Source organism: Panthera onca, chromosome C1 (genome assembly GCF_046562875.1).
Source record: "Panthera onca isolate mPanOnc1 chromosome C1, mPanOnc1 haplotype 2, whole genome shotgun sequence".
Lineage (NCBI taxonomy): Eukaryota > Metazoa > Chordata > Mammalia > Carnivora > Felidae > Panthera > Panthera onca.
Window position 1 is genome coordinate 51,417,849 of NC_138346.1, and position 288,358 is coordinate 51,706,206.

Consider the following 288,358-nt stretch of genomic DNA (forward strand, 5'->3'; position numbering starts at 1 on the left):
GTTGTTGCTATACCTTGGTTATTGTAAATAATGTTGAAATGAACATGGGAGTATATCTTTTGGAGAAAATTATTTCTTTTGTATATTCATATATCCAGAAATGGGATCATATTAGTTCTATCTTAATTTTTTTGAGGAGCCTCCACACCATTTTTCATAGTGGCTGTTTCAGTTTATATTCCTACCAAAAAGGTTCCCTTCTCTCCACATCTTTGCCAACACTTGTTATTTCTTGTCTTTTTCATAATAGACATCCTAACAAAAGTGAGGTGATATCACATTGTGGTTTTGATTTGCATTTCCCTTATGATTAGTGATTTCAATTACCTTTTCATGTACCTGTTGGCCATTTGTATGTCTTCTTTGGAAAAATGTCTATTTAGGTCTTTTGCCCATTTTACGAATTTTTTTAACTTTTTGTTTTTATTTTTTAGAGAGAGAGAGAGAATGAGTGTGAACAGAAGGGAAGGGCTGAGGGAGAGAGAGAAAATCCGAAGTAGGCTCTGCGCTATCAGCACAGAGCCTGAAGTGAGCCTTGATCCCATGAACCACAAGATCATGACCTGAGCTGAAATCAAGAGTCATGTGCTTAACCAGCTGAGCCACCCAGGCACCCCTGCTCATTTCATTATTGGGTTAGTATTATTATTATTTTTTAGCTAGTAATTTATGTATCTTGTATACTTTAGATGTTAACCCCTTATCAGAGATGTGGTTTGCAAATATTTTCTCACTTTCAGTAGACTGTCTTTTCATTTTGCTCATGGTTCCCTTTGCTGTACAGAAGCTTTTTAATTTTCTGTAGTCCCACTTGTTTATTTTTGCTTTTGTTGCCTTCACTTTTAGTGGCAAATACAAAAAAAATTTTCCACGATTGATGTCAAGGAGCTTACCACTTATGTTTTCTCCTGTAAGTCTTATAGTTTCAGGTCTTAAATTAAAGTCTAATCCATTTTGAGTTAATTTGGAGGTATGATGTAAGATAGTGGCCCAGTTTCATTCTTTTGCATTTCACTGTCCAGTTTTCCCAATATCACTTAGTGAAGAGACTGTCCTTTCCTCACTATATATTCTTTGTTTCTTTGTCCTAAATTAATTGACCATACATGCATGGATTTAATTCTGGGTTCTCTATTCTGTTCCACTGAATAGGTGTCTGTTTTTATGCTAACACATTACTGTTTTAATTACCATAGCTTTGTAGTGTAGTTTGAAATCAGGACGTGCAATGCATCCAGCTTTGCTGTTCTTTCTCAAGATTGCTTTGGTTATTTGGGGTCTTTTGAGGTTCCATACAAATTTTAGGTCTTTTTGTTACTATTTCTGTTAAAAATGCCATTGGAATTTTGATAGGAATTACATTGAATCTATAGATCACTTTGGATAGTATGAACACTTTCTTAAAGCTGTTTAAAAAATTTATTTGTTTTGAGAGAGAGAGAAAGCAAGCAAGCAAGGAAGGGGCAGAGAGAGAGGGAGAGAGAGAATCCTAACCAGGCTCTGCACTGTCAGCATGGAGCCTGATGTGGGGCTTGAACTCATGAACTGTGAGATCATGACCTGAACCGAAAACAAGAGTCAGACCCTTAACAGACTGAGCCACCCAGGGACCCCTGGATAGTATGGAAATTTTAACAATATTAATTCTACCAATCCATAAGCACAGGACATGTTTCCATTGATTTTTGTCTTCAATTTCTTTTTTTAATGTTTTATATTTCTCAGGATACAGACCTTTCACCTCTTTGGTTAAATTTATTCCTTAGTACTTTATTCTATTTAATGCAATTGTAAATGCGTTTTCTTAATTTCTCTTTCTGATAGCTCATTGTTAGCATATAAAAATAAACTGATTTTTATGTCTTGATTCTATATTCTGAAAATTTGCTGAATTCATTTATTAGTTCTAACATGTTTTTTTTCGATGGAGTCTTTAGGGTTTTCTATATATAATATTATGTCATCTGCAAATAGAGACTTCTATCTGCAGATTTTACTTTTACCTTTCAAATTTGGATGACTTTTATTTCTTTTTCTTGCACAATTGCTCAGGCTAGCACTGCTGGTAGTATACCAAATAAAAGTGGTGAGAGTAGCCAAACTTGTTTTATTCCTGATTTTCAGGGAAAAGCTGTCAGCATTTCGCCATTAAATATGACAATAGCTATGGGTTGTCATATATGGCCTTTATTTATGTTGTTGTATGTTCCTTCAACACTCAGTTTCTTGAGAGTTTTTACCACACAAAAATGTAGAATTTTGCCAAATCCTTTGTTGGTATCTATTGAGGCGAGCATGTGATTTTTCTCTTTCATTAATGTGGCATATCAAATTTATTGATTTGTATATGTTGAAGCATCTATGCATCCCAAGGAAAAATCTCACTTGATCATGGTGTATGATCCTTTTAATGTACTGTTTAATTAGATTTGCTAATATTTTCTTAAGGATTTTTGCTTTTATGTTCATCAGGGATACTGGCCTGTGGTTTTCTTTTCTTGTAGTGTCCTTGTTTGGCTTTTGTATGAGGTTAATAATGGCCTCATAAAATGAATTTGGAAGTGTTCCCATCACTTTAATTTTCTGGAAGAGTTTGTAAAAGATTATTGTTAATTCTTAGAATGTTTGGTAGATTCACCTGTGAAGCCATGTTGTCCTCAACCTTTTTTTGTTGTTGGGAGGTTTTTGATTACTGATATGACGTTCTAACTAGTAATGGGTCTGATTAGATTTTCTATTTGTTCATGGGTTTGTTTTGGTAGGTAGTGTGATTCTATACATTTCTTCTACGTTATTTGATTTGTTGGCATATGATTTCTTCACAGTAATTTCTTATGACCTTTGTATTTTTGTGTTATCTGTTGCAATGTCTCTTCTTTCATTTATAATGTAACTTATTTCCTTTATAAAATAACTTAACATTGTATAATACAATATAACTTATTTCCTTTATAATATAACTTATTATATTATTAATATAATATAATGTAATATAACATTTATAACATAACTTATAAAGTTATTTTTCTTGGCAAGTCTAGCTAAAGGCTTATATATCTCTTTTATCTTTTCAAAAAAGCTGCTTTTAGCGCCATTGATCTTTTCAGTCTCCATTTCATTTATTTCTGCTCTGGTATTTGTTATTTTTTTTCTTTTGACTAATCTTGGGCTTTTTTTTTTCTAGCTCCTTGAGGAAAGTTAGGTTAAGATCTTTTTTGTGGGTATAATGTAGGCATTTATAACTCTGAACTTTGCTCTTACAACTGCTTTTCATCATCCCATAAATTTTAGTATCTTGTGATTCCTTTTTTATTTGTCTCAAGGTCTTTTTTGATTTCTCTTTTAATTTCTTCTCTGATCCATTACTTGATTAGGAGAATGTTGTTTAGTCCCCACACATTTATAAATTTTTCAGTTTTCTTCTTATAATTGATTGCTGGTTTCATATCATTGTGGTTCAAAAAGATGCTTGATATGCTTTCAATCTTCTTACATTTTTAAGAACTGTTTTGTGGCCCCACATATGATCTATCCTGTAGAATGATCTATGTATTAGAAGAATGTTACCTGAGATGATCTATGTCTGTTGGACCCCAAGTGTACAGCTGTGGGAATTGCTTCTACACCATTAAAAACTGCTTCATTTTTTTTGCTATAGTTACATGGGACTTGTGAATGCAAGTTCTGTTGGCTATCAGGGCTAGGTGATTTGGTGGCCTGGCTTTTGGGTTGCAGCTATAAAAGTTGGGGTGCTAGTTATATAAACAAATGCCTTCTAGGGAGATACTAGGGACTTAATTTTGTTGTTGGAATGAGCTGGATGGTAAAGGTGGGTGATGTGTCCACTAGTTCCCCCAGTCTCCACGGAAGATAGCAGCCAGTCCCTAGATGCATGTCAAAGTAGAAGCTGGACCCTGAGGCAACAGCTTGTAAAGTATGCAGTTAGATCCATTTTAGGGAACAACTGGGGGATGGGTGTTTTTGCCTGCCCCCTCTGCTTTGAGCCTTAGGGGAGCTGTGGCAAGTGATCATGTACACACTTGTTAAAAACTATTTCTTTGTTAGCTACAGTCCTGTGGAACTCATGAATGCAAGCCATGTTGGTTATCAGAGCCTAGCAATTTGGGGTCCCATCCCTCAGGCAGCTGGGAAAGGGGGTGCCTCCAGACATTTGTACAAGCGCCATCCAAAGAGATACTGGCAGCCTTGTTTTATGGTTGGAGCAAGCCATGAGAAGTGGGTGCCTTTGCCTGCTCCCTCTGCACTGAGCCCTGAGGCTGATAGCTGTGGTGAGTGTTCATGCACCTTTTAAGAATTTCTTCTTTGCTTTCCTTCATCCCATGGGTCTTATGATGCATGCCCTATTGGCCCTCAAAAGCCAGATAACTTGGGGTCTTGTTCTTTGGATGGGAGTCTTAAAGTTGGGTGCTAGATGTATGACCAAAATTCTTCACTTCTCAGGGAGAAGCTGGAAGCTGGGGGTTCCCTCCTGTGTATATGGTGCCATGGCAGGGTGGAGTTTGTGGTGAGAATGTGTCTCAGCTTTTCCTAGCCATCTTGATGTGGGTATGCTCTCATTTGCACAATATGCAGGAGTCAGTCAGTAGTTTCTGGATTTCTTTCAGAGGGAATTTCTGTGTGTAACTTTGGTGCATTTGTGGGAGGAGCAAAGTTCAGGAGCTTCCTGGGTCATCATCTTGATCCTTCCTCCTCTTTTAAGTTCTGAGTACTATTTTATCCCATAAATTTTGATACCTTGTGTTTTTATTCTCATTCAGTTCAAAATATTTTCTAATGTCTCCTATAATTCTTCTTTGACCTATGGGTTATTTAGATGTAACAAGGAGAATACACTAGTATATATATGGAAGAATTTTTGTGAAGAAGTGAATAGACCATGGCAGAAGTGATGTGCTTAGGAATAGTGCCTGACACATAATAATTGTTATGCATCAGCTATTATTTTTCACCTCCAAATTTACCTTTGGGTTTCCTCATTCTGTTTTAAGGAGGATCTAAATTCTCTTATCTCTGCTACTATAAACCCTGCTTACTCTTTCATACCCCTTTGTTACTACTAGTGTGAAATAGGAATGCTTCAAGGGCCCAGATTTTCTTATAGTACTAATATATAATTGGTTTGTTTAATTAACCAGACTCAGTGAGTAAGAGAGAACCACACTTTCTTTTTCTTTTTCCTTTTTTTTTTAAGTTTATTTATTTATTTTGAGAGAGTGCGTGCTCGCACACACCGGGAAATGGCAGAAAGAGAGGAAGAAAGAATCCCAAGCAGGTTCCATGCTGTCAGCACAGAGCCCAATGTGGGAATCCCTCTCGAACCATGAAATCATGACCTGATCTGAAATCCAGAGTTGGTCGCTCAATCTACTGAGCCACCCACGTGCCCTGAGCCACAACTTCTTTTTGTAACTTTTGCTTGCTGCGTGCCCATTAAAATTCTGTGGCCAAAACAAGAAAACAAGAAAAGAACAAAGGTATATGTTTTGTTGTTGCTGTTGTTGTTTGTTTGTTTTTATTTTTTTTTTAATTTTTAAATTTTTTTTTAATGTTTGTTTATTTTTGAAACAGGGAGAGACAGAGCATGAACGGGGGAGGGTCAGAGAGAGAGGGAGACACAGAATCTGAAACAGGCTCCAGGCTCTGAGCTGTCAGCCCAGAGCCCGACGCGGGGTTCAAACTCACGGACCGCGAGATCATGACCTGAGCCGAAGTTGGCTGCTTAACTGACTGAGCCACCCAGGCGCCAGTTTGTTTGTTTTTAAAACCTTGTTGCTTCATTGATTGTCTTTTTCAATCTGAAAAGCTTACTTTGTCTACCTTGGAATGTATTACTCAGAACCAATTTCAAGTTAAATGACTCCTTCTCAATGAATTTATTTATTTTTAAAAAATGTATCCATTTATTGGTTGAGAGAGAGAGAGAGTGTACATGTGCACGCATGAGCGTGAGCAGGAGAGGGGCAGAGCGAGAGGGAGAGAGAGAATCTCAAGCAGGCTCCCTGCTGACAGCAGGGCTTGACTCACCAACTGGGAGATAATGACTTGAGCCAAAACCAAGAGTTGGATGCTCAACGGACTGAGCCACCCTGGTACCCCTCAATGAATTTATTTTATACCTAAAAGAATTTTTTTACTAAATGGTGTTTCCAGACCATTTCCTTTCCTTTCCTTTCCTTTCCTTTCCTTTCCTTTCCTTTCCTCAACATTATAAAACATCAAACAGAACTGAATGTGCCTCTTGCCCAAACTAATATATTCAAAGTTAAGATTACATGAAAATGTTAGAACTTCAGCTGCCACACTAATATGCTGCAAAAGACCATCCTCCATGTTGAATCTGGATGCTAAAGAGATAGGACAAAATCCTGTGTCCCTAAATGAGGGAATAGGATTTCAGGGAAGGGAGTGGACACTGAAGGGCTCTTTGAGATTTTTAAACACTGAACCACTGTTCCTGTTTGTCTAGGTATAAGTGACCTGGTGATGAGATCTTTTGAACTTTTCATACCTTAACAGCCAACCTCTCACATTTTGATATAGGTTTCTACCTGTTCTCCACTGAAAAGTTTCAGTTTCTAGAATAGACTTTTCAACAAGAGCTTAGTATTAGATTAAAAAATTCTGTTGGCATACCTGAGCACAAAAATCTGATCTGTTCTTCTCAACAGCAGTGATTACTTTGGTGCAGTCATTGCATTTATAAGAATGTTTTATAGCATAGTAGTGAAATCAGCAATATTCTGCAGTTAAATATTACTGTTTAAGTCTACTGCCATAAATTTTTCACTTGAAGACTTAGTCCTCATCAAGATTAATTTACATCCCAAAGACCTAATCTACTCCTTGTAAAAATGTCCTCGTTGATGCCTTTTCCTTCATTAATTATTAATGTTAATTAGTTGAATAACTTTTTTTTAAATTTACAAAGCTAAGGGGCAGATTGTCACCAAGTTCTTGGCAGCAAACATACTGTCACTCTGCCTGTCCTCCTGTCTCATTATTATTGTTTTTGTTCAATTCGTAAAAATGCCACTGAGCCAGCGAAAGGTGCCATCCACTAATAATTAGGCAAAATGAGCTGCCAAGGAAAAGTATCTTTCCAGGGAATAAGACTTCATATAGAATTTCTGTTTGAAAAATTATCATACATGATATTTGGTCCTAAAGATAACTGGAGATTTTCATTTTTTCTATATTCATAAAGTAAACACAAACTTTTATTTGATTTTTATTCTGTTTTATCAATTTGACAGTTGCAAAAGCAAGAAAACTACAGTTTGCCACATTATCTAGGACATATCTGAGGAAAAAAAACTCTTTAAATACTTCAATTAATCATCAGAACATGAAGTATGATCTAGGGACTCTTGGCGACCTCAAATTCTTTCCAAATATCCAAGGAGGTCAAAGCCATTTGTATGATAATAATGGCATGTTAATTATTTATAATTGCACTCATAATAATAGTAAGATTAAATTGTATATAAATGATTTTTAGAACAGTGGGATATTAATGTGCTTTGCTCATTCTGTTACAAGTGTCCAGTGAAGTTTTCTGGAGGCTATGTGATGTATCATATCACAGTAGATTGAATGTAGAAACAGGTAGGAAAATCTAGCTCTCATTTATAAGGGACAGACATTAAAAACTCTTGTAGAAATGTAGAGTACTATCATCTGCATTAATTTTTTTAGGGAAAGTTTTCATAAACATGTTAATACATAATGGATCCATTATTTTTAAAATGAATTAATAAATATTTAAAATTTCTGTTTAATTTCTAATGTGGTAACTATCAATAGACACAATGGACACAAAAAAAACGTTTTAGAAGTCCTTAATAAATTTAAGGGTGTAAAAAGATCTTGAGACAAACGTTTGGGAACGACCAATTGATCCAATTGCCAAGAAAACTCCTTACTTTTATCATTATATCCTGAGAATTGTGCACTTGAATTTTAGCCTAACATCTTTAATCACTTTAATGACTTCAACTCCATTTCTAGTTCATGTTTTCTATGCCCCCATCCACCCCCAATTCTAGATTCACTGCGAGGTCAATTACCTTAGATCCTGAATTTAGAGTCCTGAATACCTGGAGTAACTTGGTGACTTGAGAGGCAAAATTCCTTGAAAGATATGAGAAGATAAGAGTACAAAGGGTGAGCTTCAAAGAACTGTGATTTTATAACTGGTAACATTTTCCTTGTAACTCCTATATTCATGCAACCCAGGCAATAAGAACTGACCAGAGCTAGAACCTTACCATTTATGGATGGTCTATAATATGTCAGATATTCTATTAGCTACTTTGTTTTTTATTTTTAATCCTACAGTTTGGAGCTTTGCATAATTGACTCATTTCATGGGTGAAGAAACCTAGCTTTGGAAATGATTTACTCAAGGCAGCACAGATAGTTTGCCGAGTGAGGATTCCCTGCCAGTCCGGGTGAACAAAAGGTATCTTTCAATTCCTTTTTTTTTTTTTTTCTTTAGATTTTACAATGAGGGAGATCTGGAACATAATAGACATTTAATAAATACATTTTTTTTTTTGTAGAATGGAGGCATAAATTTGATCCAACTTAAGAGTTAAGTTCTGCTTAGCAGTTTTAGGATTCTTTCTCTTTTCTCTCAGATCATTTCAGCTCTCTGATGAGAATCAGAATTTCTAACTGTTCCCTCTGCTCATAAAACCATTGCAATCAGAGATCTTTTATCATGGAGAGTCACTGACCTTTCAAGGGCTGAAAAAATTAATGAGTGAAGACAGGCCTGTTTCTTCCAGAATGTAAATTGGAATTAATCTAAGAGGAACTTAAAAATAAATTGCCACTGGAGACTGAAGAGCTATTAGACATAAAGATCAAGTCCCAAGTAGGATTTTTTACATAACGTGAAATATACATCTTGAATTACTTCCCCACACCCTCTCCTTCAAGGAAATTCTATCTTGCTTTCATTGTCTATTTAGAACAATTTGGTTGTTCAGTTCTGCTTTAACAATCAACTTAAAGTACATGAACAGTTTCATGTCATTAACTTTCATCTCTATTTGCCATTATAACTTAAAATCTTAAAAAGTAATGGTTATCCTTTGAGAAAGTACTTTGTGTGACTTTCCTGTATCTGAAAGATCACAAGGAAAAGAGTGAATAATTCACACAAATCCAAACTGATATATTTTAGCTGCTAACTATTTACTCATTTTATTTTCAGCAGGAAAAGACTTTAACTTAAACCAGTTACATCAACAGTAGTAGGGGAGTAACACCAGCCACGTTGCCAATAAAGAGTTTGTTTGTTTATTTATTTATTTATATTTTTATTTCTTTTTTTATTACTATTTTAAAAAATTTATATCCAAGTTAGTTAACATATAGTGTAATAATTATTTCAGGAATAGAATTTGGTGATTTATCCCCTACATATAGCACCCAGTACTCATCCCAACAAGTGTCCTCCTTAATGCCCCTTGCCCATTTAGCCCATCCCCCCAAGCCCAAGCCCCTCCAGCTACCCTCAGTCTGTTCTCTACATTTAAGAGTCTCTTATGGTTTGTTCCCCTCCCTGTTCTATATTATTTTTGCTTCCCTTCCTTTATGTTCATCTGTTTTGTATCTTAAATTCCATATGAGTGAAGTTCATATGATATTTGTCTTTCTCTGACTGACTTATTTCACTTAGTTATACACTCTACACTCTAGTTATACACTCTACACTCTAGTTGCACCCACACTATTGCAAATGGCAAGATTTCATTCTTTTTGATTGCTGAGCAATATTCCATTGTATATATATATCACATCTTCTTTATCCATTCATCAGTCAATGGACATTTGGGCTTTTTCCATACTTTGGCTACTGTTGATAGCACTGCTATAAACATTGGGGTGCATGTGCTCCTTTGAAGCAGCATTCCTGTATCCTTTGGATAAATACCTAGTAGTGCAAATGCTGGGTCATAGGGTAGTGCTATTTTTAATTTTTTGAGGAACCCCCATACTGTTTTCCAGAATGGCTGCAACAGTTTGCATTCCCACCGGTAGTGCAAAAGAGACCCTCTTTCTCTGCATCCTCGCCAGCATCTGTTGTTGCCTGAGTTGTTAATGTTAGCCATTCTGACTGGTGTGAGGCGGTATCTCATTGTGGTTTGGATTTGTATTTCCCTGCTGATGAGTGGTGTTGAGCATCTTTTCATGTGTCTGTTAGCCATCTGGATATCTTCTTTGGAAAAGTGTCTATTCATGTCTTTTGCCCATTTCTTTACTGGATTATTTGTTTTTTTGGGTCTTGAGTTTGATAAGTTCTTTATAGACTTTGGATACTAACCCTCTATCTGGCATTTCATTTACAAATATCTTCTCCCATTCTGTCAGTGGCCTTTTAATTTTGCAGATTGTTTTCTTCACTGTGCAGAAGCTTTTTATCTTGATGAGGTCCTAATAGTTCATTTTTGCTTTTGTTTCCCTTGCCTCTGGAGACATGTCAAGTAAGAAGTTGCTGCGGCTGAGGTCTAAGAGGTTGTTGCCTGTTTTCTCCTCTAGGATTTTGATGGTTTTCTGTCTTACATTTAGGTCTTTCATCCATTTTGAGTTTATTTTTGTCTGTGGTATAAGAAAGCGGTCCAGGTTCATTCTTCTGCACATTGCTGTCCAGTTTTTCCAACACCGCTAATAAAGAGTTTAGACTCATTCAAGTAAAAGCGATTAAGATGGCATATGAAAATAAGTTCAGAAAAATCTAAAAAATTAAGAAAATAACTTTTAAAAGTATTTTCTGATTTGGGGCACCTGGGTGGCTCAGTTGGTTAAGCGTCCGACTTCGGCTCAGGTCATGATCTCACGGCTTGTGAGTTGGAGCCCCGCATCGGGCTCTGTGCTGACAGCTCAGAGCCTGGAGCCTGCTTCAGATTCTGTGTCTCTCTCTCTCTGCCCCTTTCCAGCTCACACTCTGTATCTCTCTCTCTCAAAAAGAAAATAAACATTACAAAAATAAAAAAGTATTTTCTGATTTAATATCAATTTCTTCTATATTTCCTTATTCAGAAATATTTTTATAGCTTTTATAATTATGAAAAATAAGATGAGTGTCTATTTTCTCTGACCTCATTTATTTATTTGTTGTACATATTTTATGATGTGTATCACATTTAACTTCCTGTGCACATTTTCCCCCTCACCCGCTAGCGTGCAAGCTCATAAGGCCAGAGAACCTGCTGTTCATCTTTGCCTCCCTCACCAAAAGCAGTACTGTGCTTTGCATATTGTATATGTCCAATAAATATTCATAGGAATAAATTATTATTCATCACACACGCTAACGTTTCTCTCACAATTTTAATCTTAATTCTATATTGGTTTCTTTAGAGAAATCTAGAATCTAGAGCCTCAAATTTAATTATCTTGCTTAGATTTTATTTATTTCTTTATTGATTTGTATGCGTTAAATGAGTGTTAACATAAAGTGCAGGGAACCTCCTAACCAATGATTAAAACTGGTATTATTAGTATTGTCTCTGTCAATTACTTTTGCTGGCATAAAAGTTCTGTTCTTTGATCATACCGTGGAGATTGCATCTCCTGTCATATCTTTGAAGATGGCCTCGAATCACAGAAGAGTGAAAGTGAATAGGTAATGTCAGACAGATCTAGTACTCTTTGTCATTTGGACACAGGTTTAAAAGATGAACATACCTCACGTGTAGGATGAAATAACATATGACTAAAACCGGGCAGAAAGTAAACACAGTATTTGTGTCGGGAAAGACATATTTCCTTTAATGAAAACTAATGAGGCTATGCATTCCATGGATTACTTTTTTTTTAATGGGAAAGTCCCCCAGAACTAAGTTTCATATGTCGTATTTTGGAGACATTTAGGGACAAGAGTGAGGTATCCTCACACTGCAGCCAACCTGAGTAAGCCACTGATGTTTACATTTTGGGAAACATGACCTACTATAAAAGTGCTTGCGTTGACAAGAGGAGTGATAGTACAGCAGCAAAGAAAAGTAGTTTTCCTCATGAGAAGAGAAAGTAGGAGAATAAAGGAATAAAGTCTTGTCTGTCTGTTTTTTCAGGAGAGACACAGAATCAGATGACCAGCAGTCTAGCAGCAGCCTGAGCACCGTGATCAAGAGCAGGGTCACAGGAGAATGAGACAGACTTGGCTTTGAATCCCAGGTGTGCCGTTTTAGTACTGGACAAATCAGTTAACTCCTTTTCTCCTTATCTGTAAAATAGTCATAATGATGCTGTCAGAGATTCTTTTGATAATTATAAAAGACCATGTTTTTAAAAAGCCTGGTACATAATAAACATTCACAATGGTAACAAAGGAAAAAACAAACTTTTTCTTTCTATAGAAACATTCCTTAAGCAGAGAATGGTATTTCCTCATGCTATTTTAGCTTAGTAAAAATCTCTCTTTTGTTTTTGTTTTTTTTGAGAGAGAGAGAGAAAGAGAGAAAGAGAGCAGGACGGTGTGGGGGGGGGGGGCGGGCAGAGGGAGAGAAAGAGAATCTCAAACAAGCTCCATGCTGAGCATGGAGGTGGGGCTTGATCCCATGACCCTGGGATCATGACCTGAACCAAAATCGAGAATCAGATGCTCAACCAACCGAGCCACCCAGGTGCCCTCAAATATCTCTTAAGAACCTGCAACTGTCATCAAAAAGTACTCTAATCTAAGAAACCACCTATGTTCCATTACTTTTTTGAAGATGAATTCATTCAAGTCAGATAAGTATCATGCAGTGTAAAATCATACATACATCTGTATTCTTGATTTTAATTCAGTTTCTTGTAAAATATTTCACACTCATCCAAAGCAGCAGCACTTTATTATCCCCTCAGGGAACTGATAGAATCAGTTTTCAGAAACTAAAAAGTAAGAAAAATTCAATCCTGAAATTTGGCATATGTATCAAAATGCAGCACATTGTGAGTCTGAAACAATCAGCAGATCATACCCATTTCCTTACTGAGAAAAGGAAGAGTGAATTGCTTCCTGATTGTAGATAGTAGTGTGGGTGGCGGGTAGTACAGAGTTTTATGTAGAAGCATAAGTTATCCTGATGAATACAATTCCCGGTCTGGGTTCCTCTGGGGAGGTTCAGGGTGAGGGCTGTGGAGCCTGAATATTACCACTTATCTCTTTATCCTCAAGTTATAATTAAAAATTAATAATCGGGGCATCTGGATGGCTCAGTCGGTTAAGCATCTGACTTCAGCTCAGGTCATGATCTCACAGTTTGTGAGTTCGAGCTCCATGTCGGGCTCTGCACTGAGTGAGTATGGAGCCTGCTAGGGATTATCTGTCTCCCTCTCTCTCTGCCCCTCCCCTTCTCACTCTCTCTCTCTCAAAATAAATAAATAAAATTCTTAAAAAAATGAATAATCACAGATATTTGAGTCAAACAGGGGTCAAGATTCCAACATTTTTACTGATAATGGGCTATGTCAGGAATAGACATACAGTTTTTAATATTTAAGAATAATTGCAATATATTACTGCCTAGTCCTCCTGTTAGTTGATAGTATTGCCAAGTGCCTGAAGAGGTTCCTTTGGAACTAGAGGTCGCAGGGCCAAATACACTATGTTCTCATGTTCTCCCACATGAGTATATTTAGCGATGAAATCAGCTTGAAATGAACAGCGAGAACAACCTTAAAGGGGAGATGAGGTCATTGCCCAGCAGTTGTATCCCTTCATTTTGGTGATGGGGTGTGTCTTGTGCTCACTGTGTGCAAATGTCTCTGGGCTTTAAAGGGAAAATTTTTTTTCATGATAGACATAGGCATAAAAAGGAGTAGAAAAATAAAAATTGCTTGTATGCCTACCATCCCAACATAATAACTATTAACACATTTAGTTTTTACAAATCTGCCAAAATATTGAAAAAATAGTTTTATTCTTTTTACTCTAAAATCATACTATAAGTATTTTTAATGTTATAATCTTGATAAATATATATTTAATGACAGTGTAGTGCATAATATTTTACTAAATGGATTTAGCATAAGTTATTTAACCAGTCACCTCAATGATGATTTTCAGTTTTTAAACTTGTTTTTAGATTTCCCTTTGCTAATGTAAATAATGCTGATGTATCATTCTGCATAGAATCTTTGCTGCTTCATATTTCTTACCTTAAGCTAGATTCTCAAGAGTTGAATTTTAGGGTCCAAGGTATATTTAGGGTCAAAGTATACTCCCACAAGACATTTTCAGTAGGGGGCAAAGAACTTTCTCCTAATAAAAACCCAATCAGCTCTCTAATATCTGGCACCTGAAGGTAGTTCTGAGAAGCTGTATTTTAGGAATGTCAACAGGGCATATAAGACCTGTATATGGAAGTTGCATTCTGTCACTGATAATAACCACCACTGTTACTAAGAGAAAATGTTGACCTTTGTTGCTCTTCTGATGCAGTAGAGGAGTTTAACAGAAAACAACATATTTTCAACTGGATAAATTCTTTAAGGAGAAAAAGGGAAACTAGCATTTGTTGAGTGCCTTCTTGGTCCAGGCACAGTGCTTCCATTTTTATATGTATTATTGTTGGAGTTACATGGTAGGGTTTGTTGCCTCGATTTACCCCTCATCTTTTTTCCCCTTATGGTTGTGGTCAATAGAATATAGTATCAGAGACCTGAGTATAACAGTGCTCCAGATTTTAGCCATGTTACTGGTAAAGCTGGATTAAAAGATGTGAAACACCTCCAGTTTCCTTCCAAACCTAGACTTTGGAATCCATAGGACTGTCACTTATCTACTTGCTTACAGGTGAGAAGCTGGAGTTGAGAAAGCAGGCTCTCTTGGCCTGCTTATTTAAAGATTAAAAACACAGGTGCCCATTGTGTAAGAGAACAGGAGAGCCCCAGAAGACAAAAGGCAGTCTCCTGTCCACATGGCAACGTCTTTTGTTTACTTTGGACCAATGGGGAACTGCCTTTCTGTAAACCAATCAGGTCACCCAATCCTCCTGTCCTGACGAGGGAGGGGTATAGAAAACATGTGTCCTCATGGAAATGTGACAAAGGGAACTAGGATCTGGATCCCTTAATTTCCCAAATTATTACAAATAGTCTTCAAAAGAATATTATAAGGATTAGAATCCTATTTGTCGATAAGGAAACTGAAATTCAGATAAGTTAAGCAATTCTCAAGTTCACATAGCCAGGCAGCAAGTGAGCCAATGTTCAAACCCAGACCCCAAGGCCCACATTCTTTTCATTGAGCTGTTGAGCACTATTGTCTTCATGAGTCTCACCGCACCCCTCTCCCATTCTCATTTTAATAGAGGCTTTTTAAATATGTAATGTCTTACCATTGAGAAGCAACTCTGATGGTGGGAATTTCAGACCTCTTGGTAGACCAGATGAATTGAGGTTTGGGTCAGTTTGGCCTTTGGCATTTCTCAAGTGATGAATCTATCTGTAACTTTTGGGACAGCTATAGCAATCACAACTCTATGTATGGAGACTTCCTCCTGTTAGGAGAGATCTCTCATCTTTTGGGCCCACACTGCAAGACCTTGACTGCTCTTTCACCTGGGTTATTTCCCATGGATTATTTATGCATCTAATATGTGAGGAGGTGACATACATTCTCCTCTAGACAAAGATCAGGCTTGCTTACTGGTTGCTGTACAAGCAGTGCATTTCCTAAGCTAAGTGTTCCTCAGGTGCAACATAAACCCACTAGATGCACAGCATCCATTTGAGCCTATTGTATCATTACATTGTATGATACCAATATAAAAATAGACATATATATCAATGGAGTAGAACTGAGAGTCCAGAAATAAACTCATACATTTATGGTCAATTGGTTTTCAATGAAGGTGCCAAACAGTTAAATAGGGGCTGGGACAGCCAGATACCCACGTACAGTAGAGTGAAATTGGACTACTAGTCACACCATATACAAAAATGAACTCAGAATGGATCAAAGTCCTAAATGCAAGAGCTAAGTTACATATATAACTCTTAGAAGAAAATATAGGTATAAATCTTTGTGAGTTTATATTAGGAAATGGTCTTCTAGGTCTTTGGATATAATACCAAAAACTGAGGCAACAAAAGAATAAAAATAGATAAATTGGACTTCTTAAAAATTAAAAAGTTTGACTCTTATCAAGAAGATGAACAGGGGTGCCTAGATGGCTCAATTGGTTAAGCATCTGACTCTTGGTTTTGGCTTAGGTTGTGGGATGGTCTTGTGGTCGTGGGACGCAGCCCCACATTGGTCTCCGTGCTGAGCATGGAGCCTGCTTGAGATTCTGTCTCCCTCTGCTTTTTGCCCTCCCTTGCACATGTGTGCACTCTCTCTCTCAAAAATAAATAAATATTAAAAAAAAAGATGAACAGACATGCCATGAACCCTGCCCTTGGTGGGGTGGGGGGGCGGGTGTGCTAGAGGGTGCCTCCTTAAGCCAGAGCTTGGAACAGACTTTCTCCTGGCAAAGTGAGTTCAATGGCTGAGATAAGGTACCCCAGCTGAGAGCCTCATAACCCAATTCAGACTAGTCTTCTCTGTAAAATAAAATAAATAAAAAGAAAGAAAAAAAATGAAAATGAACAGACAATACCAAGAATGGGAGAAAGTATTTGAAAAAAATATATCTGATAAAGGTCTAGTATCCAGAATATATATAAATAACTGTTACAGCTCAACAATGAAATGGCAAATAACCCAACTAAAAAGTGAGCAAAGATATTACTCCAAAGAAGATCCAAAATGGTCAGCAAACAATTAAAAAAATGCTCAACATTATTAGCCATCAGGGCAATGCAAATAAAGTCAGAGATACCACTTCACATACACTTGGATGGCCGAAACAAAAAAGATTAATAACAAATGTTGACAAGGCTGTAGGGAAATCAGAGCCCTCATTTCTGGTGGGAATGTAAACAGATGCAGTTACTTCGTAATGGTTCCTCAAAAGGTTAAAATGTTGCTATATAATCCCATAATTCCACTCTTAGGGATATACCTCAAAGTGATGAGAACATACATACATGCACAATCTTATACACAAGAGTTCATAGCAGCATTCATTATAGTAGCCCCAAAGTGGAAACAATCCAAAAGTCTTACCAATTGATGAATGGATGATAAAATGTGATATATTCATACAATGGAATATTTTTGGGCCATACAAAGAAGTTCTGATACATACTATAACATGGATAAACCTTGAAAACTTTATGCCTAGTGAAAAGGAGCCTGACACAAAAGGGCACAAATTGTAGGATTCCATTTAAATGAAATGTGTACTATAGGCAAATCCTTAGAAATGGAAGAAGCTGCTGAGGGTAGTGGGGAGTGACTTTTAATGAGTATGGAGTTTCTTTTTGGGCTGATGAAAATGTTCTGGAATTACATAGTGGTGATGGATGAGTAAGCTTATGAATTTGCTAAATATCACATAATTGTACAATTTAAAAGGATGAATTTTATGGAATGTGAATTTTATCTCAATTAAAAAATGAAACATCAATATTAAAAACTGTGCCAAGCCACAGTCCAGAAACAGATGAGTTGGATAAATGGCAATGACATGATGAGACTTTTATTTTTTCCCCCTAGGAAAGGAATTTTGAAAGAGAGCGAAAATGGATTTATGAAAAAACTAATAAGTAATCTCTGATTAGGTAAGATATAGTCATAGATCTCTAGAAAAATATAAATTATCTGAAATGGCCCAAGAAGAGGTAGACATGTTTGCACTGATTAGTGTGTAGGAAATGGGAAAGGTTTTTACAGATAATCATAAAAAGTCACCAGGTCCAGATTGCTTTATACCTGAATTCAACCTGACTTTCAAAGGACATAACTCCTCTATTATTAACTATTTCAGACCACAGCGTTTTTAATAAAATTAAAAACTAGTTCATGTGTGCATGCAAAATAACCACAATTAATTTTTCAAAGACAACCTTAATACTGAATACTAGTAAGAATCATTCAAACAAAATATATATGAATATATATGAATGTACACACAAATATCATAAAACAGTAGCAAATTAAATTCAGCAATGTATTAAAGAATAATAAACGATAGACAAGTGACTTTTTTTGGTTTTCAGCATTGAAAGATAGTTTTTTTTATGTTTGTTTATTTATTTTGAGAAAGAGAGTATGAGTGGGGAAGGAGTAGAGGGAGAGGGAGAGAGAATCCCAAAGTGAGGTCTGTACTGATGAACTGTGAGATCATGAACGGAGCCAAAATCAAGAGTCACTCAGTCAACTGAACCACCCAAGAGCCCCAAGAGATGGTATAACATTAGGAAATGTATAAATGCAAATTATTACCTTAGATGATTAAAGAAACACCGTGTAATTATATTAACTGATGTTTTCCTCTTTTTGGTATTGCTAGCATATTTGCAGGGTATATTTTAACTCATTTCTCACCCAGTTTGCAGATAGCTTTTGGACTACTCAAAAAATTTTCCAGTCCATAAACTTGTATAGAGAAGACTAAATAAAGGAAGAATATGGACAATCTTCCACAGTTCCTCTAGAAAAGCAGGTTGCAAAGGCCAGTTAAATCAAGTTCAAATTGGTTCAAATCAAGTTCATTATGTAGTACGGAATCATGATATGATATATGATGATTAAGATTGCTCTAATGACTAATGGAATAGATTTTGTGTCTTATTAAAATGCAAATGATCTTGGCAGGGGTAATATATTCAGCTTCATTTGCCAGTTACAACAGTTACACTGTTAGGGAAGTGGAGAGGAAGAAAAATATATTGGATACTTAAGATGGAGAGAAAAGTGCACCATCAAGAAGGCAAAAGTACTTCAGGAGATCAGTTTTCTGACCTAATACTTTGGCTTATGGTGAGTCCTTAAGTCTATGCTCTAATCACAGAGGCCTCAATGAGAAAGGGAAGGGTAGATTCAGAGGATGGGCAGACAGGAGAAGAGTTAGCATTCAAGAAGTGCCTTCCATGGCCCCAGCTTCTGACAGGCATTTTAATAATAGCAAGCACTATGTTCAGAATTTATAGATGAGAAGACTGAATTTCAGGGACGTTGTCATGCACAAGGTGACCCAGCTCTTCAAATGCTAAGCCAAATGTTAATTCCAAATTTGTCTCTAAAGTCAGTATTGTTTCCATTGAAGTAGTTAAGGGAAAGAATAGTCCATGAAATAATTTTCTTCAGTAATGAGAATATGAGATGAGTATTGCATAAACATATTATACAAAACATATGAATATTTCCTTAACTGATTTACTCAAAACTTAAGTGAAATGTAGAAGTAGAAAATGTCCTCTTTGTCAAACACAAAGAGGAAAAACAGCCAGTAGGGATTGTTCTATTTCTTTAGTATATAAGTTTCATTAAGCCTTGAAACCAGGCCAACCATCTGTCTCTCTTTGATAGCCAAGGTTTTACACAGTTTCTGGAGATATATATACACACACACACATATATATATATATATATATATATATATATATATATATATATATATCTTTTGCTGTCTCTCTCTCTCTCTCTCTCTGGGTTTTATGTGAATATAAAGGACACAGATATAAACTCTCTGGTATGTCATTTAACAAATCATGATTTTTATATTTGTCTGGTGGATTAAAAATTACATGTTTTGCATTAAAAAAGCTATAAAGATCGCTTCTTCAGGAAAGCCTGTCTTTGAAGTCCTTGAGGGTGATTACTTACACAAGAGTTTCCAGATTGGTTTGTAGTCTACTTTAAAGCAGAATAAAAAATAAACTAGTGAGTTTTTCTTCATTGGAATTGTTTAGCTTAAATGTCCACATAGTTTATTTTTCTTGTATATTTAATTAGAAGTCTATATTAATCAGAAAATAAAAGATACAGGGGCACCTGGGTGGCTCAGTTGGTTAAGCATCCGACTCTTGATTTAGGCTCAGGTCATGATTTCATGTGGGTTCATGGTTTTAAGCCCCACATCGGGCTCTGTGTTAAAAGGCTGGAGCTTTCTTGGGATTCTCTTTATCTCCCTCTGTCTCTGGCCCTCCCTTGCTCACTCTCTGTCTCTCAAAATAAATAAACTTAAGAAAAGAAAACAAATATATAATATTTAATATGTAACATATATATGTATATATATGAGTATATCAAACCATTTGTCTTAATTTTTTGCCAGTTTATCTTTGCAATGAGGTTTTAGAAATAGTTTTGGCTTGTCATATAATTTAAAAATATATGTAATTAAAAAATATTGTAAATATGATCCTGTCTTGTACCATTTTTCATTCTTACCAGCAGTTTGCTCAAAGCCTTACTAATAGAAGGTGTTGTCACACTTTGCTCACCAATCTGAGAGTAAGAGGTGATATCTTAATTGCATTTTTTTTGTTATGAATCAGGTCCAGCATATTCTCATATGTTTAAGGGCCAATTGTATTTCATTTAGTTCACTTTTTCTATGCTGATTGTGTCTTTTTAAAAATTATTTTTAAATTTTTAATGTTAATTTTTGAGAGAAAGAGACAGAGTGTGAGCAGAAGGGCAGAGAGAAAGGGAGACACAGAATCTGAATCAGGCTCCAGGCTCTAAGCTGTCAGCACAGAGCCCCACACAGGGCCTGAACCCAAGGGTCATGAGGTCGTGACCTGAGCTGAAGTCAGAGGCTTAACCCACTGAGCCACCCAGGCACCCCTATGCTGATTGTGTCTTTGTCTATTTTTCTACTTGTTTGTTTGTTTCTTTGTTTCTTGTTCTTCAAATCTCTAGAAGGTAGTTAAGCCCTTTGTCAGTGAAAAGTTGCAAGCTTTTCTGCCTGTTTATTTATTTTCCACTGGTTGCTTTTTTTTGGTTACAATTAAAAATTTGAATAATGCACGGAGTGCCTGGCTGGCCTAGTCTATAGACCATGTGACTTAAAAAAATTTTTTTAATGTTTATTTATTTTTGAGAGAGACAGAGAGGGAGAGAACGAACAGGGGAGGGGCAGAGAGAGTGGGAGACACAGGATCCAAAGCAGGCTCCAGACTCTGAGCTGTCAGCATAGCTTTGTCTTCTCCCCAAAATTGTATAGTTTAATTTTTTTTTTAAATTAAGATGTTTGATCTATTTTGAGTTTATCTTTGTGGACTCAGTTTTTATTTTTCTGTATTTAGAAAGTGCAGTCAGTTTGACTGTAGTACTTGATTTGAAGACACAAGTTGTTCTAATGAAATTGATATATTAGGGAACAGTGTGAACATAATACTAAGTTTTTCATTTGCGAATGAACAGTTTTTTCTATGGGAAATACTAAATGCACATAGAAAATTACCCAGCCAATCTGAGTTACACTATTAAGGAGTACACAATGCGCATGCACAGAAAACCCTCAACTATCTACCAGCTACTCCAGTTCACCACATGTTTTACCCTACAAGGTTGTGTTTTGCTATTATTTTACACATTTGTAAACTTAAAAAAAAAATTTTTTTAATGTTTATTTATTTCTGAGAGGAGGGGAGGGGCAGAGAGAGAGGGAAACACAGAATCCAAAGCAGGTTCCAGGCTCTGAGCTGTCAGCATGCGGGGCTCAAACTTGTGAACAGCAAGATCATGACCTGAGCTGAAGTCGGGCGCCAGCTCAGGAAGACTGAGCCATCCCGGTGCCCCTGTAAACTTTCTATGTTAAAAAAAAAAAACGCTCATTCCACATCTCAAATCTGTGTAAATATCATGGTTCAAAAATGCCAAGCAGTGCAGAGAAGAGGAAAACTATAAAACCTGAAATAGTAATGATTTTCAAAGAAATGAGAAAGTATGTGATTCCTCTCAAGCAAAAGGCATTAAGGAATTTACATTGCTGACAATGAAGAGACTCCACAAATACGAAAGAAGCATCTATGGCTGGAACAATTTCAAGTGCTGTGCGATCAGTAAGAGCAACATCTTAACAAAATGGAAGAAATGGAAAGATTGTGGAATATGGTTTGAAGACTAAACCGTGTTGTCAACAACTTTTCTCACAATCAAAGAGAAAGCATAATCTATATATAAGGCCTTAAACAGACATTGCCAAATCCTGCAAAAGTGGCTTCTTTTTTTTTTACGACTGTTGGTTTGGTGACTTGAAAAATGACTATAGTTTCAAAGTCGTAAGCTATCTGGCGAAGCTAAGAGAACAAACAAGAAAGCCATGAAAGAATTTCCAGCATTGAACCAGACAGATGTCAATGAAGAAGTAGGCTATACAGTGTGTGACATTGCAGTTTTGATGAAACAAGTACCTATTAAAAATGTACTTCTTGATGGGGCGCCTGGGTGGCGCAGTCGGTTAAGCGTCCGACTTCAGCCAGGTCACGATCTCGCGGTCCGTGAGTTCGAGCCCCGCGTCAGGCTCTGGGCTGATGGCTCAGAGCCTGGAGCCTGATTCCGATTCTGTGTCTCCCTCTCTCTCTGCCCCTCCCCCGTTCATGCTCTGTCTCTCTCTGTCCCAAAAATAAAATAAAAACCGTTGAAAAAAAAATTAAAAAAAAAAAAATGTACTTCTTGAAAGGTTTCTGTCTCAAAGGCAGAAAAACAGGCTATTTAAGTATTTAAGATGTAAAACATCATAAATTGTGATAATCCTCTTTCTACTACCTCATAGTGAGTCACAGGCTGCAACCCTTCCCAAGTGCACTTCTACAAGCAAACTTCAGGTCTTTTTCAAGGTTGAGTGCCATTTTTATTACAGTATGTACATATTTCTTAATCATTTAGCATGTATAAAATTATGCTGTATTTTTAAAAATTAAATTCCTATCTTTTTTTTTTTTAACATTTATTTATTTTTGAGACAGAGAGAGACAGAGCATGAACGGGGGAGGGTCAGAGAGAGAGGGAGACACAGAATCCGAAACAGGCTCCAGGCTCTGAGCAGTCAGCACAGAGCCCGACGCGGGGCTCGAACTCACATACCGCGAGATCGTGACCTGGGCCGAAGTCGGACGCTTAACCGACTGAGCCACCCAGGCGCCCCTCCTATCTTTTTTATGTGTCACCAATGAAGTTTTTGAGTGTTGAACCATAAGCCCTATAATTTTTTATTCTGAGATTTTGCACAATGGGGAGATTTTTGGGAACATATATTTTCTGTTACAGCAGAACTGATCACACATATTTTCTGATTATTTGAAATATTGCTTTTATCTTTAAATTTGTATATGTAACTTTTCTATTCTGACATGCAATTTTGTTTCATGGTCAGTCTAACTACTTATATGCCAATGCCATGTTATTTTAATTTTTGAGGTTTGATAATATTTTATTTATTAAAAAAATTTTTCATGTTTATTTATTTTTGAGAGAGAGAGAGAGAGAGTGAAGGCAAGGGAGTGGCAGAGAGAGGGGGAGACACAGAATCCAAAGCAGGTTCCAGGCTCTGGGCTGTCAGCAGAGAGCTCGGGGTGGGGACTGAACTCACAAACCATGAAATCATGACCTGAGCTGAAGTCAGATGCTTAACCAACTGAGTCACCCAGGCACCCTGAGTCTTGATAATATTTTAATATCTAGTAGAGTTAGCTAATCTTCCTCCTTATGCCCACATGCCCCACACATAGTTCTTATATTTTAGTGGTTTTTTGGTCCTATTTTTGCTTGCTTATTTTTTCATATGGACTTTTGAATGAATTTCATGATCTCTAGGAAGAAAGATGTTGATAATTTAAATGGAATTGCATTAAATTCATGAATCAATACCGAGAGAACTGACACGTTTCTGATATTGAGCATTCCTCATCATGAAATATCTCCAGAAAATGCCTTCCATTTGTTCAAGTCTCTATTTATCTATTTCAGAAGTGTTTTGATAATTTTTTCTCATAGAGGGTTTTATATTTCTTTTTTTTAAATGTTTATTTAAATGTTTATTTATTTTAGAGAGAGAAAGAGAGACAGAGCGCAAGCAGGGTAGGGGCAGAGAGAGAGGGAGACACAGAATCCTAAGCAGGCTTCAGGCTCTGATCTGTCAGCACAGAGCCTGATGCGGGGCTTGAACCCACGAACCGCAAGATCATGACCTGAGCCAAAGTTGGATGCCTAACCGACTGCGCCACCCAAACACCCCTGATGGTTTTATATTTCTTAAGCATATTTCTACTACTTTATTTTTTATATTTTTATATTTTATATTTATCGATGCTAAATGAGATTTTACTTTCCGTTATATCATTTAAATGTTTGTTGTTTTAATTAAGTCTGTTAATTTCTGTGTATTAATTATACATTTGGCTACCATGCTAAATTATTTTATTGTTTGTGGTTGCTTTTCCACTGATTTTCTTGGGATTTTCAGGTATGTATAATAACAGATCTTATAATTATGTTATTAAGCAAGAGAAGGTATTGAGAGAATTTTCCAATTCACATGCCCTAAATGCCTTTTCTTTCTTAATGGAATTAAAACTAATACTTCCAATACGCTGTGAAATAGTAGTGATGGTGTTTATCTTGGTCTCATTCTTGTCTTTTAAAGGAATGGTTCTAGTATTTTTCTGTTATATAAGTTCCTGGCTTTCAGGATAGATTGATAGGTTGATAGATATGATAGATTGAGCACGTTTCTACCTATTACCATTTTAATGAGTGTTTTTTTTTTTTTAGGAAGGAGAAGATAATTCCTGGGCCTAACTGAGCATCATTTGATAAAATAGGCTGTCAAGAATGTACAGAAAGGAACAGCTGGGTGGCTCAGTTGGTTAAACGTCTGACTCTTGATTTCTGCTCAGGTCATGATCTCATAGTTTGTAAGCTTAAGCCCCACATCAGGCTCTTTGCTGACTGCATAGAGCCTGCTTGGGATTCTTTGTTTTTCTCTCTTTGCCCCTCCGCAACTAGCTCTCTCTCAAAAATAAACATTAAAAAAAAAAAAAAAGAATGTACAGAAGAAGCACTGTACGTGGAAACCAGGCTTCTTGAGTTTTGTATAAGTGGTTGTGAAAATGATACTTCTTTGAGTATATGCCTTTGAATCTACCACTGAATTTGTTTCATATTTCACTATGATGAGAAGTGGCAATTCTGAAAAGATGATGGACAAGTTTGTGTGCGGGACTGGGTTGGGTAGGGTATATATGGGTCTAGGAATGAAACTTTGTGATTAATAAATGTGATGAAATTCAGAACTGTGTGTCAATTTTTATTTTGCTCTAGGCTTTGCATCCTAAGACTTTATATTAATACAGATGGTATTGGCTTTTTACCTGCCAAATGCACACACAGCTACGACATTACTATAAATTAAAGTTGGGCATAGATTAAAGTAATAAGAATTTCAAGGGGATAATTAAGGGATGGTTTACAGGAGGCTGGGACCCTGTTTCAGTGTGTTTTTCTAGAGTGCTTTTCTATCCATGTAAAGAAAGATGAATTTGGGGGCAAATTTAAAAACAATACAACTGCAGTTCTATTGTATAGTGACTGAGACACATTAGAGACTGAGACACATTGATATGTGATTGGTTTCCCATGCTTGAGGATCATTTTGGCTGGATAAGAATGCCTGGAAAGCTTTTTTAAATATAAATAGAAATTCTCAACACCCTCCACCAGAGATTCTAATTCAGTAGATCTGAAGTCCAAGAATAAACTCCTTCATCTTGTTTGATTGTGATGCACCATTGCCCTAGGCCTAGAGCAGTGTATCCCAACCTTGCCTTGATCTAGTTCCAGAACAATGATTCTCAATCTTGACTGCACAATAGAATCACTTGGGGAGCCCTTAAAAAGGATTGAAAGCTGAGCTCTACTCTGAGATACTCGATTTATCTGTGCTATTGTGGGACTGAGGAATCCAAAGGTTTTTAGAGCTCCTCGGGTGATTTTAATGTACAATCAAAATTGAGAAATACTATTAAATAGTGTAGGTGTGAACAAATAGAAGGAAACTTGGATTTTTTTTAAACAGAGGAGTTACATACGAGATGGACCTTTTGGACCCATTATTTTTATGATGGTAAAAAAAATGGATTAAAATGGGAGAGATAAGGAGTGTGAAAAACACCTGTAATAATGCAGTATAGATATAATGCAGTATAGAATAATGTAGTTGAGAGCTGTTCTACTGAAGCACTGACAGTAAAAATGGAAAGAGAAATTTTGAAAGAGGAAATATTTAGAATGAAGAATTATCAGGTCTTTGAGATGAAGTCTTTTAGTAAGGAGCGTGTTCAACCACATGAGTCTGTTGAGAGGTCAGGGTTGGATTGTATGGTGAGGAAGTCATGGAGATTTTTTGAGAGTATTATTCCAGTAAAGAGGTGGAACACAATTTAAGATGCAAAGGATTGTAGAGAAAATTAATGATGAAGAAAATATGGAATTAATGATGAACAAAACATGGTTAACTTAAAATCCTTAAGTCAGGTGCCTGGGTAGCTCAGGTGGTCAAGTGTCTGACTCTTGTTTTAAGCTTAGATCATGATCTCAAGGTTTGTGAGATCAAGCCCCGTGTTGGGCTCTTCGCTGACAATGCAGAACCTGCTTGGGGTTCCCTTTCTCTGCCCCTTCCCCACCCCTCAAAATAAATAAATTAAAAAAATTTTTAAATAAAATCGTTAACCAAGAAGACAAGAAAGAAATAACATGCTTACTAGAAAGGAAAAATGGTTTAGAGAAGGTGGTTGTTGTTTTAAAGAAGTGTGAGATCTACACATAAGGTGAAATCAGAGATTGAAAGCAGAAAGCCAAACAAAATAAACCTCTAAATTTTTTTTGCACATTCAAACTATGGGAAAAAATTCAACAAATATTACTTGACTGATGGGAATATTTGTCAAAAGGTGCTATGGGTTTAAAAAATAAAACCCTGAGAACAATTTTAGGTTTTGTCAAAACAACAAATTCTTATCACTTTGATCAGTGAAATAGCAATACTTGAGCCCACTGGGCCATTTATTAAAAGTTATACCTTACAAACACAACTGCCAGAATAAGTCATGTCCTCTCATTTTGAGAACTGATCTTCCTTTGGAATCCTTGGTGGATAGAAGATGGCTACACTTAGTCTTGTCCATTAAAGATCATTTAGTCTTTTCTGCTTAGAATAGCCTCTTTGGGGGATGTAGTCAATCAATTCAAAATTCAAACTTCCTAAAAAGCTGTTTCTCTTCTCTCTCAAGTCTCATTTCGCCTTCCTCTGTTTCAAGAGAGTAGGTGTTTGTGGGAGGTGGTGATGGTAGCTTACATTCAGTCATGATGGTCTGTCTCTCCATTACCCTGAGATTTGCCCCTTTTTTGTGTCATATCATATCCACTAAAATGAGGTTATTTGATCCGATCTACTCCTGCGGAGGCATGTTTATACCACCCTGGTTTTTGACTAGTGTGTAGGCGTCCTCTGTTTAAGTCCATGGTTCCTCTCATTTGTCCCCACTCATAATGGTCCTGTTAATATCTCCCGTCTTGACCACAGCATCACTAAGAATGGAATAGATGGGCAGCCTACTAAAATGTTGCTTAATTTATATAACAGGAAAAGCTGTAGGCCTGATAGCTAAAAATCTGACATGAGTCACCTTATGGAGAGTGATGAATTTCTACATAGTTTCTAGACCTAAGTTAGTTCACATACCTAGAACTCCTTCACTGAAGGGGAGGCCTGGTCCTCTTGAGGAAGGATACTGCACACTGCCAGCATACTATACATACTGTAAATCTTCCTCCAAGCCTTTCCCAATGGACCACTACTAGAATGATTCATACACGTGAAATGGAAATACCCATAGTTTTCAGAGTTTATTCCATATGGTATATAAATTGATGTTATTCTCTGGGTACACCAAACCCACCATGACCCACCAATTAAGATGGGAGCTTATGGTGGCCAAGGGATAGAAGGAGGCTTAGCCTAAGTTTGAGTTACATGGACCTAAGACTGAATAGAAACTGGCTGGTGTTTTCTCCCCTAGTTCCTGAATATGTAATTGGAATAGATGTATTTGGCAATTAGCAAAATTTCTACTTCTTGCTGCCTCATCAAATTTTATTCCTCTGAGTCTATTATCCCTTATTTTTTCCCCCAGATATATTGAGGTCTAATTGACAAATAAGATTGTATATATTTAGGTGTACAATGTGATGATTTGATATATGTATATGTTGTGAAGTGATTACCATAATTAATTTAATTAACACATCCATCACCTCACATAGCTACCATTTATTTTCTTTGGTGGTGAGAAAACTTAAGATTTATTCTCTCAGAAAATTTCAAGTGTACAATACAGTATTATTAATTATTACCATTGTGCTGTACATTAGATACCCAGATCTGGTTCATCTTATAACTAAAAGTTTATACCCTTTGACCAACCTCAATACATGTTCCTCACTCCCTAACCACTAGAAACCACCATTCTACTCTCTGCTTCTATGAGTTCAACATTTTTAGCTTTCACTTATAAGTGAGAACACACAGTATTTGTATTTCTGTGTCTGGCTTATTTCAGTTAGTATAATGTTCTCCAGTTTCAACCATGTTTCTGGGAATGGTGGAATTTCCTTCTTTTTATGTCTCAGTAATATTCCATTGTATATGTGCCACATTTTTAATCCATTTATCTATTGATGACACTTAGATTGTTTCCATATTTTGGCTATTGTAAGAAAAGTTGTAATGAATATGGGGATGCAGATATTTCTTTGAGATACTGATTTTATTTCCTTCAGATATATATACCCAGAAGTAGAATTAATGGGTAATATGATAGTTCTATTTTTAATTTTTTGAGGAAACTTCATATTGTTTTACATAATGGATGTACCAATTTACATTCCCACCAACAGCACACAAAGGTGCCCTTTTCACCACACCCTTGCCAACAGTTGCTGTCGTTTTGATGCTAACCATTCTTACTGATGTGAGGTGATATTTCATTGTGGTTTTGATTTGTGTTTCTCTGATGATTAGTGATATTAGACACTTTTTCATATACTTATTGTCCATGTGTATGTCTTCTTAGGAAAAATGTCTATTCAAGTCACTTGCTATTTTAAAATCAGATTGTCTTGGGGCGCCTGGGTGGCTCAGTCGGTTAAGCGTCCGACTTCAGCACAGGTCACGATCTCACGGTCCGTGAGTTTGAGCCCCGCGTCGGGCTCTGGGCTGATGGCTCAGAGCCTGGAGCCTGCTTCCGATTCTGTGTCTCCCTCTCTCTCTGCCCCTCCCCCGTTCATGCTCTGTCTCTCTCTGTCCCAAAAATAAATAAACGTTAAAAAAAAAATTAAAAAAAAAATCAGATTGTCTTTTGTGTTTGTATTTTTTTGCTACTGAATGGGGAGTTCTTATATATTTTAGATATTAACCTGTTATCAGATATATGGTTTATGAATATTTCCTCACATTCCATAGGTTGCTCTTAATTTTGCTAATTGTTTCCTTTGCTGCACAGAATATTTTTAGTTTGCTATACTCCCACTGTTTATTTCTGCTTTTGTTGCCTGGGCTTCTGGTGTAATATTAAAAAAAAATTATCGTGGAGATCAACGTCAAGGAGTCTTTTTTCCCCCTATGTTTTATTGTAGGAGTTTTGTGGTTTCACGTCTTACATTTAAGTCCTTAATCCATTTCAAGTTAATTTTTGTTTATGGCATAATGTTTAAGAGTCCGATTTTATTCTTTTGCATGTGAATATTCAGTTTTCCAAACACCATGTCTTGAAGAAACAATCCTTTCCCCATTGTGTGTATTGGCATTTGTGTAGTATCAGTTGTAATGTTTCCTCTTTCAAAACTCATTTTATTTGGGTCTACTCTTTTTTTTTCTTAGTCTAACTAATTAAGAGTTTCTCAACTTTATCTTTCAAAAAACCAACTCTTCGTTTTGTTCATCTTTTCTATTGTTTTTTTTCTGGTCTCTGCTTTGTTTATTTCTGTCTGATATTTGTTATTTCCTTCCTTCTCCTAACTTTAGCCTAGTTTGTTCTTTTTCTAGTTCCTTGAGGTGTAAAGTTAGGTAGCTTATTTGAGATCTTTCTTTTTCAGAATGCAGTCTTTTATTGCTATAAACTTCCCACTTAGAACTGCTTTTGCTGCATCCCATAAGTTTGTTGTGTTTCCACTTTGATTTGTCTCAAGATATGTTTTTATTTCCTTTTTGATTTCTTCTTTGATCCATTGGTCATTCTAGACTATGTTGCTTAATTTCCATATATTTGTAAATTTTTCAATTTTCCTTCTGTTACTGATATCTAGTTTCATACTATTGTGGTCAGAAATGATATTTGGTATGATTTCCAAAGATTTGCTTTGTGGCCCTACATATAATCCAGATGGACATTGTTCTATATGTACTTGGGAAGGATGTGTATTCTGCTGCTATTGATGAGATGTTCTGTATATGTTTCTTCAGTCCATTTGGTGTATAGTGATATTCTAGTCCATGGTTTTTCTTATTGCTTTTATGTCTGGATGAACTAGACCCACATTCAGGATTCATAATCAGACCAAGATTGGTGGATCTGCCTTTGGGGGTACACATGAGTGCATCTCCCTTTGGATCCCTATCTGGGAAGCACTGCTCCTGAATCACAGCATGAGAGGCTGGAGCCAGGTCACGGCCTGCTTTCAGAGTCCACAGCTGTGGCTGAGGTTGGTGGGCCTGTTACCTAAAGCATGGGACAGTGTGACTCCTCCCAGGTTCCTTGGCAGATGGTGCTAGTGGCAGGATCAAGGCCAAATAAGGCTGTAGCTGAGTCCACAGTGGGGTGGGGCTGGGTCTGTAGTCAGGATCACAGCCGGTGAGTCTGCCACCTGTATGTGGGCCTACCTTCTGAAATAGCCCCTTTTTGGTCTTGGACTCCACTGGAGTTTTGCAAACTCCTACCTGGATCCCAAAGCTCCCACAAAGGCACTTTTGCCCATGGGTGGCTGCCAAATTGTTGTTGCTGTGGAAGGATATGAACAGTGGACTTTTTATTCTGCCATCTGGCTCCGTTCATTTTTTTAATGTAGTGATCTTTATTTCATTAAGCCAGATGTAAAACTGCTGATTTATATAAGCATGTAGATTTTTTGTGACAAGAAAATATAATCTCTGAACCATAAAATAATAATAATAATAAACTTTGAAAAAATAAGTTAAAGTGAAAATGGCAAAATCTAGTTCATGGTAATAGTCTTAACAATTTTTCTGGATGTTTGAAAATTTTCAATAATAAATACATTGGGAAAAGAAAAACAAAATTTAATTTGATTAAAATTAGTCAAGAAAACAATTTATAAACTTCCAAAGAAGATGTCTTCTAAGGAACGACTAACCTTGTCAATAAGTACTTTGTATTTTGAGTTTACCCTTTCTTACCTTTTTTCTTAGAAAAACAGTAATGCTACAAGCCATTATCAAAAGACTTTGTGGACCTGAAATATACATTGTTTTAGTCTGAGAATGAAAAAGAAATGCAATTCATTGATTTATGTATCTCATTAGAATAACGTCAAAGTAGTAAATTCACTCTATGCAGCACTTCCTTGACATTATGAAGTATGCAATATTAGTGATTCAGAAAATCCAAATGTATGGATTAATTAGAAATAATTTTAAGGTAGAGTGATTTCTTTCTGTCAGACACTAGGATACTTGGATAGGCAGTGGTGTCCTTTTAAATGTTCAACTCAACCATATTTCCTTCTCCCATACCTCCCCAAAAGATCCATAATTTTGTATGTGATATTTGTATTTCAATGTATGTCTTTGTATTTTAACTACATTTGTATTCATCCCTAAACAATATGCTGATGTTTCAAAACTATATAAATGTTAGAATTTATCTATCCTCTGCCACTTGTGAGATTTTTCCATTTTAATACATGTAGCTCTGTCCTTCATTTCATAGCTATGTGTTTTTCCAAATTATGAATATATATAATTTACATATCTATTCATCGATAGCATTGATGGACATTTAGGTTGCATTCAATTTTTTTGCTCTTATAAATAAGTCTTGTGTATGATTCTTTGGGCATATATGCAAAAAGTTCTTTAGTAGTGGAACGACTATGTTTATAGAGAACTTGGGTTTCTTTTGTAAATTGCCTATTTAAAAGTTTTGCTTATTATTCTATTGGGCTGTTTTTCTTTTTCTCATCAATTTTTCTTTATGCATTTGGGATACTAATCCTTTGCTACTTACAAGGGTTGAAGACAAATTTTCTCAGTCTATGTCTGATCTTTTCACTTTTAAAAAATTGGGGATTTTAACACTCAATTTTTATGGTTTATCTTATTTTAGAAAAATCTTGTTTAAGAAGTTTTAAATTTTGGGGGCGCTTGGGTGGCTCAGTCAGTTGAGCGTCAGACTTTGGCTCAGGTCATGATCTCACTGTTCATGAGTTTGAGCCTTGCGTTGGGCTAGCTGCTGTCAGCACAGAGCCTGCTTCAGATCCTCTGTGCCCCTGTCTTTCTCTCTACCCCTTCCCTACTTAAGGTTTCTCACTCTAAAAAAATAAACATAAAAAAAAGAAGATTTAAATTTTCTTGAGTTCTTCTGTATATTCTTCAAAAAAGTTTGAAGTTTGATTTTAATATGTAGTCTTTCAATTATCTTGGAGTTCATTTTTCTGTTATTCCAGCATGGTTTTTTTGTTTTTTGTTTGTTTGTTTTGTTTTTTTGCTACTCCAATCTTTCTTCACTGTGAAATATTTTTTCCCAGCTGTTCCTCAGTTTGTTATTCTGTTCTATGTATCTACTTCTGAGGTCATGTCACATCATCTAAAGCTACACAATATGTCTTGTTTTAGGTATGGTTAGCCTTCTCCATATTTTTCAGTTTTTTAAAATGGTCTTGGCTATTGTGGCTTTTTGGTTTTTCACATCAATTCTTTTTAGAATCAGATTATTAAATTCATATATATTTTCTTGACTTTTGGTGGGAATTGTATCAATTTTACAGATTAAATGGGGAGAAGTCTCTATCCTTATATTATTTCATTTTCTTTAGTGTCTTTTCATAAAGTTTATAAATGTCCTACATATCTTTTCCTAGATTTATTCCTACCTACCTTATGCATTTGTTGTGACGTTACAAAATATATCTCAAAATGCTAGATTTCAGCAATTTATTGGTAGTGTATAGGAATGTATTTGATACCTTACATCCAATTAATTGTAATAACTTACCAGTAGTTTCATATAGGACTTTTATGTAGATAGTAATATTGTCTAATAAAAATGTCAATGTCAGTTTCCCTTCTTTTCCTCAATACTTCCATCTTTTTTATTTCTTCTTTTTTTAAAGAACACTCTCCAGTACTATGTCAAATAATGTAGTGATAGCTCGTAGTCTTCTATCTACTTTTAGTGGCAATGCTTCTAACAATTCGCTGTTTACCCTGAAGTCTCTGAATGGATGTTTGTAAACAATGGTAGGGAAAGTCTTTAATCCTAGCACCTAATCTTGTTTCTGGTATACAGTAGACACTTATTAAATAATTGTTGATTTAAATTTCATTATTTTTCCTGGTATATGGACATATATTATGTAAGAGCATTTCTATCAGGCATAAAAATCCTAGAAAATTATATGCTTACGGGTAAAGTGATTACAGCTTGCAATCTGGTAACATCTTAAATTATCCAGAGTAGATGTCAACTTGAATACGTAGGAATCTTTCTAATCTCTGTGATAAACAGGAGGGAATTACTCTGTGACTGGGGAGAATTGATTTATGACAAAACTGCTGTTTTTAAACATCTGTTATTACCAGCCCACTAGGCATAAACACTCAAATGTTAAGCATGTCATTCAGAAGCTATGTTTTTCTGTTTGCCTTCTTTGTAAACCAATAGTAGGTATTAGGAAAAGGAAAGCAAGTTCTGCTATTCTGCTACTCAATTAATTTCTATTGTTTTCTAACAAATTATTATAGATTCAGCAGCTTAAAACAACACTAATTTATTATCTCAGGCTTCTGTGGGTTAGGAGTTTGGGCACCGATTAGCTGGATTCTCTCCTCAGGTCGTACAGGGCTGCAATCAAGATGCCAGCTGTGCTATAATTTTCTTCTAGGGTTTGGGTTTTCTTCTAAGCTCATTTAGGTTATTGGCAGACATTCAGTTCCTTGCAGCTTTATTATTATTATTATTTTTTAATTTTATTTTTTATTTTTTAAAATTTACATCCAAATTGGTTAGCATATAGTGCAACATAGGAGTAGATTCCTTAATGACCTTACCCATTTAGCCCATCCCCCCTCCCACAACCCCTCCAGTAACCCTCAGTTTGTTCTCCATATTTATGTTAGGTCTCTATATTTATGTTATGTCTGTGTATTTATGTTCTCCATATCTGTTTTGTTCCCCTCTCTGTTTTTATATTATTTTTGTTTCCCTTCCCTTATGTTCATCTGTTTTATCTCTTAAAGTCTTCAGATGAGTGAAGTCATATGATTTTTGTCTTTCTCTGACTAATTTCACTTAGCATAATACCTTCCAGTTCCATCCACGTAGTTGCAAATGGCAAGATTTCATTCTTTTTGATTGCCGAGTAATACTCCATTGTATATATATATACCACATCTTCTTTATCCATTCATCCATCCATAGACATTTCGGCTCTGTCTATATTTTGGCTATTGTTGGTAGTGCTTCTAGAAACATGGGGTGCATGTGTCCCTTCGAAACAGCACACTTGTATCCCGTGGATAAATGCCTAGTAGTGCAATTGCTGGGTAGTAGGGTAGTTCTACTTTTAGTTTTTTGAGGAACCTCCATACTGTTTTCCAGAGTGGCTGCACCAGCTCGCATTCCCAGCATTGATATATTTGATTTTGATAAGAAGATGACTTACTTCATTGGGTCTGACAAGTAATCAGAATATGTTTCATCTTGGCAAAATGGTAAGATGTTGTCCAAGACGGCGTGCCTCCCAGTCTCCAATGATTTTGTTGACTCTAGTTTTAGTCTGCTTTCTTTCCCATTAAAAAAAATATGAATTCAGGTATCCAGGCAGTTCTTCATTTTCTTTCTTTGTTTTTTCTGATCTTATTAGCACACTATAAATCTGGTGACCATTGCTACGGTTTTTTACTAGCAAATTGCTTCAGTGGCTGTTGCTTTTATAATTTGCTATTAGTGATCATTGTCTTATTGCTCTTTTTTTTAAAATATGAAATTTATTGTCAAATTGGTTTCCATACAACACCCAGTGCTCATCCCAACAGGTGCCCTCCTCAATACCTCTCACCCACCCTCCCCTCCCTCCCACCCCCCATCTCAGTTTGTTCTCAGTTTTTAAGAGTCTCTTATGTTTTGGTTCCCTCCCTCTCTAACCTTTTTTTTTTTTCCTTCCCTTTCCCCATGGGTTTCTGTTAAGTTTCTCAGGATCCACACAGGAGTGAAAACATATGATATCTGTGTTTCTCTGTATGACTTATTTCACTTGGCATAACACTCTCCAGTTCCATCCATGTTGCTACAAAAGGCCATATTTCATTCTTTCTCATTGCCATGTAGTATTCCATTGTGTATACAAACCACAATTTCTTATCCATTCATCTGTTGATGGACATTTAGGCTCTTTCCATAATTTGGCTATCATTGAAAGTGCTGCTATAAACATTGGGGTACAAGTGCCCCTATGCATCAGCACTCCTGTATCCCTTGGGTAAATTCCTAGCAGTGCTATTGCTGAGTCATAGGGTAGATCTATTTTTAATTTTTTGAGGAACCTCCACACTGTTTTCCAGAGCGGCCGCACCAGTTTGGATTCCCACCAGCAGTGCAAGAGGGTTCCCATTTCTCCACATCCTCACCAACGTCTATAGTCTCCTGATTTGTTCATTTTAGCCACTCCGATTGGCGTGAGGTGGTATCTGAGTGTGGTTTTGATTTGTATTTCCCTGATGAGGAACGACATTGAGCATCTTTTCATGTGCCTGTTGGCCATCTGGATGTCTTCTTTAGAGAAGTGTCTATTCATGTTTTCTGCCCATTTCTTCACTGGATTATTTGTTTTTTGGGTGTGGAGTTTGGTGAGTTCTTTATAGATTTTGGATACTAGCCCTTTGTCTGATATGTCTTTTGCAAATATCTTTTCCCATTCCGTTGGTTGCCTTTTAGTTTTGTTGGTTGTTTCCTTTGCAGTGCAGAAGTTTTTATCTTGATGAGGTCCCAATAGTTCATTTTTGCTTTTAATTGCATTGCCTTTGGGGATGTATCAAGTAAGAAATTGCTGCGGCTGAGGTCAGAGAGGTTTTTTTCCTGCTTTCTCCTCTAGGGTTTTGATGGTTTCCCGTCTCATTCAGGCCACACACTTCCAAAACTCAAACAGGAAGAAATAGAAAACTTGAACAGACCCATAACCAGAGAAGAAATTGAATCAGTCATCAAAAATCTCCCAACAAATAAGAGTCCAGGACCAGATGGCTTCCCTGGGGAATTCTACCAGACATTTAAAGCAGAGATAATACCTATCCTCAAGCTGTTCCAAAAAATAAAAAGGGAAGGAAAACTTCCAGACTCAATCTATGAAGCCAGCATTACTTTGATTCCTAAACCAGACAGAGACCCAGTAAAAAAAGAGAACTACAGACCAATATCCCTGATGAATATGGATGCAAAAATTCTCAATAAGATACTAGCAAATCAAATTCAACAGCATATAAAAAGAATTATTTACCATGATCAAGTGGGATTCATTCCTGGGGTGCAGGGCTGGTTCAACATTTGCAAATCAATCAATGTGATACATCACATTAATAAAAGAAAAGATAAGGAACATGTGACCCTGTCAATTGATGCAGAAAAGGCATTTGACAAAATTCAGCATTCTTTCTTAATAAAAACCCTCGAGAAAGTTGGGATAGAAGCAACATACTTAAACGTCATAAAAACCATTTATGAAAAGCCCACAGCTAACATCATCCTCAATGGGGGAAAACTTAGAGCTTTTTCCCTGAGATCAGGAACACAACAGGGATGCCCACTCTCACCGCTGTTGTTTAATATAGTGTTGGAAGTTCTCGCATCAGCAATGAGACAACAAAAGGAAATCAAAGCCATCAAAATTGGCAAAGATGAAGTCAAGCTTTCACTTTTTGCAGATGACATGATACTATACATGGAAAATCCAATAGACTCCACCAGAAGTCTACTGGAACTGATACATGAATTCAGCAAAGTTGCAGGATACAAAATCAATGTACAGAAATCAGTTGCACTCTTATACACTAATAATGAAGCAACAGAAAGACAAATAAAGAAACTGATCCCATTCACAAATGCACCCAGAATCATAAAATACCTAGGAATAAACCTAACCAAAGATGTAAAAGATCTGTATGCTGAAAACTACAGAAAGCTTATGAAGGAAATTGAAGAAGATATAAAGAAATGGAAAAACTTTCCATGCTCACTGATTGGAAGAATAAATATTGTTAAAATGTCAATACTACCCAAAGCTATCTACACATTCAATGCAATCCCAATCACAATTGCACCAACATTCTTATCGAAGCTAGGACAAGCAATCCAAAAATTTGTATGGAACCACAAAAGGCCCTGAATAGCCAAAGTAATTTTGAAGAAGAAGACCAAAGCGGGAGTTCCTTGCAGTTTTGGGAATGAGGTCCTTGTGTTCTTACTAGTTGTTAGCTGGAGACCACCCTAAGCAACTAAAAGCCAATACTGTAGTCAGTTCACAACATGGCTGTTTGCTTTCTTTCTAGTAAGCCAATCAGAGAAAATTCTTGTTTCTAAGGGCCCACCCTTGGGTCAGAGCCACCCAAGGTAATCTTCCTTCTGATTTACTCAAAGTCAACTGATTTGGGACCTTAATGACATCTGTAAAATTCTTTTGCCAGGTAATATAACATAATCACTGGAGTGATACCTCATCATATTCACTGGGTCTGTCCATACTCAAGGGGAGAGGATTATACAGGGTTGAAGGTCAATGGGGATCATTTTAGGATTCTGACTGCCACAGCTATTATACACTCATATATAGAAGGTCACTTTTCTTCTTCCATTCTCTCAGATAAACATTTTCTTTCTTATTTCATGGCATTGTTGTATGAAGGTCTCAACAAATCTTTCTCTTTCCAAATGTTTGCACATGCCTTAAACTGCCATATGCCTTAATTTGATAGTTTGGTTTTAGCCTTATTTCTTAGGTAAGCCTGGGGACATTTTTTTCATGTGACACTTGGTAGTTGGATAATTGATAGACTTTAATTCAAGAGCTTCTGGGTTTCACTGGTTTTAAGCTGCTGTCAGCTACATTCAAAGGCACAAAGACACACACACATGTGCATACACATAGTTACAATATTAGAGAATTCTAAAATGACAGAAAGACCATTTTCATGGCATTTTGTTTTACTTTTGGGAGACGTGCACTTTATTAGGAGTGCCTACATTTTAGTAGCATTTTGTAGTTTACAAGGTGTAGTTTACAAGGTGTACCACATTTTATGTTATTATGCCTATCAGCTCTGTTGTAGGGGAGGAAAGTGAGGCCAACATCGGTAATTTCCCAAATTGCACATGTAGGGTTGAGTAGGACAGGGAATTGAACCCACGATTTCTGACTTCAAGTATAAACCTTTTTCATTTATCTGCTTCATTGCCACATGAGTAGAAAGAGTTTGTAAATGTATTTCTTACATTTGCATTAAATAATAAAGACAGAGAAGTGAGGGGAATTCTTGTGTATAGTCTTATTTTGTGCAACTCTGAACTGGTTTCCTATGATTTATTTGTAATTCCTTTTGAATTGGTTTTATTTTATATTATGCTCTCTCATTTATAATTTGGCATATGTTTCTTGTCTGCTTCATATTCTCCTTGTATTTTTATGAGGCTGTATATATTCTTCTTTAAAAGAGGGAACAAATGGAAAACACGCCTGTTAGATTTATTCAAGGATTTCACAGCCCTTCGTACACTATACCTTATCATCCACATTTCATTGTCTGGTGGCAAATTTTGTAACAAAAGAAAGATAATAATATCCAGAATGGAAATATTCATGAGGTTTGGAGATTTATGAGGAAATTCTACAACACAAGTGGCTTTTGTTAAGTAGATGAAGCTTACAAACATGATGAAAGATGGTACAAAATCGTGGACTGGAGACTGTTTAAATTAAATGATTCTTCATGTAACATAGATACGTGATAAATTCAAATAGATCAAAAGAATGTGTGGTGAGAAGTGAGTTTTTCTCCTGACCCCATATTCCAGTCCCTGTCAGTAATTTGGTGGCTTGCAGGGATTCTCCGGTTAATATTTCTTCAAAACGGGAAAAAAGGATTTGCTAATGTTTAAAAGTAGAGCAGAATTTAAAAATGAGTGGAAAATGGCAATTAAACACATTAGTGGCATAAGGGAGAAAACTTCTGGTTATGCAATTTCCGAAAAGATACTGTCCTTAAACTGATACAAAATTGAATGATAGAATATGCTGCTGTTTGTGCATACTTGCTGGACTCAGCACAACATGACAAACATTTTCTCACTTATTGAGCTGCTTCTACCGTGTTCTTGCTAAGCTTGTTACTAGAATCCATTCCTTCAGTTATCTTCTCTTGGACTAATCTCTCAGTTACGGTATAGAAGAAAGTGATGTCATTACAGAATCAAGAGGTGTTGTGAGTTGAATTGTGTACCTCCAAAAGATATGTTGAAGTCCTAACCTATGATACGTGTACATGTGGCATTATTTGGAAATAAGGTCTTTGCAGATATAATCAAGTTAAGATGTGGCTATATTGCCTTAGGGTAGGCTCTAAATTCAGTGAGCTGTGTCCTTATTAGAAGGCCATGTGGAAATACAGACACACGCGGGAAGAATACCATGTGATGGTAGAAGCAGAGATTGGAGTAATGCAGTGGCAAGCTGAGGAATGGCAAAGTTTGCTGGTATTAACAGAATCTAGGAGGGAAGCTCTTCTAGCTTCCAGAAGTGTGAGAGAATAAATTTTGGTTGTTTTAACAACTACTTGCATGCAAAACACACATTACCTCATTACTGTTCTTCTCATAACAGCATTGCAGGTAGATATTATCTTCATTTTACAGATGTAAAGACTCAGACTCAGAAGTCTTAAATAACTTTCCAAAGTCACATAGCTAATGGTCTCTGTCTGATATAGAAGCCATTATACCACACTCTTATTGATGATCACCCATTTATAAAGGGACAGCTAAACTTAGGAATGGTTTTATCCATCTGGGGTTGCTTCACATGGTCTGATTATAGGAGCATTAGAAACAAAAATTACATCTCCTACTGGTGCCTGAAAGTTCACTATTTCCCACAATTAATATTTCTTTTTAAAATACAAACATTCCGGGAGGATTAACATATTATGCCAATGAAAATATAAATATGTTAGAGTATTTTCTTTTTTTTCTTGATATCATAGAAGATCTACCAGCTTAAGAATATTGTTTGCTGAAGTTGAAATATGGTGGCAGAGTAGGAGGATCCTAGGCTTGTCTTGTCCAGCAAATATAACTAGATAACTATCAAATCATTCTAAATACCCAGAAATTGACCAGAAGACTGACAGAACAAATGCCACAACCAGAGGTAAAGAAGAAGACATATTGAAGAAGGTAGGAAGTGCAGAGATGCAGTTTGGAAGAAAAACAGATTGTGGTTGCTGTGGTAGGGAGGGAGTCTTGGTTGCAGAGAAGGGCGAGAGAAGGGCACAAAGGGGAGTGCACATCTGAAGATGACTTACCTGAAGGATAAGGACACAATAGAACACAGAGCACACATTGAAGATGCTCTGGTAGTGCCAGGACACAGGACACAGGGAACACTACACAGCAGGGCACAACAGGACCTCTCCTCCATTACCGTCAAGAACGGGAGACGTAGCTGACTTTCCTAACACACAGAAGCAGGAACAGAGGCTTAGACAAAATAAGAAGACAGAGAATTTTATCGCAAATGGAAGAATAGGACATGGCCATGGCCCGAGATCTAAGTGAAACGGATACAAGCAACATGCCTGATAAAGAATTTAAAGTGATGATTGTAAGGATACTACCTGGACTTGAGAAAAGAATGGAAGACATGAATGAGGCCCTTAACACAGAGATAAGGAATAACACAGCAGAGATAAAAGGCTCTATAAATGAAATGAGAAAGACTTGATGGAATGAACAGAAGGCTGGAAGCAGCAGAGGAACAAATTAGTGACCTAGAAGACAGAGTAATAGGAAGTAATCAAGGTGAACAAAAGAGAAAAAAAAGAATTATGCATAGTTAGAATAGACTTAGGGAACTCAGTGACTCCATGAAATATAACAATATTCATATAATAGGAGTCCTAGAAGAAGAAGAGAGAGAAAAGGGGGCAGAAAATTTATTTGAAGAAATAATAGCTAACAGCTTCCATAATCTGGGGAATATCTAGCTAGATCCAGAAGACATAGAGAACTCGCATCAAATTCAACAAAAGCAGATCCACCACAAGGCATATTTTAATGAAACTGGCAAAATATGGTAATGAAGAAAAAATATTGAAAGTAACACGGTAATTTGCAACAATGTGGATGGAACTGGAGGGTATTATCTAAGTGAAATAAGTCAGTCAGAGAAAGAGAGACATTACATGATTTCACCCATATGTAGAATTTGAAAAACTTAACAGATGATCATAGGGGAAGGAAAGGAAAAGTAAGATAAAAACCATAAGACACTCTTAAATACAGAGAACAAACTGAGGCTTGATGGGGGTGGGGAAAATGGGTGCTGGGCATTAAGGAGGGTACTTGTTGGGATGAGGACTGGGTGTTGTATGTAAGTGATGAATCACTGGGTTCTACTAATAGGTGTTTTATGTTTTTGGTGGAGCTACCCATTACAAGCTAAGTAAAAGGACATTTTTAAGATTCATTTTCATTTTTCACAGATGTTAAAATCTAAGCCTAGGGCACAGAGAAGAGAAGAGCCTGACTCACATTTGCTGAAGATTTATAACTCTGATAAAGGCTGCACCCAGAATGAATAAATAATGATTCTATTGTGTTTTCCCAGTTCAGTTCCATTAAAATAGCTTCAAAGTGAAATTATCATAGAATGTGCATTATAGGTAAACCACAGCTGGCTTGCCTGACAAAAGAAAGAGAAAATCAAATTATTTGAAATTATTTGAATTATATGAAAATAGATTTTCAGAGGTTTTGATTGTATTGAATGTTGCTTGGCTAAGTATATACCATTCCTAGCTTTGTGCTTAATGTGTCTCAGAGGCTGTTCGTTTGTTTGTTTAGAAGAAAAGTAATGTGTTGGTGGTAAGTAGAATGATAACTCCTGGGGTGATGTGGTGTCATGATGGCTAAGAATCCTACTTGTGGTGGATGGATATGCAGTAGCTAACGTGACACAATTGGTAGCTCTACTAATGGAATGATGTGAGGGAAATAAGGACTGTATACTAGTTGGCCTGCTCTGGAAGCCTTGAAGAAGAACCTTAAGCTCAGATCAGCCAGTTATCAACTCAGGATTCAGTGAAAGCCAGAAGGCAGGGTTTAAAGTGTCTCTTATCTCTTGCAGCCAGAGCCTGGACTGGGATAGGAACTGACATGTGAGAGTGGTCAAAATGCAAAGGAGATGGAGAAAGTAGCCTTGACAGGTGCCCTAAGTTAGCATCAGGGCCTTTATAGTGGAAACTTGAGAAATGGGATAAGGAAATTGGGTGGATGTGCTAGACAAGTTTGAACTTGTTTGTTTTTCAAAAAATGTTTATTTATTTATTTTGAGAGAGAGACAGAGACAGAGACAGAGACAAAGAGACAGAGAGAATCCCAAGCAGAGTCTGCACTGTCAGGACAAAGCTCATGACTTAAGCTAAAATCAAGAGTCAGACATTTAACCATCTGAACCACCCAGGCACCCTGAGAAATGTGAACTATTAATTCCCCTGGGCTCATTGTTCCTTGACCTACATGCTAGGGAAGAGCAACCTCTTCTTGCCTGGGGATGAAAGACCCTGCATGAGAGACCTCAACAGGGCCAAATGCCTTGCAAATGGTGCTTGACTTCCTTAAGACATATTCCTTCCTTCTGTCATTGCCTAAAAAGCAGAAACAAGAGTCAAAGCAGCATAGCTTGAGAGAGAAAGCCTGGGCATGGGGGCTTGGGAGGGGGGGAAGAGGATCGCTTACTTTCCAAAGAAATGTAGGAGATGGAAATGATGTACCAGCTGGAACTTTGGAATATGTGTGGGAGTACATCTTAAAGGCATTGGCCTAGGGCTTGTGCAGAAAACAAGGCTGGAAAGTGGAGAGTTTATAGACTCAATGTCTATATGCCCATGACTCAACATTTATTGGGCTAGAGAGGACACCAGGAGCCCATTGTAATATCCTGCTGACATGGCTCTTTGAAGCTAGGAGGAGAAGCCAGAACTTCTTTGACAGAACATTGAGGAACAGTGCTAGAAGCTCGGGAGGTAGGCATGTTAGAATGAATTTATTATGTGAGACTAGAAAAACCATCCCTGCTTCTCTTCCCTGGAAGAGCCCTGATAACACTTCATTCACTAAAGCAATAAGAAATGCAGTATTGATGGAGATATTGGCAACTTTGAGAAGTTCTACAGTAGCTGTCCTCTCTAGGCTACAGCTCACAGTTGGAGATTGCTATCTGTGGTTGTCAAGAGAACAGGAGAATGATAGGATTCCAGAATATCTGAGGCCAAATGGTTGTATTTGGACATAATTATTGTAATGGGTGACAAGGCCAGCATGGCAACTAGGAAGCCTTGGCCTACTGGGGTCTGTGCCAAGGGTTCATTCATCATGCTTCTCCTGGAAGAAGACAGATGGAAAGTCCATCAGCGTGTAGTTTGTTAACTTCAGTATATAAAAATGAGTTATGAAGACTGATATTAAAGGGAACAAAGGAAAATACATTCCATATCTGAGCCAGAGTGATCTGAGATAGTTCACAGATGCAGAGCCTATTGATTGAGGGAAGCCTCAGTTCTTTTGAGAAAGGACATTGAAAGGCTACTTCCAGTATACACAATAATATTTTCTTCAATCCTTACCCAGAAGGATTTGTATCCACCTATCAGATAGTGATACATTGAGTAAAGACCTTTCAAGGGGTTTTGGGTAAATAATTTGAGCTGGTACTTATGACAGGGGAGCAGAAGTGTTATCATGAGCCTTGGGTAAGGTGGAACTTTGGGAGAGCAGGTGCTAAATGGAGTCCTGGCCTAAATCTGTCACATAGTAAGTCAAACTCCTGGCACCAAGGAAAAGAATCATAAGTAAAACTGAAAACTAGGAGAAACTAGAGGTTAGTGTCACCCTCAAAGGCCTAAAGGACACAGGTTTATTTCCAACATATTTCCTTTCAATTCATCTCTTTGACTCATATAACAACCATGTGGATTTTGACAGATGAAGTAGACTACCATGGACTTAACCAAATAGTGGGTCCAATCACAGGTGTGCCAAATATTTTATCTCCACTGGAACAAATCAATATACCTGTGGTACTTGGTATTGATCTAGCAAATGAATTCTTTTCAATCCCTGTGAATCAAGAGTCTTTCAAGGTCAATTTACCTTTATGTTAGATGGACAGTGGTACACATTTACTATCCTGTCTCAGGACATTATTAATGCTATTTCTCTCTATAAAAATAAAGTCTACAGGGACTTTGATTATCTTAACATTTAACAGATCATTACCCTGGTCCACTATATCGATGCCATCTTGTTAACTGGATCTGATGTGTGAGAAGAAGAAATTACCCTAGTTGCCCATTCATGTCAGATGGTGGTAAAACCTCTAAGTTTCAGGGGACCACTTTATTGTAAATGTTTTCAGAGGTTCAATGACCTTAGATATTCCAGGACATTCTTTCCATGGTAAAGGGCAAGTTATTGTATTTTATACCTAGTCCAACTACGAAAACAGGCAGAGTACTAAGTGGGCCTCTTCAGATTTTGAAGAAAGCATACATTGCAATTAAAGATACCACTTTGACTCATTTATGGGATGACTTTGATGGTTGCCAGTTTCAAATTGGGCCCATGGAAAAAGATGGCTATGCAGAACGTCTAGGCTATAGTGTAAGCTGCCCTATATTTCAGGTGGATCCAATTATGTAAAAACCAGATAAGGACTCCATCTGGAGTCTCTGGAAGCCCCAACAAGAAAGTTGCAGCATCTAGGGTTTTAGAGCAAGACTATGTCTTCTGCAGAAGAAAATTACCAGTTGCACTGCTGGTGCAATGCTGGCAGAGACTGAATACCAGTCCATTAGCTAGCTGCTAACCATGACCTGGGTAGATCACTGACAAAAAGTTTGGATAAGCATGGTGACAATTCATTATTAAATGGCTCTATGTTCTGAACGTTAGAACATAGATGGTGATAGTATTAGGAGGTGGGGTCTTTAGGAGGTGATTAGGTGATGAGGGCAGAGCTTTCATGAATGGAATTGGTGCCCTTGCAAAAGTGGCCCAAATTGCACCCTGTACCATGTGAAGTCATAGTCAAAAAGACAGCTATCTATGAGAAAACAGATTCTCACCAGATACCAGATCTGCTGGCACCATGATCTTGGACTTGCCAGCCACTAGAATTATGGGAAATAAAGGTCTGGTGCTTATAAGCCATGCAGTTTATGGTATTTTTGTTACAGAATCCAAATAGACTAAGATAAACAGAAGTGGTTCTTTTGGGATCAGATGCAAGCAGATCACAAGGAAAATAAATTATGTTAACAGGTGACCCCAATTCTGTTTTACCTATCTTTGTTGTACCAACAGAATTGTAACTCCCTCATCTCACATATAAGGACTAGTTCACAGATAGGTTGACTCCATATGTGGAACCAAATGTGAGTTGCTTCCTCACTCTAATGCTGCTCAGAGGTGGCCCTAAAGAACAGTTGGGAAGGAGGGGATATTCCTAGTGAGCAGAGATGTGAGCATTATACATGGTTGTTTATTTTGTATGAATGACAAGATATACCTTCCAAGAAGGTCAGAAACTAGAATGGACAAGCTTAGTCAGAAAACTAGAATGGACAAGATTAGATTAGGCACAAAAGGTCTGAGTTAGAGGCATGAGCTGGACATACCAGGGTGTGTGTCTCTTCCTATATGATGATACTATCCACTGGAACACATTCAACACACAAGAAAGACTGAACAATTAGGTGGACAGAATGACCCTTCTGGTGGATATTGGTCAGCTTCCACCTTGAGTCACCTCAATTTTTGCACAATGAGCTCATAAACAGAGGAGCATTGGTGGAAGAGATGGAGACTGTATATGTGTTCAATAGCATGGAGTCCTCACTATGGCTGATCTAGCTACTGCTGCTACTGAATGCTGGACCTACTAGAAGCAGATTTCAGTGATTAGCTCCTGATACATTATTATTCCTCAGAGGTCAACCAGTTACTTGATGGTAAGTTGATTATACCAATACCTTTCCACTCTGAAGATGACAGTGATTCCTCCTTACATGAATTGATATCTTCTCTAGATATGGGTTTCCATACCTGCTAACAGTGCTTCTGCAATACCAGAAGCACTCACTCAATGTGTGATTTACAAAATCAATACCATATAACATCCCCTCTGATCAAAGGACTCATTTCATAGAGAAAGAGGTGTAAAAGTAGGTGCACAGGCAACAGATCCTCTGGTTCTATCACATACCCCATCACCTAAAAACAATAGGATAATTAGAATTATGGGATGGTTTAGCCAATGCCCTTCAAGACTGCCTTGAATCACTGGCTTATATATAATGAGGTTTTCTCATGGTTAAAATACACAGATCCAAGAACCAAGACATGGAAATAAACTGGTCTTTCTCACCATCTTGATGTCTACTTGTTGAATTTGCACGTCCCCTACTTGATATTTCAGCTCTGCTAGATGCGGAAATACTTTCACTCAGTAATGCAGTGTGTCCCTTGAGCCTGAAGTTGTGACTACTTCAAAAGAGTGAAAAGTAACTCCTGTTTTATTATGGGCTTCTCATGGCAGTGGACCAGCAGGTAAGAAAAGAATTATATTCATGAGGAAATGAACCTCAAGTTCATGAAGAGATAGGAGTGCTACTAAACAGTGGAACTGAGGATATGAAGCAGGTATTTCCATGTCTGGTAATAATAATGAACCAGCAACTGCAGTGATGATAGCATGGTAAGAACAAAGCAAATAAAAGTTCAGACTCTCAGGCTGAAGAGCTGTGACACTCCACTCTGTCACTCCACTAGGCAAGCAACTTAGACAAGTGGGGGAGGGATGGAGCAACTTGGCAGACAGAAGAGAGAAGAATATATATAAAGAATGATAGATAAGTGAGATGATGAATGTGAATTTTGGTTTGGGTATAAGTTGCAGCATCTGTAGTTTGTACCTCTAGCCCTTGTGTATTAAGCTTTTTGAAGAGGCCAACACCTTGAACTCTCAGTGACAGATTTCATTTAATGTAGGGCACAGGTGGATCTGAGTAGGACCAGGGGTGGACCATCTCAAGGTGCCTCTGGTGCCCTCACATCCTCTTGGTCATTTCTCTGAGTACAGCTGTGACTGGGGAGGACAGTTCTAAGTATGTTTGGACTCATTTTGCACCTACAGCATCTTGTTTCAAACATGTTGTATGTCTTTGATTTTAGTCTCAGGGCTTCTCTAATGCTGTGGATGAAGGAGGCTGGAATATAGATCTAGACGTTAGAAAGTAGATCTGTAAAAGTAAGTTAAAGTGTTTCCAGACTGGGGGACGTACTTGAGGACATGGGAGGGAAAGAGATTCCCTAGGAAGAATTTCAAGTGAAAAGAGAAAGGTCATGGGGAAAAGTCCCAAAGAATATGTAAAATATTTGTATGTGCAAAGAGGAAGACTGGCAGACAAGCTTGAAGAGTGGCCAGGGGTAATACCAGAATGCTTAATGTTTTTATTTAAGGATGACCTCATTTAGCCAAACTTAACCTTCTCAATTTTATATATATATATATATATATATATATATATATATATATATATATATATATAACATAACATATATATAACATAAATATTACCACACACGCACGCACACAAACACACACACTTTTTTGTAGCTTATAAAGCCCTTCTATGAGTTTTCACATTGGATATATACAGCTCAGCTGCAAAATTATACCCATTCTAGAGATAAGGAAATTGGATCCTTGACGTTATTGATAAAGAGATGATAGCTGGATGTTAAAGCAAAGCCTATCTTTTATTAAACTGCAGGAAACAACTGTTCGTCTTTCTAGACCTTGAATTTTAGTTTTTGGTTCAAGGTTTGCAACTTCAGGGTTCACATATTATATAAAAATTAGGTTTATATATAATATATATCAATCTTTATATACAGCCTGATAGTTACAGCTTTGGCCTGATCTATGTATCTTAAACATGGCAAATACATATCTAGTTATGCCTCTATTTTAACACTGTTTGTTGATTTATCTACTTGCAAAAGTATTTGTTAGTCACCCTCATGGATGGTCTCAGTTTAATGTAGAAGCTTCAGATGTTAGATTAACAAACATTGTTTCTCCTTTTGGGAAATTATAGACTGAAATAAATGCATAATTATAAGCAAATAACATGTATACATAAAAGATTAAAATATTCCTTTGGGTATTAGATATGTTTCAAATGTATTTTTTTCATGTAGCCCATAAAAAGAAAGTAAAATAAAAATGTAAAAAAAATCTTTAGTAATTTTTTTTTGTTCTGCATAGATAGCTAATGTTCAAAGATATTCTCTTGGGGGAAAAGGAATTATTCTGAATTTGAATTTTTAAGATGTGTGCATTTTTGTAGCAGCAACAGACAAATCTGCCACATTTCTAAATTTTAATGAGCATAGCCAGAAATGATTAAAATGAGATTTCCCCTCAATTTGGCGTTAAATACATGTGAGACTCTAGAGGGCACTCTATTCCTATTGTTTTTCAAGAGGTGGTGAAATTCTTTCAAATGCAGCAATGAATGCAGATATTTAAAATTCATCGTGAATACTTACAAGAAGGTTAGAGTATTTATGCAAGATTGTGAAATCAGTATGGATTAATGATACTTTTGTGTTTTGTGTTACACATTTTCACTTGGGATAGTTTATGTTCTTTAATGCCTGGATGGTAATTAAGTTCTCCAGAGAATATACGTACATTTCCAAGGTTAAATGTTCTAATACTTATAGGACTAATTGTTTTCTCTGCATTGTTTAATTATGTTTTACTTAATTTCTTTACTTGGTTATTATTGTTAGCAATAACATTATTATTATTACTATTACTATTAAAACCTTTTAGTCAGAATTTTGAGATGTTTTCTGGGAGTAGGATCATCATGATACTTTGATTTTCCCCTAATTACATTCACATTAAATATAATGCATATAATACATGGGAAGGCCTCATCCAGTGCCTGGATTACAGTTGGTGTTAACTGAATGTTTCTCAAGTCTGAATCCAAAGAATAAGAAAACTTTTAATGTTAATGAAGATATCACACTATCTGTATCTGTGCCCTCTTCTCTGGGCCTTTCATGGGCTAGGTGATAGTCAGAATCTAGTCACTTGGTTCTTTAATTTAGCTGAGAGACCATTTTTGTTTTTCAGTAGGTCTTAAAAAATCTGTATTGGGCTGCATTTAAATTCTAATTTTATATTAGATTAGATTATTAATTTAGAATATTGCATTTTAAATTCTAACAACCCTCACATTCCCCCCCATTGTTATACTTCACCTTCCTGGTGCATAAAAAGCTATGTGCATTTAAAACCTCTGGATACACCCAGAATCTTTTGTGGGCAGCAGATGTCTGTCTTGAACACCGTTTTGTGGTTCAATAAGCATTGTCTCATTAATTTGGTTTATTGGCCCTTATCTAAAAACCTCTTTAGTTTCCTGAACTTCCCATTCTTTACAGCTGGGATTTGATTTCCATTTGTAGGCTCAACTTTGCCAGACTTGACCAAGGGGAATTGAAGCCTTAGGAATAGCTCTGATTTTGCTTTCAGTGCTAATAACTTGTGTTATATAAAGCTCCCATCATGTACCCCATTTCCTGGAAGTGGGTACTGAGTTTTCTTCCATATATCTGAATTGTATTTTGGTAACTTTCCAGTTACTCAATGGATTCCTCCCCAAGTAACTTGAATCCTGTTTTACCTTCTAGGTCTGGAGATGGCCATTGCAGATGAACTATTGGGCCACTAGAGGGGGTTATGTTTTCTGCTGCCAGTTAGCCACTTTCTACATACTGTCACTGTAATTTTTCCACACCTTGTTGAATTCTCCTGACACAAACAGTTGCCCTCATACTCTTCACCTTGTAGTCATAATCCATTCATGTAGCACTTTCAAACACATTATTTAACTTACTTGTCACATCAGCTTTGATAATAAGCATTTATAAATTGGATACCATCACTCATTTTGTATAGATGATAAAAATGTGGCTGAAAAAGTCAAGATTTGCACCCATGCCTTCATACTACAGACATCAAAGCACTTTTTGTTAGTTTGTTTAAAGTAATTGCAACTGGTAATACGCTTTACTGCCTTCCCTGAATTTCTTGTTATTATTGAGTCTGCTTAAGCTCTTGCCCTACATTGTGAAGCCTTACTATTTTTTGTTCTGCTCTTTTTAATTTGAACTTCTATTCTGACTCTGACAAGTGGATTATTATTTTATTAGGAATGAGACTCACTATTCCCAAGGCTCAGAATATCACAATAAGCATGTAAAAGCATCTTCTTAGCTAGCAACTTGACATTCTCTTTTCAAACAGTGTATCACAAACTTACCAGAGAAGAATCCCCTCAGACCTTGTAACAGGCACAGATTGCCAGGTTACCAGGTTTTATCTCTGAGCACACTGTGGTTTATTAGGTCTGGAATGAGGTCTGAGAGCTTTTCAAAAAGGGTTGTAGACAGTTCTTATCTTCAAGCAAATTTCAAAATCAATTTTCTAGAGCACAATCTAGAATGGTGTGACATTAACCTGTTATGCTCACTTCCTTTTCTACATCTTTTTCTCTGTAGATGAATTGGAGCATCTTTCTTTCCTTTTTCCCTCCTCCACTGCTGAGCTCCTCCCGTCAACAACAGAATTTCATTGTGATAGCTTATCGGCCCACTGTGTAATTTGGGTTTGGAAAGCCACTTGATCTACAGATGCTCCTTGTCCTGAATAGAATTGGAAAAAATGATTCTGAAATTGTACCCACCCAAGATGATTTTACCCCATTGTATTTCTAAAGGCCACCCAATAATTATAGAGTTTTGGAACCAGATGATGTTGGATCTTGAATTCTTTTACTACCTTCTCAGAAGGAGGTGACATTTCTTTTCCTAAATAAACTTATTGTATTCTGCAGAAGTTGCCAGATTATCTCAATGACTCCTAAACTAAATTCTAGGAGGCCCTTGGCACACTATAAAAACAAAGCACACATATAAATATCCCACAAGAAAAATGAAAAAGTATGGAATTGTTATTTGTGTCAAGAAATAAGATGTTCTGGAAAGGAATGCCATCTAATGTAACATCTGCCACTGGAAGAGATTGGAAGTAAATACTCATCTTGAAAACTGAGAAGCTACCCATTGATGATTCTACACTGTCATGTTCTCATATAACTCTAACAGAGCACATGGAAAGTCACAAGGCCAAGAATGAAATCATATAGCTACTGTCTCTCCTGGAGTGGAGGTACGTTGGAGCATTTGCTGTGGCTCTCAGCTGGATAGGTTTAAAATCCTAATTCAGTCAGTTCCAGAATTGGGTTCAATTTAAGTAAAGCACAAACTCTTAAAACTAATGTTTAAAACCAGAGTGCCAATTTATTACTTTGCCATTACACCTGTGTTAAAAAGTGGAATCCTATCAACATAGCCAGAATCTGCTTTCACTCCATGTAAAACTGCATAGAAATGAATTTTATTACCAGAAAAACTGGTGGCTAAATTTACTATTTTTTCCTGGATGCAGTCTTGATAGGCACTGCTGATGTTTGGGAAAGACTGCCCTATGATTTTGTAGCAGTTCAACCTTTTTTTCTGACAAACACATAGTTTCTTCAGCTATATCACAACTTTTAATTGAGTTAACTCATGTTTCACTGATATGAGAATTATACTTTTTCAGGTGGCTTTGTTTAAATATTACTGTAATTATTCATGACCAATTTGACCTATATTCTTATCAAACTAACTACACAGAGGAGTAGGCTGACGTTTTTTCTTTTTTTTTTCTTTTTTTTAGCCCTATCCTCTTTCATTTATGTATCTTTTATATCCTCACATAGCCTATCAGAAGTTATTTTCAACTGAAACATGACATTGTATTCCCCAAATAGAGAAGATATGAATCACTAATGTGGCATATTTAAAAAGAGAGAAAATTAATTTTAGGCAAATGCTTTACTTCTGGGTGACATTAAGATGAACAACAATTTACCTTGTTAGGAGAGAGATAATATTGAAACATCACATTACCAATTCTGAATACATTGTACTTGGATTTAGCATAGTTCGTTCAGTACTGGCCACATATTATTTTTTTTTAATTTTCATTATGAATTGAAGACTTAAATAGGGTAATCTGAAAAAAATTTTATGTTTCCTTTACTTTAGATATCCATGGTTTTTGCCCTTTTTCCCTCTGGGCATAATGATTTTGATAAACATTGTTCCACTATTATTTGAATATCTGACAGGCTCTCCATTAATATTCCAAATAGCACAACAGTTGACTTTAGTTTGACAGAAAAAAGATAAGTGTACCCTGGCCTCCAATGTTATTGATGTGTTTTGAATAAGAAATGCCAACCATGTTTGTATGGTTTTATACAGATATGGAAAATATGAAAAGAAATAAATTGGCAGTGATGATTTTAAGATAAGTGACAATTTTATTAGAAAGAATACCCCAAAGAAATAATATTTCATAAGGCAAAAGGAACATTCACATTAAAACAACAATCCATAACAGAAAGTATATGAAAAAATGTAGCAGATGTGGGCATGCCTGAGGATGTAGGAAATTATTTATGCTATTTCAAATTACTATGCATTTGAAAATTGAAATATTTTAATACTATTATTTATATTTCAAATATATGTGTTCATATGATTTTTTCTTATTTTAGAATCCATTTATATTCAAACATTTTGAGGAATTTCACTGGCCTTGCTTATATCTTAGATAGGATTGGGAAAGAAAAGGAAACCATGTACTAGTCACTTTGCCACTTATGCCACCTCTTTTGTCATAGTTAATCATCAGCACAATTCCCTGAAGCAGGTTATATCCTTCCCACTCAGAGATGTGAAAATGAGGCACGGAATGATTTTGTCATGCTGAAGATCACAGACATAATAATTCCAGCAAAAATGACATTGTTAAACCCTCACAACATCCCATTGTAGTAAATAATGCTGTCATCCTCATGTTACAAATGAGGAAATAAGCTAAATGAGTTTAAAAGTAGCTTACTTACTCGTTAGTGTGGAGCCTATTTCCTTTCCTCTGAACCATGTCATGTTTGTACATCATATGGCCTGTTGTCAGCCAGTGGTATTATGAATTTCTTATAAATAATTTAGATAGGGGCCTCTGGGAAGATGGCGGTGTAGGAGGACGCTGAGCTCACTGTGTCCTACAGATCACTTAGATTCCACCCACACCTGCCTAAATAACCCAGAAAATCTCCAGAAGACTAGCAGAACGGAGTCTCTGGAGCCAAGCGCAGACGAGAGGCCCACAGAAGAGGGTAGGAAGGGCGGAGAGGCGGTGCGCTCTACGGACTGGCGGGAGGGAGCTGGGGTGGAGGAGCGGCCTGCCGGCCAAGCAGAGACCCCGAGTTGGCTGGCAAAAGCTGAGGGGCTGGACGGAGTGTGTTCAGACAGCAAGCGGGACTTAGCATCTGGGAGGTCATAAGTTAACAGCTCTGCTCGGAAAGCGGGAAGGCTGGAGGACAACGGGAGGGAGAGTTGCTGAGCCCCGGGAGGACAGAGCTCAGTTTGGCGGGGAACAAAGGCGCTCGCCAGCGCCATCTCCCTCGCCAGCGCCATCTCCCTCGCCCATCCCCCAGCCAAAATCCCAAAGGGAACCAGTTCCCCTCACGGAACTTGCTTGCACCTCGCAAACACCCAACGCTGTGCTTCTGTGGATCCTTCCCTCCGGTGGGTCTGACTCCCTCCCGGTGCCGCAGGGCCCCTCCCGAAGCAGATCTCGAAGGCAAAGCGAGCTGAGCCTGCCCCTCCCGCCCCTGTGCACCTTGCCGATCCACCACAGCTGATACGCCAGATCCCCAGCACCACAAGCCTGGCAGTGTGCAAGTAGTCCAGATGGGCCATGCCACCCCACAGTGAATCCCACCCCTAGGAGAGGGGAAGAGAAGGCACACACCAGTTGACTGTGGCCCCAGCGGTGGGCTGGGGGCAGATGTCAGGTCTGACTGCGGCCCCGCCCACCAACGCAAGTTATTCAAGACAGCACAGGGGAAGTGCCCTGCAGTCCCGCACCACTCCAGGAACTATCCAAAATGACAAAACGGAAGAATTCCCCTCAAAAAAAGACCTGGAAATAACGACAGCTAATGAACTGACCAAAAACGATTTAAACAATATAACAGAAAGTGAATTTAGGATAATAGTCATAAAATTAATCGCTGGGCTTGAAAACAGTATAAAGGACAGCAGAGAATGTCTTGCTACAGAGATCAAGGGACTAAGGAACAGCCAGGAGGAGCTAAAAAATGTTATTAATGAGCTGCAAAATAAAATGGAGACAACCACGGCTCAGATTGAAGAGGCAGAGGAGAGAATAGGTGAACTAGAAGATACAATTATGGAAAAAGAAGAAGGTGAGAAAAAGAGACATAAAAAAATCCAGGAGTAGGAGGGGAAAATTAGAGAACTAAGTGATGTACCAAAGAGAAATAATATACGCATAATTGGTATTCCAGAGGAGGAAGCAAGAGGGAAAGGTGCTGAAGGTGTACTTGAAGAAATCATAGCTGAGAACTTCCCTGATCTGGGGAAGGAAAAAGGCATTGAAATCCAAGAGGCACAGAGAACTCCCTTCAGACGTAACTTGAATTGATCTTCTGCACATAGCATAGTGAAACTGGCAAAATACAAGGATAAAGAGAAAATTCTGAAAGCAGCTAGGGATAAACGTGCTCTAACATATAAAGGGAGACCTATAAGACTCGTGACCAATCTCTCTACTGAAACTTGGCAGGCCAGAAAGGAATGGCAGGAGATCTTCAATGTGATGAACAGGAAAAATATGCAGCCGAGAATCCTTTATCCAGCAAGTCTGTCATTTAGAATAGAAGGACAGATAAAGGTCTTCCCAAACAAAAACTGAAGGAATTCATCACCACTAAACCAGCCCTACAAGAGACATTAAGGGGGATCCTGTGAGACAAAGTACCAGAGACATCGCTACAAGCATGAAAACTACGGACATCACAATGACTCTAAACCCATATCTTTCTATAATAACACTGAACGTAAATGGACTAAATGCACCAACCAAAAGACATAGGGTATCACAATGGATAAAAAAACAAGACCCATCTATTTGCTGTCTATGAGAGACTCATTTTAGACCTGAGGACACCTTCAGATTGAGAGTGAGGGGATGGAGAACTATTTATCATGCCACTGGAAGTCAAAAGAAAGATGGAGTAGCCATACTTATATCAGACAAACTAGACTTTAAATTAAAGGCTGTAACAAGAGATGAAGAAGGGCATTATATAATAATCACAGGGTCTATCCATCAGGAAGAGCTAACAATTATAAATGTCTATGCGCCGAATACAGGAGCCCCCAAATATATAAAACAATTACTCACAAACATAAGCAACCTTATTGATAAGAATGAGGTCATTGCAGGGGACTTTAACACCCCACTTACAGAAATGGATAGATCATCTAGACACACGGTCAATAAAGAAATAAGGGCCCTGAATGACACATTGGATCAGATGGACTTGACAGATATATTTAGAACTCTGTATCCCAAAGCAACAGAATATACTTTCTTCTCCAGTGCTCATGGAACATTCTCCAAGATAGATCAGATACTGGGTCACAAAACAGCCCTTCATAAGTATACACGAATTGAAATCATACCATGCATACCTTCAGACAACAATGCTATGAAGCTTGAAATCAACCACAGGAAAAAGTCTGGAAACCTCCAAAAGCATGTAGATTAAAGAACACCCTACTAAAGAATGAGTGGGTCAACCAGGCAATTAGAGAAGAAATTAAAAAATATATGGAAACAAACAAAAATGAAAATACAACGATCCAAACGCTTTGGGATGCAGCGAAGGCAGTCCTGAGAGGAAAATACATTGCAATCCAGGCCTATCTCAAGAAACAAGAAAAATCCCAAATACAAAATCTAACAGCACACCTAAAGGAAATAGAAGCAGAACAGCAAAGACAGCCTAAACCCAGCAGAAGAGGAGAAATAATAAAGATCAGAGCAGAAATAAATAATATAGATTCTAAAAAAAACTGTAGAGCAGATCAAGGAAACCAAGAGTTGGTTTTTTGAAAAAATAAACAAAATTGACAAACCTCTAGCCAGGCTTCTCAAAAAGAAAAGGGAGATGACCCAAATAAATAAAATCATGAATGAAAATGGAATTATTACAACCAATCCCTCAGAGATACAAGCAATTATCAGGGAATACCACAAAAAATTATATGCCAACAAATTGGACAACCTGGAAGAAATGGACAAATTCCTAAACACCCACAATCTTCCAAAACTCAATCAGGAGGAAATAGAAAGCTTGAACAGAGCCATAACCAGGGAAGAAATTGAATCGGTTATCAAAAATCTCCCAACAAATAAGAGTCCAGGACCAGATGGCTTCCCAGGGGAGTTCTACCAGACGTTTAAAGCAGAGATAATACCTATCCTTCTCAAGCTATTCCAAGAAATAGAAAGGGAAGGAAAACTTCCAGACTCATTCTATGAAGCCAGTATTACTTTGATTCCTAAACCAGACAGAGACCCAGTAAAAAAAGAGAACTACAGGCCAATATCCCCGATGAATATGGATGCAAAAATTCTCAATAAGATACTAGCAAATCGAATTCAACAGCATATAAAAAGAATTATTCACCATGATCAAGTGGGATTCATTCCTGGGATGCAGGGCTGGTTCAACATTTGCAAATCAATCAACGTGATACATCACATTCATAAAAGAAAAGATAAGAAGCATATGATCCTGTCAATCATGCAGAGAAGGCATTTGACTAAATTCAGCAACATTTCTTAATAAAAACCCTTGAGAAAGTCGGGATAGAAGGAACATACTTAAACATCATAAAAGCCATTTATGAAAAGCCCACAGCTAACATCATCCTCAATGGGGAAAAACTGAGAGCTTTTTCCCTGAGATCAGAAACACGACAGGGATGCCCACTCTCACCGCTGTTGTTTAACATACTGTTGGAAGTTCTAGCATCAGCAATCAGACAACAAAAGGAAATCAAAGCCATCAAAATTGGCAAAGATGAAGTCAAGCTTTCGCTTTTTGCAGATGACATGATACTATACATGGAAAATCCGATAGACTCCACCAAAAGTCTGCTAGAACTGATACATGAATTCAGCAAAGTTGCAGGATACAAAATCAATGTGCAGAAATCAGTTGCACTCTTATACACTAATAATGAAGCAACAGAAAGACAAATAAAGAAACTGATCCCATTCACAATTGCACCAAGAAGCATAAAATACCTAAGAATAAATCTAACCAAGGATGTAAAAGATCTGTATGCTGAAAACTATAGAAAGCTTATGAAGGTAATTGAAGAAGATATAAAGAAATGGAAAGACATTCCCTGCTCATGGATTGGAAGAATAAATATTGTCAAAATGCCAATACTACCCAAAGCTATCTATACATTCAATGCAATCCCAATCAAAATTGCACCAGCATTCTTCTTGAAACTAGAACAAGCAAACCTAAAATTCATATGGAACCACAAAAGGCCCCGAATAGCCAAAGTAATTTTGAAGAAGAAGACCAAAGCAGGAGGCATCACAATCCCAGACTTTAGCCTCTACTACAAAGCTGTCATCATCAAGACAGCATGGTATTGCACAAAACAGACACATAGACCAATGGAATAGAATAGAAATCCCAGAACTAGACCCACAAACGTATGGCCAACTCATCTTTGACAAAGCAGGAAAGAACATCCAATGGAAAAAAGACAGTCTCTTTAACAAATGGTGCTGGGAGAACTGGACAGCATCATGCAGAAGATTGAAACTAGAACACTTTCTCACACCATTCACAAAAATAAACTCAAAATGGATAAAGGACCTGAATGTGAGACAGGAGACCATCAAAATCCTAGAGGAGAAAGCAGGAAAAGACCTATCTGACCTCAGCCGTAGCAATTTCTTCCTTGACACATCCCCAAAGGCAATGCAATTAAAAGCAAAAATGAACTACTGAGACCTCATGAAGATAAAAAGCTTCTGCACATCAAAGGAAACAACCAACAAAACTAAAAGGCAACCAATGGAATGGGAAAAGATATTTGCAAATGACATATCAGACAAAGGGCTAGTATCCAAAATCTATAAAGAGCTCACCAAACTCCACACCTGAAAAACAAATAACCCAGTGAAGAAATGGGCAGAAAACATGAATAGACACTTCTCTAGAGAAGACATCCGGATGGCCAACAGGCACATGGAAAGATGCTCAATGTCATTCCTCATCAGGGAAATACAAATCAAAACCACACTCAGATATCACCTCATGCCAGTCAGAGTGGCCAAAATGAACAAATCAGGAGACCATAGATGCTGGAGAGGTTGTGGAGAAATGGGAACCCTCTTGCACTGTTGGTGGGAATGCAAACTGGTACAGCCACTCTGGAAAACAGTGTGGAGGTTCCTCAAAAAATTAAAAGTAGACTTACCCTATGACCCAGCAATAGCACTGCTATGAATTTACCCAAAGGATACAGGAGTACTGATGCATAGGGGCACTTGTACTCCAATGTTTATAGCAGCACTCTCAACAATAGCCTAATGATGGAAAGAGCCTAAATGTCCATCAACTGATGAATGGATAAAGAAATTGTGGTTTATATACACAATGGAGTACTACGTGGCAATGAGAAAGAATGAAATATGGCCCTTTGTAGCAACGTGGATGGAACTGGAGAGTGTGATGCTAAGTGAAATAAGCCATACAGAGAAAGACAGATACCATATGGTTTCACTCTTATGTGGATCCTGAGAAACTTAACAGAAACCCATGGGGGAGGGGAAGGAAAAAAAAAAAAAAGAGGTTAGAGTGGGAGAGAGCCAAAGCCTAAGAGACTGTTAAAAACTGAGAACAAACTGAGGGTTGATGGGGGGTGGGAGGGAGGGGCGGGTGGGTGATGGGTATTGAGGAGGGCACCTTTTGGGTGAGCACTGGGTGTTGTATGGAAACAAATTTGACAATAAATTTCATATATTGAAAAAAATAATTTATCTTTCTTTCTTTCTTTCTTTCTTTCTTTCTTTCTTTCTTTCTTTCTTCTTGAGAGAGAGAGAGAGAGTACAAGCAAGGGAGAGGGGCAGTGGGAGAGACAGAATCTCAAGCAGTCTCTATGCTCAGCATGGAGCCCAGCATGGGGTTCAATCCCATGACCCCAGGATCATGACCTGAGTCAAAATCAAGAGTCAGATGCTCAACTGACTGAGCTACCCAGGCACTCCCACATGCAACTTTACAGAGACCAACTCCTTATTTATTTAATTGTGACTTAGGCTTTCCTACAATCCATTACTCAATTAGCTTTTGATCCATTAGTTCTGGAAATCACCACCCCAAACTCCAGGGTTTGGATCTAATAACAACTTTGGGTTTCACAGATGATTTTATATCTATGTATCTATATATCTTTATCTATCTATATTTAAGGTGACAACATATTAGGAGATATTCAAGGAGATAAATTTATATAAGGATATATGTATAAAGATATACATATTTCCTTATCACTCTAACCTTTAGAAATTAGGAGGAAAAGCCCACATTTATGTATGGTTATTTGGTTGTTAGTGAGTCCTCAGGTACAGAAGCTTGTTACAAGATTTTTTTGTGTAATCACTGGTTAGAGAGAAGGTATTTTGACTTAACATAAATTAAATATGACCATTAGGCTTTTGAAGAACATTGACTTACTCTAGGCAAACTGTGGTTTCTGAGGAGTCAGATGAAAGGGAAAATTGTAACATATCAGTCATCAGCATTTATTTATCATCCAATATAAGCTAAAGAAGGAATTTCTGGAAGTATAAGTCAACAGGAGTTGGCTGAATTCCCAGTCTGATTTAATAAGCAATCAACATAAGTAGCTTAAATACATTGCAAATAAATTGCCGTACTGTATTTTCTTATACTTTCTCAGATGTGCCAAAGCAAGTACTTTTCATATCAACTCTCTTATTTATTTATTTATTTATTTTTTATAATTTTTTTTAACGTTTATTTATTTTTGAGACAGAGAGAAACAGAGCATGAACGGGGGAGGGTCAGAGAGAGGGAGACACAGAATCTGAAACAGGCTCCAGGTTGTCAGCACATAGCCCGACGCGGGGCTCAAATTCATGGACTGTGAGATCATGACCTGAGCCGAAGTCGGCCGCTTAACCGACTGAGCCACCCAGGTGCCCTTCAACTCTCTTATTTAAATATCTCACAAATGGTTTCTTATTTCCTTTCACTGTAGTATCTCTTTGAACTGTAGCCATTGTTTTGGGTCTGCCATTTTCAAACATTTTCTTTCCCTCTGTGAGGACGAGAAGGAGAATTGTGATGGTTCTGATGATAGGTATGTCTCTCTCTCTCATTAATCCTCTTTTCTACTTCGACATTAATTACTTAAAAAAATAACCTACCAAAAAAACTTCACTACCAAACTACTACTATTTGCTTTAGAACAAAAATATTGGGAAGAAAGTTATGCAATGTATGTGGGTTGAGGAAGAATCTGAGATGAGATGGTAAGCTCAGAAGAGACAAGGGAGGACTGAGAGCAATATCTAGGGACAGGCATAAACCCAGAGAGAACCTGGAAGCTGATAGAGGGGAAAAAGCACAACACTTAGGCAGAAGACCTGGCTCAATACTTTCTTGTGTCAGTCTGGGCAACTAGTTAATTAATATCACTGAACAACAGTTTTTTTATTATTTTATTTTATTTTTTTAAGTAGGCTTCATGCCCATTGTGGAGTCCAATGAGGGGTTTGACCTCACAACCCTGAGATCAAGACCTGATCTGAGATCAAGAGTCAGATGCTTAACTGACTGAACCATGCAGATGCCCCTGAGCAACAGTTTCTAATCTCTATAAATTGAGAATTATACCTACCTCAATGTGGGCATAATGTGCTATAACTGCAATTACATGTGAAATCTTAAGATGGAGCTGGAGAGCAGCAACAAATAGCCGGGGTTGAGGAGGGCTTGGACTCTTGGAAAGCCAGGACCCAGCAGTAGCCTGCTTACAGCTAGGGCAAAGAACAAAGACTGTCTGGCCTGCAGGACTGCAGGGAAAGGGTACATTCTCCAAGAGGAGGGTGTGGACAGAAAGAAATCTCAGGATCTGCCCTCTTGAAACTTTCTGATCTTCCATGCTTGAGCATGTGCTTGTCCCTGAGACTTGGTTTAAAGTTTGTCAATTGGTATCATTTGTTTCTGCCTATAGAAGTGGAAAGCTTTGCTTGAGCTGATTAGAGAGAGTAATGGATGCCACTATGAAGTCTAAAGTGCCACTGGAAGACCCAATTCCAGGTATTGAATTCAGATGATGTTTCCCCAAAATAACTCAGGGTTCCAAAATTTGAATATGAAGGGCTGCAAAGAAACTTTCAGAACTTCTAAAACTCATTCCACTGGGCTTGATACCTTGGCAACAGATTAAGTGGAAAAAAAAAAACCGTATAGATAAACGTCTTCAGCACATTTAGGAAGCCACCCCTTCTCCTATTTCATAATGATTGGCTAGGCCTGGCCAGGCCAAACTTTCCCAATCCCCCTTAGTTTACGGTCCAGGCCTGACCAATCAGAGCACTGCATTTCCCTGACCACAGTGGTTGCCATGGGGATAGGCACAAACTCACACTGGATGATTCAGATTCCTCCAGGTTTCTGGAATACTTGTAGGCATTTTGCTGCCACACAGACAAATCCTGTCTGATTGGAAGCAAAGCAGACAAGAAAACAGAGTCCTAATGAGTCCTAATGATATCATTTTAACTACTGGATTCAGCAAGAGATGCACTTTTTGGCCTTCACACTTGTGTTTTTCTGTCACTTGATCTTGAAAAGTGCTCTGGTTTTGTATAGTTCCACAGTGTTAAGCTACATATATTTCTCATAATGTTATATAATTTATAATTTAGCCAAGCAAAAATAAAAGAAATATGTTTTGCCTAAAAATAGTTTAATACCATAGGATTCCTTATCACATGTAGGCCTTGTTGAAGTGTTTGCTATTGCTTTAGAAATAACAGATAAGTTTGCCCCATAAAGCCTATTAATAGGAAAAGTTTTCTCATATAGGTCTTTGTCTTTAATTAATTAGAGTACATATAACTGCTTAGGAAAGAAGTAGTTTCTACAGTGTCTTCAAATAAGGATTTCAGATATCTTAGGAAGTATGTCATAGTAAATTAGGAAACTGTGTAGATATTCTTTCCTGGATACATCATTTGACAATTGAAGATTGCTTAAAATGTGAAGACATATAATGTCTCATGTACCCCGAATAGCAGCTATACTGAAGTACTAAAACTTCCAGATGATTATCATATCTGTCAAAGAAGAGTAGCAATAAAAATGTTACTTGAAAACAATAAAATTGTTTTCTTACCTCAGAAAAACTTTGCAGAGGTCTCTAGTCAGAGTTGAAGAATTAAGTCATTATATGAGGTCGTGAAAGAAGACTAATGGTTCTCAGGATATAAAACTATAATAAATTGTGAGTTATAAGTTCATGTCTTCTCCTTATTCATCATAATGACTAACTTTTAAAGTCTAGGATGAATAAGCCCAAATAACTGGAATCAAAGTATAGCACTATAGAATATCATTAAACCACAAGGAAAACAGCAAGAGAGGAAGAAAACAGCAAAGGAACTAGAAATAGCCAGAAAAAAAAAAATAAGATGGCATTAATAAGTGCTGATCTATCAATAATTACTTTAAATGTAAATGGATTAAATTCTTTAATCAAAAGGCTTAGAGTGAGTAAACAGATAAAAAAAAAAACCCAATTATATGCTTCCTCCAAGAGATTCACTTCAACTTTAAAAGCACACATGGGCTCAAAATGAAGAGATAGAAAAAGAGATTCCATGCAAATTGAAAGCAGAAGTGAACAGGGTTAGCTATATTTACATCAAATAAAACATACTTTACAGTAAAAAAATTATAAGGAGAGAAAAAGGAGGACATTGTGTAATGATACAGGGGTCCATTTATTAAGAAGATATAACAATTGTAAATATATACACACCCAGCATGCACCTAGCTGTATTAAACAAATACTAACATATGAAGGGAGAAATAGACAACAATACAATTATAATAGGGACTTTAATACTCTACCTACAACAATGGATAGATGATCCAGAGACAAAGTCAACTTGAACTTGAACTATATACTTTAGACCAAATGGACCTAAGACACATACATCCTATCTAATGGGAACAGAATACACATTTTTCTTAAGTGCACATGGAACATCCTCCAGGATAGATAATATGTTAAATAACAAAACAAAACTTAGCAAATATAAGAAGTCTGAGATCACATCATGTATTTTTTCTTACCACATTGATATGAAACTAGAAGTCAATTACAGAAGGAAAACTGGAGACATTCACACATATGTGGAAATTGAACAATAACACCTGAACAATCAATGGGACAGAGAAGAAATAAAAAGGGAAATAAAAAAGAAATAGAAAGCATCTAAATGGTAAAAGAAGTAATATTGTCTGTATTTGTAGATGGCATGATACTATATGCAGAAAACTCTAATGACTAATTGTCTCTAGGTATTACAACAAATGAATTCTGTAAAATGTCAGAATACAAAACCGACAAATGAAAATCAATTGTGTCTCTACACTCTAATAATGAACTATGTGAAAACAAAATAAAGAAAACAATCCCATTTACAATAGCATCTAAAAGAATAAACTACTTAGGAATAAATGCAACCAAGAGCAAAAGATCTAAACCCTAAAAACTTTAAGAAATTGATGGGAAAATCAAAAAGACACAAATAAATGGGAAGATGTTCTACATTAATAGATTGGAAAAATTAATATTTCTAAAATTACTATTGTTAAAATATTGTTTAAAAAGATCCATACACAAAGTGCTCTATAGATTCAGATTAGAGGAAGATGGTAAATATTGAAGTGAGGCAATAAAAATGTAACATTGCATAATTAGAATCCCTAAAATAAAGATAGAATTCAAGAAAATTATTATCTTGATCTCTATCTTTGCTCTTTAGGGCTCTAAATGAAAGATTGGAATAAAATAATGAAATAAAAGATTTGAATCTAAATAATGAAGGGAAACACCATGTGCCCAGGGAAACTAGCCCAGAATGGTCAATACTGAAATATCACTTCATGAAAGTATGAAACTTCATGGATAAAGAACGAATCTCTTGGACATCTAGTCATATCTATATATCTATATATCTATATCTCTATATCTATATCTATATCTATATCTGTATCTATATCTATATATGAAAAATCACACTGACCTCAGATTTCTCAAGTAAATTCAACTTTAGAAGGTAGTGGAACAGATCTTACAAGATCCTCAAATAATGTGTGATTCAGTAATTTTCTAAGCAGCCAAATGTTCTTTAAGATTAAAGGCTAGAATAAACTGTTTTGAACATGAAAGAATTCAAAGAATATTTTCCTATCTATTCTCCTTCATGTAACTACTAGGAAATAAATAAAAACACTATTTTAAGATAATATGATTGCATAAAAAATATCAATTGAAAACCTATCACATAAGAACATTCAGTAAAGTAGTGGGATGTAGAATTAATATAGAGAAATCAACAGTTTAAAAAAATTTTTTTTAATGTGTATTTATTTTTGACAGAGAGACAGAGCATGAACGGGGGAGGGTCAGAGAGAGAGGGAGACACAGAATCTGAAGCAGGTTCCAGACTCTGAGCTGTCAGCACAGAGCCCGACACGGGGCTCCATCCCACAAACTGTGAGATCATGTCCCCAGCCGAAGTCGGACGCTCAACCGGCTGAGCCACCCAGGCTCCCCTCAACAGTTTTTATTATACAAGAAACAACTATGAAATAATAGAACAAATGACTCCAGGTATTATTTTAATACCTAGGAATCAACACATCAAGAAATATAAAACCTATATTTAGAAAACTTTAGAATGCTACTGAAAGACATAAAAGAAATGATATAATGGGAAGACGTAGCAAGGTTTTGACAGGAAAATTTAAAAATCATGAAATTATCAATTCTTCATGAAATTATAAGATAGTCCAATGTAAATTCCTTCAATTATTCATGGTACAAATGTAAAGTGATCCAAAAGAATACCAAGTGTTTTTATACTAGGAAAACTGATTATAATGTTTTTATAGAAAAAATATACAAATGGGAATATTGAGAAAAACTCTCAAAAAAGGAGAAATACTTGTAGGGGATGGATTTCCTGGCATAAGACACTTCATGTCTCAATATTCAACAAAGAATATGTATATCAATAAATAGCAGCTACAAATAAGTGATACAAAAATCTAGTATATTACAAAGGGCTATCTCAAAACAGGAGGGTAAAAGTGGATTGGTTAACAAATGGTCTTAGGACAATGGGTAGTTTTTTGGAAAAAATAAAATTGGATGCACATTGTAAATTACATACTACAATAAATTCCAAATGCATTAAGAATTTACATATAAAAAAAAGAAGCCCTTAAATTCTAGATGAAAATTCACTTTTCAGTGGGAAGGCTTTTCTACATAGGAATCGAAATCCAGGACCCTCAATTAAAAAAGATTAGTAAATTTGGAAATATAAAAGGAAAAAAATCTTCATGACAAAACACAACATGGTAAGTCTAAAGACAAATTGCAAACTTGGAAAAATTCTGTAACCCACATCACAAACAAACAGTTAATCTCACCATTATATGGAAAGCTACTAAGGCTCAACAAAAGACTGATAACCCAAAATATAAGAAGGCAAAAAATATGAACAGATAGCTCACAATTAACAAAATACAAATAATTTAAAAATATATAAAAAGGTAGCAACCTCACTGAATATTAGAGACATGCGTACAAAAGCTACACTGGAGCCATTTCTTTTGTCATATTGGCAAAATTTTGAGTTTTATAATGTAATCTATCAGTAACAGGAAACAAGCCCTCCTATTCATTGCTCAGAGTGGTATAAATAAAAGTGACTGCATATAAAGGGCAATTGACAATATTTGTCAAAATTACAAATGTACATTTCACTTTTTTAAACCAGTAGCTTTATTTCTCATAGATAAATTCTTAACGTGCGAAATGATAGATGTGCCAATCTACAGAGTATATTGGTTAAATAAATTATGACACATTAATACAATTAAATATTTTTCACTTGTTAAAAACAAAGAAGAAAGTGCTCTATGTACTGACTTAGAAAGTTTTTAAAGATACAGTGTTAAATGAAAAAGTAAGGTATAGGAAGGTATAATATGCAACCATTTGTGTAAATTGACAAAGTGTGTGTGTGTGTGTGTGTGTGTGTGTGTGTGTGTGTGTGTATACACTCATTATATAAAACAGTTGTTACTGGGAAGGAAACAATTGGGAACTGGGCGGATGGAGATAATCTTGGAAGGAATCTTTACTGTACATTGTTTTAAACTTTGTAATTTTTGACCATGTGAATTATCTATTATATATCTAAAAGTCTGAATTAAAAGAAACTTTAATATAAAATTCTTTTTTTTTTGATCCACAACATGGTTTTAGTCAACCTGAAATCATGCAGAAATGGCAAATTTTTCACTAAGGTAGAAGACAAAAGCAAAGGCCATAGTTGCATCTTGTGAAAACTTCATTCTGCCATCTTAACCTTCCACCATGTCCCTGTCCTAAACCATTCTTTCTTAGCTCTTTCGCATCTATGCTGAAAGGAGCCTTTTTTTGCCAAGCCATGGGAAGTACTAAGAATGGAGTTGGAAGGCACAACGTCTCAGCTAGAGCTAAGAATCAAAGAGGAAATATTTAAATTGTCTAGAAATACATGTGCTGTGAATTTTCAGTGAAAGGTCGGTATAAAAAGGGTGTGTTTAGTTGGTTTTGTTGGTACAATATTTGGTTTGGGAAGAGAAATACATACATGGTACTAAATAACACTGAGACCCTTTTAAGGTGCCTTTTAATTTCAATTATATCAGTGAGAAAGTCTTTGGTGATAATGCTGCTCTTGGATATTAATCTTATATCCTGTAATTTTTCTATAATTGTTTATTAATTCCAGAAGTGATTTTTTTTGATTCTTTGGGATTTTCTACATAAACAACTATGTCATCTGTGAACAAAGATAGTTTTATTTCTTGCTTCCCAATCTGTATATATTTTACTTCCTTTTCTTGTCTTATTGCATTACCTAGGACTTCCAGTACAATCTTGAGCAGAAGTGGTAAGAGGAGTCATCCTTGGCTTGTTTCTGATCTTAGGGGGGAAATTTTTAGTTTGTCATAATTACATATGACGTTAGCTGAAGGTTTTTTGTAGATGTTCTTTATCAAGTTAAGGAAGTTCCACTGTAATTCCCACTATATTCCTAGTTTGCTGAGGTGTGTGTGTCTGTGTGTGTGTGCATGTGTGTGTGTTTTAATCATGAATGGGTGTTGGATTTTGTCAAATGCTTTTTGTACATTTATTAATATGATTATATGATTTTTATTCTTGTTGATGATGATTACATTAATTGATATTTGAATGTTGAATGTGCCTTGCATACCTGGGATAAATTCCACTTGGTCATGGTGTATAAGATAAAAACATTTTAAAAAGAAAAAATAAAGGATTTTACTATTGATGAAATAAGAAACCCTTTTATCCCCATTCAAAATGTAGCTGTTTATCCCATTCTCCCCTCCTCACAATCAGATTATGAGAGCATGTTTTCATAATGAAAGATATCTGATTTATTCTTCTAAATTTTAGAATTCAGACTATGCTATTGATATCCTTTAAGTCGCATGGTCTTACTTATAATAATGGTAACTGCAGTTTATTTTCACATGGAGCGACGTTTTATGCCACCTTTTATTTTGCACCTGGTTTAAATATTTCTGGAACAGGTTCAAATCATTAAGATGAATGTAGTAATTAAGGGTCTAGTAAAGATGAATCATCATCTATATATGCTACACGAATTTTGATCACTCTGATATGCCACTGCTGTTAAAACAATTCATTCTTATTTTATCAAGTATTTTGTAGACTTTTATTTTCCTTTAGTCCTCACATTAGAAAGTTGTTTTTTTTCCCCTCTGAATACCACAAAACACTACCCATGTGAGATGAGGATTTTGCATTACAATAGTGACACCTGCAATGCTTAGTGTAACAGAAAATGGTAATAGGATCAGTTTCATGCTGCAAAAATGACAGTTAAAGACTTCTTTCAGCAAAGCTGCTACTTCTTTTTCTGCTACTGCTTGATTTGTTTCAGTTGTTTGTGCTCTTTAGTCTACCCTGTTCCTGGAGTTATTTTCATTTCCTCCAATACTTATTATCTTAGTATTGTAAACACATTGGAAATGGTCATGGTACATCCTCTGTGTTTGATCTCTTCTGCAGAGAAAATCTCCTGAGAGAACTCTCTGGGATAACCGGATTTTCCTATGTCTGGTTCAAGCTTTATTGGAGTTATGTTGGTCCATGAGGTTATATTGTATTTGAGTAGAGGCTCTGTACCTCAATTCATCTTCCATTTATCTACCTTGCCAGTTAAACTGGTACTCTGCATTCCCTCTGCAAAACCTAGCCATGTCCAGGGCAAACTGAATGTGGATAGCTGAGGATTGCTCTGTCATTTCTGCTCCTCCTGGGACAGGCTAATATTTACCTACCTTAAGTCAGGAAGCTTGTCCCCACACTTTATTTCTGTCAGCTTTTTTGGTAATCACAAGAAGATCATTTTAATTAAATATTCCAGAGGCTGGCCATACAGAGAAAGACAGATACCATATGGTTTCACTCTTATGTGGATCCTGAGAAACATAACAGAAACCCATGGGGGAGGGGAAGGAAAAAAAAAAAAAAAAAAAAGAGGTTAGAGAGGGAGAGAGCCAAAGCATAAGAGACTGTTAAAAACTGAGAACAAACTGAGGGTTGATGGGGGGTGGGAGGGAGGGCAGGGTGGGTGATGGGTATTGAGGAGGGCACCTTTTGGGATGAGCACTGGGTGTTGTATGGAAACCAATTTGACAGTAAATTTCATATATTAAAAAAAAAAAAAAAAAAAAAAGAACTACTTTTGCTACATCCAAAAAAATAAATAAATAAATAAATAAATAAATAAATAAATAAATATTCCAGAGGCTGACAGACTGAAAAGAAACTGATGTCTCTATGATAACTAACCTTAATGCTTTGGAAAGACTCCATTAAAAAGGTCACTTAAAAATCTTATCAGGTTAAGTATTAGTGAGATATCAGTAAAAACATTAGAAAAGAATTATACAATATAAAATGATTTCCTTTTCAGATTACTCTGAAGGGCCACATTTCTGAGATTTCTCTTCATATTAAAAAATGAAAATTGAAAATCCTAGACTGCATTAGGAGTGTGGTTTACACAGGAAATCGTGCAAAACTCATTGGAGTCCCAGGTAGTAAATTTGTACTCACAAAAATTTTGGGCTCTACATGAAAAAACTGGAAAGTGAATATATGTTTGTATATTTTAAATTCAAGTAAAATGTTTAAAGTATGTATATAATACTTTTTGATGATTCACCTCTTTACACTTTAATTCACTAGCTGATATGTCAGATAAGATTTCTACTAAACTTGAAGTTGAATGGCTGTCTTTTTTTTTTTTTAATTTTTTTAACGTTTATTTATTATTGAAAGAGACAGAGCATGAGCAGGGAAGGGGCAGAGAGAGAGGGAGACACAGAATCTGAAGCAGGCTCCAGGCTCTGAGCCATCAGCACAGAGCCCGACACGGGGCTCAAACTCACAAACCACGAGATCATGATCTGAGCTGAAGTTGGACGCTCCACCAACTGAGCCACCCAGGCGCCCCTGAATGGCTGTCTTTTTAATCCTTTCATGTGGACCTAGATTTTTGAGATAGGTAAAAGTGTATTTTTGGGATCTGTGTTTTTTTAAGATGCAGGCAAACTGATTAGAAAGATTTAAGAGAATATCTGATATAAGGGCAGAATGGCATAGGAACGGGGGCAAAGTGAGAAAAATGTGGATCTAAAAGTCATGTTCTTCCTATTCCCTCTGGAAGAAGTCCATGACTCAAGTCACAAGTTAACACCCCTCCCCCCCCCCCACCCCCACTGCTACCTTTTCTCCATGGCTTCCTTTAATAAGGGACAAAGACTTTGATGTCAATATTAAGAATATTCCAAATACAAAGTACTAGACATAACACCAGACATTTTTATTTTACCGTGAATGAGTTTTTATTTAGGCTTTGTAAAAATGACTGGCACTTATGGGGGTCCTGGAAGATAATGTGGATAAGAAACAGGAAGAAAAGCACAAATACTGGGCTGGAGCAGGGTGGGACAGAGTGGACTTTCTTAATCCAGTATTAGATGAGGAAAATCTCTTTGACTGCATGGATAAAGCTTTTATTGATTGATTGATTGCAAGTGAGCGAGGGGCAAAGACAGAGAGATGAGAGAGAGAGAATCCCATGATGGGAGAGAGAGAAGCGGGGCTCATCCAAAGTGGGGCTCATGTTCACACAAAGTGGGGCGTGAGCTCACCTGAAGTGGAACTCGAACTCACAAACTGTGAGATCATGATCTGATCCAAAGTCAGATGCTTAACAGACTGAACCACCCAGGAGCCTAGATAAAGCTATTATTTTAAAAACTGTTCATGCAATCTATGGCATATTGTTGACCTGAGCAACTAAAATCTTATTCATGTTGTAATATCAACCCATTTCAAGCCTACCTGTTATCAAGACATTTCAGTCTTCACTATATTTGAGTAAGTCTATTCATCATGCCATTTAAATTTTAATTCGTTTTGGTTGTAGCTAATGGAGCCACCATGACATTCATCTTTATTTGTAATGTAGCATGATTGGAAAGTGAGTCTGTAAGACCTAAATGGATAGAGTAGAACCTGAACGCTACCAAGTCACATGGTTTGATTTTACTGTGATGTCATAAAATCATTTTATGTTTTCTTCGGTTTCTGGGGAAAAAAAACACATGCCTTTTATTTAATGAAGTAAATTCAGAGAGAAACAAAGCAGCATTGTCACCGTATAGCCGTCATAATTTGAGACTGTCCTACATCATGAAATTGATTCTCCTACTTAAAATTGAGGGGACCTATGTAAACCTGTGTGTAATAATCTTTAAAAATGAAATTTGAATTGCTGTAAATAATTCTTTGTTGTATTCCATTTGTTTTCAGTTATAGAGGTACTTGAAACATTATTTCTTAACTTTGCAAAAATAGGAAATTGCTTACCATCAGTTTAGAACCCAGTTGGGCAAAGGAGTTATGAAAGCAAGCAAGCATAATTTTCAAGGTAAAAGACTTACTCCTTGTGGTCTAACAGAGCTATCCTATCACTAGAGGCAGAAAAAAGGCAACTAGAGCAGCAGAGACATAATTACAAATAAAAAGGGAAATATAATTATGTATTGTTGAATATGTAAAATGGAAGCTTTAAATTTTTTTTTAATGTTTATTTATGAGAGAGAGAGACAGAGACAGAGAGACAGAGGTGAGCAGGGGAGGGTCAGAAAGAGAGGGAGACAGAATCTGAAGCAGGCTCTAGGCTCTGAGCTGTCAGCACAAAGCCTGATGCAGGGCTCAAACTCACAAACCACATCATGACCTGAGCTGAAGTTGGTCACTTAACCGACCGAGCCACCCAGGCGCCCCTAAAACGGAAGCTTTAAGCTTGCGCTTCTCCTTTCATTTGCTCAGGTGAATGAGAAATCTTGCAAAGTTGATAGTAAAAATCTCAGATTTTGTATATTTGGCTTCTAGGATAAAAGTGGTCTGGTTAAAATATACTGGCAATTTAAAATCTTATTTCCAGTGGTGGTACAGTTAAAGAAAACCTATTGTGTTTTTGCTTGACTTCAAATCTGATGAAATATTTGTCTGGAAAAAATATACCTGATTTTGTGTGTGTGTGTGTGTGTGTGTGTGTGTGTGTATTCACGTTCATGCATTTACATGTTATTATCCTGAAAACTTTCTTCCTTTTCCATTTATCTCCTCACAACCCAAACCAACTCTTTCTCACATCTTACATACTTCAGTCTGGCAATGAATAAAACGCTCTGAAAGTTGTTTACAATTAGCATAAAAAAAGGAAAAAGAAAGCACCCACTATAATTTAGTATCAATGTATCTGATTCCATTGATTTGACTGGTAACGCTTCCTACTTACGGGAATTACAAAAGCAAATATTATTGCCATTTCTTCTGCACTCTTGAGTTCAACTTATATTTGTAAGAACAACAAATATTACAAATTTTGACAATTTCCTAACATGATACCTGATAAAACTGAAGAGAAATATTTCTATGTGGAAACCTTGCCAGAGTGGAAGAAAAGCGGATTGTGCAAAAGTTTTTAGTTGCCTTTATGCAAAATTTGCTTTACTAAGTTGACTTCTGTTAAAGCAAATCCCCAAATATGTAATACCTAATCATGTTTAAGTGTTTTGCTATTGTAGGGACCCAAATTCTCATTAAATGAGTAAACATCAAAAAGAAAAGGAAATGGAGGGGGAAAGGAGAGAAGGAGAAAATTTTCTGGGCTTATGATGTCTGTGTTACAGTGAGTCCCTGGATCCAGTGAGAGTCTCAAGGAGAGAACTTGTGCTGGACTCATCCTTATGTGGAAAACTACAGATCTGGTGGTGCCTGGGTGGCTCAGTAGGTTGAGTTCGGACTTTGGCTCAGGTCGTGATCTCTCAGTTCGTGGGTTTGAGCCCTGCGTCCGGCTGGCTCTCTGCTGACAGCTCAGAGCCTGGAGCCTGTTTCAGATTCTGGGTCTCCCTCTCTCTCTGCTCCTCCCCCACTCGTGCTCTTTCTCTCTCAAAAATAAGTAAACGTTAAAAAAAATTAAAATACAAAGAACACTACAGATTTGTTTCGAAGAATATAACGCGAGATGTGAATAAGGGGCTGGAATACATTTTTGGGTGCAAAGGACTAATAACATTTAAGTGTGAATCTTCTAAATGTTAATATAAAAGTGAAATTCCTGTTTTAATTAGAACTCCCAACAAACTAACTTTTTCAATATGATGAAGTCTTCAAAAATTTTTTTGAAGGAATAGATACTTAAGGTAAGGTATTTTTGAGAAGAGGACTAGAAAGGAGAACTTGCCTTACTAGAAGAGAACATGCTGTAACTTACTGTATTTAAATCAATATGGCATTGGCATCAGAACAGACCAGTGGAAAAGAATCAAAAGTCTGAAAATAGTTCCTGGTGAGGATGAGAATTTAACATATGGCCAAGGTGGTATTTTAGCTCATTGGGAAAATGATGGTTTTTGTGCCATATGGTGCTAGCCCAACTGGCTATCCATCAGGAAGTAAATATGATTGCACCAGTACCTCACGCCATATAGATGAATTTTGGGTGGATTAAAAATTAAATTTAACAAAAACACAATAATGAACACCTACAAAAAAATCCAGAAGAACATGGGTATAAACTGAGGGGAAAGAATTTTATTTTTTAAAAAGTAAGTAGAGGGGCGCCTGGGTGGCTCAGTCGGTTGAGCATCTGACTCTTGATTTTGGCTGAGTTGTGATCTCACGGTTTGTGAGATCTGAGCCCCCACTGCACTGACAGAGCAGAGCCTGCTTGGGATTTTTTTCTGTCCCTCTCTCTCTCTGCCCCTCCCCTGCTCACACTCTCTCTTTCTCTCTCTCTCTCTCAAAATAAATAAATAAACATTAAAAAAAGTGAATAGAGGGGCACCTGGGTGGCTCAGTCAGTTAAGCATCCAACTTCAGCTCAAGTCATGATCTTGTGGTTCGTGAGTTCGAGCCTCACATCAGCTCTGTGCTGACAGCTCAGATCCTGGAGCCTGCTTCAGATTCTGTGTCTTCCTCCCTCTCTGCTCCTCCCCCACTCACACTCTGTCTCTCTGTCTCTTAAAAATGAATAAATGTTAAAAACATTTTTAAAGTGAATAGAAAAAACAATATATTTAGAAAATATATTTGTATGCAGAACACAGACAGAAGGCTAATATCTATAATGCATAAAGAGTTCTTACAAATGGACAAGGAAATAATCCAAGAAAAGAATATGCAAAGGCTAACACCAGGCAAATCATAGAAGATCTAATAAAAAGGATTCAGAATCCTTACAGGCAGGCAAAAGTAAATTAAGTTTACACCTGTGTATCTCTCAGACTGGCCAAAATTAAAAAGAAGGAAAATACCACTTTCTGCCCAGGGATGGAGAAGTGAGTATATTTTCAGATTTTACTAACAAAAATGTAAATTATTGCATCCTTTTTGGAAAGCAATGTGGTACTATTAAAAGAAACAAATGCATAGTTGACTTTGATGGAGCAGTCTCTCTCCTAGGAATCTAGCCAGTAGAAATAATAGCACTCATGAAGATTGTATACAGAATATTGGTTGTAACATTATTCATAGTGGCAAAGAATTGGAAACAAAATGAATGCCCATCATAGCACATTTATACCATGGACTCTTTTGTATCCATTAAAGACTGTATAGAACCATACTTGGAAACTCAGAAAGATTTCTATGCAGTATTGGTGACTGAGCAAATGGATCAGGATGCAGATGATGTTGCATAAGATCCAAGTTTTGAAATATAAGTGAGATTCCCCGCACTCTAAATACATGTGTGTTTTGTAAATACTTATAGTTTTGTAATCTAAGAGTCCCTGTCACCTTTTACCCAGGTGGTGACGGTGATAGTGATGCTGTGGGTAGACAGGAGAAAGAAAAAAGAGAAGGCTAATGTATTAATTGTCTGCCATTGTATAACAAGTTAACACAAATGTAGAAGTTTAAAACAACATACACCTATTTTCTCATATTTTTTATGGGTCAGGATAAAAATGTGCTCAGCTGAATCCTCTGCTCAGCATCTAGCAAGGCTGCAGTAAAGGTGTTGCCAGGACAGAATTGCTTCTGAAGCTTGTGATGCTTTTCCAAGCTCACATGACAGTTGGTGGTATTCATTTTCTTTCTTTAAAAAAAATTTTTTTAGGGGCACCTGGGTGGCTCAGTCGGTTAAGCGGCCGACTTCAGCTCAGGTCATGATCTCGCGGTCCGTGAGTTCGAGCCCCGCGTCCGGCTCTGTGCTGACAGCTCAGAGCCTGGAGCCTGTTTCGGATTCTGTGTCTCCCTCTCTCTCTGCCCTTCCCCCGTTCATGCTCTGTCTCTCTCTGTCTCAAAAATAAATAAATGTTATAAAAAAAAAATTAAAAAAAAATTTTTTTTAAATGTTCATTTATTGTTGAGACAGAGACAGAGAGAGAGAGAAACAGAGAGAGAGAGAGAGAGAGAGAGAGAGCGTGAGTGGGGGAAGGGCAGAGAGAGAGGGAGACACAGAATCCGAAGTGGGCTCCAGACTCTGAGCTGTCAGCACAGAGCCTGACGTGGGGCTTGAACCCACAGACTGTGAGATCATGACCTGAGCCAAAGGCAGAAGCAAACCAACTGAGTCACCCAGGCACCCTGGTGGCATTCATTTTCTTGTGACTGTATGGCTGAGGGCCTTGTTTTCTTACCGGCTGGTGGCTCGAGGCCACCCTAATGTCTTAGAGCCCACCTGCAATTCCTTGTCATGTGTTTCTTTCTCTAGTCAGTTCACAACATGGCTGTTTGCTTCTTCAAGGCCAGGAGGAGAATCTCCTGTTGCTAAATCAGCTAAGATAGAGTCTTATAAAAAGGGATGTAATCAGAAATGTGATATCCCATCCCATCACCTTTGCCATATTCTATTGGTTAGGAGAAAGGTCCCGCCAACACCCGAGGGCAGGGAATTACTACAAGGATACAGATCACTGGAGGGGTTCAAAATTAGAGTGTGTCCATTACAGAGACACAAGCAAACAATGAAAAGAAATAATATTTCAAAAAGACCAAAAACGAATGGAAAACAGAAACATAACAGAAATGTAATCATACTATGATTACAGAAATATACTATGAAAACAGAAATATAATCATACTTTATAAAATTGTACATGTGCATTAAATAATTTTTTTAAATAAGGATATTTTTTAAAAAAGAAAATGACTACCATGTCTCAGATCATTTGTATTATTCATTCCCTTGGGTTCTTCACAGACCATTAATAGGCTATATGGTACCATGTCACTTCTTGGGGTTTTTCATGAAGAACATGCATGCCCTGTTGTTTTCCTCCATATTTCATCCATTCTAGCATGCCCTCAGTTGTCAAAGGCTCATTATTTTGTGTGCCACAATGAAAGAAAATAGGATGCTATTTAAACTAGGCTTTTCTAGCATCATTAATTATGAGACATACACTAACTTAAAAGATATGAAAATATATTCATCTCAGATTTCATAAAAATTACTTGGGGGCATTTTCTTCTTGGACAAACTCTCTTTAGCTTCTTGCTGGAGGCCCTTAGACCCCAATGGGTTACCTCCTTCCTCTCAGACACTGCTTGCTGAGAGCCACCGCTTGCCTCACATCCTTCTTTCTTAAAATGTAAGTTAAAAATAACAATAATCAGATTGAGGCCAAGTAAGAATAAATAAGATACTTTGTAAGTGCAAATTCCTCTGGAGTCATTCAATAGTTCTAGGGCACTAGGATTTCATTTCTGGGTCAACTAATGCCAACAACTCTCTAAAGGTATATTTTTCTTTTCTTTTTTTTTGTGGAAAGAAGCACTGCTAAGGTGAAAATAGTATAGGAAAAATTTGAATTAATTTTTTTTTTTTCAACGTTTTTTATTTATTTTTGGGACAGAGAGAGACAGAGCATGAACGGGGGAGGGGCAGAGAGAGAGGGAGACACAGAATCGGAAACAGGCTCCAGGCTCCGAGCCATCAGCCCAGAGCCTGACGCGGGGCTCGAACTCACGGACCGCGAGATCGTGACCTGGCTGAAGTCGGACGCTTAACCGACTGCGCCACCCAGGCGCCCCATGAATTAATTTTTAATTATCAGCTGCAGATGTCTGGAAATTCTTTTAGCTAAGTATGGCAAATAGATGTAATTATAATATTGTGTATGAACAATGTTTTTCCTTAGATAAAATGAATGCTAATCAAACTTGAAAAGCAATTTAAATGAACTATCTCATTTCAAGTGCACTGAAAGTGACTTGACTTGTTTGAAAGAGGTTATATTTTTTAAAATGAAGGCAATTTGCTCTTTTCTTTGGCCATTTCTTTGTTCCAAGTCTCCCATATACTAGAAAACATTTTTCTTATGAGACCTACAGGTTGCTGCTAAATTTATATGTGATATCTATAGCATTCTCCAGAATGACCTCTGTTACTAGGATTTTTCCATACCTGTATAAGGATTAATATTATAAGCTCTAAAATTAGTTTAATATACTTAGTAGGTCTTTGAAATGATTAGAACTTTCCAAAGAAACAGCCTAAATTGCTAACTTTAAAAAGTTTATATTCTTAGGCTTAAAAAAATTCAAGTGTCCTTGCTTCCATTCAATATGTTGTAGATCTCAAAGCCTTTTTCTTACCTTCTTCTGAAATTGAATTTCATGGTGCTATTCTAGTTTTCATCAATAAAAAGCTTTAAGTAGAATGCCAGGAATTTATTTACCTTTCCTGTTTCATAGTGACCTGAAGCTATCTGACTTTGAAGTTTGCTTTTTGCTTCAGAAATCAGTGAGAGCATATCAGATATAGCTTCAAGTTAGTCTAATTTTCAGTCACCTTACATACCTTCCACATGTGGATACCCTACAGATTTCAAAGGCAATGGTGAGGAGCAGGTGACCTGAATCAGCCAGCCATTAATGCTTTGTTAGTGTTATCATCTACAATTGTAGGACACAACGTTCTCTCTTTGTCTCTGATCTTGGTCATTGTTTGACTTTTATGTTTGTAAGTCTTCCTAACTCCCAGTCTTCTCTTTTGTTTTTTTTCAAACATAAGTCACAATGGATGACAACGATATGGCATACGTTGCTGTGCGTGAGGAAGGATGTCTTTATTAGTAAACATAACTGCTTGGGTTTCTTTTCTTTTGAGCTAGAAGTACACGATGGCTTGACTTTCTATCCCTGGGCCCTTCAAAAATATATCTTGGGGTTTTGATATTGTGTGATATTAACAAGTTAAAAGCAATGTAAACTGATCTCTCATTTTCATGTTTTAACGTTACTAAGTGTTCTCACATGAAAGCTAGAAGACTTAGACTCTCCTAGAATTGGTGACATGGTCCTGTATCCAACCAGCCAGCCAGCCAAGAGTTATTTTCCAAACCTAGTGTAAATTGGGGCCACCTGTATTCTGCTCACTAAAACAGAGAGATCTCTTTTCATGGTGACGTTCCTGCATTTAGGCAGGTGCCTCAAACTCAATCTCATCTGTTAAAAGTCCAGAGGAGGTAACAGATATTTGGAAGAAATAGTCAAAGAGAGTCAAGCTAACTACCTAATTCTCCAATTTCCATACTTGTGTAAAGTCAGAGCACCAGAACATATTGTACTTCCAAAGAGCTACCTCATCTTGCCTTCATTCCATGGTATTTGTAAGATTTTTTTCTTAGCTCTAGTTGCTATAACAAAATACCATAGACTTGATGGGTTAAACAACAGAAGTTTATTTCTCACAGTTCTGGAGGCTAGACATCTGAGATCAGTACCAGGAAGATTGGGTTCTGGTGAGGATCTTCTTCCTGGCCTGCTGACAGCTGCCTTCTTGCTGTATCCTTACATGGTGGAGAGAGGAAACTCTGATGTCTCTTCCTCTTCTCATAAGGGCACTAATACCATCATGGAGGATCCATCCTCATGACCTCATTTGAAACTAATTACCTCCCAGAGGCCCCATTTCCTAATACCATCACATTGAGGGTTAGTGCTTCAGCATATGAATTTTTGGGAAACATTCAGTCTCTAACAGATTTAAAGGTATTTTATTTTATATTTTTATGGCAGAACAACACACTGACACTGGGGTCGATGAGACAGATGAAAGGTATAGTTCTTCGTTACTTACTGTTCTAAATAACAGAAAGTTGTAACTCAGGGACACATAGGGAATTGTATCCAGGGACAGGGTAACAACAAGCTAGAACTATAGGAGGCAGCTTATATATGGTAAGATTGGTGAGTTTAGCTAGGTTTTGTGGGCTCCCTGTAGATTGGCAATTTGAATAACTTGCAGGTTCTGGAACATGGAGGCTGCCCCTAGATGTTTGCCCTGATACAATCAGGACTGGTGTGTGTGGCCCAGAGTATGGGACTCTGATAAGGGAAGAGGCTGGGCATATGGACTCAATCAGCAGCAGCCTCTAGGCAGGGCCTTTAAACTGGGTCAAGACAGCATAAAAAATTATCTTACACATAGTTGCCAGGAGCATAATTTCATATTATTCTCTCAGTTTTAATTAGGAATTGGTATGAGGGCTGGCTATAAAAGAAAGATTTCATCATTTTTTAAAAGTACTATTGAAAATAGTGTTCACTGGCATCCATGATACCAACAAATTCCTCTTAGCATGTAGTGTTATCGACAAATGTTTTCAAATGCATCAGTATGTGAGCATCTCATTATTGTGTAACAAAGTCTGTCGTTTCTGTTTCTTCTTTGGAACACAGACTTTTTCAGTGAAGAGCTGTAGTCATGAGCAGAGGCCCCCTTGTGCCTTGAGCATGCCCAGTGGCAATATCAGGGCTTATTATTACTATTATTATTGTTATTGTTATTATTATTTTAAATCAGGAAACAAAGTTAAATTTCATGATGGGTGATACTGAGCAGGTATTGATCTTTTTTGAATTTCAATATAAAACGAGAGTAAAACTTGTGTCATCATCTACTGAGTTTCTATAAAGTGAGACGACTTTATAGAAAGTGTATGAAACAATGTTTCATTAAGTAACCATGTAATTCAAATAACCCAGGCTGAAGCCTGTGGGCATAAATGAAGTTATTTGGTATTAAAATCCACATAAAGAGGGCTTTTTAAGTTACCCTGCTCATGCAAGACCCGCTCTTAACTCCCAAAGTTCTCCATGTATATTTACTTCTCTTCTGAAGATATCTCATAGGCATTCAAGGGCCCCTGTGGTTCCTTGCTAATATCTCTTCTATGCCCTGTAAGTCAGGTTGCTGGTGACAACCCTGAGCCCCAGGGCTTAACCCTAGTCTGGGGAAGAGCATGTAAAATGCTTCTTGCTTTAATTTTATTTTGTGTCTGTCTCCTAGCCCTGAAACAAGATTCCTTGAGATTTCTTGTGCCTGACTTCCACATAGGCTTTCCTAAGAGAAGTACACTAGGTCTTTCTGCTCCCAGATGTTTCTCTCCATATAATGTCTATGCCAGTCCACTGGGCTAGGCAGGAAGATGCTCACTGTGCTTTCGCCTCTATTTTCATTTCTTCCTCTCACTAGATTCCTAGTTCAGTGCATGCACAAGCCTACATATTCTTATCTTTTCCTTCTTCTTCTTCTTCCCAGACCCCAGAACTTTCTATGGATGTCAATTAATGCACATAGATAATTCCAGAGCTGCAGTCTACTATCTGCAAATCTGCAAATCGCAGTTCATTGTGGATTCAAGTACAATACCTCATTATAATAATAATGACTTTGTCGAGTATCATTTCTTATAAATTAAGCCAAATCCTTTTTCTGGTGGTGGTTGTTCTAACTGTGCTCCACACCCGTGGACTCTCTGTTGTTACTAAAATGCTTCCTTCCACTGACGATTGGAGTTTGGGACTCCATTTCTGAGTATGTCCTTGGATTTGTCTGTCCCCTGTTGTTTCTAGTCCCAGTTTTCTTCTCATTTTGGACCTATTTTGACATCTAGTCTTCCAGAGTTTTTAATTTCTGGGGTAGCTTTGGCTTCTATCAAATCTAGCTCAGCCTTTTAAGACCCAGCCCAGGCCAATGACTTTGCTTCCTACTCATCAGGGCATGGAAAATGGGTGAACTGATTTCTAAAAATAATATATATTCATTCCTGTCATTGCTGTGTAGGCCCTATATAAAGAATATTTGTTTTTCCTTACATTGTGGAACACTGTTAGTCTTGTAAGAACTAGGTTCAGGAGAGTTTAATTTTATTCTTTTGGGAAACTAGCACTGTATAATTTTCCTTCTCGTGTTTAGCTGCTCTCTGACCTAATGATATAGAATTGCGGTGCTCAAACCTGGCTGCACATTTTAAATAACCTTGAGTGGTTTTGAAAAAAATGTCTCATTCCAGATCTGTTGAATCAAAATCTCTATAGATGGATCTAAAACATAGGCATTTAAAAAAAAATTCTCCAAGGTGTTTCCAATATACAGCTAGAATTGAGAACCAACAGGAGTAGAACAAGCTTTCAAAATAATCACTTGCTTTCTAATTTTAAATAGTAGTTCTATCTCATACTAAATATTCTCCTTCCCCCGCGCCCAATCAATTCTCTTTGAAACTAAAAGTATTTAAAAGATACTCACCTTTCAATTCTTGTTTAAGAACATTTATGTATCTGGAGATGGGTTAACCATTCTATAGTATTTAATAGTTAATAAATTGAACCATTAATTAAATTTTCAAATCTTATCCTCCAAAGTCTTGAAAACGTACATTTCTCTCCTGAGGCTATTTCCATTATTAAGTAAATGAATTATAAATTAGCAAACCAAAAGAATATGCATGAACTGTAATTCACATCCTGTAAATTTCAGACTAAATCACAAACCTCATTTTTCTTCAGGATGTGCTGTTATACTTTTCTTGTCTACCATCCTGAGCTTAATTATGTAGAAATTAAATGCTGTGAAATCCTCCAGAATCTTATAAATGTTGGAAAAAATAACATTTTGCTGTATTCACACAAAAATCAAACTTTTAAAATGCCTGTTGGAAATCTAAAACACCACAACACACTCAGAGGGAAGGAGAAACAATGGATTATCTGTAAAATGATAAAGATTGAAAGAAAAGTCATCTTAAATGGTTGAAAATAGTTGATGGGTTTAGAAAATAACAATATAATTAAAAAAAAATTGATGTTTCTTACTGACATTTCCCCTTAGGAGAGTGTGTTTGTTAGGTTGGAAACTAAAAAATAAGATTAGAGTCTCTGGCTTTTGTGTTTCCAAAGGCACAGCCACACTGGAGATTTTATTAGGTGCTCTTTGAAGCAAAAACATCTGATAAAAAAAGAAAAGATTCTTCTACTCTCAAAACATGATTAAGGGTGGAAGTTTCAAGTGGAGATAGCTGAAGATTACCCCAGACTTGAAGGAGCTGGTGATTTTTGGTCACAGAGAAAGAGATGCATACCCCTGCTTCTGAGATAAAATCTTCAATTTTCAGACTTAAAGGCTTGGGATTTGGCAAAGCTTCAGAGAGGAAATGACTGCTTGATGTATTTGGATAGAAAGAACAGAGAGAGCCTGGTGGAGATGATTCCTGGGTCCCTAAGTGCTATGGACTTGAGTGTTTATATTCCCCTCCCCCCAATTCATATGTTGATTTTAATGCCCAATATGATGGCATTTGGAGGTGGGGCCTTTGAGCACTAATTAGATCATAAGGGTAGAGCCCTCATGAATGGGGCTAGTGCCTTTATAAAAGAGCCCTCAGAGGTAACTCACCATGTGAAGTCCCTTCCACCTTATCAGGACCCAGTGAAAAGTCAGCAACCTACCTTCCTTCTGGAAGGGGGCCCTCACCAGAACTTGACCATGCTGGTGCTCTGATCTCAGTCTTTCAGCTTCCAGAACTTTGAGAAATAAATTTCTGTGGTTTAAAAGCAACCCTCAGTCTATTGTATTTTTGCTACAGCAGCCCTGAAATACAAACACACTAAGATTAATATAGAGGCAGTGGAGAAAACTTCTGAACCTGAACCCTGGCAAGAATGAGGATGTCCTAAGTGTCACATGTGGGCTGATGATTGGATGGGATGCTGGACATCCTAGTGAATGTCTACATATCTTCTCAATTGAGGACCAAATGTGTTCTACCCAATCCTGTGGCAGTACGTAAACACCCAGGATTTAGAGCTCTAGAAAAATAAAAATTGGGATGTCAAATTAGCTAAGATTAAGGTTTATCATCCTGATGAGACAGATATTCAAAATAGAAATTGGGTTTCAGGAAAATAAAGACAATTATACTTTTGTATATAAGTCTATGGAACTATATTCTTTAGGAATCTGAAAAAGATGAGTATTTATTACCATTTACATTCTTTTAATGGCATTAAAAAATCTTGTAACTGTAAAAGGCTTTAATTACATAGTTTTATAGCCTCTATTGCTTTTTTTTAAGAGCTTTGTAAAATTTATTTAATCATTTTTATTTTTATTTATTTATTTTTTTAAATTTTTTTAACGTTTATTTATTTTTGAGACAGAGAGAGACAGAGGATAAATGGGGGAGGGTCAGAGAGAGGGAGACACAGAATCCAAAACAGGCTCCAGGCTCTGAGCTGTCAGCACAGAGCCCAATGCGGGGCTCGAACTCAAGGACCGCGAGATCATGACCTGAGCCGAAGTCGGCTGCTTAACCGACTGAGCCACCCAGGCGCCCTTATTTAATCATTTTTAAATCTTTGGTCTAACTATTTATTCTGGTTCAGCCTGACTCAGTTTGGATGGGGGATAACAACAGAAGATACCTCCACAATGTTACAATATTCTTGGAAGAATAATTTCCCATATACATCTTAATAAATTTATAGGTGCTAGGATCAAAATCAAAAAATTGTGGGAAAAAATGAATTTCAATTAGATGTTTAAAACAATAAATGAAGACCAAAAACTATTTAAAAAATCATTAAAAATAAAATAATTAAAATTCATATGAATATAAATATGCATTCCCATCTACTCAAATAGACTCATTTAATTAATATTACTATTGAAAAAATAAATACATTAAAAAATTATATTTTATGGGATCCTGCACTTGGCTTAATTCCCACTAAAAAAGCCTGGCAAATCTTCTCTGAAAGTCCAGTGGCATGAAATTCTCCTGAATTTGTATGTATTATGACTCTAATGTATCAGAAGGAAAATTTGATAAAAGGAACAGAAATATTTTTCATTTACAGGTTAGTTATAGTGATGTAAAAATCTTAGAATATCAATGTTTCACAAAGAATATTTCCCAATGTCAAAAACCTCTCTGGTGATTTTTTTTTTTCATGGTGGGATCATGTAGCCACTCTGTGTGTGGCTCTGACAAGTTCTGCAGCATTTCCCTCTGTTGCTGTGGTTTGCTCACATGACTCTGCTCTTCTGGTCACTGGGGAACATAACTGACAGCACATTTCTCTGCTTGTTGGGTCACATAGTGTCTTCTCAGAGCTTGCTCACTCTCATTTTCTGAGGCATTTATAACACTTTTGAACATCATGATCAGTAATATTCTCAACTTTTGTAAAATTCTCAACTTTTGAGAATTATCATAGTGTTATTTTTCTATTTGGCCAAGTGAGTATGTTAATAAAACAAACCAATTACTACCCATTTTTATTATATTGGGCAAATGAATGTTTTTGTAAGGGGAATAGAGAAAACATAATGGCAGAAGTTAAGAATGTGGAATTAATTTACCTTCAGGTTAAACTTATTGTAGTATTTTTTTTTTCTTTAACAGAGAAATCAATGACAACTTAGTAACTGACTGGTGCTGGACTAAGGCCTGGAATATGGGAGTCATTGCACTGGATAATTCCTCCTTCTTGTTATGGCCAATTTCAATGGCACCCATAATTCTAACATGGTGTCAAAACAGGAGTTGTCTTTCTCTAAGGTTTATCTTCTCTTTGTAGGGCACTCATTTATTTAACTAACACAATCCAGGCCTGTGCTTTGTGCCAGGGACATAGAGATAAAAGTCCCTGCCTCCTGAAACTCGCAGTCTGTAAATAGATAATTTTTTAGTTGAATCTTGTTACTGACTCACGTTCCTGGAAATAGCCATGTATACTGAAAATACATAAAACAAATGTAATGCATACCATCTTTTAAAGCAGTAAACCTATTGACAATACGCAGAAAAAGCTTTCCATTCTTTCTATATTTATTAAATTCCCATCTGTATCTTCTCATTTTTTGTAAACAATTATCATTTTTATGATGATAAATTCTGTAAATTACTGTAAATTCTTTGGCTCCACCACTTTTTGACTATTATTGTATTGTTTGCCTTATTCATCAAACCCTTTCACTGCCTCTACTTTCCCTTGGAACCAGTAAATTATTTTCCAGTCTTTTTTCATTTTTTTCTTTTCTAATTCCTTCTCTGAGTCTCATATATTTTTAAATTTTTCCAGCAATTTCTCACAAATAAAAAACTCAAACATAATAACACAATGCCCATGACCTTAAGACATTGAGTAGGGAGCAAAGCAGGGATGAGAAAAAGAGTAAGATGGATATGAAATCTTGAAGTTCCTCTGATGCTAAAATTGGGGCTTTGTCAAAGTCCTCTCAAAGATATACGAATTTGGAAGACAACAAAAATACCAACCTTCAGACATGAGTGTTCCAATATCATAAGTATATGTTAGATGTGAGTATGAGGTCCTATGAAAACAGGAAGGGCTAAGATATAATCCAGGTGGGTTGTGGAGGTTTCTGGAAGCAAGTGACACTTGAGACAATTTATAACAAATGAGGAACAGTGAATTGGTGATGGAAATGAGTAAAGGCATCCTCAGAAAGGGAAAAGCTGATGCAAAGGCATGAAGATATGACAGAGTGCTGGGGCTGCACTCAAGCAGAGTTACTCAGTGTGGATTGTTGGTGTCTCCACAGAGACCATCTGAGCCCAGTGAACTGGATAGGCCACACACAAAGTACAGGAAGTCCCCAAGACCACCCTCACTTCTGATCTCAACTGCAACTTCAAGGGTCCCCCAAACCATCCTCACGTTCAGCAACTCACTAGAAGGACTCACATAACTCACTGAGGTGATAGCTTATTACAGAAAGGTTAGAGATTAAAATGAAACAAAGGAAGTGGTGCATAGGACAGGATCCAGGAATGTTCCAGGCACAAGCTACCAAATATCCCTTCCTAGTAGAATTTTGAGGACAACACTAACTTTTCCCAAAAACAATGTGCAACAGCATTCACAGAGTACTGCCAACCAGGGAAGTTTACTTGAGCCTTGGTGTCCAGAGTTTTTATTGGTCATGTAGATATGTTTGACTACCCATATGGCTGATCTCAGTCTCTAGCCCCTCCAGTGGTCAAGCTGACACTCTGTGACTTAAGGTTCCTCAACCATAATTGACATTGTTAGCACAGACTATCTGACATGGCCCATTGTTCCCAAGAAAACAAACAAACAAACAAACAAACAAACAACACTCTTATCTGGCAAGACATTCCAAGGGCGTGATCTCAGGCAAAGGCCCATCTCTCTTTGGGCAAGGTTAATACTTTATTACACACCAGAAAACTCTGAAGTTCCAGTCATATTTCCTTTAGAGGAAGTCTTATGTAAGGCATTCCTCATTGGACCAGGGGTCAGCTTCTGATTCAGAAATTCACTGAGGTCTGGTGGATCTCAGCCCTGGCTGCACATTGGGCTTACTTAGGGGCACTTAATATTGCTCATGTTTAAGTCTAATCCTCTGACCCAAGAGATCCTGATTTAATTTGTCTGGACCAGATCCAGGATTTGTGTTTTTAAAGTCCCCCCCGGGTGATTCTAATTTATGGGAACCACTGCATGGAAAACCTGGGAGAATTCTGCCCAGTAAAGATGCTCTCAGGAGCATGATGCTCTTTATCCTAACTCTGGCAGTGGATGTGCACAAAGATGCAGCCTCAGGAGAAGAAGCATAAACAAAGAAGCTGAGTCAAGAGAATGATTTTCTACCAGAGTTGCTGAGGTATCAAGACAGACATGCCAGTTTTCATGAGGCCTTACTCTACTTCTGCTAAGTTGTACCTTATCCTAAGAGTGGACATCTATCATCAGAGGTAACCTGTCTTTCAGCTGTGCAATCTGGATGAATTTGCCTAATATTCCAGCTTCTGCCTTTCACCTTCTGGGTCAAGTTAGCTTATCTTTTGAGCCCCAGCTACCTCATTGATAAACTGGAGATAATAGTAGGTACACCCATAAGTCGTCCTAGGATTAAATGGTTGAAACCTTGTTATAGCCACTGTGCCAAATTATTTAGTTTAACACATGACATATAAATTAGCTCATTTAATTTTTATAACAGCCATTATAACAGCGAAATAGATGCCATTATAATTTTCATTTGATAGCTGAGAAACTAGGACTTATTAAAGTTAAATAATTTGTTCATGGCTTTAACATTAATAATGCTATTAATAAAACTGATATATTGGGATAAATATATTTAATCTATTAACAGGGAAATTGCTTACTTACCATATGACGATGTAAGGTTTTGTATTGCTTTTGAACTTTCCCAAGTGTTATAGTTTTATCTTCCCAATTAGATTGTAAGTTTTATCTTCCTAATAACATATCTTCCCCAAAAGATATAAGATATAAAAACCAGCTTACATTTTGTTTTCATCCTTTACTAATCTTGGAGCATGACAAGAACTGATCTTGTCATTTTAGAGGAAACAAAATTGACACCTAGGGATGTCAAATGATTTGAAGTTACTCACTGAAATGGGAGTAGAATCTCAATCTATTGGCTTTTATTCAGGAGTCTTTCACTGGACCTTACTCTCATGGAAATGGAAAAGAAATTTATTTAATAATTTCACATATCCTCAAATCATCTGTCATAGCTACATAGTTACAGGAAGCAGTGAACATGGCATGAAAATGAACTCAATTGCAAATGAACTTTCAGGAAAATAGAGTCTTCTAGTTAATCAAAGATTCTGGTTAACCAAGATTTTGTATACATGTCATATAGGAATTATTTATTTTAAATATCCCCTCAATACTAAAATTCCACAGGGCAGATTGTACTTTATGCTTACTAGTTTGTAAAACAGTTTGCTGCTATGGTCTAGGATCAGAATACCATCTCTCCCTCCAGGTATAACTGAATAGATACACTAGATTATTTTAGATATATAATAAAGTGGTACTTTCATAAAGCTTTCACATAATGTTGCAAAAACGAAATGTTCAATCATTCAGGAAATTAAAGCATTAAAACTTATAGTTTCTATGGTTAATACTTTTACATGCATTATGCACTCTTTCACAACAGCTCTGTGAAATTGGTTTTATATTCATTTTGCACACACAGAAAATGTACCTCCAAGGGATTAAGTCAGAGGTTCCTAAATTTTTTCAGTTCACAGTATCCTTTGTGTTCTAGTAATTTTTCATGGCACCATTCTGCCAAAAGACACACCTAAAAGGTTGCTTTATTAAGTTGTTGGTCCCAACTTAGGTTCTAACAATTTAGTACCCACTTGAAAATAAAAATACACAAATTAAAACCAAAATTAATATTTATGCTTCATTTTTAAATTACCCACAATTACTAGTAGGATGTGTGTGCCTGTTGGAATCTGCACAACTGTGCAAACTTTGCACAGATTACACACTACTGCTTTCATTTTCTGTTCTACATTGACTTTCAAATGATACTTGCTTTTTATTACACCAATTGCTTAAAATTTGCAAAGAGATGTCATCATTCAGAGAAATGTGGCATTGTTCGATGTTGAGACCGTAAACTAGCTTGAGTTAGTAGTTTGCACTGTATTGAAAAGATGTCAAGTACCATCGTGAATCCCTCAAAAATGTAAACTATCCTATGGTGCCGTGGGAATTCTATCATAACACCAGTTTGGGAACCTCAGGGTTAAGTAATTTCTCAAAATTAAATATCTAGCAAGTGTTGAAATTAGAACTTGAAACCATAGTATGTTTATACATTCAAAATACCTTAATAACTGAAGATATTTGATCTTATTGACTAAGGGTTTATCAGGATGGCATTCAATGGAATCCTATTTAAAAACTAAGTAAATTTAAATTTTACTAATGCCATTTGAAGTCACGTGTAGAAGAAATGAATGAATCATTGAAAATTGTTCCTCAACAATATAATTTTAAAAACATATTAAAACAACTATCAAAAATAGTTTCATGCATGTGATTTATCTCCAATAACAGAGGCAGAAATGTTTGAATCTCTAATATTTCATTTAAACCAGGATTATTTAAACCAGGATATTAAATTTTCTATGAAATTAAAAAAAATTTTTTTTAACGTTTATTCATTTTTAAGAGACAGGGAGAGATAGAGCGCGAGTTGGGGAGGGGCAGAAAGAGGGAGACACAGATTCTGAAGCAGTTCCAGGTTATGAGTTGTCAGCACATAACCCTACATCGGGCTTGAACTCACAAATTGTGAGATCATGACCTGAACTGAAGTTGGATGCCCAACAGCACGAACCATTCAGGCGCCCCAAATTTACTGTGTATTTTTAAACTTGAATTTTCATGGCAACACCTGGGTGGCTCGGTTGGTTAAGCGTGGGTTCAAGCCCTGCGTCTGGCTCTGTGCTGACAGTGCTGAGCCTGTTTATGATTCTTTCTCTCTCCCCCTCCCCTGCTTGTTCTCTCTCTCCTTTTCCCTCAAAATGAATAAATAAACATTAAAAAAGTAAACTTGAATTCTCTTGTGAAAATTTGTAACCACAAAATTTGCATTTCAAAATAGTTTTTGTCTTGCAGATTTGCGGTGAGAGTAAAAGCTCATGATCATGAAACTCATAAAAAGATCATGAAACTTCAGAAATGAAAAATATTGGCAGTTTATGGATGAAAACTGATCCCACAAATGATTTTTCCCATTCTCTCCTGTTGGATACATAATTTTGCTAGAAGAAAATTTTGTAAAATAATATGGTTTGTATTCATTTAATTTTTATGCAAATATTTTAGATTGGACCTACTTTCCTTTTGTTCAAATTAATTGACATCTTAACAAGTAGGGACAGAAAATATAACATGTTTACTTTTTTGTTTCTTTAAATATTTGCAGGGTCATCAATGAAAAGAAAAATAGAGTATAATGAGAGCCACTTTGACTCTTGCCTTATAACTAATTTATAAACAAACTGAACAAAAATATTTGGAAATCTTTATATTATATGGCTTTTTTTTTTTCCTGTTCCATACTTGGATATGATCTGACTAAAGACATGCAGGTTCCAGATACAGTCCCGGTTACAGGTGCTCAAAATATAAATAAATTCCCATTGTTGCATTTGCATATGGAAGCATAAATACATGGGATTTATGAGAGTTAAGTATTAGAGTTTGTTCACTATTTCTGAACAGTAGCCTATAAAAAGCTATTTCAATCCATAATGTTCCTTCTTTCTGATATTTTCCCGTCCTGAATACCTATGAAATTGGTTTCTGTCTAAGCAACCTGATAACACAATTCACAAGGACTAAATTATTAAATATTAACCACATACATTAAGAATACAGAATTTCTATAAATGAGATTATTTTGACATTAATTTACAGCTTGTTCTGAATATTAAAATACTATGCATAGTTCTTTTGGGTTGGAGTCTTTTGTGAAGCAAAGTGGATTTGAGTTGACTCTTTTTCATCTCATTAAGAGCAACTAGAGAATGTGGAGCTGTTGGTTTGGTGCAGAGTTCAGTGTTGAGGTTGATATTTTGCGAGAGGCATGGAAGATATCTGAGCAGCAGGCCTGGCTATTCTTGTTTTGAGTAAAGTAGTCGTTTGACAAACATCATCTTTCATTTATATTTAACTTGTTACTTGAAGTCAATCATCAGTTTCAAATATTATAATTCCTAACGTTATTTTTGTACTTTCCAATTCTTTTGGTTTTTAAATAGACCTGATTTTTTTCCTCATTCTTTTCCCAATATATATTTCTTGATGGTGTAAATTGTTGAATTTAAAAGTAATTACTAAGGGAAACTGCAGAGTCACCATATTTGGAAATCTTTAATCATAGGGTAGATTTTTCTGGGGCTTTTTAGGCTATAGTTTAAGGCAGAGGAATAAGCTTATGTAATTTTCAGAGTCTACTAGCTTTACAGTTCTGGAATCCAGAAAACAAACCATGTTTGTTTTTGTTTCAAACAAAATAGAAAATGAATTGAGATTTAAATTTGCTGACTGTTGATACTGGTTGAGAAGATTAGACTGATGAAAAGCATAATCAAAGAGAAATACCATGCCTTGGAATTACTTTACGTCAAATCTACCTTTTGGCATATATATTTGAGACACATTTTTTGAGGGGGAAGGTGTTTCTTCTCTTTGAAGTCACTTTCATCTAGTGCTGTTTTAAGGCTTAGTTTTCCTAGTTTCTGCCCATTCTTAGCTCTCTTCCCCACACCCACACTGTAGGTGGTAAATAGTTTGGAATTCTGAGTGGCTTAGGTGCTAAGTAATTCTATGTTATACAGCATCTCAAAATGGCAGTATATGGAATTGGCAGTGGGCTGAATCAGTCAATTGTGCATTTCAGTTATGGAGGTCAGGGAACTGGAGGTTGTGGGAGACATGAAGGAAACTGGGCATAATAAAGGTAGAGCCCACATTTACTGCTTGAGGAGTGCCCAGGAGGGAGAATTGTGGGAAAGAGGGACAGAAATGACAAAGGTCATCCCTAAAGGCTCTCATAACTTCAGCTTTTGTTCTTCATCTAAAGACTTCACTTGGGAATCTTTGCAAAGAGATTTGTATCTTCAGATGGCAAGTAAGTAATCAAAACAGAAATTCTTGACATCGTCTGCACTAAGCTTACATTTGCTTTCCTTATCTCTCATGCGCTTTGGAACAACTTTTATTTTTTTTATACTTAGTCTTTATGCATTAATAGCTTATATTCTTAATTAAGAGTGTGTCTTTGCCTTGTATCTTCTTGTTTGTAAGATACTTCATTTACTTTCACTTTTCAATTTATCTTTTTGCTTTTTTTTAGTCTTATGAGTTTCTTATAATTTATTTTTATCTAATAATATTACATTTTGAGCTGTTGGTCTTGTCTTACATTTTTATAAAATTAGGACAGTTTTTTAAGAGTAGTTTTAAGTTCACAGCCAAATTGAAGGGAAGATACAGAGATTTCCCATATATTCCTTGCCCTAACACATGCATGGTCTCCTCCATTATCACCATCACTCACCAGACTGGTACATTTTTTATGAAGGATGAATGTGCACTGAATCATCATAATCACCCAGAGTCCATAATTTACACTAGAGTTTACTCTTGGTGTTATATATTCTATGGCTTTGGAAAAAAGAATAATGACATATAATCCATCATTATGTAATATGGGCATTATAACTCAGAGCTCTCCCAATAAGATCAAGTACAAGGCAAAGATATCCCCTCCTATGACTCTTTTTCAGCATTGTATTGGAAGTCCTTGCTAATGCACGTCAAAGAAGAGCTAAATAAGTGGAAAAATATTCCGTGTTCATACATAGAAAGACTCATATTGTCAAGACATCAGTTCTTCCCAACTTGGTTTATAGATTCAATGTAATTCTAATAATTCCATCAGTTATTTTGTGGATATTAACATACTAATTATAAAGTTTATATGAAGGGGCTGTAGACTCAGAATAGCCAACATAATATTAAAAGAGAAATAAAAGTAAGAGCCTGATGCTACCTGACTTCAAGACTTACTAAAATACACAGTAATGAAGACAAAGTGGTATTGGTGAAAGAATAGACAAATAGATGAATAAAACAGAATACAGAGCCTAGAAATAGATTCCCATAAATATAGTCAACTGATTTTTGGCAAAGGAGCAAAAGCCATATGATGGAGCAAAAATAGTCTCTTAAACAAATGGTACTGGGACAATTGGACAGCCACATGCCAAAAGATGAGTTAGACACAGACTTCACACTTATCACAAAATTAACTCAAAATGTATCATAGGCCTTAATGTAAAATGCAAAATTATAACATTCCTATAGGATAACATAAGAGAAAACAGATGATCTTGGGTAAATTCATGTTTTTTATTTATTTTTTATTTAAATTCATTAGTTAACATACAGTGTAATATTAGTTTCAGATGTACAATATAGTGATTCAACACTTCCATACAATACCTGGTGGTCATCACAAGTGTCCTCCTTAATCCTCATCACCTATTTAATCTATGTCCCTAACCACCTTTCCTCTGGTAACTATCAGTCTGTTCTTTATAGTTTTGAGTCTGTTTCTTGGTTTGCCTCTCCCTTTCTCTTTTCCCTTTGCTCTTTTGTTTTGTTTCTTAAATTCCAAATATGAGTTAAATCATATGGTATTTGTTTATCTCTGACTGACTTATTTCACTTGGTATTATACTTTCTAGCTCCATCCATGTTATTGCAAATGACAAGGTTTCATTTTTTATGGCTAAGTAATTTCCCATTACACATATTCTATGATATATATATATATATGTACATACACATACATATACATATACATACACATAAAACATACATACATACACACACACACACACACACACACACACACACCACATCTTCTTTATCCATTAATCAATCAGTGGACACTTGGGCTGTTTCCATAATTCAGCTATTGTAGGTAATGCTGCTATAAACATTGGGGTGCATGTATCCATTTGAATTAGTGTTTTTGTATTCTTTGGGTAAATATCTAGTAGTGCAGTTGCTGAATTGTAGAGTAGTTCTATTTTTAACTTTTTGAGGAAACTTCTAGATTGGCTGCACCTACAAAAGAATCAAACTGGGCCACTCTCTTACACTATACACAAAAATAAACTCAAAATGGATTAAGGACCTAAATATGAGACTTGAAACCATAAATATACCAGAGGAGCACACAGGCAGTAACCTCTTTGACATTGGCCATATCAACTTCTTTCTAGTTATGTCTCCAGAGACAAGGAAAACAAAAGCAAAAATAAACTATTGGGACTTCATCAGAATAAAAAGCTTCTGCACAGTGAAGGAAATAATCAACAAAACTAAAAAACAACATACAGAATTGGAGAATATATTTGCAAATGACATATCTGATAAAGGGTTAGTATTGAAAATATATAAATAATTTATATACTGGAACACCCCCAAAGTGATTAATCAAATTAAAACTAGGAAGAAGACACGAATACACATTTTTCTAAATAAAACATACAGGTGGTCAACAGACACATGAAAAGATGCTCAACATCACTGATCACCAGGAAAATACAAATCAAAATTACAATGACATATCCCTCATGCCTGTCAGAAGGGCTAAACTCAACAACACACAAGAAACAATAGATGTTGTTGAGGATGTGGAGAAAGAGTAACCCTGTAATGTGGTTGGTGGGAATAATCATGCATTTTAGATACAACACCAAAGACACAATTCGTGAAAGAGATAATAGGCTAGACTTCATTAAAATTAAAAATTTCTTCTCTGCAAAAGACAATATCAAGAGAATGAGGAGATAAGCTACAGACTACATGGAAATATTTGCCAAAGACATATCTGATAAAAGACTATTAGTCAAAATATATGAAGAACATTTAAAACTCAACAATAAGAAAACAATCATACTTAAAGATAGGCCAAAGAACTTAACAGACACTGTATTAAAGAATATATACAGATGGAAATAAGCCATGAAAATATACTCATCAAGAGTATTAGGAAATGCAAATTAAAACAACAATGAGATGCCATTAGACACCTATTAGAATGTCCAAAATCCAGAACAGTGACAACAATAAGTTCTGGTGAGGATGTGGAAAAACAGGAACTCTCATATATTGCTGGTGAGAATGCAGAAATGGTACAGCCACTTTGGAAGACAGTTTGGTGGTATCTTACAAAATGAAACATACATTTACCATATGATCCAGCAATCACACTCCTTGGTATTTACCCAAGGGAGTTGAAAAATTATATTCACACAGAAGCTGTACATGGATGTTTATAGCAACTTTATTCATAATGTTTAAAACTTGGAATCAAACAAGATGTCCTTTAGTGAGTGGATAAATAAACCATGATACATCCAGATAATGGAATTTTATTCAGTGCTCCAAACAATTGAACCATCAAACCATGAAAAGACATGAAGGACACTTACATGAATATTAGTAAGTGCAAGAAACTAGTCTGAAAAGGCTGCACACTATATGATTGCAGGTATATGAAATTCTGGAAAATGCAAAACTATGGAGACAATAAAAAGGTCAGTGGTTGCTAAGTGTTAAGGAAGTGGGAAGGATGTACAGGTGGAACTCAGAGGATTTCTAGGGCAGTGAAAATACTCAGTATGATACACTATGTTGGATGCATGTTGTTATACATTTTTCTAAACCCATAGAATGTTCAAATCTATAGAATGTACAACACCATGAATGAATCCTGATGTAAACTATGGGCTCTGGGTGATAACGACATTCAGTGTAGATCCATCAAATGTAACAAATATACCATTCTGGTAGGGATTATTGGTAATAAGGAAGGCTATACATATGTGGAGACAAGTGGAACATGGGAAATTTCTATATTTTCCCCTCAATTTTGCTATGACCCTAAAACTTCTCTGAAAACAGAAAGTTAAAAAAAGCTTGGTTTTTGAAAACCTACAACTTCTGTCATTGATTCTTTTTTCCTTAATGTCCCCCTGTGTTCTCCATGTTCTTGGGCTTAGCAAATGATTACTTTTATCATTTTAAATGGTTCTTCATAGGAAATGCTATTTTTCTTTTTCCTGAATATAATTTTATCTTCTCTGATAATTATAATGATTGACAGCATGTTTAAAATAAAGATCATTCAGTTAGTATTCTGGGAGATTTTCAAGAATTAACAAATTTTCCCTTGAAATTTCTTGTGTAATATCTTAAATTTGTGATTGCTAGCTTAGTAAAGGCTCAAAAAGCTGATAACACTTTGAGATAATGGGACTAGTTATCCAAACACTGCTACATGTAAGTGGGATATATATTTTAATGCATTGACACCATAAATTAACTAAAAAGTATTCCAAAAAAAATTAAGATAAAATTTGCTTATATCTCATTAGAATTATTTTCAAATATTAATTTTAAATTCTTATTATGTAGTATTCTTGCAAATTCTCTGCAATTTATAGGCATTTTATGTATAGTTCTGGCCATTCTTTAGGAAAAGTGGAAACTGTATATATTTATGGAAACTATATTCTTAGACATAGTATGTAATTTATTTTAGAATATATCTATAAAAGTGGTTTACTTTTGGGATGCCTGTGTGGCTCAGTTGGTTAAATGTCTGACTCTTGATTTTGGTGCAGGTCATGACTCATGGTTTGTGAGACTGAGACCCGAATTGGGCTCTGTGTTGACAGCACAGAGCCTGCTTGGGATTCGCTCTCTCTCTCTCTCTCTCTCTCTCTGCCCCTCCTCCCTACTCTCTCTCTTCCTCTCTCTCAAAAAATAAACATTTAAAAAGGTGGTTTACTTTTAACTTAATGAAATATTAGTGGTTTGAAATATTTCAAAATGAAATGAGAATGTAGATATCACTCTATGAAATTATAGAGGCTTAAATTGTTGCAATTTTAAATATTATTAATATTCTGCTGCTTTATTTTTATTTTATTTATTGATCTTTTTTTCTTTTTTCTTTTTTTTAATTTTATTTTTTATTTTTTAAAATTTAAATCCAAATTAGCATATAGTGAAACAATGATTTCAGGAGATTCCTTAATGCCTCTTACCCATTTAGGCCATCCCTCTTCCCACAACCCCTCCAGCAACCCTGTTTTTTCCTTCATATTTATGAACCTCTTCTGTTTTGTCCCCCTCCTTGTTTTTGTATTATTTTTGTTTCCCTTCCCATATGTTCATCTGTTTTGTCTCTTAAAGTCCTCATATGAGTGATGTGCTTCTTTCTTGGTATAGAATTTACATTTTTGGATAATGTTTCCTGTTAATCTGAGTTTTGTCTTTAAAAATGAATTAACTGAAGGCCATATCTTGTTGAACAAAATAGACCTTCAATGACGTTTAATACAAACTTTCTATTTTGCTACTCTCATGGTCTGCATTTTATCTGAGGACTTCACCTGCATTCTACAAGTATTAACAAACTTCAACTCACCCCTCCTATTCCACCCTCTTCTGGTCATCAGGGTGGTCATAGTTAATACCATTTTAATGGAGTGAATATGAGCAAATTCAATGATAAATTCTCAAACAACTACTTACTGATAGGAAAGATAAAGGAACTTCTAGAAGCAAGAAAAAACATTGTGCACTTCAAGTACAGCCACGGATATGGTTAATCTTTAGTCCTGACAAAGTTACCTTAAAAAAATTTTTTTTAAGTTAATTTATTTAATAAGTAAATTCTTTATTACTCAGGGGCTGGGGCAGAGACAGAGGGGATATAGAGAGAGTTCCAAGCAGGCTCCGCACTGCCAGCACAGAGCCAGAGGTGGGGTTTGAACCCACCCGGAGGTGTAGTTAATGACCTGAGCTGAAATCAAAAGTGGGTCATTTAACTGACTGAGTCATCCAGATGTCCTATGCTGCCTTTCAAATTAATTTCAAAGATGAGTAGACAAAGTGAGTATATTTTAGCCTCCCCAGTATATCTTTTTTATTATTATTATTATTTTTAACATATAACCCATGTCAGCCTCTTAGATGCTCAATAGGTCTACTGGATTATCTTGTATTTTTATTATTATTTTTAATCAATCTCTTCATAAAATTGGCTCCAACTTCTAATCCAGTGTCATTTTTTAAAGCTTCAGTTTCATGAATGCCAGTTACTACTGGCTTGAGTTCTAGATGTTATGTTATCCTCTTTGTCTATTGTACTATTAATCTTCTGCCTATATTAATTCTTTTCCCATACCATGTCATCCAATTATTCTGCCTCTAAATTACCACCATTGTCCAATTTTATTCTACTTCCGAATTGTCACCAACATGGGCTGATTCTCTAGAAAATTTTTGTTGCGTATTTAGAACAAAAGAAAATTTACATCACAGGACAGCATACATTTAAACTCAGATAATATTTAGATCTGTTAGATTTTGCTCCATGACAAATCACCTCAACACTTTAAGGTAAGGTACCAATCATTTTATGGTTGTTCCATTTTATGTTTAAGGTAACAACTCATTTTATGAGTCTGTGGGTTGACCATGTAGTTCTACAGCCATCTGTGGGCTGGGTGTTCTAGAATGGCATTTCTCATTTGATGTTGGCTGTTGGCTAGGGTAATTGGGATGACTGGGCCATGCGTCTATTATCATCCAGAAGACTAGCCTTGGATTTTAACATGGTAGCAGCAACAGAGATCTGAAGAGTAGCAAGAGATAACGCTTTAATAAATAGGCACTTTCCAAATCTCTGCTTTTGTCAGTTTTGCCACAGCGAGTCACGTGGCCAAGCCCAGAATCAGTGTGGAAGGGAAATAGTCAAGGGCAAGGAAATAGGAAGGAGAATTATTAAGCCAATTTCTAAATAATCTATGAAACATTGTCTAACTTCTATATCTTTTTTTTTTTTTTTTTTGGTCATCTATTCTTATAGAGCACGTATATCCCATTACATTGCTGGGCTTCTTTTCCTCTGACCTTTTCTTTTTCTACCCTGTCTCAGTAACTCAATCTTGCCCATATCCTGTTTATTTTATGCAAAGCACTTTATCTCTTTTAAACTCTTCCTATGTCATCTATTTTAATTATTTTATTTTATTTTATTTTAATTCCAGTATAGTTAACATACAGTGTTATATTAGTTTCAGGTGCACAATAGAGTGATCTTGTGTCATCTAAATCCTGACCTCCAAAGAACCTAATTCTTGTTAAAAAACTTACTGATGACATATGTTTATAAATAAAATAGCTCTCTCCGTGATATTTCACTAGACAACTTAAATCTTTTTCTCATAGCTAAACAAATATAAAGATGAAAATGTGAATTCTCACAAAATAGGTATAGTACTTTTATCTAATCAGTGTATAAATAAGGCTTAGGATTTATAAACTTATAATAGTGTTGGAGTCCCACTAAGTGTCCTCTATTGTTGAAAATTTTATAGCACATTTGGCAAAAATCTTTCAGATAATGTAAATTCCAAAACAGATGAAAGACAACTGTTCAATGACGACGGAAGAAAGCATAAACATTTTGAAGTAGTGTTAATTGTTATTTTTTAAAAACAAGCTGTATAAAAATGGCCAATTTTATTTTAAAAACTTAAGAAACCTTTGCTGTGGAGTTTTCAAATCTAATGGCAACTCTAAAATCTGAAAAATTTTACCTAATGACTTATTTTGTTTCTGGAAGCAAAGTAAGATTGTGCCCAGATCAGGCTCTAAGGGCCTTCCTTATCACGCTGAGGTAGCAACCTGAAGATCTGGGTGTAGAATAGGTGATTTCACTTTATGATTCCTGTATAGGGAGTAGAGTTTAGTGATCTGGTATATGTAGTTATTCAATAATATAATCAGATACAATATTTGGATCGATAACAGGCATAACTGAATCTCTCTGATACCTATGGCACAGAGGTATGTGCTTGAGTAGGATTATCTGCTAAAACAAAGGAGTATCCACTTTAATTTGAATTTCAGATAAACAACAAATAATTTTTTAGTATGAGTATGTCCTACATACTGGATTGGAGATACCTATCTATGCTAAAAAAATATTAATCTGAAAGTCACATTTATTGGGGAATTCCATATTTTTATTTGCTATTTCTGGCAACTCTATCAGCTTAGGACAATATGAAGCTGAAGAGCCAAGACATATACATAAAAAGTAATGACATAAGGAAATGCATTGTAGCAGTTTAAAAACATATATCCACAAATTGTTTGACATCCCATAAGAAGTGGAGTGTATGTCCCTTCCCTTGAATCTAGTTAGATTGAGGAATTTGCTTGTAGCCAACAGAAGGCAGAGGAAATGCTGCTGCATCACTACAGAGGTGGCTGGGTCATGAAAAGCAATGTGGCTTTTGCCTTGCTCACTGTTGAAGCACTGAGCCTCCAGACAGAAGACCACCACTACCCTGAGGCCATCATGCTGTAAGAAAGCCCAGGCCACATGGAGAGGCTGAAGTAGGTCCTTTGGTTGACAACCCCTGTTTAAGTCTCACTGAGGTAGCAGCCTAGAGCCAGTATCAACCACCCAGCATGTGAGTGAAATCATCTCCAGATGATTGTAGCCTCTAGGCATTAAGTAACTCCCTGCTTAAGTGTGGACGTTGTGGAACAGAGATAAGCCATTCCCACTGTGTGGTATCTGAATTCTTGACTTTCTTAGTCCTAGAGCATAATAAAGTGGTTGTTTTAACCCACTAAATTTTGGGGTAATTCTTTTGTTATTGTTATGCGGTAATAGTAAGTGTAATACACATGTTAAGTACAAAGTGAATGTTTAACATAATCTGTGCCATAGGAGTTTAGAGGAGGAAGCAGTCACCAAAAGTTTGGATAGGGTGGAACTTCCCTCCTGGCTCCCCCCTCCCCACACTTTAAAGGCAGAACTTGACAGACAATATAGGACATGGACAATGAGAAACGGAAGTGTGAAAGCAAGGTGAATGGCAAAGATCCGTGTTCTTTTTCTTTAAAATTCTTTTCTTAGAATAACTGTAATTAAAAATAAATCCGTTTACAAAGCACTGGAAAAAAGAATAAGAGTTGAGTGGAGAAGAAATAAATTAAGCTCCCATCTTAATTTCCAGGCTATGCTTCTGAGCATTTAAAATGAAACTATTGTGGTTGTGCATAGGACTTAATGGTCTCTAGGGAGATCGATAAATTGAGAAATAGATTGTAATAATTTTGGATGGGTGATCCACCATGCTGACTTAGTTACTTAAATTTAACATTTCTTTAAAATTCTGAAACAAGGGCATCTAGGATTTTTTTTTTTAAAGAACAGAAAGTTTCATGGGAGAACAAAGAAATTTGGTGAAAAGAGACTTTCATGTTTTAATGTCTTTGAAGAAGTCTCCAAACTGCCAAACAACAAAAGAAAAAAGCAAAAGAGAATATTTGGCCTTTATTTTGTGAGAGGATTTTTTAACAGACATCATGTGTGGATATTGTAGGGAAAGATTTTGAAGGTTGAGTCTTTTTCCTTGAGGACTTACGATGTCAGGAGATGTTTATACTGTAAAGGATATTTGTACATTACTCAAAATAAAGCTAAAACCTAGAGTACTACTTACATGTACAGCAGGATACTTCTTATTTTAGAAGGGTTGCTGAAAGGGTTCCCTCTTCTCCTTCCTGCATTCTTTTTTCTCCTTACTTCCCTTCCTTTGAACCTCTCTGGACCTTCCCGGGACCCTTCAGTTCTCATGCTCTGTGTGGGCCTATTAGTCCCTCTCTTCCTCTGCTACAGTCTAACAGCACTGGTTTCTCAGAGTTTCCTTCAGGCTATCCATCGAACCTACTGATAGCTCCTTCATGTGTGTCCAAATGCATTTCCCCTTAGGAAGGCATGGCAACCACATACACTGGATTTTCCAAGATAGATAGTATACAATTTCATTATCTTCATGTATTTAAATTTTTCAGAAATCCCAAGGTTTTGATATTCAACTACATCTACAGAATATTCCTTAAGTCTAAGAGGGACACCAAATCCCAGATCCTGTATTTAGATTCCTTGTATGAAAAATTCTTATCCTCCACCCCTCATTTGCCTCTATTATTATTAATTTTTAAAATCTGCTTTCTGGTTACTTTTCAGCTTTCCTTGAGACCTTGGCATTTGCCTTACTCTCTTTGTCTTTGCCAGACAAGATACATTCTGGCATTTTATCTTTCATCCATCCATCCATCATCTAGTTTATTATTGATGTGAACAGCTCATATTATACAATAGTCTCATAGTTACTTATAGTTCTTAACTTTGATACACTTATTTCTTTTGCTTTTTATTTTCTTTTTATTTTTTTCAATATATGAAATTTATTGTCAAATTGGTTTCCATACAACACCCAGTGCTCACCCCAAAAGGTGCCCTCCTCAATACCCATCACCCACCCTCCCCGCCCTCCCACCCCCCATCAACCCTCAGTTTGTTCTCAGTTTTTAAGAGTCTCTTAGGCTTTGGCTCTCTCCCACTCTAACCTCTTTTTTTTTTTTTTTTCCTTCCCCTCCCCCATGGGTTTCTGTTAAGTTTCTCAGGATCCACATAAGAGTGAAACCATATGGTATCTGTCTTTCTCTGTATGGCTTATTTCACTTAGCATCACACTCTCCAGTTCCATCCACGTTGCTACAAAGGGCCATATTTCGTTCTTTCTCATTGCCCTGTAGTACTCCATTGTGTATATAAACCACAATTTCTTTATCCATTCATCAGTTGATGGACATTTAGGCTCTTTCCGTCATTTGGCTATTGTTGAGAGTGCTGCTATAAACATTGGGGTACAAGTGCCCCTATGCATCAGTACTCCTGTATCCCTTGGGTAAATTCCTAGCAGTGCTATTGCTGGGTCCTAGGGTAGGTCTATTTTTAATTTTCTGAGGAACCTCCACACTGTTTTCCAGAGTGGCCGCACCAATTTGCATTCCCACCAACAGTGCAAGAGGGTTCCCGTTTCTCCACATCCTCGCCAGCATCTATAGTCTCCTGATTTGTTCATTTTGGCCACTCTGACTGGCGTGAGGTGATATCTGAGTGTGGTTCTGACTTGTATTTCCCTGATAAGGAGCGACGTTGAGTAACTTTTCATGTGCCTGTTGGCCATCCGGATGTCTTCTCTAGAGAAGTGTCTATTCATGTTTTCTGTCCATTTCTTCACTGGGTTATTTGTTTTTCGGGTATGGAGTTTGGTGAGCTCTTTATAGATTTTGGATACTAGCCCTTTGTCTGATATGTCATTTGCAAATATCTTTTCCCATTCCGTTGGTTGCCTTTTAGTTTTGTTGGTTGTTTCCTTTGCTGTGCAGAAGCTTTTTATCTTCATAAGGTCCCAGTAATTCACTTTTGCTTTTAATTCCCTTGCCTTTGGGAATGTGTCGAGTAAGAGATTGCTACGGCTGAGGTCAGAGAGGTCTTTTCCTGCTTTCTCCTCTAGGGTTTTGATGGTTTCCTGTCTCACATTCAGGTCCTTTATCCATTTTGAGTTTATTTTTGTGAATGGTGTGAGAAAGTAGTCTAGTTTCAATCTTCTGCATGTTGCTGTCCAGTTCTCCCAGCACCATTTGTTAAAGAGACTGTCTTTTTTCCATTGCTTTGTCAAAGATGAGTTGGCCATACGTTTGTGGGTCTAGTTCTGGGGTTTCTATTCTATTCCATTGGTCTATGTGTCTGTTTTTGTGCCAATACCATGCTGTCTTGATGATGATAGCTTTGTAGTAGAGGCTAAAGTCTGGGATTGTGATGCCTCCTGCTTTGGTCTTCTTCAAAATTACCTTGGCTATTCGGGGCCTTTTGTGGTTCCATATGAATTTTAGGATTGCTTGTTCTAGTTTCAAGAAGAATGCTGGTGCAATTTTGATTGGGATTGCATTGAATGTATAGATAGCTTTGGGTAGTATTGGCATTTTGACAATATTTATTCTTCCAATCCATGAGCAGGGAATGTCTTTCCATTTCTTTATATCTTCTTCAATTACCTTCATAAGCTTTCTATAGTTTTCAGCATACAGATCTTTTACATCTTTGGTTAGATTTATTTCTAGGTATTTTATGCTTCTTGGTGCAATTGTGAATGGGATCAGTTTCTTTATTTGTCTTTCTGTTGCTTCATTGTTAGTGTATAAGAATGCAACTGATTTCTGTACATTGATTTTGTATCCTGCAACTTTGCTGAATTCATGTATCAGTTCTAGCAGACTTTTGGTGGAGTCTATCGGATTTTCCATGTATATTATCATGTCATCTGCAAAAAGCGAAAGCTTGACTTCATCTTTGCCAATTTTGATGCCTTCAATTTCCTTTTGTTCTCTGATTGCTGATGCTAGAACTTCCAACACTATGTTAAACAACAGTGGTGAGAGTGGACATCCCTGTCGTGTTCCTCATCTCAGGGAAAAAGCTCTCAGTTTTTCCCCATTGAGGATGATGTTAGCTGTGGGCTTTTCATAAATGGCTTTTATGATGTTTAAGTATGTTCCTTCTATCCCGACTTTCTCAAGGGTTTTTATTAAGAAAGGTGCTGGATTTTGTCAAAGGCCTTTTCTGCATCGATTGACAGGATCATATGGTTCTTATCTTTTCTTTTATGAATGTGATGTATCACGTTGATTGATTTGTGAATGTTGAACCAGCCCTGCATCCCAGGAATGAATCCCACTTGATCATGGTGAATAATTCTTTTTATATGCTGTTGAATTTGATTTGCTAGTATCTTATTGAGAAGTTTTGCATCCATATTCATCAGGGATATTGGCCTGTAGTTCTCTCTTTTTACTGGGTCTCTGTCTGGTTTAGGAATCAAAGTAATACTGGCTTCATAGAATGAGTCTGGAAGTTTTCCTTCCCTTTCTATTTTTTGGAATAGCTTGAGAAGGATAGGTATTATGTCTGCTTTAAACATCTGGTAGAACTCCCCTGGGAAGCCATCTGGTCCTGGACTCTTATTTGTTGGGATATTTTTGATGACTGATTCAATTTCTTCGCTGGTTATGGGTCTGTTCAAGCTTTCTATTTCCTCCAGATTGAGTTTTGGAAGAGTGTGGGAGTTTAGGAATTTGTCCATTTCTTCCAGGTTGTCCAATTTGTTGGCATATAATTTTTCATAGTATTGCCTGATAATTGTTTGTATCTCTGAGGGATTGGTTGTAATAATTCCATTTTCATTCATGATTTTATGTATTTGGGTCATCTCCCTTTTCTTTTTGAGAAGCCTGGCTAGAGGTTTGTCAATTTTGTTTACTTTTTCAAAAAACCAACTCTTGGTTTCGTTGATCTGCTCTACAGTTTTTTTAGATTCTATATTGTTTATTTCTGCTCTGATCTTTATTATTTCTCCTCTTCTGCTAGGTTTAGGCTGTCTTTGCTGTTCTGCTTCTATTTCCTTTAGGTGTGCTGTTAGATTTTGTATTTGGGATTTTTCTTGTTTCTTGAGAGAGGCCTGGATTGCGATGTATTTTCCTCTCAGGACTGCCTTCGCTGCATCCCAAAGCATTTGGATTGTTGTATTTTCATTTTTGTTTGTTTCCATATATTTTATGATTTCTTCTCTAATTGCCTGGTTGACCCACTCATTCTTTAGTAGGGTGTTCTTTAACCTCCATGCTTTTGGAGGTTTTCCAGACTTTTTCCTGTGGTTGATTTCAAGCTTCATAGCATTGTGGTCTGAAAGTATGCATGGTATAATTTCAATTTTTGTATACTTATGAAGGGCTGTTTTGTGACCCAGTATGTGATCTATCTTGGAGAATGTTCCATGTGCACTCGAGAAGAAAGTATATTCTGTTACTTTGGGATGCAGAGTTCTAAATATATCTGTCAAGTCCATCTGATCCAATGTACCATTCAGGGCCCTTGTTTCTTTATTCACTGCGTGTCTAGATGATCTATCCATTTCTGTAAGTGGAGTGTTAAAGGCCCCTGCAATTACCACATTCTTATCAATAAGGTTGCTTATGTTTGTGAGTAATTGTTTTATATATTTGGGGACTCCCGTATTCGGTGCATAGACATTTATAACTGTTAGCTCTTCCTGATGGATAGACCCTATAATTATTATATAATGCCCTTCTTCATCTCTTGTTACAGCCTTTAATTTAAAGTCTAGTTTGTCTGATATAAGTATGGCTACTCCAGCTTTCTTTTGGCTTCCAGTAGCATGATAAATAGTTCTCCATCCCCTCACTCTCAGTCTAACGGTGTCCTCAGGTCTAAAATGAGTCTATTGTAGACAGCAAATAGATGGGTCTTGTTTTTTATCCATTCTGATACCCTATGTCTTTTGGTTGGTGCATTTAGCCCATTTACATTCAGTGTTATTATAGAAAGATATGGGTTTAGAGTCATTGTGATGTTCGTAGGTTTCATGCTTGTAGCGATGTCTCTGGTACTTTGTCTCACAGGATTCCCCTTAGGATCTCTTGTAGGGCTGGTTTAGTGGTGACGAATTCCTTCAGTTTTTGTTTGTTTGGGAAGACCTTTATCTGTCCTTCTATTCTAAATGACAGACTTGCTGGATAAAGGATTCTCGGCTGCATATTTTTCCTGTTCATCACATTGAAGATCTCCTGCCATGCCTTTCTGGCCTGCCAAGTTTCAAAAGAGAGATGAGTCATGAGTCTTATAGGTCTCCCTTTATTGTTAGGGCACGTTTATCCCTAGCTGCTTTCAGAATTTTCTCTTTATCCTTGCATTTTGCCAGTTTCACTATGATATGTCGTGCAGAAGATCGATTCAAGTTACGTCTGAAGGGAGTTCTCTGTGCCTCTTGGATTTCAATGCCCTTTTCCTTCACCAGTTCAGGGAAGTTCTCAGCTATTATTTCTTCAAGTACACCTTCACCACCTTTCCCTCTCTTCCTCCTCTGGGATACCAATTATGCGTATATTATTTCTTTTTAGTGTATCACTTAGTTCTCTAATTTTCCCCTCATACTCCTGGATTTTTTTATCTCTCTTTTTCTCAGCTTCCTCTTTTTCCAGAATTTTATCTTCTAGTTTACCTATTCTCTCCTCTGCCTCTTCAATCTGAGCCATGGTCGTTTCCATTTTATTTTGCATGTCGTTTAAAGCGTTTTTCAGCTCCTCCTGACTGTTCCTTTGTCCCTTGATCTCTGTAGCAAGAGATTCTCTGCTGTCCTCTATACTGTTTTCAAGCCCAGCGATTAATTTTATGACTATTATTCTAAATTCACTTTCTGTTATATTATTTAAATCCTTTTTGATCATCAGTTCATTAGCTGTTGTTATTTCCTGGAGATTCTTTTGAGGGGAATTCTTCCATTTGGTCATTTTGGATAGTCCCTGGAGTGGTGCAGAACTTCGGGGCACTTCCCCTGTGCTGTCTTGAATAACTTGCGTTGGTGGGCGGGGCCGCAGTCAGACCTGATGTCTACCCCCAGCCCACCGCTGGGGCCACAGTCAGACTGGTGTGTGCCTTCTCTTCCCCTCTCCTAGGGGCGGGATTTACTGTTGGGTGGCATGGCCCATCTGGGCTACTTGCACACTGCCAGGCTTGTGGTGCTGGGGATCTGGCATATTAGCTGGGGTGGGTAGGCAAGGTGCACGGGGGCAGGAGGGGCAGGCTTAGCTCGCTTCTCCTTAGGTGATCCACTTCAGGAGCGGCCCTGTAGCAGCGGGAGGGAGTCAGACCTGCTGCCGGAGGGGTTGCTCCGCAGAAGCACAGTGTTGGGTGTTTTCGCAGAGCCAACAAGTTCCCTGGCAGGAACTGGTTCCCTTTGGGATTTGTCTGGGGGATGGGCGAGGGAGATGGCGCTGGCAAGCGCCTTTGTTCCCCGCCAAACTGAGCTCTGTCGTCCTGGGGCTCAGCAACTCTCCCTCCCTTTGTCCTCCAGCCTTCCCGCTTTCTGAGCAGAGCTGTTAACTTATGACCTCCCAGACGCTAAGTCCCGCTTGCTGTCTGAACACACTCCGTCTGGCCCCTCTGCTTTTGCAAGGCAGACTCAGGGCTCTGCTTGGTTGGCAGGCTGCCCCTCCACCCTGGCTCCCTCCCGACAGTCCGTGGAGCGCGCACTGCCTCGCCGCCCTTCCTACCCTCTTCCGTGGGCCTCTCATCTGCGCTTAGCTCCGGAGACTCCGTTCTGCTAATCCTCTGGCGGTTTTCTGAGTTATTTAGGCTGCTGTAGGTGGAATCTAAGTGATCAGCAGGACACGCATTGAGCCCAGCGTCCTCCTATGCTGCCATCTTCCGACGATACTCCATTCTCCAATAAGTAAGGTCAAATGCCAATATGAACCAACTGGTGAAATCCTGGGTATGCTTTGGAAGATCTTTGAGGGCAGGGTGTGGTTCGATTTCTGTTGCAATTACTCATTGAGCAGTTCTGTAGTTCAGAAGTGTAACACGGGCTTCATGGAACTAAAATCCAAATGTCCATAGGGGTGCACTTCTTTCTGTAGACTCAAGAAGAGGATCTGTTACATTGCTTTTTCCTACTTCTAGAAGCTTCTTGTGTTCTTTGGCTCATGCTTCATTTGCCTTCATCTTTAAAGCCAGTAACAGAGCATCTAACTCTGCTTCCATCTTTATAACTCTTTCTCTGACTCTCCTCTTGTTCTCCCTCCTTCTCTTAGAAAGACCCTAGTGATTACCCCCTTATTTATTTTTAAGTTTAGTGACCTGGCACATAGTGAACATTACGTTAAAAAAATAAAAATACTTAAAAGGCAAATCAATTGTTAAAAATCATCACCAGACTCTGGTAATAGATGGGATCATCTGTCTATTACTAATAGCTCAATTTCACTGTCCCTTGCTCTCCCCTTACCTATAATAACTTGCAAGTTTTCACCAGTTTAATACATCAACCTTAGTTGAATGTGGTTTGGTGGTGCCTCATATGTGTCTCAGAAAAGTGTGTCATGTGCAGTCACTGGTATATTGTCTATCGTGGTTTTATTCTGTCCTTCAGTGAGCTTCTCTTCCCTTTGCCTGAGGGGGCCGTCAGTGCTGTACCTGCAGGTATCTCCATGACCATGCCCAGTGTTCACTTTCTTTGAACTTCCATAGCTGCCAGATCCCAAAGTGGGAGAGAACACAGCCTACTCAATTAGACTTTTATCTTGGAGACTTAAGCAACACCCTTTATGCGTGTTCTATTTTAGATACTCCTTTATGAAACAGTTTTTTTGTTTGTTTGCTTTTTTCAGCTTTTGATTTCATTTGCTTATGCTATAGGTTTTGTTAGTAATGGTTCTCAACCTTGGCTGTGCATTAGAATCATCCATTTAAAAATGCTGACTCCCCAGCCCGGGAGGTTCTGATTTAATCCACCTAGGGTGGGCCCAGCATTAGGTGATTCCACTGTGTTGTGAGGGTTGAGAATCTATGGTGTATGGTCATTGACAGGAGACCAACATTGTACTCCTCTCCACATTCTCCCAGTCTCTATTTAAGGTGCCTTCAAAATAGTGGTCTTCCTTTGGATCCTAACAAACAAATCATGTGAAAGCACCCACCTGATGGCCAGACAAATCTGAATTTTAGTTTGGTGCTCAAAGTATAAGTGCATGGCAATTTTTATAAGGAAAGAATTCCAGACACAGACTTCTAGGGGAGAAAAAGATAGCTTTCCTGGTGTTGGAGGTTTCTCCATTCTAAGATGAGAAAAATCTTTGGCCCAGTTTTGGAAAGAATTGATTAGGATAGAAAACTATATATTACTTAATTTTCATCTTTGACCTATTTGATTTTCCTGTTCACATATATGAAAACATAGTTAATGTCATATATGATATTAATTCTGGATTTTAATAGATATCTCAATTTTCCAGGTTCATAATTTATATTGTGCACAGGAGAATCATTTGAAGAGTCAATTACACAACTTCCTCTGAATAATACATAGAGGTGGATTTAGTGATGATAATGAAGTTGAAGATTTAGGCCTCTAGAAGGACCTCTAGGAACGTGTTCATATAAATGTATGTTTTTGTAAAATTTGCATAAGACAGGCGTTTTCTTTTTTTCTTAAGAAAAAAATTTCAGAAACTTCAGACCTCACTTAACCTGATTACGTGGAATCACAGAATACTACAAGATGGGACTTCGTCAAAGAGAAACAGTTATTATTTCAGCTGTCTTTATCTTCCATTTTCATTTCTATTAGAAAAAAATAACAAAAAAGACTTAAAACAGGTTTACTTTCAACCTATATGTACTATTAACCATGTATAGTTGCTAAATTATCGAAATATCACTCTACCTGTTGATAAACAGACATTGCCATAAATCCCCTAGTACCTCCTACTACCATTCCATCTAACCCAGATGTTACCCTGAAACTTATCCCTGCCTCCCATGATTCAACCCTTAACAAGGTAACATCTGGCACATCAAAGAAGCCTCCAGGGCTCAGGTTCAGTGCTATGGCCACCAGATCCATTCAGATTGGTCAATACCTGTGCTAAATGAGTTATTAAATATATTGAACATCACCTTACTTAAAGACAACTTTTAAAAATTCTGTAGTTATACATTGTAGGTAAGAAGACTAAATGTTTAAGGAAACTAAATGTTTAATGAGGTATATTTATACATGAAGTGATCCTATTTAAAAAAAACCAACTTTTTTTTTTTTAGAAATTATTTTTGGAAATCTGTTTGAAGTCCATTTAATATCTGGTTTACGTAGGACTAAGAAAAGTCATGCCATGAGGAAACCAAATCTTAGATTAGTCAAAAAGAATTTGAGGAATATCTTAATGGCGCTTTAGTTTGCAAGTAGGACGGTTCTTAAAATATATTGAAAGGAAGCCAGCTGCTAACACAAAGGAGTACTACTCAATAGTCACTGTGTAGGAGTTGTTATGAGGGCTAGAAAGGAGACAGTACAGATACTCAACAATTGCTTAAATCTTTACCAAGAAATACTTTGGGGAACGTGCCATACTTAAACTCTATCTAGAGATGAGGTTTAGAGAGTTATAAGCTGCTGGTATTCTGTGCATAATTTGGTAACCTAGGAATGAATACGTTATTTAGGTCAGATTTAATGTACACAAATATTGAATGGAAGTGAAAAATGAATTTGAGGCTAAGTTGTTTTAGAAATACAAGCTCACTTTAGAAATAAATCATAGCATAAACTTTGGTAAGAGTGACCCCACATTATTTTCACAGACATTTTTGTTTGTAAGCTGAGAAGAATCTATGGTTACACTATATTTATAGATTCAAAGATGTTTTGATAAGTTTAATTTTTAATAAACAGGTAAAAATAAGCAACAAAAGGAATGGGAGAAGGATAGTATTGGGTAGAAAAAGCAATTCTCAGGCACTTTCAAGGCAGTTTCTTTTGAAGTTTCTCAAACACCTGAAAGCACACAGGGAATGCTCAAATTTGCAGATGCACTAGCTTTTCTGAGTAAAGACTCATGTGTTTATTCAGCTCTCAGACAACAGTTATTGGATACTTAACATATCCCAGGTATTGTATTAGACAACAGATATGAAAGGATGAAGACAATGCAGTCCCTGTCCCAAAGGACACAGTCCATGAAGTGGAGACAAGTTAGGTAAATATATAACCTCATCCAACATAACATCTAAGAGATCTGCAGAAATGAATTAGTCATTCTATATAATTATATATCTTTTTAGTATAAGATGCTGCTTGGCAGAAACTCTAAAGGAGTTTTCAAAGCCAACACTGATTCTCTCCCACGAGTCTGACTCATCAGGAGGGATTATTCTGTCCTGTGTTAAGTGGAATCACATCATGCCATTTTGGAGCCCAAATTCCTTGAGTACATAATTGATAAAACAGTGGAACAATGGGAATTCTATTTGATCTCTGCCAATCCCTCCCATTTTTTCTGGTCTGGCTATCATGCTCTTCTGCTCACCTTCCTGAGACATAATATCTGTTAGTAATCTTTTAGTAATGAACTTTAGCCATAGCTGGATTCAAGGGCCTACTTGTCCAGTTTAAATCCCAGGTTTGATCCCAAGTTCCACCAGCAGGTGGTAGGGAAGTCAGAGTTAACCTGTTTATAGGGGGCGGAGACCTCAAGGACAGTAACCATTATGATACTTCTGAGTCAATAACACCTATGTTTATAACAACACCTGTAGATAATGTTCCCACTCACTTTATTTGACTTGTAAAATCTGTGTATTTTTTTTGAGTCACATTTTTAGTTTCCCAGAATTTCAAGTGTTGGCATTATTATTATTGTTAAAAACTACTGTCTGCGAATGTGTGTACATATGTGGTTTGCCTTATATAAAGTAAACATAGTCTTTATATCCAAGAATATTATAATTGAAAGGTCTGAAAGTCTAATTTGTATGTGCTGATATTAATATCTAGGAAGATTTGCTTTCTAGAATAAAAAACTCAGAGAATGTATTTATCCATTTTCTATTTCATTTCTTATTCTGCAAATGAACCAAAAGGGACAGGGATTTACTGACCATCATGGTCTGCATGTACTTGGAGACATTCATCTGCTTTTGGCATCCATCACCCCAGGATTCCTAAGGTGCTTTAGCATTCTCTGTGACATGGAAACTGGTGAACAAACATCAAACACCTATGGGTTTTTTTTCCATCTTTTTTTTCAAATAATTTTATACAAGTCCCTGCATGTCTAAGCTTAAAATAAAGAAAGCAAAGGTTGAAGCAAAGGTTAATTAGAAATCAAACATCAATCGGGGCACATGGGTGACTCAGTTGGTTAAGTGTCTGACTCTGGATTTCGACTCAGGTCATGATCTCATGGTTTGTGAGTTCAAGCCCTGCCTCTGGCTCTGCACTGACAGCATGGAGCCTGCTTGGGATTCTCTTTCTCTCTCTCTCTCCCTCTCTCTCTCTGCCTCTCCCCTGCTCGTGCTTGAACACTCTCTCTCTTCCAAAATAAATAAATTTTTAAAAAAGTAGAACATCAAGCTAATTCTCCTTAACTGGCAAACTTTCTGCATATGTATGGGACTGTAATATTGCATTTTTTTAAAAAAAAGTAAGTGTTTTTATTTATTTTTGAGAGAGAGAGAGAGAGAGCATGAGTGGGGGAGGAACAGAGAGAAAGAGAAGGAGACACAGAATCTGAAGCAGACTCTAGGTTTTGAGCTGTCAGCACAGAGCCCAACGTGGGGCTCAACTGGTGAACCACTAGATCATGACCTGAGCCGAAGTTGGACACAACTGAGTGAACCGCCCAGGCACCCCAGATTGCATTTTAAATATACTTTGAATACTACTCGGTGATGAAAAAGAATGAAATCTTGCCATTTGCAAAAATGTGGATAGAACTGGAGGGTATTCTGCTAAGCGAAATAAGTCAGAGAAAGACAGATATTCTATGATTTCACTCGTATGTGGAATTTGAGAAACTCAACAGATGAACATAGGGGAAGGGAAGGAAAAATAAGATAAAAACAGAGAGGGAGGCAAACCATAAGAGACTCAAACACAGAGAACAAACTGATGGTTGCTGGAGGGGGCTGTGTGTAGCGGGACGGGTTAAATGGGTGATGGGCATTAAGGACGGCACTTTTCAAAATGAGAGCTGGGTGTCATATGTAAGAGATGAATCACTAGGTTTTACTCTAAAGCCAAGCCTACACTGTATGTTATGTAACTCAAATTTAAATTAAAAATATACACTTTGTGGCAAATATCTCCATGAATTATCCTAAAAGGAAATTAATTTAACGAAGCATGTTTGTTTCAGAACTTCTTTGTTTTTTAGGAAGCATTTTGAGACAATGCATTGCTTTCTTTAAGCATATTACTTAGTCAAGAAAAGTGTTTCTTTTCCAGCTTTTTGTTTCCTTTTTTTGTTTTTGTTTTTGTTTTTTTTAAATTTTTTTTAACATTTATTTATTTTTGAGACAGAGAGAGACAGAACATGAACGGGGGAGGGTCAGAGAGAGGAAGACACAGAATCTGAAACAGGCTCCAGGCTCTGAGCTGTCAGCACAGAGCCTGACGTGGGGCTTAAACTCACAGACTGTGAGATCACGACCTGAGCCGAAGTCAGCCGCTTAACCGACTGAGCCACCCAGGCGCCCCCCTTTTTTTGTTTTTGTACAACAAATATTTTCTTGATTTTGGGGCAACTCTATTTTAATAAAGCAATGAAGATAATCATGGCAAATGAGTCTTTCTTGATAATATATTTAACCATTATCATATGAATTAATATTTGGCAATTAGAATGAGAAGTCACTTTTCTTTTGATACAATTTTCACATTCAAAAATTTAGTGTTAGGAAATAAAGTTAACTTGTCTTGATCTATTGCAATCACTATATTTGATACATGGAATATTTGGCATTAGGCATGTAGTGTTAACTTGAAATCTTAAATAATATTTCCTTTTGAACTCTGATGACATGTCATCATAAATTATGTTGTTGAAAAATCATTTGATGGGAAGATAGAGATAATTTTTGGATCTCCCAAATCCCCACATAGAAGTTAACACAGCAACTAGATAGCAAAACCAAAAATATTCATGGGCAATATTTATTTATTTATTTATTTATTTATTTATTTATTTTTTTATTTTTATTTTTTAATATATGAAATTTACTGTCAAATTGGTTTCCATACAACACCCAGTGCTCATCCCAAAAGGTGCCCTCCTCAATACCCATCACCCACCCTGCCCTCCCTCCCACCCCCCATCAACCCTCAGTTTGTTCTCAGTTTTTTTTTTTTTTGTTTTTTTTTTTTTTTTTAAATTTTTTTTTTCAACGTTTTTTATTTATTTTTGGGACAGAGAGAGACAGAGCATGAACGGGGGAGGGGCAGAGAGAGAGGGAGACACAGAATCGGAAACAGGCTCCAGGCTCCGAGCCATCGGCCCAGAGCCTGACGCGGGGCTCGAACTCACAGACCGCGAGATCGTGACCTGGCTGAAGTCGGACGCTTAACCGACTGCGCCACCCAGGCGCCCCTGTTCTCAGTTTTTAACAGTCTCTTATGCTTTGGCTCTCTCCCACTCTAACCTCTTTTTTTTTTTTTTTTTTTCCTTCCCCTCCCCCATGGGTTTCTGTTATGTTTCTCAGGATCCACATAAGAGTGAAACCATATGGTATCTGTCTTTCTCTGAATGGCTTATTTCACTTAGCATCACACTCTCCAGTTCCATCCACGTTGCTACAAAAGGCCATATTTCATTTTTTCTCATTGCCACGTAGTATTCCATTGTGTATATAAACCACAATTTCTTTATCCATTCATCAGTTGATGGACATTTAGGCTCTTTCCATAATTTGGCTATTGTTGAGAGTGCCGCTATAAACATTGGGGTACAGGTGTCATGGGCAATATTTATAATAAAATTAGGTGGCATGGTATTCTCTTGAATTCCAAAAGTACAAGTAGGTTCAAACTACCAAGAGGAAAAATACAAAAGATACTGGCTTATGTTCAGGAGAAAGCAGAGGAAAACAATGGAGAGTCTGAAGGACCTGGGACAGGAGATCCTAATAACGCACTAATGTTCACTAGAAAATATAGTGGAGGCAATCTGAGAGCAGCAGCTGACACTGGGAGTGGGTTTTGCCCACTGTCAAGAGTGCTTTCAGTAAGGCCTGAAAGCACTAAAGAAGTCTAGAGCCTTTGGACTCTTAAAGTTGACCAGCTAAGATTTCCTTTCAAGACAAGATCCCACACCAAGGAGAAACTATTTAGAGTGGATTAAAAACTGGCCAATAGAGAGACAATCATAGGACCAAAGGACAGTGTTTAGATAAGACTGGGGGAGGAGACAGAGGCAGGAAATCTCAGCAAGCTGCTTATTATTTAACACTATACAAACAACAGTGGATCAGGAAGCCCTAAAATGAAAAAAATAGCTGAATTCTAAAAATTCATGAGAACCAATTTTACATAAAATACCCAGAAATTATTGAGATTAAATCTCAAAAAGCTATTATAAGGGGAGCCTGGGTTGCTCAGTCTATTAAGCAACTGCCTCTTGATTTCGGCTCAGGTCATGATCTTATGGTTCCAGAGATAGAGCCCTGTGTCTTGCTCTGCTCTGACAGTACAAAGCCTGCTTCGGATTCTCTCTCTTCCACTCTCTCTGCCCCTCCCCTGTTTGCGTGTATGCACTCTCTCTCTCAAAATAAATAAATAAACAAACATTAAAGAAAATGATACAAGTTATGAAAAATAATACAAATAAGAATGAGAAATTCTAACAAAGTGACAATGTAAGAAAGAATTGGAAGCGGAAGAAAAATCACTTCAGAAATGAAAATTAAATTGAAGGAATACAAGACTGAATAAGCACAACAAATAATGCTTTAAAAGAAATATAAGGCAAAGAAAGAAAAACTTCAAAAATCAAAAAGAAATTTAAAATAAAAGATTTGAGAGAAAGTGATAGATACTGAAGATAGACAAAGAAAATCTAAGATAAGAATATTTTTTTAAGGGGCGCCTGGGTGGCGCAGTCGGTTAAGCGTCCGACTTCAGCCAGGTCACGATCTCGCGGTCCGTGAGTTCGAGCCCCGCGTCAGGCTCTGGGCTGATGGCTCGGAGCCTGGAGCCTGTTTCCGATTCTGTGTCTCCCTCTCTCTCTGCCCCTCCCCCGTTCATGCTCTGTCTCTCTCTGTCCCAAAAATAAATAAAAAACGTTGAAAAAAAAATTAAAAAAAAAAAAGAATATTTTTTTAAGAAGAAAAACCAAAGAAAGAATAAATATCAACATATAAAGTTTAAGAAAAAAATTTCTAAAATTACAAACTATATATCTGAACATATATTTTGAAAGAGCTTACCTGGGAATATTGACCCAAATGACTATCACTAACTTACTAATTACTAATTTACTAATTTACACTAATTTAGTGAAAGTACTAAAAGAAGAGGATATCTTATATTTCCCAACTAATTGATCATCAGAAATTTACATATTATATAATTACTATTTAATTGATGAAACTTATATTTGATTATGTAAAAGTGTGAATGTAACAAACTTGTTTCTGAAACCGAGTTCAAAAAAGGAATGCTCCATTTATCTATTGTTGCATAGAAAAACCACACCAAGACTAAGTGGCTAAAAACATTAATTGCATTCATTTTGCTCACGGATCTGCAATTTTGTCGGAGCTTGGTTGGGTCGGCTCATCTTTACTCTATTTAGTGTCATGTGCGACAGCTCAAAGGCAAAGGAGTTAGAATCATTGAAGACCTACTTGCTCATTCATATGTCTGGCAGTTGATGATGGCTGATTGTCCAAACAACTACACATCATCTTTTCATGTGAGCCTAGGCTTCCTTACAACATGGTAGTTGGGTTTCAAGAGTAGCATTCCAAAAGGGAGAGATCCAGGTAGAAGCCCACTATCTATTATGATCTAGCCTTGGGTGTTATGCAGCATCATTTCCACTATATTGTATTTAAAGAGGACTCACAAAGAGTTCATCAAGCTCAGGGAATGGAAACTGACTGTCAATCTTTTGATGGAGGGAGTGGCAAGGTGCTGGATATTTTTGTGTTCCTACAAACATTTTTGGGCTTTGTTTTGGGATGCAGTAAAGTTACTAGAAAACAGTTTGATTCTTTCAAATCTTATTTTTAAGATATGTTAGCCATTCTCAATCGAGGGCTGATCATTCTCCAACCCTGAGGGAAGACCTTTTTGTATACTCTACTCCATGTCCTGTGAAACATGAATCTTCCACTTTGGCTGGTGGGAGCCAGCAATATCTCTGGTACTGTGTGAATTCTAAGCACAGGAACAACTAATCTTCTTGGTAGTTATTTTCTTGGCCCCAGGTAGTCTCCTTACATTCCCGGTTGCTTGGTACTCAGGCAAATGCTTGACTGGGACCTTCTGCTGTTTTCTGGAGTTCTCTCTCTGCACAGTTCTTTCCCCTATGGAGCTCTGTCCTTCAAATCCTAGCTGCCTGGTTCACCCAGGACTCTCAGTTCTGTCTTCTCAAATCAGGGAGTCAACTTGGTTCTTCTTAGATCTCCCTCCTATGCTGCAGCTTGGAAACCCTCTCAAGGCAGTAAGCTGGTGCAACATAGGGTATACCTTATTTGTTTCTCAACTCTTGCCATCCCTAAACTGACCCTTCATTGTCTAACATTCTGTGTCTTGAAGACCAATATTTCAGATATTTGGCCAATTTTTTGGATGTTTCAGGCAGGAGGGTAAGCTATATCCCTGTTATTCCATCTTGATTGGAAATGGAAATCCTGCTTGGCTGCCTTTTAGTTATGCCTTAATTTATTATCTGTGCCTCCTGCAAAGACTCTTAAATCCATATTTAACAGAATGTTTCTCAAAGCACAGTAAATACCTGTGTTCCTACCTAATGTTTCGAGTGTTTTTCACTGATCTTATTTGTCAAATCACTAAATTATCTCTTTTTATTTCTGTCTCAATCTCTAAGGAATGTTATATTGTTTTTCTAGTGTTGCTGTAATAAATTGCCAGCAACTTTACAGCTTAAAACAACCCAAGTTTATTCTCTTGCAGTCTGTAGGCCAAAGGTCTGGTCCAAGAAGGGCTTGGTTTCAAGCTCCCTTGCCTCAAGTCCACAAGGCTGAAATCAAAGTGTCAGCAGGCCTGCGTTCCCTTCTGGAGGCTCCCGGGGGGAGAATCTGCTCCCAGGCTTATTTGCGTAGTTGGTAGAATTCAATTCCATGTGGTTGTAGCACTAAGGTCTCTATTTCCTTCTAGTTGCCAGCTGAAAGCTGCCCTCATCTCCTGGAGTACTCCCTCCAGTCCTTGCACAAAGCCCCCTATATCTCAGAACCAGCAGTGCTGCCTTGAACCCTTCTCATGCTGCCATGACTCTCTATTTTGTCTTTTCCTGCCACATCCTTCTGAGAGACTCTTTTGCCTTCCTGTTCTAATTTTAAGGGTTAGACCAATCTGGATATTCCAGGATAATCTCCCTATTTTAAGGTTCATAATATTAAAAAGCCCCTTTTGCCATGTGGCATAACATATTCACAGGTTCTGGGGAGTAAGGTGTGGATATCTTGGAGGATGGACATTATTATGCTACCACAGAAATAAGTTGGTAATTATTTTTATTATAGGTTCTATTTCTCTGAAGCTTTAAAAAGAAAATACTGTGTGTTTTTGAATCTGGATTTCCTTTGGGGGCCAGTCTGCTTTTTGAAGAATTAGGTCTTTTCCTTTGTCAGATGATTGAACCCCAGTCATGCTTTCTGAAAAGGTAATAACTAAGCATCTTCTTCTTTTCAACATCCCCTCTTTAAGAGAACTAGACTGGGGTCCCTCTACTTTTCCCATTTATATACATTCAATATGATTTCCAAAATCTCATCCTTTTCTTCTAGCTCAATCTTTTGCTTGCTTCTTGCCTTCCTTCATTATTCTTTCATTATCATGCTTCTGTCTAAGCGTATTTTTACAGCTAATTCAATCTCTTCTTTTTCTGAGCAAATATGATTTCTAGAGACAGATTGTTCCAGGAACAGTTATTTTAAGTTGCCTACATAGCTGTTGTATTTCCAATAATTTTCTTGAGTTATTTATATATATCAACTGAAGAAGATGGCATATTTCCTATATAATAAGGTCTCATAGTCATGGATTATATAATTAATAAGTTAGAGCCAGTTTAAAACCATTATGCTGTGTGGGTACATGTGTGTACATGTGGCTACATGTCTGTGTGTGTGTGTGTGTGTGTGTGTGTGTGTGTGTGTGTGTGTGTGTCTATGGAGACTTCTAGCCTGTTGACAGCCTCGTGAACATAAGAGTTTAGGCTTTGATCTGTGGGTAAAGCTACAATAAGCTGCTGGGAAACCACAACGTCAGAATCCCACTTAAGTCTTTCTAAACTGTCAAACTTTAGAGCCACCTACAATGATCATGCCAGAAATCCCAATATTTAAGTGTTACATTGGTCTTCATACGCTAGTCCCTGTTCTTATTTCTCAAGGTTTCTTATGTTTTATTCTGTTGGTGATTTGGCAAATATTTATTATTTTATTATCTTGCTGAGTACAGAACTAACAGAGACATAGATAAGAGAACAGACAGAAATCAAGATCTCAGCTTCATAACAGGTGAAAACTGGACTGAAGACTGTAGTGTAGATGTACTGCTGTAATGAGTTTCTTAACACATCACTCCTGCCTTAGCCATTCAGGAAGTGACACATCTAAACAATGGTAACTTAGCACTATGGGTTTCCCATAGGGTTGAGAGCAGCCTAGAGTGTTTTCTCTTTATTGGCAGGAAGGTCCAAAAGAGAAAACCCAAACATACTAAGTCAAGCAAACTCATTTATTTTCCCAGATGCACTAATTAGGTACATCAATTTTCTTCTTATGGAGAGGTGGAGTGAGTAATGAGGGATTTAAAGGACTCAGAAAAACATGAGATGAGAGGAATAAGGTTTTCCCTTTTCCTAACCAATTTATAGAGGGTGTGTTTATCATCTCTGTCTCCCCCACTCCAGCCATGTAAGTCAGTGAAGGTAGATATAATGTCTTGTGTAGATAAGTCTAACTATTGGGTAGAATTTACTCCTCTTTCTCTTAAGATGTTCAACTAGATCTCTTACTGGGTGGGTGCTTTCCTCTGTGTTCAGAGACTATTGCATTCTCAGAGATAAGACCTCTGGGTTACCTAGATTGTTAATGCTTTTAGTTCTTCCCTGGGTGGATCAGCAGGTATAGGCACATTGTCCAGAGATGGAGAACAGTGTGTATGAAAGGTGTGTGTGCCTTGACAAATGTATCAATTGCCCTCTTTACCTTCTCTGACTCATTTTCTGATTCCCTCATTCTCTTTCTCAATGGGTCAGGCGTAAAATCTCTGCTGCCCTGGCAAGGGGCATACTTTATCAAAAACACCTCCACTGGGCTGTGATTATTTAATTGGATTCACTTGGCTTGGCCTATTCTATTTTTGCCTGTATTTTGTACACAAAAGACTAGCTGACTTTTGTCAGCATAATCATCGTTTTACTTAGGCCCTACTTATAACAAAAACCAAAATTGAAATAATATAAAACTATAATGCCTCTCAATTTTGACTCATTGAACCTGATAATGGGAAGATACTGATCAGCCCTCAGGTGTAAAGAAAGGCATCCTATATACAGACATCGCCAACTATTCAAATCTCATTATCCATTTACTCTATATTCTTGCAAAAATTTTACCCATACTTCATTCTTTGAACTGAAAACCTGCTATAATGAATATGTTTGTGTATCAACAAAATCATTTTAATTGGGCAGGACTCAGGGCTAGAAGATGTAAAGCATGCCACATCTTAGCTGTTCTCCCAACAGAATTACAGCATGTGTATTTGTGTTGTTCAATATGTTTGCACTATTGCTCTCAGTTTTATTAGTTTTTCCCTGAGAGTTCAGTCTTTATGTTTTCCAGTGGTTGCCTCTGCAAAGTGCCTGTAAGTACTACCAATCTGGGGTCTAAATTAGATACCAAGTGTTAATTTTATTTGAAGTCAAAGGCATGGTTAGTTAGCATTTGAAATACTCTAATCAGGCACACACTCAAGCAGTTAGTTAGCATTTGAAAGAATCCAATCAGGAGAACATTCTCCGGAGGCACCTGCTACCAGGACTCTCACTATCTAGATCTTGATCAGTACTAGTAGGTGTCCTTATTATAACATATGGAATGTTGAAATGAGTTCTCACTGGTGAAATGAGAATGTTCAAGATACATGGGTTGGTTAGAAACATTGTATAAAAAGAAACAGAGTATCCAGTGAACCAAGCAGCCTAGACCAGGGGTTCTCCATTAGGGAGTGACTTTGCAATTTGATAATGTCAACATTTATGATTTTTCAACTGGGAAAGGGGTTGCTACTGATATCTAGTGGGTAGATGCTAGGGATGTTGCTGAAAACACTACAATGTGCAGAAGTCTCCCACCCCTTAGCCCTGTCCCCCTCCCCAACAAAGAATTATTGGCCCAAAATATTGGTAATGTCAATGTTAGAAACTGTAGCCCACACTCTTCAGAGTGGTGCCCTAGGTCTAGGATTCTATTTATTTCTATGTGTAGCCATTAACTGAGGAGTCTGTCTTCTGCTTCTAACTAGAAATTTAGTTGACATCTGCTACTAAAATATTGCTGCAATTCCTTCCAGTAAACCTTTCATGGGAGGTGCTAGTTGGAGTTCCTATGAGGTCAGAGAACTAGAACTTAACTATTTTTGTGCCTACTTGCTAATGTATGTTTGGATGTGTTGCAGAATTCAGTCTGAGACTTACTCTCGCTGTAATAAAACACTTGATGGATAGAGAGATCTTCAGAGCAAAGACCTATATAGTTTTTACCTACTATTTATATTGATGAAAATAGCCTAATTGTTGTGCATAACTAATTTTACTTAGATTAGTTCCCAAAGGGCAAGGGATAGCTTCAATCTTCTGTGGCACTGGCTACTACAGGATCTTGTGATGCTTTTTACATGCTTAAATATTTGTGCATACATTCAGTACGTTACACTGAGCATCTTATATGCACCAGGCATTGTTATAGTTCCTAGAGACGCAATGGTAAACAAAACAGACATAGTGCTTGCTTTCCTGAGGATTATATTAGAAGTATGTCTGAGTTCCTGTTGTGAACACGGATGAGTTCTTTCGCTAGTAGGCAAGTCATTTCCAAAACAAATTGGTGGATGCAAATATATGTGAGAATGTGGGGGGGGGGGGAGGTGGGAGGGAACACATGCTATTGTCAATTTTTCAAACATAAATTTTACCCCCAGAACAAAGATTTCCCTAAATTTTAGTGAAAATCTTTGCCTATGAAATATCTGGGCTAATTACTCATAAGTCAGAGAATTTACAAGTACAAGATCTGCAATTCATTGGTACATGAGATAGAAAATGTAACAGAATATTTGATAAAGTCTCTTGGGTCTCCACTTGTTTCAATTTCACCTCTACAAACCACCATTGTAGTGTTTTCATACCACATCACATTTATGCACATTTCTGTCTCTCCTGCTAGGTTGTGAACTATTTCAAAGTGGGAATGGCACATTCCCAGGACTTACCAAAAGAACCTAGCACAAAAAGGTAACTATGTTTAAAGGATGGATGAAACTGATGAACGGATAAAGAAATTGTGGTTTATATATATGATGGAATACTACTTGGCAGTAAGAAAGAATGAAATATGGCCTTTTGTAGCAACATGGATGGAACTAAAGAGTGTTATGCTAAGTGAAATAAGTCATATAGAGAAAGACAGATGCCATATATTTTCACTCTGATGTGGATCCTGAGAAACTTAACAGAAGAACATGCGGGAGGGGAAGGAAAAAAAAAAGAGAGGGAGGGAGCCAAACCATAGGAGATCTTGGAAACTGAGAATAAATTAAGGGTTGATAGGGGGTGGGAGGGAGGGGAAAGTGGGTGATGGGCATTGAGGAGGGTACCTGTTGGGAGGAGCACTGGGTGTTGTATGGAAACCAATTTGACAACAAATTTCATATAAAAAATAAAGGATGAATGAATACATTGATACTTATATACACTTATTTCTACATTCAGAAAGAACACATATTATTTGTATTTATGGTTTGAACAGATGATTTAATATTCAGAAGAAATGGGTGAGTGTTTAGTTGTAGAAATTTCAAATGGAGAGAGCAAATAGCTAATATAATAGTCAAAATGTCCACTTAAGAAAGACAGGCTGATAATTGGCCAAGGGGACTCACAGATGGCATTTACTATCTTGATAAGTATGTAATCCTAAATCTTGAATAGTTAACTCTGACAGTGGATGTGCTAACCACTGATGTGATGAATTGCCATTAAATGGATTCATGAGGTTGATATATAGCATATAATTATTAATGCAACAATATTCAGAAGTATTGGCATGATCAGAGTATTGACCTATAGGCACATTCATTTGGAAACAGAATCAGAGCAGTGAGATTTAGATACAAATTTCTTTAGTCTGATATATCCATCTCCCTTAAAGGGAGAGCATTTTTCATGGGATTGAAGTACTCTAAGTGTAATTGGTTAGGATGTTTCCTTCCTTGGATGAAGCTTGGTGGGGCACCCCCAGTTTTTGCTATTTCAATTTTCATTTTTAAGACTTTCATTACAGAACACTTCTGATTTTCCATAACCTCCACTAATTCATGATGGAAACTTGCTTTCTTTAAGGATATTATTATATTCACTCAGATTAAATTTTGTCTTTTTGGCCAGCAATCTCCGCATTCATGCATTATTCACTGACTCTAAATCTCAGTGGAGACTGTCACACTGTAGCACCTATGAATTACGACATAAACTGTATTACTCCCCCTTTTCTCTCCCTTCTTCATGTCCCCCTCCTTCCTTCTCTTCCTCCCTCCCTTCCATTCTTCCTTCTTTTTTTCTTCTCTCTCTCTCTTACTCTTATATCCTTTCTTCTTCATTTTTCTCTTTTTAAAAATCAGATCTAATGTTGCTAAATTAAAGAAATGATAACAATCTAATTGTGGCAAAAGATAATTTAACTTTACAATTTTAAACTTTAACTTAACTTTTCTTGAATACCATTGAAAATTTAAATAATTAGGAACAGAGAATTAAGTTCCAATCTTCCCCTCGTAGGTTTTACAATCTTAACTGGACATTTAGATATATCCACATACAAAGGATGAGCTCCTTTCTAAACCTAGATGGCAGATAATATGCTGATTTTAAGGGCCCTGCTGTGAAATTTAAATTTAATTTTTAAAAGAAAACTTAGAAAGAAGTAGGAGTTTTAGGGAAGGTCAGGTTTCCAGCACTTGAAGGCTTTGTAAACATTTAGAATTAAAAATGCAAGAGAAAGAATTTATGGGAAATTAAAACTCCAGGAACTTCTTAACCTGTGAGAGAAAAATCAATCGACAAGAATTGCTTTGAAGTGTGTGCTAAGGTTCAAAGGTAGAGGTCACTCACCCACTTTTCTAGATGTAAAGATGGCTCCTTACAGAACTGGAGGGAAAGCTCATTCTTGTTGTATTTTCCCCAGAGCTTTCTTTCCTTTGTTTCATGCTGTAGTGAACAGATGAGGAGGAGGAAATGAATTCAAACGTATTTACTTGCTAACAGACATATTCTACAAAGCTTTGCTTTGAGTAAGAATACTAAACAGCAAAGCAACCCTACCATTTTTTGTCCTTCAAACTCCAAATTGATTCTATCAAAAACACATTCTGTTAAAATACAGTCACTGCTTGGTTAAAAAAGAAATTCTCCCAATATGTTGAGCATTCATTTGACTTTCTTGTATGTGACTCAGAAATTACTCAAAGTCACATCAAGTTGTTTTCTCATGCTAGATGTCTTCTTTAGTTCTGTGGTATATTGAACAAACATCACCTGCCTATTTAATGTTTTAAAGTTATTATTTTAAAAAATGTTTATTTTCTTATTTTGAGAGAGGGAGAGAGCATGCACCTGCAGGGGAGGAGCAGAGAGAGAGAGGCAGAGAGAATCCCAATCAGGCCCCGTGCTCTCAGTGTAGAGCCCAATGTGGAGCTCGGTCCCATGAACCATGAGATCATGATCTGAGCTGCAGCCAAGAGTCAGATCCTCAACCAAATAAGCCACCCAAGTGCCCCTAATGTTTTTATTAATGTTTTATTTTTTAAATGTCTATTTATTTTTGAGAGAGATAGAGAGGGAGAACAGGGAAGGGGCAGAGAGAGAGGGAGACACAGAATCTGAAACAAGTGCCAGGCTCTGAGCTGTCAGCACAGAGCCTGACATGGGTGTGGCTTGAACCCTGACTGAAGAGATCATGACCTGAGCCAGTCGAACGCTTAACTGACTGAGCCACCCAGGAGCCCCATGATGCCCCTAATGTTTTTAATTCACACAAAGAACCAAATCTATTGCTTATGTAATATATATATTAGACACTTTATTTTAAAGTGTCTAATTCTAGAGAAATCTAATAAGATGTAACACCTCCAGGCTTGGAGAAGGGGAAGTCAGCAGGCTTTGTCCAAACTTGACATGCCATTGATTTGCTTTTTTCTTAGTTTTGTATGTAAATGGCAAGCTAACTATGCACTTTTGTTATCTTCTTAAAGAACTTTTCCTTTTTTTGAGCTCTAGTTTAATTAGTACACAGAAAACTTCATACTTTGGTAACAACCACATGGAATATTTTTAGAATTTAGAGTTATTTGTGTAATAGTGAAAAATTTAGTATAGCTTCAGTTTTAATTACAGAGATAATTTTACATTTTTAAATGATAGACTAGGAAGGAAGATTGATGTTTTGTGTTTTGTTGCTGTTAAAAGAGTAGAAAATTTGGGGATGTTTTGGGCTGGCATACACGTACTCAAGACTGACTTACACTGGAAGGATATTTATCTGAAGTTACAAAAGTTAGCCAACCAGAGTGACTGTCATGAAAAGCAAGATCATAGCTCACTACTATCATTACAAAAAGGTCAAAACTCCTTAATATGAAACATATCACCTCATGTGACTTGGTCCTTGCTTACAGTTCTTAGCGCCTCAGTAATGTTGATCTGCTTTCTCACCTACAGGCTTTCACTCAATTGTTCTCTTTGTCTGGAACACTCTGTCCTTTTTAAATTTTTCACTGAACTAATTCCCATTCATCTTTTTGGTGTCAGGTTAATTGTCTCCTCCTCTGTGAAAAGCTGGACTCCCTCCCCCCTCCCATACTTGGTTAGAAGTACTTACCTTATATGTACCTTTTCATTCTGCTACAGTAGTACTTACCTACTGTACAGTACAGTAGTAGTTCTTACCTCTGTGATAATATTTTATATATTAAGTTGTAATTGACAATTTCCTTGTTCACACTTATAACTAGACTTCAGGATAGGAATGGCAAACACTACATCTTTCTTATCATTGTAGTCCAGTACTTGGCACAAAGTATGCATCTGAATAGACATTTATTTGAAGGGATCAATGCATAAATTAACAAATGTCATTGTAAACCAGTGTTTTTCAAATGTGGGTGATTGATTGACCTTGCCTACCAGTGAATATTTGGTAATGTCTAGACATATTTTGATTAACAAGATTTGGGAGAGGTAGTGCTATGGCATCTAGTGGGTAGAGGCCAGAGATGCTGCTAAAATCGTACAGTGCACAGGTTCAGTGCCCCATAGCGAAGTGTTATGTGGTCCAATGTGTAAATAGTGTCAAGACTGAGGAACTCTGCTATAAATAACACTGTGCTTATTGTAACACAAGTGTCCTCAGGGGAAAGTAGTAGAAAAAAATGGGTAGCAAATGTAAACAACTGGGATGTTTGGAAGCAGTTCAAAGTGTGGTACAATTGGCTCACAATCAAGGTCAATGAGAGTAATGGGAGTCAATCTTCCTGTGTTAATGGTGCTTCCTGTGGTGCCTGAATAGAGGAGTTTAAAAGGTTCAAGCTTAGATGTGCTGTTCAATATATTTACTATGATGATGATGATGATGATGATGATGATGATGATGATGATGATAATGATAGAAAGAGAGCAGAGGAAGGGCAGAGAGAGAAAGAGAGAGAGAAAGAATCCCAAGCAGGTTCCACTCGCTGTCATCACAGAGCCCAACGCAGGGCTCACCCTCATGAACCGATAGATTATGACCTGAGCTGAGATCAAGAGTTGGATACTTGACCTACTGAGCCACCCAGGAGCCCCTACTATTATCTTCTTATTCCTTCTAGTTACTGCTCTTTTGTGTTGCTTTAACTTTCTACTGTCCATAAAATATTTATCACTCAATTGTGAAGTTTTAAAAAATATATTTTCTTTGAACATTCTAGGTTATATGCTGAGGAGGAAAACTGGAAATAAATAGCCCATAATTTATAGGAGAAATGTGGTGGAGACAGAACCTGAAGCAATTCTAATACAGGGTTAGAGAAAACATTGTCTTCCTGACCTGTCTCCCTAAAACAAGGGATACATTATTTCATATGATCTGTATTACATCTTTCTTTGATCATATTGTATCTATTGCCAAGCATCTTAAGACCATTGTTTTTATATGTACATCTGAAATGAATCTAAATTTATATCAAACCAGCTTTTAAAATCATATATGGCATAAAAAATGGAACCAATTAGTAAATAAGAAAATGTTTGGAATATTAAATAAGGACAGATGATATTCAACTGGCTTCATAATTTATTTATGGTCTATCATTCTGATTAATAATCAGATGTACTGTATCTATGGAAACGAAGAGGAAAATTATTTCTGCTTCCAACAAATGTACAAAGATGAGAAATATTGTGCTACTCTGAATAATCGGCACAGATGTTGCCCTCCTTGTTAACCTTGTGTTATTATCTATTTAATCATGAGAAAAACAAAGTCATGTGGGTAGAAATCAAAAGTTGTAAGATAAAGAAAATGGATTGATGTTGCCTTAAAGAAAGTTGTATACTGTCAGTTAATTTGGAATTCTGAATTGCTTTTTGAATTAGGGCATAAAAAATGTTCAAACTTACATAGTTTCTAAGTTAATTCTGTGATTTGACTCATGAATATGCCCAAGTTTTAAAGGCAAATTTTAATGGAAAATCTCTAAGAATATGAACATTGAAGAATGGAAAGTAACCAAAGAGGGAAGAGACCCCTAAAATACATTTCATAAACATAACACATCATTAATTTTAAAATGGGATGTCCTATGGGCCATGTTGATGTGAATCTGGTTTTCATCAGGATATGCAGCTTGATAAGATTTCTTGGAAGATACCATTATTTTCAAGGTGATTTTCACCAGATATTAAGGATTAAATGGGATTTACATGAGAGTTAGGGCTGAAATACAATTCCTATCACCCCCATATCCACATCTTATCCCTCTACTGAAGTTAAAAGGTTGTTGTGTTCCTCTCTTTAGGTTTAAAACAGGGAAGACCCTATGAAGACACTGGGAGAAGATGGCCATCTACAAGCCAAGGAGGAACCAACCAAACCTCAGAAGAAACCATCCCCATCAACACCTTGATCTCAGATTTCTTGTCCCCAGAACTGTGAGAAAATAAATTCTGCTGTTTAAGCCATCCAACCACTCTGTGATATTTTATCATGGCAGCCCTAGAAAACTAATATGGCTCTTGAGGCTAGAATTCAATAGCCTATGAATGACGGATCTTATTTTGACTTGGTAATAGGAAAGAGTTCATTAATATTTTTATGTCGTTTATAAAAAAAAGATTTATATCAAGTTTAAAATTAGAGTATCCTAAGCGTTTTAGATACACTGCAATTCACCACAGCTGGCCTGGTAAAGGATTACATCTGTAATGAAGGTGCAATATGTATCTGTTTCCTAGATTTGCTGTAACCAGTAACAAACTGGGGTGTTAAACACCAGAAGTTCATCATGCAACAGTTCTGGAGGCTGGAAGTCCAAAATTAAGGTATCAGCAGGGCCATTCTCCCTCTAAAGTCCTTTCCTGCCTCTTCCTAGCTTCTAGTGGTCAGCTGGGAATCTCTGGTGTTCCTTGGCTTGTGGCAGCTGTATAACTCCAGTCTTTGCCTCCGTCATCACATGGTGTTCTTCCTGTATCTGTGTCTCTGGTGTAAAGACACCAGACATATTGGATTAAGGGTTGATCATTCTCAAATATGACCTCATTTTAACTCAATCAATTACATGTGCTATGACTCTATTTCTAAATAAGGCCATATTTTGAGGTATCGGAGGTTAGGCTGTCAACATACCTTCTTGGGTCATACAATTCAACCCGTAAGGGATTCTTTGGAATATGGTGAATTGTCATGGAAGAGGTAAATTTAGGAATTTCAAATGGTTAATATGTTTATTTATTGTTAGCAATTAAGGGAGTAGTTACAGTTTGTTTTCCAAATGTCATTAGCCTAAGTGGATTACAAATAGGGTCTGGATATTTATCTGCATTTAATAAAATCGTAGTGCTTATGGTGAGCCATTAATGAAATAAAGTGCTGATGGCATCAGTAGGAATAAAAAGGGTTTTACCAGACAGACATTTTCTTACTACTTGATTTTCTCATGGAATGAATGCCCAAAGTCATCTTTTTAAAATTCAAATCATTCTAGTTTATATTGGTTTGCTATAAAAATTTATATGAAAGTAATTAAAAACTCCAACTTAAAACATTTTTATCTTAATTCCAGTAGAGTTAATATTACAGTGTTATATTGGTTTCAGGTATACGATATAGTAATTCAACAATTTTATACATTACTCAGGGCTCATCCTGAGAAGTGTACTCTTAATCCTCTATCTTTTCCACTCACCCCCCAGTTACCAGCAGTTTGTTCTCTATAGTTGAGTCTGTTTTTTTGGTTTGACTCTTTCTTTCTTCATTTTTTTTAAAATTCCACATATGAGTGAAATCATATCATATTTGTCTTTCTCTGACTGACATTTCACTTAGCTTTATACCCTCTAGATCCATTCATGTTGCTGCAAATGGCAAAATTTCATTGTTTTATAGCTGAGTAATATTCCTTTGAATATATACCACTTCTTTATCCATTCATCTATCAATGGACATTTGGATTGCTTCCATACTTGGTTACTGTAAATAATGCTGCTATAAACATATGGGTGCATATATCCTTTAAAATTAGTGTTTTCATATTCTTTCAGTAAGTACCCAGTAGTGCAATAACTGAATCATGATAATTATATTTTTAATTTTTTGGGAACTTCCCTACTGTTTTCCACAGTGGCTGCACCAGTTTGTTTTCTTACCAACAGAGCATGAGGGTTCCTTTTTCTCCAAATCCTCAACAACACTTGTGCTTTTGATGTTAGCCATTCTGATAGATGTGAGGTGGTATCTCATGGTGGTTTTGATTTGCATTTCCCTGATGAGGAGTGATTTTGGGCATCTTTTCATGTGTCTGTTGGCCATCTGGAAGTCATCTTTGGAGAAATATCTGCTCATGTTTTTTGCCATTTTTTAAATTGGATTATTTCTTTTTTGGGTGTTGAATTATATAAGTTCTTTATATATTTTGGATACTAACCCTTTATCTGACATGTCATTTGAAAATATCTTTTCCCATTCAGTAGGTTATCTTTTAGTTTTTTGTTTCCTTTGCTGTGCAGAAGCTTTTTATTTTGATGTAGTCTCAATAGTTTAATTTTGCTTTTGTTTCCTTTGTCTTGGGAGGCATATCTAGAAAAATATTCCTATGGCTAATGTCACAGAAATTACTGCCTGTGCTCTCTTCTCAGATTGTTATGGTTTCAGGCCTTACATTTAGGTCCTTAATCCATTTTGAGTTTATTTTGTGTATGGTATAAGAAAGTGCTCCAGTTACATTGTTTTGTATGTAGCTGTCCAGTTTCCCCAACACCATTTGTTGAGGAGACTTTTTTTCTCATTGCATAGTCTTTCCTGCTATGTTGATGATTAATTGATCATATAATCATGGGTTTAATTTCTGGGCTCTCTATTCTCTTCTATTGATCTACATGTCTATTTTTGTGCTGGTATCATACCAGCTGATTATTTCAGCTTTGTAGTATATCTTAAATTTTTAAAAAAATATTTATTTATGAGAGAGATTAAGACAAAGCATGAGCGGTGGGAAGGGCAGCAAGAGAGGGAGACACAGAATCTGAATCAGGCTCCAGGCTCTGAGGTGTCAGCACAGAGCCTATTGTGGGGCTTGAACCCGGTGAACTGTAAGATCATAACCTGAGCCAAAGTCAGACACTTAACCAACTAGCCACCCAGGTGCCCCTTTATAGTATATCTTGAAAGCCAGGATTGTGATACTTCCATTTTGTTCTTTTTCATGTTTGCTTTAGCTATTTAGCTTTTGTGGTTCCATACAAAATTTAGGATGATTTGTTCTAGTTCTGTGAAAAATGCTATTGGTATTTTGATAAAGATTGCATTAAATCTGTAGATTGCTTTGAGTAGTGTGGGCATTTCGAGAATATTTGTTCTTCCAATCCATGAGCATGGTGTCTTTCCATTTGTTTGTATCATCTTCAATTTCTTTCGTCGTACTTTCATAGTTTTCAGAGGATGGGTCTTTCACCTCCTCGGGTAAGTTTATTACTAGGTATTTTATTATTTTAAATTATCTATTTATTTTTAGTTTTTAATGTTTTAATTTAATTTTGAAAGAGAGAGAGAGATAGGGCGCAAGTGTGGGAGGGGCAGAGAGAGAGGGAGACATGGAATCTGAAGCAGGCTCCAAGCTGAGTGGTCAGCACAGAGCCTGACACGGGGCTCGAACTCACAAACTATGAGATCATGACCTGAGCCGAAGTTGGATTCTCAACTGGCTGAGCACCCAGGAGCCCCTAGGTATTTTATTATTTTTAATGCAATTATGGGTGGGATTGTTTTCTTAATTTCTCTTTCTACTACTTCATTATTAGTGCATAAAAATGCAACAGATTTCTGTATATTGATTTTGTATCCTGGGACCCTACGAATTCATTTATAAGTTCTAGTAGTTTTTGGTGGAGTCTTGAGGTTTTCTATATTTAATATCATGCCATCTGAAAATAGTGAAAATTTTACTTCTACCTTACCAATGTGGATGCTTATTAATTAATTAAATTTTCTTGTCTGATTGCTCTGGCTAGAACTTCCAGTACCATGTTGAATAAAAGTGGTGAGAGTGGACATCCTTGTCTTGTTCCTAACCTTAGGGGAAAAGCTCTCAGTTTTTCACCATTGAGTATGATGTGAGCTGTAGGTTTTCATATATGGCCTTTATTATGTTCAGGTATGTTCCCACTAAACCTATTTTATTGAGGGTTTTTTTTTTAAATCATGAATGGATGTTGTACTTTGTCAAAAACTTTTTCTGCATCTATTGAAATGATCACATATTTTTAACCTTTCTCTTGTTGATGTGATGTATCATGTTGATTGATTTGCAGATGTGAACCACTCTTGCATCCAATTAATATCTTCCACTAGATTGTGGTGAATGATTTTTTTAAGTGTATTGTTGGATTTGGTTTGCTAATATTTTGTTGAGGATTTTTTGCATCTATTTTCATCAGAGACATTGGCCTGTAGTTCTCTTTTTTTGAGGTGTCTTTATCTGGTTTTTGTATCAGGGTAATGCTGGTCTCATAGAATGAATTTGGAAGTTTTTTTCCTCTTCTATCATTTGAGAAGAATAGGTATTAACTCTGTAAATGTTTGTTGAATGCCTGTGAAGCTGTCTGGTCCTGGACTTTTTCTTGTTGGGAGTTTTTGATTAATTCAATTTTATTGTTGGTAATTAATCTCCTCAAATTTTCTGTCTTCCTGATTCAATTTTGGGAGGTTATGTTTCTAGGAATTTATTCATTTCTTCTAGGTTGTCCAATTTGTTGGCATATAATTATTTATAATATTCTCTTATAATCCTTTGTATTTCTGTGTTGTTAGTTACTCTTTCTCCTCTTTCATTTCTGATTTTGAGTCCTCTCCCCTCCTGTGTGTGTGTGTGTGTGTGTGTGTGTGTGTGTGTGTGTGTGTGTTTTATGAGTCTGGCTAGAGGTTTATTAATGTTGTTGATCTTTTCAAATAATTAGCTTCTGGTTTCATTGATCTGTCCTGTGTTTTTTTTAGTTTCTATTTCACTTGTTTCTGTTTAAAAAAGAGAGATGAGTCACGAGTCTTATAGGTCTCCCTTTATATGTGAGGGCACGTTTATCCCTTGCTGCTTTCAGAATTTTCTCTTTATCCTTGTATTTTGCCAGTTTCACTATGATATGTCGTGCAGAAGATCGATTCAAGTTCTGTCTGAAGGGAGTTCTCTGTGCCTCTTGGATTTCAATGCCTTTTTCCTTCCCCAGATCTGGGAAGTTCTCAGCTATTATTTCTTCAAGTACACCTTCACCACCTTTCCCTCTCTCTTCCTCCTCTGGGATACCAATTATGCGTATATTATTTCTTTTTTTTTTTTTTTTTTTTAAATTTTTTTTTTTTCAACGTTTTTTTTTATTTATTTTTGGGACAGAGAGAGACAGAGCATGAACGGGGGAGGGGCAGAGAGAGAGGGAGACACAGAATCGGAAACAGGCTCCAGGCTCCGAGCCATCAGCCCAGAGCCTGACGCGGGGCTCGAACTCACGGACCGCGAGATCGTGACCTGGCTGAAGTCGGACGCTTAACCGACTGCGCCACCCAGGCGCCCCTATTATTTCTTTTTAGTGTATCACTTAGTTCTCTAATTTTTCCCTCATACTCCCGGATTTTTTTATCTCTCTTTCTCTCAGCTTCCTCTTTTTCCATAACTTTATCTTCTAGTTCACCTATCCTCTCCTCTGCCTCTTCAATCCGAGCCGTCGTCGTTTCCATTTTGTTTTGCATTTCGTTTAAAGCGCTTTTCAGCTCCTCATGACTGTTCCTTAGTCCCTTGATCTCTGTGGCAAGAGATTCTCTGCTGTCCTCTATACTGTTTTCAAGCCCAGCGATTAATTTTATGACTATTATTCTAAATTCACTTTCTGTTATATTATTTAAATCCTTTTTGATCAGTTCATTAGCTGTTGTTATTTCCTGGAGATGCTTCTGAGGGGAATTCTTCCGTTTGATCATTTTGGATAGTCCCTGGAGTGGTGAGGACCTGCAGGGCACTTCCCCCGTGCTGTGGTGTATAACTGGAGTTGGTGGGCGGGGCCGCAGTCCGACCTGATGTCTGCCCCCAGCCCACCGCTGGGGCCACAGTCAGACTGGTGTGTGCCTTCTCTTCCCCTCTCCTAGGGGCGGGATTCACTGTGGGGTGGCGTGGCCTGTCTGGGCTACTTGCACACTGCCAGGCTTGTGGTGCTGGGGATCTGGCGTATTAGCTGGGGTGGGTAGGCAAGGTGCACGGGGGCAGGAGGGGCAGGCTTAGCTCGCTTCTCCTTAGGTGATCCACTTCAGGAGGGGCCCTGTGGCAGCGGGAGGGAGTCAGATCTGCTGCCGGAGGTTTGGCTCCGCAGAAGCACAGAGTTGGGTGTTTTCGCGGAGCGAGCAAGTTCCCTGGCAGGAACTGGTTCTCTTTGGGATTTTGGCTGGGGGATGGGCGGGGGAGATGGCGCTGGCGAGCGCCTTTGTTCCCCACCAAACTGAGCTCTGTCGTCCGGGGGCTCAGCAGCTCTCCCTCCTTTTGTCCTCCAGCCTTCCCGCTTTCTGAGCAGAGCTGTTAACTTATGACCTCCCAGACGCTAAGTCACGCTTGCTGTCAGAACACAGTCCGTCAGGCCCCTCCGCTTTTGCCAGCCAGACTCGGGGACTCTGCTTGGCCGGCGGGCCGCCCCTCCACCCCGGCTCCTTCCCGCCAGTCCGTGGAGCGCACACCGCCTCGCCGCCCTTCCTACCCTCTTCCGTGGGCCTCTCGTCTGCGCTTGGCTCCGGAGACTCCGTTCTGCTAATCCTCTGGCGGTTTTCTGGGTTATTTAGGCAGGTGTAGGTGGAATCTAAGTGATCGGCAGGACGCGCGGTGAGCCCAGCGTCCTCCTACGCCGCCATCTTCCCTCCCTCTCTCACTTGTTTCTGTTCTAGTCATTCTTATTTCCTTCCTTCTACTGGTTTTGGGTTTTATTTTTTCCTCTCTAGCTCCTTTATGTATAAGGTTAGGTTGTTTATTTGACATTTTTTTCTTGGTTCTTGAAATAGACCTGTATTGCTATAAGCTTCCCTCTTAGAACAAGATCCCAAAGATTTTGGACTATTATGTTTTCATTTTCATTTGTCTCCATGTATTTTTTATTTCCTCTTTGATTTCTTGGCTGACCTATTCACTGCTTAGTAGCACGTTATTTAACCTCCAAAGTATTTATGCTCTTTCCATATTTTTTCTTGTGTTTGATTTCTAGTTTCATAACATTGTGGTCAGAAAAGATGTATGGTATGAGTTCAATCTTTTTTGATTTGTTTAAACTTGTTTTGTGGCTAACATACAATCTATTCTGGAGAATGTTCCATATGCCCTGGGAAAGAATGTGTATTCTGCTGTTTTAAGATGGAATGTTCTGAGTATATGTGTTACATACGTGTGACCCAGTGTGTCATTCTTTTTGGATGATCTTTCCATTCTTTTTGGATGATGTTTCCATTGATGTAAACAAAGTGTTCAAGTCTCCTACTATTATTGTATTACTATTGATTACTTCTGTTATGTCTTCATACATGCTTTATGTATTTGGGTGTTTCCGGGTTAAGTGCATAAATATTTACAGTTGCTATATCTTCTTGTTGGATTGTTCCCTTTATGATTATATAGTGTCATCCTTTGTCTCTTGTTTTAAAGTCTATTTTATCCAATATAAGTATTGATTTATCCCGGCTTTCTTTCACTTCTATTTGCATGATACATGTTTTTCCATCCCTTCACTTTGAATCTGCATGTGTCTCTAGGTCTGAAATGAATCTTTTGTAGGCAGTATATAAATGCATCTTGCTTTTTAATCCATTCTGTCATCCTATGTTTTTTATTGAAGCATTTAGTCCATTTACATTCAAAGTAATTATTGATAGGCACATACTTATTGCCCTTTTGTTACTTGTCTTGTTGAATTTGAGTTCTTCTCTGTTTCTTGCTTCTCTTGCTCTCTTGCAGTTTGCTGGCTTTCATTAACAATATACTTGGATTCCTTTTGTTTATTTTTTGCATCTCTACTACTGGTTTTTTGATTTGTGGTCATCATTGGTTTATATATAACATCTTGTGCATGTAACAGTCTATATTAAGTTTGTGACAGCTAAAGTTTGTATCCATTCTTTACTCCTCTCTTCCCAATACTTTACATCTTTTTATTTTGTGAATCCCTTGACTGATTTTTTATAGATATACTTAATTTTACTGCTTTTGTGCTTCTTACTTTTCTTACTCCCACTTATGGTCTGTCCTTTCCATTCAGAGTCCTCGCCCCACTCCCACCCCCCCCTTTTTTTTTTGCTACTTGTCTTATATTTATTTTTTAAAAACTTTATTTAAATCCAAGTTAGTTAGCATATAGTGTGATAATGATTTCAGAAATAGGATTTAGTGATTCATCACTTACATATAATGCCCAGTGCTCATCCCAAGTGTCCTCCTAATGCCATCATCCATTTAGCCTATCTCCCTACCTAATATCCCTCCAACAACTCTCAGTTTGTTCTCTGTATTTAAGAGTCTCTTAGGGTTTGCTTCCCTCTCTCTTTTTACCTTCTTTTTCCTTCTCTTCCCCTATGTTCATGTGTTTTGTTTCTTAAATTCCACATTTAAGTGAAATCATATATTTGTCTTTCTCTGACTGACTTATTTTGCTTAGCAGAATACACTCTAGTTCCATCCATGTTTTTGCAAATGGCAAGCTTTCATTCTTTTTGATTGCCAAGTAATATTCCATTATATATATATATATATATATATATATATATATATATATATATACACACAATGGATAAAGAAGATGTGGTCCATTCATCAGTTGATGGACATTTATGCACTTTCCATAATTTGGCTATTGTTGATAGTTCAAAGAGTCCCTTTTAACATTTCTTGTAGGGCTGGTTTAATGGTCATGAATTTTGGTAACTTTTGTTTGTCTGGGAAACTTTTTATCTCCCCATTTACTCTGAATGATAGCATTGCTGGAAAGAAGATTCTTGGTTGCAGATTTTTTTTTCTTTCAGCACTTTGAATATATCATACCAGTCCCTTCTGGTTTCTGCTAAAATAATCATCTAATAGCTTTACTGGGTTTCTCTTGTATGGTGCTATTTTCTCTTGCTGCTTTCTAAGTTCTATCTTTATCATTACTTTTTGCCATTTTAATTCTATGAGTCTTGGTGTGGACCTCCTTGGGTTGATTTTGTTGGGTGCTCTCTGTGCCTTCTGGGTCTGAATTTCTATTTCCTTCCCCAGATTCAGGAAATTTTCAGCTATTATTGAGTTCTTCATCTCTGTTTAATTTTTTTTATGTTAATTCTTTGTTGAGGGTCTCACTGAGATCTTCCACTTTTTTTCTCAAGTCCAGTGAGTATCTTTATGACCATTACTTTAAATTCTGTCCCAGGCCTATAGCTCATCTATTTCATTTAGCTTTTTTGCTGTGATTTTTGTCTTGTTATTTCATTTGGGACATATTCCTCTGTCTCCTCATTTTCTCTAACTCTCTGTGTCTGTTTCTATGTGTTAGGAAAGTCAGGTATGTCTCTTGCTCTTAAAACTACCAGCCTTATGAAGAAGAGGTCCTGTAGTGCCCTGCAGTGCAATGTTCCCTATTCACCAAACCTGATGCTTCATTAATATTTTCTATATGTGTTGTATGTGCTCTACTTTTGTGGCTCAGATGCTTTTCCCTTCAATGTGGTTGTCTTCAATGGCTCTTTTTGTTTGTTGTGGGCAGGTTTTGGTCCTTGTGCTGTTAGTGGGCCAGTCTGGTGCTGCCTTGGGCTTGAGTTGAGTCAGACCAGGCATTGCCATAGATAGTAGCACTAACTACAAGGCAATTTCCCTGTGTTGTCCCCTGAGAAGTTTTCATTGTGGGTAAGGCCTGTAGTCAGAGCAGATATCTGCCCTGGCCCACTGCTAGGGCTGCAATCAGATGGGTATGTGTGGTTATCTTCCTCTTTTCCTGGGGCAGGAGTCACTTTGGAGCACTGCTGGCCTCTTGGGGCTGCTTGCACACTGCCAGGTTTATGGCACTGTTTTGGATGAATTTCAGCCAAGGGATATCAAAGGTGGGGCCACGTCCACAGGAGAACATGGGGGTGAGGCATGTGGTGCCACCAATGTCCACCCTGGTCTGCTGCAGGAGGGGGCCTACAGCTGCCTGAGAAAACTCTGGGTGAGATCTGCTGGGTTGGAGGGGGCAGGACCATAGAAAAATATGAGGGTGGGCACACTGTTAGCAAGCTAGGTAGAGAGTGCTGGTACTGTGTTGGTTTCTGCAGGGGTACACGTATCTAGGTTGGGGAGCGGAGATGGGAAATGACACTCACCAGCTCTTTTGTTCTTGGAGAAATTTCCCAAAGAAACTTGCCCCTCCAGCACATGCACTGAGATTAATAAATAAGTCCCCTTCCCATGTACCCTAGGTATTTTTCATACTGCTGACTCTATACTGTATCTCAGTGGGGCTCTTTTTTGTGCTGTCTCTTTAAGGGCAGGGACTTAATTTTCTCTCACCCTTCTGGCTCTCCCAGAGCTGAGTCTGCTGATTTTTAAAGTTTCAAGTGTTAAGTCCCACTGATTATAAGAACTAGTGGAGTTAAGCCTTTCTGGTTTTAAAAGCCAAATGTTATGTGGATTCATCTTCCTCATGCTTGGTTTGGGGGCCTACTCCTCTCCCCTCTCTGCACCAACCACGTTCTTCCTAACTATGGACAATTCTGTGGGTCAGTTTTGTTCTACACCATGTCTTTACCCTTCCTACCCTCTTTGATGTGGCTCTTCTCTACATTTAGCTGTGGAGAGTCTGTTCTGCCTGTCTATGGGTCATGTTCTGGGTTATTTACACTGCTACGGGTGTTATCTAGTTGTTGTATCTGTGAGACGAGGTGAGCTTAGGATCCTCCTACTCTGTTATCTTCCCAGGAAGTCTCTCATTTCAACTTTCTGAATATACCATATGCTTATTTCCAGGTATGAAAGAAAAAAGTCATCTTTCTCTTCTCAGATTTGCTGTCCTTTCAGACTTATGCCAACAATGACATTGTAAGTGACTATATACACTGATAGTCCTTGGCTGATCTCCAAGCTCCCACAGACCATGTCATTTGAGGGACAATTAAAAATATTTGTGATCCTTTACAGAAGGAATCTTCAGTAGGTTATTCACTTGTTAATTTTTAGAAGTTTGTCTCCCTGCTTCACTATGGGCTATTGGAGGGCAGGGACTGAATCCTACAGCAGAGTGCCTAACTCATTTACTGAAGATTCATTATGTGCCTGGCACTATTCTAAGGGAATTATCTCTCATTTTACAGATGAGCAGTTGAAGGCCTATAGAGTTTAAGTAATGAGTCAAATACTCCACAGCAAGTGAGTGGCAGATAGGATTTGAATATAGGCAGTCTGACTGCAGGGTTGATGCTCCATTAAGCATCTCTGCCTTCCAACACAAATGGCCAACAAAAAGCATTTCTTAAATCCATAGTAGGATATTTATTTTAGGATATGTTCTGCTCACTGTTTCCCTCTCATACTCAACCAAGTTAGAATTAAATGTTCATGATTTTGCAAAACTGTTTTTGGGTTTTTATATCACTCAAAGTAAAAACATTTTTTTCCCTTATATGTGATTAGAAAACAAAGTGCCTTTTAGGAAAAAGAAAGTGGAATAACTCCATTGCTTAGAATTTGATTTTAGGAATTGTATTTTTGAGGCCAGAGCAGAATTTTACATTCTTTTCTTTACTATATGCAAAATTACAAAGTAGTACTTAGTTGCTGCAACAAGATGGCAATATGAGATCTAAAAACATGGATCATATCTCCTTCAACTCTTCCTCCAGTCCTAAAGTAATCCATGTTAACATTCCACTGTTTACCCTTCCTTTCTGAGCTCACAGTAGGGTCAAAATATATACATTTCTATAACTTGCTATTTTCATTGAACAGAAATTTCATTTCTTCAATTTCATACATAAAGATCTAATTTATTTTTAAACTAGCAGTATAATTTCCCATTGTCTAAATGCACTGATTAGAGCATTCCCCTATTGATGAGCATTAGGGTTGTTGCCAATCACCCTGGCCTCTTGGCTGTTAAACAATAAGCTTATGAAAAGTGAGCCTTCTGGTCAAAGTACCTGTATATTTTAAAATTGATGTTGCCAGATTCCATTGCCCAAACCTTAGTCATTTAAACCTTTAAATGTAGATGTTCCTTTTTGAAATTAGACAATATTGCCTTTCTGATATATTGGAAGCTTTTAAGTCTTCACTGCAATGTTTTCATTATCTCCTATAATCAGAACAAAATTCTTAAGAAACTCAGATGGTAAACCTGACAGATATGTAGGGTATTAAGGAGAATCCTTAAACTTGCTTCCTCTTCCCTTCCAAAAAATAGAAAGGAGTTTAAAAGAAAATAGATCCAGGTTATGCTTTGTTGTGAGGGACACACGATTTGGGTTAGTTTATGGCCTTGGGCTCCTTCTAGACTAAGGCTCATGGTTCAGAAAACAGGGAAAATTTTTCCTTTATGGTCTCTATGCAAAGATACTTTTTATTTTAACTAAATTATTCCTCACTCTTATCTACTTTGAAGGTATACATCCAACTCTCTTTAACAATTCTATAGATTGTTGAGTGTAATTTTTGAGAGTATCTCACACAATGGACCTGCTATCACATTCAGACAATTCCTTTAATAATATCTGACCCCTTCAACTCTTGTCTTTTTCATTCCAAAAAATGACAATCTGTCATAAGTCTTGTGTGACTATCCTTTTCTAAGTACTTCATATGTCAAAGAAGATAATATATGAGACATTTGGCTGTCCAAGCTCTGCCATCTGGGGAAGAATTTCTCTTAATTCAATCAAACTCCATGTTTGTAGAACTGACAAATCTGCACATTCAGGATGGCGCAGAAAGTTTATTCTAATTAATTCTTAATTTTGTAACAGTATAAATATTGAAGCCAGTACTACAGAATAGTTTAGTAGAAAGATGCCACACAGAACTGAATTTGAAACTCAGCCTCACCTTGTAGTAGTTGGTGGAACTGTCCACGTTAACTGTTTCTCCCAAGCTTTAATTTATTCATGTATAAAATGTGGCTATAATATCAATCTCTCAGAGTGATATGAAAAACAAATAAGGTTGCAAAAGTGGAGAAAGTAGATAAATTACACTTTACCAAAATTAAAAACTTCTGTGCATTTAATGGCACAGTCAATAATGTGAAAAAGCAACCCATGGATTGGATAAAATGTTTGCAAATCATACACCCAATACAGGGTTAATATCTAGAATATATAAAGAACTCTGCCAACTCAACGACAATAAAACAAATAACTCAATTAAAAATGAGCAAAGTACCTGAATAGGCATTTCTTCAAAGAAGACGTACAAATTGCCAAGAGACACATGAAAGGTGCTCAGCATCACAAATCACTACAGAAATGTGAATCAAAACCACAAAACTACTGATACCATCTCATACTCATTAAGATGGATAGTATGAAAAAAACCTCAGAAAATAAGAGATGTTGGTAAGAATATGGAAAAATTAGGACCCTCTGTACTGTTTGTGGAAATGTAAAATGGTGCATCTGCTATGAAAAAAGTATGGTAGTTCCTTAAAAAATGTAAACTAGAAGTACCGTGTAATTCAGCAATTACACTCTGGGTATATATCCAAAAGAGGTGAAAGCAGGATCTTGAAGAGATAATTTGTATACCCATGTTCATAGTAGTATTATTCATAATAGCCAAAAGGTGAAAATAATATAAGTATCCATCAATGCATGAATGGATAAATAAAATTCGATACGTTATACACTATATATACCACACACACACACATACACACACACACACACACACATGCAATGGAATGTTATTCAGCCTTAAAAAGGAAGGAAATTTTGACATGGATGAATTTTGAAGATATTTTGCTAAGTGAAATAAGTTGGTCACAAAAAAGCAAACACTGTATGAGGTACCTAGAGTAGTCAAATTCATAGAGACCAAAATTAGAATGGTGGTTGTCAGGGGCTGGGAGAAGGGGAAAATGAGAAGTTATTGTTTAATGGGTATAGAGTTTCAGTTGTGCAAAATGAAAAGAATTCTATAGATGGATGGTGGTAATGGCTGCACAAAAATATGAATGTTCTAAATGCCGTTGAATTGTATGCATAAAAATGGTTAAGATAGTAAATTTTATGTCATGTGTATTTTACCATAATTAAGAAAATACTTCTTAAAAAGTATTTTACCACAATTTTTAAAAAATGAATAATGTATGAATAACAACTAGTGTGGTTTCTAGTTCCAGTAGGTGATCAACAAAGAGTTATGAATAACAACAGTGATGGTGTTTAATTTCACTGGGTTACTACTTTTCTCTGGCTTGTTTTATCGTTAATTTATGAAAATCCTTTTAAGTACATAAGCTTTCAAATATACAGAAAAGGTAAAATTGCTCACTAGACACCTGTATGCGTTTAGCCAAGATTCAACAAAGTTAACATTTTGCCATATTTGATACATGTAATATGTGTGTGTCTGTGTGTGTGTAAACACATCGTATAAACATTACAAAATGGGAATGTGTTCCACTCACTTAAATAATACTGTGATAAACCTTTCTTACAAGAAGCCTTTTGAATCATCTTGTAAGAAGTGTTCTCAAGCACTTCAGTACATATATTTAGATGTATATATATCTTTCACTCACTATAATAGCACTGTGCATGTATATTTGCATACATGTTTTTTAATCTATTTGATTTATGTATTGTTAGAATTTATATATTATATAAAATATATTTTTACTGAACCATTTAAAATAAATTGCGGGGGTGCCTGGGTGGCTCAGTCAGTTAAGCATCTGACTCTTGATTTTGGCTGAGGTCATCATCTCATGATCATGAAATCGAGCCCCACATTGGGATCCACACTGAGCGTGGAGCCTGCTTAGGATTCTCTCTCCCTCTCCCTCTGCCCCTCCCCCGCCTGCCTCTCTCTTTCTCTCTGTCTTTCTCTCTCTCCAAAAAAGTAAAATAAAAAATAAAAAGCATTTAAAATAAATTGCAGAAATTATCACACTTACTAAGTATTCTAGCATGGATTAAAAATCAGAACAAACTTCTACATAATTACAATACCATTATAATAACTAAGGAAATGAATAACTATTCCCTACTGTCATATATTATTTATTCATAGACAAATATCTCAAGCTGTCTCCAAAATGTCTTTAATAGGTGATTTTTTTCAAAGCAGGATCTATTTAATGTTCTTGAATTACATTTGGTTGTTATGTCTCCTTAGAATCTATTCTAGTTTACTCACAATCTCCCATGTTTGTTTTACCCCATGACACTGGCTTTTTAAGAGAAAACACTGTTTTGAGGAATAGCATACATTCTGGATTTGAAAGAAAAAAAGATTTCCTTATGGTACAATTCAGTTTGTTCTGCTATGTCCTCTATTTCTGTAAAGATAGAAGTTAGGTTTAAAGCCTTGATGCAATTCAGATGAGATTTTTAAAAATAACTTTATCGAGATATCTTTGACATATAAAATTATATTTAAGGTGTAGGATTTCATGTTTTGATACATGTATAGACTGTGGAAAGATCATTATAATAACCAAGCTAAATACCATGAATCACTTCTACATAGTTACCATTGCGTGTGTGTGTGTGTGTGTGTGTGTGTGTGTGTGTGTGTGTGTGTGAGAGAGAGAGAGAGAGAGAGAGAGAGAGAGAGAGATTAAAAAGTTTAATTTAAGATCTATCCTGTTAGTTGGCACAAAAACAGACACTCAGATCAATGGAACAGAATAGAGAACCCAGAAATGGACCCACAAACATATGGCCAACTAATCTTTGACAAAGCAGGAAAGAATATCCAATGGAATAAAGACAGTCTCTTCAGCAAGTGGTGCTGGGAAAACTGGACAGTGACATGCAGAAGAATGAACCTGGACCACTTTCTTACACCATACACATAAATAAACTCAAAATGGATGTAAAACTCTTACAAAACTCAATGTAAGACAGGAAGCCATCAAAATCCTTGAGGAGAAATCAGGCAAAAACCTCTTTGATCTTGCCTACATCAACTTCTTACTCAACACGTCTCTGGAGGCAAGGGAAACAAAAGCAAAAATGAACTACTGGGACCTCATCAAAATAAAAAGCTTCTGCACAGTGAAGGAAACAATCAGCAAAAGTAAAAGGCAATCGATGGAATGGGAGAAGATATTTGCAAATGACATATCAGATAAAGGGTTAGTATCTAAAATCTATAAAGAACTGATCAAACTCAACACCCAAAAAAACAAATAATCCAGTGAAGAAATGGGCAAAAGACATGAATAGATACTTCTCCAAGGAAGACATCCAGATGGCCAACCGACACAGGAAAAAATGCTCAACATCACTTATCATCAGGGAAATACAAATCAAAACCACAATGAGATACCACCTTATACCTGTCAGAATGGCTAACCTTAACAACTCAGGCAACAACAGATGTTGGTGAGGATGTGGAGAAAGAGGATCTCTTTTGCATTGTTGTAGGGAATGCAAGCTGGTGCAGCCACTCTGGAAACGAATATGGAGGTTCCTCAAAAAACTAAAAATAGAATTACCTATGACCGAGCAATTGCACTACTAGGTATTTATCCAAGGGATACAGGTATGCTGTTTTGAAGGGGCACATGCACCCCAATGTTTATGGCACCACTATCAACAATAGCTGAAGTTTGGAAAGAGACCAAATGTCCATCAATGGATGAATGGATAAAGAAGATGTGGTATATATATACAATGGAGTATTACTCGGCAATCAAAAAGAAATGAAAGCTTGCCATTTGCAACCATGTGGATGGAACTAGAGGGTATTATGCTAAGTGAAATTAGTCAGAGAAAGACAAATGTCATATGACTTCACTCATATGAGGACTTTAAGACACAGACTGGATGAACATAAGGGAAGGGAAGCAAAAATAATATAAAAACAGAGAGGGGGACAAAACATAAGAGACGCTTAAATATGGAGAACAAACAGAGGATTACTGTGGGAGGAGGGACGGGCTAAATGGGTAAGGGGCATTAAGGAATCTATTCCTGAAATCATTGTTGCAGTATATGCTAACTAATTTGAATATAAATTAAAAAAAATCTATCCTGTTAGTAAATTTTAAGTATATAAGATGAAATGTTTTTGGCAGGAATATTTCATCAGTGTTGACTTTATATTAGTTCCCAAAAGGCACATAAGGCAGGTTGTCCTTCCAAGAGTTTGCTCAGAAAGCACAGTCAAATGTCTGTGCTGTAAAAGATATTACATAATTCCCAAGCAAACTATGGAATAACATGTGGGGCAAAGCCTGCTCCCTACCATTCTTACCCCAAGTGGCTTTAACATTATTTGATATTTGAATAAATTAGTATTTCATTGGGAATTTAAAAATGGTGATGAATTAGGCTTCCTCCAAAAGGGCAAGTTAGATACTTAATTCTTTTTTTTAATTATCACTTTTCAGAGTGAAGATTGGATGTAGTTATCTCCTCCAGTGGTGGCATATGAGATTTGTTTGTTATTCACTTCTAAAACACCATATAGACTATATAAATGTTTAGCAATAGGTTTTATAATGAAACAAACAATTTCTTAGTAGGTGCAGGACTGATATCTTGCCTTACGCCTTAAGGTAACAAACTCTCAATTCTGAAGAGAAGGCTGGCTGTTTAAACAAATAGAGGTTTAAACAACTTTCTACTCTTGCCTTTCTCCCTTACCAGATACTTTCAGTTACCTTACTGAAGCATTCTCCTTGGCTGAGAGAAAAGGAGACATTATTGTATGAATCTCTCCACCACTCCTCTTTAGGGAACACTCACTCTTCCCATTTCCTCCATCTCATAAAATATACTCGTGGAAAGACATCTTGCTGACTTCCACTGTCTCAATAATAAAGAATTACTGAATAGTTGTCGAATGTCAGGCACAGCATCAGTTCCTAAATCTATAGAAAGATAAAAACCACGGTCTCTGCTTTTTAGAAGCTTATGAAACATTCTGAAATTATCTTTCCAATAGGAGCCAGATGATACCTTACATATAAGACAAATGATGATCTGTGGACTATCATGAGGTCTTACAAAGATGACAATTAGCTTTTCTTAGGAAGTGAACACAGAAAAAGGTCAATTTTAAAAAGGACCTTTTCTGGATAATGAGATAGGGTTGAGTTGTTGCTAGGTGGTATATTTAGAATTCTGCTGGCATAATGGATCCTGATTCCCTTCCCAATAAGTCGCTACTGCATTAGAGACCTGAAAATTGTTCAGGTTTTGTTGTTACTCTCAGACATCAATTTTACTGAAATTTAAAGTAATTTTTATGCTGATAGTATTTAAAAATATATTATATATTTAAACGTATATTATATATATTTTATTCATTTTTTTAAATGAACTAACCTTATATAATTTACTTTTTTAATTAATTAATTTTTAAATTTACATCCAAGTTAGTTAGCACGTAGTGCAACAATGATTTCAGGAGTAGATTCCTTAATGCTCTTTACCCATTTAGCCCATCCCCCCTCTCACAGCCCCTCCAGTAACCCTTTGTCTGTTCTTCACATATAAGAGTCTCTTATGTTTTGTCCTCCTCCCTGTTTTTATATTATTTTTGCTTCCCTTCCCTTATGTTCATCTGTTCTGTGTCTTAAAGTCCTCATATGACTGAAGTCGTATGATTATTTTATATACATTTTAAATATTATTGTTTTTAAATATAAATTTGTTGTATAACTCAGTGTTTAGCACATTCTTTCACTGTAACATAACAGGAAAGTATCACTGTATATTACCTTTGATTCACTAACAAGCACTTCTTGTATTTTACCAGGATCTTCATTTTAACAATGAATTAGAGATTATCCTTCTTATAACTCATGACATTTGCCTTCACAATTCCACATTCACTTTAGATAAAGAAATAGAAATAATAAAAGGTTAAATGAGTCTCCAAGATCTCAAAGTTCGTAGATGACTATATGCCATTTTCTTAAGCTTTTGTCTTGTCACACTATCTCTTCTTTGATTTGATCTGTTGAATTATATTAAAAATATTTGCATTTGCATTTTCCATTCTCTCCCACTTGGTAAGACCTCAGTGACCCAAATTTTAAAAGAAAACATATGAAAAACATAATTCTAAAATTGTGAATTACAAAGTAAAAGTTTCTTCAATGTTAATAGCTCTTGCCATTCTCTTCGTAATCAGGAAGAATTGAATGAATAATCTGTGGGCCTCTATTGAAATAAAAACCCCAGTCCACAATCTCAATTTTTATGTATTTCAACATTACCATCTATGTAAAATGAATGAGCAACCACTTTTATAGCAGTAAGTTTCTAAGTAAGTAAGGTTCTAAAAACCTTATTAGTATTACTGCTATAATGGTCACATAAAGTCAACGAAATAGATACTATTATTATTCTCATTTTATAGATGAATCAAAGCAAAGATAACTTAAGTAACTTACCCAGTATTCTACAGTAAATAAGTGGCAGAGCCTGTGTGCTTTATCTTGTGCCATCTCCCTATATGATGTCACGTGTCAAATACATAGCTATCTACACCCTTAAACTCTCCACCGTCTAGCCTAACTCAGAAGTCAGGTTAAAAGAGCATTAGGTATTAATGACTGTTCAAAGTATATGCATTGCTCCAATTATGTTATTGCTCTGATTATTATTTTTTTCTTACCCTATTTGAAAACAATAAGAAAATGACTACTGAATCTTGACCCTCTATAAAATGACATTCACTATTGTGTTTGATATCATGCCCTTTATTGATGGGTGCTATAAGAAACAGCCTCATAAGTCCATCACCGTATTTGACATGCAAATGCTACTAGGGACATTCTCTAATATATTTCTTATTCCTGCACTGTAAAGCATTTAGTGGTAGGAAATGGATTTGCTTCTGCTGAAAATTCTTCCCTCTTTCAACAGTAATTTACAATTGGCCATATCTCCCTTTTCACTTAGGTTACCAGGAATAGCATATGTATCTCAAATCCGTTATCTTAGAGTCAAACATGTAGCTCAATATTTAGAAATTTAAAAATATATTCTTACAATCTGTATTTTCCTATTTTATACTTTGTACTTCTTTCCTCTTTATGTGTGGCTTCCCATTTCAGTTTATACTTTCTGTGCTCCAGAGTTTTATTGACATTTTATAACCCTTTTGAATTTTTTGTGCTACCTCAAATCTCTCATGGAATAACACATATATAATCTTGTATCTTCTAAGATCCAGAGATGCCAAGAAATAATGGGCATAGTCTCTGATCTCATGAGGCTTAGACATGGTTGGGAATACAGCACATATAAGCACATACACAGAAATGAGTATTTCTCATTAATTAATAATTAAGGATTAATTAATAATGAGACTGAACACACTGTGAGTTCCAAATAGGTGGTATAGATTTAAAATAAAATATTATCTGACTTTTGAATGAGGTCTGGGGCAGTTGGAGAAAACAAGAATCAATAGAAACTAAGTTGGCCATTGAAGAAAGGCTAAAACTTCAAAAAGAGTAGTATGCAAAGGGAATTAGAATTTTTAGGAAAGGACAGTTTCCTGAAACAAGATATAGAAATGAAAATCCAATTTATTCAAATGACAATGGGCATATAAACATGGGAGGAGATTGTTAGCTGCCTGCTCCATCATCCATTCTCCTACTCCATCTCAATTGTTGAACCTTAATTTTATACCAGAGCAACCATACAAGCAGACACAAACTATCTTCTCTTCTCCACTCTGAAACCAGTTTCATTTAAGTAATAAGTTGTTGGCAGTGAAATGCAAGAAGTGCTGTGTCACTGTGTAGGAGTTTTGGAAAGTCTCAAAGAGAGGGAGTATGCCTTTCCTACCACCTGGAAGGCCAAAGGACCGTGACTCAGGTGAGGATCATAGACCCTGAGGATAAAGACCACACACAGGAATAGTGGAACAGGGAGCCGAAAATAGCCTGGGTTCCTGATGCTTTCCCGCAGCTGCCAGATAGCCTTAGACTGACAATCTCTAGATTCTTTTAGGTGAGAGACTAAAGCCTGGTGAGTTTAAAGGGCTATTTTCCAGGTTGCCCTGACTCATATCTAAAAGAAGTTCCGCTCGGATAAAACCATTTGGCCCAAGTAGAGAGGCCCAATATAGAGCATAATGAAAAACTGAGGGTCAGAGCTAATGTCCAGCAACCAAATGCAGGTTTCATTTTATTACGGAATGAAATAAATTTGATTGTAAACTTTCAAGCAAAATTTTCTAAGCTGTTTTATTCAGTTAAACTTTTATGAAGTGAAATAATTTTCTGAGTTTTCATAATTTTCTGAGTGAAATTATGTTTTATACCAGTGACAAATATAGAAATATATGCCTAATCTGTGTTTACTGTTACTATAAAAACACTTTATGAGTGCACAGAAGACACATCTAGAACTTATTCTAAATAGTTCTAAATATGTTCAGTTTCAGTATCAGTTAAATCAGAAATATTAGTTCAATAAAAAACATTTTCCTTCTTTATTTTTAAAGTTTATTTATTTATTTAGAGAAGAGGGAGAGTGTGTGCATGTGCATGCATGTGAGTGGGTGAGGGGCAGAGAGAGAGAGGGAGAGAATCCCAAGCAAGCTTTGTAGTGTCAGTGTGGAGTCCGACATGGGGCTCCAACTCATGAACTGTGAGATCATGGCCGGAGGTGAAATCAAGAGTCTGATGTTTAACTGACTGGGCCACCCAAGCACCCCCCAAAACATTTTATTTCTTGAGTTTATAAATATAACTTAAGTTTAATAACTCATTGTTTAATGACAGAATAAAAATAGAATAAAAATAGACCAACAGTATTAAATCTTAAATTGAAAATCTAACTCAAGGTAATTATACCATACTGCTGTATAAAAGTTGTTTATAAAACATAAGCATTACAATAATTTGTTATATATAAGGTACTGAAAACTCATTATAAGAAAAGTTAGATTTTCTTTTAAACCAAGAATGTAAACTACATCTAGTTAACTATTATGTTTTCCTTTTCTACTTTTGCAAGCTGAGATTTACAATTAGTCTCTTAAAACACTTTTTCTGGTCTCTGCATGCTTCAAACCTGTGCAAATTAAAGAAAGAATCACTGTATTTGCTTTAGAAATCCTACTAAAACCATTTTATTTACTGTGAAATGAGGGGAAGATGAGAAGATACGTGCTTTTGTAATCTCCCAGTTTGGTGGTGTTTCACATTTAAATGAATAAAGATTTTATTTTTTACAACTATTTGACCCTTGGTTTGAGGGGCAAGTGTATTACATTCCAGATTTTTTTATGTAGACACCACAGAAGTAAATGGATAGTACTCCTGCTGTAAAATTCCTTCCCCTTCTGGAAAATTACCTTAGAGTATAAGGTCACCAGCTGTCAGAGATATCAAGCACAAATATGTATTGGCTGCCAAGAAAATGAAATTTCTTAGTCATCTGATTGGATGATTCCAATTGAATCAAAACCTTTTGTGGTAACCAGGTAATTTTCTTACTAATTTCCTAATTCTTGACTTCTCATGGTAATGTTGTAGCAAATTGTTATGAAATTGCATCAGTGGGAATGATTCAGAATATCATGTAGCTAAATTTGGTTATGGCAGAAAAGAATATTTCTGCATTTAAAAGAGAATAACTAATTATTAATTAATTAACAAGGCTAGATTCTTCTAGCGCTTTTAACACTTCAGATTATTCATTCCAAATTATGACTAGGTAAGAAACAAAATTTATAAGGTTACTATGGATTGCTTGTACATTGCAAAGCAAGCATAAATGCTGAGCCAAATCTAGGTGCTCACAGAAATAAATTAAAAATTTGATTGCTTGAATTTTTTATGCAAAGGTCAAGTTTATAACATATATTTGCATAGCAGTGTAGCTATTTAGAGAAGATGAAAAGCAAAGTCATAACTGATAGATGGTCTTAGACTGTTAGGAAAGGCAGTAAAGATCTGGCACATTTACTATAAATCACTAATACCAGCTTCCCAGATCTAAAGAAATTTCTGCTCAGACAAAAACTTCAGAACTGAAACTGCTTAAAATCATAAAGTTGAACAAAAATCAAAATGGCTGCACTAATGCTTCAGGGAAGCTTGATTTTAAAGTAACCATTTTCCTTTCTTCCACAAACCTCCCCTCTGCCCTTTTTAGCCTTTTGTTTCAGGAACCCGGTAAAACCCTAAAGACATGATTAAGATGGCTGACAGCACTGTACTCAATTTCTGTCAAAACTGGCTAGATCCCCTATTTCCCTATAATCCCTCCCACCCCACCTCCCAGCCTCTTCCTCTGGGGGGGCTTACAGTTTCTGAAGGACATACCTTGCTGCAGCCTCCTTTGCCGGGTAAAGCAATAAAGCTACTGTTCCTCTTTATCCCAAATTCTGTCTTTGTGTTATATTTTGGCTCCAAAACGGCTAGGTCGGTTTTTGACAATAGAACTTTCGAGACATATTATCAAGGGAAAGACCTAACACTGATGCTTTATCCAGTTCCATGCTAGAAATCATACCTTGGGTAATTGGAAAGAAATATTTAAAATTTAATGCCCACAATTCACCTCTTATCTCCTAATCATAGCATTTACACATAGCATATAATATATATACAATACATAGCATATATTATTATACAAAACAATATATATTTAGAATGCAAAATAAACTAAAATCTTTCTTGTCCTTTTTCCCTCCATTATTTCCTGTCATGCATCCTTCTTTTTTTTTTTAAGATATTATTTATTTTTTGAGAGAGAAAGAGAGAGCGCAAGCAGGGTAGGGGCAGAGGGAGAGGAAGAAGGAGAGGGAGAATCTTAAGCAGGCTCCACACCCAGTGCAGAGCCCAGTGTAAGGCTCCATCTCACGACTATGAGATCATTACCTGAGCTGAAATCAAGAGTTGGATACTTAACTAAATGAGCCACTCAGACGCCCTTTCCTTCTTTTCTTTTTAAACTTGTGTTTAAAAATATGATGGATAAGAAGTTTCTCAGTTTAACATGAAATATAACTTCAAAAATTCTCTTATTAGAAGATGTAGGGACAAAGTTGAGGCAGACAGATCACTATGGGAAATGAATTGATTTAAAACAGGAGAAATTTGGGGCACCTGGGTGGTTCAGTTGGTTGGGCATCCGACTTCAGCTCAGGTCATGATCTCACTGTGAATTTGAGCCCCGCATCGGGCTCTGTGCTGACAGCTCAGAGCCTGGAGCCTGCTTCAGATTCTGTGTCTCCTCTCTCTTTGCTCCTGCCCTGCGTGTGCTCTGTCTCTTTCTCTCTCTTTCTCAAAAATAAATAAATACTAAAAAAATTTAAAACAGGAGAAATTTTAACAAGAGATTCTGACGAAGATTTTTTATGGCTCAATGAAAGGAAAATGTAGGAGTGGAATATGAAGGAAAGTTTGTGGCTGGATAAGAATAAATGGCTTGTCTGTAAACAAGCCAGTGTTTTTAAAGTTTGAGGTAAGAATGTCAATGGAAGATCTGGAAGCTACCTTGAACCATCCTTATAATTCTGTTGCAGGTCACTCAAATCATTGAGCTCAGAAGCAACCTGAACTCAGAATTCTACTTTTTTATGTACCCTGCATCTGCAGGGCTGACCCAACTTCCTCCTTCTTTCTTCCTCTTTTGGTAACATTTGCCAATGAGAGCTTTTCTGAGAGTGGCAGTTGGGATAGGACAGCATCTAGGACCTTCTGCAAATTTGTTCAGTGGTTGGAATTGCTGTGATGGAGTTCTTCCTTCCAGGAAAAAGGAAGACTAAGGGGAAAATATGTTAGCTGTCTTCAGCTAACATATTCAACCCATTAAAGAGTGTTCACTAAATTCAAATGGATTGTCCCATGTTTCAGAGAGAATAATTAGAATAACAAATCATATTTTGGCTATTATAAATAACATTTGAACCATTAGATTTTTTCAACAAGAGAACAGTCTTCTTTATGGGGATGTGAGTTTCTCATCTCCAGGAGTGGTTAAACCAGACATATAGAAGGCAGATTCTGCTAAGGCAGATGGCTATGAAGGAGTCTTTGAATCTGTGGCTTTTATGTATCTATCACTAGACAATACAAGAATGTCTTATCATTTCTTCATCATTCTTCTTTCCCACCACACTGTCATCTCAATGCTAATGTGTTTACTACTTCTCTCTCCCAAGATGCTACCTTCCAGTCACTGGCCACTCCCTATCAGCAACAAGAGTAAACACTATTCTGTCCTTTAAAAATAGAGATTAGAGGGGTGCCTGGGTGGCTCAGTGGGTTAAGTGTCCGGCTTCAGCTCAGGTCACGATCTCACTGTTCGTGAGTTCGAACCCCGCGTTGGGCTCTGTGCTGACAGCTCAGAGACTAGAGCCCGCTTCGGATTCTGTCTCTTTCTCTCTCTCTCTGCCCCTCCCCTGCTCACGCTCTGTCTCTATCTCTCTCTCTCAAAAATAAATAAACATTAAAAAAATTTTTTTAATATAGATTAGATTTACCTGTTCTTACAACATTTAAATGGAATTACTCAGTATGTATTCTACTATGTCTGGCTGTTGTTAAATGGTATCTGTGAGACTGATTCGTATTGTTTTGCGTAGTTGTAGAATACTCATTCTAATTGCTGTATGGGGTTTTGTTGTATGAATATTCTACACTGTATCCATTATACTGTTGATGGGAATTTAGGTAGTTTCCAGTTTGGGGCTATTTGAATAATGCTATAATGATCATTCTATAACATGTTTTTGTTGTTGTTGCTGTTGAACATATGTATGCGTTTCTATTGGAAATACACCTAGGAGTGGCTTGCTGGGCCATGGAGTATATATATGTTCAACTTAGAAGACATTACAAAATATTTTTCTAAAGTGCTCATATTCACTTTACATTCTCACCAGCAACGTCTAAGAACTCTAGTTGCTTCATATCTTTGCCAACATTTACTGTCAGTTTTGTAATTTTAACTGAGCTGATGGATGTTTTGTAGTCAGAGTGACATTTTTAAAACTATAAATAAGATTACATCTCTTCCAATAGCCCTCCAATAGCTTCTAATTTCACCTAGAATAAAATCCAAACTCCTAATATGGCTTACAGACTTCTGAAAGGTCTAGCCTGGCCTATCTTTGATTTCATTTTATATCACGATCTCCCCTATTCTCTAGATTCTAGATCCACAGACTTTATTTCTGTCTTTTGAAAATTAAAAACTTTTTCTCACTTTAGAAATTTTATACTAGGTTCTTTATCTCAGATCTTCACTTATTCAGCTTACTGAGATTTTAATGCTAATATTATAATGTTTTGGTAAAAAGCTGATCATTTAGGTAGAAATAAGGAGACCAGACATGATTTGAAAGCTTACCTTGACTGGGGTAAATATCAAAGTTTGGGAACAGTGAGACTTTTAAAATCACTATTTTGTTTTCCCTCTGGATTTAGGCTTAGACTTTGCTGTCAGCAAAAATCATTCAGAATGTGGTGCTCAAACAAGGAGGAGAGAAAACTCTCTTCAGGAGCCTTTTAGAGTCACTGAGTTTGAAGAAATGTTGACCTTGACTCAAGCTCAATTTCTGATCTGCAGAAATTTCTTTTCCAAACAGATTTAGAAGGAAGAGTACCTTTTCCTTTGTGGAAGATACATAGTTTGAGCACTAACAGTTTAAATACTGTACATTGTGATTTATTGAGAAATGAAAAGCACATTTATCATTTTTGGAAATCCTTTGTTTTTAGCATGGCTTTTATAAATCATTCTTGTCATACACATGAAGGAACAATCGACTGTTTCACTTTTACTCTTTTTCTTTTTGTCAGTGTTATAACATTTTAATTGATTATATATTTATTGACAGGAAAAGATGGACATAATCTTGTACTTTTCACTTATAACAGTCCTGGTTTTACATGGATTCAGGATAATTATGACTGCAGTATTATTTCTTATGCTAGAAGCATAATAATTAATGATGATTATAAAAGCTTTCTGTTGTTTTATATTATTAAGAATTTGTAAGCACTAAATTCTATTCTTGAAATCATTATTACACTATATGCTAACTAAAACAAAACAAAACAAAACAAACAGGAAAAAAAAGAAAAACAGAGTAGCAGTCCATATAAACATCAAATAAGCATATTAGGTAGACAAGTTTGAAAAGACCAATATATTCTTTTTGAGGCAAAAATATTAATAAAATCAAAATCATAAAATAATAATAGATATTAGACTATATCATAATTCTACTATTTGTAGATTCATTATGTGTACTTGTTTTGTAAAAAAATAGTTGTCAAATTGTTTCATATTTCTTTGAAAATCCTTCACATCTGGTGAGAATGGGGTAACAGAAAATGCCCACCTTGTCGCTTTGAAATTTACAAGGAAGAAAATTCCTACAAAACGATATAAACATCTATGATCAATGATTTTCAACTCAAACATAAAAAAGAACATAAAAATATAATGAAGAGAAGAGTGTTACAGAAAAATAAGGTATCCAAAGCACATTTTGTACTCACTAATCAAACTTCAAAGCAACAGATTTTATAACACCAACTTAAAAAGAAAAGCTCCTAACGTTTTGTGGCCATGGCAGTTAAGCATTTCAATAGGAATCTTGTTGAAGTGATTTCTACAAACTGCCAGTCATTTTCAGTACTTGATAATGAGGGTTTTTTAAGATTAGCTTAAGCTATGGATGTTAGTATAACATTCTCACTAGGAAATATGCTGCCAGAAAACTGTTTCTAGAATTATATTCTTCAATGCATAGAAGAATTTAGACACTTTATTCAGTGGGCCAGTTAACGTAAGAATTTATGTCTGTGACTGCACAACAATGTAGAGACGACAGTGCTGAGAAATTATTATTCTCAGGCACTAATACAAAAACTTAGGCAATGACTAGAATTTTTAATAATCAGGTAATATTTTTACAGAATTTTATTTGTTTTTATTTAAAATTTTTATAAATGTTTATTTATTTTTGAAAGAGAGAGAGAGACTGATAACAGTGGAGGGGCGGAGAGAGACAGAGGCAGAATCTGAAGCAGGCTCCAGGCTCTGGGCTGTCAGCCCACAGGGGGCTCAAACTCAGGAGACGTGAAATCATCACCTGAGTAGAAGTCAGACACTTAACCGACTGAACCACACAGGCACCACAAAATTTTGTTTATTCTTATGTACCAGATATTCTTTCAATGATGGTGTATGTGGCTTTGAGTGAATACTAATTCTAATGTGCAGCTCAGTGAAAATGTATATTTCCTGCACCACTATTCATTAACATACGCATGTTACTAATAGTCTTAGCATTTTAAATACAAGGCCTACTATGTTAAGTACCTAGTCAGTTATGTATATTACAAGATGAATAGAGAAATAGAAATTGAAAAAGGCTGAGATAAAGATGATATAAGCAAAAATTTTAAATGTCAGCTTGCTAATTATCATGACTTCCTAAAATCATTAGATAATATTTTAAGAAATAAAATTAGGGCAATGCATTCATTATAAATGAAAGTTAATGTAAATCCATTTTATAAATAGTCTTTATAATCTTCAAATTTCAAAGGCCTAATTAGATTGTCATTGTCTTCCTAGCTGTGATGACTGAAGAGCACTTCCTGGTGGGAGAAGTGTCAGCTTCCTCTATTTCTTGTTATTTGTTTGTGCTTACATTATTATTATACTGTCTTTAATCTTTATTTATGGGACTACTTTAAAGTTTATTTATTTTTGAGAGCGAGAGAGACAGAGTGAGTGGGGGAAGGGCAGAGAGAGAAAGAGAGAGAGAGAGAGAGAGAGAGAGAGAGAGAATCCCAAGCAGGCTCCACACTGTTAGCACAGAGCCCAATGCAGGGCTAGAACTCACAAACCATGAGATCATGACCGGAGCCGAAACCAAGAGTCAGATGCTTAACCGACTGAAGCACCCAGGCGCCCCAATTTACAGGATCATTTTAAAGCAACTTGTGCATTGTCTGAGAATAAATTTAGTTAACACCATATAGAAAAATCTACAAATCAATTGAACTTCTTGCAACTCACAATATCCTGGCGGCTTGAGGCTCTTTTACTCTCAGTACCCAACAGCCAAATTATCTTTCAGACCTCAGCCTAGAACATTGCCATGCTTTCTTTTGGCTGTGGTCTTTGGTGGGAAACTTTAAATGGTTTAAATAGATATTTATTTCCAAAGGTTCCTCTCACTTCATACTTGCAGCTACCATCTCAAATACTTTCATGCAGTTAGTTCTGATTTCTTTCATTTAAAGGAATAACAACTTTATACTTGGAAAGGATTTTAGAGCTAATGTATATCAATCCTCTTATTTTTATTGTTAATTTCTTTCCAATAAGTTTTCTTTTTATTTTTTCCCCTCTTCAGCTTATCAATGCTTTTGTCTTCCAGTTGTAGATTGCCTTATTTTTAAGTCAAAACAAGGCTATACTCAAAGAATATTAACTTAAAAAGATTCCTGCTAACTAATAATGACATATCAAATATTTTCTGAGAATATATCTTTCAAAGTTTTTCTCAGTGCAAAGTATATGCATTCTCAATACGTGTTCTTAAATGGTGAAGAAAGGGTTAAGTGGTTTTTAAGATTTTTTTTTGCTACCACACTATAATGTAGAAGACACGATTTTAAAGAATTGGATAATTTGCATGAAAAAAGTTCATTTACATATATCAGAATTTACTTGTTATGGCAAGTGTCATGAATTAGAAATAATTTATTTTATTGTAGTTCTTGAGATTTTGATTCTATTATCTTACTTCTATTATCAAACACTCCAAACATCTTGACAAAAACATTCACTGACAATATGTTTGAATGATGTCATGAATTCAGGTAGCATGGAAATTTGTTTTCTGTGAATTTAAGAGAAGCTTCACAGAAACCTTCTTTTGGTAAGGTTCTGTTTATTGTCTGGAGTACCTTACGTCAACTGAAGGCTCTGAAGTCAGGGAAGTGATTACCGTGAGTGCTACTGAAATTAAATTTGCCATATGAGTCACTGCCCAGTTGTGATGTCAGGTAACAGATTATGTTTGCTCCTCTCTCCTCGCTTTACATGAGTATTATGAACCAGATAGCACTGACAAGGCTTTAAAGATATAATATTCCAAGTGCTTCTCTGTTTATGTTTTTGAAAAGATATCTTGAAATCCTAACAGGATTATCTATGAGATTATGTACACTTTTCGCAAGGAATTTCTTTCAAATTTTATGATGAATTATGTCTAATGGAACACTGACTTTATTTTGCCAAATTATATTCTGAAACCAGATTTTTCTACAAAGTGGAAGAAAGAAGAAAATTCTAAGGCAGCTATCCAACATTAAAAGATGATGCCTTGGAAAATAATAATAATAATAATAATGGCATGAATAAACATAATGATAGTATTATTAACATTTTTTAAGTGCTTACTATGTGTTGGGCATTGTGTTGAGTGCTGTCCATGTGTTTTTTCATTTGTATAAGTCTGAGATAAGTAGTAATTATCTCCATTTTACAGATGAAGATTCTGAAGCTCTGAGAAAAAAGTTAACTTGCCAAAGTTCACATGAGTGGAAGTGATGGAATAGGAATTCAAATCTAGGTCTGCTTAATTCTCCAGCCCACGCTTTTAACTACCTCACTAGATACATCATCCATGGAGATGTTCAAGCCTAGTTCAGAAGATGGCTTGGCAAGAATATGCAAGAAAGGCTTCCAAAATCAGCTGGATGGTTGAACCAAGTGAATTAAAACTTTCAAACCCCGAGAATCTGTGATTCTATGTTTATATCAGTAAGAAATGTATTTTTATGTACCTTTAGACTTTAGAAGGAGAATCGTGACTAGAGTTTCATCAAAGATGGATTTAAAATCAGTTTTAATTTAAAACACTAAAAAGGAATATGAAATAGTTTAGAAAATTTGGTTCCAAAACAAATGTTCTCTTCAAATTGTGGGTTAAATTTAGTCAAAGAATTTGGTGCAACTTCTTTGAGAGATGCCTTACTTCAGGCCCCTGTATCTCATCTAAATATCAATATCCCTTCTTCACTGGTCTCCCTGAGACTCATCTTGATATGCCATTTCCTGTTCATATCAGTCATCACAGAAAGCTCCAGTTTTCCTGGCCACTCCATCTTCAACAAAATCCTGACATCCTTGACCTCTTGAATAGTTCCTTTATGCTCTTGCTTTAGAGGAAACTGGCCTCTCCCATGAGGTCATTCCTTCCCTGCAGACTTCTCAGGTGGTGGCTACTTTTTATTCTATAGCTTTTACACAACTAGACCCGAAGATGGGGGCAGACATTCTCTTTGTCCCTCACTGCTGCTTTCAGATAATTCATTGTCTATCCTCTCTAAAACTCTGAATTCCATGCCCAGTTTCCCACTGCTTCTCCTATTGCTGTTATCAACTAACAGGGGACACCCTCAACTCCCATTTCTCTATGATTTTAGTTCCTGGGTCACTATCACTTTCTCTAACATTGTGCTATTCTTGGTAAAGATGAAGCCTTCAATAATTGGCCTCCAATTTCTTAGATCTTCTTGTCTACAATGATCTATCATCCTCCCTACCTCAGTTACCTACAGTCATTGTTAAAAGACTCTTCTTCCTCTTACCCTGCTCTGCAATTTCTTTCTCCTTTCCCACCATCTCCAGCTGCAAGTGTGTTATTTATCATCTTATAACAGACTATATATTTTATAGTTTATTATGCTTGTTTTTAAATATTTGTTTCCCTTAGATTGAATGCAAATGTCTAAGGATCAGAGTTTTGTTTTGTTTTGTTTTTTTAATTTACTGATTATAGGAGATATTGGCTAGTTATTTTTTAAATCTGTTTCAATCTTCCCTGGGCACACAGGTATACTATATTTCCTTGCTACCCTTGCTGTGTGGTATATCCTTGTGACTTCTTTCTGGCCAGCGGCATGTGCATGAAGTGACATGTACCATTGAGGCCTGGCCTCCGTGTTCTCTTTATTCCCCCCTCTGCTGTATGGACACAGAAGTTCCAACCATTGACTGATGCTCTCTATAGGATAATGGAGCCACAAGACAGAGACAACCTGGGTTCCTGAATCACCTTCTGATGGTTGCCTACCAAACATACTCATTGATCTCTTACCTGACACAGAAGTAGAATTATATTGTGTTAAATCTTGGAAATTGTTATAGCAGTTAGCCTATCCTAAATCATAAAAAGGTGTATCCCAAGCACCTTGAATTATGTCTGGAGCATGGTAATTGCTCGTTAACGCATGCATTTTTCCTTTTTTTTCCTTCAATATGATGGAAATAAAAATGTCAAAATCACTAGTACCTGCTTAACTAGTATTTCAGAACTAGTAGTAGATTAAAGGCTAATAGAGAATATGGCTTGGCTTGAATTTCCCTGAATTCTTATGATCTATGCCAAATAAGTAGCTGCTAAGAGCATGATTTCTCTGGAGATAGGGTCCTCTTCTAGCTATAACAACAGATTAGAAAGGCTAATGAATACTCTGTGAATTGATCTATTCCAGAATAAGATCAAACATTGGTTTATTTCATGATGTTTGAAACCTTTGTTTAGAACTCAGGAAATTTTTGCTGGACTGGGAACAAACTGAACTGGTTATTTACCATTCTCACATTTCTTTCTTTCTTAAAAAATTTTTTTTAATGTTTATTTATTTTTGAGAGAGACAGAGACAGAGCTTGAGAGGGGCAGGGGAAGAGAGAGAGGGAGACACAGAATCCAAAGCAGGCTCCAGGCTCTGAGCTTTCAGCACAGAGCCAGACGCGGGGCACAAACCCACGAACTGTGAGATCATGACCTGAGTGGAAGTGGGACGCCCAACTGACAGAGCCACCCAGGCACCCCTCACATTTCTTTATAGTAAGAGATCTATAGTAGGCTAGACAGAGTTAAAGCCTTTATTTTGATACTTACGATTATCTTGGATATTTGAGGTCAGAAATACATTGCTTTTTTTTCCTAGGAATCCTCAAGATTTACCTAACATTTATTAAAATGTTTACTTTTCTTCAGAAATGGATAAAAATATCTGATGACTCTGAATGATTATGAATGTACAAATAAAAAATTTCCCTAGAAAAGCTAAGGTATAAAGGTAATGCCTAAATTCATAATTATCAGACTTACTGCTTGATTTCATGTGTATATCAATTTTCCTTAACCAAATGTTACTATTTGCACAAATGAAATTGTGTAACACAGACAAAACAAATTACTTAATGATCCTGTACATAAGTAACAAGAACATACATATGAATACATCAAGAAACATTATCTCATTTAAAGAACCCTAATAACTTGGTGAAGGAAGGAAAATGCTATATGTTAGGAACACTACTGCTGCCTTTCTTTCTGTATTATATGCCTTTTTAAAGTGGAACAGAATTCTTCAGTTTTGCCCTTACCTACAGTGAGTAATTTGTAGCAATAATATAATCGAGGATAAAAAGGGCATTTGTTTTTCTTTTCAAGTAGACAATTTGATCACATTTAGAGACATATACCAGAGATCTGCAAATCATATTTTGATTTTCTAATTCACTCTTTTCTTCTGCCATGTGCTATACATTCTGTGTATAATACAATACCATGCTGTGATTATATTACCACTGTAACATGGTATTGTAATTATATTACCATTAATTCCTGATTTATGTGTAACACATGACTTTTCAATGTCCTGTGTTCTCTCAGAATTAATTAGTTTTGTGTCTTTTTGGATTATTAGTATTATTTGTAATTTAAAGAGGCACTATCTGAATGAATAGAAAAGTTCTGGGGGCACCTGGGTGGCTTAGTTGGTTAAACACACCACTTCAGCTTAGGTCATGATCTCACAGTCTGTGAGTTTGAGTCCCACATTGGGCTCTTTGCTGACAGCTCAGAACCTGGAGCTTGCTTTGGATTCTGTGTTTCCCTCTTTCTCTGCTTCTCTCCCGTTCACACTCTGTCTCTCTCTCTCAAACATAAACAAGCATTAAACAACAACAACAACAACAACAACAACAACAACAACAACAACAAAACAGTTCTGGCTTGCAAGCTGAAGTAGAAGATTATCCTATGAAAAACTTCAATAGGAATTGACTGTGTTTGTGTTTGTTATGTTTTTTTCAAGATTTTTCTTGAAAAGACTACTCAAATATACTTCTAACACTTTTTGAAGTACTTTTCCCACAAGAATAGCTTTTTCAAAGTATTCTGAAATCTTGATGATTTAAAGATTCAACCTTTCTATAATCCAAAGTGTACTATATTTGAGAACTTCAAAGTAGTTTATGAATATTAATTTCTTTTTTTAAACAGTAATTTTTTAACGTTTATTTATTTTTGAGACAGAGAGAGACAGAGCATGAACGAGAGAGGGAGACACAGAATCGGAAGCAGGCTCCAGGCTCTGAGCTGTCAGCACAGAGCCTGACGCGGGGCTCGAACTCATGGACCGTCAGATCATGACCTAAGCTGAAGTCAGACACTCAGCAGACTGAGCCACCCAGGCACCCCTACTAATTTCTTTTATAATGTATTCCAATCTACAGGTATCTTCACTCTGTATTATGAACTGTATAAGCTGGGTTTAAAATCTTACACACATCTCTGCTTCCTGTTAGTCTTGTAAATTGTGATTTAGGAAATGTTTAGTTGGTTATCCACATGGAACATTCTTCCAGGAGTGGTCTGCAAACAGTTAGAGAATATGAACTGGTCAGTTTTTCCACTGTAGAGTTGCTGTTTGACCTTAGCGTGACCTGAGGGAACCCAGAACCACAAATGGAATCTGGTTCCAAGTGGGGAAATATATACTAGTGTTGCACGATCAAGAAAAGTACCAAAGAGGTCTAACCTAACCCAGATGGAAGTTTACTCACTGGGAGAAAGAACATCCTCCACACAGGAAGGTAGAAATCCTTACTTTGGGGAAAATATTCTAGCACCCTTACTGAAAGAAAAAAACTCCCTAAAAATCCAAAGAGAAGCAGCATCTGCCTCCTTGGTCTGTATGTGCGTTTGAATAAACTCCCAAGTGTATCTTTGACCCGAGCAGTTTATTGAGAGCAGTTGGCAGGCACAGATTTGGGCCCACATTCCATTAATCTGCCTTCCAAATTCCTTCTTGCATTTTGCTTAGCTGTATCCTGTGTGTTTCCACTTGGCATTTCAGCGTTTGTCACTGATCCTATTTTAAAAATCAAGCTTGCCGTTGTTTTGGCTCAGGTAGTTTAAAAACAAAAGTTAAAAAGCAAAGAACTATTCAGGAGGTCTTGGGAAAGAAGGCAATGCCAGCTGTTTCCTGTTACTAAGAGTTAAATCTGGACATGGGTTGCTTGGGGCTCTGCTCTTATCTTCTGTCCACTACTTCTCTTCTGGTGTCTGAGCAAGTATCACATCAATGAACTTAAGTTGAGAATAAAAGCAAATTCTCCTTCCAGATTTCAGGGAAATTAATTGGGAAAAACACAAAGTTAGGTAAGGGGATGTTTATTTTATGTAAACTTGCCATAGGAATGAATTGGTACAGAAGCCTGATCCTAGGAGGAATTGTGGTGACTGTTTCGGGACAAGACATTCCCACTGCTACACTTCTCTCTCAGTTCCTACGTCCCTGACTCTCAGCCATTGCTGCCATAAGCCTTGTTATTTAGTTTTCTTGAAGATTCCTCTTCTTCAAAACTTACTTGTCCTATTTACTTATCCTTTCAGAGAACTAGAACTCATTAGTTGATCAACTATGTTGTGTGAAGGTGTTGAAGAATAACTAATGAATGCTTTAGCTTTTTAATTTAAGTAAGCATCATTTAAATGCCTTTTTTTTTTAATCCTAGAAATTTCTGGTTCTGTGACAGGACACTTCTGAGGGATTTTTGGGTCAGAGTGGGCCTTCCAGTAGCTGCCAAAGCATGTAACACAGGCAATAGCTTAATCTGCTTACATTCAGATGAACGTAGGCTTTTTTTTTCCCCCTAGGATGTTTCTCTATGTACACTTTCCATGTAATCTGAAGAGTATGCCAAATGTCTGTATGGATTATGCATTTAAATTTTTTTAATGCTTATTTATTTTTGAGAGACAGAGAGAGCGCACGAGTGGGGAGGAGCAGAGAGAGAGGGAGACACAGTGAAGCAGGCTCCAGGCTCTGAGCTGTCAGCACAGAGCTGAGTGCAGAGGCTCAAACCCAGGAACCTAGAGATCATGACCTAAGCCTAAACTGGAGGCTTAACTGAGCCACCCACGTGCCCCTGGATTATGCATTTTAATTAGCACTTATTGGGTACTGTTGGTTAAGTAGGCCCGATTGATAAAAAAACAATTTATGGGGGCGCCTGGGTGGCGCAGTCGGTTAAGCGTCCGACTTCAGCCAGGTCACGATCTCGCGGTCCGTGAGTTCGAGCCCCGCGTCGGGCTCTGGGCTGATGGCTCGGAGCCTGGAGCCTGTTTCCGATTCTGTGTCTCCCTCTCTCTCTGCCCCTCCCCCGTTCATGCTCTGTCTCTCTCTGTCCCAAAAATAAATAAAAAACGATGAAAAAAAAATTTTTAAAAAAATAAATAAAAAAAAAACAATTTATGTGCAATAAATTAGTTCTTAATTAGTTCTTGCCTGGAGTCCTTTCATTAAGCAGACGTTCTATGCTCATCATCAAAGGCAGGAAGGCATAAGATCTAGGGTTAAATCATATCAACCTCAGTTGGTTTCCTGTGACTTTGCTCTTCTCCTCTTTTCAGGAAGAGAGATTCATTTTAGGAGATGAAATCCTACTAGGCAGATATGAACAGCAAGTAGGTGATAGATTAGAAAGGATAGGCTAGAGATGTAGAATGGGAGCTCTACAGTGGGTTGGAAACCCAGCACTCAGAAAGTACAAAGGCCTCTGTATGTTGCAAATGCAGTTATTGACCAGGGCTGTCTATGAGGCCTTTTGTTGTTGTTGTTGTTACATCCTATTTTACATGTATTTACTCCTAATAATCCCTGACAGTGTACTTTCAATTTGCTTTTTGTTTTTGTTTTGTTTTTGTTTTACAATGTGAGTTCATCTACAGAGGAGGCTATAGTTAGTTGAAGTTAGTTATCTGGTAAAGATGGAATCATAAAAATGATTTGAAAGTAGCCATATTGGTGAAATTTCAGTTTGAGGGTAAAAACATGAAATGAATACAATTTTCAATAACTTCTACTACTCCTTCAGGAGCAGTTCTTTGAAGCTACCCATCTTTCCTGCAGGGTAGTGGGCTTCTTTAATAACATATCAGTTAAAATACATGGTAGTTGTCATTCATAGTTAAAAACCATTTCATTTTGGTTATTAATGCTTCTTTCTTCTCCACACTCATCCCTGTGGTATTGGTTACACAAGGAGGGAAATGAAAAAGATTTTTCCTGCCCCTTCTCTATACCCTACCTGTATCAGGTATTTTGCTTATCAGGTGCTCCTTCACTTTCAGATAAGAGATGATTACTAGTTCTTGCTTTAGTAGCAAGAGGAAACAGTTTGGATTCTCCCTTCTTGTTGGAAGGAGGGAGCCAGGGGACCCACCACCGTTGATTTTCTTTGGCACAGGAAGACGGAAGGAGGAATGGTTGTTCTCCATCAATTCTGCAGTGCTGCAAAATATCACTCCTTATTTGCTTCTAGGTCTTCTCTCATATCTTTCTATGGTAAAAGTCACCAAACCAGTTTGGCCTTTGCTAACTAATTACATTATGTAATTACACAAAGAACTGGCATAAACAGGTCTTGGAATAAATACAACTGCCTCCTGGCAAGAACGTACATCAGAGTGTGGGGAGAGAAGTACATCTGTCTCCTGGCAAGAACGTACATCAGAGTGTAGGGCAAGAACGTACATCAGAGTGTAGAGAAGGAGTCCCAGCTGTGAGCTTTCACCGTGCCATGGGTGTTAGTATGTTTTCTGAAGGAATGGAGGGCTCTTATGAACCTGGCAAGTCTATTACTGGAGGAGAGTTAGAGAGTTTTCACTGTAAGCTATGATATTCGAGCCACAAAGCAATTTTATGAACCTGAGGTTGAATAACTTGACCCAAATTTCCAGCTAATTAGTCATACTTAGGATATGAAATCAGATCTTCTGATTTCATTTGTAGGGCTCTTCCTACTATACTGTTTGTATCCCTCAGGGTTCAGTCAGGAAAGTAGAAACTGTTCTAGATATTTCAATATTATATTGTGAATTATATTATATTATTCATAATAGCCACATTTGTGCCTTGACTATTGTGAATAATATAATGTTTATTATTTTTGTAACAATTAAGTACCCATCTTACTGGGAGATTGCTTCTTTTTACCCTTCAAACATGCCCCTTTTGAGCTAAGTTATTAGACATGCCATGTTTTTTCATACTCCATAGCTATGTATTTCCTCAGGTAATACTATTAGAATTACTATGTATCTATTCTCCCAAAGTAAGAATTGTACACACACACACACACACACACACACACACACACTCAATGGAATATTATTCAGCCATAAAAGGAAGAAAATCCTACCATTTGCAACTACACAAATGGACCTTGAAGGAATTATGCTAACTGAGATAAGTCAGACAGAGAAAGGCAAATATGGTATAAACTCCCAGAAACAGAGCCTAGAGCAGTGGTTGACAGGGGCTGTGGGGTGAGGGAAATGAGATGTTTGCCAAAGGATGCAAACATCTAATTGTAAGCTATGTAAGTTCTGGGAAAAAAACAAATATTACACAAATAGTAAATAATAAAATTAAACATGGCCACTGCATCACTTATTCCTCTCTATCTTTATCATACCTTTTATACCTCTTTGTCTTTCCTCATCACAGGAAAAGAAGAGAAACAAAGGAGAACCAGAAAGAAGAGAAGAGGGGGTGGGGGTCATCAGAGAGGCAAAATGTGGAGAGAATCAAGAGGGCTCAGATAGTACAGGCAGAAAAGCAAGGCTAGTAACTGCAATTATGAATTAAAATGCTGAAATACTATGTATTCAGAATTTTAATGGATATTTTTCCCCTTTATGTAAGAGGAAGGAGGAGGGTGGGAAGGTGAATAGGAAGATCATATGAAACAATTCCTTCCCCCACTGCATTATTTTCCCTTAGGTTGATTTTGATTTCTTGCCACCAGAACAGGTGTCACAGATGTTTAAACCTTTGAGTCGGTGGTATGTCCCCAATCTCATATTTTTGTGATTATTTTTTAACTTTTTTCTTATGACTTAAGTGCATCTAGACTGAAGGATGAATGGAGACAGCAGAAGGAAGCATAAACAGAAAAAGGAAGCATTTATTTTCTTATAGAAGAGAATATGCTTAAAACTTGCCCATAAACAGAGGAGACAACGGTGTTGTGCTTCAATTCACACCCCCCCCCCCCCACCCCCTACCTCTCTCTTGTACGTGTCAGGGTTAGTCTAGCTGCTGCTCTGAGCATTTTGCTCTGTTCAACACCTAGCTCCAGTCTCTAATTGTGGTCAGATAACTGTTTATCACCTCTTATCCCCATCTGGAAAAGTTTATACACTGATAGTCTTGTAAGTTGAAACAGGTCACTGATTTTTAATAAAGTTAGGGATCTTTTCATTTTCTGCTTTTCATGATTAAAAGATGTTCATTGAGAGTCACAGAGACCCCCACCTAAGTAATTTATATCAAAGGCATTCAATATCATGACAGAATCCAGGATGTGCCGGGAGACTGGCAGGTGGGAAAGGAAAGACAGAGAGGAGTAGTTGGCAGGACCCGTGTGTATCATCTTCTCAGTTTAGAAGCACATATGGTGCTTCATAATGCTCTGCTAAATTGCTATATCATTTTAGTCTACATCCTATTAAAAATAAACTCTATTAAGAAGATTTCAGAAAAGTCATAAATCCCATACTGTAATTCATTGAATTTTTTAGGAGTGTTTTGACTTTAATATAGACTGACCCTGAAAGATAAAGTGAGGCATCTACTTTTTAATGAAAACATAAACTATCACTGAAAGATGCTTACTCTTTTTAAAAATTACTAATTAAAAATTACAAATTACATGTCTTTGCTTTTTTAGTGTTTATTTTTTATGTGAGAGAGAGAGAGAGAGAGAGAGAGAGAGAGAGAAAACGCATGGGGAAGGGGCAGACAGAGCAGGGGATAGAGGATCGAAAGCAGGCTCTGTGCTAACAGCACAGAGCCCGATGTGGGGTTGGAATCCAGGAACCGCAAGATCATGACCTGAGCCAAAGTCTGACGCTTAACTGACTGAGCCACCCAGGCACTCCTACGTGTCTTTGATTCAAGTAAAATTTTCATGTTGTGTACAAAAGAAAACAAAACAAAATATAACAAATATCCCCCACCCTCCCACCCCCCACCCCAGCCACTCCATCATCCACAATGAAGGCATTCCCTCTTCTTTTTGTCTCTTGATGTATAAAAGTGTAAGTCTTAATTTTAAATCCTGAGGATGAATACCCAAAAGAAAGTCCCTGACCTTTGGAATCTTGTAATCTGATTTATATGGTGAGATTCAGCTATAAGAACAAGTTGCAGTGGCTCACTACAATGTTTAGTGATATATTAGAAACTAATCTTGCAGTTAGATTAGTGTGTCACTGGAATTAGTCATACCAATCTGTAAGTTCTATTTAATTTTCTGGACAATTTTTGGAAAATGTAAATAAATTAAAGGAAACTAGACTTTATTTTCTATAATCTTACCAATATTTTAATATCTGCACTACTTATACTCTCAATATTTTGTATGCAGTTTAATATGATTGAGTGGTCTTCAATATTCATAATTGTGATTGAGTGGTCACAATATTCTTGTCAAGGTAAGAGGGCTACCCTGTCTTCTGATGGCTATCCTCCCTAATGCCCACTGCCTCCTGCAATTTTTAACTTAAGGGAAATAGAGTGGCTGCCTTGAACAGACTCCCTCAGAGCACACTCACAAAACCAGATTCCCACAAAGGCTAAAGGAAAAAAGAGATATGGAAGCAATGCACATCGGTGATAATTCTCACAAATCTACTCACCCTCTGATGTCCTTTATCATTGCCCTGTAAGTTCTGGCTTTTAAATCTGGAGACATATGCTTATTTTCATTAACATGATTTCCCCTAAAAGATAAATATATGACTTTGGCAGAGAATTCAAAACAAATGTGAAAATTGAAAAACATCCAAACTATTATCTTGACAATTGGCTTTTATACACTAGTTAGACATCTTCAAGAACCAAAGATTTATCATCCATTGACGTAAATCCATGGTGTGGAAATTCTAAAGATATGCCATGGAACCAAGAGATTTCTATTCCCAAAATAGGTATTAGTGTTTTATTGCCCAATAGAATGACAGAATATGCTATATAGGATAAAAATGAGATTCATAAAAATCTTATATACTAAAAAGTCACATAACAAAATAATCAAGACAATACTTAGAATATGATAGAATTATATGTAACTTAGTTCATTCTGTTTGAGCAATATGATAGAATAAAACTCTGACAAATCAAATATTGCAGTTAACAGATAGTAACAATGTATATATTATCTTAGTCTTTTAATGAGGTCATCACTATAAGCAAACAAGTTGCAAAATTTGAAAAAACTGGCAAACAATAAATCAACTATATTTAGTCTTTCTTTTCTGACACCAAAGTTTTGTCAGGGTTATTACTTGGACTATAAATTCATTCCATCCAGCAACTAACTAGCATGGCCCTCAGCAAATATTTAGTAAAGAAATATGTGGAAGCACAGGCTACTATGATTCCACTTGAGAGTACATGGCAAACATTACATAATATACGTAGCATTTACACTGACCTCACAAAAAGTTTAATTCATACAAAATATTAGATATTTTCATACATTTCCAATCATTTTTTTTTACCCCTAATTTACTTGGTAAATCTACTTGGTTCAGAAACTTTGGCATTTTGTTTAGTGTTTACACACATACATACATCTGTCAAATAAAAGAAAAAAGAATCTATTTTTTGATTAAATCAAGCATAGTTAAAAAAAATTACAGAATATATGTTAACATATTTTGAAATATTTAAGGTTGGGTTTTTAAGCTACACACTTTTGCTGAAATTACATAGGTTTAGATGTTATAAAATGGTAAACTAATTTTAAAAGGCATGCCTGATTTTAAAATAATCTAATAAAAGCAATATGTTTTATAATTGCATAAAATTATTAAACTGAGTTAAGATATTTTTAGCAAATGTTTCTAAATTCCTGACATAAAACTCTCAAATTGACTTTCATTTTTTTTGTGTTTTGGACTTGTAATTGATAGGTTTATTAGTTGGAAAAGGAATTTTGATATCCAGGCATAGCCTTAAGCCAATCATTTCCTGCTCTAGTCATGTCGAGCTTCATTTCCAATTGTTAATTTGGGATTCTAAAACTCAATTAATATTTTCTTTTCTAACATGTGAAGGTAATTAAATCAGAAGAAGATTTGCCTATAAATATTCATGACTAATTAACAAAATACTGAAATTTTCTTCTATGTTCATTGCATTAATACTCCATTATCAGTTAAATTAATTAAATATGTACAAATGTAGATCTAATGGTGAGCCTGGAACGGTTTTAAAAAGAACTTAGATGTGTAATAGCTTTTTATAAACATTCAACATTCAACTAGATGTTAAACCGCACAAGAGCAGTCTAGGTTGGTAGGATAGCTTTTCTTATCCTCCTTCCATAGTACAGTGATAGTTCCCATTTATCTTCCAAGGACCCTGCTGACTAAGTTACATGTATTATCTCTCTGAAACTTCGTGACAACCTAGTGAATGAAGTAATTTCTATGATTAGTGATAATTTATAGCTGAGAAATCTAGAAATATTAAGTAGTTTCCCCAAGCTCACTGAAGTGGCAAGTCATGAGGCTGAAAATAGATCCAGGCTTATGTTTACCTCTTTTGTCTTCTTATGTTCAGATGAAGAAACTGAAATACAGAGTTAGTGTTTAGATCACTAGCAAGGAGCAGGGCCAGCTAAATCCAGTCACTGTGAAAACAAATCTAGCACTCGTTCTACTCTACCACCATGGTCTGCCAAATTCTTATAGTCTCTATGAAACTAATTTGTCCATTTAAATCATGTGAGGTTAGCAATGGCTTTCAGTAGGCCTAGATTAGAAGTTATATATATTTTGAACTGTATTTATCTTCTTAGAAATACATCTTCTTTCTGTGATTTCCAGGATTATAGTCAATTGGCTTTCTTTCTTTGTTTCCTGTCTCCCTTCCTTCTTTTTATCAAGTAGATGATTGCTAATATTATATTGGGGGTTTTGGGTAATGGTAATAAGGAAAACAGTTGAGTTTTTTTGCACGGACTAAGCATAAATATGTAATTAGATGATGAAGATTCAGTATTTTATGGAGATTATGGGAGGAAACATGTCCTGTGCATATATATTCACATATTCATAGTACTGCAAGTATGTACTCATATTTTTTGTTAATGTGAATTAAGACCAACATAAATATATATGCACATTCATTGTATGTATCGAAATTGCTTAAGTGGATGAAGAATCTTATACTTTGACAAAATCTGTGTACTTGTGAAAAAATGTAAAACTGTGCAAGATCACATTTCATTATTTTTGAATATGAAGAATATTACCTTTAATTTTTAAATATACTTAAGAAATTATTTATTGTTTAATTTACATCCAAGTTAGTTAGCATATGGTGCAACAATGATTTCAGGAGTAGATTCTTTAATTCCCCTTACCCATTTAGCCCATCCCTCCCCTCATAACTCCTCCAGCAACACTCTGTTTGCTCTCTATATTTAAGAGTCTTTTATGTTTTGTCCCCCTCCCTGTTTTTATATTATTTTTGTTTCCCTTCCCTTGTGTTCGTCTTTTCTGTATCTTAAATTCCTCATATGAGTAAGTCATATGATATTTGTCTTTCTCTGACTGCCTAATTTCACTTAGCATGATACCCTCCAGTTCCATCCATGTAGTTACAAATGGCAAGATTTCACTCTTTTTGATTGCCAAGTAGTACTCCATTGTATACATATGCCACATCTTCCTTATCCACTCATCTGTCGAAGGACATTGGGCTCTTTCCATACTTTGGCTATTGTCGATAGTGCTGCTATAAACATTGGGGTACATGTGCCCCTTTGAAACAGCACACCTATATCCCTTAGATAAATACCTAGTAGTGCAATTGCTGGATCGTAAGGTAGTTCTATTTTTAATATTTTTTTATGTTTATTTATTTTGAGAGAGACAGAGAGAGAGAGACAGAGCATGAGCTGGGGAAGAACAGAGAGAGAGAGAGGGAGACACAGAATCCTAAACAGGTTCCAGGCTCTGAGCGGTCAGCACAGAGCCCGACGCAGGGCTTGAACTCACAAACCGTGAGATCATGACCTGAGCCGAAGCCAGATGCTCAACCAACTAAGCCACCCAGGCGCCCCTCTATTTTTAATTTTTTGAGGAACCTCCATACTGTTTTTCAGAGTGGCTGCACCAGTTTGCATTCCTACCAACAGTGCAAAAGAGATCCTCTTTCTCCACATCCTCATCAACATTCATTGTTGCCTGAGTTGTTAATGTTAGCCATTCTGACAGGTGTGAGGTAGTATCTCATTGTGGTTTTGATCTGTGTTTCCCTGATGATGAGTCATGTTGAGCATTTTTTCAGGTGTCTGTTAGCCATCTGGATATCTTTGGAAAAGTGTCTATTCATGTCTTTTGCCCATTTCTTCACTGGATTATTTCTTTTTTGGATGTTGAGTTTGATAAGTTCTTTATAGATTTTGGATTCTAACCCTTTATCTGATATGTCATCTGCAAATATCTTCTCCCATTCCGTCAGTTGCCTTTTACTTTTGCTGATTGTTTCCTTTGTGCTGCAGGATGATGTCCCAATAGCTCATTTTTGCTTTTGTTTCCCTTGCCTCTGGAGACATGTCAAGTAAGAAGTTGCTGTGGCCAAGGTCAAAGAGGTTTTTGCCTGCTTTCTCCTCAAGGATTTTGATGGCTTCCTGTCTTACATTTAGGTCTTTCATCCATTTTGAGTTTATTTATGTGTATGGTGTAAGAAAGTGGTCCAGGTTCATTCTTCTGCATGTCACTGTCCAGTTTTCCCAGCACCACTTGCTGAAGAGATTGTTTTTATTCCACTGGATATTCTTTCCTGCTTTGTCAAAAATTAGTTGGCCATATGTTTGTGGGTCCATTTCTGGGTTCTCTATTCTGTTCCATTGATCTGAGTGTCTGTTGATACTGTCTCGATGATTACAGCTTTGTAATATGTCTTGAAGTCTGGGATTGTGAGGCCTCCAGCTTTGGTTTTCTTTTTCAAGATTGCTTTGGCTATTTGGGGTCTTTCCTGGTTCCACACAAATTTTAGGATTGTTAGTTCTAGCTCTGTGAAGAACGCTGGTGTTATTTTGATAGGTATTGCATTGAAAACGTAGATTGCTTTGGGTAGTATTGACATTTTAACAATGTTTTTTCTTCCAATCCAGGAGCATGGAATATTTTTCCTTCTTTTGTGTCATCTTCAATTTCTTTCATAAGCTTTCTATAGTTTTTAGTGCATAGATTTCTCACCTCTGGTTATGTTTATTCCAGGGTATTTTATGGCTTTTGGTGCAATTGTAAATGGGATTGATTGCTTGATTTCTCTTTGTGTTGCTTCATTATTGGTGTATGGAATGCAGCCAATTTCTGTGTATTGATTTTATATCCTGCGACTTTGCTGAATTCATGGATCAGTTATAGCAGTTTTTTTTTGTGGAATCTTCTGGGTTTTTGATATAGAGTATCATGTCATCTGCAAAGAGTGAAAGTTTGACTCCCTCCTGGCCGATTTTATTCCTTTGTGTTGTCTTATTGCTGAGACTAAGACTTACAACACTATATTGAATAACAGTGGCAAGAATGGACATCCCTGTTGTGTTCCTGACCTTAGGGGGAAGGCTCTAAATTTTCTAAGTGGGTCTTTCATATGTGGCTTTTATGATCCTGAAGTATGATCCTTCTATACTTACTTTCTTGAGGGATTTTATCAAGAAAGGATGATGTATTTTGTCAAATGCTTTCTCTGCATCTATTGAGAGGATCATGTGGTTCTTGTCCTTTCTTTTATTGATGTCATGTATCACATTTATAGTTTTGTGGATATTGAACCAGCCCTGCATCTCAGGTATAAATCCCATTAGTCATGGTGAATAATTCTTTTAATGTATTGTTGGATCTGGTTGGCTACTGTCTTGTTCAGGATTTTTACATCCATGTTCATCAGAGAAATTGGTCTATAGTTCTCCTTTTTAGTGGGGTCTTTGTCTGGTTTTGGAATCAAGGTAATGATGGCTTCATAGAAAGAGTTTGGAAGTTTTCCTTCCATTTCTATTTTTTTGGAACAGCTTCAGGAGAATAGGTGTTAACTCTTCTTTAAATGTTTGGTAGAATTCCCCTGGACAGCTATATGGCCCTGGACTCTTGTTTCTTGGGAGATTTTTTATTACTAATTTGATTTCTTTAGTGGTTATGGGTCTGTTCAAATTTTCTATTTCTTCCTGTTTCAGTTTTGGAAGTTTATATGTTTCTAGGAATTTTTCCATTTCTTCCAGATTGCCCACTTTCCTGGCATATAATTGCTCATAATATTCTCTTATTATTGTTTGTATTTCTGCCGTGTTGGTTGTGATCTCTCCTCTTTCATTCTTGATTTCATTTATTTGGGTCCTTTCTTTTTTCTTTTTGATCAAACTGACTAGGGGTTATCAATTTTGTTAATTCTTTCAGAGAACCAGCTCCTGGTTCATTATCTGTTCTATTGTTTTTTGTTTTGTTTTGTTTTTGTTTTTGTTTTTTGTTTTTTTCAGTTTCGATAGCATTGATTTTTGCTCTAATCTTTATTATTTCCTGTCTTCTGTTGGTTTGGGGTTTTATTTGCTGTTCTTTTTCCAGCTCTTTGAGGTGTAAAGCTAGGTTGTGTATCTGAGACCTTTCTTCCTTCTTTAGGAAAGCTTGGATTGCTATATACTCCCCTCTTATGATCGCCTTTGCTGCATTCCAGAGGTTTTGGGCTGTGGTGTTATCGTTTTCATTGGTTTCCATGTACTTTTTAATTTCCTCTTTACTTTCTTGGTTAACCCATTCATTCTTTGGTAGGATGTTCTTTAGTTTCCAAGTATTTGTTATCTTTCCAAATTTTTTCTTATGGTTGAACTTGAGTTTTATAGCATTGTGGTCTGAAAATATGTGTGGTATGATCTCGATCTTTTTGTCCTTGTTGAGGGCTGATTTGTGTCCCTCGAACATTCTGGAAAATGTTCCACGTGCACTTGAGAAGAATGTGTATTCTGCTGCTTTAGGATGAAATGTTTTCAATATATCTGTTATGACTATCTGGTCCATTGTGTCATTCACCACTGTTTCCTTGTAGATTTTCTGTTTAGATGATCTGTCCACTGTCGTAAGTGGGGTGTTGAAGTCCCCTCCTATTATGGTGTTATTATCAATGAGTTTCTTTATGTTTGTGATTAATTGATTTATATATTTGGGTGCTCCATATTTGGAGCATAAGTGTTTGCAATTGTTATGTCTTCTGGGGCGCCTGGGTAGCTCAGTCGGTTAAGCGGCCGACTTCGGCTCAGGTCATGATCTCATGGCCTGTGAGTTCGAGACCTGCGTCGGGCTCTGTGCTGACAGTTCAGAGCCTGGAGCCTGTTTCAGATTCTGTGTCTCCCTCTCTCTGACCCTCCCCCATTCATGCTCTGTCTCTCTCTGTCTCAAAAGTAAATAAACGTTAAAAAAAATAAAAAAAATTGTTATGTCTTCTTGGTGGATAGACCCCTTAATTATGATATAATGTCTTTCTTCATTGTTACAGTCTTTATCTTAAAATCTAGATCATCTGATATAAGTATGGCTATTCTAGCTTTCTTTTGGTGACCATTAGCATGATAGATGATTCTCCATTCCCCCATTTTCAATCTGAAGGTGTCTCTAGGTCTAAAATGGGTCTCTTGTAAACAGCATATAGATAGATCTTGTTTCCTTATCCATTCTGTTACCCTATGTCTTTCGACTGCAGTCTTTAGACCATTGATGTTTAGAGTGAGTACTTAAAGATATGAATTTATTGCCATTATGTCGCCTATAGAGTTGGAGATTCTGGTAGTGTTCTCTAGTCCTTTCTAGTCTTTGTTGCTCTTGGTATTTTTGAGTATTTTTTTTCATCTTTTCTCCCCTCAGAGAGACCCCCTTAAAATTTCTTACAGGGCTGGTTTAGTGGTCACAAACACCTTTAATTTTTGTTTGTCTGGGAAACTTTTTATCTCTCCTTCTATTTTCAATGACAGCCTTGCTGGATAAAGAATTCTTCGCTGCATATTTTTCCCATTCAGCACGTTGACTATATCCTGCCACTCCTTTCTGGCCTGCCAAATATCTGTGGATAGGTCTGCTGTGAACCTGATCTATCTTCCCTTATAGGTTAAGAACTTTTTTTCCCCTTCCTGCTTTCATGATTCTTTCCTTGCCTGAGTATTTTGCAAATTTGACTATGATATGCCTTGTTGATGGTTGATTTTTGTTGAATCTAATGGGAGTCCTCTGTGCTTCCTGGATTTTGATGTCTGCGTCTTTCCCCAGGTTAGGAAAGTTTCCCCCTATGATTTGCTCACATAGATTTGCTCCCCTTTTTCTCTCTCCTCATTTTCTGGGACCCCTATGATTCTGATGTTATTCCTTTTTAATGAGTCACTGATTTCTCTAATTCTTAAATCATGCTTTTTTGCCTTAGTCTCCCTCTTTTTTTCTGCTTCATTATTCTCTATAAGTTTGTCCTCTTTATTACTGTCCTCTTTATTATTTGCTGCTCTGCCTTTCTGCTGAGGCATCCATTTGAGATTGCAGCTCATTTATAGCATTTTTTTTATTTCACTCTGACTAGCTTTTACTTCTTTTATCTCCACAGAAAGGGAATCTAATCTATTTTCAACCCCAGCTAGTATTCTTATTATTGTGATGCTAAATTCTGGTTCAGACATCTTGCTTGTATCTGTGTTGATTAAATCCCTGGCTGTCATTTCTTTCTGTTCTTTCTTTTGGGTGAATTCCTTCATTTTGTCATTTTGAAGGAAGGAAAGGAATTAATAAAGGAAAAACCCTTAAAGTTAAAAAATTAAAAATAACACAACAAAATCAAATAAAGGATGCTAGATCCTAGGTGTGTTTTGGTCTGGTTGTTGAAAGAATCTTAAAGATTAGAGAAAAAAGAGAAAGATAAGAAAAGAGAAAAAAGGAAAAGAAAAGAAGGGAAAAAAGGAAAAAAGAAAATGTTTGAAAATTTGGAAAAATGAATATAATAAAATAGAATAAAATGAAATGATGATGAAAGTAGAATATAAAAACTTTACAAATAAGTTAAAAATAAAGTAGAAAAAATTAAAGAAAAATCGTTAATAAAAATGGAAAATAAAATAATTTTTTTCTTTCTGTATTCAAGAATAAGAAAAGAAAAAAATTGAATAAAAGGACCAGTGAACAGAATGAAGTATGATTGAAATTACATCTGGTTTCCATAGAAGTCAAGCTATGAAGCACTTAATAGTCCGTAAACCTCAGCAGGCAGAGAGACTTCTGTTTGCAAGAACGCTGTTGGCCCAGTTGGATGGGGCTTAGTGTAAAGGCTCCGTTCTCCATTTGATGGCGCTGCTGAGCTTACTCGGGTGGATTGCTGTGGCACATGTAAGCGTGTATGTGCATAAGCAGGAGGGATGAAAATGGCATTACCCAGCTACCCAGTCTAGTTTCAGAACTCTGCGTTCTCTGTGACTGGCAATCAAGTACCCCTCCTCTGTCTCTGGCTTCCATCCACTCCCCAGTTCTACACTGTCTGTGACCAAGCCGACAGGCTGCCAGGCGCCACTTCCCTCCTGAGTTACATCTCAGATGCAGCTGTTTCCCAACCCCTCATTTATGAGGGACTGAGGCTTTGACCCATCAGACCTTCTGGGAAAGTGTCTCGCTGAGCAATGACTGGGTGCCAGCCCACCCCCAGGAATGTTCGCGAGACTGTGCTGCTGCCGATGCTCAGAGACTGCAGCTGGGTGCCAGCCCGCCCCAGAAAATGTTCACACTATCTTGTAGCAGCAGTATTTCAGGGATTATGGTAAATCACAATACACATCTGGCACCAGGCTTCACCCTTAACTTCCTGTTACAACACCAGCGAACGTGGCTGTTCTCCGAGGTCTGCTGGCACCTTTGCCCGTTGGGAGGCCACACAGCCTCTACCAGATGTCCTTCCAGGAGGGGAACTGCCACCCCCTGTGTGGCATGCGAATCCCTCAGACCTTGCTCTGTGCTCCTGGGGATTCGCCCTTCCCACCAGAGCATCGCCAGGTATCGAGCTGCGGAGTTTCAGACTCTGCCCTCCCGCTGTTTATAGAGTCTTGGTGGAATTTAAAACCTCTCCTTTCCCCTTTCTCCCTTTTTTGTTCAGTCTCTGCTGCTGTTTCCACTTTTCCACTTTCTTTCCAGCTGCCTTTGGAGGGGGTGCTTTTTCCCACACTCTCTCCCCCCCCCCCCCATTTCTGTCCTCTGCAAGCAGTAACAGCTTCCTGGCTTCTGTGGCTTCTCTCTCCCCCAGTTCACTTCTCTGTGCCACGTACCTGCTGAGTTCTCTGGTTCAGGTTGTGCAGATTGTTGTGTTAATCCTCAAATCAGCTTTCTACGTGTGCAAGAGGGTTTAGTGTTGATCTGGCTGCACTTCAGGGATGAGAGACACAAAAAAAACCTTCCATACTGTTCAGCCATCTTGGCCCCTCCCCCTAAATATACTTTTTTAAATTTTAAAAATATAGAGACTCTTTTTAAAAATAATTATTTATTATCCATCAGTGTGGCCAATCTGGTAATTTGGCAAGGTTTTGAAGTAAGAGAAATTATTCCTTTGCAAAATAACCTTCCTCTTCTGAATTCCTCATCTCCTTCATGTACTAAAGCCCTTGTGCCCTCTTGTGACTCGCCGGCTTTTTAAGAAATGATTTGATGTCAGTAATTTATATTTTTGTGGAACTTTAGGTCAATGTCTTACTTCTCCAAGAGTTATTTGCATGTTAGTATTTTAAAGTAATGCTACACTAAAAAGTTTTCTTCTCAATATAATTTTAGAGATTCTCTAGAATGTGAGGTGACATATTTGGAGGCAGGGAAATGACTTCTTGAACATAGCTGAGGGACCTTGTTTTCTACATCTACATAAAACTGATGATGAAAACAGCAAATCATTTGATAGGTGTTTTCACATGTGTTTATTAAAATTACATTTCATTGTCACTAAATGTCCATTGTATTGAAACTATAGTTAGGCTATCGATGCTACACTATATGATGAACGTGGTACTACTTAGTCTATAATGTGTTCAATAGTGGGTTACTTTTAGTAGCAAAATGAAGACTATTAGCATGAGCAATGATGTATGAAAAAAGAATTAGGGCTTTTTCTAGGTAACAAATAATGAATCACATATTCTCATAGATAGCTTTTTAAGTTAAGATGGAAAAATTATTTGTTTTTATTTTATTGCTTTGAAAGCTATCAAAATTATGCTCAAAAAATGTTCCTTTTGGGATAGAAACTCTCAGAACTTTGGTATGAAATTCTTAGAGTGCCTTCCTAAGGTCGCTGTTTGTTCTGGGGACTTAAAAGTAATGCAAGCCTACTGTTTGGCTTAGCAGTTTGTGGGAGGACAGAGAAAATCTTGAAAACTCTCAAATATTTGTGATAGTTCTGGAGGCTCTTATGCTTCTAATCTGTTGTGAGATCTATTTTTGATCCAGACAACTCAGTAATTTACCAGGAGTAAAACAGACCACTTTGGTGGGACTTACCTTTGTTCAGTGATCTTGATAATGAGATCCTATAAAAATGGTGTGGATACTCTGGCCATTCCTAATACTGTAGATTGATTTCAACATTATCTTATGTATAGGACTGAAGCAGAGATGAGTGGAAACATGAATGTTAGGTCTAGCCATAACTTATTGCTATTACAGTCTTAAATCTTAGCTTATATAATGTTTGATTTTACTGAATTACTTTTTACCACTTAAAAGTAGTTTTATAAAATCCAATCCCACATAAATTTGATTCAACCAACTTTAACAAACATTATACACCATAGTAGAGGACTATTAGACCTAAAATACTGCCAGAGAATATTTAGATTGCAAAATCTCGATTCACATTTATTGAAATTTTTCTCTTTTCTGGATAACTATTATATTAATTTTGAATTAAAAGCAAAACACCTGGAAGGAGCCAAATATCTGAAGCTATTTGCTTATATTGCATGAAGCAAATAGGAATATAGATGGAGTTTAGTTGGAAAAGAAGTAAAACAATATTGGGGAAGAAAAAAATAAAATTGAAAATTCCCCAAATTAACCATTCGTGAAGAACAAACTGCATGCCAATATCTTTTCACACATTGTATCTCTTATTCTTCACAATATCTATGGAAGATATGGTTGTTCATGCATTTATTTAACAAACATTGGAGGAGCATTTATTTTATTCCAAGCACTATTCTAGATACTGTGGATGTATCGATAAGCAAGAGAGACATGGTCCCCTGTTTTCATGGGGCTTACATTTGAGAAGGAGCAACACACCATATACAGATAAGAACAGGATGACATGATTGGAAGTGTCACTTGAATTAGACTGGTATTTTGGGTTGGGTGGGCATATCAAGGATCCTGGCAGCTGCACACATTGAAGATATGAAGAGAAGGTGATGGAGGAGGGGATAAGAATCTCAAAGGTCCTGACCAGGAAAGACCTCTGTAAGCTTAAGGAATAGAAAAAAATGGCAGTGTGGCAGGAGCAAAATCAGTGAGAGAGAACATCAGGGGAAAAAGTGATCCAGAAAGGTGCTTTGAATACGTAAATCAGAGCCCATGACTCTCATTCAAAATCATCTAAGAATTTCTCAATACATGTAGAATAAAATCCCCAAACTTTTCGGGGGCTGAGGTAGATTCTGCACAGATATGACTCCTGGCATCTATCCATCCATATGTCTTTTAGTTTTTTTCCTACCAGCAACTCACATCCTTGCTGACTGGCCAGTATGATGCCAAGCATCTCCAGCCTCAGGGTGCAGTTATTTGTTGTTCCAAATTCTCTCTTTGTAGATATGTGCGTAGCTTCTCCAAATTTTTTCATTCATTTCATATTCATTCTCTGCTTAAATGTTCCAATCTTAGAGAATCCTTCCCTGAATATCATTGTAACATCTCATCTCCTCCTATTCCCTTCTTTTCCTTTACTTTGTTTTTCCCAGTTGCTATGGCTGCATAAAAAATTACACCAAAACTTAGTTACCTAATGGGGTGCCTTAGTGGCTCAGTTGGTTAAGTGTCTGACTCTTGATTTTGGCTCAGGTCATGATCTCATGACGATGAGAAAATTTATAAATTTTATAGCATTTTTTTAAGTTAAATTCTCATGAGATTGTGCCCCGTGTCGGGCTCTGCACTGGCAGCATGTGGCCTGCTTGTGATTCTCTCTCTCCTTCTCTCTCTGCCCTTCCCCTACTCACTTGTCTTTTTTTGTTTGTTCATTTGTTTGTTTGTTTTAAACCAAACTTAGTTGCTTAAAACAACAAGAATAATTTATTATCTCTTATTGTTTCTGTGGGTTAGGAATTAAAGAGTGGTTCAGCTGAGTACTGATGCATAGGGGCACTTGTACCCCAATGTTTATAGCAGCACTCTCAACTATAGCCAAATTATGGAAAGAGCCTAAATGTCCATCAACTGATGAATGGATAAAGAAATTGTGGTTTATATACACAATGGAATACTACGTGGCAATGAGAAAAAATGAAATATGGCCCTTTGTAGCAACGTGGATGGAACTGGAGAGTGTGATGCTAAGTGAAATAAGCCATTCAGAGAAAGACAGATACCATATGGTTTCACTCTTATGTGGATCCTGAGAAACGTAACAGAAACCCATTGGGGAGGGGAAGGAAAAAAAAAAAAAGAGGTTAGAGTGGGAGAGAGCCAAAGCATAAGAGACTGTTAAAAACTGAGAACAAACTGAGGGTTGATGGGGGGTGGGAGGGAGGGTAGGGTGGGTGATGGGTATTGAGGAGGGCACCTTTTGGGATGAGCACTGGGTGTTGTATGGAAACCAATTTGACAGTAAATTTCATATATTAAAAAAAAAAAAAGAGTGGTTCAGCTGGGCATTTCTGGCTTAGGGTCCTTTATGAAGCTGCTGTCAGACATTTGGCTGGGATAGGAGTCATTTCAGCCTTCATTCATATGTCTGGTACCTGGTCTGAGAAGACTCCAAGAGCTGGGGACTAGAACAGCTGGGGCTCCTCAATCACCTTTCTCTTTCTCTATAGGGTCTCTCAGCATGCTGGCTTCAGGGTAGTAAGAATTCTTCCATGTGGTTCAAGGATCCAAAGGCAAATGTCTTAAGAGAGAAAGAGCCAGACAGAAGCCATATCACTATTTTGATTGTCTTGGAAAGGCAGGGGATGTTATTTCTGCTGCATTCTACTGGGGTTGGGGCAGTTACAAGGGTTTACCCAGCTTCAAGGGAGAAGGTGGGGGTATAGGCTTTGCCTCTTGAAGAGAAGTGTTGATATAACATTATAAGAACATGTGGGATGGTATATATATAAACATATGTAGACTATATATGTATATAAGTATACACATTCTCCAATGTTTGGAAAATCAAATTTGTCACATTGCTTTATTCTTCCTCCAAAGCAGTTTCCAGTCTGATTATTGCCTGTCTCCCTCACTAGAATATAAATCCTATAAAGGCAGGACTCTGGTCTGTCTTTGCTGCTGATCAATCTTTACTATCTGAATCAATGATTAGCATAGAGTAGGCACTCAACATTTTCCATTGTTGAATGAATAAACATCTCCCGAATCAATTATCTATGAAGCAACACAAGTATTATAAAAACCAGCGTTTTAGAGATGGAAGAAAATTTTATAATATTCTATAAATTTTCCCAGAAATGTAATAAGACAATAGAACATACTACAATTATATTTTTATGGCAATTAGTGAATTTATTTTATTTTTTTCAATATATGAAGTTTATTGTCAAATTGGTTTCCATACAACACCCAGCATACTACAATTATCTTAAAAGGGATTTGGTTTTCACAGTGTGTGCCTAAATAGAAAAAGAAAAAAAAATTCTATAATATGTTGGAAAAATTATGACTCTTTTCATGACATTATATTTACTAAGTTCTCAGTGGTATAAATTGCAACAGATGAGGAGTGGCAAGTTTAGGCCACTTGTGCACAGATTATAACTTTGCAAATAGCATGTTAATCTTCTAGTCACAACAACACAAATGCAGTCATTTAGCTCATAATGATATCAATGAAGATGAACTGTATGGTACAGGGACTTACTCTCTGTTTTTGACTTCTCACTTTACCTTTTTCAATGGACCTAAATTTCTGCTTCTTTTAAGGTGGATTGTTGACATACAGAAGGAAATTATTGCTTGGATCTTTACTGCATCCAAGAAACATTAATTTGAAACTCATTCTCTGTAACACTAAATGTAGTGGTTTGTGACAGAAACATGGGAATTGGCCTAGAAATTGTCCTTTTAATAACAAGCCTCAAGGACATAAGAATCATTTCACCAGCGGGAAAAATAGGTGATTTTTCATGTGATTTGAAAACAACCTAAATGCTCACAAAGAAGAGTTGAGAAATTAATTATATATCAGCAGTTAATGTACAAGCATTTAAAAAGATGCTGCAAAATTCAGGGCAAAAAATAATTTTTTCATAGCTGACAGGAATACTTAACTAAAACTCCAAGATAATTAACTAAAAAATTAGAACTAATATAAATGTCAACAAATTATTTGGATAGATTATAAAAATATCAATCAATTTTGTATAAATAGCAATATTTAGAAGACCCAATGGTAAAATAAGGAAGCATAATACCTACCAGCAAAATATAAAACACTTAGGATCAGTGATAAGATATGAAAGAGGGACTAAATTGAGAGACAATGCAGTGAAGAACTTAAGGAGCATGGCCCAAACTGGCTCTTGTGACATCTTGGCAAGCCAGCAGAATGGGTCTGCAAATTCTAAGTGACAAAGTTGTCACTGGTGACAAAAGTACAGAAAATTGTGACTTCTGTTTTCACCACTAGAACTTACCAGAAGTTCATCTGTTCTTCGGCTGTCACAGAAAGAAAATATGTCACCCAAGAACGGGGCTAAAGCTGTGAAGGTGGCTTTTCTGTCACCTTTGTGGGATCCACCAAGGCACAGTATTTTAAGTCCCAGCATGAACAGGAAACTTGAGACTCGTTTTACTCTGGAGGACACCAATGGGTTAGAAAACTCCCCCCAAATCTGGATCCAGAAAGAGAACCAATAGCTCACTAAAGAAGTGGACACCAAACTGACCAACGGAATTCTCCAGAAACAGTGGCTAAAACCAGCTTTGTAGAGACGTGTTTCAGTGGGCCGGCTTGGCTTCCTTGGCTTGCCTTGATTCCTCAAGCTCTCCCCACAGATCCCAGGAAGGCTTGAAAACCAAAAGGGCACCTCCAGGAAGAATGTCTGGTTCTTATTCCTTAGATAAAAGCATTACATTCGCTTCTGAAATCCTAGAAGGCCTCCTGGGATGGTGTCCCAAGACAGGGAGCATCCTCAGAGGCCACAGTAGGAGAATGGCCCCTTACAGACCTCGGGCTGGCCCTGACCTGCCACCTGCTCCCTTCCCCAAGTTGCACCTTTCTGAGGCGCCACGTCCTTAGGTCCTCAGAAGTAGAGGCCAATGTCCAAATAACCCCGGAATTTAACTTCTCTGACGATGTTGTCAGGAAAAGGGCACCCCGACCAAGAAAGCTGGGAGAGAGAGAGACCTGGCCTCAACTTTTCCTTGAGGAGTCCAGAGGCGAGGCAGGAAAATGCCCCCAGGGAGGCACACGACAGTCCTGTCCCCCCCTCCCCGAGGGTCCTACAACCTAGGCAACCCAAAGTGTAACCCATTTGTGGGTGGTGGAGAGGCTCGGAGCCCAGAGTGACCCTGGAGCAAGTCACTGCGCCCCAGCTCTGTGGTGAGGAAGTCCCCTCCCAGCAACCTTGCTTTCAGACTCAGCAATTGACAATTTATGGTGACACTGGTGGGAATGCGGAGGGAACTGTGAACTCCTCAGGTGCGTGGGTTCCCACTAACAGTTGGGTGGTGAGCCCACTGCCTCCTCTGGTGACCCAGTGTCCTCGCTCCACGGCAGGGGCCAGAGCCTGCCTTGGACATGAATGAGGAGTGCTTCAGAGACCCTGTTGATGCTCTAAGCACCTGAGCAGAGGTTGATTATCTGAAGCAGTTTGGGACTTCCTCGTTTAAAGAGTCGGCCTTGAGGAAATAGTCCTTGTACTCGAGTTTTATGCAGGAGGAGGCCCTTGCCTGTGGCCCCTGAAAGCAGGAGTGCGCAGGATGTACACATACCTTCCTCCTGAAGCCCACCCAAGGCCAAGCTGGTAGAACTTGATTCATTCGGAGCTCCAGTAAGTCCCTGTGTCCTCGGGCCAGGAGGTTCGTGGTAACCGTGGTGCCCGTCGTGGACGTACTGCAGCACAACCAGAAAGACCTGGACCTGGCAGTGTAAGGATACAAAAGCTGAAGCTATTGGTGAAGAACAGGTATGAGGAGCTGTACGCAAAGAACCTGGAAATGAGGAAGATCTCCAACGGGTTTGAGGGGATCCTGGACCAGGTGCTGGAGGAGGCTTAGAAATACAAGTAACTTGCCAGAGCCCAAATTCAGAGGGTTCTGAAAGAAAAAGACCAACTTACTGTAGACTTGGACTACATGGAAAAATCTTTCCCTGTCCTCTTCAAGTGGTTTGAAAAACACAAGGAGGTCATTGAAGGCTACCACATGAATGAAGAATCCAAGAAGTGTATGAGGATTGAAAGGAAAGACCAGAGATACCAAGCACTGAAGGCCCACATAGAAGAGAAACTCCAGCTGCCAAACGAGGAGATCATGCAGGTCTGGAGCAAAGCCCAAGCCTTGGCCTTGGCCTTCCATGTGAGCTTGAGGAAGGAGCAGATGTGCATCCAGTTGCTAGAGAAGACCACTGAGCGGAAGACTAAAGAAAATGAACTCATCAGAATCTCTGACAACCTCATTTCTAAAATAGAAAAGATCCGAGGTACAAGTTCCTGACCAAGGTCTGTCTCCATTATGTCTGACTCTCTATTGAAAGATCTCATGTTCTTTCTTGACTCTATAACTTGTTTTTAAACTGGATTGCTTTAAAAAGAAGACTAGTTTCCCTCTAGTCAATGGAGGAGGAAGGGAGGAGGAGGAGAATGAGGAGGAGAAGGAGGGAAAGGTGGGGGGAGGAGGAGGGGAAGGTGGAGGAGGAGAAGGAGGATAATTATTTAAGAGTTTAAGGCTTTGGAATTATACAAATCTAGGTTTAAATCCTAACTCTGTCATGTACTAGCTGGTGGGCTTAATCTCTTTGAGCTCAACATCATCCTCAACGGGGAAAAACTGAGAGCTTTTTCCCTGAGATCAGGAACACGACAGGGATGCCCACTGTCACCGCTGCTGTTTAACATAGTGCTGGAAGTTCTAGCCTCAGCAATCAGACAACAAAAGGAAATCAAAGGCATCAAAATTGGCAAAGATGAAGTCAAGCTTTCGCTTTTTGCAGATGACATGATATTATACATGGAAAATCCGATAGACTCCACCAAAAGTCTGCTAGAACTGATACATGAATTCAGCAAAGTTGCAGGATACAAAATCAATGTGCAGAAATCAGTTGCATTCTTATACACTAACAATGAAGCAACAGAAAGACAAATGAAGAAACTGATCCCATTCACAATTGCACCAAGAAGCATAAAATACCTAGGAATAAATCTAACCAAAGATGTAAAAGATCTGTATGCTGAAAACTATAGAAAGCTTATGCAGGTAATTGAAGAAGATATAAAGAAATGGAAAGACATTCCCTGCTCATGGATTGGAAGAATAAATATTGTCAAAATGTCAATACTACCCAAAGCTATCTACACATTCAATGCAATCCCAATCAAAATTGCACCAGCATTCTTCTCGAAACTAGAACAAGCAATCCTAAAATTCATATGGAACCACAAAAGGCCCCGAATAGCCAAAGTAATTTTGAAGAAGAAGACCAAAGCAGGAGGCATCACAATCCCAGACTTTAGCCTCTACTACAAAGCTGTCATCATCAAGTCAGCATGGTATTGGCATAAAAACAGACACCTAGACCAATGGAATAGAATAGAAACCCCAGAACTAGACCCACAAACGTATGGCCAACTCATCTTTGACAAAGCAGGAAAGAACATCCAATGGAAAAAAGACAGTCTCTTTAACAAATGGTGCTGGGAGAACTGGACAGCAACATGCAGAAGGTTGAAACTAGACCACTTTCTCACACCATTCACAAAAATAAACTCAAAATGGATAAAGGACCTGAATGTGAGACAGGAAACCATCAAAACCTTAGAGGAGAAAGCAGGAAAAGACCTCTCTGACCTCAGCCGTAGCAATCTCTTACTCGGCACATCCCCAAAGGCAAGGGAATTAAAAGCAAAAGTGAATTACTGGGACCTTATGAAGATAAAAAGCTTCTGCACAGCAAAGGAAACAACCAACAAAACTAAAAGGCAACCAACGGAATGGGAAAAGATATTTGCAAATGACACATCGGACAAAGGGCTAGTATCCAAAATCTATAAAGAGCTCATCAAACTCCACACCCGAAAAACAAATAACCCAGTGAAGAAATGGGCAGAAAACATGAATAGACACTTCTCTAAAGAAGACATCCGGATGGCCAACAGGCACATGAAAAGATGTTCAACGTCGCTCCTTATCAGGGAAATACAAATCAAAACCACACTCAGATACCACCTCACGCCAGTCAGAGTGGCCAAAATGAACAAATCAGGAGACTATAGATGCTGGAGAGGATGTGGAGAAACAGGAACCCTCTTGCACTGTTGGTGGGAATGCAAATTGGTGCAGCCGCTCTGGAAAGCAGTGTGGAAGTTCCTCAGAAAATTAAAAATAGACCTACCCTATGACCCAGCAATAGCACTGCTAGGAATTTATCCAAGGGATACAGGAGTACTGATGCATAGGGGCACCTGTACCCCAATGTTTATAGCAGCACTCTCAACAATAGCCAAATTATGGAAAGAGCCTAAATGTCCATCAACTGATGAATGGATAAAGAAATTGTGGTTTATATACACAATGGAATACTACGTGGCAATGAGAAAAAATGAAATATGGCCTTTTGTAGCAACATGGATGGAACTGGAGAGTGTGATGCTAAGTGAAATAAGCCATACAGAGAAAGACAGATACCATATGGTTTCACTCTTATGTGGATCCTGAGAAACGTAACAGAAACCCATGGGGGAGGGGAAGGAAAAAAAAAAAAAAAAGCGGTTAGAGTGGGAGAGAGCCAAAGCATAAGAGACTGTTAAAAACTGAGAACAAACTGAGGGTTGATGGGGGGTGGGAGGGAGGGCAGGGTGGGTGATGGGTATTGAGGAGGGCACCTTTTGGGATGAGCACTGGGTGTTGTATGGAAACCAATTTGACAGTAAATTTCATATATTAAAAAAAAAAAAAAAAAATAAATAAATAAACATTAAAAAAAAAAAAATCTCTTTGAGCTCACTTTCTCTGTCTATTAATGGTTGCAATAATTGAAATATTAGTGTAAGATTGACAGACAATGTATGCATGGAAAAAAAATAATAGCTATTAAATATAATTTAAAATGCATCAAAATATTATTAGTAAAACTGTGGGACTTACATAATGGACAGATGGAGCAATAAGATAGCACAGATGCTTCAGGGACAAATACTAGGATATATAAAAATATACTATTTGATAAAGGCCACAATACAAATCAATGAGGGCAAAAGAAACATGTCAATAAATGATTCTGAGCTGTGGGTGAAAGTTTTGAAAAATATAGTACATGTGTACTTTTCACCTAAACATAAATAAATTCCATATAATTTAGAGCACTAAATAAACAAAATGAAACTATATCAATTAGAATAAAATCAGACTCAGTAAGTATTTGGATATTGACATGGGGAAAAAACCTCCAAGACAAAAGAGCAATAGCAGAACCACAGAGAAGAGATGGACAGATTGACCACATATGAAGTTAGGTCGAGGGGCACCTGGCTGGCTTGGTGGAGCTCGTGATGCTAGATCTCGGGGTTGTGAATTGAACCCTGCATTGGGTGTAGACATTACTTGAAAAAAAAATTTTGAAAAAAAAATTAGGTCTGGGGCACCTGAGTGGCTCAGTCAGATAAGCATCTGACTCGGCTCAGGTCATGATCTCATGGTTTGTGAATTCAGGGCCCGCATCAGCCTCTGGAGACTGCTTTGGATTCTGTGTTTCACCCTCTCTCTGCCCCTTTCTCCCTCACATTCTGTCTGTCTCTCTCAAAAATAAATAAACATTAAGAAACATTTTTAAAAAGTTAGGTCTAAATGACAGCAAAAAGGTAATGAAATATTTGCATTATTCATGATAGGCCAAAGGTTAATATAAATATTTAAAGAACATTTATAAACCAATAATAAAAATTATAAACCCTAATACAGAAAAATGAACAAAAGGTGGAACAAGTAATTTATTAAGTAGTACAAAGCCTCCCCTGCCAAATTAATACAAGAAATCTCAATAACAAATTTAAATTAACTTTTTGTTTATTATATTGGTAAATAATTTTAAAGAAAAATATATAATATACATGATTCGCTAGTGTGCCCTGAGATTGGAAATTCATGTATTGCAGAAAGAGAACAAATAGGAGTAAACATTAAGGAAATTATACTAGATTTATAATCCTTGACCCAATGTTTTTCCTATACAGATTTGCTCTTAAGAAATAGAGATGCAGACTATTACTAATGTGCAAAAATATATTTATTAGAGGATTATTTGTAATAAAGGAAAATTGGGAAAAAATTAGGGATGGATAAATAATGGTACAATCAAATGATAGTATACTATGCAGTAGTTAGTTAAGCAATTTTAAAGAAAAGTTAGGAGAATGGGAAAATGTCCATAGTAAAATTTTAAAAGGATAAAGGAGTATGCAATTTTATAAACCTCTATATCATACTCTGATTTTTAGTGGTTGTTTCCTATCACGGAACTTTCACTTTTTACTTTGCATTTTCCAGTATTTTGTCAAGTGCTCCATAATAATTATATGTATTTTAGTACTCAGGAAATGGGCAAAATGCTGCTCCTCATATTGTATTAAGTAAGCAAAACCATAAAATGCATATTCAGAAGGTCTCAACTATATAAATAAAAGTATTTATTTTTAAATCATTTTAAAATAAAACAAAAAGCCTGAAAAGAAAGCTTTATGTCTATTTGGCAGGCAGTGGACAACCTGAGAAAGTTCATGGGACCATGTGATTAGAGTGGCAGTTAAGATGGATGAATTGCTTCGCAGGGTGCTAATAACTGGTGGGGAAAGGTGATCCGGACCAGGCTGTGGTAGAGGAGACAAGAAGGGGTTGATACTGAGTTACTACAAGGAACAGAACTGAAAATACTTGGAGACTGGGAGTGGGACATGGAGGACAAGTAGGAGCCAAGAGCTTAAAAAAAACTCCTGAATTTAAAAAATACATACAATTATTGTAGAAAATTTGAAACAATAAAGAAAAATGCAAATTAAAAAAGTGAAATAAAAATAAAAGTGCCAACCTACAGAAACATGAAAATTTGGAGGAAAAGCTGGTGTGAAAGAGTAAGTTAATTTTTAAACTTAAGTTTGTGGCTACAAGAGGATATTAAAAATATATTTTAACATCTCCCTTAGTTTTTATTACATAATATGTAAACAGAAAAAATCAAATAGGAGAGAAAGGTACACATTACTATCAAATCTCCTATTGAATTTCCTATTATTACTGGAAGTCCTTCTCTTCATTACTAGCCACTTTGAATTATTTTCAGTTTTATTTCCTCTGGTGATCAATTTATAGCTGTGGAGCTCAAACCTCGATATCTTGACCTATCAACATCAAACATTACCTGATGTCTCCACAGTTGGAAAGACCAAGAACTTTCTCTCTCTTCCTAATTTTTTTAAGTTAAATTATTTTGGGATTCTTTTGGTAATGATTGTAACATGTTACACTTCTGTAAGATGTTTAATACTTAAACTTTTATATCTTGATCAGCCAACTTCAAACATTATCACTGAATTCTCGACAATATAAACTGAGAATGTCAGTGATTATAAACTTCCTTACACTTCTCATCCCCCTGTTTTTCTCCCAATATCTGGCAGGTATGTGATTACTTATTAAAGTTCAGAACATTTATATTTTATTTGTAACTAAAATAAAAAAGACTCATATTTTCCCTAGTGGTTAAATTCTAAAAACTGATAAATATTTGATAATATAATGACTATGTAAATATTTTTGACGTAGAACAATACTACATGTTTGAGGACCCACTATGAAAGAAATATAATTCTTTATTTCTTTGCTTTTTAAACAACTTTATTGAGGTATAATTCGTACACCATATAATCCATCCCTTTTAAGTATACAATTTCAAGAGTTTTAGAAAACTTACTGAGTGGTGCAGTTTTCATCATAATCCAGTTCTAGAACATTTTCATCACTCTGATAAAATACCTCTTGTCCATTTACAGTCAATCCCTTTCCTACCCCCAGCCCCAAGTAACCACTAATCTACTTTCTGACTTTACAGATTTGCCTTTTCTGGTTTCGTTCACATAGGAAAACAGATTTAAGATTTATGTATGTTGTAGCAGGTATCAGTGTTTCATTCCTCTTTACTCTAGCTAGGGCTCCATTGTTTTGATTTACCACATTTTGTTAGTCATTTATAAGTTGATGGACATTTGAGTTGTCTCCACTTTTTGGCCATAATAAATAATTCTGCTACAGACATTTGTGTACAGATCTTTCTGTGGACTCATGCTTTTTATTTCTCTTGGGTAGATACCTAGGAAATTAAATTCTGTACTTTCTAAACCAATCTACTCAAAGAAAAGTGTCACAATTATCAAAAGCATCTGGTGTTGTGGGAATCAGAGCTCAGAGAACCTGTACAAAAATGCCAGTAGTGTGGCTACTGCTTTTGGTGTGAGGAACAAATACAACTTTTTGTTCCTGACCCAAGGATAGGCTGGTAGGCTGATCTGATAGTCTGTATGAATGGCAAAATCTCAGAATCTTTACAGTTCTTGACATCTTTTTGTATCTGTTAATAAAATAAGGCATATCAATTTTATTGATCTTTTCAAAGAGCCAACTTCTTAGTTTGTTGATTATCTCTTTTGTCTTTCTGAGTTTTATTTCATTGATTTCTGTTCTGATATTTATTTCTTTATTTTTACTTGTTTTGCTTATCCTCTTAAGATTCTTTTTTTTAAATTTTTTTTTTTTCAACGTTTTTTTATTTTTATTTTTGGGACAGAGAGAGACAGAGCATGAACGGGGGAGGGGCAGAGAGAGAGGGAGACACAGAATCGGAAACAGGCTCCAGGCTCCGAGCCATCAGCCCAGAGCCCGACGCGGGGCTCGAACTCACGGACCGCGAGATCGTGACCTGGCTGAAGTCGGACGCTTAACCGACTGCGCCACCCAGGCGCCCCATTAAGATTCTTAATGTGGATCCTAATGTCATTGATACAAGATCTTTGTTCATTTATTTTTTAAATTTTTTAAAATGCTTATTAATTTTTGAGAGAGAGACAGAGCATGAGTGGGGGAGGGGCAGAGAGAGAAGGAAACAGAATTTGAAGAAGGCTCCAGGCTCTGAGCTGTCAGCACAGAGCCTGATGCGGGGCTCGAACCTACAGACTGTGAGGTCAAGACCTGAGCTGAAGTCAGACACCCAACCAACTGAGCCACCCAGGCACCCCTGTTCATTTTTAATACAGCTATATAGTGCTATAAATCCCCCCATCCCAGGTACTGCTTTAGCTATTTCTCACAGATTTTGATATGTTGTATTTTCATCTTTATTCAGTTGAAAATACATTCTAATTTCCTTTTCAATTTCTTATTTGGCCTATGGGTTAATTAAAAGTGTATCATTTAGTTTTCAAGTATTAGGGATTTTTCAAAGATATTTCTGGGGTCAGAGAATATACATTGTATTTATATTCCACTGGGGTCATTTAATTCCACTGGGGTCAGAGAATATACATTGTATTATTTGATCTTTGTAAATTTATTGAGATTTTTTTTATCACTCAGCATGTGATTTCTTTTGGTAAATATTCAATGTGTGTGCTTTAAAATAATGTGTATTTTGCTGTTGTTCAGTGGAGTGTACTATAAATGTCAATCAGGTCAAGTCTACTGACAGTGAGGTTCAGTTCTCTTATATACTTACTGGGTTTCTCTACTTGTTTTGTCAATTTTTAGAGTGAGATGTATAAAATATATGACTATATGACTGTAATTACAAATGTATTTATTTCTCCTGAGATTTGTTTTATTTTTGCTTTCATGTATTTTGAAGCTCCATTATGTGCATCTTCATTTTGACACCTTCATTTTTTAGAGGCCTATCTGTGCATTAAAAAGCATATTTACTACAATTTTTCCAATATTTGAAATGCTTTTTGACCTGGAAATTTTTGGAATATCTAGTGTGCCATATTGTTAAAACTTTGCATATTTTCTGGGGTTTTACTTATCAATTTATTTATTTAAAAAAATTTTTTAAATGTTTATTTTTGAGAAGGGGGGAGGGGCAGAAAAGAGGGAGACCCAGAATCCAAAGCAGACTCCAGGCTCTGAGCTGTCAGCACAGAGCCTGATGTGGGGCTCCAGCTCACAAACCGTGAGATCATGGTCTGAGCCGAAGTCAGACACTCAACAGACTGAGCCACCCAGGTGCCCCTTTAGTTATCAATTTAGAAGTAGTGTGCTTTCATTTAATCAATGACATAATCTTTTTAGTTTGTTAAGGTTGTTTTAAAATTTAATCCTTTTTTTTTCCTTGAAGCCATCTTTTTTGGATCCTCTGTTTCTTGTTCTAATTTGAATTAATTTCTTCTTAGCCCTTCTTCACAGAAGTAAACCTGGGACTTTGTTTTCAATCTCTATGGCTAGTTAGGTACAAGTCTCTGATTTTAGTCACTAATTACTTTTTGTTTCTCAAGTATACTGACTCAGGCAATTATTTTAGAAGATTATTTGAGTGGTGTGCTTTCCAATTTGGTGCTCCTGAATATGTCATCATTTATCTTTGTCATTTGCTGGGTGCGAACTTGTAAGTTTAAAACTGTTTCCCTCCAATTTATTACATGGTGCTAGTATAACCTTAATATGAAAATCAATAAAGTTAGTGCTACAAATATTTCAAACATTTCACTCATGAATTAGGATGTAAAGTTTCTAAATAAAATGAAGACTAGCAATGCATAAAAACAATAATGCTCTATGACAAATTATTTGGAAAATAGCTCATGGTCAGTAAACCTACTGAAATAATTACACTTCAATCTGAAGGAGGAAAGCCATGTGATAGTATCAATAATAATAAATGCTAACAATTAAAACATTATTTTTTAATTCTAATAATTTAATAGAGCAGTTACTATGCTTCTGATACTGTTTTAAGTTCTTTGTGTATATTAACTCATTTAATCCTTACATCAGCATTATGAGAAAGATAATCTTATTATGTTCCTTTATACATGAGGGAACAGACACATAATAGTAACTTGCAAAAGATCACATAATTCTTTAAGTGAAAGAACAGGGATTCAAATTCAGGTAGTCTGGATCCTGTTCTCTGCTGCAATATATCTTGGCATCCATAGATACTGAAAAATCATTTTATAAATGTTTATCAACATTCCAATAAAATATTAGGTAATAAGAATGAAGGAACTACTTATTATAATAAAGATACTTTACCTGAATATAGAGTTAAAGCAAAAGAGATGGAACATATGAGAGAGAAGAAACAAATTGGATCAATTTTTACCCTAATTTAGTATTATTTTCTCAACTTCTCCCCAGAGCTCATATTGAACGTTTTGTTTTGGCAAGCATATTTTAATTTCCCAGTGTACTTTCTTGTTATCTTATTTCTCTGTCTTATGTCAGAATTTTTTTGGTTTAATTTTATGAATGCAACATCTCAAATTTTTCTAAACAGATTAATTAGGAAAGAGAAAAGTTGAATGCTATTCCCTCAGTTCTATTTTCTTCAATGTGATTTATTTTATTTTTATTCTATTTAAAATATTTTTTTAAAGTTTATTTATATTTGAGAGACAGATTGAGTACAAGCGCGGGGAGAGGCAGAGAGAGAGGGAGACACAGAATATGAAGCAGGCTTCAGACTCCGAACCTTCAGCACAAAGCCTGATGCAGGGCTAGAACCCATGAACCCTGATATAAGGTCATGACCTGAGCCAAAGTCGGATGCCCAATAGACTGAGCCACCCAGGCGCCCCTATTTTTATTCTATTAATATATTATGTAGACATTAGTTATAAACTAGAAAAGGAAAATGCTTTGAATTCTCATCAACAGAATATAATCAGAACATCAACAGAAATAATTTTTTGATGCTGCTTAAGGCTGAAAATTATATTGGTCAAGGATTTAAATAATAAGCTTTTCGGAACAGCTCATTGTTCAAATTTTAGTGTTATTTTATGAAATGCTTAATGCAACAATTAAGCATTTTTGTGTATTAAGGGTGTCATCAGTACACTAAGAGTTCATACGTATCAATATGTGACAGAAGTGAGATAGTGAAAGAAAGGGCAAGTAAGTTTCAATGACAAAATTCACCAACACTTAAGCAGAATAGTCCTCAATTTTTACATTGCAATACTATTGGTAAACTAGCCAATGTGAGGGCTTGAAATTTCTTCCCATAATTAGAAAAACATTTGTGCCCTGAAAGGGGTTATAACCTTAATGACTAGGGTGTTTGGCTCATAAAATAGTAGTGGTGGAGTGCTTGCATTTTATAGAGATTTTTTTTCACTGTGATTCATCTCTGAGAGCACAGTTCAGATGTTGACTATCTCATTAAAGAAAAAATCAGCTAAGAATTTATTAAGTGAATGTATCTAGGGTTATAAATGAAGGCACAGGGAAGGCAAAATCAGTACTTTCAGAGCAATAACTAGCTCATTTCTGACAATTCTAGAAAATGCTCACAGGGGTGAGGTTGCAACAATGTAAAGCTAGCTAAAGACATTACATTCAGCTGGAGTTCAGGAAACAACTCGTTGGAAAAAGGATAACTGAAGCCTCGGTTGATTTAACCTTTTCTTTTTTGAAAACTTCATTTTCTGCTGACCTTGTTGCCACGTTCTGTCCACGAGTGTGTAGAAGCGCCTGCGACCCCGTGGTGGTCCCTGCCCACCCGGCGCGGCGTCCCCGGGGCTGCAGCGGGTCCTGGGGGCGGGCTTCCGCTCCGGCTTCAGGAGGGAGCCCCCAGCAGGCTCGGAGGGCGTCCGCACCTCGCGCCGGTCCGCCAGCACGTGCCGAGAGGCCGCCGGTTGCGGGCTGGAGCGGCCGGTCCACCTGAGGTTCCTCCTGGTTCACAGCAGCGTCCCGCTCTTCCCTTTCAGTCTCTGTGGGATCTCAGTGCCGGTGGAGACCAGGCGTGACCCTCCGTGGCGGGGCGGCTCAGGGAGATGGGGCCGTGGGCGCACAGAACTTACTCCCCGGCGCCCCCCGCGTCGCACCCGCGGAGCCAGCTCCCTCGTGGCTGCTCTGGGGTGGCAGTGGCCACACGGCGCAGAGCTGGCAGAGGTGGGTTGAGATAAGACACCTCTCCAGAGGCTGGGGGTCAGCCCTGGGATCAATAACGGCGGAAGTGTGGCTTCCCGCGCCCAGGAGGCTGCCTCCGTCTGGTTAGAGAAGGTTCCGAGGCGAGGTGGCCACCGACAGGAGTGGCTCCAGTGACAGCCGCAGACTTCACCAGAGCTGGCTGGCCAGTGCTCCCGGAGGGTATGATACTGAGGGCAGCCAGGTTTTCAACGGGAGCCGCCAGCAGAAGCTTCTCCCAGGTCCTCTTGAGATTTATGAGGTAATGCCGTTACTTTTCCTTTTGTAGACGATGGTTTCGTTTGGAAGTCAAGGTTTGTGCCACCCAAATGGGTTCCTGATGAAAGGAATTTGAGGGCATCCTGCTCCGTTATTTGCAGGACATCAAGGGCTCTGGACGCTGTGAAAGTTTTCTGTGAAGTTATTATGGGAACCCAGAAAGGAGGCCTATACGACTCTGCCCAAATAGCGCAGAACTCTCACCTCTTCTAATTTGTAAATCAGAAGACACTTTTTTTTTTTTTTTTTGAGAGACAGAGAGAGAGTGGCAGAGGGGGAGCTAGGGGCAGAGACAGAGAGAATCCAAGGAGGGGAAGAGAGTGAGAAAGAGAGAGAGAAGCAGGAAAGCAGGACTCACCAAAGTGGGGCACGAGCTCACCTGCAGCTGGGCTCATGTTGGCCTGAGGGGGGGCCTCAAACTCAGGAACAGTGAGATCATGATCTGAACCGAAGTCAGATGCTTAACGACTGAGCCACCTGGGCGCCCCAGAAGACACTTTCTATAACAATTTACAAAGATGCTTTTTACAGATATTATGATTTTGACCACCAGATGCGCTCAGTGTTTAGACACACATAGTAACTTTATCTTGGAAGGCCTTGTTAGTAAAATCATAGATAGTGCCCACTTTAAAGGGCTGGCTTTAAATCTGGGAAATATCTCTGTTTCTCCATTTCCTAAACTGTTAAATGGGAATATTACCTACCATTCATGGGGTTTTTGTAAAAATTTTAAAATGGTAAACTGTTAGGTACTAGGAACAGGGTCGGACATACAGTAAGTACTCAATAAATACGAGATGTTATCACGTGTCTACTACATATGAATATCGGTAACAGCAAGGTATCTTGTAGGGAAGAATAAAACTACATCTGGCTTTCTAAACAAGCAAGAAGAGATACTGCTTTTAAGTGTATTTTTCTTAGCAGCTTGCGGATAGCAATAGCTGTTGTGGAGCTCATACTCAGGGTCTGTGCTGGTTTCAAAGAAAGCTCACCATGTGTTGGGAGCTTGGCAGATGACTCAGTTCTGATTCCTTTTATGTTCACTTTCTCTCATTTTTCTTCTAAAATGCACAAGCGGCACAGCATCCATTTCTCTCCCTCTCTCCCTTTCTTCTTCCCCCCACCTTCACACATTCCCTTTACTTCAGCACACACATGCACACACACACACACACACACACACACACACACTCTTCCACACTAGTTTCGTTTTATTTATTTTGTAACCCCCAAAGGATTCACGGAGCAGGCTGTGTGCAGCTGCTGTGTTTTCTACTGGTTAAATTGGCAGTTACCTACTGTGTGGAGTTGCTAGGAGAAGGTGAATAAGCATGATTACAGCATCATTGATGTACATAGTCTTTCAATAACAACCTGTGGAGCTCTGTGGTCTGTCTTCTGCATGGCTCTATGTGTTATTTTCTCATTGTTGCCATTAATTTTTATTGCGTTTGTTGTTGGGGCATGATATATCTTTAACTGTTGGTTCCAGATCAATGAAGAGACAAAAACCTTGGCATTTAAAACGGGCACTTTTTTCTCAGGGTGGTGCTGCTGACACTGGTTCCTACCATCTGCTTTCTTATTACATCCTGCCCTCTTTCTATTGGTAGAAGGGAATTCAGCTTCTTCTGGTGCGCTAAAGTCATTCACGTTTCTCTTGTGCATAATAGATCTCGTAAACTGTAGGAATTCTGATGTGCTTCAGTGCACCGAACGGTAACAGATGAGCTGCTTTTGGGGAGAGCTGGAGCACTCAGTCGGTCAGTAGTACAGTAGCAGGCTCACATGTGCGGATTGCTCCTGTGAGGTCAGAGGATCTGTTTATACTGCTGTCTGCTTGGGAGGTTGGGTGATGTGAGCAGTGGATATGCCTGTCAAAGTCAGTAGCAATTCTGGCAGAGGCTGCCCTCAGCTTTGTAAATCTGCAGTATTTTGATAGATGAGAGATGCTACTGTATAACTGTTTGAGATTCGTAGTGGTCTGAGGAATGCTTGTTCTAGCTGCTGAAACTGACTGTAACTATATTGCCCTAGGAATATCATCATGGGGTCTACTGCTACAGAAATTGAAGAATTGGAAAACACCCCTCTTAAGTATCTGATAGGAGAACACACTGAAAAAATGTGGCAACGCCTGAAAGGAATGTGAGTAAGCTCTTTGCTTGGTTCTGTGTTTTTATTCCCACCACCCCACCCAAAACTTGACTATTAATATGACTAATTGTTCGTAATATCTGACTTTGTGGACTAGTGTTTCCTTTAGAAAGATTTTCTCTTAAAAAATAAAATGTGTGAGTGTCAGCTAACAACTTGCCTGAAGGATGGATAGTCTTTTTTGCACCTGTATGTGTAATGTAAAGTAAGGTAACTCCCTGAGAATTCACTTGACTGTTACAACACATGGTTTCCTTTATACATTCTGTATATATTCTTTAGATATGTGGTTTAGATATGCAGAAAAGTAACTAGAAAAGCTGCTTGCCAGGATACTTGCAGAAATAAAATTTCCTTCAGTAAAATAAAAAAGAGTACTACTGATACTTATTTCTATGTGATTAGATTTTGAAAACACAAGGGCAGGAATAATGTGATAATAAATACTTATATTCCACTGTGCTTCTTCTTTGTCTTAATTAATAATGTTTGCTTAAGAAAAAATGTAAAAACACTAGTAGCATACCAAACTTATTGGAGAGTTTTGGCTTTAAATTAACCAATTCACTTCTTCTGAGAATACACAGTAGCTCATGGTATAAAGTAGACCTTACTAACTTGGGCTAAGAGATGTGCTTATGTCAAACATGAAATGTAAGTACCTGGGTCAAACTTTAATTGCATTGCTATTCACCTTGCTATTTAAACAAGATTTAAGTTTTTTTCTGTCTATGCTACTAATTTCTGTTCATCTGTTCCAGCACCCTATGTATACATGCTTTATTTTAATTATAATTTAAAAATCAGGTTTAACATTTGGATAAAAATTTGCATTATGAATATATACAGGCCAGTGTAATTGCTCAGCATATTTGTAGTTCTGAAATGAAAATATATTTTCTTGTTTATAATCATAGCTGAAGGAATCCTATACCATGCAAAATAGAGATTTTCTAGGATTCATATTTCTAATGCTGCATTTACATACTGTTGTATAAATTGCAACATCTGAGTAAATTTAATGTGGTTGTTTTTATATCTATGATTTTTTTGAAAGAAAAATTATGTTAAACTTTGTTTAGGGGAAAAATTCCTTCTACTTTCCTCCGCTTGAATGTATTTAATGATGTTTGTATATTTAAGTAGTATTTTCTGTATATTTTCTTACAGTTGAAGTAACATATGACATTACAGTGCACTAGTATAGAGCTCACTAATAATGCAAACAACATTTAACAGAGAACTTTTAAAAAGGAAGCCATCTTACATCATTTGAATGAATTAGAGAAATATGTTTTCAAGATCCACTGAAGACCAGAATTACAGTTTTTTGGGGAGGTGGTTCTCTAAGGAAACAAATAATCCTATAAAAGCAAGTAACAGCTTACAAAATTAATTAGCATAGATGAAAATTAAACATTGGTAGTCATCAGATGATTTGTCCTAACCTAATTAGTAGATGAACATCTGTACCGGAAAAATTATAGATCATATTACAACCTAGTTTAGATTTTCTTCCCTTTAGCAGGACAGGATGTTTTTGCTTGTTTGTTTGTTTTGTTTGTATTTGTTTTATTTTTCTGTAGTTACTTAAATGTATGAAGATGTATGGTAGTGAATCTGTGCATATGTCTTAAAAAAATTGAAAAGTGACTTTGTGTTTACCTGACATTTTAGAGCAGTTATCTGACTTTCACTTTATCAAGTGATCTCAAAGATCAATCTCATTTTATTTCAGTAGAGTAGAGTCATTCAGCAGTAGAGCTTCATGATTTGATATCCAACATTGATGTAAGATATAATAATACATGCATGTACTAAGTAAATTTGGTATTTTGCCTCCATAGAATCACTGAAGGATCATTTAGGGGAAAAATTACTGAACCTAGTTTTTTAAAAAATTATTATTATTACCAAACTGATTGAAATGACTGATTGCCTTTGCATCAAAGAAAGAAGGAATTTGCATTTTGGTACTATTACTTTAACTTGTACTTTGACTTAAGACATTTTCAGTATTCTAGGTTTAGAATTTTCAAAACAAGAAGCTCTAAATCTAAAATCTGCATGACTAATGGCAACCAAATTGTTTAATTATGGTCTCTTGTGTAGTCTGCATTCATAGCAGTGATATGAGGGTCTCCTCATTCCATTGCTGGAATTGTCTTGCCTATTTAAAATGTAATATTGATTCAAACAGGATTTTTAGCTTCTTATAATCTCTACTTCTAGAATTTCACTTTTTAAGTGTTGGCAATTAAAATTATGTTATTCATGAAAGCTATCAAACAATTTTGCAATAATTTTTTAGTTTGTTCAAAAGCTCAATGAGGACTTTTAGATATTTGGAAAATGATTTTTCTACTTTTACTGTATCTAACTTCAAAGATACATTGATTTATTTCAACAGGACATTCTGTTTTTAAGTAGGTTTATAATATGTACATTTTTGGGGTTAAATAAAAATAGAGACAAAGGTTAGTAAAATAAAGTTTATTCAAGTATACTTTAAATATGGAAACATGAACTACTGTAGGTAGATATTTATAAAAAATATTTTATAAGCAATATCATATAACATAAGATTTTGTAACACTTTTTTTGAGTTGATAGAAATAATTTTTAAATTTTGTAGCACATGTGAAACATCAGTAAACTAAATTAAAATATCAATTATTCTCTACCTCTTTGTTGATTTTTTTCATTGAGTCCCTTTTTAATCTCCTTCATATAATATTTAATTGAGACACCATATTCGGTGATATGCCAAGAAGTCTCTTGTTCCTTTGTGGAAACAAAGGTGAAACCCTTTCCTCTTCCCATTTCTGATGTAGACTTGCATGCTTTATTTTATTAATTTTATTTTATAGTTATGGCTTTTTTCTTTAGCTTTCTTCAATCCATCTTCAATCCACCAACTTGTCTCTCAATATGACAGTTCAGATTCTACACTATGACTCACCATCCATGATGTTGGAAATATTAGCGAATGGCTATGGCATTATGCCCTTCATAAACAACACTTACAAAGAGTCATATACCTGTCCATACGTTATCGGTTATTTAGGACCTGGAAAACATTTCCTATTTCTTCTGCCATCTCAATACCTAATGAAATTTCTGGTTCAGAAGTTTTCTGTGACTCTGGGACCTGTACTAATTCCTGCAAACTAAGGACATTTTTCTAACACTAGTCTTTGCAAAGACTGTTAAGTTTATTGATTCTCATGAGGAACACTGATTTGAAGATTTTGATTATGTTTTCATTTATGCAGTTTCCCCTCCAATTTTAGAAGGAATTCTGTTCTCTGTGTCATGGTACTTTTTCACTGTTATTTTTAATGTAAAATTGCTCCACAGCTATGGATTTAAAAGAAAAAAAACATATTTAAAAAATTTTCCATGCGAGCATGGAACCTGATGCGGGGCTCAAACCCACAAACTTCAACATCATAACCTGAGCTGAAACAAAGTCAGACACCTAACAAACTGAGCCACTCAGACGCCCCAGAAAAAACATTTTAAGACATTGGTACTCCTCTTTCCAGTCAATGCCACTGTTCTAAGAGTTTAATGCAAGGGGTGACAGCCTTTCCAGAAAACTGTGATCAACTAGAAATTCCAGTGAACATGACATTATAACAAAAACTTATTCAGAGTGTTACCTTTTCCAGTTGTTCAACAGAAGGGAGGAAAGTTTAAACTACTTAAAACTACAAACTATTGACAAAAATCTAAGACTCATTACTTCATAGTAATTATTGCCAATCCTTTAAGCTTTTATAAATGTAGGACTAGAACCTGTGAGAATTTTACAGTTAGAAACGGACTTAACATTTTTTTTACTTATATATTTTTTTTAAATGTTTTCATTTATTTTTGAGGACAGAGAGAGACAAAGCATGAGCAGGGGAGGGGCAGAGAGAGAGGGAGACACAGAATCTGAAGCAGGCTCCAGGCTCTGAGCTGTCAGCACAGAGCCCAATGCAGGGCTCTAATTTGTGAACCAGAGATCATGGCCTGGGCTGAGGGTAGAGGCTGAACCTAATGAGCCACCCAGGTGCCACTAAACTAACTTAATATTTGAGAATGAATTTTGCACATATAGATGCTTACCTCTGTATCTTGACAAGTGTCCAGATATTAAGATGTGGAATTGTGAATGCAACAGTTGAAAGACCTAAGCTGCTTTTTTCTCTTTTTTCCTCTGATGGGTGGTAAACACAATCATCAGTAATGGAAGCATAAAATATAGAGAAGAAGAGAGTGCAGGAGAAAGGAGGAAATGTGTAATAACCCTATAGCTAATTTAAAGTAACTGTAATTAAAGAGGGCAGTGTGTTGAACAGCTCTCAGATGCACTTGCCCAAACCCTTATCACCAAGAAGATGTAGCAGAAATACATATTTAGAATGAAAATTGGCAAAACAGGTAAAATGACAGGAGCTATTAGCACCATATTCCCAAACTGGAATTATACTTTAGGATAAAGCAGCATTATAGATTAGCAGATCTGATCCTTTTACTATCCTGCCTTCTAGTACCTTCCCTTAAAAGTTCAGCATCCTTCACCCTGTACCTGCTCCACATTTGGAACCTCTTTTCATACCTCTCCTTCTGTGGCCACCTCCCAATCAGCTTCAAGGCTGTCCCAAAGAAACATTGCGTACCACCCATCTGCATTTACTCATTTTGTTCTCTCTTCCCAAGGGAGCCACTCCTTTCTCCTCTCTCAGCCAGAGCTGCTTTTGTTCCCTGTGATGTTTTTAGAGATGTGTGGGGATGCTTCTGGTTATTGCAGTGCCTGAGGATGTTTCTGTATTCAGTGGGCAGCAGGGTTCAGGCATGATAAATGTCCTCCAGAGCTTGGGAAATTCCTTTTTCAGGAAGAATTATCCTACTCACAATGCTACTAAGGAACACTATTAAGAAATGCTCAAAGATCTTGTCTTAAATTTCACTTGCAAAGGAAATCCTTCGTGATCCTTCACACTAGGTCAGTTTCCTATATTTGGCTCGTAAAAGAACCTGGACTTCCCTTTTCATAACAAAATCTACCTTCACTACTGGACCACAAGTTCCTGAGGGCACGAATTATGTTCATTGTGTTTGCTTTTGGATCACCAGCACCTAGCACAATACCTGGAATGTGGTAGATCATGCAATAAATCCTTTTCAATGAATCAATGAATGAATAAAATTTGGAATCTTACAGTGGTTCTGACTTCAAAGTTGGAGGATCAGTCAGGTTGCCAAAATAGGGCCTAAGGTCAGGTTGGAGGAGTAGAGATAGATTCACAGATAGAATAGGGATGGAGAAGACGGGAGAAAGTAATATTTGCTTATCATCTACTAGTTGTCAGAACTTTCCAAATATAACATCTGTATGCTTACTTACTTTTCCAATGATTTCAAAAAATAATTATCCTAAGTTGGTTAAATAGCTAGTGTCTGGCAAAGCTTGCATTTAAATACAGATTCATCTACCTGTAAAGCTTTTATTCATCTTACTTTCAAAGCACAAAAGAAGACATCCTCAGAATAGTTACCAAGAAAGATCACAGAAAAGGATGCAGAGTCGTGCTTCTGAAAACTTAGTCCATGAACTTTGTGGTAGACAGAAGAACTGCCCCCTAGACATGTCCATGTCCTAATCCCTAGAATCTGTGAATCTGTCAAAGGGGAAGTAAGGTAGCAGATGGAATTAAGGTTGCTAGTCAGCTGACCTTAAAATATGGAGATGAGACTGCATTATCCAGCTGGGCCAAATGTAATCACAACGGTTCTTAAAAGTGGAAGAGGGAGGGAGAAGAAGAGGTCAGAATGCTCTGATGTGAGGAAGACTCAACTTGTCTTGATCAATGATGAAGATGGAGGAAGCAGACTAGGAGGCAAGGTGTGTGGGCAACCTCTAGAGGCTTGCAAAAGTAAGAAACGGATTCTTCTCTAAGCCTCCAAAAAGAATGCAGCTTTGCCAAAACTGTGATTTTAGCCCAGTGAAACTTGCCTCAAATTTCTGACCTACAGAACTGGAGATAATATGTTTGTGTTGTTTCAAGCTACTAAGTTTGTGCTAAATATGATGCAGCAGCAGTAAGAAACTAATACATTCCTTCTGTAATAGAGTAACAGAGTGCTGAATCAACATGACCATTTTTATATTCTTACCCTCTCCCCTACCACTACCCCCCAACACACACTTTCTCACACAGACAGGATGCTTAGGGTGAAGCCAGTCTTGGCCAGTCTATGGAGAACTGGAGTAGATGCTCTTTATCTTTAGCCATTAAATAACTCCCTGTCTTCCATCTAAACCTGGTTTATATGCCTAGACCACCAATTTTCTGACAAAGCTCTGATATTGAGAGCTTATAGTAGATTCGTTTCAAATGTCAAAGAAGAATGTTTATGCTCTTTTTTGGAAATTGTTGATAAATCTTAATTTCTTTTCTCACATTGTTGAATATATGATAGTTTTGATGGTTTTATCAGAAAAGTCAGCTTAAAAGTGTGTCCTTTAGTTATAAAAATAAAGAAAACCACCTCAAAAAAACCTATTCTGGTGTGTAAATATAATCTTATTGTAAGGCTCAGTCCTTATATTATATTATGTTATATTTATAGAATAGATATCATTGAGGTAAAATACCTTAGAGATTAAAAACTGAACTGTGGAATCAGTCAGGTATTTTCTAATACCATCTGTCCTTTAGCTGTGTGATCATGAAAAATGTATTAACTTTTCTAAACTTTACTTTCTTTATTTGTAAAATCCAATTATTTGATTCGTTCACTCATTCAGTAAATACCCACTGGTTGTGTACTGTGTCAGGCACTAGTTTAGGTAGATGAGCCTACAGTTTAGTAGAGGAAACAAACATCAAAAAGGTGAATTATAAAAAAAAAAATAAGTTAATATAGAGTAAGAAGTGACCTTAAGAAAATGCACAAGAGTTACTTGGGAAAGTATTTTGGTTAGGAATGATCTATCTTAGAAGGTGCCTTTTCAGCTGAGACATAGACAAAACCTCATGAGATCTTGGGGTGGGGGTGGGGTTTATGAATGACACCTCTCCTCAGCAGGGGCAAAGTCTGCCCTCCTAAATGTGCTTTCACAGATGAGACTGTGATTTGTATAAGCAGAATATCCCTTCCTCACTCTCTGAAAAGGAGAGCTTGCACCCCCAGGTCTAATTCTTTATTCACAATTCACCAACCAAGTGCTCTTCCTCCTTTGTGAAAGAATGTGAAAAGTGGCAAAGGGAGGCCTGAAAGGCTTTTTCAGGTGAAGGTTTTTCCACTTGAAAGGGAAGCATTTGGATCTGGGTATCTACATATTGCCCAAATCAAGGTAGTGCAAATTAAATAAAATAATGTGTATAAGAAATATAGCACAGGGGTTGAGCATCTGACTTAAAAAAATTTTTTTTAACATTTATTTATTATTGAGAGACAGACATAGAGCATGAGCAGGGGAGGGGCCGAGAGATAGACACAGAATCTGAAGCAGGCTCCAGGTTCTGACCTGTCAGCACAGAGCCTGACGCAGGGCTCCAACTCACAAACCATGATATCATGACCTGAGGTGAAATTGGACGCTTGACCAACTGAGCCACCCAGGCGCCCCACACCTGACTTTTGATTTTGGCTCAGGTGGTGGTCTCACCATTCGTGAGATTGAGCTCTGTATGGAGATCTCAGCTGACAGCAAGGAGTCCGCTTGGAATTCTCTCTCTCCTTTTCTCTCTGCCCTTCCTCCTGCTTGCACACATGCATGCATGGGCTCTCTCTCTCAAAATAAATATTAAAAAGCAGAAATATAGGGGCACCTGGGTGGCTCAGTTGGTTAAGAATCCGACTTCGGCTAGGCTCAGGTCATGATCTCATGGTCAATGAATTCAAGCCCCACGTCAGGCTCTGTGCTGACAGCTCAGAGCCTGGAGTCTGCTTTGGATTCTGTCTCCCCACCTCTTCGCTCCTCCCCAGCTCACGCTCAGTTCTCTCTCTCAAAAATGAATAAACGTTAAAAAATTTTTTTAAAAAAGAAATAGCACAATACCTGGCACACAGTAACCTTCTCAAAACACTGTAGTTATTAATATTTCCATAATCTTAACCATTCTTATGTGTATATAAACTCTGCTATTTAACAGCTATATGATCTTCTCTAAGTTGATTGATTTTTTGATGCCTTAGGTTTCGTATCTGTAAAGTGGGAATGATATCATTATGTATCTCCTAGATATTAAAAAGATTAAGTGAATGAATCTTATGAACATCTTAGAGCAGTGTCCAGAATTCAAGAATTCTAGCTGTTATCATTATTATTACTAATATTATATGGAAAAGCAGAATTCTATTATTTTTTAAAGTAATTTTCTCGTCAGAATCTGTGGAGAGAGTGAGGTTGTTAGATGAGAAAAGAAGACCTTCTATTAGTTCAATGGAGGTGCTCTTGCCAAGATTCCCAGGCTTTTATACTCAAGGATTTACATTTCCTTGGGGAAGGAGTGATGGGTGTGTAAGGAGAGAGAGCTGATGAAGAGAAGTGGGCTAGCCTTGGAGTTTCACCTATAGAATTGCCTTGATGGATTCAGCACCCTTTATTCAGTGTCATGTGGTGGACTTAGAATTGATATTAGGGCTCTATAATCATGTATAAACCAGGGCCAATCTGATTTCCTGAGTCACTCTGGCTTGAAAATCATTCTTTAGGTCTTTTGTTATCCCAGTCTGGTTCTCAATGGATTTGACTTCCAAGTAATTACTGTCATGTCCCATAGTCCTTCCTTTTGCTGATTCATTTTAGAAAATACAAAATTACCATTATAGTATTAGATTTTGTCCCTTATTCTAATATATTTCAATCAGCTAATCAAATGTAAATATTTGAGCAAGTCTGATTCCCATCCAAAAGGTCTGTGCTATAAGCCTTTTGGATAGGAAAGGGACTGTTCACTAACATCATTAAACAGATGATAATGTTAAAGGCTCATGAGAATCACAGTATTGCAAATATCTGGTCTGAGCAAGTATTAGGCATGATTATTTATTGTCAAAGAAGCACATAAAAGTGATAATAGGTCATGAGAGGCATATAAATGAAACATTATGACTTTTTTGGTTTCTTCTTTAAACTACAGTTTCCTGAGTTGTTTAAAGATATTGTATTTTATTTTACATTTTATAAAATAATTAAAAACATAAATTTTTACCAAATAGGCCGAGAAAATGCTCAACGCAGATCATTTCTTCTAGGTAATTTTTTTTTATTTATAGCTACTCAGATATGCTTATATTAAGGCATGAAAAAATAGTAAAGTCCTAAGTACAGTGGTCATAGGCTTCAAGTGTTCATAGTGTTCAAGAAAGTGTTCATACAGTGTTCATAGTGTTCAAGAAAACAGAGGTCAGCCATAATTAAACTCTGCATAAGAGTGGAAGATCAAAGGATTCTTGCAGTTTTGTATGAGTCAGGTGCTTAATGATTTAGAAGAAAATCAAAATAGATTTTGTATTAGATTCATAGTGGCACATGTACCCCAATGTTTATAAGCACTTTCAACAATTGCCAAATTATGGAAAGAGCCTAAATGTCCATCAACTAATGAATGAATAAAGAAGATGTGGTTTATATATTCAATGGAATACTACTTGGCAATGAGAAAGAATGAAATCCTGCCATTTGCAGCAATGTGGATGGAACTGGAAGGTATCATGCTGAGGGAAATAAGTCAGTCAGAGAAGGACAGATATCATATGTTTTCACGCATATGTGGATCTTGAGAAACTGAACAGAAAACCATGGGGGAAGGGAAGGTGGAAAAAAACAGATACATACAGAGGGGGAGGGAGGCAAACCACAAGAGACTCTTAAATACAGAGAACAAAATGAGGGTGGGTGGGGCGGGGTGGGCGAAGGGAAAATGGGTGATGGACATTGAGGAGGGCACTTGTTGGGATGAGCACTGGGTGTTGTATGTAAGCCAATTTGACAAAAATACTATATTCATTAAAAAAGGTGAACTTTCTAAGACTTGGTTCAAAATAAACTGTCTTTGGGGCAGGATAAGAAAATACTGAACAACTTGGGCATTAATCATATTCCTTAGTTAGCTCAAACTCATAATTGAATCATAGTATTAATCATATTTTATAATTTTTTTGCTTTATAATTTCTAAAAGATTTTTCTTTTGATCTGTGTGGTTCAGCACAATTATTCCCAGTTTTTCTGATGAGAAAACTGAGCCTCAAAAGACATTAAATGACTTGATCAATGTGTCCTGGGTAGTAAGGGGAAGGCCAGATTCCTAAGCCCATACCTCTTCCAAACAACACTGACTTAGATAATTCCATTAACACTCAGACACACTATAAAACCTGACATTTCAGGAATTAAAAACTATTCTCTTGTTTTGATTTTTCCACAATCCTGCCATCTGTTTGCCTAGTTTTGCATACTCCAAGGGGAGTTATCACTTGGCAAATGCTTTAGATGTCAGAAACTCCCTGGTTCTATTTCTCTCCTTCTCTTAGGCATGTACAACCATTACCTCTTTAATCAGCTTATTTTAACAATGATCCTAGCTAGTATCTTCAAAGGAATTTGACTTTTCCTAAATCATCTTGTCCCTTCAGAGCTTGGACACTTATAAAATTATTTTAATTTATTTGGCCTTTGATATCCCAAACAACAGAGAAAAACAAACGACTCTATGTCTACATAGTAGAGATATCTGGGTGTCTGTCTCTGAAGATTTTCATTTATAAATAAGAATAAAGCCAAGGGTTTTGTTGATTAAAATAGGTTATAAGTATTTTATAGAGTTCCTGGGTGGTTCAGTCAGTTAAGCATCCGACTCTTGATTTCAGCTCAGGTCATGATCTCAGTGTCATGAGATCAAGCCTGGTGTTGGGTTCTGTGTTGGGTGTAGAGCCTACTTGAGATTCATTCTCTCTCTCTCTCTCTCTCTCTCTCTCTCTTTCTCTTTCTCTCTCCACCTCCAACCCTCCCCTGCTTATGCATGCATGCTTGTGTGTTCTGTCTCTCTCAAAAAATAAACCTAGGTATTTAATTCTTGCTATGCTGCTTCTTCTTGTTATAAAGGATTTCATGCATATAATAAAGTTCTTTCCTGAAGTAAAGTGAGCTGAATCTTTTCTCTTTTTGTTTATTTTAGAAAAATCATCTAAATGGAGTTTATTCTGTTTCATTCCCCACAGAGAACATAAACTATGTAAAGGCACACAACATTTTTCTCATTCTTTTTAGACTGCATTTGGAGACGGTTATTAGAGGAGTTAAGGACCTCCTTTCTAACCTTTAGAGCTCTCAAAATCTCTAGTACACCCAACTGGTACTAACTAAAAAAGTGTCTTTATAAATGTGACTCTCTTAATATTTCATCCTCTAGCAAATCGCTGCCTTAATATCTCAAATTTTCCAAAGAGCTATTTCCCAGAAATTCTTCCATGCTTTTGTTCACAGTTGCAATATGGTCCAATTTGTGACTTCCAATAACCACTCTTGGATCATCCCTCCCATACTGACTCTGAGCTTGGCCATACAACTTGCTTTGGCCAGTGGGATCTTAGCAAATGTGACACAAGTAAAGATTTGGAAAGGGCTTATGCATTGGAGTATACTCTCGTTTGCCATTCTTCGGAACTCTTATACCAGCCTGGTCGAGCTTACTGAAGGATAAGCATGTGAAGCAGATATAAACCATTACAGTTGAGTCCCCTCTTAAAGCAACCAAACCATTAACTACCAGACATGTGAGTGAAGTCACCTGGGACTGTCTAACTTACTCAAAGTCATAAGGAAATAATAAATGTTTATTGTTTTTGGCCACTAGCTGCAAGATGGTTTGTTGCACAAAAACTGCCAACTGATATACACTCAAAATTAAGCTATTGGCTTCTAAATGTTTCAGATAATTCTTCTCTGGTTTTCACAGTTTTTTTTCCCACTACTACTCTACTTTTTTCCATCTCATCATCTCCTATCATTTACTTCTCTGATCCAATGAAAAGATTATGAAAATAAAAATTGAAGTCTCTATTTTCAGAAAATCAGTTCGATAAAACTCTCTTCCACTTATTTCCACCAACAACAATATCAATTGCATGTCCCTACTTACAATATTTCTTCCAATACATGATTTGTCAATGACCTCTGTGCTGAAGTTGTGTTCCTCTTAGGTTTCTGTGAACAAATGTAATTTCCCATCAAATAGAAGAGAAACGTAGAATCATAGAATAAGGCAAGGAAACTGCCTGGTTGCATAAGGAAAGATGGTTCATATCCTGTTACCCTGGCAACAGTCACTGGGAAGGCCAGGGCTCCCCACACATCCTGTTGCCCTGACAACAGGTCATGCAGGGCATGGGAAGGCCCAGTTTCTACTCTTCTAGGCCTCTTCTTTGTAACCACACTGAAAAAGGAGAAAGTGATTTTCCATCTTGTTCCTCCTTACCTACATATTTCTTCTACTATGTGAATCACTCCAGTATAAGTTATCTTTACCTACATAGGGGGGGGGTAAGAAAAACGTGACCTCAGTTTTTACATTCATAAGCTCTGAAACATTTGCTAATTTTTGATTGGGTCAAAGGAGTAAGTGATAGAAAAAAAAAAGAGAGAGAGAGAGAGGGATGGAACCAAAGCAGTAGGGGGTATAAATTGTGGAAACCAGGTAAGTAGTATATGAATAATGTGGCAGCCAAGAGCTAATTTGGGATATGTATCACTTAGCTACATTGGATAAGCATAGCTAATTTTTAGGGTGTTCATCTGAGAAAGTCACATATGTGAAATGGTTGTTTATTTTATTACCTCTATTTTGTGGGCAGACAATGCATAACCAAATATAATAACATGATATGTTATAAATTTTTTAAGAACTTAATTTGAAATTCTGTATAAATTTTCATTTTTTTTCATTTTTTATTCAACTTTTCTTTCATGACATATCCTTTCTTACCATACAGAATTGATAAGAAAACAATCTGATAAAATTTTTGTTTTCCTTCCCTTGTTCTTCCTTAAGCAATCGTCTTGAAAATACTAAAGAAATAACCTTGACATTTGTTTTTGGAGCTCTATATTGCTTTGTCTTCACAATTAATGGTTTATATAAAGTAGTTGTCTATTCAAAACTGACATATACCATTGGTTCATCTATTACCAATGTTTATCAATTTTTCTGTGAATTAAAATAAAAATTTAGTTGACTCCTTTGGTTTAAAGATGGAGTAACAGCTTTAAATCTGTAAAACAGAAGTCTTTAACTTTCGTAAGCCAAAAGTCTTATTGGTGAAGAGAACAGTGCCTGGCAAAATCTTCTCTTAAAAAACATGACAAAGGGGTTTGTGGAGAGAAGATTTTGAATTTAAATTGAATGAAAAAGGAATTATAGGCTGGTGAAAAGAAGTATCTATGAGACTGTAAGCATATTGAAGCTGAATTTCTCAAAGACCAGGTGGGAAAGTTGGAGCCCGATCAGAATATCATTAAAGTCAGAGAAACAATATTCATGATTATCTGAGACTAGATTAGGTGACCCTTCTAGATACTCTATTTGCATTTCATGTATTATTGTTACTGTCCATTAATTGTTCTGCATTTTAGGTAATCCTTCTCTTCCTCTTCTCGAGGTAACAAGAGGAAAAAGGTGGAATGCATCTGCTTATTATTATATCCTCAGTGCCCAGCATAGTATATTGCAAGAAGTAAGAACTGAAAAATGTTTCAATATAAAAAAATGACAATAGGCAATATGCAACAACTTGACATTTGAATGATGTAGCTAGTAAAGCTGTAGTTCAGCAGCAACATTAATTCAGTCTGGAAGATCAAGAAACTTTTTTGGAGGGTATTTAAACTGTTTCTGGAGAAAGGAAGAGAATGAGGTATCAGAACCTGACCAGTAGAAAATACTGGGGATGTGACTACATCACAGATAAAAACAAAAACAGCAAAGAGAAACCTTATAAAAAGGAACTTATTATCTCAGAGGATTGTTGTGAGGGGTAAAAATAATGCAAAGTACACAGACCCTGTGTCTGGCATATAATAAACATCTAAAAATGGTAGCTGTTATTGTAAATTTCTTCTGTGGCTCAACTATGTGTAAGACAGTATGCTTGTTTTTGCCCATTTCTCTCCCAAATATGAGATTAAATTTGACTCTGGGTAACTATATGATGGGTAGGAGGCAGAAGAGATTCAAACATTGACTGAATAATTGAATGACTGCTGCAAGAATTTAATTTCCTAAGTTCTATACCACTCATACTAGTAAAACTCAAATTTCTCTTTCATTATGTGGTTGAATAACTAGGATTATGTTGAGAATATCTTGTAGTCATGAGTGAATGTTCTGGCCTCATGTGACCTTGAAGCCCAGGGAATTCTGGGTGAGTGAAGACCCATTTATCCTGGGAGAATTAATTGCCTGCTGAAGTTTCCAAACCATAGTGAGTCAGACAGAAGGATATAAGCTGACTGAACTTAGAGGCCATCAGGCTAAATACTTCATATTAGCTTCCAGCTATTTGTCCACTACTGAGTTGAAGACTAACTAATCCTCTGTTTGTACAGAGCCTCACAGAGAAACTTGCAAAGAAAAGTAGTTTTGACATTTCATGATGTGATTGTGCAATTTTAACAGATCTTGAGTTTTATTTTTACCAGACACAAAGTCAAGGTGTGTGATGAAGTTTGAACTAAAGTCATCATTTTCAAACTGTTGTTTAATATTTTTGTTCTTTGACTTCATCATGTCATGTGAATCATATTTCAATAAGGGATAAATATTTATAAAATATGTATCAAAAGATGCCTCTGTAAAGACTACCCATCTATCCACAGTGGAGTCGTGGGCTAAGGAGAGATAACATAATGCTTATTGACTGAATGTTCCAAAATGAAATTCACAACCAAAATATTAATATCCAGTTTAAAAGATTTCTTGGCATTAGTCCCCAAATGACTTTATTGTATATACTTTCCCTCAATTTTACAGGAGGCATTATAACAAATTTTCTTTAAAAAAAAAATTTTTTTTTGAGACACAGAGAACATGTGAATGGGGAGAGGGGAAGAGACAGAAGGGGACAGAGGATCCCAAGCGGGCTCTGCGCTGACAGCAGCCAGCCTGATGTGGGGCTTGAACTGGCAAACCATGAGATCATGACCTGAGCTGAAGTTGGACACTCAACCCACTGAGCCACCCAGGTGTCCCCAAATTTTCTTATTTCTTACCAGAAACTGTTTTACTTTTCTAGATAAAAAATGACCATATGCAATGCTAAAAAGTATTTCATGTTTACCTTTATTGTATTTCTTTGATTTCTTATTCTATGCTAAAATAGTTAATGTTTACTTCTTATTTTAGACAACTTGGTTAATTTACTGATAGCTATAGCACTTGGAAAACAAGAAATATGATGGAATCACTTGAGAGCACTTTGGAAGTGGGAACCTATTTCCAGGCAAACTTAGATTCCCTAGAAAGAGGAAGTGTTTAGTTCAGAAATAAGGAAATAAAAAAATGTCCTCAATAAATTCAGATCATTTTGTTAAGTATATGTCTTGTGAGTAAAAAAGTAAACACTAATTTACACAGTGTAAATCAAGTCTTAGCCACTGATGAGAACTATCTTAAGAATGGGAGTCATCAGAAATAAAGTTGCAGCTTAAGCTAATCAGGACTATACTGACACTTGTAAAAATATTGAGATACTTTGGAAAGTAGTACTAACATCATTTGATTAACCCAACTCAGTGGACTTACTAATACAACTTACTTTATTTGTTCATTCAATGAACGTTCATCACTGGGTACATAGGGAGCTCCAGCATTATTCTAGGCACCATGGATACAATGATAAATAATAGAGTCAAGATCCCTCCCTTGATCTCTCCCTTCATGGAGTTACCTTTGGATGGTAGGGTGGATAATAAACAAGCAAACAAATAAACATGCAATGTAATTTTAATAAAAGCAAACAGGGTAAGGTGACAAAGTGTCTGGGAGGTTCAGAAGTTGCTGTTTTAGAAGAGCTGTCGAGGAAGGGCTTTCCGCAATAGCAGCTGGTAGAGAGGGATTTAATGAAGTGAGGACTGAGCTGCACCAAGGCCCAAAGCAATAGCATCCCAGACACAGGGAAGCAAGAGCACACAGCCCGTCAGGCAGGGTGCATGTGATATGTTTGAGGAAAACAAGACCAGGAGGGCTGGAGCACAGTGAGTGAAGGAGAGAGTGAAAGACTTGAGAAAGGAGATAAAGGCAAAAGGCAGATCATCTAAGACCTAACAGGTCATGATAAGACATTAGGATTTTATTTTCAGCCTGGTAGGAAGTCTTTGGAGCTTTGGAGCAGCACGGTGGAGGATCTGACCTATGTTTGGACAAGACTTCTCTAAACAGAGAGTAGAATGGTGGTTACCAGGGGTTGCAGGGTGGGGGAAATGTGGAGATTTTGGTCCAAGGATACAAGCTTCCAGTTATAAGGTTAACAAGTTTGGGGAATCTAATGTACAGCTAATAATACTGTATCATTTCTTGAATTTTGCTAACAGAGCAGATCTTAAGTGTTCTCACTACAAAAATGAAATGGTAACTATGTGGAGAGATGGAGGTGGTAGCTAATGCTATAGTGGTAATTATTTATACATAAATTTAAGTTTATAATTATAACTGTATTTTATAAATGTATCAAATCAACAGGTTATATACCTTAAATTTAAAAAAAAAAAAAGAGAAGGCTTCTCTGGTCATTTTGTGGAAGCTAACACTGACAAGATGGGGAACAGGGAAGATAAGATTAGAATTAGGAGGATGTATTAGGAGGCTAAGGCAGTTGTCCATGGCAACATTCGTACTTATGGAGATGATAAGTGTTCAGATTTAGGACATACTTAAAATTAAAGCTGATAGAACTCATGAATTGGATGTGGGAGTGTGCGGAATGAAAAAAATGAGGCTTAATGCCTTGTTTTAGTGTGTGTGTGCATGTGTGTGTAAGAGAGTGAGAGAGAGAGAGAGACAGATCCTGAACAAATGGGTTTACAGTCCCTTATTTGAAACCCTTGGGTTTAAATGTTACCAAATTCTTAACTCAGATTTCAGAAAGGTAACAAGGTACCTATCCCAAAATTTACTAATTATTCCCAGAGGGGTCTAGGGTAGCTCCCAATGGATATTTCTGTAACAAAACATACAAGTATTCACTTAAATAAAGACAATAAATGGCCTCCACTAGTTCAAGTCAGGTTTTGCTTCCAAATGAGTTCAAGTCAGGTCAGGTTTTACTGCCAAATGAAAATATTTGGTGTTGAGAACTTTCAGAGTTTCACAGCTGTGGGTAAGGGAATATTAACCTTTATCATTTCCTGAAATGGGGAAGATGGTGGTGAAAATAAAAAGCTCTTTTGGATCCATGAATTTTGAGAAGCCTATTAGACATTCAAGTGGCCTTACAAACATATAGACAGCTGGACAGATGAGAGTTCAAGGCAGAAGATATAAATTTGTGAGTCATCAATATACAAATATATTTAAAATCATGGAACTAGATGATATGTAGGGAGTTAAAAAGGGTATAAATGAGATGAGACTCAGGGCTGAACCCTCAAGTACCCCAACATTTAGAGCTTGGGAAGATAAGTCAGGGAAAGAGAAGGAGGAGTGGCCAGTGTGCTGTGGCATCCTGGAAGCCTAAGATGACTACTTTACAAGAATGGCAAATGTCAAGTGTCCAATGTTGCTGAGCCATCATGTGCATTGGATTGTGCATTGACCATTGATTTTTGCATTGTGGGGGTCTTTGGCAATCTTGGAAAAATACTCCCAATGAAGCAAAAACATTCCAATCATTGTTCCAATGAAAGAACAAAAATCCTTATAGAAGTGGGTAGAGAGAGGACTGAAGGTGAAGAAGTAGGAGCAGTATATACAGCTAACTCTTTAATTTTCTATAAAGGAGACCCTAGAGATAAAGCAATGGCTCCTTTACCCTTTGAGACTAAAGGAGTTTATTACTGTGGGGGATATTATTGGAGAATCCTGATGAGAAATGATGACAGGAGTGATACTGTAGGGAATGAAAAAATCAACACAGAGAAAGAGAGAGAGAGAGGAGGATCTCCATCCCCTTGAATAGGTGAGAGGTAAGGACTGCTTGAGTGCAGAGACCAGATCTAGGAGCATGGATGGCTCATCCATGGTAACAGGAGGGAAGCAGAATGTTTGGGAACATTTGCAAGTAGGCAGGTGAAAACTTGGTGATGATCCCTCTGGTTACTTTTATTTTCTCAGTGAAATAAGAGACTATTTGTAGAGAGGAGGAGGGGAGAGAGGGAGTGGAGATTTGAGGAGAAGGTGTGAAACAGTCAGCTCAGCAAGGAGTGTGACTAAGGAAATGCAGTGGAACTGGTGGGCAGTGCTGAGTATCCATCTCGATCACATATTTAAAGTGAGATCAGTTTGCATCCCTGGGTGCTTTTTTCCTGCTACATTCAGTTCAGCCGCTTCCATGTAGGCGCAGAGCAGATGCAGAACTGGGTTTACAGAGTTCATATTTTGCCAGGAAATACCAGTGCCATGGATAAAGAAGGGGATAGCAGGGCTGAGGGCCTCTTTAAGGTTTAAGGTGAGGGGAGAGATGAGAATATGGGGGAATGATGGACAGTGAAAAAGTGGATAAGGTCAACAGATTGGAGGTAGAGAAGGAGATAGATAATGAACTTCTAGAATGACATACCAGGGTCAGTGAACTTTTGTTCTTTTCAAAGACCCAGAATGATAAAATAGACACATATTATGTATAGACAAGCTTATACAAGAAATACAGTTTGTGAAAATGATATCTGGTAAGTTTTATTCTTCTCCTGTTTATAGAAGCCCCCTGTGAAATCTTTTACCTTTCGTTATTAGGCTTTCTCTTCAAAACAGAAGAGGCCATTAGGAGTGTGGCCATTCCTGCAAAGAAAACAAAGCTCGCAGTTCTAATTTTAGGATGCTTTTCCTTGACAACAGCCTTTTAAATATTGCCATACAACAGTAAAAATTGGCTTTGGAAAATAATGAGACTGTGTTTGGTTAAGGAAATTCAATCCTCTTTTACACTTGAACCTTACAAGTGTCATGAGAACAGATAACGGCTTTTCCTTCACTTTTCTTCAGTGACTGAAATTTTACCATTTGTAGTATTTACGACACATTTCAATGTGTGCAGCAGTAGCAATAGGCCAAGTATGCAATGAAGGACTATTGTGAAATATGGTTTTAATCACAAGGATATGGAGATTGTTTTACTACATAAGGGTTTTTGCTCTGTTTGCATTAATAGTAGCTTTAGTTGACCTAAATAATTCAGACTTTAAGTTCCTTCTTGAGATCCAAACCATTTTGCAATCTGCACACACTAAGCAAGCAATTATCCCTTTCTTTGATGACTGTAATACCAAGAGTGAAGCTTGTCTTGGTTGAAATTTTATAAAACAGTCACACAAAATGATGATACTTAGACACGCACTTTGGTGTAAGTGCAACTGCCATTCAGTACCACATACAAGTGCTGATCGGGCAGAAAGAGAAGTGAAAGTCATGGTTTCCTTTGATTTTTGTCACAGTGTCACTATACACAGAATTTGTCGGTCTTAGTATTAATGGATTATAAAACTTTAATGTAAAGGTCACTTGTAGATATATTTTACAATCTAGTTTTTTTTCCAGGAAATTGAACCTTCTGTTTTTGTGCAACAAACTAATTTGGGATAATTATACATGGATTATGTGGATATTTAACAATTACTCTTCTGAAATGTTTGTTGAATTTCCTATTTAGCATTGCAGGGTTGATCTTATTTGAAGTTTGCTACTAGGCCTATGCTTATGCCCAAATAATCTTTGCATCCTTGGATCCTTGGTGGGATATTCCCTAGGTAATACTATGCATTTTATTGTTGGTAAATTGAATTTCTTTCTTAGCTCCTAGAGATTTCTCTTGATTTCCCTCTCTTTGAAAATTGGCTTGAATATGATCTGAGACTACATGATTCCTATTAATAGGGCATCAAAGATGTACCTGAATGTCTGAAATTGACAGTCATATGCTTTGACTGGGTCTTTAAAGAAATATAAATTTGGCTTCCTTGGTACTAATCCTATACATTCTATAACAATTTTAATTTCAAAAGTTAATTCTCATTTTTATTACACTAATAAAATAGTACCATGTGACACTGACAATAGTTTATTTTCCCCTAATTCTTGGCACTATCTAGGTCTGCTTCCTGAGACATCAACTTTATCTTTTAATTCTTTCTTCCTATAAATTATCTATATTTCAAGATGATAACTCAGTGTAGTTGGTTCTTGATTTATTGATTTTAAGCATATCTACTGCCTTCATATAACAGTGGCTGAAAATTTAGCACTTAGACCAAGCTCTAACGATGGCCCTCTTGAGTTACCCTCCCCCATTCTCCCAAAGTAGTTTTGTTACCTTTCCAGTGAATCAATATTTGGTATTTATCATCTTATGACTGAATTGCCTTCACTTCTGAGCCAAGAAATGGAATATCAATATATTTACTGTAGAGTACAGCCCCCTTGTTTTTCCTGGAGTTAGTAAATATCTCATTTTAATTCTTTGTTGGCCTTAATTACTGCATACCTATCACTAATTCTTTCCAAATTCAGAAAAAGAATTGTAAAATACCCTTCAATATATTTCCCACATTTCCAAGCACATCATGTGCTTTTTCTGTCCTGCTCTTTTCCTTGGAGACACTGTCCTTCCAGCCTTTGTCCTCAGCTCCATCTGGGGTTCTCCAAGCCTAAGGCACAGATGACCCTGGGATTGCCCTTTGTCTTCATTCTGGGAAATTCCTTCAATACCCTAATGAATGGGTCTCTTGTTTCCTGGATCCCGTGCTTTTTTGGTTTACACTCATTTAAGGAATGATCTTCTCTAATAACTTTCTGAAATAGAGCACTTGAGAAATATATTCATTAATGTATTTATTCTGTTTTGATATAGAATTGACTTGATTGACTCTGAAATCATATGTTAACAATTACTTTTTCTCATAATTTTAAAAATATTGCTTCATTGTCTTTTAGCTTTAGTACTGCTATCAAGAGGGTTGGTGCCATTTAGCTCTGATCTTTTCATGTGATGTTCTCTCCAAACCTCATGAATCAGGAATTTCTGTTTATTCCTTTTTCTTCTGAAATTTCATGATAATAACATTGGTGTGAAAATTTTGTACTGGGGCGTTGGTTTTTCCTTTCAATCTAGAAATGCAGCCATGCCCTTCAGTTTTTGGAAAGTTTTTCCATTTTTAATTTGATAATTTTCTTCCTTTCATTTTTTTTATTTATTGTTTCTGGGATTTTTATGTTGCTCCTTCTGGATTAAGCCTCAAATTTTCTTATATTTCCTCTCCTCTCATACACTTTTGCTTTAAAAATAATTAAAAAAAACTTGAATATCTACCAATCCCTCCATTTGACCTCATTCTTATTTTGATTCTTTTTTTTTTTTTTTTAAGAGAGAGTGTGTATACACACAGGGGAGGAGCAGAGAGGGAGGGAGGGGGAGAGAGAGAGAGAGAGAGAGAGAGAGAGAGAGAGAGAGAGAGAGAGAGAGAATCTTAAGCAGGATCCACACTCAGGATGGGGCCTAATGTGGGGCTTGATCTCACTATTCTGAGATCATGACCTGAGCAAGAATCAAGAGTCAGACACTTAATCAACTGAGCCACCCAGGTGCCTCCTTATTTTGATTCTTATTTGTAGCACTCTGTTCTTTTCATATGCATGCAACACTTTTTATAGCTCTGAAGTTCATTTTTGTTGATTAACAATTTTTCTTCTCCTTGAATAGGCTGTTTCTACTGAGTTACGGTTTTCTGTATGTTTGTTTCAGTTTGTCTTTCCTGTTAAAGACTTTCCTCAAAGAGGCTGTCTGCTCAATTTTAAAAGACAGACACTAAAAGCTGATTGATGCTTGGTGTTAATAGCTAGTGTTTGTTGACTTGTGGGCTTCATAATAGAGTGGGAGGTACTTAGACATTTAATTAGGTACAAAATGCCAGTATCTACAGGTCTTTTCCCTAGAACCATTTATTTTCTATTGGAAAATAATTTAATCTCTGGTCTAGGATATTAAAATCTGGTTGCCTTCATTTTAGAACGGAGGGAAGAAAGGAGATGGGGTCATACCATTTATTATATAGTTTGCATTTAGTTTTTTCTTTTTTACTTAGTTTACTTTTTTTAAATATAGCAACTCACATTTCTTACCTCTGTGGCTTAATTTCACCAGAAAATAAATATCTAGTCTTCCATAATGATGTGGGAGCAGTAGTTGCTAGGTACTGAGGGAGAAAATGAAGATCTACCTTCTGTTTCCTTTGGCTTTCAAATAAAACCCTACTTTGAGTCCCACTTTGATTCTCTGAGTTATGCAATGCCGAATGCCTCCAATTCTTGTCTTTTCATGGTTAAAAGTTGAAATTTCTGTTTCTAGCTGGTACTCTAAGATTTCCACTCCTCCATTTCAAACTTCTAAACTATGAGTTTATTCTCTTGTGTCTTGTTATCTTTTTTCCAATGCTGTTTGTCCTTCTGGGGGATTTACAACATTTTTATGTCCTTACTGTCATGTTAGACGAGTTTTAGGAGACAACAATGATAAATACATGTTCAGTTAGCCATAGTTAAAAAATGATGCACTTGAGTTTTCCAATACTTAAAAAATTAATTCAAATTTTATTTTGTACTTTAATTTTCTTGAAAACCCTGAGAGGTAATACCATGTGCTAACTCCATCTATCATATAAGGAAACAAAAAGAGATGATCTTCTTAAAGTGATTATATTACAGAGTTCAATGAAGAAGACAGGAACCAGGCTTCTATTTAAAATAGAAAAAGGGGGCTCCTGGGCGGATCAGTCTGTTAAGTATCCAATTCCGCTCAGGTCATGATCTCATAGTTCATGATTTTGGGCCCTGCATTGGGCTCCACACTGGCAGTGCGGAGCCTGCTTGAGATTCTCTCTTTCCTTCCCTCCATTTCTGCCCCTCCCCTGCTTGTGCTCTCTCTCTGTCTCTCTCTCTCTCTCTCTCTGAAAATAAATAAACTTAAAAAGAAGAAACAGAAAAGGATTCAATATGGATTCAATAGATGTGTATAAAATCAGGAATGTTTGTAGGAGCTGGAAGTTAGGGGCCACCATGAAACTGGCAAGTTAAAGGCTCAATGCCACAGCTGTGATTCAAAGGCAGAAACAATCTGGGCTGCCATCATTAGTGACTACCCTACTGCCAGTAGACAGTACTACCCTACTGCCACTAGACATCCATAGAGCCAGTGGCTGGATATGCAAAGGTGAATCCAGCCAATACAATTATCTCGTGGCCTTGTTTGTGAGCCAAAATCAGTAGTAGGAACATGGTTCCTCCTAACTTTGCCTTCCAAATATTCCAAATGCTTTGAGACTGCTTCTCATAGGCATTACCTAATTCATATCTAGAACCTTAGCTAAAATGGCCTGGGTATAGATTTTAGCTTTCAAATATCTCCCAATAGAATGGCTCAATCTGAAGCATCTATTGTGGTAATACAGCTGGTTTGTGACAGAGTTACACCTGGATCTCAGTTTTTGTGACTTTCAGCATTTTTCTTTCTACTGTTTCCTTTCATTTTAAAAATATAAAATAATTGGAGCGCCTGGGTGGCTCAGTTGGTTGAGTGTCCAACTCTTGATTTTGGCTCAGGTTGTGGGACTGAGCCCTGTGTTGGGCTGTGCACTGAGCATGGACCCTGCTTGGGATTCTCTCTCTCTTCCTCTCTCTCTGCCCCTCTCCCCTGCTTGCTCACCCTCATTCTAAAATTTAAAAAATAGCACAAAAGAATATAATAAAATACTAATATTTAAATCTTAAAAAATATAAAAATCACATAAAAATTTTTTTTCTAAATAGAATGATTATCTAAAATACACTAATGGGGGCGCCTGGGTGGCTTGGTCATTTGGGCGTCCGACTTCAGCTCAGGTCACGATCTTGTGGTCCGTGAGTTAGAGCCTTGCGTTGGGCTCTGGGCTGATGGCTCAGAGCCTGGAGCCTGCTTCCGATTCTGTGTCTCCCTCTCTCTCTGCCCCTCCCCCATTCATGCTCTGTCTCTCTCTGTCTCAAAAGTAAATAAACGTTAAAAAAAATTAAAAAAATAAAATAAAATACACTAATGGTATAGTTGACATGTTCTTTCAAAGCTTTTGTTCTCAATAGTATTTGATGGCATCTAAATATATAGGATAATATTTTGATTCTTATTGCACAGAGCATATGAAACTATATTACATACTTAACATTATACTAGACTACTTGTGGGATACAGAAATAAAAGACAGTCTTTCCTTTAACTGGGTAGATAAAGCTAACTCCTATTAATTGATGGTACACAATAAAATATGGAGTATATGTATTTTTCTTTATGAGTGAGAAAAATACTAACATCTGTTGTTTGTCAAGAACTCTGTATTTGTGGGGCGCCTGGGTGGCGCAGTCGGTTAAGCGTCCGACTTCAGCCAGGTCACGATCTCACGGTCCATGAGTTCGAGCCCCGCGTCAGGCTCTGGGCTGATGGCTCAGAGCCTGGAGCCTGTTTCTGATTCTGTGTCTCCCTCTCTCTCTGCCCCTCCCCCGTTCATGCTATGTCTCTCTCTGTCCCAAAAATAAATAAAAAACGTTGAAAAAAAAAAAATTTAAGAACTCTGTATTTGTTATCTCATTAAATCTCCATACAAATCTTATGAGTTAATATTGCCATATTCATTTTAGAGAATAGTAATAGACACTCAAGGCAGCTAGATAACTCCACAGATTATGCTGACATTGGACTGTTGAGTGGGATTTAAATATTGTGGTTTTCCTTTTATACTAAGATGCTTCTTGAGGTTTGGGATGAACCTTGATGAAGAGTAAGATTTGGATGGGGAGAGGGGTAGGAAAGGTGTCTCAAACTCAAATTCCAACAGAGGCCATAAATGAGGGAGGTGGATTGGGTGGGGACTGAGGCAGCTCAGGGTATACTTGTTTCCCCTTGAGACAGTAGCCTCTTAGCTCATCTTCTTTTTCTTTGTTGGAGTATCAGCAAATAGTGGTCATGTGCTGATTTTATTTATTTAAAATAAAATAACATTGTATTTTTAAATGTTAGCAAATAAACCAAGCTTTAAAACCACTGTTGAGACCAAGGTACACCCTGTTCCACCTGTGAAGGCCAAGGACAATGCAAAAGGTGCTAGCCAAAGTCATGTACTACATGCTGGACTACCCATACAGGAAAACAGTGCAAAAATGAAATCTCTAGCATTAGAAAAAACCATCATCTATATTGAATGAGATAGTTAAAGGGAGGACTTCAGGACTTATTTGGAGGGAGAGGTGTCTGTGTGCTGGTATTCTCATCACGTCCAAGGAAAAGTGTAAAGGTGAGAGACTGTGGCTGATGCTATCTTTGTTTGTCAGCGAGGAGGAGTGTCCACTGGGCTTTGCCACCAACATCAAGGCAAGGAGGAATCTGTTCTCCAAAGGAAACTCTAACCTAAAGCAATTCTGAGCTTCGGGTTAGGAGGGTGTGGCTGGAAAATGCTTCACTTTGAAAGAATATGGAGTACTAATTGTTACACTGGATGTTGGCATTTTGACTTCTCAAATGAAAATCAACTTGTGACTGAAAGAGACCAGAAAATCTGTGGGACCTGGATTTCATCCCATAGTAGAAACAAAGAAATCCAGAGGGTGGGTGTGGAAGAACAATGAGGAGGAAAAAAGACTCTTTCCTGATTGTAGTATACTTCTTAAACACGTGTTTGCAAGACACATGTCTGTGTGCCAGAACTGTGTGTTCTCCATTTGCAGTCCCTGGGATAGGGAACGTTCTTTGGGGGTGGGGAAGTATGGCTGAGCACGGGGTAGAGAAAGCATGATTAGTAAATACTAAGTAAAAAGAGATATAAAACTTTCTCTATAAATAGTCTGCATTCTGTTTTGTCTTTTTATTTCTTTTCATTGTAGAATCCAAGTGACCTTGTAAGGTCCTTACTACACATATAGATGAGTTAACAAAATCGATGGTGCTAATGCTTTTAGACATGTAGGTGGTAAAAGTTACCTTAGCTTAGGAGACAGTCCCGTAAAGACCATTAAACTTTATTCAAATGATAATACATGATGTGTTGATGACTCAGTAAATGATTTTGTATGTTCCTCTGAAGCCCACTGCAATTGATTTTTTAAAATGTACATTTCTCAAGGATTCAGCAAAATCACCAAATTAAGGAACATTATCATTCTCTGATTACGTAACTACTGAAGTGCCATCATCTGGTGTTTGGAATTTGTTCAAATACTGGTATAAAATGCATTGCAAAAGACAGTCCAGAAAGTCCTCTTGCTGATTGAAAGTTTGTGTAAGTTAAGGGAGAATTTTTGTAATATATGGCAAAGAATGCTTTGGCTAATTGTTAAGGGTTTTGTTCTCTGAGTTCCCGGAGTGTTCTGTTGTTTGGGGATCTTGTAGCTGCTGCAGTGATTAGAATGAGGTTAGCACAGAGTAGATGTTTTACACAATAAAATAAGTGTGGTTGAAAAGGCTGCTGGTCCCCTGCCCAGTTTCTGTCACTGTAATAGAACACACGGGCATTGCACTGTGTGACACTCATTCTGAGCCTGGAAATTGTTTGTGTAATTCCCCACACAGTTAAGTTTGTGAGTAACAAAGGCAGCACTAATGACTTTTTGGCATGTGGATATCTCTTGTCACAGAATCTCTTTGAGAATCAGACTTTATTTAAAAACATGTTGCACCAGATCAAAAATAAAATTCATTTAGCATTGTTTGGAAGTATAACAATAAATAAGTTTGTAGCTCACAAAAGGATAGGAAAATTAATTCTCCCTAAGTGAAACTAATTCACATGGTGAATATTTTTCTCTTGATCCATGGTCAATTTTAAGATCATACATACAAAGTTTCTCATTTATGTGATGATTTTGTAACGTTAAACCATTTACATTAGTAGGTCAGACAGTTTAAACTCAGAATTCCAGGAAGTTTGATAGAATCGTGCAATTAGAAATGTATGAGAGGTTTAGATATGAGAGTAAAAAGTACATACAGATCTTCGTTTATCCATTCATTGTCTATCCATTCTTCACTCACAAAGTCACTCACAAATTCATTCAATAAAATGTACTGAATTTCTACCATATGTAGAGCTTGAGGTTTGCTTTTTAGATGGATAAAAAGAATAGCTGTAAACCTTAGGAAGTGGAACAGTTAAAAGCTAACAAGAGAGTTAGACAATGGCACAAATAATCACATAAATAATTACATATATTTATATATTTGAATGTATGTTACATATTTATATGCATAAACATATAAATATGTATATGCGTATATATGCCCACACCCATAATCATTGTGTGCATACAACTTGATGTCTGACCGCCTTGCTTGTTTTGTTACATTTTATTTAATGCTGTTATATTTTCTTCATATATTACGTTTTACATGGTAACATGGAGCTTAGCTTACTGTTTCTATTGCTGGACAATTATGTTGTTTCTAATGTATCCTTGTTATGTGGATAACACTAAGAAACATCTTTCCCATATTCTATATTTTTCCTTCAGATAGATTTCCAGAAGTAGGTTTGCTGGGTAAAATCTAAATTTCAAGTGACCAACTCTCCAGTCACCTTTCTTTAAAAATTTTCAAGCCCACTCCTTTTAGCACCTCACCTCTAGGACATTTTCCACCCTACTGTGACCTCCAATTTATTATCCATTTTCACTGTCTCTCATTTCTCTTTGTTCCCCTCAGGGAACAACAAGCTTGTTCTGCCCCCAACAAGCTTTAGATACAATGGTCTGTTATTATACCCCTTGTTTGTATGCTTATTAACTCCCTTGTTCCTCTCATGTACACACTTTCAGAAAAATCCTACTCCTGGTTAAAGCGTACTCTCAGATCATTTCATGCCTGCACTCATGCAGCTGAATGTGTCTGGAGAAAACCGCACTGCTATGCTGATTGCCGTTACTTTAAACGCATGACTAGGAACCCCAGGTGTACCCTAACTGTTGTCCACAAACCTACCACATTCCCTATAACCATGAATGACTATTCTAGGCCTTCTCCTGTCTCCTCAAGCCTCAGATGCTTCCTTTCCCCTTTATTGAGTAAAGGGAGCACTAACAAAGGCCCTTCCCATCCATGTCTACAACCCCACAGATTTCTCCACACCTATACTCTGCCTTCCCTTCTGTTACAATGAATGAATGGTCAGTGCTCCTAAGGCTACTAAAGTGTGCCACTCAAGGACATCACTCCTACAGTTATGCCTGCTGTAGCTTGCATTTTCTTCCTTTCTACTATATAATTCTGTGTAAGTGTATAAGTGTATCATATTTCCAAGTTAAAAAAACAAAAACTTAAAAAAAAATTTTAATGTTTATTTATTTTTGAGAGAGAGAGAGAGAGAGAGAGCAAGCATGAGCAGGAGAGGGACAGAGAGAAAGGGAGACACAGAATCTGAAGCAGGTGCCAGGCTCTGAGCTGTCAGCAGAGAGCCCGACATGGGGCTCGAACTCACGGACCGCGAAATCATGACCTGAGCTGAAGTCAGACGCTTAACCGACTGAGCCACCCAGGCACCCCCCAAATAAAAACCTTTTAACTTATGTCATCCTCCATTTAAGTCAAATTTTCCCTTGCAGTAAAAGTCCTCAAAAGAGTTGTCCATACATATTGTTTCTACTTGCTCTCTTTCTATTTGTTCTTGGATCCAATAATAATTTTTTATATCTCTTTTTGCCAAAACCGCTCTTGTTAAAAATCATCAATGACCTCCATCTCACCTGATCAACTGTTCACTTCTCAGCCTTCAGATCTTTTGGTCCATTAGCATACATTACCACTTGGTTTAACGTTACTCTTTGAAACACTTTCTTTACTGCTCCCAGAAGAATACTCTCTTGATGCTTTGTCTACTGTTGACTGCTTCTCAGTTTTCTTTGCTGATTTCTTCTTATTTTCCAACATTTGAATTTTGGAGTACCCTGGGACTCAGTTCTCAGATTAGTTGTCTTCTCTGTGTTCTCATTCCATTGATAGCATCCAATGTCATGGTGTAATATTCTATTACAGATTGGTGCCAATTTATGTCCCCACACTTTACTTCACCAGACTTCAAAATCCACATTCTATCTTACATCTCTTGTTGTTGAAACATAACATTCCCCAAACTAAATTTGGTTCTCCACTTTTATCTCTCTATAAAACTGTCTCTTCTTATAGACTTTCTGATCTAAGTCAGTGGTAAGTCTGTTCCGTCATTTTCTCAGGCTGGAAGCTTTAGAGTCATCTGCGACCTTTTTTTTGCTCACGGCCACATCTGATTCATGAGGCAGTGCCGTAGAATCTACCTCAAGATATATCTAAAGTGCAACCACCGCTCACCACCTCTAATGCAGCCTCCCTAGTCCAAGCCACTGTCATCTTACCCCAGGAATATTCCCACCAGCCATGCCTGCTCTCTCCTTGCTTCCACTTAGGCACTTCTGCCATTCTTCACACAGTGTTGGAGTCTTCCTTTAGATAGGGAAGACAGGGAGCACCTGATGGGCTCAGTCAGTAGAATATGCGACTCTTGATCTCTGGGTTGTGGGTTCGTGCCCACACAGGGTAAAGAAATTACTTAAAAAAATAAAATCTGGAAAAAAAAAAAGAAAAGAAAGGGAAGCCAGGTCATGTCACTTCTCTGTTTTAAGAACTTTCATTGGTTCTTTATCTCAGAGTGAAATAAAAAATCTTTATCCTTTATGATTAGCCTCCTCCTCTACCTTTAACTTCATGTCCTGCTCTTCTTCTCTTTTCTCATCCAGCTCCATCTACGCTGGTTTTCTTGCTTTTCCTAAACTTGAAGTACGTTCAGACGTAGGTCCTTTGTATCTGCACTTTTTTCTAACTGGTACACTCTTGCCCCAGACACACATGGTATACTCTCTCACTTCCCTTAGGGCCCTACTCAGATGTCACCTTCTCAGACAGGCTTTCTTACAACAGTACCCTTATTATCACTCTGTAACCTTTTACTGTGTTTTAGTTTTACTTACAACACTTATCATTAAGCATATTTTTTATCTGCTTGATTGTCTACCCCTATTAGAATACAAAATTCATGAAAGCAGGCACTTTTATTTTTAGTTTGATCACGCTCTTTCTTCAGGGCCTGGATCATACCTACAACCTAGTTGACATCCACCATTTTTTTGTTGAATGGATGAATGAATAGCATTTATGCGTTCAAGTTGTTGAGTCATATCAAATTGTGTATTACATAATTTCTGGGATCGCTTTCATTGCATACTTACAAGCATTGCATATTATTTTAAATTTTCACTAAGTTAGCAAGAAAAACATGTTTTTGATGACATATTTTGTACCTTTCATTTTTACATCTTATGTGTTGATAATTTTCAAAGACTTGATTTGGCATAATATAGTAGACATGGATTTATTGATATTTTATTAATGGTGTAAAGTTAATATATAAATCATATGAGTTAGCACAGCAGAGTATTTAAATGGAAACAAAACAAACAAAAAACAATACTTTTTGGAATACCTGATCTCCCAAATAAGGTGGATATTTGGAGTTCTATTATATTATTTCCTTTTCATGCATTGCCTCTTAGATATCATTCTGTGGTTTATTTGTGATCAGTTACTTGCTTTTCCCTTGTGTTTGGATATTCAAAATGACGCAGTTGTGAAGAATCCACTGTGGTGGGTTAAATTTTGGTAAATTAAATTTTGACATAGGAAAAGATTGAGATGTACTCCAATGCTGTAGTCATTATAACTGAACTATACGGCTCATCATATTTTGATGCTGACAGATTGTGAATGGTGAATTGCATCTTAGTTGTAACTTTCTGATTTATTAAAGCTAATAAATGTGATGGAACTAGTTTTTAGTAATTTGCAGGAAAACAATAAAGGTTGGTAATAACTGTGAAACTATATGCATTACTTAAACCCCAAATTATGTGTGTTCTATTTAACTTATACTATTTTTTTTTGGTTCAATTTTGTAAGCTGCTCTGATAAGATTTACTTATTACAAATGACAGATACAAATAGTGCATTCAGATCTTGACATATGAATTAAATAATTGTTTGATATTTTTTCTGACATTAATATAGGGAAACCCCTTTGAACATATTATTCATGAGCCTTTCTGATACAGAACCTTTTCATTATAAAGTTTCTTAGGAAGCCAGCTTCAAATTAAAGTTTTTAGTTTACTATTGACATCTTTGAAGCCTTATTTAGGTATAATTTACATATCATAAAACTCATCCATTTTAAGTATACAGTTCAATGATTTTTTTAGCAAATTTATAGGGTTATGCAGCCCTCACCATGATCCAGTTCCAAAACATTTCCATTGCTTCAAAAATTTTCCATGGTTCAATTGGAGTCATTCCCCATTCCCACCCACTCCCAGTCCCAGAGAAAGGTTGGTTTGTTTTCTGAGATGTCATAGAAATAGAATCATGCAATATGTAGTCTTTAATATTTTTGTAGTGGATATCAAAGGTCATTCCTTTTTATTGCTGAATATCATTTGATTTTATGGATATGCCACATTTTGTTTATTCATTCACCAGCTGATAGACAGGTTTGGCTATCACAAATAATACTGGAAAATAATTGAAAGCACATGTTAGATGCAACTGTTAGATCCAATGGTAAGTTCATGTTTAATCCTTTAATAAACTGCTAAACTTCCAAAGTGGCTGTATGATTTTGCATTCCCACTAGCAGTGAATAAGAGTTACAGCTTCTCCACATTTTTACTAGTACCTGATAAGGCAGTCTTTTTGATTAGAATCAGTCTGGTGGGAGTGTAATTGTATCTCATTGTGGTTTTAATTTGCATTTCTCTAATGACTGATGATGGTGAACATCTTTTCATGTGCTTATTAGTCATTTGAATAGCTTCTTTGATAGAATTTCTATTCAAGTCCTGTGTCTATTTTTAAAATGGTTTGTTTAACTTCTTATTTTAAATTTTAAGAGTTCTTTATGTACTCTGGTTACAAGTCCTTTATCTGATATATGACCTACAAATATATTTTTTCTCTTCTATTGCTGTCTTTCATTTTCTTAATAGTAATAGTGTCTTCTGAAGAGCAAAAGTTTCTAATTTTATGGAAGTCCAATTTATCATTTTTTTTTCTTATGGATTGTGCTTTTAGTGTCATATGTAAGAAGTCTTTGACTAATCTAAGGTCACAGGATTTTCTCATATTCTACTAGAAGCTTTTATAGTTTTAATCTTTACATTTAGAGAAGCTTTAATAGTTTAAATCTCTATATTTAGGTCTATCATCCTATTTAAAGAAGTTTCTGTGTGAGGGTTTAAGTTCATGTTTTGGCATATAGATAACCAAATAACCTACCTGGTAACATTTGAAAAGCCCATCTATTTCCCACTGATACCTTTATTAAAAATAAATTGATAAAAATGTAAAGATTTATTTCTGGCCTTTCAATTTTGTTCTCTTTATATGCCAGTTTATACCAATTTCAGTTATCTTCATTACTGTGACATTAGAGTAAGTTTGAAATCATGTAGTGTAAATCTTCCAACGTTGATCTTTTTTAAAGTATTATTTTGACTATTCTAATATTCTTTGTAGTTCTATATCAGTTTTAGAACCAAGTTTACACTTGTGGCCAAAAAAAGCCTGGTGGGATTTTGATAGGGATATTATTGAATCTATAGATCTATCCTAAGGAATTGCCATGTTAACAATACCAAGTCATCAGGCCATGAACACGGTAAGTCCATTAATTTTTTCTTTAATCTTTATTTATTTTTGAGAGAGAGACAGAGTGCAAGCATGGGAGGAGCAGAGAGGGAGGGAGACACAGAATCTGAAGCAGGCTCCGGGCTCTGAGCTGCCAGCACAGAGCCCGACGACATGGGGCTTGAACTCACGTTCTGAGATCATGACCTGAGCCGAAGTTGGACGCTTAACCAACTGAGCCACCCAGGCACCCCAAAAGTCCATTAATTTTTATCTTCTTTAATTTTTCTCAGTAGTTTTTATAATTATCATTGTATAAGTCTTACATTTTTAAAATTACATTTATTCCTGACTGTTTTGTTCTTTGTGATATTTTGAATGGAATTTGTTTTTGTTTTTTTTTAAATATTTTTGAATGCTTATTTATTTTTGAGAGAGTGAGCCAGAGCATGAGCGAGGGAGGGACAGAGAGAGACGCAGAATCTGAAGCAGGTTCCAGGCTCTGAGCAGTCAGCACAGAGTCCTATGGAGGCTCTAACTCACGAACTGTGAGAACATGACCTGAGCCAAAGTAGACACTTAACCGACTGAGCCACCCAGGCACCCCTGAATGGAATTCGTTTTATATAGTAGTTCGTTGCTATTATAAAGAAATACAGTTGGACATTAAGTAAAATTATGGTGTAATCATTTCACAATACATGTAAGTCATGCTGTACACGTTAATCTTACACAGTACTGTATGTTGATTACATATCAATGAAATTAGGAAAGAGAATTTATAATATAAAAGGTAGAGCAATTAGAAATGGAAAACTATAATAAAAAATAAATAAAACTTAAAAAAGGAAATACAATTGATCATATATCTCCCAAACTTGCTAAACTTATTTATTGACCTCTGGCAGGTTTTTTCTTATAGATTCTTTAGAATTTCATACATACAAGATCATGTAGCCTGTCAATAAGGCAGTTTTACTTCTTTCTTTCTGATTTGTATGCTTATACTTAGATATCAGTATGATGATGAATAGGAATGATGTGCAGAGGTCCTTGCTTAGTTCTATCTTAGGTAGAGAGCATTCACAGTTTCTCTTAGACGTCCTTAAAGTTAATTAAGTTCCTTTTTATTCCTTATTTGTTGAATTTTTTTTGAATCATGAATATGTATTAGATTTTCTGAAATTTTGTTCTGGGACAAGGATATGCTTTTGTCTTTTATTCTATTAATATGGTGTATTGTATTAATTAATTTCCATATTTTAAACCAATCTTGCATTCCTAGAATAAGTCTAATTTAGATATTAGGTATAATCCTTTATATATTGTTAGGTTTGGTTTGCTGCTATTTTGTTAAGGTTTTTTAAAATAAATGTTCATGAAGGATGTTGTTTTGTAATTTTCTTTTCTTTTGATGCTTTGCCTGAGTTTGACTTTATTAAGTGAGTTGGGAAGTATTCCTCTGGCCTGTATTTGGTGAAAGAGTTTATGTAGATTTAGTATTAGCATTATTTTATTTTTTTACCAAAAAATTATAGAATTTACCAGGGAAGCCATCTGGGCCTGTTGCTTTGTAATGGAAAATTTTTAATTACTCATGTAATTTCTTTACTTGTTATAGATCTATTTAGATTTTCTATTTCTTGATTAGTCAGTTATTGTTACTAATATCTTTCTGTGAATTTGTCCACTTCATCTATGTTGTCTAATTTTTTGGCATAGAGTTGTTCAAAATATTCTTCTATAGTCCTTTAAATTCTGAAGTCTTGACAGTGATGTTCATACTTTTATTCCTGAGAGAAGACTTTGTGTCTTCTCTCTTCCTGGTTCATCTAGCTATAGGAATAATGATTTTGTTAATATTTTTAAAGAGTGGACTTTTGGTTTCATTGATGTTCTCTATTGTTTAATGTTATCTAGATCACTGATTTCTGAATCTTTCCTTTGCTTGCTTAGGATTTAGTTTCCTTTTTCTTTCCTAGGCTGTTAAAGTAGAAGTTTGGAGCATTTATTTAAAATCTTTCTTTTTTTCCAATATGCAAATTGAAAACTATACATTTACTTTTAAACAATGCTTCAGGTGCATCTCATACACTATGATGTGTTGTGTTTTCATTTTTATTAAGTTCAAAATATGTCCTAATTTCTAGTGTATTTACATCTATCCATGACTTATTTAGAGTATTTGTTTTCTGTATTTGTGGATCTCTCAAATTTCTTTTTGTTGCTGATTTCTAATTTAATATAGTTGTGGTTGGTGGGAGACCATACTTGCATGATTCCAATCATTTTAAATTTATTAAGAATTACGGGCTAGCAAGTGGTCAGTTCTGGGGAATATTATCTGTGCACTTGAAAGGACTGTGTATTCTGTTGTTGTTGGGTGCAGTGTTCCCTAAATGTCAGGTCTAACTGATTATTTTTCAATTCTTCTATATATCTGTATATTTTCTGTCCAGTTTATCAATCATTGAAATGCAATATTGTGATCTACAACTACAATTATTTAATTTTCAGTTTTTAATTTCACCTTTCAATTTGGTCATTTTTTGCTTCAGATATGTGGGGCCTTTGTTCGGTATACATTTATAATAGTTATTATCTTCCAGATCTATTGACCCTTTTATCATTGTGATTTTTCCTCTTTGTCTAGTTACATTTATTGTCTCAAAGTTCATTTTGTATGATATTAATATGGCCACTTCGGCTGTCTTTTGATTGCATGGCTTATATGTTCCCATCCTTTTATTTTCAAATTACTTTTATCTCTGTATATAACGTATGTCTCTTATAGACAACTTATGGTTGGATTTTGCCTTTTTGTTCAGTCTGACAATCTCTAGCTTTTGATTGGAATGTTTAATCAAATACATTTAATAGAACTATTGATATAACTGGATTTACATCTGTCATTTTCTTTCTTGTTTTCTCTGTGTCGTAGGCCTTCTTCCCTCCATATTCTGCTCCAAATCAAGTCAGCCACCTCTAGCAATGAAGTTTCTGGTTTTTAAGACCAATCTCACTATGGTAAAATTACCATATTGACTTAGCTGGTGGTGGTTGGAGGTAGCTCCAAGTCAGATGTTCAGTAGTTTTTAGTTAATACATGCTTTTCAATTTGTAATTTGCCTTTGGTTGATGTCTGGAGCCCTGAATGGGTGTTTTTGACAATTTTTGTCTGGTTGTATCACTGTTTCTTAATGAAGAATATTTTTTTAAGTTTTTATTTTAATTCCAGGTAGATAATATACAGTGTTATATTCGGTTCAGGTGTGCAATATGGTGATTAATAATTCCATGCATCACCCCGTCCTCATCACAAGTGCATTCTTTAATCCCCATACCTATTTAACCCGTCCCCACATCTACCTCCCCTCTTGTAACTATCAATTTGTTCTCTATAGTTAGAAGTCTATTTCTTGTTATGATTCTCTCTCTCTCTCTTTTTCCCCCCTTTTTGCTCATTGGTTTTGTTTAATAAATTCCACATATGAGTGAAATCATATGGTATTTGTCTTCCCCTGACTGACTTATTTCACTTAGCATTATACTCTCTAGCTCCATCCCTCTTGTTACAAATGGCAAGATTTCATTTCTTTTTATGGCTGAGTAATATTCCATTGTGTGTGTGTGTGTGTGTGTGTGTGTGTGTGTGCATGTGTGTGTATATATTCATCAATTGATGGACACTGGGCTGCTTCCATATCTTGACTATTGTAAAAATGCTGCTATAAACATAGGAATGCATGTTCACAATATGTTCAGAATATGTTTGAATTAGGATTTTTTTAAAATTTTGAGGTAAATACCCAGTGGTGTGATTGCTGGATCATAGTTTGGTTTTATTTTTAACTTTCTGAGGAACTTCCATACTCTTTTCCATAGTAGCTACACCATGCAAAGAATATTTTTAATTTTTTTACTTCTCCATAGCCAGAGTTTCTGACATTTTGGACTTGATGAAATATTTTGATGAAACATATTGGCTTTATTTTTTCCAACAAATGAAAATGGTAACTTAAAAAACCTCTATTTTAGGGTAGCCTCTATTTAGGGGCTCAGTCAGTTAAGCATCTGACTCTTGATTTTGGCTCAGGTCATGATCTCACAGTTCATGAATTCAAGCCCCACATTGAGCCCCACATCAGCCTCTGTGCTGACAGCAAGGAACCTACTTGGGATTCTCTGTCCCTGTCTCTCTGCCCCTCTCCACTCTCTCAAAAATAAGTAAATAAACATTAAAAAAAAACCCTCTATTTATACTCTTTAGTTTTCTAACATTTGGATTAGATTGGTAACATTGAGATAAAGCTCTTTGGAACTAAAAGCTCTCTTCAGTATATTGTTTGGTCTGACAATAGTCTAAAGACCAGATGATGACCTCAAAGTTACATAAATTTTATAAAGTCTAAGATTTGTCTTTTAAATCTATACTTTTAATTTCTTACAGTTATTAGTAGAGTGACTTTATTTTATTGCTGTGCTTAGTTTGTCAGTTTTGTCAGATTAGAAGTTGAAGTTAAATGTGTCGAGTGTTAGTAAGAAAATGTGACTGTGTATAAATTCCACTTTCTGGTGAATAGGTAAGGAAGGTAAGCAAGACAGGTTATTTCCTAGATTTTAGGGAGCCTTAGGAGAGAAAGATGTCCTACATGTCCAGTTCTGTAGCTGAGATAGAAATGGCTAGTTGAGCATCTCTGTCATCCCACTTCTGCTTGCATACCTCCATTTGTGAAGAACTCACTAGCGTCCTGATCGAGTCCATTTTGTTTTGATAGCCCTAATATTTGACTTTCAAATCTTAAATGAACCAGATAAAAAAAGAAATCTCCTAAATGCTGAATAGGCAAACAGGAAATGAAAACACCTCCTAAGTGCTGAAAATATTTCATTCTAACTATAAAAAAAGGGAAAGAATTTCCACTAACTCAAAATGGTAAGAGCTGATTTGATCATCATGGACAAACCCAGAGAAATTATGGTATGAAACTTTTCATCCTCGTGAAGGAGGGGCCTGACTCAAAGCAAGCACCACATATTGTGGGAATAGCTAATGACTGAGGGGACTCCTGTAATGCAGGAGATGTGAGTATGTGGGAGAAGACACAGAAAAGCACTCCCATTACCTATTAGTTCCAGCCCTTCTCTATTCTTTTAGATCTTGCCCCTGCAGAACAGGTAGCACCATGGCCCCAGTGTGTGCTCTATTCATTGGGGGTGAATCAGAATGAAAAAGTCTCATACCACCGATAGGAGGCATACATTTGGTGAGTCAGAACATTGACTTTAAAATCAGGTGAACCTGGGTGTGAATCATGCTACCTCTTCGTGGGGCTGGGTGACCAAGAAAAGATAGTTTATCCCTGGGCTTAGTTTCCTTATCTATTAAGTGGGCCTAATGATTACAGGGTTTTTTTATAAGTGATAAATAAAGCAGCAAATGCCAAGCCTTAAAACACTGCTTTGACAATTGTTGAACATTTGATAAATAGTGGTTATATTTATTTATCAATTTAATTCAATAGATATTTCCTGAGTACCTACTACATGCCAGATACTGCACTATATGTTGGGAATATATACAGTAACACACAGAAAGCCATGTAAAGCAGTAAACACACAAATTTTGGTTGTCATGGAGCTTATAGTCTAGTGGAAGAAGTCTAGATAGATAGATGTATATGTATGTATAAATATACGAGAGGCCACAATTTTAATATTTATTTATTATTATAATTTTAATAATAAAGGGTCATGTGTTTCTTGATGTCTAAACAAATTTTTTTTCTATGATTGTCTCTGATTATATTATTATACATCTCTTTTTCACACAGGGTCTTGGCCCCCTTCACAATATATCAGCCTCATTTCAAAACTTCTCAATCACTTTGGTGATTCAATTAATATATATATATTTTAAAGATGTGGTCCTGTGTATTTAAAATTATCAGCCTTATATCCATTTTAAAACTCTTTTCATTCCTCCCTCAATCCCAAGTGCAAAAGTTAGAAGGAGTTACTTTCTGTATTTAGGCAACTGCTCACCCCACCTTCCTTCCTGGCCTCAGATGCTCTGGTGCTGAACCTGGGGAAAGGGCAGGACAGGCAGTGTCCCCAGGTCACTACAAAGTACAGGTGGTGGCTGTAGCAGAGAAGGAAAGGAAGGAATGCCCCCTTCATGAATACAGCCTTCACTGAAAAGTAACCTCCTTCTTTCCATCAACCATCTTTTTGTATTAGGAGACGTGTGTGTGTGTGTGTGTGTGTGTGTGTGTGTGTGTGTATTTCTGGTTCTGCTAACAGGGTCTTTTCCAGGAAGTCCTACAAGGAGGTGGCTCTCTCTGACAGGTCTTTTGCTTTTGCTCTTGGCTGTGGACTTTAATCACCATGTGCAGCTTCCAGCACCTAGCACCATTCTGTTCTATGTGTTAAATAGAATGCGTACTGCTTGACCACATTCATGGTAGTAGATTTTTGTCGCTGGGGCAGAAAATGATATTGGATTCTCTTTGTTGGAAAATTATTAGTTTTTTTTCGTAGACTTTTTTTTTTTGCCTTAGCTGTCATACATGGAAATGCTATTGATGATCAACCTGGTAAAGGTCTTTTATTGTTTTGTAGTTAGTTGTTCTTGAACACAATGGTGCTGAATGTTTAAATGCAACAGTTCCTTGTAACTGAAAGGGAACAATAATTTATACTATGATTTTTGAAGTTCTGTTCTCTGTATGAAACAGAATAGTGGAATTTGTATTTAGTCAACACTGTTAATTTTCTGTAGAAGGTTACATTGCATTTCTTCTCTAGGTACATAAAGGAATCAAATGACTTCTGTGATAAAAGCCTATTACAAGGACCTCTGATAGTGAAATAAATACAGACAAGAAATAGTGATACAAGATATGATAAATATTATAATTAATATTTCTCACATATATGATTTATACATTATTAGGTATTTAATGAATATTAAATAAATGGAGTGTATAATAAAAACTGAAATGCAATGTATATTTATGTTTTGTTTGTACTCTTTTCAGTCTTTTAGTGTTCTGTCAGTCTGCGCATTAACACATTTTCATGCTTTGAAGCTAAATCTAAATAAGTCATATGTCCTAAGTCTGTCTGCCTTCCTTCCTTTATTCTTTCCCTGTTGTTCCTTTTTATGAAGAAAAGGGTAAAATTACATCTGGGAACTTGACACTAATGATTCTGTCAATTAGGGGTTGAATTAGAGCTTTCACATTTCAAGATAACTTGTAAAGCCCAAATTTATCTAAGAATTGTTATGATTGCTAGCGTGGTAAGCTGTCAACATAACTATCTTTTGCGTGAACATTCAAGTGGGAGTAAATGTAAAGACAGGAATATTGCTTTCATGAATCCTTAAGATTGCCTACAATGGCTGATTTTTATAAAAGTGAAGTTCTCTCTTCATGCTTTGAGTTTGTCTAAGAAAATTCTAACACTTCCTATGTAGACTATCCTATAAACATGATCTGAAAAGATTATCCCTTAATAGAATTAACATTGACATCTTTTTGAGTTTGAAATATTTAAGGCCTCCATTCTTTATCCTCATTTCTAACTAACTGGGATCCGTAGGAAGTAATATACATGTGTGGATTCAGTAACTTCAAGCTAAAGTGAGCATCATCAATAAAATCCACTGTGTTTTAGAGTAAGATAGTAGATAGTCTCTGTTATAAAACAATACAATAGGAAAGGAGTCATTTATCAGACACTGTGACATTGTAATTTTAGTTTGAACAAGAAAATATTGTGGTAGTCAAGTTAGCAAAAGCCAGACCAGGAGCCAGTAGCTTTTGAAAAGTGGTAAGGTAAATTCATGACCCTTTTGTTTCTTGTGTGAGGAGAGATGTGAGGTGTTCATTATATTAGCTTCCAAATGGGAACCAAGACATGAGTAGCTATATAGAGAACAGCTGACTTTGCCAAACTAAGAAAAGGCTAAGCAGTTGTACAAAATTTCCCAAGCAGTGGAACAAATGGACTAGCAATAATATCCAGACATAATCCAGGTATCATATTTGGACCTGTGTTGTGATTTTCCCATTGTAACTTGGTTTGGACCAAAAACAATTTGCAGAGATAAATGACTTGGGGAAATAGCAAAACACATAGGAATGCCCCTTCAATGGGAGTTGCATACATCTGGCATGCACATAAACTTTCTTCTTCTTGTCCCATATCAGACATTGTTACTCTGTCATATCAACCTTTCCCATTGAGGCTGCACAACAACCGCACAGTGCTCTGGCATCCACTGCCAGTCTGTCATAATTAGAAAGAACTTGGTTTTTTTTGTGTGTGTGTATAACAGGAGTAACCAACCCAGTGCTTGATTCATAGTAGTAACCAATGGATATGTTACATAAATAAATTGAGTAAAATTGTCCAGAATTTATAAAATTCCCTTGTTATTTTGTGAATTGTAGCAAGCACAGACCAACAAAGAGATTTCTCTTTAAAGTTGTTTGTTTATTTTCAGACTTCTAGTAAAAAAAAAAGTTTAGTAATGGGTCATTTTTGTGCTTCAACTTACATTGGTTTGAATAGATTCTTTTTGAGATTAATTTCAACCCTGCCTGCAGACACTCTTTAGTTGTCCTCCATATTGAAGAGAAGCTGTCCGTTGTCATGGCAAAAATATGAGTCATGCTTTATATTTTCTGCAACGAAACCTCGCCTTTTCCTCCTGTGCACCTGGTACCTAGAGAAGGGCGACCCTCCAGTTGTCCACAGAGGACACATACATTGCTTGAATGATCTTTTTGTGACTGGATTTTTGAACTATGCCATATAGCTTCTGTCAAAAGCATGGAAAGGCTTTAGATTTCCAAATCTTTAATAAGTCTTTACTCAATTTGTACTAAATATGCAATCTTGGGCTTTACAATCTTATCTGTAAAATGGAAATTACTATAATAGTGCTCTTTACTTCTAGGAGTAGTTTTGTGAAATGAAACTATATATGTGAAAATTCTTGTACAGTTTTAACATGTGTTAGTTAATTTTCAGCCCTGTACACTATCTTCTAGAACATAGCAATTACCAAATGGGGAGGCAGGTTGATACAGGGGTTGAAAGCATTGTCTTCGAAGTGAAGAACATTGGGGTTTCTTGTCTCAATTTCACTATTTACTGTGACTCAAAGTACATTGGCCCCTCTGAGTCTCATTTTCTTTAACTGTCTGGAGGAAAATGGATTTTAGGAGAATTAAATTGTCACATATTTAAAACAGCTGGCACAGTCACTGGTGCCCAGTAGTCAATTAATGACAGCTATTATAATCAATAAATACTATTTGACATAATAAAAATTATAATCAGAGAAATTCTAACCACCCTACATTTTTTTATCCTCAATCCTCAGCATGTGTTAGATCATCAGAAAGCTACACATATGGATTATTTTGAATTATGTTACAGTGGAATTATTGCTGCAGAGCCTCCACATCCTATGGTTGGCTTTTTATTGGTGTTCTTTTAAAGTGATGGAAATAGATGAATGCTTTTGAATTATTATGCTGTTTATTTTGTTGTTTGCTGTCCTTATATAATAACCCATGTGACAAATTCCTAACAGAATTTAAATATATATATCTCCTTTCATGAGATGAAATGAGTTGTGTATAATGCATAATATTTCCCTCTTTACTTCAGCTAGGAGCTGAGAGTTTGTTTTGTTCACAAAGCTTTAGCCATATTAAGAATTGAAACTTCTCTATGTAATTATTGTTTCTTGATCACTTTTATTATTAACATTTTCATTTTCATGTTAAAATATCCTGGTTTTATATCTTCTTTTTTTTTGGAGGAGGGGGAGTAAATAGATGAGTGAAAATTAGAAAAATATAAGCCACTCAATTCTCATGTTTAGTTTCACCTTTGCTATTTTGCGGTATTCTGAATTAATTTTATTAAATCAGGGTTAATTTTGAAACCCAATTAAGTAAAATGCCCCAGTTGGCATATCAGTGTGCTGCATATTAATCAAAATAATGTGTGCTTTATGAATTCAGCCTTAAATGGGTAACGCTAATTGTAAAAATTATAATTCATGCTAATTAATAGTTGATCAATCTGTGGCTATAGAGCATACATATTTATTGTCCAATATTATTCCCTTAAAAGAAAATTTTCCACAATATTAGAGTAGCCCTTTCAGTATTAGTATGATGTTTCTTTTGATCTCATGGATGAAATTTAACTTTTACTGTGTTATTTGGATGACAAAATAAGAAATTGTTCTTTTCTCCTGCAACCTTAAATGCACCAGGAGGCAGAGCATCCTACCTCTTTAATATTTTTACTGTATTATCTGAAGGGTAAAATTGAATTAACAGAAATATTATTATATAGCATTTTAGGAAGCAAACATTTAAGGATTTAAAAAAAAAAAGCCCTGCCTCCATTCATAATACTCTTTTCTAGATATATAGCCTGAGGAAGCTCATAAAACACTTTTAGTAAGTTAAATAAAATGGAATTGTACCTCAACTTCATTAAAGGCAAGAGAGTTGAGGAAAAGACCTAGTGTGTTTGAAAAGCATTTTATGGTACTTGTATAAGGATGGAAGTAAGAGTGAATAGCCAGTATTTTTTTTTCTAAAGGTTGTAAAATAAGTTTAGTGACAAGAAATGTAACTGTAGCTTTCCTAGGAAGTGTTAGTTGTACAAAATATCAAAGTAATAATGGAAATGATAAAACAATGTAGTCTGACCCCAATTTCCAACCCTTTGGAGTTGCTTGGATTACAAATCCCATCTCACTTTATATATTTGTCCTCAGTGAAATACTCTTTATAAAACATCAGATCTATTTGAGAGTGGGGTGGGGCCGAAGAAGGATGGAGACTCATTTAGTGTTAGTTCACTTCTCCTTCCCTGTCTTTGTTTGATCAGTGGTGCTAATTAATGTTCTGTCACCTGAAGGCCTCCATTTGCATTTGTTGCTGCTCTCCCAAACAACACCAATCTTGGTATTTTTTCTGGGGTCTCATCTTGACATTTGCTGACTCCTCTCTCAGAGATTGTCCATTTCCAGTTGGACATGGGAGAAATTATGCAGGTATTTATGTTCCAGTTTATGAGAGAGTCTTTATTTCTATATGCCTGAACCCAGTTGTCTACATCACTGTCTTTCATTTTTCTCTTGGTATTTCATGTTGTCTTCATGTAAATAAGATGTGATAGCATCACTTTAGGTAATTGAGAGTTCCTGGCCCTCCTCTTTCATTTTTTAAAATAAAGAACAAACCAAGGAATCTTATTATGCCATATATATATATATATATATATATATATATATATATATATATATATATAATTTTTCTCATCTTCTATAATTTCCTTTTTCTATCTTACTGAGGAAAAACAGTAACTTTATATGTCCTTTCTATGTCACCAAGAGAATTAACCTAATTAAGAAACTACTTTGTGCTTCAAAATAATCTCATGGAATTTTCACAAGATCCTTGAAAAAGAGGGATGTACATTTTACAAATAAAAAGGCCAAGATTCAGAGAGTTAAGTAACTTGCTTAAGATCACATGGCTATTTATGAGTGGAATTAAAATTCAATTCTAGTGCATTTTCTTGGAACCTAGGGTTTGTGCTCAACCACATCTAGGGTAATATTTGGCTCCTTCAGCAAATTTACTCCCTCGTTGTTTAGAGAACTGAATAGGTTGCCTTACTGTGTACATTATGTGGAGCATTCCTATTGGTCCTTTTCTTTGATAAAAATGTTTACAAAGAGATTTCCACCCATTCAGAAAAGAGCCTATCCTAACCAAAGTGAAAGAATGAAATTTTCGTGATAGTAAGTACCTAGACCCAAGTAAATATATATCTATATGCTTATTATTCACTTTATTATTGCTTGTATTGAGGAAGCTTATACATCGGAACACTAATGGTAGGTTTTTATATTAAAGAAGTCTTTCTTAGTTCCTAAATAGATTTCAGGATAAGAAAGGTTGAGAAGAAGAGTGTCTCATGAAACTCCTTTTGCAATCACATTGCTGAGCCATTGACTTTCTTATTGATATTCACTAAAGAGCTGGAACACTGAAGTGTGATAATTTCTTTCCTGTTGAAAAAAAAATTTCAACAAAAAAAGTGTTCTTAAAAAAGAACCAAATGCCAACCTAAAAAATTCTTTTCTCAGAGTACAGTTCAACCTAGTAGTGAGCAGTACATAACATCTTAGTATGTATGAAGAATTGGGTTGGCATATCTTGGAGAAAAAACACTTTGGAGACTTTCACCTTAACTTTCCATCCTACACTCGAAGGCTAGTCTCATTTTAGCTCAGATTTGAAAAGTCACGATTCAGATTAAAGGGAATGCTTTGTTTGGTTTTATTTCAATTGGGCTTCCTGTGATAACAGCCAACAATTGTACTGTGTATTATAAGAGTTCTGGGGACTTCTAATGGTGGTGGTACTAGATGAGGTCATTTCTTTACGCATAAGTTTCTTGCTCATGTTTTTTTCATCTTCCTGTCTTGTGGCATGTCATCTCCTTTACTCAATGAATAATTATTGACACTTATTTCTCCATTATAATTTTTATAAATTTTTCTAAACCATGTGACTATGTATTATAGCTGGTGATTTAAGAGAATATTTTTGCTCTGAATCTAAATGTACTGGTCTGTAAAGCAAGTTGATTTCCATGGAACCACTTAGAAAATTTAGTTCACTAAATTGTGAAGATTGTCACTTGCCTACCTTCTGTTTTTTAGATAAGTGTATATAATTTTAACTGAAATGTTATTCCACCTACATGCAGCACTCAAGAACAAAAATCACTTAGAAATCAGACAAAGTAATTCATGAAAAACAAATCGCTGTATCAAAATAGTCATAGTATCTCTGTAAAAATGTGAAGTCAAATGTCATCTCCCCCTGGATTGAGCTTAATGTTCCATGTGCAAAACTTTTTATTTTAAGTGCTTTATAAGACAATAGAGACTCTCTTCAGGCTGTGAATATATCCATTTATATTTCCTACTTGCAGCTCTGTGGACAGTGTGTACTGTCTCTTGCAGCCATGCTCCCTTCACCAAGTCAACTACTCATCCTTAAGGTCTCACTTAACATGACTCCACTGTCTGAAGGCTTTCTGGACTGCAAGACTGGGTTAGAGCACCTCCATTGTGACTTTTACAGCACCATGTATTTACCAAGATCGCCACACTTATCATGTCTCTATTGAAATTTCTAATTTTTCTCTCTTGCTAAACTCTTAAGTTCCTAGGAGGAAGGACTATCTTCTTGTTAATTGTTAAATAGCTATTCCTATAATAACCCCCGACAGAGAGTAACTGTTCAATTAATATTTTGGAGAATTGAGTTAAACTGAACATTGAAAATTTCATATTGAGAAATTGATTACCACGACACACTCCACAGATTCAGAATCTTTGGAAAAAAAAGGTGTAAGTGGGTGAGGTCAGGGAAGGGTCTTGGATGACCTGTTTAACTTGTGTAGAGAACAGAGGGAGGTACCTGCATTTGTATTTGGAATATGTATAAATGGCACTTCCTTATGGAGAAGAGAGGCCATGATTAGGACCTATGACACAGTATTGTGATGTTAGCCTTAGTATAGATTTTTTCTCTCCTTCTCTATCTTTTTTTTCCTGATGATAAAATTCATCAATTTTAAGTGTGTAGTTTGTTAAATTTTTGTAACTGTCTTCAATTATGAAATGACATCAAGATGTATGATAATTCTCTCACCTTAAAAAATTTCCTTGTTTTTCTTGTGTCTTGTTATACTTGAACAGGGTCAGCAGACCTGTTCTTTCCTCACCTCTGGCCCAGGCAAAATCAGATCTGCTTTCTGTCTTTAGAGTTTTGTATTTTCTAGAACCTTATATAAGTGGAATTATGCAGTACATAGTCTCCTGGTTTGACTTCTTTTACTTAGCAAATGTTTTTTAAATTCATACATGTTGTTATGTGTATTCATATTTGATTCTTTTTCATTGGTGTGTAGTATATCATGAAATGGATATAATAAACTTTTCTTATCATTTAGATTGTTTCCACATTTTAGCTATTATGAATATGCTACTATGACATTTACATATAGGTTTTGTGTGGACACATGTCTTCATTCATTACTTCTTAGTAGTGAAATTACTAGGTCACTTGGTTAATTATTTGTTCAACTTTATAAGCTACTGACGTACAGCTTTCCAAAGTGGCTGTATTATTTTTTATTTCCAGCATCAAGGTATGAGAGTTCCACTTGCTTCATATTTTTGCTACACTTGTCATTTTTGATCTTTTTAATTTTAACCATTCTGGTGGGTATGTAGTAGAATCATTGTGGCTTTAATTTGCACTTTCCTAATGACTAGTGATCATTCAGAATCTTTTTATGTTAGCCATTCATATGTTTTATTTTGTGTAGTGCCTGTTTAAATATTTTGTCTAATTTTGGTTTTCTTATTTTTCCTGAATTTTTAAATTCAGAACTGACTTTTAAAGAGCAGAAACTTTTGATCTTAATGAAATCTATTTTACCAATTATTTTCTTTTACAGTTTATGCTTTGAGGCTTACCCAATATCAAAAATTTTCTCTTATTTTTTTAAATAGAAGTTTAATAGTTTTAGCTCCTATATTTAGGAACAATAATCCCAAGCTGATTTTTTTGTGTGTGAAGTAATGGTTAATATTCATTTAACCCTCATGTAGTCAGTCAGTTTTTTCCATCACCTTTTCCTGAAAAGACTATCATTTTCCTATTAAATTATCTTGGCAACTTTGCCAAAGTCAATTGAATTATGGGTTTGTTTCTAGAGGTTCTATTCTGTTCCACTGATCTATACGTCTGTCCTTATGCCAGTACCTCACAGTCTTGATTACTGTAGCTTTATATTAAAATTTGAATGGAAGTCGTATAAGTACCACAATTTTATTTTCTTTTTTTCAAGATTGCCTTAGCTTTTCTAGCTCTTCAAATTTTGATATAAGTGTTAAATATATATTGTTAATTTGCTTTAAAAGTCCCAGTTACGTTTATGATTAGGACTGCATTGAGTCTAGAGATCAATTTGGAGAGGACTGGCATCTTAACAGTCTTGAGAGGAATGGTGTATCTCTCCATTTATTTAGGTCTAGTTTAATTTCTTTCAGCAGTGTTTTGTAATTTTCAGTGTAAAATCTTACAACTCTTTTCATTAAAAATTTTTCCCATATATTTTTTGTGCTTTTGTGAATGCAGTTTTTTCTAAATTTCATTTCACATTTTTTGTTCCTAAAAGATTGAAAACACTTGATTTTTTAATAATGACCTCAGTTATTGCAACCCTACTGAATTCACTTGTTAGTTTTCATAGCTTTCTTATGGATTCCTTGGGATTTTCTACATACACTATCATGTTATCTATAAGAAAAATATTTTTACTTCTTGTCTGTTCTGTATACTTTTTATTGTTTTTCTTACCTTATTGCATTGCTTTGGGCTTAAAGTACAATGTTAAGTAAAATAGTGAGAGCACAGATCCTTTTTCCTGATCTTATCTAGGATGCATTGAGCCTCTTATTACTGAGTTTGATGTTAGCTGGAGTTTCTCATAGAAGCTCTTAATTGGGTTAACAACATTCCTTTTTATTTCCAGTTTTCTGGGAGTTTTTAATCATGAAATGGTGGTCAATTTTGTCAAATGCTTTCACTGTACCTACTAAAATAATTATATGCTTTTCTCCCTTTATTAAATTAATGTGAGGAATTATGTTGATTGATTTTCAGATATTAAATCAACCTTTCATTCCTGGTATAAACACCTCTTGGTTACTGTATATTATCTTTTTTACATAATGCTCAATTTGATTTGATAATATTTAAAAAGAATTTTTTATCTATATTCATGAGAGATATCAGCTTACTGTTCTCTTTTCTTGTATTATCTTTGCCGGGTTTTGGAATCAAGGTAATTTTGGCTTAATAAATTGATAAGTTTTTTTCTCTGAAATAGTTTTTGGATGGTAGCTACTATTTTGCCCTTTAATGTTTGATAGAATTCACCATTAAAGTCATCTGGATCCAGGGTTATCTTTTGGGGGTGGTTTTGATTTACAAATTCAATTTATTTGATTAATATAGGCTATGCAATTAATTTTTTTTAGCTTTTTCCCTTTTTCACTTAGGTTGCCAAATTTACAGGCACAAAGTTGTTCATAATATCACCGCTATTATTCTGCCATCCCCCAATTAACCTTTTAAAGTTTGTAGAATCTGTAGTGACATCCTCTGTTTCTTTCTTGATACTGGTAATTTTCTTTCTATCCTCCCTCCATCCCCCACTTTTCTTTTCTCCCTTTCTTTTTCTTCACCTCTCCCTCCCAAGATGTGAGGTATGTACACAGTTTAATCTTTAGCAGCCCTTTTACCTTGGTAAGCCTAATAGCTCAGTAGACAAACCCTGAGAACTCTTCTTCTTTGGTCCTTTTTGGCCAGCACCGAGTCAGTTTTTTTTGAGGTTCTCTTCACCAAAACCATATCTATGCCCTACTGGTGGTATGGGTATTTCTTTCTGTTCATTATAATTCAAGAGTAAGGATTCCCGTGAGCAGAAAGAAAGAACTAGTTAGGAGGAATAATAGTACTGGGATTTATGACAGAGGAGAAGCTATAAAACCTTCTGGAGGACATACAACATGGAAATGAATGGCAAGATCAGTTTCTTGATTCTAAAGAATTTGGTGGATCCATGGCAGGGCTACTGAGATCTGTGCATAGAAAGCCCAGTGCCTTTATCCAGTTGACTCTCCACCTTTTTTTTTCCTCTCCAACTCCATTTTCTTTTACCTTTCTCTACAATAAACTCGATCACATGTATGCCAAAAAAAAAGAAGTTAGACTTACAACTGTAAATAAATAATAAATAAATCACAGTACATAAATTTATTTATGTACCAAAACTAAATTTAAAAATTAATTGATTGATTTACAACTCATAAATTGACTTGATTTACAACTGTAACCAATCATTTTGCCTCCTGCGCCATGATCTAATTGTGTGTACTTTTTAGATGCTTTATTCAAGAGTCCCTTCCTGAAACTTGAGTGATAAATATGAATAACACTTAACTCTTCATCAAAAATATTCAGTGACTTCCTACTATTTGATAAAACAAAGTATATAACTCTCTGTCTAGTATTTTAAGTCTTTTTCTTTGTCATTTTTCCAAGTTTCCAACTTCCCATTTTGTTATATTTTCATCCTCACTTCTCACATCAATCAAGATGGTTCACTGATTATTTTGCCAACACACCTGGTAGATTTCCACTTCTGTGGTTTCATTGTTGTAGGACTGACCTGCTCCTTAATTTGTCTCAGTACTCTATGAGAACTGAGGTCCACAGAAATGGCATGAATTCATCAATGCCAAACACTTTACTTAGGAGAGAATGGGAATAAGAACTCTAACCTAGAATTTTTCTATCTTAATCTGAAGGATTTGCATTTTATCTGCAAAGAAATGGGGAGCCTTTTACGTTCCTAGGAAGATAACTGTTGAGAAGAAAATGCGGTCTAAAGAAGATAAAACTGATTTCTTTAAATAGAAGGGAGGAAGATGAAATTGTGACAGGTATAAAAACTAAGAGGTTGAGGTACCCCTGAGGAGATAAGTCAAGTCAGAGGTTGTGGGACAAACAGAAAGATACTGATTTAAAGATACTATGAATTAAACAGTGACAGCACATTTTAAGACCATGGGAAGAAAGAATTGGCAGGATACAAAAGAAATTAGGTTTGTGCAACACCTTAAAATTTTTACTCTAGATAACCATAAACCTTATCATATTATGTTTAGTACATTAGATATTTATGTTACTTTAATTTATTTATGCATATTATTTTTACCATCTACTTTTTCTAGGCATTGTTCTAGACACTGGAGACACAAAAGTGAACCGTTCATTTAGTGAATAAATGTGATCTCACTACCAAAAATGCATATGCCAAAATTTTATTAGGGTCATTGAAAAAAATTTTGATTCTACAAATTTATTTTTTAGAAAGGATGTAATAATCTTTATTTGGGAAATAGTTAGGAATAGCTTTTGTGTTTGTCTGTTGGATAACACCATTCAGTAAACATGAAGCCAGAATATATGTATTTGTGTTTAATGAGGATAAAAATTATTTTTTTAATTACTTAAAACAGGTTTTAAGGTTAATGTTCACTAAGTAATTCAGTGATGCTGTTTCAAAACATTATACTGACAAAAGGATGAAGGAAATGTTTTCTAAACTGAAAGGGATCTATTTTTCAACCTAAAAAAACTTGTAATTCCTGTGATTTGTTACATATTAACACAGCTTCTTGATGTATCATATAAGCAATTGAAAGTTTTTGAGACACTGCTTTAAATTTTTTAATCAAAATATACTTTGGTTACTCGAATTCCAATTCTGTATCATGTATATTTGGAAAGGAAAGGTGTAAGCATTCTTAGATATATGCATTTTGCAGTATTTTTAGCTAAATGAAAAACTAGTCACTCTACTATGATTTATGAATAAACTTTAGGCTAAATTTGAAATATTTGATGAAGCCAAATTCCTGTTAAATTATTATTAGTGAAATCTTTATGGACCAAAGGCATTATCCCATCCTCTTGCTATCACCACTTATTCTTTATCATTTTCTTAAATTTATCCAAATAAACAAAGAAAATTAGGTTACGCCAAATTAAGCAACCCAAGATAATTCTCTAAGAAAAATGAAATAAAAATAAGAGGTAGAAAAAGTACACACACCTACTACTTTTGTTTAGTAGTCTTACAGTCTCACTCTTTCGTTAAACATTCAGTCAACACATTTTCTGAGTGCTCGCCATGTATCGGTGGTTGTGCTTAGTAGGAGGAATACACAGGTGAAGAAGGAATAAGGGTCCATGTAAAATGGTGCTTGCTTTCTGGCTGGTGAAGACAGGTATTAAAAAGATAGCAAATAAGTAACCAGAATAATTCCATAAAATGGTAAGTGACTTGAAGGAAATAAAGAATGGAATAGGGAATTCCTGTGGAACAGGAAATAAGCTGGTGGGTCTGCTTTACATAGGGTGGCCAAAAAAAGGCCCTACTGAGAGATATTGCTCGGGGTGTTGAAGAGCTAGCATTTAAATGGTTCACAAAATTGGGTACAGGAGAATGGACTTAGCTTTTTATAGCTCCCACAAAATAAATTAACCTTTTATAAAAGGCTAGGATATGAAAGGAAATAGCTTTTCCTTCATATCCAGGATGCCATTTCAGTTCTTGACACTTCCTCTACTTGTATGACAGACTCAAAAGACAATAACAAAGTAGAGAAGTGGAGAAGGCCTTGATATTTTTGGAGGTAATAATAAGGTTTGGTCTTTACATCATTTTCCTTTTAAGTATTTTTACAAGTGAAAACTTGTTATACTCTGAATGTGAAGAATGATTCTGAATATGGTGTTTCTTTATCACTAAACTTTTCTGACATTTGGCTTTAAAAATAATTGGCTGCTTTTGCTCCATATCCTACCTTGTTGTTCTGAACATAGTGCATCATTTGAACTGAGTGGAAATTTGTTGTTTCTTTAATAACTGACTATGACTAGAAGGAAGTCATAGCAGTGGAAAATAAGAGTGCTCACTTTTATAAGTATCTTTACTATTTGATTAAAAAGGAATTTGAGTACCCTCGCAAAGCATCCAGAAGTATTTGATGGATTTACAAACTCAAGTGGCTTCACAATAACTAAATGACTTGTTACAACTCTCTCCCCACTCTCAACACTGTCTCTCTCCAGAATTTCTTAGATTTTCTCTGTTCAAAGAAACCCCTGTAAGTTTTCTAATAAATACAATCTTCAGTCATAGGTAGAACTGTTCATAAGTTGCTCCAGATAGAGGTTCATCTTCTATTTTTTTCTTTTAAGTCTCTTTAAAAAGAAGTTTTTTTTAAGTTTTTTTTTTAAGTTCTCCTCTGACAGTGCCTTTCTAACACGAGAGCCTTTGTCTGTAAAATCAAATATAAAATTTAGTTTCATAACTTTAGTTTTGGAATGACTACTCAAAGTTCACAGAAGTGGGAAATTCTTCCAGTTTCTGTGATCCCAGCAGCCTAGAGAAAACACAAAAAATCTTGGAAGTTCTGGATTATTTGTGTGGTGTGGTGCAGGTGGACAGATCAGGATGGAGAAGAGAGCTTTGGTGGAGCCAGCCAAGCCATCACCATGACTCTGAACTCCTACTCATGTATCAAACAGATATAGTGAGAGGTTGGGTTGGCATACAAGCCGTTCTTTCCCCATCATCACTGGCTTGGTGTCCTTGCCAGAGGTTTCCTTGCCAGGAGATAGCTCAGTTACCATGGGCTCTCTGAAGTGCTCCTTGGCAGTCCTGAGTGAATCTCGAGTATGATTTCATGCTTATGCTTTTCTTCAGCTTGTACTTGTCTGTGATTTTGAAAATTAACTATGAATTGTTAATAGATTGTTCGTATTTTACATATTATTTGAACTCTGTAGAGACTAGGCCATTATCTCTTACATAGTCTTTAATAGTAACAAAGCAAAATTTTTGCTTTGTGTAGTGTACTTTTTCTTCCTTATATAGAGCAGTATGTGAGTGGGAAGATTCTCGAATTGTTCCTGCTTTTCCTTGCCAGAAGAAAATAAAAGTATGTCTTCTACAACCCTTTTCTTATGGTAACCAGTGTTATTTGAGGCTATCAAAATGCCAGCAGGTGGCTTTTTTTCTCGTTGAATACAATGCAGCATAAATATTCTCTTCTTTCATATAACACAATTAAATTAGAGCGGATTTGCTTCTTATATCTAGAGGTTAATGGATATGGGATAAAATGTGCATAGTAGTGTGTGTGTGTGTGTGTGTGTGTGTGTGTGTGTGTGTGTATGCTGTGAGTGCTATAGGATTCATGGGGATGAGATATAGGTTAGTTTCATAATTATTTGTTTTTTAATGAATATTTTTAGATATTGAGATTCTTAGACTTTGGGTCATAATATTAATAAGATGCAGAAAATCAGTTACAGGAAAAATGTATTTAATTACTGATTTAAAGCTCATAAATATTATATTGTGGAACAATCCTTGTGTGGATAAACTGTGGTACATCTACACAGTGGAATATTATTCATCCCTAAAGAGATATGAACTATCAAGTCACGAAGAGACATGGAGAAATCTTATAGGCATTTTACTAAATGAAAGAAAGCCATCTGAAAGGCTATATACTGTATGATTCCAACTATATGACATTCTAGAAAAGGCAAAACTATGGAAATAGTAAAAAGATCAGTGGTTGCTAGGGGTTGAGAGAGAGGGAAGGAGGGATGAATAGGCAGAGAATAGAGGATTTTAGGACAGTGAAAATACTGTCTGAGACCACCATTAACATTATTAATAAATAGAAAAATGGGCTGGCACAGTTGTTTGTGCAGTAAGAACACTTAGCATCATTTTAATTAGTGTAAATTTATGATACTGTTTTTTCTTTCTAGTGTTTTTAAAAAGTGGTTGCCTATACTTCAGTTCTGACTTCCTCCACATTTTACTTTGTTAGGAAAAGCTCTTCAAACAGGCATAATTTCTCCAGATCAGAGTTGGATGGGGTAATAAAATGAGTACAAAACTGAGTTGGGAATTCTAAGACTTAGTCCTGGATCTGCTACTTCCTGTTATTCTCTCTGAGCCTTAGTTTTCTCACTTTAGTATAAGACTCAAATGAACTCTCTTTATTTGCTTCAAAGTGCCATTGTGAAGATTAAATTAGTACCAGATATAAAATACCACCCCATCACTCTATTCTTTTATACTGCTTCTTTACTCTTACCAGTTCTTATCTTACACCTATTGTATAATATTCAAGGTAGGCACTGAGTAAAATTTTGTTGACTACACAAGTGAATAAAAATATTCTTATTTTTAACTGTTGAAAGCCTTTCTTAGGAAGCTTGTCTCTGACTGGGGATTAGGTCCAAAGTCTTTGATATAAGGAGGACTTTCACACTTGATTTATGATCTTGTCTGGCTTTTTTCCCATTGTATCAGTATTATTCCACATTATCTCAAGATGATCGACAGCATCCTCCTAAAGTTTTCATGCTAGCTATTTGCTATAAATACTGTTTTTTAAAAAATAAGTATCTCAAAATCATGTATTCCTAGGTTGTGTTTGTTTGATAATATTGGTGCTTTATAGTTGAGTTTTTCCTTTATCAGTAGAGAAATGTGTGAGAATTTTGGCTTGAGCCTAATGGAGACTAAATTTTACTTTGCCCAACACAAATCATAAATACATTCTCAGATAGAAGTGATTACATTGTTAGAATCACAGTTGCTAGAAGTCAAACTGGAGAATCATTAAAAAAAAGCCCCAAGAACATATGCAAAAGAGGCAGGAATTTAATCTTTGTAAGAGCTGAATGTGTCTATCTTATTTACTGCTATGTAATTAGTGCCCAGCAGAGGTTCTAGCCCACAGTTGGCACTGAGTGGTGAATGAGAGAAAGGAGAAATAATGGAAGGAAAGCAGTCCAGAGAAGTAGTAAGGAAGATAAAGCAATGAGAGGTCAGGAAAGAGTAAATATTCTGCATGTGGTAAAAAAAGAAAGGCAGCTTTGAGCTTCAGTGGTGACAGCAGCACTGCACAACTCTGAGCATTCTTAGGTTATCCTTGATCTCTTTCCATGTTCTTCGTACCATCAAGAGTTTAAGCAACTAGAGGATAGACTGTACGCTGAATTTACACTGACACATGGCCTCGGTCCCTGCTCATTGCTTGAAAGAAGAGCAAAATCCCCTCTGACTGGCAATTCCTTTTGTAAGGTCAGGAGTACACAATACAATTCAGAATGATTTTAATAAAAAATGGTTAAACATTTTTAAAAGGTTTAAAGAATAAAGCCTCAGTTACTTAAACAATTGAGTAAGGTACATTATTCTCTGATCGTGCCAGTTAATAACCAAAATATATTTGGGGTGAGTGTGTATTTATGCCCTTGCATGTATATATATTTCCGTATATATGCTAATGTATTTCTAGATGCTTAAAATATTTTTTATAGAGAGAAAAACATCTTTCAAGTACATATTTTCATAACATTTTATAACATATAAGGTCACTTAAATGTGATTAGGGACCCAACTTTTATTAGCTTCAATGGGATTTACAGAATACAGGCATAAGTTATCTGTAAATTAAATTTGTCAGAGAAAAAGCACTCGCATATGGTAATTCGTATATTTTTTACATTCTCTATTATTTCCAGAAACTGGTACATGAAACAGTGCCAGCTGCAGATATGTTTCCCTCTTTTATAGTTAAGATACATAACTTTTTACAAATGTAAGCAATTTTTTGTGTGTTTTGTATTTTTTATACATAATGAAAAGCTATCAGTTCACATATGTAATATTAATGTAAATCTCTCTGATGAATAAATTATAATTTCCAGAGCATGGCTCCTTGGAAATGTGAAGAACAAAACAATAGCATTAAAAGGAATGAGCCTGAATTGATCTAACCAGTTATTGATTTAATTAAACTGCTGGGGATTTTCATTTCCCTAGTAACGTTTATTTTATTAAAATAATTTTTTGAGAGCTAGCTTGATGTCATTGGTATATTGTTTCCTGCCATGACCCAATAAGTTCACTTGTGTGGGTAAATGCTCTATCTTTGGCTCCTAGGTTAACAGAGGCACACAAACTGAGGTGAAGTCATAAACTGGCCAGTCCCGAAATCCACTAGATTTCCACAAACTAGATTTCCTAGTTTGTTTCTCCAACTGAAAACTTTCTGCCTCGATATGGCACTTTATGTCCCCATTTTTTCCATGTTTTTTCCTTTGTCCATTTCATCATTTTCTCTGGTTACTAAATTTCTGTGGTCTTTTGAAGATATGATGTTTGCTTGAGGATGCTTTTATTTCTTTTGATGCATGAGAGAAAAAGAGCAGGCAATTGGCAATAGGAGTAATTAAAGGAAATGCCAATGATAGTAACAAGGATGATAGTGAAAAGCCAGTATTTATTGAGGTCCTACTATATGCCAGGTACTGTGCTCAAAAATTTACATATTTATTTTATCTTAGTCAATCTTGATAACAACCCTATGAGGTAAAAATAACTTTAGTTAACATGTTTCATTTGGGAGTTAGTATTATAAATGGCTGACATGGATTGTCTATATTGGTTTACTTTAGTGTGATTTAATGGCTTTAAGTGTAAACATTTTTTAAAAATGTAAATGCTACATATACTATAGAGTTGTCGATATCTACTGTGATTCCATTTATTAGGGCAATCCTATAAAGGAGTTATTATTCTCAAGATGAAAATTTCAAAGAGTGAGTGTTGAGTGCCCCTAAGTGAATGTGGAAAACAAACCTGAATGGGATAAAAATGGGACAGGTACACTTTTTTTTTCCAACTTGAATTGCTGTTGGCAATATTTAAAACTTAGAGACCCCCTTCTGCTGAAGGAGTAGAGGTAATAAAGGAAAGGAGGTGTTTTTTTTTAAGTTTATTTATTTATTTTGAGAGAGAGAGAGAGTGAGCATGTAAGCAGAGGAGGGGCAGAGAGAGAGGGAAAGAGAGAGAATCCCAAGCAGGTTTGGGATGGCAGCAACAAGCCCAACGTGGGACTCAAACTCATGAAGCAAACAGTGAGATCCTAACCTGAGACGAAATTAAGAGTCCAGCACTCAACCTACTGAGCTACCCAGGTACCTGGGGAAAGAGGTGTTTTTTCTTTCCATTCTCTTCATTATTAATGGTTTTGAATGCATTTTTCATTGAATGAAGTTTTCATTCACTGTGTGTGTGTGTGTGTGTGTGTGTGTGTGTGTGTGTGAATGCTAAGTTGATGATCTTTTCATATGCTTTTTTGTGGGGGTGGTATATTTTTCCTGGATCAGTCTACATATTTGGCAGGGACACTTCCACATTTGAGTATATGGTCACTCAGTGATACCTTTTATTCACAGGCTTATTATAAGGTCTGACAATGCTAGTATCCTAAGAAGATCTTGAAGAATTTATGATTTATGGTGTGTGTGTGTGTGTGTGTGTGTGTGTGTGTGTGTGTTGTATGTTCTTGTAGATAGTACAATCTATCAATTTCTGATGGTTATTTATTTAAAATTTTAAAGTATATTTAAAAATACATTAACTTCAGATTCGTGGATTAGAGGAAAAGGACACTGCTTTATTCCATTTTGTGGCCTCTGTTTCCCCAGAGGAAAATGCAGCATCTGACCTAGATGATCTCTAAAGTAACTTTCCACACTACCACCATAATTCATGTTTGTACCTGCCATGGAATGGAATCAGTAGATGATGACAATTCTGTAGTGCAAACAGCCGCTAAGTAAAAAAGTCATTTCAACTTTAGCCATTAAACCACACTAAATTAGACTAACTAGGACTATGCTGAAAGGGACTGTAAGTGAATACATTTGCTGGTAGATGAAAATTGGCTGGCATGCACAGTCATTAGCAGTGGGTGATAGCTTTTTTGGATGTTATGTGAAAAGAACAGAGAGCTGTTTTGGAATGCCTTTGAAGTTTTTTCTCTCCGTTCTAAATATCTGAGATTCCTTACAATTTTCACAGCAGAGTGGTCCATAATTGTTGCTGGATCTTAAAAAGTCACATGTGCTTAACAATTATGGAGTTTAGGGTACCTGTAAATCATACTTCAAGAAGGGAAACTCCGAAGTTGAAAAGTAATTTGAAGTTAACTCTAAATTCTCTGTTTTTAACTGCTTCCAGTATGAGAAATAAAAACAATCTAAATGATAGAATTAAGGAAGTAATGTAAATTTTTAAATTTTTATTTGAAACATATGTTCCAACATGGTTCGAATGGTTTAAAATAAGAAAGAAAGGAAGAAAATCAAAAGTTTGGGCACACCTAATGTGCCAAGCATGAGAGTTAGGAGCTTGAAATGTTAGGAAAGCCAAAGATTTGCATAATGGGAAGATTTACTGAGCTCACACTGTAGTGCTAAAATGCTAAAATGCAACTTCAGGTCATATGGTATGCCTGGGATCTTGGAAAACAGCCATAATACCCAGAGCCGTGGAACAAGAGCTTCATAGTCAAGGAAACAAAGTGAGAGCTCCAAGACAAGCTTGGGTTCTAGCAACATAATGTCAAAATTGTCCAAAGTCATTGCACATTAGCAAGCATCTTTACAACAGAATATTGGCAAAGATCTGAAGCACAAGGTTGTCTAAGCAGTTTAGACATAATTCGAAGGTTGATAGTTGATATTCATTCATTTATTCATCCATCCATTCATCAACCACTTATTATCTACAATCCATAAAAGCCTTGTAGGGAAGATACCATGACCATAACAATTACAATACATATGGGGTGCCTGGGTGGCTCAGTCGGTTAAACGTATGACTCTTGATTTCGGCCCAGGTCATAATATCACAGTTTGTGGGTTCCAGCCCCACATCAGGCTCCACTTTCAGTGCAGACCCTGCTTGGGATTCTCTTTTCCTTCCTCTCTCTCTGCCTCTGCCATGTGAGCTCTAAATAAAATAAACTTAAACAACAACAACAACAACAACAACAACAACAACAATACATATAGAAAGTGAGTCATGCTGTAAGAAAGTATAGGTAAGGTCTGTGGTTTTTCAGAGAGAGTATGGGGCACCAGGAAAAACATCATTGAACAGATGGCTTTTGAGCTGAACCTTACAAGGTAGGTTTGGGCACCTCATAGCACTGATCCTTTAGTTTTCAAGTCTGCCCAAATTATTACCCTTTGGGAAGTATGAGGACCTTTATTTGGTGATGGTCTTCAGTATGTATCTTCTCTTCCTCTCCATTTGTGGTATACAATTTCATCAGCAAAGAGGGCTTTTTGTGAACTGAACTGGAGCTAGGGAGGGTTTTTGAAAATGGTTGGAATTTGATGGGAATGGGAAGAAGTGTGTGGGGAGATGCAGGTGTATGTCTGCAGTGTGTAAAAGGTCCCAGCTGGTTCTGATATAGTCTCCTTAGATGGCTATGTCTCTCTTTGACCTATTTGGAAATTATTACTCATAGATGACATGAGATATTAGGAAATCAAAATAAGCGCAACATTATTTAGGAGTATTTGGTAATTAGGAATACTAAATATATAAGAAGAGGTACCTTGTAATAAAATGTGAGATGTAAAATAGGAACAAAACGTGTGTGTACATGTGCTGTAGTGGCAGAAAGACACGTCTACCCTACTAGATTGCAGAGCTGAGTCTCTGAAATAAACTCACAACAAGCAGATTAAGAGGAGAAAAGGTATATAAAATTTATTAATTTTTATTCCTTGTGTGGGGGAAAAAGTGAATACCCAAAAGAACAGTAGATTTGAGAACTTTATATCATCTTGAGACAGGCGGGGCATCACACATGCAAAAATCGTGATTCATTCAGTTCAGCATTTAGGAACTGTGATACAGTGAAAATCCTCAAGGTAAGCATTTTTCCAAAGGTTGTCCTTCTGAACCTAATCAGTTATAATTCTAAAGATTAATGTACAGTTTAAAATTAAAAACATTTTATGCAAACTTTCCATGTATCAGGCAGTAATATATATATATATATATGTAACCTCATATATATATATATATATATATATATACACACATATATAACCTCTTTTAAAAAACAAGATCTCATGAATTGCTCATAACTATTAGCCCTTTTTTGTAGATGAGGAAATTGAAGCTTAAGTATTTTAAACTTTCCAAAGATCTTGCACTTTGTTAGAAGAGGAGCTGGGATTCTAACCAGATTAGGCCATTTCAGAGATTTCATGCTCTTTGTATCAAAGAAGGTATGATGAAGGACCCATGGAAATATTATTTAACTATTTGAACTAAACATTTTCATGTCGTATGTAGGTCATTTAATAACCAAACAGTAAAATTAGTAAATTTAAAAATTCTCTTGTTCTCCTTACTTTTCCATTTACAAAAGGAATAGTCAATCTGAATACTTACTCCCTACATTGCAGCAAATGGACGTCTGTTGTCAGTTCTTAAATCTGACATTTCAGACAGAGAATTATTAGTCACAGTTGAGGTATGTTGTCACCTGACCCAAACAGGAGACTGTACTTAATTTAATAAATGTTTAGTGGCAATAACATTTCCCTCCACCCTCTGACCTGATTTTATTTGTGCTAAACAGCATGCCTTCGTGTGATCGACGGCTAAGATAAATTTATCTTTGTCCCCTGTGAACTGAATCTTGTGAGTTTTCACTCCACTGGTATGCTGTTTAGCCGGGCTTGGATGGTCCAGTTCCCCTTCCAAGCAGGGTTGGTAACTGTACATGCCTTTTACTTCGTACCATGTTAAGATAAAATATCTCTGAGAAACCATTGCTAACTATTTTACTTTTTAATGAATTTATTCTAGCTATCATATTTTAAATACTTGTGTAATAATAAAAGCTGAGATGATGTAAACATGATGACAAAACTGCCATTTATGTTGAAATGAATTGAAAAACATACTTCTACTTTTATCTTGCATATTAGCATTTTAAGTAGTGATAAATATTGAATAGGCGTATCCCAGCATGCTATCATTTCTGTCATGACTAATTGCCTAATAAGGTTCCATGAAATTTTGTTTTGATGCTAAAGGCCCTTGACCATATTGAATTTTAAAATACTAAGTTATGACTGAGGGTTAAAGAAAATACTCTTAAAAGGAATGTGAAGTTTTATGCCAACAGACTAATCTTTAAAACAGCCCAAGTATTTTTTAGTTGCAATAATGGAAAAAACAACAATACTGGGCAGGAATGAAACAGGAAATGTTTAAATTGTTATTGCTGTAGGCAGAAACTGATCTAAGTAATGGTATTAAAAGCTATGCAATATTTAGGCTCTTAATATTGCCTAGATGGTTGAAATATATTCTTGCGCTATATATTTTCATCTTTTGTATAGCTTTCACAGTGAAGCTAATTGAGTCTTATTGGCATAAATATTTTCCTTTAAACTCCCTGATCAGCTTCCTAAAACAATATTTATAGGTTTCAACTCTCCTGAAGGGAATCACCAACATTCACGATCCTAGAAAAAATAATCCTGTTTAGAAGGAAAACAATGTCATTTGATTCTATGTCAGATGGGAAATGGAATGTTTGTTTTGAGGAGATAGCTCAAGGCATAAACTATTTACTCTAAGTGATTTGTTTTACTGTTGTTCTTATACCAATAAAAAGCTGACTTTAGCCCATTCTATGAACCCTGTTGAGATCTTAATATTTATATTTAGAAATAAGTTTTTTTATATTTCCTCATTGTCCTTTGCAAATATCTAGATCTTCTAGATCTTCTAGATCTTTAGTAAATGGTCTTAAACTCCATTGTTATTTGTCTGCATTAGACCTAAGTGCTGAAAAAAAACAATCACTTTCCATAGTCATTTAATCTCACTGAATGCTTAACCATCACATTATGCATTTCCAAACTCAATTATAGTATGGCCCAACATAGTCTAAAATTCCATTTTCCACAGCCAATAAAAACAATTTTTTGACCCAGATCCAAAGTATGCCAACTTTAACTTGTTATCTCAGGACTGTTTTAGCATATGAAACCCCAAAGGGTTAGTTATCTTTTCTACTCTTTTTGTCCTTGTTTTATTCGAAAAGGAGACTAGTAGTGTTAAATAAGTACTGAAGACATTCTGAAGAAAATATTATTTGTTTAATTACATATACATGCATGGATAGATGATAGGTTAGATAAATTTCTTTTAGTAGAGAATGCTAGATAGAAGCCAATATCCTGGTGATAGGTATGCTTATTTCAATTGAATTATCAGTGATTGTAGGCTCTCAGTGTACAGGAGGAGATAGCTTTCTCCCCAAACTCAAAATTCATAGGTAGCATTTTGCAAAAGTCCAATATAGATATGCGTTTAATCATTGCCAACTTACTTAACACGTGGTAATGTGGAATACAAAAATGAGTTATTTTGTCAACACAAAATAACACAAAAAGTTACAGTTAATGGTAGACCAAAAGAAGTAAAAGAATTATTGCAATTATGCTATAGATGCCTTAGCAGTGGAAATAAGGGTGTTCAACAGCTAGGTAAGAGACATCTATCTCAGACTTGGTTTCCAGAGAAGGCTTCCAGAAGCAAGACATGTCTATACGGAGGACTGAACAGTAAGCAGGACATAGCTAAGGGAAGAATTTGAAGGAAGTATATTCTAGGCAGAGGAACTTAGAAACTGTAAATTTCTGGAGAAAGAACATAATGATCTAAGTGAACTGAAAATAATCCAGTATAGCTGAAGCCTGGAATGTATATCCATTTCATCAGAGTGAGTGGGGGAATTTTGACAGATATAGCTAGAATACATAATATATATGATTTATGAAACTTAATATAATATTATATACGATTTTTATAATATAATATTGAAGAGTTTAACCATCTTGAGGGCATCTGGGAACCACTGAAAGATTTTAAGCAAATGAGGATTCTACTTTTAATGAGTTTTTAAAAATATTTTTTAATGTTTATTTATTCTTGAGGGAGAGAGAGAGAGAAAGAGATTGGGGGGGGGGGCAGGGAGAGAGGAAGACACAATCTGAAGCAGACTCCAGGCTCTGAGTTGTCAGGCACAGATCCTGACGCGGGGCTCGAACTCACAAACAATATCATGACCTGAGCCAAAGTTGGAGGCTTAATTGACTGAGCCACCCAGGTGCCCCTAATTAGTTTTATTTAAACTGTTGTCAGAGATAATGTGTATATAAATAATTTTTATCCAAAATATGTTTTATTTGTCCCAGGAAAGTTAGAGAAACAGTGGTATGTGAGTTAAGAGTTGGAAGATTTTTTTCTATTTGAATATCTGAGAGAAGCCTCTCTGAAGAGAAAAAAAAAAACATTTTGGTTGGGCTTAAAACTCATTCAGGGTTATAGATTACTTTATTTATTACTGATTATTTTGTCTTTAGTCACTGTGAACATAGACAACACACAGATATTTTTCTCCTAAAGTTTTTAACCTTGATTCTGAAAAATGGTAGCATGAAATTTGTTTTTATTAAAAATTTTTTTAATGTTTATTTTTTTTTAATTTTTTTTTCAACGTTTTTTATTTATTTTTGGGACAGAGAGAGACAGAGCATGAACGGGGGAGGGGCAGAGAGAGAGGGAGACACAGAATCGGAAACAGGCTCCAGGCTCTGAGCCATCAGCCCAGAGCCTGACGAGGGGCTCAAACTCACAGACCGCGAGATCGTGACCTGGCTGAAGTCGGACGCTTAGCCGACTGCGCCACCCAGGCACCCCCAATGTTTATTTATTTTTGAGACCATACAAGAGACAGAGTGCAAGCAGAAGGGCAGACAGAGGGAGATACAGAATCTCAAGCAGGCTCCAGGCTCTGAGCTCTCAGCTCAGAGCCGGAAGCGGGGCTCGAATTCACGAACCGTGAGATCATGACCTGAGCTGAAGTCAGATGCTTAACAGACTGAGCCACTCAGGCACCCCACCATGAAGTTTTAGTGTAGCAAATTTTATTGTAAAATTTATTGTAAGATATAAAATTTGAAGGTACTGATGAATTATATAGTGCAGTTAAAAGTCAATTATGCATTGACTTTTCAATGTCTAAGATTTCAATACAATTTAAAAGTTAAAGTAGTAAAAAGCTTTTTTAAAAATATATTTTATATAATTTTAAAGTGGTAGTAATAGTGCAAGGAACTAAAGGAACAATTATTTATATTTTGCTCCATTTAATATGCATATAAATGTTAATTTTTATTATGTAAGTACAATAAAGTTAAATGTGTATTGTATAATACACACACTTTTTAATCAATCATTTGCACATCTACAGTACTATTATTAAAATTGAGAAATTTAAGTGATAAAATACTATCTAATCCTCAGTTCATATTCAAAGTTTGTCCTTGTTCTAATAATATCTTTTATAGCTATGTTATGCCTAGTCCAGGGTCAAATCTAAAATGACATATTATCTGTAGTTGTCATGTCTCCTTTGTCCTTTTTTTTTTTTTTTTGAGAGAGAGAGAGGGAGTGTGCAGGCGGGGGAGGGAGAGAGAAAATCTTAAGCAGTGGTTCCACATCTAGCACAGAGCCCAGGGCAGAGTCTGATGTGGAGCTTGATCTCACAACCATGAGATCATAACCTGAGCCAAAATCAAGTTAGGGACTTAACTGTCTGAGCCACCCAGGCACCCCTCTCCTTAGTCTTTTAATCTGAAACAGTTCTTCAGTCTTTCCTTGTGTTTTTTGACCTTGTGAGGTTTAGAGCACAGGCCAATTATTTTGTAGACCTTCCTTCAGTTTGGTTATATTTGATATTTCCTCATGGGTAGATTCATACATAAATATGACATGAGTGGTGTTGTATCAGGAGAAATATGCTCCTGGTTTGTCCTAATATGGATGAAGTAACAGTAGAGTTCTTAGCTTTTATCTTTTTTGAATTTGAATTTGAATTTTATTTAAATCCAAGTTAGTTAACATATAGTGTAATAATAGTTTCAAGAGTAGAATTTAGTGATTCATCACTTATAACACCCAGTGCTCATCCCAACAAGTGCCCTCCTTAATGCCTATCACGCATTTAGCCCATCCCCCCACCCAGTACCCTTCCAGCACCCCTCAGTTTATTCTCTGTATTTAAGTCTCTTACAGTTTTCCTCTCTCTCTCTTTTTATCTTATTTTTCCTTCCCTTCTCCTATGTTCATCATTTTGTGTTTTAAATTCCACGTGTTAGTGAAATCATATGATATCTGTCTTTCTCTGACTGACTTATTTCATTTAGCATAAACAGTCTAGTTCCATCCACATTGTTGCAAATGGCAAGATTTCATTCTTTTTGATCACTGAGTAATATTCCCTTGTGTGTGTGTGTGTGTGTGTGTGTGTGTGTGTGTGTGTGTACACATATATACACAATATAGACGATATATACCATATCGTCTTTACCCATTCATCAATCAGTGGACACTTGAGCTCTTTCCATAATTTGGCTATTGTTGATGGTGCTACTATATACATTGGGGTGCATGTGTCCCCAGTGCATCAACAGTTTTGTATCCTTTGGTTAAATACCTGGTAATGCAATTGCTGGATTGTAAGGTAGCTCTATTTTTAATTTTTTGAGAAACCTCCATACTGTTCTCCACAGTGGCTGCACCAGTTTGCATTCCCACCGGCAGTGCGAAAGTGTTCCCCTTTCTGTGCATCCTCACAAGCATCTGTTGTTTCCTGAGTTATTAATTTTATTAATTTTGACAGGTGTGAGGTGGTATCTCAATGTGGTTTTGATTTTTATTTCCCTGATGATGAGAGACATTGAGCATCTTTCATGTGTCTGTTAGCCATCTGGATATCTTCTTTGGAAGTGCCTATTCGTGTCTTTTGCCTATGTCTTCTCTGGATTATTTTTTGGGGTTTTGAGTTTGATAAGTTCTTTATAGATTTTGGATACTAACCCTTTATCCAGTATGTCATTTGCAAATATCTTCTCTCATCCTATTAGGCCTTTTTGTTGTTTCCTTTGCTGTGCAGAAGCTTTTTATCTTGATGAAGTACCAATAGTTAATTTCTGCTTCTGTTTCCCTTGCTTCTGGAGACATATCTAGTAAGAAGTTTCTGTGGCCGAGGTCAGAGAAATTGTTGCCTGTTTTTTTCTGTAGGATTTTGATGGTTTCTTGTCTTACATTTAGGTCTTTCATGCATTTTGAGTTTATTTTTGTGTATGGTGTAAAAAAGTGGTCCAGGTTCATTCTTCTGCACGTCTCTGTCCAGTTTTCCCCAACACCATTTGCTGAAGAGACTTTTTTCATTGGATATTCTTTTCTGCTTAGTCAAAGATTAGTTGGTCATACATTTGTGAGTCCATTTCTGGGTTCTTTATTCTATTCCAATGGTCTATGTGTCTGTTTTTGTGCTGTACCATACTGTTTTAATGACCACAGCTTTGTAATATAGCTTGAAGCTTGAAATTGTGATGCCTCCAGCGTTGGTTCTTTTTTTCAACATTACTTTGACTATTTGAGGTCTTTTCTGGTTCCATACACATCTTAGGATTTGCTCTAGCTCTGAGAATAATGCTGGTGTTATTTTGATAGGGATTGCATTGAATGTGTAGATTGCTTTGGATAGTATTGATATTTTAACATTTGTTCTCCCAGTCCGTGAGCATGGAATGTTTTTCCATTTCTTTGTGTCTTCTTCAATTTCTTTCATAAGCTTTCTATAGTTTTCAGTGCATAAATTTTTCACCTCTTTGGTTAGGTAAATGGGATCGATTCCTTGCTTTCTCTTTCTGCTGCTTCATTATTGGTATATAGAAATGCAACCGATTTCTGTACATTGATTTTATAATCCTGCGACTTTTCTGCATTCACGTATCAGTTCTAGAAGGTTTTTGGTGGAGTCTTTCGGGTTTTCCATGTAGAGTATCATGTCATCTGCGAAGAGATGAAGTTTGACTTGTTCCTTGCCAATTTGTGTGCCTTTTATTTCTTTGTGTTGTCTGATTGCTGAGGCTAGGACTTCCAGTACTATGTTTAACAACAGTCATGAGAGTGGACATCCCTGTCATGTTCCTAACCTTAGGGGGAAAGCTCTCAGTTTTTCCTTATTGAGGATGATGTTAGCTGTGGGTTTTTTGTATATGGTCTTTGTCATGTTGAGGTATGTTCCTTCTTTTTTTCTAAAATTTTTTTAAATATTTTTTTTAACATTTATTTATTGTTGAGAGACAGAGACAGACAGAGCATGAGCAGGGGAGGGGCAGAGAGAGAGGGAGGCACAGAATCTGAAGCAGGCTCCAGGCTCTGAGCTGTCAGCACAGAGCCTGATGCAGGGCTGGAACCCACGAACTGTGACATCATGACCTGGACTAAAGTCGGTCACTCAACCGACTGAGACACCCAGGCACCCTTTAAATTTTTTTCATGTTTATGTTTGAGAGAGAGAGAGTGAGCAGGGAAGGACAGAGAGAGAGAGAGGGAGACAGACTCCGAAGCAGGCTCCAGGCTTGGAGCTGTCACCACAGAGCCCGACGTGGGTCTAGAGCTCACACACTGTGAGATCATGACCTGAGCTGAAGCCGGTCACTTAACTGACTGAGCCACCCAGGTGCCCCAGGGTATGTTCTTTCTATACCTACTTTCTTCAGTTGTTTTTTTTTATCAAGAAAAGATGATGCTGTCTTAGCTTTTATTTTTAAATTAATAAGCAATTTGTCGAAAGATTCTTTGAGATTATATAAATATCCTTTCTTTTTAAAAAATACTTTATGGAGGTGTGTTTTATATGCAAAAAACTGCACATATTTAATGTATAAAATTTTAATGAATTTGGATGTATGCACCCATGAAACCATCATCACAATCAAGGTAATAAGCATGTCTATTACCTTCACAAATTTCCTCAAGCCCCTTTTTGTGTGTGTGTATGTGATAAAAATATTAACATAAGATCAATTCTCTGAACAACATTTTTAAGTATATAATACAGTATTATTAACTATAGGTATGATATTGTGCAGCATTCGTTTTGAAAACTAAAACTTATTCATCTTGCATAACTGAAACTTTATACTCACTGAAAACAACGCCCCATTACTCTTTCCCTCCAGTCCCTGACAACCACCATTATATTCTCTGATTCTATGAACTTGACTATTTTAGATACCTCATGTAATTATCTCATGTAATTTGTCCTGTGACTGACTTATTTCATTTGGCATAACGTCCTCTAGGTTCATCCATGTTGTTATATATGGAAGAATTTTCTTAACTTTTTAACTTCTTTTTAGTTGTTTTTTTTTTAATTTTTCAAAACAATTTATTTTAGAGAGAGAGAGAGATCATGACGGGGGGAGAGAGGCAGAATAGAGAGAAAGAAAATCTTAAGCAGGCTCCATGCTCAGTGTGGAGCCTGACATGAGGCTCAGTCATAGGATCCTGGGATCATGACCTGAGCCAAAGTTAAGAACTGGATGCTCAACCGACTGAGCCACCCAGTTGCCCCAAGAATTCTTTACATATTTTGGAGATTTACCCCTTATCAGATATAAAGTTTGCAAATATTTTGTCTCATTACCTTTTCATTTTGTTGGCTGTTTCCTTTGTGGTGAAGAAGCTTTTTAGTTTGATGCAGTACCAGTTGTTTTTCTTTTGCTGCCACTACTTTTGGTGTCATATCTAATCAATCATTGTCAAGAACAGCATCAAAGAGTTTTTTTCCCTATATTTTCTTCTAGCAGTTTTACAGTTTTAAATCTTTTACAGCCAGTTAAGTCTTTAATCCATTTTGAATTGATTTTTCTATATAGTGTAAGATAAGGATCCAATCTGATTTTTTGTATATAGATATTCAGTTTTCCCAAAACCATTTGTTGAAGACTATCCTTTTCCCATTGTGTATCCTTGGCACCCCTGTCAAAGAACAATTGACTGAATATGTGTGGACTTATTTTTGGACTTTCTATTTTGTTCCATTGATCTTCATGTCTGTCTTTATGCCAGTACAATACTGTTTTAACTACTGTAACTTTGATGATATTTTGTAATCAGGAAGTGTGATATCTCCAGCTTTGTTCTTCTTTCTCAAGATTGCTTTGGCTATTGGAGGTCTTTTGTAGCTCAGCATGAATGTTAGGATTGTTTTTTCTATTTCTTTGAAAAGTGTCACAGGGCTTCTTAAAACTAAAAACCACTGATGAAAGAAATTAAATATGATACAAATAAATAGAAAAATATCCTATGTTTAAAGATTGGAAGATTTAATTTTTTTTAAATGTCCATACTATCTAAAGTCATCTATATTCAGTGCGATCCCTATCAATATCCTGTTTCTTTTTCATTATACTTTCACCCACTGTTTTAATATTCATTGATTTTATAGCTCCATCATTCCTTTGGTATTTATTAGATGTTATTTTACTTTAAGGAGGAGCTTTCTTCCCAACTTATTTAATCAATTATTTATATCAATAATGATTCAGGAATTCTTATTTTATTCAATGGGTAGCAATATGTTACCATCATTATTTTGTTTGATGTTCAAATTGTCCCATATTTGACCAATGGAGACTCTTAAGGCTGGGTTTTTTGGTACATCCCCATCATTGTTTGAATGTTTCCTTACTTTCTAGTACAAGAGTATAAGTTGATCTTATACTTTCCCTCCTCAATTCTAGATTCAGCCTATTTTATAAGGAATCCTGGTTTCTTTTACTACTGAGTGGTATATAGAAACCAAACTTTGAGTGTTTGCTGTAATTGCTATTGGTGTTCATTCTTTCTCAGCCTTCTCAATGGACATAGTTAGAAATATATATAGTATATACATAATCTATAGTTTATATTAGTACTTCAAACTCCTATGCAACACCTCAGGATATAATCTAGTCTTGCCCTTTTCCATATTTGGACTTCCCTTCTCCAATCATGAGAAATCTGGTTCTTGCTATCCCTAATAATCCTTCACTCAAGACTAGGAATTTTCTACATTTGACAAAATGATTGTGTAGAAGAATGAATTTTTTGCAAAAGAACAAACATACATTAGTGTTGAAAAAAAATTATTGGGAGGAGAAAAAATTGAGTGAAGGCTGTCTAAACACTCAATGTTTTAGCATACTAAAAGCTACAATAATTAAACCAGAGTGGTATTTGTGCAGAAAAATCAACAGAATAGAAGAGAGACTAAGCCAAGTAAAAATGGAAATTAAATGTATGTATGGTAAAAATGGCATTTTAAACTAAAGAAGAAAATAAAGGATATTTTTAAGAAATAGTGTTGGGGTAATAGGTAATTTGAGTAATTTGGAAAAATCAAATTACATCATATTGAAAGTAAGCCTTAAATTTTAGATACTGTTAATTCATTTCCCCAAAGAGCACTATTTTTGTTTGAGCTATCTTTTTAAAAATGATACAGAAAGGGGTACCTGGGTGGCTCAGTCAGTTAAGTGTTGACTGGCTCAGGTCATGATCTCGTGGTCCATGAATTCGAGCCCTGTGTCAGGCTCTGTGCTGATAACTCAAAGCCTGGAGACTGCTTTGGATTCTGTCTCCCTCTCTCTCTCTGCCCCTCTCCCACTTGCACTCTCTCTCTCTGAAAAATAAACATTAAAAAAATAAAATGATACAGAAAATATGTAAGGATTTATCATTTTTTTTTGCATGAATGAAGACACAAATAGGCATTTACTAGGATTGAATGGGAATATATGCCTGCAAAAAATTAGGAAGAATAGATAGCTGACTATGTGGTATGATTTAAAAGGCGTCTATAAATGAATAGCATCCAATCAATCTATCATAATTACTTAACGTTAGAGTTCTTGATAATCATGTTCTGGAAGGTAAAAGCAGGTTTTTATCATCTGCTAATCCACTGGCAGTATGGTTTCTTTGTCAGGTTATCTGGCTCATGTTTGAAGGAGTGAAACACAGAACACAGTTAAGTTTTTATAGAAATCAAGATGAGAAGCAAATACACAGACATTGATTCTAGATGGTTGCTGTAGTTCAAGACTTGAATATCCAGAAATCAGAATAGGAGCATTGGGATCCTGGAAGTGAATGCTGAAGGGTGAAGGGACGTAGGAGACATACTGTGGCTGCTTAAATAATATACGAAGGTCCAGCAGTGTCAATCTTTTCTTTCTATAAAAAAACCACACACACTCAAAAAGGTTGTCCAAGGGAACGCCAAGCTTAAAAAGCCATAGGACAACTTTGTTCTGATCTTTTATTGGATTCATATCTCTTGTTGAGTTACTACACATGTCCTCTCAAAAGAAAACATTGCTTGTAAATTTTAAATCAAGGAATTAAAGTAGAAAAAAAGAAACCTGAAAACACTTTCTTGAAGCAAACTATTGTCATATAAACAGATGGTCATATTTCTTTTTTTGTGACACCAAATATTTGTAAAGTTAGCCCATATCTTCTTTCCATAGGCAGCATTAAATGAAGTGAGTTTGAGATATCTAGTTAGAAAAATCCCCCAAGTTTCATGATTTTCTTGATTTCAGAACTTTTGTCTTACTGAACATATGATTGTTTCAGCACAGATATTGCTTTCATTAAAGCCTCTGGTGGCTTCCATGTTGCCAACTGTGATGGAAATATTTCTGTACTTTCTCTTTTTAATTGCTCTGTACCTTTGGTACCAGTAACCCTTTTCTTCTATTATAGGAAAAACTTTCCCTCCTGACTTTTCCAGTCTTTCTGACATCATCACCTGGATACTCTTCCCTGTCCATATCTTCAATTGTCAGGGTTTTTATTCTTGGGCCTTTACTCCTCTAATGTACATGTTCTCTCTGAGCAATACATGCCACACTGATAGTTTTATATTTGTGTAGCAATACCTCCACCTCCCACCCATACACATTTATGTCTATAACTGACTCCTTTCTTCTCTCCCATAATTTAAATATCTAATTGCTTATGAAATATCTTCACCTGGGCCATCCCTTGGTATTGCAAACTCATTGTGCCTCACCAATAAGCTTTGATCATACTTCTTTCTTTGCATTTCATCATTATTCTTTTTATGATCTGAGTCTTCCTACACCATCCCCCCAAATAACAAACTAGAAATGAAAGTACTGCCTTAGCATTCTTTTTTTCCTCATTCAGTATACCCAATTATTCACTAAGCCCTATGCTTTTTATCCTGTAATATTGTAAACAGACTCTCTCTTTTCCAATTAATGCCTTTGTCTTACTTTAAACCACTATCATCTCTCACCAAGAATCTAAGAGATTATTTACTGATATCCCTGCATTCAGATTTATTCTTTTAAAAAATATTTTCCACAGTTTGCTCAATGAGATCTAAAACTGCAAAACTGAAGGTGCCATTTCTCTGACTATAGCCAATCAGTAACTACTCGTTGCCTATTGGATGTAATCTAAGCTCCCAATATGGCACAAATGATTTGGCCTCTGTTTAATTTTCCAACTTTAATCTCTTGTCACTCCCCCTTGTAGTTTTATCCTCACTCACACCAGGATCAGTACCAGTTTCTAAATATTATGGTATTTCACGCTTCTGTGTTATTTTTCCACTTTCCTTTTACTTGGCTTTCTCCATTTATCTTTTTTTTTAATGTTTATTTATTTTTGAGAGAGAGACACAGAGCACAAGCGGAGGAGGGGAAGAGAGAGAGGGAGACACAGAATCGGAAACAGGCTCCAGGCTCTGAGCTGTCAGCACAGAGCCCTACTCAGGGCTTGAACTCATGAATCCTGAGATCATGACCTGAGGCAAAGTCAGACACACAACCGACTGAGTCACCCAGGTGCCCCTCTCCACTTTATCTTTCTAGTAAACAATTCTGCCCTGGCAAATTTCTATTCACTGGCTAACCCTTGCTGAAACAGTAATTTCCTCTATGACTTTTCCTTTCTCTCCCTTCTGAGCTTCCTTTGTCCCTTTTATTCATTTTATGAATCCACTTATTAAATTGTTTTGAAATTACCTTTAAAAGTACATTATTATTTTTTTTCCTTTTAAACTTGAGTTCCTTGGAGGCAATGCCTGTGTTTAAGCAATATTGTTCTCCTAACATCAGGTACAACCTTTGTCATATTGGCCCATGAAATTAAGCCGTGTTATATTTAAATGTAGAGTTTAAAGCAAAAATTGACCTAAAACAAAAATTTACTCTTTCAATATGCATTGGTAGTTGCTGCATTGGAAATCAAATGGTAAGCCCAACACAGCCATTTTTCCCTCCATTGTTGGAACCATGTCGTTTCTTTGATTATATACAAGATAAAGAAGTTAGTATAAGAAAAGCCTCTATCTTTAAATATAAATAGCATTCAACAAGATGCAATTCTCATGTTATAAGAAGTTCTTGGGGATGGAGATCAAGGGAATGGCATATTCACTTCATATACCTCAGGGGCACTTGTGAGTAAGCCCCCTCTGACAGGAAAAGCAAGAGAAATTCTGCAGTGGTTGGGAGAGTGACTAGCTTAACCTTGAAGGTCCTTTCAGATTCCAGAAGCCTACAATTCTATTTATAACAAATAACTCACTAACTCAAGGTCAAAAAATTGATGTCCATGAACTTCTATACTGAAACAATGTGTACATTCAAAACAGCAGCAATATTCTATATTTGCAGAACAATTGAGAAAGATAAGTACAGAATTCCCACAAATTTAAGAAAGTTAGAATCAGTATACTTGAAGCTCATTATTGGAAAAGAAAATTGTTAATACAACAGGAGCAGAAGAAAAGAATGAGGATAAAAATGCAGAATGGCTGTGAGGAGCAGAGAAAGGGAATCAAAGCAAATCATATTAGATGGCCCCAGTCAAGGGAGGTGTTAGTAGATAAATGCATGAGCTAGGGAGGAAAGCAGTCCTGGACTCTCTAAAAGAGGGATACTAATTCCCATCCCAGGTTTTCCTCAGGAGAATTCTATATAATAGGATTTGTAGAACACTCAGCAGTGACTGGTATGTAATATGTATCCAATAAATGGCAGCAGTTATCAATATTATCCTTGTAGTGGAATGTAGGGTCTAGGTAATCTCATAGGCAACTCTGAGCTTTACAAGTCTACAAATGGAGTCCATCCAGGTTTTTTGTGTGTGAAGATGAATTACCTAATAATGTTTTTGAGAGAGGGGAGAGAATTAATGAGTGAATTTTTTAATGATATCAATTGCTGAGAGCATGATTTTAAGGAGAAACTTTCATTACATGAACCTCATTATTGGAGATCCATTCCATATGTTGAGGATAGAACCACAACTCATTTATGTATTTACTCTGACTTGCTTTTTTTTTCTGGGGTTTCTCAGTGATATTTTGACTAAATGTTTTGTTTACTTTTGTTCAGTGAAGATTATACATCAAACAAATGGTACAATTTAAACTTTAAAGATTCCATATTTGTCTTCTGCTTTTTTTGGTTCACTGATCCATGCATGTTTAAGGCTTATATTGTGAGAATAACTCAAACCAAAGTAATGTGTCTCTGAAATCAAGTCTGAATTGTTGCTAGGATTCAGTCTCATTAAAATGATTAAAAAATTATATTTTAAGGTATGGTCATCCAAGATACCTTTTTATTTAAGGTTACTATTAAAATTAAGAATATGATCATGGAGAGGCAGTATTTGTTAAGAACAAAGATTTTGGCATCAAATAGAACTGGATTCAAATCCCATTACTGTAACATATAAGAGGTACAACATTTGTCAAATTATACAACTTTTCTCAACTCTAGTTTCCTTGAGTGTGACTTGGAAGATAAGAGAATCTATCTTTTAGGTGTGTTATGCAGCATAACTGAAATAGTGGGTAGAAAAGTATTGTGCCTAACACATAGTAAATGACCAATAAACACGTGTCAACTCTCTTGTACCCATGCTTTGCATTGGTCCAGGTGGAGAAATGAGCAGATGAGAGAAGATTGCCATTTTGGGAGACCATAGAGCAAGATGAAGATTCATAATTTTTTTTAAAAGATGCAGAATTTCTAAAATAGACTTAATTTCTAATATTCTCTCAGGTATTGGGCTTTGATAACATGTCTAGTTGGGCTTGGGAAAATGTTCACTGACCAGTTTAAACCCTGAATGGAATTAAAATTTAGAATTTAAATGAATGTACTAATAAATTATGGCAACTATTGCATGTCACAGAACAATTGATAGGAATAATATATTGATATGAGAAATAAGATAGTAATTCCAGAGATAAGATTTGCTAGGATGGGTCATTCCAATGGATATAACGTGGGGGAACATAAGTAGAAGTGGAGCAAAAAGCTGAAGATGGAATGAGGTTTTTGAGGAACGAATGGATATAAAGGCACAAATATATGTGGTCTGTATTTATTCTCTGTGCTAACTCATTTTTGTTTTACAAAGGTAATAGGGGTAATGACCTATTTCTATACATTTGAGTTATTTTCACAGAACTTACCACATGTACTATTAAAGCCTTGGCAAACTGAGTGACTGCTTCTATTCAAAGTCAATGTGAGTCAGGATTATCTCTATTGCTGTCTAATTCTAAAAGCTTGGAGAGTCAATAGGTTAGCATTTAGGAATTTTCCATTTACAGACACTGATTAATTCATTCTTGGTTGTAGTTCTGCACATTTATTCATAGGCATTACTGGAAATTTAAGACAGACTGAAAAAAAAAAACCTACTGACTGAGTTTAGAGTCACGTTGAAACCAAACTTAAAATATGGAGGAAAGCTGGTAATGATGACTCAGTACTGAAGCTAAGTTAATGATTTAGTGACAGGTTTCAGAGCTGCAGAGAAACTGAACAAGTCTCAGCATGCAACTACCTTTGGACAACTTTCCACTGACTAAAAACTGCAGAGAAGAACATTTTTGGCATGTTCAGGGGTAATGGAAGCCTCTGAATCACGTGCTTTTGAACTATTATATCACATCAGTTATTTCCTTCATTACAACCCCTCTTAGGTGACGGTGTGAGCCTCTCCAGTTCTGCAGGCTAATGTGGCAGAAACGGCTGCATACTGCTTCGGCCACAGTGTGCCCTCTGAACAACTGTTGTTGCTTGGTGCTTAGGGATGATGAAACACTTTACTTGCCCTTGGTCTTCGCCTGCTTACTGAATATCCATTCATCATTAAGCCCCTGTTCTACCATCTCTTTCTTAGTCCTCTGACTCAAAGGGAATTTTATATTAAGGAGGTCCCTTTTTGTAATGTTTATTTAACTACCCACTATATAATAGTCATTTCCTTTTACAGGGAATTTATATGTTGCTTGATTACACAGTGAGCTGTGGGTGGGTGTTTGCTATGAGAATCTGCTTTAAATGATTTCCTTTGTTGTTGTTGTTGATGTTTTCACAGAATGTCACGCTTATTCAAAATAAATTGTCCTACTGCCAGAACTAAGCTGTCAGAACCTGTGGGAGTGCTAATTGGAGCCAATCAAACTTTAACTGACCTGCTTCCACACTTAAATGACAAAGAGGAATTTCTCCTACTTTGTGAAGCAGAAAGGCGAAGCTCTGATACCTGGCTGAAGGAACAAACTGGGGAACAGTTTTTCCTTGCCACGTGAAGCCATAAACCTGGTCTTCCTTATGAATTCATTTAAGAAATTAACAATTTTGATGGATTTTATTATGGAGTAAATGGCTAATAAACTTTAATTCTGACTCACAAGTCAGAAGTATCTAGTTTAAAACTATTAACAGGGTAAAATCTGCTTTATGTCTGCAAGGCAGAAAACATTTTTCGTCAAACTGAGAACCATTTCCAAAGTGATTATCAGCTGCATTGTGAATTTTAATATTCAATGCATTTATTCTCAGTTACTTAGAGTTCCTCATTTAAAGAAGTATAATGACAAACATTTCAAGATGAAACATATGTAAGTATTATAAAATGTTTTGAAGCATTGCAGGAGATCAGTAAGAGACTATTTTTAGGTTCTTACAGTTGTATAAGAGGAAAAGTTTTCTCTTCTTCTTTTGTAGGTTCTTTGATGGTCTAATTATTAAATTGATATAAGAGAGATTGACAGGAGAAAAGTAAACAAAAGTGTAGTAACATGGGTACATGGGAGAGACCCAGAAAAACTGAGTAACTCCTAAATGGCCAAAGCCATCAACTTAAGTATCATTTTCAGCTAAAGACAGATTATGGGGGTGGGAAGTCAGTTATAGGAGGCTTCTAGGAAGAGCCCAGTAAACAAAAATAAGACTGTTATGCAGAGTTAAGTCAAGGCTTTCTCCATTGATAGTAGGTTCTAGAGATTTGTTTTATTTTATTTTTTAATGTTTATTCATTTATTTTGAGAGAGAGAGAGCCTGTGTGCGAGCAGCGGAAGGGCGGGGGGTGGGGGGAGGGAGACAGAGAGAGAGGGAGAGAGATAGAGAATCCCAAGCAGGCTCCACACTGTTAGTGCAGAGCCTGATGTGGGTGACACTTGAACTCACAAACCATGAGATCATGACCTGAGCCAAAATCAAGAGTCAGACCCTTAACTGACTGAGCTACTTAGGTGCCCCAGTTTCTAAAGATTTAGGCATCCTCGTTTTTCTAGTATAGCCAGGGAGACAACCTTACAGATGGGGATTTCCCTTATAAATGTAAATATTTCTTACAAAAGGGTAACTTCTACTCAGTTTTCTGAGCTTCACCAGGATCTTCTGTTTCTTAAAAATAACCTGCTTAAGATAATCCATATGCCAAAGAGGTATATTTTGGAATGGTGTATTTTGCTTCCCTTTACAGACATGCATATAAGAAAAAATATATTTTTGTATAACTTGACTAGATTTATGTTTAAGGTAGTCAGGAACAGTTAGTTACATGTTCTGATTTTTTCCTCAGCTACTATATCCCAAAGAATCGGTTTCTTCATCATTACACAGATGAATTTGCAAATAAATAATTGCACATATTATGACACATAGATTATGATACTAATAGGGGAGCAACGTATTGTAGGCATTATGAATTCAGATGGGGTTGTCAGAGAAGTCACCTCTCTGAGGTGAAACTGCAGCTGAAATCTGAACAATGAGCAGAAGCAATAGCATTTTAGACAAGGAAACAGTATGTGCAAAAGAGGCTGAAAAGAATGTGGAGTGTTCAAGGAACAAAATGCCAGTGTGGCTAATGAGAAATGAAGTAAAGAGCAAATGAGATAGGGGACAGATAGGTGAGACCAATGTTAAGATTGTGGTATAATTTACTCACTATGCACCCATTGAAATAAATAAGAAAGCTGTATAAAATAATGGGAATAACGTGCTATCTCTCGTCCATTTAATAAATAATGATCTTATCTTCTCCCAGTCAGCCAGAGGCACTATGCAGTGTAGGTAGTGGGATTATTTTTATCACAGATGAAAGTAAAAACAAGTAAGAAGCCAGACTTTAATATAGGCATATCTTGCAGATATTTCAAGTTCTGTTCTAGAATACTGCGATAAAGTGAATATTGGATAAAAGAAAGTCAAATGAATTTTTTGTTTTCCCAGCGCATAATATGTTATATTTACACTATTCTATAGTCTATTAAGTGTGCAATAGCATTATGTCTAAATAAACAATGCACATACCTTAATTAAAAAATACATTATTGCTAAAAAATGCTGACCATCATCTGAGCTTTCAGCAAATTGGTAAGCAACAAAATTTAATTGAGTAAATTTGAAGATCTAATTGGCTTTATTAAGAGATTTGTGAATAGGGCAGTATCCCATCAAGCAAGTAGAGAGCAACTCTGAGGAGTTGTACAAAAAGGAAGGGTTTTGTAGGAAGGAGGATGCAGCAAAGAAGTTATTAGCAAAAGAAAAGAAAGGATTGTTTCAGGTAAAGTCACTTTCCCTTAGGGGGAAGAACAGGGCTCTTATCTTGCAGATTACCTCATCTTCCTTTGAGGGATGGAGAAGGCCCACAGGACAGATTACTTTATGGATGATGAACAGAAAATTTCTGACTAACCTGTTAAGACTACATTTCTGGGAGAGATTGAAGCTGTAATCAGGTTAGGTATTAAACCCTGGTTTGGTGACTTGGCCTGGAATAAGTGACTCCATCTTGGGCCTGTGGTTTTCTTTTTAACAGAGTAATAATCCTTTTGCTGATGGAGGGTCTTGCCTTGGTATTGATGGTTTCTGACTGATTGATTACATGGTGGTAGTTGTGAAAGTATGAGGTGGCTGTGGTAATTTCTTAAAATAGGACTATGAAGTTTGCTACATTGACTGACTCTTCCTTTCACAAATGCTCTGTAACAAGCTATGCTATTTGACAGCATTTTACCCACAGTAGAACTTCTTTCAAAACTGGAGTCAATCTTCTCAAACTCTGCCACTGCTTTATCATCTAAGTTTACATAATATTTAAAATCCTTTGTTGCCATTTGAACAACGTTCACAGCATTTTCACCGGGAGTAGATTCTTTCTCAAGAAACTGCTTTCTTTGCTCATCCATAAGAAGCAACTCCTCATCCATTCCAGTTTGATCATGAAATTGCAGCAATTCAGTCACATCTTCAGGCTCCACTTCTAATTCTAGTTCTCTGTGAATAAGGAGGCCCAAGGAGAAGGACAGAGTAAGGGGAATGGCCAGTCAGTGGAGCAGTCAGAACACACACAGCATTTATTGATTAAGCTTGCCATCTCAAATGGGCATGGCTTGTGGTGCCCCCAAACAGTTACAATAGTAACATTGAAGATTACAGATCACCATAACAGATATAATAATAATGAAAAAGTTTGAAATATTTGTGAGAATTACAAAAATGTGACACAGAGACGTGAAATGAGCAAATGCTATTGGAAAAATGGTGCTAATAGACTTGCTTAATTTGCCACAAACCTTCAATTACAAAAAAATGCGATACTTACAAAGCTCAAAAAAGGGAAGCACAATTAAAGTATGACTGTACCTAAATGGAACTTTTGAGCCACCATAAGATAATAGTCCTGAAAGCCAGGCTTTGTTCACACCAAGAGGGTTTTCCAAGTTCTGGTAGCTCTACCTAACATACATGATTCAGTATTGTAGATTTGAATATTGAGTTTATTATAAACTGTGGACAGAGGACACCTAGGAGATAAGAGATCTTCTGCCACTTGAGATAGGGAAAGCATGTATCTTCTGCCCTGGTGAAATGTAGAAAAAGGGACCTGGATAGAAGGTGTTTTAAGCAAATGATCAGACAAAATATTTTGATCTCTTACTATTGAGCTGAAATCCCAGAGTGGGGACCATGAAAGCTGAGTGAAAGCTTATAGCGGAGAATTTTCCCAGTGACTTTGTGTGTTTAGCTACAACAGAATAAAAGTGGTGGTATGGTGTGTCCAATCCCAAGCCTTCCTTAGTGCCTGTTCTGGGATGGAGGGCTCAAGAAGTCCTGCTGAGATAGGAGCAGTTTATCTGCCATGAGCCTGCGATGCCCATAGTGAGGAGTCAGGGAATCCCACACAGGAAACAAAAGGTTAACAACCTCCACAGAGATCCAGCTGAAGGATGTAATTGACACTTGAGGATCCTGCACCACCAGTGAAGGCTGAGATTGGGTTCAGTCAGAAGGGGAAGACCATAGTTCCCAGATTGCACCACCCGAAAAAAATAGCCATAGATTCCAACAGTAGATATTTTCAGAGAACCAAGTGACCAGACAGACAAGGGACATTGTCATGGAAACCACAGAAAACAAAGGGGAACAGGGGATTGCAGGTTTGCGTTTGAGGCCACCTTTTTCTGATGCTACAGTCATAGAAACACACCTCCCTCCCTATAAGGCCTCCTTGAAGGAAAACAGTGGGTTGGAGAAAATATGAAAGACTGAACATTTAGCAGATATTACTGGGTTTTTAGAAAAAGAATGTACAAGAGGATGATGAGATAGCATTAATAGGCACTTGGTTCATGTTCCATTCATTCAACAAATAACCACTGAATGTCTCTTATATTTCCTGCACAAGGACTACAACAGACACTAATCCCTTTCTTCCTGTACTTTACATTCCAGTGACAGTGGTTCCAAAGTGAAGCTGTAGAAAAAAAGGAAACAGCTTAATTAGAACAACTAGAGACACTACAATTTATTTTCACATTTGAATAGTAGTGTGTTATATTTTTTAAAGTGCTTAAAATTTTTTTTAATGTTTATTTATTTTTGAGAGAGAGAGAGAAACAGAATGCAAGCAGGGGAGGGACAGAGAGAGGGAGACACAGAATCCTAAGTAGACTTCAGGCTTCAAGCTGTCAGCTGTCAGCTGACACAGAGCTCGAACTCAGGGACCGCGAGATCATGTCCTGAGCCAAAGTCTGATGCTTAACCTAGTGAGGCACCCAGGTGCCCCAGTAGTGTGTTATATTTTTAAACCTACAACTATGGGGATGAAAAAGTATTCTGGTGATATGCATTGTCTCATTAGGGGTAAGAAAAGCTAAAAATCACTATAGAGCTTATTCTTGTTTGGACACCAAGTTTAAATAACTCGACATGTTATCACAGGGTCAGTCATAGAGTCACAAAGATTTAGAGCTGGAAAGGATCTTTGAAATCATAAGGCCCAACTTCATAGTTTGATGGCTAAGGAAACAGATATACAGGGAGTTGAGAAAAATCACTGCTAGACCTGGGGTGAAAATATATGTTCCTTGACATTAGTCCAGGGCTCTTTGTAATAGAACAGTGCTTCCATTTGAATTTTAGGAGAACATATTCATTGAGCCCTCTCTAGGGCTTGCTTTTGCAAGTATTGGGAACACCTGGGCAATGCGGTGATATTTCAGTAGGGTAGAGGATTAGGAGAATAGACACTCATTAGAGTGGCCGGTTCCTCCTCCTCTTTCTCAATAGAATATGAAATATAGCCCAGAAAGAATATGAAAAATAGCCCAGAAAAAAACCCAAGCAACCTGAGTGGCAGAGTCCCCACCAAGTGACAGCCTACTCAGCAGGGGTAAGCTTGGGCTCAAGAAGGAGACATCTGAGTTCAAATTCCAACTCTACCACCTATGAACAAGCTTTGTAATCAGTTGTAAAAACTTGTAGCAGGAAATTTATTATAAAATATGAGTAAAATGCTGAAGGTTGCAAATGACTTACCTTAAAAGGATATCTTTTTTCCTTAGGGTTATCTCTAAATGATACCAGTCTTGTGCACTTACACACAAAAGTTTTTTTGCCCAGTTCTAAAGGGGTAGAGTTATGATTGGCACATTGAGAATAGTTTCCCTTCTATTATCTCATGGTACAGTTGACCAAGTGGTGTTTCACTTTACTGATTCCATATTTATATGTCGAAGGAAAATTATGGCAGTGCCTGCATTTTCCTTTTTTTGTTTTCATCAAAATTTAAGTACTTTTCTGATAGAGTGTCATATTCACATATCATCTTTCATGTATGATGTGTCAAAAATAAATAGGACTGAGAACTACTCAACTAAAGATTAGGTATAGGAGACATTCGATCACACACAGGGCTAGTGCTCACCTGGGGGGAAAGCAGAGAGGCAAGAGTGAAAGAATCTTTTTTTTTTTATTTAAGTGATATTACTTGTATATAGTGATAAAATCTAAAATGCCATTTGATCCTTTCTGTCTTGCATTTCTTTCTCACTTCTCCACTTAATTTAAAACTCACTTAACTATATAACTTACAACATTGCATTTAACGAAACTCTGTAAGAAAAAAGTACACTTTGTTTCAGGTTGATATTTGATTAGACTTATATGGTAAAGTGATAACCTGTAGATACATTCATATTCCAGTTCTTGGGCTGCCATTAGTATTACATAATTTTTCTATCATTGCATGCTTTTTGGCACTTACATATAACAAACAGAGCTATAGAATAGGCTATTACTATAGAACAGACAATTACAATGAAAAAAAAGAAAACTGTGCTGACAGTGCAGAGCCTGCTTGGGATTCTTTTTCTCTGCCTCTCTCTCTGCCCCTCCCCTGCTCGCATGCTCTGTCTCTCAAAAAATAAATAAATAAATAAACATTAAAAAAATAAGGGAAAGTAAATCTTACTTATTTTCCAAGATGCTTAACACAAAATACCATGACACATTTCATATTCACTTGTTTGGGAAAGTCATGGAGCTAATCTGTTTTTTGTCACACACCATGGCTTATGTTGGATACATTGGTGTGTTTCAGCAGAACATTTTAACAAATTAACTTAAGGAATATTTATTAAACACCTGTTATGACAGTCTGTAACAGTGCTGAGTGGGGGAAATTGTGTGTGTGAGAGAGAGACAGAGTGAGCACATGTGAGAGCAGGAGATGTGGGTGAAAGTGTTAGGCAAGGTCACACTGAAAGAGAGTTTACCATAACAGGAAAAATATAAACAACATTTCTGATCCTTACCCCCAGGGAAAAAATATTCATAATAAGTTGTATTTGGTTTATTTTATAGGAGAGTTGACCTGGTTATTGACATAATAAATTTTAGTATTTTATTATTTAAATATAACAGTATAATTGTGTTCATTTAAGGAATATAATTTGTAATTTGAGCAACAACAGTGGAGTCCTTTTATCTTATTGAATACTACATTAGAGTTGAATAAGTTAATAAAGCAAACTTTTCCCCCAGTGTTAAATTTAAATGCTCTTTGATAGAAAGTTTACAAAAATATTTAAGAAATACATATTTTTCTTTGTGTCCGGTGAATATTTAACTTACCAATATTTTCTCATGGCTCTTTAGGTTTTTATATTGGGTTTAAATAATGGCACTTGATATAAATGGGAAGCTGAGCTTTCTACCTTAATAGCTAAAGAGCAAAAAGAATATAAACTTAATCTGGAGCAAAAATATTATTTTCCTATAATTAATTTAACAACAGTCAGATTCTGCAGTTGATAATTAAACCTTTGAGCCTCAAGTTAGATTTCATACTTGGCTTGTCCTTTGAGCTGTCCCTTGGCTGGCTGTTTCCTAGTATTTGTGGTGAGTTCCTTCATCATGTAAATGAAAAAATCATTTCACCTTTCTAATTCAAAAGTAGACAAAATGAAAATTAATTTTAAAAGTTGATGAGCTTACTATTCTCTTGGGTTGGCCCTCAGGAGTATTTATGCTAAATTAATAGTATTATAAATAAACCATGAGTACAGAAATTGTCTGCCACCCATAAATACAAAAATCCTTCCAGAAGACCTGCATAGCATGTTATTTCTTATGTGCCTTCCTATACAAAGAAAGCCAAGACACATGGTTATAATAATGCATTCATTCCAAAGGTCTGCATATCAGTTTGCATATAGATGGTCTCCAGATTTAACTGCAGTATCACACACATGTGAATTTATGATTGGATGCTTATTGATGGTGAAGGGAACATTGATTTAGATGTCTTTAAGTAAATATGTAATATCTACAGAGATACATACAATATAAAATTATCTTTTTATTTAGGACTTCTTTACTTATAACTTTACATATAAGCATGTATTTTTGGAGTACTAGGCATCATAACTTCTTTGCTAGATCCTTCGCAAGAAGCAAACTAATCATATTTATAGATAGCATGATACCACCATTAAAGCTGGAAAGGAACATAGAATTCAATTAATATTGCAACTTCATAAGTACAAAAACTTGGGCTCAGATAGGTCAAGAATTTTTCCAACAATGGCTCACATTTTCATGATAGAACTAGGACCAGAACCCATTTATTATTTTTAGCTCAATTCTGTCTCAGATTGACATCATCAGAAAGATGAAAAAAAAAAAAGTATGTGTTAGAACTGTGCTCCATGTAATCAGTGATTTCTTTCTTTGTAACTCTCTTCTTCTTTGTCTTTCCTTTGAGAGAACAAAAACAAAACGAAACAAAAAAATACCTATTGCTCCCGCTGAAGGTATTTAGAAAGTGCTAAGAACTTCAGATTGAGACCATATAGGTCATAAACTCCTTTGTGTCATTTGACCCTTATTTGATGATTCAACTAGAGGCACGAGTGTTTCTCAGTTTCCCCTGCCTTTTATTACATGTGCTTTTTAAAAACATTTTAATCATGGTTTATTTTATTACATACCAAACTTCTGGCCTGGAATCTCATGACACTATTGATTGAGTAGGAATTTTGTTAGTAATTCAGATATAGAAATGCCTCCAAAATATACTATATTAAAATGTGAGGGTTCATCTTATCTGTGATTAGAACAGGAGTTCCTGCAGTGTGAGTCTAAGGCTTCCAAGTAAAACAGTTTTTAATGTCATTTATTTTCGGCCGTTTACAACTTCTAATACCTACATTTCTTTCTTTTTATTTTTAAAATTCAAATTTGATCACATAGTCAAAACAAAACAAAACAAAAACCACCTTAGGTTCCCAGGAAGTTTAGGGGCCTTAAAAAAGTGTGTGTGTATTTGTGTGCATGTGTTTTCATATGTTTTTTTCAGTGTCCCCACTTAGTTGGAAAGCTACTCTGGGTACAGACATCTGGGCACATTGTCACTGATAGAATTGAGCAATTTTTGTTTTTCTAACTCTCGTAGCTCTGGCCAGCTTCACATGGGCTTCTATCAGTTGAAATTGTAACTTTGACTTCAGCCAAGTGTAGGTTATTGGGCTATGAGTGCCAAAAATCACGAGCGGTCTCCACACTTCAAAGTGTGAATAAAAGCAATATTGTAAAATAATTATAATCATTTGAAGCAGAGCCAGTCACACAGTCTGAGCCCATCTTCCTTCATTAATTTGTATACAGTTCTTATTTTAACAGAACAAACTTCCAGAGGGTACTCACATGGGACTGCTGAACCAGCTGTACAACTTTTATTTTGAAGAAAAAAGTTGAGCCTCAGATCAGGCAGTTTTAAAGACAGGGAGGGACTTAGCTTTCCAGAGCTTGACCAGCATGTGGAAGGACTGCTCTCTTGGCTGCACTAACTCAGGGCGCTCCTACCTGGGTGCCACTAGAGTAGGAAGTTGTCTGTTTGTTTCCTTCTGTTCCCGAGGGTCCTGTGTGCTTCTCCTGCCTGTATCAACGTGACTGTCGGTGGTTTTTGCACACCCTGCTCTGTGGGGGAGTGCCTCAACGTGCCTGTCTTATGTGGCCTCTATGGACACACTGCTCAGCTGGCAGAGAGCAGGGAAGTTTTCTCCCAGCACCCAAAAAGAGAAAGAGGAAACTACTTTTTCCTTCTGGGCTCCTTGCAGCACAATAGACTTCTACATTGCCTCCCTGGATTTCTGGAGTGGTTTCCAGGAAGAAGTTAAACTTTTACCTTTAAATGGATGACCATGTCACAATCAGGAAGAAACATCTCCAAAGACCCATCTTTAGGTAAGTAATGCTACACCCCAGTTGGCTCCAGGGTTGTCAGGAAAAATAATTTCTCTTCTTCATCCTTAACTTGGGAATTCTGGCACTAAGTTACAGCGAAGCAGTACAGTGTGTCTAACGTTTAACTTCATGCATACCCAAGGAGTCCTTTTATTTTCTATTTTCTGAAACTCTATGCACAAACTGTTATCAACTCAAAATTTATTTAAAAAACATACTAGCTATTCAAGCACATGAATGACATAGCACTGGAAAAACTTCTACAACATTATGCAATCCCTTGCTATTTCTAATGGTTGCACAGCCCTCTAAGTTGGAAATACTGTGCTTGGTTATTTCAACTAATTGCACTCAGAGATAGTGTTTTAGTGCAGCAAATGCTATACCTTTTTGCAGTAATGTGGGAAGACAAATTTGAACTTGATGGCTACTATACTAAAGTGTACATTTTATACCTAGTTCAGGAGTGTCTTTCTGCAATTTAGGAAACAATAGGGCAACAGGAAAAATTTTATACTGTGGTGAAATTTGTGGCCAGAAAATATGTAGATACAGTGTAACAGATTGAGCTAAGGTTTTATTTTGGGGGGAGACTCACTCTCTATAGAGAGCAGCAATTTCTTCACTGACTTCTTAACCCTTGATTCTTTAGTTATTTATTATGTACTTTAGAATTCAGAATTAGGAATTTAAAAAAATTAAAGAAGATAGAAATTCAACACAGTTTCTGCCTCTTAAGACAGAATATTTTAAAAAAGAAGTTAATTATTTATCAGTGTTGTACTTCCTCCAAAATAATATCCTAACCAGAGCAGAGATACTACATGTTAGTAAAACTAAATGTTAAAGTCAAGTTACAGTCACCGGTTGTTGATCTAGAATCAATTACAGGATAATATAAGTTTATGGATGGAATTCCTGGCATTCTGTGATTGTCACATAATGCGTAAGAGTGGGCCTTAAGGCACATATTTTATGCATTTATTAAAGCATTATTATAGTATTATTAGTAGCAACAGTATACTTTTGTAAAGCTTAAAAAATGCTAGCTCAAATCTCTTTTACAGCCTTCTCTTGAAGATAAATGATATTTAAATATGTATGTGTGGATTTAATATAATCTATGTCTACACAAATATACATTTGTACATTGTATGCACTGATGGCAATAAGTCACCAAAAATCCAAACTGACCCTCAGAATTTGAATCCACCTGCCATATTTTCTGAAAAAAAATCTCTCAG

General features: G+C 36.5%; 1 protein-coding gene and 1 pseudogene across 9 annotated transcripts in view; both read left to right on the forward strand.

The window, feature by feature from the left end:
- Nucleotides 1-40,939: 40,939 nt before the first annotated feature.
- Nucleotides 40,940-187,157, forward strand: LOC132671022 (transforming acidic coiled-coil-containing protein 3-like; annotated as a pseudogene).
- Nucleotides 187,158-197,611: 10,454 nt separating this feature from the next.
- PDE1A (phosphodiesterase 1A) overlaps nt 197,612-288,358 on the forward strand; it is a 327,820-nt gene continuing 237,073 nt past the window's right edge. Inside the window, exons 1-2 of one of the 9 annotated variants that reach the window (XM_078451127.2) lie at nt 197,612-197,816; nt 200,154-200,264. In XM_078451127.2, coding sequence (XP_078307253.2) covers nt 200,164-200,264 — 101 coding nt within the window. In that variant the 5' untranslated portion in view covers nt 197,612-197,816; nt 200,154-200,163. The other 8 variants (XM_078451124.2, XM_078451125.2, XM_060622097.3 and 5 more) reach the window with 8 other exon arrangements.